This window comes from Lissotriton helveticus, chromosome 11 (assembly GCF_964261635.1).
Source record: "Lissotriton helveticus chromosome 11, aLisHel1.1, whole genome shotgun sequence".
NCBI lineage: Eukaryota > Metazoa > Chordata > Amphibia > Caudata > Salamandridae > Lissotriton > Lissotriton helveticus.
In genome coordinates this window covers 630588570-630876927 of record NC_136072.1, presented here as the reverse complement: position 1 = coordinate 630876927, position 288358 = coordinate 630588570, and the positions used below count along the sequence as shown (strand labels likewise).

General features: G+C 45.6%; 1 protein-coding gene across 2 annotated transcripts; it reads right to left on the bottom strand.

The window, feature by feature from the left end:
• Positions 1–49119: 49119 nt before the first annotated feature.
• Positions 49120–238889, bottom strand: SCLY (selenocysteine lyase). 2 transcript variants are annotated; one of them, XM_078666457.1, is made up of 13 exons: positions 238717–238889; positions 229773–229872; positions 229460–229572; positions 208216–208316; positions 197557–197740; positions 197319–197446; positions 169623–169787; positions 169430–169536; positions 141387–141423; positions 83223–83306; positions 76917–77019; positions 57891–57966; positions 49120–52635 (listed from the first exon to the last, which is right to left on the bottom strand). In XM_078666457.1, exons 2-13 carry the CDS (start codon positions 229817–229819, stop codon positions 52446–52448), a joined length of 1335 nt encoding a protein of 444 aa, XP_078522583.1. In that variant the 5' UTR covers positions 229820–229872; positions 238717–238889; the 3' UTR covers positions 49120–52445. The 2 variants fall into 2 exon arrangements, with proteins under 2 accessions (XP_078522583.1, XP_078522582.1); XM_078666456.1 differs by lacking the exon at positions 238717–238889 and adding an exon at positions 238241–238377.
• Between the last annotated feature and the right edge of the window lie 49469 nt (positions 238890–288358).

Below are 288358 nucleotides of genomic sequence, written 5' to 3'. Positions count from 1 at the left end.
AGATTGTCAGCTTGTAAGTTGATGTGGCTGGGCTTGCAGTCATATAGGTGTGGTGTCAGCTGGTTCACGGTGCCTGTGCACCCACTCTCGACTGCGGTGCAAATGTAGTCATCATAAAACTTAGCCTGGCTGTGACACAAATAACACTTTTGTGTCAAGTAGGTGTCAAGGATCAGATGCTACACATGAAGGTGAGAAGAAATCTACTTTTTTTCTGAGTCAATGAAGCATGTCTGCCCTTTACCATGCCATCCCTCCACTACCCCTGACCGCTGCCTGTACCTGTCGGCTACTACCCTTTCCTACCTTTGGCCCGCCCTCAAGATGTGGTCTCAAAATCGTTGGTCATCCAGCAGGGTCCTAGTGCCCTGCCCTGACCTTTTTGGTGCTGCAACCTCATATCTCTCCTCCACTTGAATAGAGGCTTCAATTTCCCCCACGTCCCTTTGTCTTTCTGACCAGTGTCTTACATTTCTCCAATTAGTTGTGCTTGTTTCTGGGTAGTTCTCTGTGACCCTCATTGTGGAATGTGGCCGACAGCAGTAATTTTCCTGCAAGGTCCACCATCTTTCCAAGGCTTTGCTTTATTACGGTTCATCAACAAGACAGGAAAATTGATGCCTACGGTATAGTTTTTTTCAGAATCAATCGTGGTACAGATACCATTAATTATCTTTCCCTAACACACTTAATTGTCTTTAGAATTAGATCAAAAATCTTATTTTCAAAGCAAACAAACTATATTCCTATATATACATTTCCATCTGTTTCATGAATTGGAAAAGATTAATGAATTTAGAAAAAGAAATTCTTGAAAATGTATTTATATGCTTATTGTATCATTTCTTATTCAATCCTATTTAGAAAACATATATATACAAACAAATATCTATACATATATATACAATATTCATACATACATCAAATACGGACATAAGAAGGGATTCAAAATCATAAAAAAACATCAAAAGAACATTGAAAAAAGTATTACACACAAATCAAGAACCTTATTTTCTGGTTCAAAAGCCCACAATCAATTCAAGTCAGGGATGTTAATCCAACAATTATATCCAAACATTCCCTGTACTCGGGTCACCAACTATAAGTATATAGGAGTTTTTTAAGGATCAATTTATTTCTCCCTCCATTGGTATCAAACTTCTTTTCTATACTTTATATCTACTTTCATTTATCTTATGTTGGTGCCGAAACCAAGCAGTCGACGAGTTTCAGCCTCTGTTGAATTCCAGGCTTCTTCAGGACTTTAGGGCAATTTAAACATATAATTCCTTTTCCATTATGCTGGAATCCGAAAATAATCCAGGGATTTACTTTGTAATTTAAATACCACTTAATCGATGTCCGCCGCTTTCTTCCGGGTGACTCAAGCCATTTTAATCAGCTACCACGTATCGATTTTGCAGTACGGACGAAAATGAATTTCCTCTCGTTCCCCAGGAATCGCAACGCTCGCGGCTGTCCTGCCTGTACCTGTCCCTGTTGGCTACTACCCTTTCCTACCTTTGGCCCCTCCCTCAAGATGTGATCTCAAAATCGTTGGTCATCCAGCAGGGTCCTAGTGCCCTGCCCTGACCTTTTTGGTGCTGCAACCTCATATCTCTCCTCCACTTGAATAGAGGCTTCAATTTCCCCCACGTCCCTTTGTCTTTCTGACCAATGTCTTACATTTCTCCAATTAGTTGTGCTTGTTCCTGGGTAGTTCTCTGTGACCATTATTGTGGAATGTGGCCAGCAGCAGTCATTTTCCTGCAAGGTCCACCATCTCTCCAAGGCTTTGCTTTAATGCGGTTCATCATGCACCATTTTCTCCCGGGCACAGCTTTTGAATTCAGATATGTTACGGGTCACTCTTTAGCTGTGACCATGGTTGCTTTGCTGGCCATTACTTAAAGCAGCTTGCTGGCATATCAGGTGTTTGTTTTCTTTTTCTGTTCCTGTTTGACGAGTACCCAGTCTCCTAATTTAAGATCTGAGGCTCAAGCCCTTCAATGTGCATATCGCTTCACCCTCTCCTTTTGCGGCTTGCCTTTTCATGTAGTTCTTCGCATTCTCTGGATCGACGATGTTAAAACCGTTTTCCTCCAATTGGGTATTCTCGTCCATACTTCTCTCTCTAGCATGATGGCTGCTGGACATTTACAGGTGGTGCTAGAGGTGTATTCCAATATACTCTGTACCTTTTAGGGCCAGCTGCACTCTCATCTGTTGTGTTCAGCTTATTGAATGGTTCTTTTCAGCATGGCCATGAACCGCTCCACAATTCCGTTTCCCTGGGGCCACTGTGGGGTGTTAAGTACTAAATTGTAAGGGGGATTTGTAGAGCTCTGCTTGTCATGTGAGAGGGTATCCAGGCCTTGAGTAGGTGAGTCAAGGCATGTGTTGAGACAGGGCCGGACTACAGGCAGTCTTGATGGTCCTGCAAGAAGACTAAGGGCCTAATTTAGAATGGGCCTCTGCACTCATGGCGGAGGCCCCGCAGTCGTGGGGTAATCTCCGCCCTCTGGGTGGAACTTACGCAATGACAGTGAGGGGCCTCCGCCATAAGTGCAGAAGCCCTTTGTGAATCAGGTTTAATTGAATAGCAGGTATTCAGCTTCTTGCTGAATTCAAGAAGAGAAGAGGAGGCACTGATGTGCTGCCAGAGGTTGTACCAGGATTTGGCAGCTTGGTAGGAGAATGATCAACCTCCCATTCTGCTCCTGTGATGCTAAGTATGAGTGTGTGAGTGATGTTGAGTGAAGTTGTCTGGTGGGTTGGAAGAAGTGAAGCCGATGATAGAGGTAGGCGGGTCCCGTGTTGTGTAGTGACCCTGAGGAGTGGTGTGGGTTTGGCAAGGGAGGTCGAGGAGGAGTCTGGCAGCGACGTTTTGGATGGTGCAGGAGATGGGATGGGATGCTGGTGTAGAGTGCATTGACCTAGTCCAATGTACTTTTGATCAGGGTCTGCGTGATGGTCCATCTCATGTTCAGTAGGAGCCACTTGAAGATTCTGCGTAATGTGCGGAGGATTTGAAATCATGAGAAGATGATAGCGCTGACCTGGACTTCATGGTGAGGTTGCTGTCTAGGATGAGGCCTAGTTTCCTAGCGTGGTTGGTTGGGGTGGGTGTGGGTCCAAGAACAGGAGACCAGCAGGTGGAGTTCCAAGGTGAGTTCTTATTCCCGAAGATCAGCACTTAAGTTTTGTCTGTGTTGAGCTTGAGGCAGTTTTCTTTCATCCAATTGGCCTCGCTGGTCATGCACTATTTGAAGTTTGTCTTGGTAAAGACGGAGTTGCATAGAGGGAAAAAAATTGCTGGGGGTCATCGGCATAGGAGATGATGTTGAATCCATAGGATCTGATGATATTTGCCAGAGGAGACATGTACATGTTGAAGAGTGTGGGTCTGAGTGAAGATCCCTGTGGACTCCACAGACCAGGTCCTTGGGTTCTGAAATGAACTGCGAAAGCCTGACTCGTGTTCTTCCATACAGGAAGGAAGCTATCCATTTGAGTGCTGGTCCTTGTATTCCCACTGTGTGTAGTATGGAGATGAGTGTGTGGTGGGAGATGGTATCGAAAGCAGCTGAGAGGTTGAGGAGAACAAGGGTGGTGGACTTTCCACAGTCGTGGATGGTGCGTATGTCTTCTGTGACAGAGATGAGTCTGTTTCGGTGCTGTGGTTGTGGGGTGATCTTGCGATGTTTGACGTTCAAATATATTGCCTCCTTGGGTATTCCCTATGCTGCAAACACTTAACCCAGGACAGGGGTGGTAATTCCATCTCTTGGTGACGTCAATTGCTGAGCTATCGGAAATCAGGAGTATTCATCCGTTGTAACTTTGCTTTAATTTCCAGTCTACAGAGGGCTAAAAGAAATCATCTACGACCTGGCACCAAACATCTTTTAGAAATAAAGTAATCCGCAAGGATGGGGGCAGATCTCCCCGGCTGTTGACTTGGCAAAGGTGGCACTCCTTTAGGATGTTCTCTGCTATCTAGTCTAGAGAGGGGAACCAGGTATGCGCCCTTATGGCCGGCTTGGTTGCTTCTAGGTCCCTGTGGCCCTCCTGTGCCAGGTTCACTATTCTTTGATGCAGCTTCTTGCCATCAGGTTTATGCACATGGGACCAAGGTCAGCCTGAATGCAAGGCCAACAAACGGAACATTTAAATCTCCCACCGAGCATCCCCTAAATCTTCCAGTGCTCACGAGATATCTGCACCTGGAGTAAGTGTCCTGTAGATCCAACAAGGCTAACCAGTCCTGAGTTTGAAGAACCACAATTATATGTTGAAAGTATAGTGGAAAGCCATGGCTGCTGCTGGATGTGAAGGAATTAGAATCCCAAGAAAACAGACATACACAATCTCATCCGATTTTGGCAAAGCTCTAAAGTAAATGCTCAAAATTCTATAGAGTGTGGAGTTCCAGGCAGGGACTCGCACATAATATGCAACAGAAATTCAACTGTGGTGGCTTTTAGCTGATTTACAATGAGGAGACTCGTTACTAAATATCAATAAATAAACATCACTGCATTTCCATACAGTGCTATCTGTAATGTTACGCGGGGCACCCATCCTGACGAAGGGGAATAATTCAAAAATGTGTATGCAGCTGAAAGCCTATCTTTGGGGAGACACTGAATGAGTGGCAGGACTATTTCTCCCCAGGCATTGCAACAAACAGTGCATATAGATTAATCATACAAAGTTGCTAATTACAGGAGGCTGAGTGTTGTCACAATAGAAGAGGTTCTGTTCCAAGACAACATTTATAAGCGTCCCAGGTGCCTTCCAAAGGTAATCTCTCTATAGCTAGAGTGTGTCACCTATCCAGGAAACACATATTTGTTAGTGTGTCCAGAAATTAGGACAGTATAAAAGTTCAGTAATAATGGCAGCAGCCGTTCAAGTCCAGTCAACCAGAGCTGTCTACTGTCGAATTCAAGTGCACAGTAAATGACTTTCTGTTTGTGTAAGGAACTAGCATATCCTGCTTCTGTGCCTGGTCTTGTAGTAAATGAAATCTGGTGGGAAGCTTTCATCATCATAGCACTGGGAACTAAGAAGAAAGCTTTTGGCTCTATTTCAATATTGCCATCACATTAAGAGAAAAGTGAGGTAGTTATCGGCCACAATACCCGTGATCTCAGCTGAGGGAGTGCAGAGCCCATTGTGCACAAGCTGCTACGTCCTGGGATCACACTAGTAGGCCCCTCAGCAGTAAATGTCCCATGTGCACCCCTGTTCAGCTAGAACATGAGCATAAAGAGCAGATGACCTAGCAGTCATCCAAACCACAAAGCTTGGTGGCACAAGGCACATAGAGACCTTCTCCTGCTACCAGGTTAGATATTTCCTCCCACAGCCTCCAGGCAGGTCTCTGCTTATGTCCAAAAGCCTGACAGCCATCATTGCTCTTCACCATACCTCCTTTACCAAATGAAGAACCATATCCACAAGCTCCCACAGCAAGTCCGCCCAGCCTTCAGTGCTCTCTCTCACCAGGTCTGAATCAACAGCACTGACTCCTCCTTTATGTCTCTTTTCGGGTGTACATAATTCTTCAGGCTTTGCACTTTTTTTCTGGCACAGGTAAGTGCTCTAGAGCTTGCATAAAAATCCCAATGGTTCTGCTGCATGGCAACAAACGGCTTGGTGATATGCTGCATGGCCACAATCTTTGAAGTTTTCTCTAGAATGCCCTTCAAACCATCTCAGAAATGCCTCTTCTCTCCTAGCCCCCAAAGCTCATGCCCTTACACTCCTTTCAGTAGTAAACTGATCTTGGTAATCGATTACCTCCCAAATCTGCCCTCTGCTGTCCACCACCCTTATCGCACCACTTTGCTTCAACTTATGCCGAGGATCTTCCAATTTTCAAATGTTTAACTCTTTAAATATATATGCAACATTTTGTAAATAAGTCTGTATAACACCACCTAATCACATTTCCATCAATTCATTTTTATGTTACAACCCAAACTATATTTGCTCCTATGTTGTGGGTTGAACCTTTGTAGAGCATGTCTGCAAAAAGGACTACCAAATCTCAAGAAAAACAAATATAAACTGAAGTTCATCCTAGTATTGGTTCATTATTTAGACGAAGGGATTTTATTTTATAGACCAACCTTCACTGTGTAAAAGCAACAAACTCGATTGAGCACCCGTAAAAGTGGAACTGCATTAAGATGGAGATAGGCCACACAGCCAGAGTAAAACAAACAAAATTACTTAATGCAATTGAACAGGCTACACCCCCGTCCTACCAACTCCAGCAGGTTAGTTACTTGTAAACACAAGGCATTAGAATATTGGAGTCGTTTCTTACCTGTAACTCCAGTTCTCTTGTAGGGGTATTTCCGTGATAGTCATAATCATGTGAATAGTCCCGCCCATGTGCATGGACCCCGGAGCACTTCATTAGATGTATCTTCTTAAGTTGTTATCTTCTGCCTTTTTCTCAGGAAGGCCTACATAGACACTTAAGAGATAAAAAAGACAATAATGCAGCCTAACCAACTAGGCTACACTGGCCATTACTTCATCTTGAAGTGAAAAAAGATAGCCAGTTTAACTTTTAACTTTAGCAATTTCTACTAAGTTTCACACATAGAAAACTCCCCTTCACAAAACTCCTTTTTTCATGATAGAGATGAGAAAGGTTGGACAGAGAAGCCCCCATAGGCTGCCATTATGTGTCTGCAAATGGATACCGTGCCTTTAAGAGTCTCCAAAGACCCATGGTATCCCATCATGCACAGCCAGAGGCAGTTACTTTCAGTTCTTTTTGAAGACTTAGGAGGCAGTGCCTGCTGAGTCTTGCGTACGTATGTGTCTGCCACCGGGAAGACGGGTGGGTTGCTTATGATTATCACGGTGATGGAGAGCGGTAATTTCTTCTGGTAGTTTCTCAATGCAAAACCCTCATGCTACCTCTAATTTACCGCTCAAAAGGTGTTGGGCCCTTCACACCATGTATTACCTTCAGGAGACTTTAAATAAAGATGAACAGTCAAAATACAATTATTATTGTAAGCCAATAAAGAGAGTTGTTGAGTATTTTAAAGGGTTTTATTTTCTAGTCAAAAAGTTAATTTTTCTCTGACCCTTTATTCATTAGTAAAATATCAATCAGGTTACAGAATTTGGAAAACAGGAAAAATATCAATAATACAGAACACATTACAGTCTGCATATAAGCATTACATGTAGTTATGAAAAATGTGGCGCAAAAGTCTTAAAGAGTTTCTAAGAAAAATAGTCTTGCAAAGCTAATCAGTACTTAAATAGTTTGCAAAAATATGCTATTAAGAGAAATAAATGCATAAATCAAATACATCTTTTCAGACCTAATTAATTAGTCAAAACATAAACTTAAAGTTTAGCATCTAATCCTATCCTGATCCACTGCACTCTCAGTCTGTCTGTGTCTAAAGAGGAAAGCAGCCCGCCCTTCACAGGCCTCAAAGGAATGTGGCATGAAGTGCCAAGATATGACGTGGAAGCAAGAAACCTCCCCCTGACACTCCTCGGACGCAAGCCCGCCCTTCAGCAATCTCCCGGGACGTTTCTCGTACCTAACCCATAGAAGCCAGCTGAGCTGAGAAAAAGAAGAAGTGCCAGCCCCCATCCAGAGAGGACAGTATTTATACCATAATTATTGGCAGAGTACACAAAGATGTAACATTTTTCAGTAAAACCTTTACGTGATTGGTCAGTCATGATGCATGAGGTCACACTTCCCTGACTCATTCTAAAAACCTGACTTCACTAGTCTTAACAAAAGAAGCATACATGAATAACTACATTTTTAACATTTGCAACATTTACTAGGAAAAATGTTTCAATCTAATTCATCCTTCCTTCCTTCTCAGCGCAGTAGATGGACACTTTTAACTAACACTGGTACATTGGCAGAATCACAAGAATGTATAAAGTTCAAAGTGTCCTTGACTCCTTTAGGAAAGCTGGTACAGTCTGCACATGCTCTCTTCTCTTTAATGCAAGCCATAGCCTTGCTGGATTCACAGGCAGCCATTTAATTGTAGGCCCCAAAAATAAAAAACACAAAGATAATATTAATTTTATGTAAATCAGCCCATTATGTTTCCCTCCCTCATACTAATACCCCTTATAAATGTTTACCTAGCCAAGCTATTAGTGAAAAGCAGCTTTTCTATTATTTATGACAACATGCAAAATAAATGTGAAAATAGCATTTTCATGCTTTTAGTGTAACATTTAAAAGCACACACAGTTAATATAGCGCACACTGTTAATACAGCACACACAACAACATGCTTTAATGTTTTAGATAGCTTTTCATGCAAACAAGCATTTAGTCCCTTGTGTCGTGTTTGGTGCATTATTAATTCACACACATTATAAAAAGAGGTGTTATTAACTGAAAATGTTTATCAAAATATGCAACAAGTCAAAGTCTATTAAGACAGAAATAGTGAATGTAGATTATATGGGATGGGCTGGGAAGAGAAAAACACATTCTATTAATCTTCAAAGCTAAAAAGGCCACTTTTCTCTACACTGTAAAACACATGTTAATTCATCACAAGCATTACAGACTAAATAGGCCTCACTTTCATGTTTTTCATGTGCCATGTTTTTAACTTGCACCAAAATGTGCGTGGCAATTTAAATGCAGCCTGTCTGTAGCACAAAAATAAAACAATGCATGACTGCAGATGAAATCTGCTCCATCAATCCACCCGTCTGATAATTCAAATCATAATAAAATGATTTATAATTAATCACACATATTTCATTTCACAAGTGACAATTGTTTTTTTTTTTTTTTGTTTGTTTTTTTAAATTGCAAAAGCTGAGCATATAAGAATGTTACTTCTATTTCTAAGGCAAACACAAGTTTGGTCTGTAATCAGATCATATATAGCCAAGCTCAAATGTTTTAGTGCAGAGATCTGTAAGTATTACTTGTAATGGGGTAACCCAGTAACCCTCAGAACCTGGGTAAACAATGTTAAATAACAATTGGTTCTGTTGGGGATTGAACAATTTCTTAGTTACACAACGTATTTTCTATAACTTTTCTCACTTAGTTATACCTGGAAATATTTGTATACGGAAATCACACACCACACATTTTGAATATCAAAAAAGGAAAAAGGTTCTTATTCAACAATCCCTTTATACAAATTAATTTTTAACATTTAAAAAGGCAGTCCATACAATAGAATTACAAAGCCAAGTGCATAAGTGAATAAATTGTGATCACGTGGTTTAAGTGTATAATACAATGAAACAAAGTAAAGCTAAAGTTAAAAAGAGTATAGGTCCAATATTAGTTTCAATTTTCACAGACAGTACAATTATTTCTATTTTTCTGCTGTGATACAACAGGGACCAATTGGTGAATTTACATCGACGTTTCGACCCGGGGGGGTGCGGTGCTGTCTTATTAGCAACCAGTTCGGGTCTTCATCAGGACGAAAGGAAGAAGGGACAACCTGGAGTTTCTTTTTTGGGGGGTTGGGGCGTCTTATTTCTGCCTCAACGCAGATTATTCTTGCATTCTAGCGTCGGTTCTCAGAGATTTGTAACCGTCCGGTGAACCAATTCGTGGAGCTGCAGTACAGCTACTATCTTTTTGGAATTTTTCAAGACGTTGGATCTCAGGGATTTGTCACCGTCCGGTGAACAAATTCGTGGAGCTGCAAATCAGCTACTATCTTTTAGGAATTTTTCAAGGCGTTGGATCTTTTTTGTGTGAAACGCCACTCTCAGTTGAAAATTCCTAGCCCGTGGTGCCGCAGCCGCGATCACTTCAGGGACAGTAACAGCACTCGTCTGTCTGTAAAGCGCGAGGCAGTCCTTACTCTCTGCTCGCGTCTGACACAGTTCTGTAAGTAGCTTCTTGGAACAGTTAGTCTTCTTTAAAATAAGTAACTAAAATAATAAAAAAGGAATTCAACATGACAGTTTCAGCATTTCTTTGCTCTGTGTCATCAGCTTGCCATCAGAATGGCTCATAAAGTGTGGCATTCTGTACTTTTTCCATGCAAATTAGACTACTTAGGTGCTGAGAAACTCTGGCAGAGCACCATCAATCCTTTGCACTTTTTCAACCAAGGCCTTTCACTCTTATTTTCACTTTGATCAGATTCAGATGTTTCACCACAGCATCTCTCAGATCAAAACCGTTGCACCATCCATTATGCAGATCTTGTGTAGCAGCTGCAATCTGGTGAGAAACTGCACACTGTACATCAACCGGACCTACACAGCAATGGCTAGTGTTCTCCTCAGTGTTTTCCACAAGTGCATTTGCATATGCATTTTCAAGCCACTTTAGTGTTGCTGAAACACAGTCTTTTGCAAAAGGTAACTCTGTGCTGCCATTGTGTTGCTTTATTATGCGTGACACTTCAGGCAGATGGCTACAATCCATTTCTTGTCCAATCTGTTGTTCTGCACTCATTATCTTTGAGACCACATTATGATCTGATTTCAGAGAAACTGGCAATCTATACCTGGGCATCAGTCTTTGCAATAACACATTTGCCACTTTGCAGTTGTCATTTTTCTCAAAAACAGTTCTGATACAACCCTGTTGTGCTGCTTCAAAAACATTTTCTTGAGCCTCTTTAAATTTAACTGTGAAGATTCCATAGAATGTACATGCTAACAGAACACAAATTTGTCCAACTGAATTAGCATTTCTCTCTCCCATGACTACAGTGACTCCCAATTGAGCAGATATACTGCATGTTATGGTAAGGGCAATCAATTTCGAATTTTGGGCTGGGGTAATTACTAAAAGCCATGAAGCTTTGACAACATCATGTATAAGGAGCACAGCATGTGCTGCTTTTAATGTGTCACCTTTCAAACTTGGGCCATCTACAAAAAGGACACTGTTGGGCTGACTCAGATGTTCATCCTTCAAGTCTGAATTTGGCTTTATGCATATTTCCATGATATTTAGACACTCATATTCATTTTCATCATAATCCAATTCATTTGCTGACATTTCTGTGAAGTTAGGGTCAAAGGTCATTGGGCAATACATCACAGACCTTTGAACACAGTCATCTTTTTCAATAGGCAATGAGAGAGCGCAGCCCTCCCTCTCACTGCAAATTAGTGTATTTTCTTTCAAATAAACTTTCATTCCTAGTGCTGGGGCGCGCCATTTTTTCTCTTTCAACTCTAGGAATGCTTTTGTGCAGTTGTTGTCCAATGGAAGCGGATCAGACACACCTGAGTGTGTCAGCCTCAGTAAAGGCTTAGCCACTAGGGAAAGGTTTAGTAACCACTCTCTACAGCAGCTAACCATTCCCAAAAATGTCCTGACTTCTTTCTGAATTTGAGGTGAATTCATCTTGGAAATTATTTCCACCCTCTCTGGTGACACCTTTCTACCTCCCTTTCCAATTTTGAGTCCCAGACATTCATCTTCTTTTTGACAGTACTCCTGACTATTCTCATGCAATGGCACTGTGACATGAGCTTGGCAAAAATCAATAAAAATAAGCCATTCTTCACCACATGGAATGTGAACAAATATATTGGCTGGATTCGGTACCACAGAACAACATGGAAAAAATATGCTTTTAATCTCCTGCACTATTCTGTTCTTTTCAATTATTTTCTGTAAACCTGTGATCAGAAAGTTACACAAACTTCCAATCAATTCCATAAAAAATCCTTTTATTGGTAAAATTCCTGCAACTGATGGTATTCCTGAATACATGTCATCTGGTTAAAATTTTAATAAGACATGTTCTGCACATTTTATTAACCTGGCATCCTTCTCTGTGAACTCTCTTATTTCTGTGTTTATTATTTTTTCCAAAGCAGAAGGTAATTTTTCAATTGTCTTTTCTGAAAATAATGCTACAACTGTCTCTTGATGGGCCATTTTAAAATGTACATCCTCATCAGGAATCTGAAAAATAACATTATCTGGTGTACAGTAATCTGTGCTGCTTAATTTGTAAAACAATTGTTTTCCTGCTAGGCCTGAGTCACAGACAACAGTTTTGCAGTTTTCCTCAAATGGGCCTATTTTTGGTGCACATTTTTCTAAAACTGGGTTTGTAATTTCTTTCTTTAAAACTCCTGCAACTAAATCTGGACTTTCCACTGCCTTCACAATGGACTTGGTAAATTCTGAATTGTGAGTGTTAAAACTCTCATTTGCAAACAGAGCAACCTGTTGAACTGGGTTGTGTTTTTGTCTCTTGAAATAATTCACTTTTGCTCTAGACAACTTATTTAAATTAATTTTAGCCTTTTCCATATTTTGTGGGACCATCTGTGCTTGAAAAATTACTGCCATAGGTACCTGTTTCTGAACTGACATTTGCATTTGCTTAACTGGCATAATTTGCATCTGCAATTCTCCATGTTTTTGTGCATCATGTTTAAATTTATTTCCCTTCATCCAATGCTCAAATCTGTAATAAAGATGGCAAAAGGACACATTTTCCAGCAGTACAACATCCATACCTGAATTTGCACTAACCAAAACACCTTTACTTCCATCTTGTGTTCTTTTAATCTGTACCCAATCAACATCCTTTGCTGGCACTCTGCCCTTCAGGAAAATAATCACTGCTATATTTTCCTCCATAACAACAGAAAATGATGGTGCATTCAAGCAAACCATTTTCACTGTCTCCTCACCTGGCCCTTGAACAACAACTTTAGATTCAAACCACAATTTAGTCAGCATGGCAATATAACAGAACATTTCCAAATTAGTGCACAACTCTTTTAAAAAGTCATCAAATCCATCAACTTGTGGGTACCACAGCATAAATTTGTCTCTCAATTGTGGGAATGTGTTCAGAAATGCTGCAAGTTCACTTTTATTCTGTGGCATATGAACATACATTTCTCCCACCTTTTCTCTCAATGAGTAAGCAAAAGCTTCTCCCTCATTCTGCTTATTATTTTTCTCAACTATATCTGGTGGCTTCTTTTCCTTATCCATTTTCCTTTCTAGGTCTGGTGGTTTCTTTTTCTTCTCATGTTTTCTTGCCCACTTGTCTCCTAATTTCTCAAACCCATTGCAATTGAAAATATATTTTATTTCTGCAATGTGCAAATGCATTCCTGAAGAACACATTTTCTCATTTGCTTCATCATCCATGTGTACCCTGAAACTTTTCTGAAATGGAAAACTTCCTGAAACATCAGTTTCATATTTTTGTGCCAGATCTGTCAGTCCATTATGTGTAGTTAATGCACATGCAACTGTTTCCATACTCAGGGAAATGAATTCTTTTTCCTGCCACTGGTTCACATTTTCATGATTTAAACAGCAGGGACAGTTAATTTCTTCATGTTCAAATGTTGAATTTAAAACACTAAGCTGTTTCTCTTTTTCAGGGCCTGTGTTGTTATGTTCTCCCATGTTCTCTATATTTTTAATCACTGCTGCTTCCTCATAGCAGGTTTGAAAAATCCCATTTTCAAATATATTTATTTTATCCTGGGCTGCAGAAGTTGTAAATACCAATGTTCCCTCACCTTTCAGTGCTTGGGGTAATTTCTGTTCACTAATCTGTGAATTCTGAGTTTGTGAAATAAACCCTTCCATAATCACTTTTTCTGCAGCTCTTTCAACCTTTTCAGTAGGGACCATATTAATTGGGACAGTCATAATTTTTCTAGGCACTATCTGTGCATCTGCAGTTTGCAATTCTTGAACTAAATCAGGCACATTTGAAGTAGTAACACCTGGAGGTATCACTGTCAGTACTGAATCAACAGGTAATGGTTCAATATAAAATGTCTGCACAGTTCTCTCAGTCTGTATTTCTCTCTGTTCAACAGAAGCAGTAGCCCCTGTAGTATTTACCGGTGCACTATTTTCAGTGTTTTTCATGGGAACCACATAAAGTGGTGGACACTCTGTTAACAATGCATCCATTATTTCATCCCCTGAATCAATATTTATTTGAAGCTCTTTTTCATCACTAATTTTCTTCTCCTGCATCTGGTGCTTTACCTTTTTATCCTCACTTGCTTTTTCTCTTGCTTTCTTTTCCCACAGGCTTAAGGCCTCAAATTGTGCAGCTTTAGATGGTGTCTTTATTTCACATAACACTTCCCTTAATTTGTCAATAATTTGCAATTCAAAAGTACCATCTTTTGGAAACCTCAAAGCACCCTCTTTTTCAGTAATCTTGCACCATTGGTGAACCCACATACATGTGTTTTGTCCCAAACTGGTAGACATAAAATGCACAGGTGTTCCTTCAGGAGCATCACCAATAAAAAACGAATTTTTCACTTTACCTCCTAACAGCTTCTTTAAACCTTCAAACATTTTCATTTTTGCAATAGCTCAATGCAATTTCTTTTCTCCAAAGCTGTCAGTCTCAATTTTAGTCAGTTTTACTCCTACCACTGACCTTCCACAAAATAATACTGCAATATTTCTCTTAATCAATAACTCTGTTAGTAACAACATAAATACATTCGCTACTCTGTCTGTTGTGCTAAATAAAGGATAGATTTATATTCACTGCGAGTAACACATTCCGCTTACCGTTCACAAAGTAAGACCTTCCGTTTACTCTTCAAACACTTCAGGTAAATCCCTTCCGCTTACCTTTCACTCAAGCTCAGAAGAACCTGCTACTCCTTTGGACTTATCCTTCAGGATATATCTTAGTCCAAAGTTTCACCAGCGAACCCTTTTGCTGTCAATCAAGCTCAGAAGAACCTGCTACTCCTTTGGACTTATCCTTCAGGATATATCTTAGTCCAAAGTTTCACCAGCGAACTCTTTGCTATTAATCACTCACACAGAAAATAGTCCCTAATTTAACACTGCCAGCCCTACCTAGCTTCTCAGTGTTATTCCAACAGACGAGTAACCTCAGTGCAGTGTGGCTTCCATTTACCACCCGCTATTCCTTCCCGGGATTCCACAGGTGTGCATACCTGCGTGTTCCAAACAACATAGAACAAGATACTAACTTAACATGAAGAGTTAAAACATGTAATCAATAACCAAAAAATTATGTCCTATGAAATTACCAATATAATCAATAACACCATCAATTCAAAATGAGCAAAATGTCACCAACAGTAAAAAATCCTTACTATTTTCAACACTTCAAAAATACATGCTAGCATATTATCAACATTTCACAACCCTATTGATACTCACACCACTTCTTGCATCACCTGCCAGTACTGCTTTGCCAGTCTTCAGGTTCTGAGCATTGGAGTCAGGAATCAGGACTTGGACATTTATCTAACTTGGGCAATTATTTTATTTCCCTCTTAAGGTCAATGATCCATTAGTTGAGTAGTTGATGGTGAAATCAATAATTACTAATCACCAAACTAATCAATAATGACCATCCTCTGCTTACCAAAAACTGATGGAGAGCGGTAATTTCTTCTGGTAGTTTCTCAATGCAAAACCCTCAGGCTACCTCTAATTTACCGCTCAAAAGGTGTTGGGCCCTTCACACCATGTATTACCTTCAGGAGACTTTAAATAAAGATGAACAGTCAAAATACAATTATTATTGTAAGCCAATAAAGAGAGTTGTTGAGTATTTTAAAGGGTTTTATTTTCTAGTCAAAAAGTTAATTTTTCTCTGACCCTTTATTCATTAGTAAAATATCAATCAGGTTACAGAATTTGGAAAACAGGAAAAATATCAATAATACAGAACACATTACAGTCTGCATATAAGCATTACATGTAGTTATGAAAAATGTGGCGCAAAAGTCTTAAAGAGTTTCTAAGAAAAATAGTCTTGCAAAGCTAATCAGTACTTAAATAGTTTGCAAAAATATGCTATTAAGAGAAATAAATGCATAAATCAAATAAATCTTTTCAGACCTAATTAATTAGTCAAAACATAAACTTAAAGTTTAGCATCTAATCCTATCCTGATCCACAGCACTCTCTGTCTGTCTGTGTCTAAAGAGGAAAGCAGCCCGCCCTTCACAGGCCTCAAAGGAATGTGGCATGAAGTGCCAAGATATGACGTGGAAGCAAGAAACCTCCCCCTGACACTCCTCGGACGCAAGCCCGCCCTTCAGCAATCTCCCGGGACGTTTCTCGTACCTAACCCATAGAAGCCAGCTGAGCTGAGAAAAAGAAGAAGTGCCAGCCCCCATCCAGAGAGGACAGTATTTATACCATAATTATTGGCAGAGTACACAAAGATGTAACATTTTTCAGTAAAACCTTTACGTGATTGGTCAGTCATGATGCATGAGGTCACACTTCCCTGACTCATTCTAAAAACCTGACTTCACTAGTCTTAACAAAAGAAGCATACATGAATAACTACATTTATAAACATTTGCAACATTTACTAGGAAAAATGTTTCAATCTAATTCATCCTTCCTTCCTTCTCAGCGCAGTAGATGGACACTTTTAACTAACACTGGTACATTGGCAGAATCACAAGAATGTATAAAGTTCAAAGTGTCCTTGACTCCTTTAGGAAAGCTGGTACAGTCTGCACATGCTCTCTTCTCTTTAATGCAAGCCATAGCCTTGCTGGATTCACAGGCAGCCATTTAATTGTAGGCCCCAAAAATAAAACAAACACAAAGATAATATTAATTTTATGTAAATCAGCCCATTATGTTTCCCTCCCTCATACTAATACCCCTTATAAATGTTTACCTAGCCAAGCTATTAGTGAAAAGCAGCTTTTCTATTATTTATGACAACATGCAAAATAAATGTGAAAATAGCATTTTCATGCTCTTAGTGTAACATTTAAAAGCACACACAGTTAATATAGCGCACACTGTTAATACAGCACACACAACAACATGCTTTAATGTTTTAGATAGCTTTTCATGCAAACAAGCATTTAGTCCCTTGTGTCGTGTTTGGTGCATTATTAATTCACACACATTATAAAAAGAGGTGTTATTAACTGAAAATGTTTATCAAAATATGCAACAAGTCAAAGTCTATTAAGACAGAAATAGTGAATGTAGATTATATGGGATGGGCTGGGAAGAGAAAAACACATTCTATTAATCTTCAAAGCTAAAAAGGCCACTTTTCTCTACACTGTAAAACACATGTTAATTCAGCACAAGCATTACAGACTAAATAGGCCTCACTTTCATGTTTTTCATGTGCCATGTTTTTAACTTGCACCAAAATGTGCGTGGCAATTTAAATGCAGCCTGTCTGAAGCAAAAAAAACAAAACAATGCATGACTGCAGATGAAATCTGCTCCATCAACGGAAATACCCCTACAAGAGAACTGGAGTTACAGGTAAGAAACTACTCCTTCTCTTGTAGGGGATTTCCATGTATAGTCATAATTACGTGAATAGACTAGCAAGCCCATCCCAAAACAACTCGCCAGTGGTGGAAGAAACAGAGAACAACCGCACTATTGTGCAAATTGATTCCGAAGTGAAGCCTGCCCAACCTGAGCATCTGCCCTAGCATCAGTGTCTAGGCACTAGTGCTTAGTAAATGTATTCGCTGACTTTCAAGTGGCAGCCTTACAGATTACCGAACTAGGTATGTTACGAAGTAAAGCCGCAGTAGCTGCTTTACCCCTGGTAGAGTGAGCCCTGGGCTTACTAACAAGAGTCTTGTTGGCTTTCTGATAACACAGCTGAATACAGGAAACAATCCACATGGAAATGGATTGTTTGGAGGTAGCTAGACCAGTTCGGACCAAGCCATAGTTTACAAATAACTGGTTTGAGCAACGAATATCCTTAGTCTTGTCCAAATAGAACTTCAAGACCCGCCTGACATCATGGGAATGAAGCGACTTCTCAGCCAGAAAAGAGGGATTCTGAAAGAAGGTAGCCAATGTAATAGTTTGGTTCACATGAAACTCTGAAACTACTTTAGGGATGAACTCACGTTGAGTCCTCATAACTACCTTAAGTTTGTGAAGGACATTTCCTATAAGCAGTTAAAGCTGTCAGGCGAACTTTAATTGAATTAAACTGAAGGCCAGATTGAGCCAAGAGTAGCAAGTAAGAAAGGAAGGAAGGATGACATCTTCCTTGCAGGAGGTAGGATCCACATTCTTAGAAGCACACCAGATGCAAAATCTGTTCCATTTATATGCATTGGACGTGCATGTAGATGGTCATTTGGCGTCCTTCAATATCGCCATACAGTCCTGAGGAAGATTCAAATGTCTGAACTATACTAACTTAGGAGCCATGCAGCCAAATTCAACGACGAGAGATTGGGGTGCACCATCTGTCTGCCAAACTTCATCAGAAGGTCCGGCCGGCATGGAAGATGGAGATGTGGCAGGAGAGACCCGTGGAGTAGATCTGTGAACCACAACTGATGGGGTCACTCCGCAGCAATGAGGATCATCTTGGCCTGTGATTGTGAGAGCTTGATCAATACTGTCGGGATCAGGGGAATTGGCGGAAAATCGTAGAGAAAGCCGCCTGACCAGTTGATCCACAGTGCATTCCCCAGAGTCCCCGGTTGGTAAAACTTGGAGGCAAATACGCGGCATCTGCTGTGAACAATATTCAGCACCCAATTGTCCCGAGTTATTTTCTGCAATCAGCCAGGAATTTTTCCATGCTTCCCCACACCGGAGTGGGTAACGGATGAGGGGGAAGGAACTCATCAGGACTTGGAACCAGAAGGGGCCTTGTTCCCTTGTGCAGACTGCTGGTTGGACTGTCCTCGTGACTGGCGTTTCTGAAATGGTTGAAAAGACAGCTGAAACTGCTGTTGTTGGTTGGACTGACGGCTCTGAGAGCGTTGGAAACTCTGGGAGGAATAACGCTGTTGGAAGGAGCAGAAGGTTTTTCGCTGTTCCTTAGGTTTCTCAAGACCTACAGCCTTCAAAGTCTCCATTTCAGTCTTCATGCGGGCCATCACGTCATCCGCATGAAACCCAAAGAGAGTCATGCCGGAGCACGGTGGATTAAAAATGCGCTGTTGCGCCTCTGGCTTCAGCGAGGTAAGGCGAAGCCAGGAATGCAACTCCGTGGCAATACCCATGGGCTGGCAGGAGTGACCTATCCGCCGCAGCGCTGATGACTTGATTTGAAACCTTCAGACCCTTGTTCACTATCTCCTGCAAACCTTCCCTCTTGACCCTGGGTAGGAGGGCTACAAATTGTTGAAGCGACTCCCATAGGGATTTGTCATACCGGCCCAGCAAGGCCGTAGAGCTGGCCGCCTTCATGGATGTAGCTGCGATGTTGCAAACTTTTCTCCCCAACGTATCCAGCTTACGGCTTTCCTTATCCAATGGTACCATTGAAGTCGGAGCTGTAGCATGCTGTTTCCTTGTCGCCATCACTATGACAGGGTCCGGGGTGGGGTCCAGTCGGAGTAAGGCAGGATCCGAGTCAGGTGGGCGATATTTCATCTGTACAGTGGAAGGTGCAGATTTTATACAAGATGGTGTCAAGAACAGTTCTCTAGCCAGTTCCACTAAACCAGGCACCAAGGAAGCAATGGACAAGATGTTTGTCTCTGCTTTAGAGTTTCAAATATCACTGATGTCGATGGCACAGGGGTAGATAAAGGAATGTTAAGTTTTGACGCCATTCTGACCAGAACCTCCTGAAAGGTGGAGATATCGTCAACGGGAGACACTCTCTGAGGAGGTGAATCTGTTAGAGTAGGCGGGTACCTCCCCGTACTCGTGGAAGTCGTATCCCTGGTATGCCGGGAACGAGATCTCTCATAGCGATGAAAACGTGTGGAAGACCGGTGGCGTCTATGGGAACGACGTTTTGGCCAAGACTGTGACCTTGGTCTTCAAGGCTCTGCAGGACGCGTGGGCTCAGGAGCCGTGGGCCTAGGCTGAGGCAGAGGAGGAGGAGGACTTAGCGGTGGTGGCGGTGTCACTGGCAGGGCCACCGGTTGACGAGGAGCGGGAGGCGTCTTGGATGGTGAATAGGTACACGAGTACTCTGAATCTGAAAGAGAGATCAACCTCCTCCGTTTTTGAGCTGGCTGTGAGGAAGGAGCCCTGGACTCAACTTCAGACCTCCCCCTCGACGTTGATCTACTGCTCGATGGCGAACGGTGACGTTGTCTGGTTCGCAAACTCCCTTTCGACGTCAACAGGCTCACTACGGAGCAAGTTCAAGAACGGTACCTCGAAGTCGAACGTCAGTGATGACCCCTCGACGTCGACCTGGTCTTTGACTTCGATCGTCTCCTCAACGTCGACCTTCTTGTAGACGTCTACGGCGATCAGCGGTGACGCATCGATGGCGACCGCCGTTGCCTGTGTGACTCAGATCGACGATGATGTCTCGACGTCGATCTTCGTTGAGTTGACGTTGAACGCGGGGACACCCGCAACGGCAATCTCGTCAGAGACCTCGCCGTTCTTCTCCTTGACGTGGAGCCTTAATGTCGCTTCGACACAGAGCCCTGAGTCGACGGCGAACATATAGTAGTCATACCCACTCTCAACGTCGTCGTCTTCGATGTCGATCGGGACCGGCCTTGTTTTTCCAACGTTTTTCGACCGGGGAGCCCCCCAGAGGTCGAAGCATGGGTCTTGGTAGAGACCTTCCCCTCACCTTGCCCAGAGGCTGTAGATGCTGCCTTCGGTCTTCTCTGCTCCAACCCTTAGAGCTGAATCTTCTCTCTGTCACGCAGGGTGCGCATACAAAAGGTCTTACAAATAGAGCAGGTGTCAGGGACATGAGAGACAGGCAAACACAGAATACAGACTATGTGTGCATCAAACTTGGCCTTCTTCCTACCTAAATTATAAACCTAAGCACACGTAAGATTCAAATGGTTATTTCCAAAGTTAGTAATACATAAAACACAAGAAAATCATTCCATATGTTCTCCTCTTTTCTTTTTTTGTACGTCTTCGTGTTTTCAATAAGTGAGCAGTTCCCAAGCCAACACGTGTTTCGTCGCCTCAGTATGCTTGTACATGCGACTTGTTCACGGCTAGGTAGAGAATAATACGACGTTTTACAACACTTGAAATTCGCAAAACATTTGTTATTTTTAGAAACAAATGTGCTTCCAGGGCTAATCCATGTGGCGCGGTGCTAAGTAGACATTAGCACCTTGCATTACGGTGTTTATTCATGCATATTGTGCATTGGAGTGGCTAGATAGTAATAAGTCTTCACATGTTGTGAAGACACAAGATTGTATATACATTGATTGTGTTTTTTAAACAGTGAATAGTGTACGTGATGATTGTTGATTCTATGGTGAGATTTTATAATTTAAATGAGTTATGACAGTATGATCATAGGGCAAAGCCAGAGTGTGTCACCCAGTGACCAGACTTCAAAACATCACCTTTAGGTATATGATTTGAAAAAACATATTCTCAAAGTGATTAGCATATTAACTATTAAGGCCACTAACCTGAACAGATTCACTTCAATATATATGTGAAGAAACCAACAACAAACAAAAAGCACCACTATGAGAATTCAACTCAAAGAAGTGAGGGAGCAGGGGAGGGGAGGGGGGAGGGGGAAAGGCAGGGTGGGAATAAAGGGGGAGGAGGGAGGGGGGGCCAGGGAGGCCTGAGGGGTGAGGTTGGGGGGGGTCGGGGGGCAAGGGGAAAAAAGCAAAAAATGAGTTGACTTGGTGTTTCTGGGTAAATAATATTGGTTTGTTGGTTTCATTGAAAGTTATAGTAGCAGCAGTAGTCAAGGCTTGTCGGGAAAGTTTAGTTCAAAGATATGTCAGGCATTAAAATCTGTACAATTAATGTGGGGGGGCTGAACGACTGGAGGAAGCACCAGAGGTTGGGACATTTTACTAAATACAATAACATCGATATCCTCTGTTTACAAGAGACTCATCTCCCCTGGGCAAAAAGGAATCAGATGAATATCAGGGGGTATGAGTTGCTGGCATGTTCATCCCAAACATCGACAATAAGGGGGGTCGCTGTTTTGGCAAGGCCCTCACTCGGGGGGAGTAAGCGGTTCAAGGCAGATACTTCAGGGAGATGGGTAATAGTGGAGTTTAATCTAGGCTATACCTTGTGTGTAGTTTATGGTTCCAACCAGGACAACCCTGAAGTTTACGATTTTCTGGAAGGAGAGCTAGCCAACTGGCCAACTCATAGTCTGTGGGGACCTAAACATTTCGGTTGACTGGAGCGGGTCAGTTGGTTATTCAGGGCGGAAACCTAGAGTATTTTGTGCTCTTGACGCTCTCATGAAATCTCATGGGCTCAGGGATGTTTGGGGTGTCAAGAGGCCGCTGGACCCAGGCTACACATATTTTTCTTGCCCTTCTCAGCGATATTCTAAGCTTGATTATTTTCTGACTTCCTCCTCAGAGTTAAATAAGATGCATATTAAGAAATTACCGAAATCAATCTCGGATCATAACCCTCTGATGCTGTCCTATGAAGTGACTAAGCTGGAGAGGAAACACACTAGCTGGACATTTGAAAGGAAATTACTGTCAGACGCTAGGTTTGTGGAGCATCTCAGACAGTGGGCAAGAGAATTCTATGAAGCTAATCGGTATAGCACGTCACGCAACAGCGTTTGGGAAGCATTTAAAGCCTCTTTAAGGGGAGAAACAATAAGCTGTTCAGCTAGGTTAAGGAGAGAGGATAAGAGAGAAATCGAGATCCTTATGGGGGAGCTAGTGGCAGCAGAGGAGCAACACATTAGATATTGGTTAAGGGGTCGAAGGTCATGAAAATCTAAATAAAATCACTACTATTAAAGCGGATCTTCAGAGGATTATAACACGGAAGGAGGTTAGCGAATACCAGGCTTCTAGGGCAAGGCGCTACGAAACAGGGGAGCAGGCAGGGAGGGCACTGGCACTCCATATAAGACAAGAGAGGACCAAGAATACTATCTCAAGCATACAGGAAAACGGCAACAAATATACTGAGTCTAAATATATTCTAAGAGTTTTTAAGAACTTCTACCAAGAACTGTATGACGTGGAGGGTGGGTTGGGCGATCAAAGCCCGGTTTGCGAGGATGGTGGTCCCGGTCTGGATTAACAGACTAGAGAAGACCTCGATAAAGACCTGGCCCCGATTGAAATAACTACCGCCTTGCAGGAGCTTGCTGCTGGCAAGGCCGCAGGCCCAGACGGGATCCCCCTGGAGGTCTATAAATGCTTAGAAAAGAAGATCGCCCCCATCTTCCTGGATCTGGTTAATGGCATTTTGTGTACAGTTATAATACCGGATTCTTGGAAAGAGACCAACATCGTCATTTTCCCTAAGAAAGGGAAACCCAAAGAGCTGCCGGGGGTCCTATCACCCAATTTCGCTTATTAATGCGGATGCAAAGCTTTACTTGAAGGTCTGGGCCAATAGGTTGAGGGGGATCATCGGTCATCTCGTCTCCCCGTGGCAGCATTGATTCGTGCCGGGTAGAGGCTCGACGGACCATACTAGTCGGGCAATAGCGCTCTTTGACGCCCATGGTGCTACTGGGAGGGAGATGGCCATGATCCTCCTCGATGCGGAGAAAGCCTTCAACCGCGTGGTCTGGGACTTCCTGTGGGTCATCTTGACCGGTAGAGGCTTCGGCAGCAAATTTGTTGGAGCCATTAAAGCCATGTACGCTGATCCAGTGGCTAGGGTTGTTGTCATGGGCCAGCGCTCAGACGAAATAGCAATCAAGAGGGGGACGCGTCAGGGCTGTCCCTGCGCTCCGATTTTGTTTTCCCTGTATATTGATCCTCTTATACAGAAAATCTTAGCCTCCCCTCAGATCAGTCCGGTAGTATGTAATCAATCAATCAATCAATCATACCATTTGTATAGCGCACTACTCACCCGGGAGGGTCTCAAGGCGCTTGGGGGAAGGGGTACGCTACTGCTCGAACAGCCAGGTCTTGAGTTGTTTCCTGAAGGCGAGATGGTCCTGGGTCAGCCGAAGGTGGATGGGGAGGGAGTTCCATGTCTTGGCAGCCAGGTAAGAGAAGGATCTTCCTCCGGCGGTGGCTCTTCGGATGCGTGGTACGGCTGCGAGGGCGAGGCTGGTGGACCCTAGCTGGCGGGTGGGCGTGTAGAAGGTCAGGCGGTCGTTGAGGTACTTGGGGCCCAGGTCGTGGAGAGACTTGTGTGTGTGGGTGAGGAGCCGGAACGTGATCCTCTTGTCGACGGGGAGCCAGTGCAGGTTCCTCAGGTGGCTGGAGATGTGGCTGCGTCGGGGGACATCCAGGATGAGTCGGGCGGAGGCGTTCTGGATGCGCTGGAGTCTTTTCTGTAGCTTCGCTGTGGTTCCGGCGTAGAGGGCGTTTCCGTAGTCCAGTAGGCTGGTGACGAGTGCCTGGGTGACAGTCTTCCTGGTCTCGGTCGGGATCCAGCGGAAGATCTTGCGAAGCATACGCAGGGTGTTGAAGCACGTTGAGGAGACGGCGTTGACTTGTCTGGTCATTGAGAGGGAGGAGTCCAGGATGAAGCCCAGGTTGCGTGCGTGGTCGGTTGGCTTGGGTGCGGTGCCCAGGGCTGGGGGCCACCAGGAGTCGTCCCAGGCGGAGGGCGAAGATCCCAGGATGAGGACTTCCGTCTTTTCCGAGTTCATTTTCAGGCAGCTGTCCTTCATCCACTCGGCGACGTCTTTCATCCCTTCGTGTAGGCAGGTTCTGGCGGTGTCGGGGTCTCTGGTGAGGGAGAGGATCAGCTGGGTGTCGTCGGCGTAAGAGATGATGTTGAGGTTGTGCTGGCGTGCGATGGCTGCAAGAGGTCTCATGTAGACGTTGAAGAGGGTGGGGCTGAGTGAAGATCCTTGCGGGACGCCGCAGATGACTTCGGTGGCCTCGGAGCGAAACGGGGGGAGGCGGACTCTTTGTGTTCTTCCGGCGAGGAACGAGATGATCCACTCCAGTGCCTTCTCTTGGATACCGATGTTGCTGAGGCGCTGGACTAGGGTGCGGTGGCAGACAGTGTTGAACGCAGCGGAGAGGTCCAGGAGGATGAGGGCCACTGTTTCCCCCTTGTCGAGCAGGGTTCGGATGTCGTCAGTGGCTGCGATGAGGGCGGTCTCGGTGCTGTGGTTGGCTCTGAAGCCGGACTGCGAGGGGTCGAGGGATCCGTTCGTCTCGAGGAAGGCGGTCAGCTGTCTGTTGACGATCTTCTCGATGACTTTAGCAGGAAAAGGGAGGAGCGAGATGGGGCGGAAGTTTTTGAGGTCGGTGGGGTCCGCTGTAGGTTTCTTCAGGAGGGCGCTGAGCTCGGCGTGCTTCCAGCTCTCCGGGAAGGTGGCAGTGTTGAAGGAGGTGTTGATGATATTCCGGAGTTGGGGTGCGATGGTGGAGTCGGCCTTGTTGAAGACGTGGTGTGGGCAGGGGTCGGTCGGTGATCCGGAGTGGATGGTGTTCATCGTGCGGGCTGTGTCTTCGGTGGTCACCGTGGTCCAGGTGCGAAGGGTGGCGGTGGGGGGCGTTGGTTCGACGGTTGGGTGCGTGGGTGGTGCGCCGAAGCTGTTGTGGATGTCAGCGATCTTGCGGTGGAAGAACGAGGCGAGGGAGTCGCAGAGGTCTTGTGACGGACTGATGTCGTTGGTGCCAGTGCTGGGGTTGGAGAACTCCTTGACGATGCTGAAGAGTTCCTTGCTGTCGTGGGTATTGTTGTCCAGTCGTTCCTTCAGGGATTTCTTCTTGGTGGTGCGGATGAGCTGGTGGTGCTTGCGGGTAGCGTGTTTGAGGGCGGTCATGTTGTCGGTGGTCCGGTCGAGGAGCCAGGCTTTCTCGAGGGTGCGGCAGGTCTTCTTGGAGTCCTTGAGTTCGTCGGTGAACCAGGATGCCTTCTTGCTTCTGGGTCTGCTGGGAGGGTTCTTCAGTGGAGCGAGGTCGTCGGCGCAGGCGGACAGCCACTGTGTGAAGTTGTGGGCAGCTTCGTAGGGGTCCGTTGTGTTGGCGGGTGGGTTCTGGCTGAGGGAGGTGGTGAGCTGGTCCGCGGTGATCTTGCTCCAATTCCTGTGAGGTACCTGTTGTGGGTGGTGGTGGGTCGTGGTTCTTTTGAAGCTGAAGTGGACGCAGCTGTGGTCGGTCCAGTGGAGTCCGGTGGCGTGGCTGAAGGTGATGTACTTGCTGGAAGAGAAGACGGGGTCAAGCGTGTGGCCGGCGTAGTGGGTGGGGGTGTTGACCAGTTGCTTGAGTCCGAGGTTGGCGAGGTTTTCCAGCAGGGCGACGGTGTTGCAGTCCTTGTTGTTCTCCAGGTGGAAGTTGAGGTCCCCTAGGAGGATGTAGTCAGCGGAGGGGAGGGCGTGTGGGCTGATGAAGTCTGTGATATCTTCGCTGAATTGTGTGCGTGGTCCCGGGGGTCTGTAGACGAGGGTGCCTCTGAGGGTCGTCTTAGGGTCGGTGTGAATCTGGAAGTGGAGATGTTCTGCTGCGGCGAAGGAGTCGTTGGCCGTGATGCGGATGGTGTTCTTGTGGACGATGGCGATGCCTCCTCCGGTCTGGTTGATGCGGTCCCTCCTGATGATCTTGTACCCGTCCGGGATGGCGATGGCGATGTCGGGTGCAGAGGAGGCGTTCATCCAGGTTTCCGTGAGGAAGGCGGCGTCCGGTGATATAAAGCGTCGAGGAGGTTCCAGGGTTCCACGGCGTGTCTGTGGACGGATCGGGTGTTGAGCAGGATGCACTTGAGGTGGTTGCTGCTGGTGCTTGCCTTGGCGGGTGCGGGGCAGGTTCGGAGGCAGGTGAACTTGCAGGTACAGCAGGTGAAGGGTCCGTGGGTGCGTCTCGGGGTGGCTCGGCAGCAGGCGTGGGTCCGGCCGGCATGGAGTGTGTTGAGAGTGGCGGCGTTGTAGGTCAGACGGGTCGTCTTGCATCGACGGGGAGGGCCAGGGGTCCTGGCACTGGGCGCGGTCCAGGCGCGGACGGGCGCAGACGGGCTTTCCTTTGGCGCGCCTTCGGCGCACAATCGGCGCGCCCGCTGCGCGTCAACGCTCCGCGTACGCACGGTCGCCATTTATGGCGAAGTGGGAGGGAGGGAGGAGCAGCTGGGAGGCGGGCGCGGGGAGGGTGCCGAAGGAAAAAGGGGGCGTGTCCTCACGCAGGCGGCGGGGAGCGGGGCGGGGTGCACAGGGGGGGAGAGGGAGACAATATGGGCACAGGCAATCAACCACAATATGGGGGACAGACAGTACAGAATGAGGCACAGAACGAAAAGAGCAGGCAGAGACCAAAAACAATCACGAAATACGGCGGAGGGCGGGGTTGACGGGGCGGGCTCAGCGAGGCTGAGATCAGTAGCGGGGAGGAAGCGCACACGCTACAGCTGGTGGCCGTGCGGCGCGGGGGTGTCCTGAGGTCAGGTCACACTCACCTGCGTCGCACGGTCGCCATTTATGGCCAAGTGGGAGGGAGGGAGGAGCAGCTGGGAGGCAGGCGCGGGGAGGGTGCCGAAGGAAAAAGGGGGCGTGTCCTCACGCAGGCGGCGGGAAGCGGGGAGCGGGGCGGGGGGCACAGGGGGGGAGAGGGAGACAATATGGGCACAGGCAATCAACCACAATATGGGGGACAGACAGTACAGAATGAGGCACAGACCGAAAAGAGCAGGCAGAGACCAAAAACAATCACGAAATACGGCGGAGGGCGGGGTTGACGGGGCGGGCTCAGCGAGGCTGAGATCAGTAGCGGGGAGGAAGCGCACACGCTACAGCTGGTGGCCGTGCGGCGCGGGGGTGTCCTGAGGTCAGGTCACACTCACCTGTGTCGCACGGTCTCCATTTATGGCCAAGTGGGAGGGAGGTAGGAGCAGCTGGGAGGCGGGCGCGGGGAGGGTGCCGAAGGAAAAAGGGGGCGTGTCCTCACGCAGGCGGCGGGGAGCGGGGCGGGGTGCACAGGGGGGGAGAGGGAGACAATATGGGCACAGGCAATCAACCACAATATGGGGGACAGACAGTACAGAATGAGGCACAGAACGAAAAGAGCAGGCAGAGACCAAAAACAATCACGAAATACGGCGGAGGGCGGGGTTGACGGGGCGGGCTCAGCGAGGCTGAGATCAGTAGCGGGGAGGAAGCGCACACGCTACAGCTGGTGGCCGTGCGGCGCGGGGGTGTCCTGAGGTCAGGTCACACTCACCTGCGTCGCACGGTCGCCATTTATGGCCAAGTGGGAGGGAGGGAGGAGCAGCTGGGAGGCAGGCGCGGGGAGGGTGCCGAAGGAAAAAGGGGGCGTGTCCTCACGCAGGCGGCGGGAAGCGGGGAGCGGGGCGGGGGGCACGGGGGGGAGAGGGAGACAATATGGGCACAGGCAATCAACCACAATATGGGGGACAGACAGTACAGAATGAGGCACAGACCGAAAAGAGCAGGCAGAGACCAAAAACAATCACGAAATACGGCGGAGGGCGGGGTTGACGGGGCGGGCTCAGCGAGGCTGAGATCAGTAGCGGGGAGGAAGCGCACACGCTACAGCTGGTGGCCGTGCGGCGCGGGGGTGTCCTGAGGTCAGGTCACACTCACCTGTGTCGCACGGTCTCCATTTATGGCCAAGTGGGAGGGAGGTAGGAGCAGCTGGGAGGCGGGCGCGGGGAGGGTGCCGAAGGTTTTTCCACAAAATTGCTCGCTTACGCCGATGACCTGGCAATAATAACTACGGACCCTCATCAAGCTATGCCTATCCTATCACAGTTTTTAAGAACTTCTACCAAGAACTGTATGACGTGGAGGGTGGGTTGGGCGATCAAAGCCCGGTTTGCGAGGATGGTGGTCCCGGTCTGGATTAACAGACTAGAGAAGACCTCGATAAAGACCTGGCCCCGATTGAAATAACTACCGCCTTGCAGGAGCTTGCTGCTGGCAAGGCCGCAGGCCCAGACGGGATCCCCCTGGAGGTCTATAAATGCTTAGAAAAGAAGATCGCCCCCATCTTCCTGGATCTGGTTAATGGCATTTTGTGTACAGTTATAATACCGGATTCTTGGAAAGAGACCAACATCGTCATTTTCCCTAAGAAAGGGAAACCCAAAGAGCTGCCGGGGGTCCTATCACCCAATTTCGCTTATTAATGCGGATGCAAAGCTTTACTTGAAGGTCTGGGCCAATAGGTTGAGGGGGATCATCGGTCATCTCGTCTCCCCGTGGCAGCATTGATTCGTGCCGGGTAGAGGCTCGACGGACCATACTAGTCGGGCAATAGCGCTCTTTGACGCCCATGGTGCTACTGGGAGGGAGATGGCCATGATCCTCCTCGATGGGGAGAAAGCCTTCAACCGCGTGGTCTGGGACTTCCTGTGGGTCATCTTGACCGGTAGAGGCTTCGGCAGCAAATTTGTTGGAGCCATTAAAGCCATGTACGCTGATCCAGTGGCTAGGGTTGTTGTCATGGGCCAGCGCTCAGACGAAATAGCAATCAAGAGGGGGACGCGTCAGGGCTGTCCCTGCGCTCCGATTTTGTTTTCCCTGTATATTGATCCTCTTATACAGAAAATCTTAGCCTCCCCTCAGATCAGTCCGGTAGTATGTAATCAATCAATCAATCAATCATACCATTTGTATAGCGCACTACTCACCCGGGAGGGTCTCAAGGCGCTTGGGGGAAGGGGTACGCTACTGCTCGAACAGCCAGGTCTTGAGTTGTTTCCTGAAGGCGAGATGGTCCTGGGTCAGCCGAAGGTGGATGGGGAGGGAGTTCCATGTCTTGGCAGCCAGGTAAGAGAAGGATCTTCCTCCGGCGGTGGCTCTTCGGATGCGTGGTACGGCTGCGAGGGCGAGGCTGGTGGACCCTAGCTGGCGGGTGGGCGTGTAGAAGGTCAGGCGGTCGTTGAGGTACTTGGGGCCCAGGTCGTGGAGAGACTTGTGTGTGTGGGTGAGGAGCCGGAACGTGATCCTCTTGTCGACGGGGAGCCAGTGCAGGTTCCTCAGGTGGCTGGAGATGTGGCTGCGTCGGGGGACATCCAGGATGAGTCGGGCGGAGGCGTTCTGGATGCGCTGGAGTCTTTTCTGTAGCTTCGCTGTGGTTCCGGCGTAGAGGGCGTTTCCGTAGTCCAGTAGGCTGGTGACGAGTACCTGGGTGACAGTCTTCCTGGTCTCGGTCGGGATCCAGCGGAAGATCTTGCGAAGCATACGCAGGGTGTTGAAGCACGTTGAGGAGACGGCGTTGACTTGTCTGGTCATTGAGAGGGAGGAGTCCAGGATGAAGCCCAGGTTGCGTGCGTGGTCGGTTGGCTTGGGTGCGGTGCCCAGGGCTGGGGGCCACCAGGAGTCGTCCCAGGCGGAGGGCGAAGATCCCAGGATGAGGACTTCCGTCTTTTCCGAGTTCATTTTCAGGCAGCTGTCCTTCATCCACTCGGCGACGTCTTTCATCCCTTCGTGTAGGCAGGTTCTGGCGGTGTCGGGGTCTCTGGTGAGGGAGAGGATCAGCTGGGTGTCGTCGGCGTAAGAGATGATGTTGAGGTTGTGCTGGCGTGCGATGGCTGCAAGAGGTCTCATGTAGACGTTGAAGAGGGTGGGGCTGAGTGAAGATCCTTGCGGGACGCCGCAGATGACTTCGGTGGCCTCGGAGCGAAACGGGGGGAGGCGGACTCTTTGTGTTCTTCCGGCGAGGAACGAGATGATCCACTCCAGTGCCTTCTCTTGGATACCGATGTTGCTGAGGCGCTGGACTAGGGTGCGGTGGCAGACAGTGTTGAACGCAGCGGAGAGGTCCAGGAGGATGAGGGCCACTGTTTCCCCCTTGTCGAGCAGGGTTCGGATGTCGTCAGTGGCTGCGATGAGGGCGGTCTCGGTGCTGTGGTTGGCTCTGAAGCCGGACTGCGAGGGGTCGAGGGATCCGTTCGTCTCGAGGAAGGCGGTCAGCTGTCTGTTGACGATCTTCTCGATGACTTTAGCAGGAAAAGGGAGGAGCGAGATGGGGCGGAAGTTTTTGAGGTCGGTGGGGTCCGCTGTAGGTTTCTTCAGGAGGGCGCTGAGCTCGGCGTGCTTCCAGCTCTCCGGGAAGGTGGCAGTGTTGAAGGAGGTGTTGATGATATTCCGGAGTTGGGGTGCGATGGTGGAGTCGGCCTTGTTGAAGACGTGGTGTGGGCAGGGGTCGGTCGGTGATCCGGAGTGGATGGTGTTCATCGTGCGGGCTGTGTCTTCGGTGGTCACCGTGGTCCAGGTGCGAAGGGTGGCGGTGGGGGGCGTTGGTTCGACGGTTGGGTGCGTGGGTGGTGCGCCGAAGCTGTTGTGGATGTCAGCGATCTTGCGGTGGAAGAACGAGGCGAGGGAGTCGCAGAGGTCTTGTGACGGACTGATGTCGTTGGTGCCAGTGCTGGGGTTGGAGAACTCCTTGACGATGCTGAAGAGTTCCTTGCTGTCGTGGGTATTGTTGTCCAGTCGTTCCTTCAGGGATTTCTTCTTGGTGGTGCGGATGAGCTGGTGGTGCTTGCGGGTAGCGTGTTTGAGGGCGGTCATGTTGTCGGTGGTCCGGTCGAGGAGCCAGGCTTTCTCGAGGGTGCGGCAGGTCTTCTTGGAGTCCTTGAGTTCGTCGGTGAACCAGGATGCCTTCTTGCTTCTGGGTCTGCTGGGAGGGTTCTTCAGTGGAGCGAGGTCGTCGGCGCAGGCGGACAGCCACTGTGTGAAGTTGTGGGCAGCTTCGTTGGGGTCCGTTGTGTTGGCGGGTGGGTTCTGGCTGAGGGAGGTGGTGAGCTGGTCCGCGGTGATCTTGCTCCAATTCCTGTGAGGTACCTGTTGTGGGTGGTGGTGGGTCGTGGTTCTTTTGAAGCTGAAGTGGACGCAGCTGTGGTCGGTCCAGTGGAGTCCGGTGGCGTGGCTGAAGGTGATGTACTTGCTGGAAGAGAAGACGGGGTCAAGCGTGTGGCCGGCGTAGTGGGTGGGGGTGTTGACCAGTTGCTTGAGTCCGAGGTTGGCGAGGTTTTCCAGCAGGGCGACGGTGTTGCAGTCCTTGTTGTTCTCCAGGTGGAAGTTGAGGTCCCCTAGGAGGATGTAGTCAGCGGAGGGGAGGGCGTGTGGGCTGATGAAGTCTGTGATATCTTCGCTGAATTGTGTGCGTGGTCCCGGGGGTCTGTAGACGAGGGTGCCTCTGAGGGTCGTCTTAGGGTCGGTGTGAATCTGGAAGTGGAGATGTTCTGCTGCGGCGAAGGAGTCGTTGGCCGTGATGCGGATGGTGTTCTTGTGGACGATGGCGATGCCTCCTCCGGTCTGGTTGATGCGGTCCCTCCTGATGATCTTGTACCCGTCCGGGATGGCGATGGCGATGTCGGGTGCAGAGGAGGCGTTCATCCAGGTTTCCGTGAGGAAGGCGGCGTCCGGTGATATAAAGCGTCGAGGAGGTTCCAGGGTTCCACGGCGTGTCTGTGGACGGATCGGGTGTTGAGCAGGATGCACTTGAGGTGGTTGCTGCTGGTGCTTGCCTTGGCGGGTGCGGGGCAGGTTCGGAGGCAGGTGAACTTGCAGGTACAGCAGGTGAAGGGTCCGTGGGTGCGTCTCGGGGTGGCTCGGCAGCAGGCGTGGGTCCGGCCGGCATGGAGTGTGTTGAGAGTGGCGGCGTTGTAGGTCAGACGGGTCGTCTTGCATCGACGGGGAGGGCCAGGGGTCCTGGCACTGGGCGCGGTCCAGGCGCGGACGGGCGCAGACGGGCTTTCCTTTGGCGCGCCTTCGGCGCACAATCGGCGCGCCCGCTGCGCGTCAACGCTCCGCGTACGCACAGTCGCCATTTATGGCGAAGTGGGAGGGAGGGAGGAGCAGCTGGGAGGCGGGCGCGGGGAGGGTGCCGAAGGAAAAAGGGGGCGTGTCCTCACGCAGGCGGCGGGGAGCGGGGCGGGGTGCACAGGGGGGGAGAGGGAGACAATATGGGCACAGGCAATCAACCACAATATGGGGGACAGACAGTACAGAATGAGGCACAGAACGAAAAGAGCAGGCAGAGACCAAAAACAATCACGAAATACGGCGGAGGGCGGGGTTGACGGGGCGGGCTCAGCGAGGCTGAGATCAGTAGCGGGGAGGAAGCGCACACGCTACAGCTGGTGGCCGTGCGGCGCGGGGGTGTCCTGAGGTCAGGTCACACTCACCTGTGTCGCACGGTCTCCATTTATGGCCAAGTGGGAGGGAGGTAGGAGCAGCTGGGAGGCGGGCGCGGGGAGGGTGCCGAAGGTTTTTCCACAAAATTGCTCGCTTACGCCGATGACCTGGCAATAATAACTACGGACCCTCATCAAGCTATGCCTATCCTATCACAATTGGCCAAGGAATTTGGGTGAGAATCAGAGTATCGGTTGAATGAAGGGAAGGCTCAGATCATTTGTACTAAGAACATCACTAAGACGGATCAAAGATTCGTAGATTCAGCTGTATATCTAGGGGTCAGGGTTAATTCCTCGGTAGAAAAGATTATTGAAGAGAATTACCCACCACTTATTGAATCAATTGAATCTGATCTGAAAAGAATTGATGTGCTACATCTTTCTTTGATCGGTAGGGTCAACGTCCTAAAAATGACTATGTTCCCTAAAGTGCTTTATTTGTTTAGGGCTATTCCACTGCTACTAGGAGAAAGTCTGATCAGGAAAATTGAAGCTACCTTCGTAAGATTTGTTTGGCAATACGGGAAGATCAGGCGCTCGATTAACCATCTGTCACTACCATTGGCAAGAGGAGGTCTGGCTTTGCCGAATCTTAGATTTTATCATCTGACGTGCCTTCTCACACAAATTAATGTATTGTTCCAACTTGATCCCATCCCTCAGGAAGTCCAGGCCGGGAATCAGGGCCCCCCATCTATTTTCGAGCTGTTGTTGGGGAGTAAGGCTCTAGGGCTGCTGAGCTGTGAAGTTGAGCGTAGGTATTACAGGAAAGCCAGATATAAGATTATGGAAGGAGTCTGGGGGACCTGGAAGGCCATTGGGAAAATGTTGAATATCCCTAAAATCAATGCCAATATGAGTCTATGGAAATCCAGTCTTTTCCCCCACCTTGGCCAGAATAATAACTGTATGGTCTGGAGGGAGTGCGGGGTAAGATGCCTGGGAGATATCATGGCTGGTAGCGACATCCTTAGTTTTGAGGAGATACAGCAGAAATACGGCGTCCCCCAAAATCACTGTTTTTTATACGGGCAAATCGTTCAAACATTGTCGGCAATCAGACCTAGGATCGTTGTGCCTGCTGGTAATTCAATGGTTGACTATTTAACTAGAGGGGGCAAAAAGATAATAATAGTCTATAGTTATTTGCTTCTCGGTCTGCAGGATGATATGGAAAAAAGCGAAACAACACTGGCGCAGAAGTCTTGGGATCCCGATATCGATTTAGATCTCGCCCTGCTTCTAAACAAGAAAATATTCAGGTCCTCAAATTTAAGGGCTCAACATTATAATACCCTGTTTAATCTCTATTACACTCCTGCGAAATTGTATGGATGGGGGGTAAGAGAAGATGATAGATGCCCTAAATGTAACAGCGGCCCTGCAGATCTACTACATATGTTTTATTGCTGCCCTAATCTTGCCCCGATTCGTAGGGAGATAACTCTGTTTCTGGAGGTGCTGCTTGGTCATAACATCGATCTATCCCCTACCTTGGTCTTAATAGGGACGGACGATAAGCTAAAGGCGGGGAGGGACGCCCAAGCTTTTGTATTTATCTCAGTCGCTGTGTTGCAAATCCTTATTTCTGCAGGGTGGAAGGACACCACCGCCCCCACTCTGTGGCTCTCCAGGCTCCTGGGCATGCATAACATAGAGTCATGCCTATACGAATTTAAGGGCAAGAAATCTCACGAAATGGGCAGAAAGATCTGGGCACCTCTGAAAGAATGGAGGGATTCAAAATGATAAAGCTTTTATGATACATATCATATGGGTATTGGGTTTCGGGTCTTTTCTTTTCTATATATCTTTTCTTGTATCATATCAGTATTTAAGCCTGTATAAATTGTATGTGCCTGGACCATTTTATAATATTGTTCAATGCTAACTAATTTAACGTTTATTATGAACAGTGTATTTTTTGTATCAGGATTAATTGATTGTATATGTATAGGTCTATTTTGGGAATACACCATGTCTCTCAATAAAAATTTAGGGAAAAAAAAGAGAATTCAACTCAAAGATATACTTTGTTTAATTCAAAGTTAAAGAGCAAGCCATTGTAAACTGGCCAAAAGCCTTCTAAGTAGAACCAAAAAAGGACCTACTTTAAGTGTGGCGATAATTCCAAGCCACACTACTCCTGTGGCGTAAGGGTCTTGAGAGGACTATTATGCTGCTCTTCGCATCAACTCCTCAAAATATCCAAATTTGTATGTATCTCAAAATTCTAGAAGGGAAACACAGAAAACAAGGGGACTAAATAAAGTTTCTGCGTGTGGTCTAAACCTCCATAAACTTGTCAAATTACAAGTTCACAAGACCGCGCTATACCGCAGCGTGTATGAGGACAAATCCTTTGTTGTCCTTACCTTAAAATTTCTTTCCAAAAGCCGCCAATAAGTGACCTCCCCGCCTCACGTCAGACTCCAAATGCGAGTGCTGACATGTTTGTCACGCCTCGCTAACTCCTCTCTAGCCGGTCACGTGATAGGGTCCTGTGTCGTGAGCCCATGGTGTGACTCGGAGGCGGTATCCATATTGGAATGTAACCGTTTCTATATAAATCATGGGTTTTGTTAGCCTAAACACAAGAGCACAATGGTTAGCTCTTACGCTAAGTACCATATTTCCAAGCGAAAATAGTTCAGGATAAATTGCCCGTACTTTAATAAGAGCGTGTATTTGGGTGATGAGTTTGAAAGATACTACTATGGCATACTATAAAATGATATCCAACTTGTGACGACCAAAATGAGGTGTCCACTTTGGTAAAATTTGGGGCAGGTACATCGACATGTCGGCACTCGCATTTGGAGTCCGGTGTGAGGAGGGGGAGGTCGTTTATCGGCAGCTTTTGGGAAGTAATTTTCAGGTAAGGACAATAAAGGATTTGTCCTCATACACACCGCGGTATAGCGCGGTCTTGTGAACTTGTAATTTGCCAAGTTTATGGAGGTTTAGACCACACGCAGAAACTTTAGTTAGTCCGCTTGTTTTCTGTTTTTCCCTTCTAGAATTTTGAGATACATACAAATTTGGATATTTTGAGGAGTTGATGTGATGAGCAGCATAATAGTCCTCTCAAGAATGACCCCTTTCGCCACACGAGTAGTGTGGCTTGGAATTATCGCCACACTTAAAGTAGGTCCTTTTTTGGTTCTACTTAGAAGGGTTTTGGCCAGTTTACAATGGCTTGCTCTTTAACTTTGAATTAAACAAAGTATATCTTTGAGTTGAATTCTCATAGTGGTGCTTTTTGTTTGTTGCTGGTTTCTTCACAGATATATTGAAGTGAATCTGTTCAGGTTAGTGGCCTTAATGTCAATATGCTAATCACTTTGAGAATATGTTTTCTCAAATCATATACATAAAGGTGGTGTTTTGAAGTCTGGTCACTGGGTGACAGACACACTCTGGCTTGGCCCTATGATCATACTGTCATAACTCATTTAAATGATAAAATCTCACCTTAGAATCAACAATCATCATGTGCACTATTCACTGTTTAAACACAATCAATGTATATAAAATCTTGTGTCTTCATAACATGTGAAGACTTGTTACTCTCTAGCCACTCTTATGCACAATATGCATGAATAAACACCATAATGCAAGGTGCTAATGTCTACTTAGCACCGCGCCACGTGGATAAGCCCTGGGAGCACATTTGTTTCTAAAAATAACAAATGTTTTGCGAATTTCAAGTGTTGTAAAACGTTGTATTATTCTCTACCTAGCCGTGAACAAGTCGCATGTACAAGCATACTGGGGCGACGAAACACGTGTTGGCTTGGGAACTGTTCACTTATTGAAAACACGAAGATGTATTAAAAAAGAAAATAGAAAAGAGGAGAGCATATGGAATAATTTTCTTGTGTTTTATGTATTACTAACTTTGGAAATTACCATTTGAATCTTACGTGTGCCTAGGTTTATAATTTATGATGTCTTGCCGCAAAAGTGGACTAGCAGCAGAGGGGTGGAGGGAAAGACACGCCGGGTTACGCGGTGCTGGAAGGTGCTGGTGCAGAAGGTGTTGAGGCACCGGATCCCCTGAGGCGGGACGCCTCCAAGCCTCTGTCAGGGAAGAAAGGAGCGGACCCTCAAAGGGAAGCAGGATCTCCCTCCCACCAGAGCCCTGGTGAAGAACCTCCAAGAGATGGTCCGCCGGGAAATGAGCAATCGGGTCACCCATGCGCAGAATGCCCACAGCCGTGGACACCGCGTGAGCGAAGGCCGCACCCGCCTTTGTAGGGCCCTGCAGTGGGGAAAGCAGCTCCTCCGTGGGCCACGGCTGTAAACTGAGGCAGCTGTCCCCGAAGCCAAGCGGGATGGGCAAAGACCAGACCTGGAAGTCAGAAGGAACCGAAGAATGGGGGACCTGCCGCTCCTCCGACGAACACCTCTGCCTCAGAAATAGCAGGGAGCCACCATTCGACGATGCCGGTGAAAAAGAAACCACACAGCGGCCAGTCTCCGGGGAGGACGACACCAATATGCAGCCAACCTCCGGAGAAGAGGGAGCGTCCGAAGACGAATCCGCGGCACGACCCCTGTGTGGAGCCGCAGAGTCTGCCGTCTGAGAAAGGACGCCAACACCATCCGGCGCTGAAGGAGACGCCGGATAGGACTCCTCCAAGTCACATCGCCACGGGGACTCGAGTGGAGCCGGAGCCGAAGTGGCCAATGGGCGGAGCCGGAACGACGCCGACTTGACCTCCGCTGAGGCAGCTGCCTGCGTGGAGGAACAAGAAGGACCGGGGGAGCGACAGGAAGCCCTCCACAGCCTCGGCCCAGAATGTGGCGGAGGTGGCCCGACGACCCATGCAGCGGCGCCAGAGACCGTTCAACCTCCGACTCGCCCTCCGACGTGGCAGCCGCTTGTGGGGAGGGACGAGCGGGGCCCGGAGGGGGATGAGGCGTCCCCACCCAGCCTCGACCTAGAGTGGGACGAGGAGAGGCCACCGACTCCTGTGAAGCCCGGAGCAGCAGGCGCTGGCGCCGTGGCAGCGTCAGCTCAGCCGTGGACGAGGCTTTTGCCTGCCCAGGGGCCGAGCGGGGCTCGAGGATTCGACCCAATCCGTGGCGGCCTCCCGCAACACCACCGGGACTTCAGCGGGAGTTTGCGGCGAGGCAGAGGCGCCATGGTCTGAAGGAGGGACACCCGAGGGGATGCATCCCTACAGCACCACATCCTCCAATCCTGGATCCGAACCAGTCGGCCCCAGGGCTGGAGCCGCCGGCAGCGCCGCAGAGGGCCCCGTGCAAGGCAAGGGATCCGCTGACGGCCCATGAGGGGGAAGGAGGAACAGGAGACACCAGCGAGGCCTGCAAAGCCACCGCGTATGTCTTCATCTGGACTCTCGATGCCCCATCACCGGGAAACAGTGGATAGGACAACACACGGGGCTGCATCGGCCACGGAGAGCCCACGCCCCCGGCAGCAAACTGAGACACTTACCCACCGGGGAGCGACGCTCTAGCGACATTTGAGAAGGGCGAGGACGATGACCACGGCCGTATCTGAAGCCGTCTGCCGAGGCTGAACGAGGGGAGGAAGCCGACCTGGCGAGGCGCGCCGACAGTAGTTTCATCCAGCGCTCCCGCCGCGACTTCGGCTTCAACTGTTGGTATGCATCACAATCAGTGGTGCCATGATCCTTTCTTAAACACCACATAAAATGAGGTGAGGGTCCGTCGCCGACATAAGACGCCCACAGAACGTGAAAGTCTTGAAGCCCGAAGGCATTCGCACACTGTTCCACCAAAAGAAGAGACAATGATGAAGAAAAAAGGGGCCCCAAACAGGCCCGTAGCAAAGACCGGATCTGATGTGTAGGAGAGTAGGGTCTGCTTCCTATGGTCACCCCCACTTTTTGCTGTGATACTCTGGTTTTTTTACTTTAGTGTGGCTGTGGGCCTGCTAATCAGACCCACAGCACAGCTGTTCTCTCTCTAAATTGATACCACGTACTTTAGGTACATGCCTAATTGGGCCACCTTTGGGAGCCTCTGTATAGTGTACCCTAGGTACCCAGGGCATAGGTGCATCCAATGCCTACCAGGGGCTGCAGCATGTATTATGCCACCCCTGGCTGGCCAGCCAAACTGACACCACAGGCTGATCACTCAGCTTGGGGTAGTGTAATCACCCCTTACTTAGATATAGTATACCTATATCTACCCTTATATATAGACACACATATACCTATAAGTCACTCCTATTGCAGGCCTTGACAATCCTGAAGAGTGCTTGGTTTTATGTGAGATGGTGCTCTAGCATGAGCTGAGCCCTTCTGCAGCTTTCGGAACCATCTCCTTATAGCTGCTCTATGATATGGCCATACCATATACTCTTAAGAGCATTATAATCCTCGCGGTTAATGCTAACTTTGGTATGACTTTATCAAAACATGTTGTGTAAGGTGTCACACACCTTGGAATACTACCCCCCCCCCCGCCAGTTCTGTCGGCGGGGGTAGCATTCCACCCTTCTAGAGGGAGAAGACATGTAGTTACTGCTTTACCCGGTTAAAGTTAAACAGAGCCTCAGCATCACAAAATGGATGCTGCTGCCACAGACACAAGTCTGACCTCCTGCAGCTGGGGGAAACTCCAGCAAGGGAGGCTTGGACAATAGGTTTCTTGTCGAGGGAGGTGCTAGCACCTCCCCAGACAGCCTGTAGTGTATTGGGGCAGGGTGGGTTGAATGGAAAGATGCTTTTCCAGACACTGCCTAGGGCACACAAGGTGCTCCATGCATAGCCCGGTTCAAACCAGTTGCTGGGGCACTCCAGCCCCGCTCTGGCGCGAAACTGGACAAAGGGAAAGTGTTGTAACCACATCCTTCTCAGGGTCCACCCATAGGAGGGACCTAGCAGGTAATCCATCCCCTAAAATCAGTATAAAGATAGGAGCTGAGTCTAGAGACTTTAGATTAATCCTGGAAGAAACTTTGACACGAACTCTTGGACCTTCGACTTTCCATACCGACTGGAAGACTGAAGACATCTCCCTTGTGGTCAAGGAGTGACCACCCTGTGCAAACAGGCACCACCAGTAACTTGCCGGTTTGCTTTGTCGATGCTCCTGCCGGAACCCGAAGACTCAGCTACTCAGGAACTGGATTTCCAGACTTCTCCAACTCCGATCCACATCCACAGCAAAGCTGAGACCCATGGCTGACACGAGAGACGTGGGACCGAACACCCTGGGCATCCTGCATTTTGCTAACAGTGCAACTTCCGTTCCGAGGCACCCTCGAAGTTGTGCATTGGGGTTTGAGAAGCCCCAGACCCGAGCGCCATTTGCACCCAAGCTCATCCCTCCACACTCCACGAGTGCCGCATGGGGCCTGCTCCTGCATTTCAGCTCGACACGTCTTCCCGGTTGCTAGCCCGTTGGCTAGTGAGCCCTCTGAAGACGAACCTTTGAATCTAAACTGCTTTCCTGGTTGCTCTAGGCTTGCTCCAGTTTCCCTCCGAAGGAGAAGCTCCCCAGACCTTGCTGGTCTGACTCGAAACCAATCTTCACTTCCTGCGTGGGTTGCGGTTACCAAGACTTGTTGGGTCCAGTCCGAATACTGACACCGCAGTCACCTAGATCCTTCGTGGGACAGCTCGAATCCAGCTCCTGGTCGTCGTCGACGCCTGCTGGTCCTCGTTGCTGCAGAGACAAGCTTCACCTCTTCACCTGAATCACCTCGACATCGCCTGGTTCCTTTCTGGCTCCTTCCCGGTCACTGGCTAGTGACCCAGACTCTGTCCCCTCTGCTTTCAGGTTCTTCTGGTCTCCAATCCACCCTTGGATCCACCCGGACACTTTTCATCTGGTCGCCTGCAGCACTTCCTTGCAGATCTCCATTAGAAACATCAACGAAAACCCGACACAAAAAGACACCTATGCACCCGGCTTCCCTGGGTGAGGTGACTCGAGTACTTCGGTGCTCCCGTGGGTGTTGACTCTCGAAGTGTCCTAGCTTAAAGGGGTTGTACCGTAGTCCATCCGGAAGTGTCCTTTTTCAGTAACTTTGTAACTTCTACTTTCCTCAATGGTAACTCGCGACTGTGTTTAGACACTGCAGGCGTCTCCTGTGGGTCTCCTACTTCCTAACCGTTGGTTGTCTAGTGTAGCCCCAGCGATTCCCTAGGCCTATTCCCTATTCCTGAAGTGGCTCTTATACCACTTACTTAGTATATGGTTTGTGAGGCCCCTAGGGCAGAACTGTATTTGTGCAACTTATAGTATGCTTAATGAGTAACTTGTAATGTATTTCGATCTCTGACCTCATAAAGAGTTCCGAGGGGTTGTGTTAGCAATAAATACATATATATTTGATATATGCCTTGTGTGGTGTCCTTTCATTTGGTATTCAAGGGATTATAATTGGTAAAACAGCTTGCTTTACATGCTCTCTGAAGTTTTAGCCTAAGACTGCTGGTCCATGCTACCACTAGGATAGCTGATCTATAAGGTTGACTTTACAACCACCATCATAAGGGTCGTTTAGTCTGGTGAAAGGTGCCTACTAGAATAGTGGACAACATATGCCAGGCTAACTTCTCACACACGTTGCACGCGGAAAAGGAAAAAACTGACGTAGACGCGCTGGGGTGGGGCTTATGTGACCTCGCTGACGTCTTGTACGCAGACGACGCCTGGGCGGAGTCGCGTGATGTTGCCCCACCCCCGGCACGCAGGGATGCTGTGGCAAAAAGTTGCCGGATCCAGTCTCACGCCTGGGGATAATTCTACGTGAAGGAATCTGCGGCTAGTAGTCTCTATCAGATAAAGGAGTTTAGTGAAGGGGAGTTTTCTATGTGTGAAACTCAGTAGAAATTGCTAAAGTTCAAAGTGAAACTTGCTATCTTTTTTCACTTCAAGATGAAGTAATGGCCAGTGTAGCCTAGTTGGCTAGGCTGCATTATTGTCTTTTTTATCTCTCAAGTGTCTATGTAGGCCTTCCTGAAGAAAGGCAGAAGATGAAAACTTAAGAAGATATATCTAATGAAGTGCTCCGGGGTCCACGCACATGGGCGGGACTATTCACATGATTATGACTATACACGGAAATCCCCTACAAGAGAACAACAGATATGCTCCTATTGATCAGTAGCTTCCCAAGCAATAAAGGATGGTTTTGCAGAGGCTTAGCATGCTGAAAAGAGATACGATGGCAACAGAAATTATGCACAAAAAGTGACTATCTTAGGACATAGCAAACAAAATGGATGCTAGTTGGAGGGGATAGACCCCACCAGAGTACCAGCAGGTTACTCCTTTGGCATATTGAGGGAAATGTTGTTTACTGCAGCACCCTGCCTCTAAACATGAGACAGCTCCACTCCCTAGTAACGGGGTAGGGGTGCAGTGTGAGAATATGTTATGATGCTCAAAACCAAGGTGGCATTCAGGAAAGATGAAAGGGATAGAAGCCATCAGTCATGTGGCTGTGATTTGTTCTAAGCTATAGTCGAGTAAAGGAAAAGGATGTGTGAAAAACAGGTAGCTTCTATAAAAGTACTAAAAATCTATTTGGCTCTGGTGATGCAGAGTCATAGTGATGAAATGTTGAGGTATTTGTGAAAGAAGTAAAAGCACAATAATTGGGTTTAGAGGACATTAATTTATGGACATCCATGGCAGTAATTTTGGTATGAATCTATGAAAGGCTTAAAAAGAGGAGAAGTGCATGTTCATAAAGGGTCATAACTGTACAGCTATAGACGGCCAAAAAGATTTGAGAGGGCCAGGAACCCGAGTCACCATAGAGGTGGCCCAGCCACAAGAGCACGGTGGGTAGCGTATGGCAACAAAGCTATGACATGATGAAACGGGTTTCCTAAAAAGCCATGTGATTGGGTGGGCCATGAGATATTGTAGGTCAAGATATTACAAGAGATGACAAAACCATAAGCTTACTCCCTTTCTAAACCAAAAAGAAGTCCCTCCCCAAACTCACTGCAGCAAACAGGGGTAACTCAAAGTCTCAACCTATCTTGTGCTCTTTCAACCTACTAACACAAAATTAAACATCCAATCTAATTCAAACCTCTATTCTATCTGGTTGTCCAGCATATGCCTCGTCCTCCCCTCATAACACATTCAACTCAACTGTTGTTCAGTCCTCTGCTACTATACAGAGAGGAGAGAGAGCATCAACTCCTCCTTAATAAAGTATGACTTCCCAAATGACCTGAAAACATTATATATTAAATATATTCTAAATAAACATCAACGCCCATCTCATTACAAGCCAATGACCCCTTTTTAGGTAAACTCATTAAAAAGGCTGCCTTCACACAAATATCACTTTTTGAAAAAAAATTATCTTCGGTCAGAAAGAATGGATTAAGACCAAGAGAAATACTAAATAATCACTCAACAACTTATGGGATGACTTTAAGAACGTTTCTGACAACACTGTTGTTACAGCTCCACTACTCTTGACTTACTGCTACTTTTTGATACAGTCTACTACCAGCTATTAGACCAAAGGGTATACACCACTAAGACTAGGGTACAATACTTAAATTGGTTAAATCCTTCCCCAAGGACATGTCTCAAACTGTCTAAGTACCACCATGCAATTCTGCATCATAGATCAGTTTTGTAGATGCCCCCCCTCTCCCAGACTCAACTATTGCACCATTACTTCAAGTAGCTAAGACCTCAACTTAAACAGATGGGACCATATTACCCTTTCTCAAAGCACCACATTGGTTACCTATTGCCAAAAGGATATCCTTCAAAGCCCTAAGAATCAAATATACCATCCACTGGTTGGAACCTGCCTTCCTCAAATCAAAACAGACAATACATCAAAGGAGAAACGCCACATCAATATTGGTCCTACAGCTAATAATTGCCAGTTATTTAATCCTCATGGTGCTGCTCCTTCTCCGTTGACATGTCAATTAGAGAAAAAACACCCAACGAAAATCAGATTTGTCTCCAACCATTTTTAATTCAAATGAGTTCTGGTTTTACCTCTAACATAGGCACAAGCACCCGTAAGACTGTAATTCTGGCAGGTTTGCAATGACTGCATTTAAATCTATCCTCATGCTTCTTTGCTTACTGTCATGTGCATTAACAGTGATCACACACTGCTGCGTCACACTTGGAAAACATTCTCCCAGCATCATACAACAGCAAACCGCACCAGTAATAGATAGCACAGTTACAAACACCCTTTTCACATCCATACAATTCAGAACTACAACCATTAACTTTATCTGCAAAGGGCTTTGGGACCTTGACATGAGGTAGGAAAGCCCAGTGGAAATTGCAGCCATACATTCCAACAAGGTTATTTAAGTTTGGATTAAAAGACCACAGAGGGCTAAGAGAATCCAGAAAAGGGTACCGAGTGGTGCAACTAAGAGAGAAGGCAAGCAGAGGTACAGAACAATGGTATATAAAGTGGGAGAAGGCATGTCACTGACTGGTTACAATCTTCAGAGGATTGATAAAATACTAATTAAAGGCATACCAGGGGACCGACCAGCTAGCAGGGGAGATCGTAATGACAAGGAGGGTGCCATGGATTGGGAACAAGCCAAAGAAGTTTAAGGGGGACTGCGTAGTACTAAATTTTGCTAACGCAGAGGTACTCCCAAACGTCCTGGCCAACATCTTTCCCCCTCAACGAAGAAGTGGTTCCATAATCCCCCTTACCCTGAAATTCTTTTATAGTGAGAACCAGATTGCGACCTTCTCCAACATCCCTAGACCTAGAAGGAATACAAGAGTCACTAACTGGGGAGGGGACACTAGACCCAGATACAACAATGACCGTTTCCATCCTATGATTAGTCTTGGGACAGGGCAATGTAACTATCCGACTGGGCCAACTGCCAGAACACCTAGGTTAAATTGGCCCATTATAAACAGGGGGGGACCAAGCACCCCGGGATATGATCATAGAGGTCAGGGAAATGGGTTGATAGCCCGGTCGGGAAATGAACAGCTCTTGATGCGTTCAAATACCCCACGACCCATGTGGAACACAACAGCTAGCGGATGGGGTCAGGAGGCCACCCCTTTTGACTGGGGATTTGGAATGGGGAATAGGTATGGAGTCTTATCCAATTTAAATGATTGCGACTGACATATGGAGGACATTAATTTGGTAAAAGATGTTTTAGATCAGCCACCAGTCCAGAGCAGTCAACTTATTAATGGCTTAGATCCCAGCGAGTTCATCTTTCAGATAGGGCAAGAAGACGAAGACCAAGTCACATCAAAACATGAACATCTCCCCACTTTAAATCTGCCTGAGCACTGTGCGAATCAGAGCCTTGCCAGTGATAACCCGCAGAGCCTTTCGAAAGTGGGAACTAATGAAGGGACCCAACCGTCACGAGCAGCTGAAGGGGTATTGGTGCGGTACTCAGAGCCTAAGACACCTATAGATTCTTGCAAGATGATAAGCTGGAACATAGCGGGGCTAAACGCCAAACGACAGGATAAGGCATGGTCAAGTTTTGTTTTAGGCCACCATATTATTGCTCTCCAGGAAACCTGGGACACATCCGCCAATCTTTGGTGGGATGGGTTTACCAGCTTTACCAAAGCAGCTGTCCCCAGTCGTATGGGGAGAGCTAAGGGAGGCCTTTTAATTCTGTTCTCCTTAGACCTGAAGGGAAGTTGTAGGCAGATTAGCACCGATTCCCATAACATATTAATGGTAGAAAGAGTGACCAACAACACTAGCAGGACCATATATATACACTTTTACAACTCAGGGAACAGTGACCATAGAGGATGTAACATCACTAATATAGACATTTTAAAATTAGCCAGCCAGAATACCAAGTATGACAAGAGTATATTTTATTAGGCGATTTTAACATTCACCCATGTAACCTAGTCTGTAGGAGAAGTAGAGATGATGGGGACGAAGGACTAGAGGGACCCCACTTCGAACATACTACAGAGGGAGAGGAGTTAGAAGATTTTCTTGGTAACTTCGATTTGTACGAACCAGATGGTGGCCTCAGATTGCCAACTTTCACCGGTGTCCACCAAGGTACAATAATAGATTATATCTTTGTTACCCAAGGTATTTTAAACCGGGTTATTGCCTATCGTACGGTACAAACACATTTTAGCGATCATAACCCGGTAGTACTCGAAGTGGCTTGGGGAGTTCACATGGGATTACCCCCAATGATAGCAAGGTCCGTTCACCCCCTAAGGACTTCTGACCAAGGCAGGCGAGTGAAATGGGCAAAGGTGGTCCCGGAAAAATTCTATGCAGAAAATTTCCTTAAGATCAAGGACCAGGTCGGGATTTGCAAAAATCCTTGTGCCCAGGGCCAAGAAATTGTAGAGGCATTCGAGGCAATATGTGGGCAGGTGTCACAGGATCTTTTAGTCAAGCCAAAAAAAGGAACCCCAGGAAATAAGTGCTGGTTTGACTCAGCATGTTCTAAAGCTCATAGATTACTGCTGGCAGCCCTAAAAAATATTCCTAGGGTAAAAGATGAGATCACCAGACTAAGGAAAATTTATAAGCTGGCCGTAAAAAAACGAAAGGACACCATTAAACGTGAAGCGTGGGAAAACCTCCTTTCAGTGGCAGTCCTGAAGGATAGTAGGAACGTTTGGGAGATTATTAAACAGCCCTTCTTCTCAGATGACAATAACGAATCCATGGACTGTGTTATCCCTGACGAAAAATGGTTGTCTCATTTTAAAAGTGTATACGGGGATAATGACGAAGTAATTAAAGGTGTTCCGTTGGTAACCTTAGCCGCCAGTCCCATCCTTTTCAATTATCAAGAAGTGGAAAAAGCTATCTTGGCTACTACAAAGCATAAGGCACCCGGTCCCGATGGAGTCCCTGCTGACTTTTTTATGTATTCACCAAAATTGTGGGCAGAGGTTTTGGCAAACGTGTTCAATGCAGTCAATGGCAACCCAGCACCTGCCTCATGGGACATCTCCACCATCGTCCCTATTTTAAAAAAAGGCCAGCGGGATGATCCCGGCTGTTATAGGCCTATATCCCTCCTGGATTCATCTGTAAAAATCTTAGGTAGAGTCCTTTTATCCAGGTTGAGGGTAAATGTTGAGAGCTGTGGTGGATTGTCTGAGATCCAATATGGTTTTAGAGAAAGAAAAGGGACCATTGAACAGTGCGCCAACTTGCACTTGCTCATCTCCAAATACACCGTGGCCAAGGAGGGGTCCGTGTTTCTAGCATTCATGGCTTTTGCATCGGCTTTTGATTTGGTCAACAGGACAAAGTTGTGGGCCATCCTGTTGGAGATGGGTATTGACGAGGCATTGGTCACCTTTATGGCCACTCTGCACCAAGAGCTCTTTGCAGCCGTACGTGTAACGAATGAGGGTAGGTGTACCCCCCTCTTTAAATCATTAAAGGGGGTACGGCAAGGCTGTATATTAGCCCCCTTGCTCTTCACCATTTATATCAACGGCCTGGGCGCACACCTAGGGGAGCAGGAAGCCGACGTCCCTCATGCAGGAGCCGTTAAAATCCCGGCGCTCCTATATGCGGATGACGCCGTACTGATCGCTCGCACGGGTGTTGGCCTCCAGCACCTTTTGAATGCCTTTGGTTCATTTATGGAGCGATTGGATCTTAAGGTAAACGTAACCAAGTCACATACAATGGTGGTGGGCCGTGAGTGTAGTAAGAAGAGAAGTAAAACATTCACATGTAGGGGGGACACGGTTTCCAGGGTATCTACATTTCCCTATCTAGGCGTACTGTTTGATCAGAAAGGGACCTGGGGCCCGCAGGTAAGAGCAAAGAGGTTGGCTGTCATTAGATCATCATCAGCACTCCTGGGCTTTGCTGGTAGGCTAGGGGCTAGGCCTATGGAAGCTCTGTTAAAAATCTATAAGAGTAAATCTGTGGCCATTGCGCTATATGGTTCCGCATTGTGGGGTTATGTAAACTTGGAACCAATCCAGAGAGCAGAGAATAGATTCATCAGAACCTTGCTTTCTGTACCACAGTCGACCCCAACCTACTCCATCCATAAAGAAGTGGGCCTAAATTTCTTGTCTGACATGCTGAGCATGGCCCCTCTGATCTTTTGGTTAAAAATGTGGATGAACGAAGAACTCCCATTAAATCATAAGATCATGTCTGACGTTCTGTCCCTGGACAAATCTAACAAGATCCCCTGGTTGGCCTATCTGGCTACGGCATTTTCAGACCTGGGACGTCCGGAGCTTTTTTCCTCCCCCGAGAACATCAAGGTACATGACATCGATTTTGTAAAAAAGTCCTTTATGGGAAGGAAGGAAGCATGCCGTGAAGAATGTGAACTGGCGAAACCGTCAGTGAGGGAACATTGCCTACTTATTAACTCATTTTCACTAGCACCTTACCTTGGTTTTGTTACAATTCCCTTCCATAGGTTCCTTTTAACTAAGTTTAGATTTAATTTGTTACATTTTTATTTAGGCTCTTTTAAAAGTTGGCAGAAGCCGGAACTAGCCTTGCCCTGTAGCTGCGACCAGTTCTCTGTACAAGATACAATGCATTTTGTCATGTTTTGTGGGTTGTATTTAGAGCCAAGAAAAAAATACCTGTTGCCCATTCTTAAATAGGCTGGCTTCACTCAAGTGAGACCGGCCCTGCTCTTTTTACAATTACTGCCCAATCCCCACATTACTTTTTGTATAGCTAATTTTCTGGTAGCCGCTTCAAGGGTGAAAGCTGTCTGCCTAGATTCGCCTTAAAGCAAATGTTTTACTATATATACTCATTTTTGAATGTAATACTTTTTAACTGTCTGTAATACTTTTTAATTGCTTGTTTGTATCTACCGTTTTTTAAGAAAAAGAGAAAAAAAACCTTGTATGAAATGTTTTTAACTTTTCCCCCTCTTTGTATGGCTTTTAAATAAGTCGAATAAAGATATTCTGACTGACTACTAATTAAAGAATAAACTCTGCAGCTTTTAAGTTGAAGACAAGTTCAAAGGGCTTGAAGGTGGAGCCTTGGTTCTGGGAACAGAGGCAAGGTCTGGAGTAACTTCTAACTGCTTTACGAAACCAAACTGCAGCAAATCTCAAATCCAAAGTCTGTTCTCTCCTATAATAGGTCAGATATACAACACTCTTTGACAAGGAATTAAGTGAAACAACTCCAAAAAAAATTAAACTGATAAATAAAATGTCTTTATTTTACATTGGTGTGGCAAGTAAATCATAGGAAAAAGAAAACCATCATATCATTATTTACACTGTACAAGTCACTTCCGCAGCTTATCACAGAATGTTTGTTTGGAAATTAGGCTGCAAATGGTACCCACAGAACTAGTAATGTAACTAACAAGCAGCTGACGACTCCCAATTTCTCTACTAGATTTTTCTAATTCTGTTAAAATATTGCTAATGTGCACTGAAATCATTTATGGAGTATGTGTTTTACACTCCTTTGTCAGGCCTTTTATCACATTTTCTCTCTGCCTGGAAATAATAAAACTGAACACTGACTTATAGAGCCCCAGTAGGGCTAGCAGATACTGAATGGAATCTAGATTGAACAGAATAGTGACTACTGAAGCAAACGCTGGATTTAAGCTTTTTAACCCCACTGGGCTTGTGATGGCTACGTCATCATCAATGTTGCTATTTCTGCATATCATCCTTGTTTGCTTACGCACACACACACACACAATGATTGTTAAGTGTGGTGAGATATGGTTGGTGTGAAGAACTTACTGATCTCGAAGATGACTCTCTGCAGTAGGATAGTCATAGGACTATAGGACTGGTTATTCATCAGAATCCAACTGATGTGAACTGCTCAACAGCAGTATTTTATCATGCCAAATAAAACACATTAGCAAGGATATGATGTGGCAGAGATCGATACTAACTCCACCTTCCTTGTTGATGTATATAAAATCACATAATAAATAAAAAGTGCCAGCATGTTTAAGAAATTCTTGGAGTTTTGGGAAATGAAAGAACCTCATCTTATGTTGATACAGATGCTCTTCATATCTAGAATATAAAAGAGAACGAAGGAACTTAAAAATAATGAGAGAATATATGTAGATTTAGACGGCATGGGTTAGAAAGAGAGAGTTGTGAATTATAATAGTATTATAATCAAAAGTGTATGACATACCCTAAAATCCCCTTTTAAGTATCCAGTGACATTAGATGAAGATGAGATATACTAGTGAATGAAGCCTACAGGCAATGATGTATGAAATATTAACTACTAAGTCTAAGGATAAAACCTGACTTTGCAGAACTACAGCAAATGAGCCTGCGTAGAAGATAACAGTTCTATATAAGAATATTACTTCGTTTACATTTTTAAATTATTGATCATAGTATTACCTAGCAGATATTTCAATGCATTTTTCATGACAGTGATATAATTAGCTTCAGGAACAAGTGGTTTACTTCTTGCATCTATGGAACTGCATAAAATGGTGGCGTAATCATATAGTCAAAGTCTTAAGAGGTGAATTGAAATTTTGTAAATAAAACGTAGCTATAAAACCATACAATTTTCTGTGATAATCCCGATTTTCAGCATTAGACTTTAATAGTTGAAGTGTCGAGGGTCCATAGAATTCCTAGAGAAATGTTACAGAAACACGAGCCTTTGAACAAACCATAACATATTGGTTCCGTGTTTAAATGGCATGTTAGCTCATCTGCGGTGGAAATGGTCTGAATCAATCAGATCCAAAATTGTGAGATATGATATTCAGTCCATTTAGGAGGCCCAGGCTGCATTTCTCAAAATGTTTACAAACTGGGAATGTGGGGAGGAAGGTCTGCTGTTCCTCAGACCCCTCCGATCCCTGCAGTCATAGACATTTGCAAGGGGTCATAAAATGCTTCTGTCTTCCTAAATATTAACGAGTTAAGAAGTTTTATGACTGGAGAATGTACATTTGACAATTCGACTGATTAGCACATCAGTGGCCTTGCAAAGCGAAGCACAGTCACACACAAATCCCTGTGCAAAAACACACCAACTGGTCTTCCTATATTGGAGCCTGGGCTCTCTCAGTGCTGAATATGTTCAGCTTCACTGTGCGATCTGAAATCTAAATTTAGTGTCTTAAACCGTGGTTGTGGTCAAATTGGCATATCATTTCTACAACTTCTTCCCATTGCTAGAAAGTCAGAACATACCTTGAATTAGTCATCCACTGCTTCATCGTGACACGTTTGGACTAAAATAGGAGCTTGTCTAAAATATGGGCATTGTCCTGTGGCGGTTAATAAGAGTATTTTACCAACAATAACTCATCCCAAAAATATTCCTCAAAGATCCAGTGTCCTTTTCTTTGGAGCTGGGTGCTGCTATGGCTTAGATCGTTAATGAACCAGCTGCAGAATCTATGTAAAAAATTACTTTTAAAGATTTCAGGCCAAGACGGTAACAGTCTTTCACACGTAGATAGTAAGTACAGTGATTAGCAAGAACAAATCAGAATACTAAAGATGACACAAAAGATAACTCATTTTATAGCAACATTCCTATGAGTGTGACGTTTTGTAGAAATAATTCCTATTACAAGTCTATTGCACTGGTGATATCATATTTAAGAGTCTTAGCAAATTCCTCCTTTAGAGGGAATTCTTTTGTATGATAAATTACCAAGTTATTATCATATTTCCATTGTTAAATCCCGCTTATCCATGTAGTAGCATCTAGAAGCCATTAATTGACGTGGAAATTAACGTAAAATATACTTCTGCATTTTCATTTTGTATAGTCCAATGGAGTAAATAACAATATATATATAAATGTGTGCATACACATGTACAACAGCAGTAAAAAATCCCTGGAAACAAGTACATCTCACAGCCAAATACATCTGCAGCATAATGGAAACAATGCTTGTGACACAGGCAGCATACACTCACTGAAATATGAAAATACTTTCTAGAGCACAAACACCTCGTCCTGAGAATGAACACCCTTGCTATATCCCCTTGTATACACAGCACCCCTCAGACTCACACTTAATTACACATTCCTCCTAACACTAGCCTACAGATGCTGGTGATAACTGCCAGTAATTGCTTGGAGGCGTCAGGGTACTGAATGTAAATGTTTAAACACAGCAGAGTAGTATAGCATAAATGTGCAGCAGCCTAATACTGGACCCAATTCCTAGACATTTCTACCACACAGCTATGATTACCCTTCTGACAGGTGGTTTGCTGGCAGTATATATTTTACATTTTCCGCCAGTACTATAGCTTTACTGCTCGTGATGAATACAACTGATGGTAAAAACTACTGCTGCAAAATGCAGCACTCTTCCTAGCTAGGCTACATTTCAGATAGTAGCTGACTGTCGTTTTCATTTACCACCAGCAATTAAATTATCACCCTTTCCAGAATTGTATCATAGATATCCAAGATATCTTATGCAGGGACCTCTGGCATCAGGCCTTTGTTTGGTTGAAGATAGTGATGTTCTTCGCCTGAAAAAATTTCTCACTGAATTTTCTCACTCGTTCCATTCCCTGAGCAATGTCGCTTCTGCTCCAACTCCGACACTGCTAGCTTCAGGTCAGCAACCACAAGGTCAACATCATCTTCTGTGGTTCCTCTTCCCACGCTTAGACGCAGAGCATTGCAGGCAATCTCATATGGAATCCCGCTTTTGAGAAGGATTGGAGAAGGTCTACAAAACAAAATGTTCTTGACTAAAATTCATCACTGCATTCAAAGGCATTAAGACAAATATGCTTCAAATTGTACTGAAAAACATACATACCCCTCAGGTATACAAATTTCCGCCAAACGCTCACACTACAATGCATAATCAATTAACTATATTATACTTGTTTCTTCAATATCATCCCTCTATGCTTCTTCCAATGAAAGTATCCATTAACCTCTGTTACATGACTGACAATCCCACGATAGCAAGGTATGATCAAAGTTCCATGTATTTGAACCACTAACATTTTGCCCTTGTAAGGGCTTTTAGATCCCCTAAAAAAGGTGCTCTACTATTATCATGTGTTCATGTCGAAGATTGCAGGGTGAAGCTTCTCATACATAACCCTGGTTTATGCAGCTCGTTTCCTTAGACTTGAAGACGGTGACTCATCATTCAGATGAACCTTCAAACGTACACTTATTTTGTCAAAGTAATGTTCTGTGCTTAAGTATAGGCAATGTTTGTTTAAATGCCACATGGCAAAATGTGTATTGTTTGCTAATTATAGTAAAACATTTCTGCCTCAAAGAGCGTAGTTTAGAACGAACACCTAGGCCTTGTCTCGTCTCAATGGGAACACGGGCAACCACAAACACCTTTTAACCATTTTGGGCTTCATCACGGACATACGGCTTAAGTCCCCATATCAGAGTATGCTTTGGAACCATGTCTGGGCATCCCCACACCATTTAGGGTGACTTACTCAAACAGCAAAAATGGGATTCACAAGTATTTTACAGTCAGGTTGTGCAACCTCTCCAATTACCAGAAAACAGATATTCCTGTACCCATTAGAAAGAACATTAACAAAGATAACTTGTTCTGGTAATGGATACTTGCTCCCACAGCTACCTTGACTAAACCAATTCAATAGCAACCAACAGAAGAAGGGCCTAAGAACAAGACTGATGTCATTAAGAAAGTTATTCAATAAGATGAAACTTTTTATAATTTCGAGAAAACTTTGTTCGTACAAAAGGACAATTGTACTTAAGAGATTTTGTAACCGTAACAAAATATTCTGCGTGCTGCCTACAGAAGATAGTTCTGCAAATACGAGTAAAGGGGAATGCATTGCCAGTAGAAATAGGCTACCACAACAGCAATAATCTTTTGAGCTGAACCTATTCCGAAAGAAGGACAGAAAATTGGTAATGTTCATCTCCTCCAGTAATCTTTCGATATTCCCTTGAGGCTGAGTAAATGCAATATGGAAATGAGTGGCTTGCATATGGAGGACCAGCTTGAGGTTTTGATACACATGGCAGAGACTAACCCCAGGCAATTATCTGCAAGGCCCACTGGTCCGATGTTTTCCTTTGCTACTGGCTCAAAAACCACATTAGCTGTCCCGACTGGAGTTTCCTGATGCTGTAAATCAGAGTCTTACTAGGCGGAGTTAAAGAGGATGATTATGGCTCATTCTCCTGCCCACCTTTCTCTGAACCTCTACCTCTGAAAGCGTGAGAAGGTTGCTATTGTTAATTCTGCTGCAGCGTTTGATGCTTCCTACTCCTGCACGACTGGTGACGACTAGCCTTGGAAATATCAATATTGCGATGGAATATCTTTTATTATCAGGCCAGGACTAAAGCTCTTGCTATGGCTTTACTCAGTTTAACCTTTTCAAAGGATGCCTCGGCCTTTCCTCCAAATAAACAACACCTTTAAAGGAAAAAGGCATGTCAAACAACTAACACTGGACATCTCACAAGATGCTGGTTTTGTATATTCACAAATGTCTACGCATTATGATCACTGATCCCTTAGCACAAGCCAATGATCTAACTGCATCCAAACCAAACTGCGTAGACTTCTTGAAAGGGGAAATAACCTTTACTCCACGCCATTAACCACGCTGTGCCTTTACAACGTGGTTCGAACCACAAACGCATCTTTACAATGCATTAATTTACACAGCAAGTCGTTGCAACGACTTGCCTTAAGGGAAGCGTTGTTGGATTGATGTTATGTTGGACCTTAAGTCCAACAATTTCCCTATTGTTGCGGAGATTGCCGTTGGAATAGTAAATTATACTTTTTCAACTCAAACGCTTTCCCTAAGGCAAGTCATGTAAAGACACGTTTGGGGTTCGGACCACGTTGTAAAGGCATCCAGAAAAAATGTCTGCGTGGTTCTGACATTCATCCCTTGAAAGCATTCATACTATCCTTGCATAACTCAGCAAAGGACTTTGCATGTAATCAGTCAGGCTAGGAAAGGATGCTGCCACAGACTCCACAGAGCATGATTGTACATGGAGAAAAAGCAACCATCATTTGAAAATGTCACTGCATTACTGCATGATGCAAATATTTTATGGCCCCAAGCATCTGGTCTTTTAGATTCCTACCTTTGTGATAATCCAGACTTCAACTTAAAAGCTGAACCTTCCACTACCAATTTCTCAGGAGTATGATTAGACGGGAGGTACTGAGAAGCTGATGACTCCACCCTATACGTGTGAGCACCCATTCTTGTCATTGACAAATTACACTGAGGTCTATCCTAAGAGCAAGGTACCTGATCTTCGAGTGCCTCATTGAAATGCAAACCACCTTCTGAAGTCACTTACCATCCAATGTATCAGTAAACAATGACAAATTCAGCTCCACTCTTTGCATGTATATTTCCAGGTGCTTTGTTGAGGGCCCATGAAAACTGACGCTGCTCAGCCAAAACAAGCTCTTCAGGTTAATGGGTGTCCAATTCAAGGAATGGCAAAGGTCACTAGCATTCTGCCACTCCGCCAAGAGTGCAGTATAATCTAATGGTGAATATAATGTATCACCTTCACTGTCCTCATCATCATATCTCTCCCAAGAGGACTGAGGCTTCTGAATCGGATCATAAGCCAAACCAAATAGGTTATGCATTTTCTGCATGGACACATTGGCAGAAGGTTTTTGGGCATATCTAGAAAACAAGACTCTTTCGGTGTATTTCCTGGCTAACAGCAAAAAAGATTCAAATTTAACAATTCAGAGCAAGAGCCTGAGCCAAAGCTAATGCTCCGAACAAAGCAAGAGGAATTTCTCGATATCAATACTGACTGTGGACCAGAAGGTGACACTGAAGAAATAAATTAAGTCAAGACCGGCGCTTGGGCTGAAGCCACAGACTTCATACTAGGCTCCAGTTCTGTTACAGGTGCAGCGCCTGAACAGGCGAATCAGCGGGCCTTTCCAAAAATCACCAACACAGCTTGCACTTGCGCTGTAGTTGAGCAAGCTGTAGAGAAAGCTTGCTTTAAACGGCTACAGAACAAGAATAGGCTTCCTTACACCTCTTCTTCTTTTTACAATGAGATGGCGTAAGTTGTTCCTTCTTGTGCTTCTTAGCTCCTAGAATGAGCACGGTGCAATCCTTCTGGGCTGAGATTTAGGCTTTCAGCATAAGTTTGGCTTTCTTCTCCCAAATTGCCTTTGAGTGCATAAGAGCACACAGCAGACAATGCAAGGTAATGGTAATGACCCAGATCCCATAAGGACTTACAATGTGGATTAATGCCTGACATCAGTCGTATGCACTGGAAGTAGAGCTATAAGCACAAAGACTTTGAAGGGGACATTTTCCCCAAACCACTCCACAAATATCAATACCTCAGCAGTTCCACATTCTGCACCGATGAAGATGCAGAAAAAAAGAAACTCAGTCACCAACAGCTGGGTGCCCTTTATGTATGTTGCATGCCACTTCTGGCAGAGTCCCACAGATTTGTGCAGGACATCATGGAAAATCACTAAGCACGGGCTGTGAACTCTGCTCCGTTCACTGAGTTTGCGGGGTTTTCTGTACTCCGAGGAGCACGAGTCAAGTTGGAGAGCTGGAGCCAGGAAAACCCACCTCCAGGCGGGATTTTTCCAGCCTGCACTCCCCAACGCTGGTGTTTGCGTTGATTTTCCAGTGCAGGACAAACACCCGGCACTGAAAATCAATTCGAACAAGAGTGACCAAGCGCACTCCGCTGCTTGCAGAACTCCGAGCTGATGATTTTTTTTGTCACTTTGTGGAGTTCCGCAAACTCCACCCAGGCTTAGATTTCACGCAGTTTTTGGAGACGTGTGTAGCTGTGAAGATTTCAAACTTGGCTCTTCGGGAGGGGTTCAATGAAGGAAGTTATGTGAGCAAGTACTATGCCTGACGTTATGATGCTATGAAATAAGTAACACCTTTTTAAAGATATGCGATCTGACCATTGTGTTCATTCATAAATATAAGCCTTGGTTCATTTTCCTGAAGTGAAAGTATCGATCATGGTAAAAAAAAAAATCATAAATGAATAAAGGCCCGATATATAATGTGAATTTGAGATTCCAAAACCTGCAACTCACTAAATCACAGTGTTTGTGATTGCTAAATGGCTTTAACGTATGTACTAAGCCAAAATGTGTTTAGAAATGCATAATGTATCAATATTTGGAAGGAGCATGTGAAAAGGTTACTTACTTGTTAATCCTAGTTCAGTATTGTAGGTATTCTCACTAAAGTCACAAACGTAGAGCAATACAGCACGCTGTGCCCCAGAACACTTCTCTATATATGTATATGTACTTTGTCTTCTGACGTTGGAGGTAAACATCAATATCTCAATCTTGCAGTTAGTTTGTGATAGGTAGCTTTAACAGCATTTTTCTATAGTACCATATTAAACCACATTGTAGCACCCAGTTGTAGAAATGTGTTAAACATTTAAGAAAAGGAATGTGCCGGTCAGGTCAAAAGTTTGGTCTCAAAAACCACGCATGGCTCTAGTAGTCCTTTGCAGTGAAGGGAACTACTTTGTGGGTACTCCTTGTGAAAGAGCAGCATGCCGTCACTCACAGTGAAGTTAGCCAATGGCTGAAGTGAGCTGACCCACTGCCCCATGGTGTAGTGGGCAGAAGAAAAATATGAATGACCCAACAACAGCCCAATGGATGGAGAGGGCTGGCTGAAGCCCCTCATAAGTAAGTTAAGTGTGCATTCAGAGAAATATATATCTGTCTTCCTGTCACTAACACTCTAAGGTCTAATTGCTGCAACCCATGGAGCAGCTCAATCTCTCCTCTCTTTGCCCACTATATCACCGTGCATGTGGTCAGCATTTGTTGACCATTTTCTTTCTGGAATGGAACAGGATATCATGGCCACCTTACACACAGGGTGGCATCTATTATTTACAAACAAATCAAGGAAAAAAATGTCAAGTTCAAAATCGTGCTTTTTTCACCTGTCGCCTTGGTCTGAGTGGCAAGCAGCGCCAACACTAGCCAGCAGGGTACGGCAATGAGACAGCACAGCTCGACCTGCAAGAGACAAAGAGGCAGTTTCAGTGCATAAACAAAAAAGAACTGAATAAAGCTAGATAAATATTGACTAATTTAGAAAGACACAATCAGGAAATAAAACAAACAACTTTCAACAGGAAGGTAGCAAGGCATCGGGCACCAGAATAAAGAGAATAAAGCAGATCAGAAGAGAAAAAGAACAAGCATTTGCAATGCAATAGGTCTTGCATTACTGAAAGTTTGAGCTATTGGTTTTGCAAGTAATAAAGCAACGCCAATATCTCAAACTTTCAGTAATGCGAGACCTATTGCATTGCAAATGCTTGTTTTTTTTGGAAGGCACAGGCAGATGAAGTGATTTGCCCAGTATCACACAATGTTGAACCATTGCTGAGACTTGAATGTGGTTCCTTAGCTCCAATGTCAGCAGCTCCGGCTGTTAGGCCACATCCTCTCTATGAACCTCGATTTAGAACAACATCCTTGTATCCATCAAGACCGACACAATTCTGATTCAATTTAGGAAAGAGCTGAAGATGCGCCTCTTTAAAGAACGCTACATCACGATGCAGTAACAGTCCACTTCTGCCTCTTGAATCCAACTACCTCTCCAATCACTGGTTTACTGTTTATTTGTTTTAGACATTTGTGTCCTTTTGATGAGGGATCTTTTCCGGACTGCCTAGCCAGGGTAAAATCTGGCTCTCCCTTAGACCCTCTCCCTGCAAACATCTTGCAACAGCTTTCTCAAGAGGCCCTTGGCATCTTTAAAGCGCTTCTAAATGCATCTTTACAAGAATCATGCGTTCCCTTAGACTGGAAGCGCGCAATGGTGGTTCCTTTGTTGAAAAAGCCTCGAGCGGACCCTACGGTTATGTCAAACTTCCGCCTCATCTCATTGCTGCCGGTCCTTTCCAAAGTTCTGGAAAAGCACATCAACTGTCAGCTGTCATTTTTCTACAGTAACCACTTTGTTGGGGGTCACGGAGAAGTTGCGCTCCTGCCTGGATAGAGGGGAGACTACGGCGCTCATTTTATTAGATCTGAGCGCCGCATTCGACACAGTGTCACATTCCATCCTTTTAAAGTCTCTCCAGTCGGCAGGAGTTGTAGGACCCGCGTTAACTTGGCTGTCCTCCTTTCTCAGTGACCGTACATTCCAGGTTTTCTCTTCTAAATCCTCATCTACCATCAGGCCATCTGCGTACGGAGTCCCCCAGGGGTCCACTCTGAGCCCTGTGGTGTTTAACATCTACGTGAGACCCCTGGCATCTATTGTGGAGGAGGCAGGTTTATCCCTCTTCTCGTACGCCGATGACACGCACATTATTTTTTCTTTGTCTTCTACTAAGGAAGGCTCTTTCTCCTCTCTTCAGGTTTGCTTACGGCGGGTGTCGGAGTGGATGTGTGCTAATTTGCTGAAACTAAATGGAGAGAAGACCGAGGTGGTCATTTTAGGCAAACATAAGCACCTTTGGGGGCCCCAATACTGGCCACTGGAAATGGGCAGTCTTCCTCAACCGGTTACCCAAGTCCGTAACCTGGGGTTTACTATTGACAACAACCTCTCAATGCGGCAACAGGCGGTCAGCGTTGCCTCCACCTGTTTTACCATTCTAAGATGGTTGCGGAAGATCATCTGGATGCTTCCAGACCCCACAAAACAAACGGTAGTCCAGGCGCTTGTCACCTCGCGTCTGGACTACGGGAACGTTCTGTACCTGGGGGAAACCAGGAGGTGTTGAAGAAGCTCCAGGTGGTCCAGAATTCCACAGCCCGCCTTCTATGCCATATCCCAAGGAGATCTTCCATCTCTCCTATTTTGCGGGATTTACACTGGCTCCGCATTGTGAGTCGCATTAAATTTAAAACCCTATGCCTTGTTTTTAAAATCAAACAAGGGTTATCCCCCCTTTACCTTCAGGAGATTGTCCAGCCGTATGTCCCTGTTCGGCCCCTACGCTCAGTCACCCAAGGTAATTTGGTAACACCGAGTTGTAGATTATCCAGAATGGGTGGGCGCTCCTTCGCATTTCTCGGCCCCAGATTATGGAATTCTCTTCCCTGGTCTATGAAACAGGAACATGTTTATTTTAAGTTTCTGCGAGATCTTAAAACCTGGCTTTTTCTTCAGTGATTAGCTATCCAGTTATTCAGTTCAGTAGTCGAACTGCCTGCACCGGGAAACCCTGTCTAGGGTAGCTGTGCGCATTATAAATGTATTAAATAATAATAATAATAACAGTGCTCGCTGTCTTTTGGTTAGATTTGTGCTATATAAATTATACTAGCAGCCCGTCCAGACGTTGTCCGGGTATGAATTGCTGCCGGCCAGTAGTATATTGTTTTGTAGGATTTCGTTTTGATAGCATTTCTTATCTGTGACAGGCCTGTGAAACGCTCCGATTCACAGTGCACTGCTGATGCACTTAAGAGTGCGCGTTCAGTAGTGTGTGAACTCGAGTTTCCCTACTTTATTTTTCCTTGCAATATTATATAGCGCGAACTCGACAACATGGCATGAGCACAATTTACATTACAGAAGAACACATTCATTTGTGGTAGGCACGGGGAGACAAAGCGATTTGCCTGGAATCACAGGATTTGAGCTGATGCCGAGATTCGAACGTAGCTCCTCAGCTCTAAAGTTCGCAATTCTAGAACTTGTGGCGGGAGGTGTGTCTAAAAGTGTATGTCAGTGCTGGCCATCAATGAGAGAGACCTGTGCATTTTTCAAATCGGTGGTGAAAAAATATGAGTATGTTGCTGGAGATGTGGGCCGCCGTGCCACCAATGTACTTACCGGGGGAGGGTAAACACCCATTATTCCTCAACTTTCTTTCCGCATACCATCACTCCGCATACTTTCATTACGAAAGTACCATGACTCCGCAATGCCATTATAAAGCATGGCATTACATTTTATATGCTTTTACCACGCATACATTTACAACGAAATTCGTTGTAAATGCAGGAATGGTAAAAGCATGTTTTTTTAAAATGTTTGGATAAGGTAAGTATGGGTATAGGGGTATATGTTTTGGGGTACTGAGGTATATGTTTTGGGGTGTTTGGGTATTTTAAGGGTTCAGATATAGTTTTGGGTTTTGGGGTACAGGGGTAGTTTTAGGGTTTAGGGATAGGTATGGTTTTGGGGTACGGGGGTATTTTTAGGGTTCAGGGCTAGGTTTGGGTTTTGGGGTATAGGGGTATTTTTAGGGTTCAGGGGTAGGTTTGGGTTTTGGGGTACAGGGGTATTTTAAGGGTTCAGGGCTAGGTTTGGGTTTTGGGGTACAGGGGTATTTTTAGGGTTCAGGGCTAGGTTTGGGTTTTGGGGTACAGGGGTATTTCAGGGTTTAGGGGTGGGTTTGGGGTACAGGGTTATTTTTATGGTTCAGGGCTAGGTTTGGGTTTTGGGGTATAGGGGTATTTTTAGGGTTCATGGGTACGTTTGGGTTTTGGGGTACAGGGGTATTTTAAGGGTTCAGGGCTAGGTTTGGGTTTTGGGGTACAGGGGTATTTATAGGGTTCAGGACTGGTTTTGGGGTACAGGGTATATTTATAAGGTTAAGATGGGTTAGTGTTTAAGGGTGTTGGGGTATTTTAAGGAGTAAGGGTGGGTTATGATTATGGGGTGCAGGGGTATTTAAAGGGAGCAGGGTGGACTGCCGGAGCTGGAATGTACAGAACCTTGGAAGAAAAAACAATGAAATATTGGGCACAACGCTCGCTTTTTTTTCCGTAATCCCGCGCCCCACACACGCCCACGCCCCCAGCACACGCCCACAGCACACGATATGAGAATTGGCATGAAGGGCGGAATGTACCACACGCCCCCAGCGTTTGCCACGCCCACAGCACACGCCCACAGCACAACGCAGACACGCCCACAAGGGGCTACTTTGCTGGCACGGTTCTTTTACCTTTTAAATGTATATGGTCGGCGTCTGCATAGCCTATGTCCTTCTGCTGCAACTGCCCTTTCCAACGCTGTATTGGGTGTTGTGATTGGTGCTGTGGTTCCTGAGATTACCCACCTCAAAGGTTTGGGCTCTCTCTTTATTATATTAGTATAGATATATAGTTATATATATATATATATATATATATATATATATATATGTAAATGCCTATATATATATATATATTCCAAACAATGTGCCCTTGAGCATTGGGAGGTCACTCGACAGAGCTTGGCCATGTGGCTCCCTGATGCAGCCTGTCTCAATTATCCACTTCATTAGTATCTTTGCCAACGCGTTTCAAGGTTAGAAAACCCCTTCTTCCTGGGCTGCCACTAACACATCTGAGCCTCGCATTCATTTGACTTTTGCAGCTTTATTGATTTCCATCACAGTGGGAGGTGCATAGTTCATTTAATCAGTGCATGCTGGAACAGAGAGTTCGTAATTAATGCGAGTGACATTGTTCACTTTCAGTAAGTTCAGATGTAATTTGCTTAGTTACGGCATGTTTATTTCCTGTAGTAGGATTGTAGATCATTAAGCAGGCTTAATTTGGCATATAAAGCGCTGTGCTGAGAGCAGTCTTGGTTAGTGCAAAATAACAGCCTCACCTGCTGGATTCTGTATTTCCTTTCCAGCCGGTGATGGTGCCACTCCCCACGGCATATGTATATATATATATATATATATATATATTCACTGAAAAAAACATAGGTTTCAGGCCGTATATAGTTAGGAATTAGCATTTAAAAAACCTTTAAAATTCACTCAAAAAACTATAAGTTTTAGGGGTGTTATAGTTAGCTGGACATTTCACTCATACAAAACCATTGAAATTGCTCCTATATAGTTAGTTGTACTAACTATATTTCGCGCACCCGCAATCCACTGCTGATGATGTCACATATTACATCATTCATGACATGGTCAGTGACATCACTGATGACATCTCAAATGACATCACTGATGACATCATCCAGTGAATGTGGTTTGCTTCATTATTTAAATATGCATTATATATATAGCAATTTGCATTGAAGAATGAGTGGATATATAAAAATAATTATTTGGATGGAGGATTTAGTAGCAGTGTAATTGACTGTTTACTTGACAAATTTATAGTGTCTCACTAAATATAGTGGATAGTGACTAAACTGTTTGAATATCTGTATCACTTTGTCAGTTGTTGTGTAAACTGGTTCTCCAGTTGGTTACTAGCTATGTGAAAGTCTATATTAGTTATTGATTAGTTAACTGAGTATTTGTATGGGAGAGTGAATGTGTGTGTGGTTCAGTGGGGGTTGTGTGACTGCCCGAAGATGTGTGAATAGTTGATTCACTAGATATATGAAGTTAAAACTACATGTTCTAACAGTTGTTTGGGTGAGTGAATATCTTTATGGGTGTGGTGATGAGCAAATATATTTCTCAATGGTACATGTCCAACAAACTAGAAAAATAAAAGGCAGTGTATGTGTCAGTTGTTGTATATAAATAAGTATACATAATACTCAATGATTGTGTGAGTGACTGTATGGATAACTGTATACTTGTAATAATGATTTTATAATTCACTAAGTATGACTTACTATCTAAATGAATAGATGAAGTTCTGTTTGTATAAGTGTGTAGCTAAGTAAATATGTAAGTATGATCCATTGTTTGCATAAGTGAGTAGGATGACTTCATATGTGAATAGGATGTGTGCTGGAGTGTAACGTCGATATAGGTGTATAAGTATTTTTGATAGTGCTCTATTGTTCATTGACAGCATGTATGAGTGAATCTACAGATTTTACTAGTGTATGAAAAGGTGTATGTGATTGTCACGTGGATAATGTCATCAGTGATGTCATCAGTGATGTCATTTGAGATGTCATCAGTGATGTCACTGACCATGTCATGAATGATGTAATATGCGACATCATCAGCAATGGATTGCGGGTGCGCGAAATATAGTTAGTACAACTAACTATATAGGAGCAATTTCAATGGTTTTGTATGAGTGAAATGTCCAGCTAACTATAACACCCCTAAAACTTATAGTTTTTTGAGTGAATTTTAACGTTTTTTTAAATGCTAATTCCTAACTATATAAGGTCTGAAACCTATGGTTTTTTCAGTGAATTTCAAAGGTTTTTTAAATGCTAATTCCTAACTATATAAGGCCTGAAACCTATGTTTTTTTCAGTGAATTTGCAAGGTTTTTTAAATGCTAATTCCTAACTATATAAGGCCTGAAACCTATGTTTTTTCAGTGAATTTCAAAGGTTTTTTTAATGCTAATTCCTAACTATATAAGACCTGAAAGCCCACCAGGAATCTCCAGTATGCGCCAGGGGACTGCATTGCAGAGAGGTGTAATGAAGCCACGCCCCTTTTTACACCTCTCTGCAACGCAGCCCCCGGGCGTGTTTGCAGAGGGGGAACTAATTCCTCTTGCATACTGGGGGCCCCTGGAGACCAACTAGCCCACCTGGAACCTCCAGTATGCGCCAGGGGGCTGCATTGCACAGAGGTGTAATGAGGCTATGCCCCTTGTTACACCTCTCTGCAACGCAGCCCCCTGGCGCGTTTGCAGAGGGGGAACTAATTCCCCTTGCATACTGGGGGTCCCTGGGGGCCAACCAGCCCACCAGGAGCCTCCAGTATGCACCAGGGGGCTGCATTGCAGAGAGGTGTAATGAGGCCACACCCTTTTTTACACCTCTCTGCAACGCAGCCCCCATGCATGTTTGAAGAGGGGGAACTAATTCCTCTTGTATACTGGGGGTCCCTGGGGGCCAACTAGCCCACCTGGAACCTCCAGTGTGCGCCAGGGGGCTGCATTGCACAGAGGTGTAATGAGGCTATGCCCCTTTTTACACCTTTCTGCAACGCAGCCCACTGGCACGTTTGCAGAGGGGGAACTAATTCCCCTTGCATACTGGGGGTCTCTGTGGGCCAACTAGCCCACCAGGAGCCTCCAGTATGTGCCAGGGGGCTGTGTTGCTATAACCCGGAGGGCGGCGGTCCCCGGGGCAGTGTGGGGTGGATTGGGCACCCCTCACACTTCTTTATCACTATGCCCCTGCGATTTGGTCCCCCTGGGGGGGTAATTTTTTTAAAAAACATACTGTTTTTTTTTTTTTTAAATGTTGGCCTTGGGGGTCCTTGTGGGACCACCTTAGCAGGCATAGGTGGTCAGGGTGTTTCTACCCTGCCCCCTTTTTGTGTTCTACACATTTGTTTTTCTGCTTCCTTGTGCCTCAGTCTAATGAGCACAAGATGTAGAATACCACAATGGATCGCACACCGCTAGCCTCTCCTCCGGATCGCCCCTAAGCACTCTGGTATTTGAAGTGCGTGTAGTTCGAAGAGTAGAAACAAAGTTTGTAAGTGGTTCACCAAAGTTGGTGCGAGTAGGTACTCGTTGTCCCCAAGATCTCTAGACCCGAGACATGGCCCAGGTTTCGGGATAGTTTCCCTCATCAGTAGAGAAGTATTTGGGGTGGATGAGAAGGCCGCCAAGTATCCGTCACAGGCCCTGATGCCTCTCCGGCGCGCAGGTGCATCTCCAGGAGCTCGTCAGCTCGGGACTCATGTGAGCGCTAAGTAGAATACCACAATGGATCGCACACCGCTAGCCTATCCTCCGGATCGCCCCTAAGCACTCTGGTATTTGAAGTGCGTGTAGTTCGAAGAGTAGAAACAAAGTTTGTAAGTGGTTCACCAAAGTTGGTGCGAGTAGGTACTCGTTGTCCCCAAGATCTCTAGACCCGAGACAAGGCCCGGGTTTCGGGATATCTTCCCTGATCAGTAGAGAACGTAGGTGGGGTGGAAAAGAAGGCCGCCACAACCCCGCGATTGTCCTTGGGGGGTCCTTGTGGGACCCCCTGAGCAGGCCTAGGGGGCCAGGGTGCTTCTACCCTGCCCCCTTTTTGAGTTCTACACGTTTGTTTTTCTGCTTTCTTGTGCCTCAGTCTACCGAGGCACAAGATCCCTGCCAACAATTTCTGTTTTGGAGTGTTGACAGACATTGGCAGCCAATCAGCATGCAGCTCGCGCACGCGAAGGTCCGCGCACGTATATATAAATATATATATTATAGTTAGCTGGACATTTTACTCGTACAAAACCATTGAACTTCCCTCGTTATAGTTAGTTGTACTCACTATAACTCACGCGCCCGCAATCCACTGCTGATGATGTCACATATTACATAATTCATGACATGGTCAGTGACATCACTGATTACATCACTGATGAAATCTCAAATGACATCACTGATGACATCACTGATGACATCATCCAGTGAATGTGGTTTGCTTTGATATTTAAATATGTATTATAAATACACTACTTTGAATTGAAGAATGAGTGGATATATAAATATAAATGTGTGGGTGGTGGATTTAGTAACAGTGTCATTGATTGTTTCCTTGACTAATTTGTAGAGTCTCACTATATATAATGTGTAGTTACTAAACTGTGTGAAAGTCTTTATTGCTTTGTCTTAATTGCTATGTTAAAGACTATATTTGTTATTGGTTTCTTAACTGAGTATTTGTATGGGTAAATTAATGTCAAAGTGGTTTGGTGGGGGGTGTGTGATTGCCAAAAAAATGTGAGAATAGTTCATTCAGTAGGTATTTGAGGTTAAGACTACATGTTATAACAGTTGTTTCAGTGAGTGTATATGTTTATGGGTGTGGTGGTGATGAAATATTTCTCTCAATGGTACATCTCCATTAAACTTGAAAAAAAGGCAGTGTATGTGACAGTTATATCTAATTAAGTGTGCCTAAGACTTAGTGATTGTTTGAGTCACTATATGGATAACTGTATACTTGTAATAGTGATTTTATAACACACTAAGTGTGAGTTACTATCTATATAAATAGATGAAGTGGTGTTTGTATAAGTGTGTAGGTGAGTAAATGTAAGTATAATCAATTGTTTCATAAGTCAGAAAGATGTCTTTATAAGTGAATACAATGTGTGCTGGTGTGTAATGTTGAAATAGGCGTATAAGTATATTTGATAGTGTCCTGTTGATTATTCACTGCATATAACACTGAATCTATAGGTAAGTGGTGTGTATAGTTCTATGAATAACTGAGTGGGTGTTTAGAAATTTCTATTGGTGTGTCAATGGTTTCAAATATGGCACTTTCTATTTTACAGTGAGTGATGAAAGATTATACTAGTGTGTGATGAGGTGTATTTGATTGTCACATGGATGATGTCATCAGTGATGTCATCAGTGATGTAATTTGAGATGTCATCAGTGATGTCATCAGTGATGTCACTGACCAGGTCATGAATGATGCACTTTTTGTGACGTTCCGGTGGCGCAGAAGACTGAGCTATAGACACCCTTGCTCCGGCCAAACGGCACTACTCAGCCCGAAAGAGCCCCTCTCAGCCCTGGTTTTCTGATCACTTAAGATTGCTGCGGCAGAAGTGCAGGAAACAGGAGCGGGCCTGGCATGCTCACCCTGATCCACCGGGAAAAGCCCTTCATAAAGCTCTACTTAGAGACTATAAGAAAGCAATTATTGAGGAAAAAAGGAGCCATTTCACCAATCTTACGGCCTCCCTCAAATCATCAAGGGACCTTTTTAATATAATTGATGCACTCTCGGCACCTAAAACAGCTGACCCTACCATCGAAACTCAGGAACTCTGTAATAATATTGCGAGTTTCTTCCACTCTAAGATTGCGGACATCTATACTTCTCTTGAAACTCGCAATCTTGAGCTGGATGTCAACGCAGTAGGTTCCCTTTCTCTACCTGCCTCTCCCTCTATTGAGAATGTTGATGCTTTCTCTAAACTACAGCTTACTTGTTTTCCTCTTTTGACTCTAGAAGAGCTCGACCTCCTTCTTGATGCCACCAAGTCTTGTTCACCTCTCGACCCCTGCCCCCTAAGAACCTTGAAGACTTGCAGAGGGTCGGTCCTCCCTCCTCTTTTGGAGGTTATGAACATGGCCATCAGTGAGGGGGTCTTCCCCTCATCCTGGAAGACCGCCATTGTTAAACCACTGCTCAAAAAGCCCTCTTTGGACCCTGGAGTTCTTAAAAATTATCGTCCCATTTCCCTGCTCCCAGCCCCAGCTAAGATACTGGAGTCTCATATAAACCGAAACCTCTCTACTTTTATTGAAAGTTCTGAACTCTTAGATGCCTCCCAACATGGGTTCCGGGCAGCTCATAGCACCGAATCTGCCCTAACGGTTGTGATTAACAACATCCGCATGGAGGTTGATAGGGGACATCCTACTCTGCTAGTGTTATTAGATCTCACAGCAGCGTTTGACACTCTGTCCCCGTCAATCCTGATCTCCAGGCTCATGGACATCGGAGTAGAGGGTACTGCCCTCAGCTTACTCTCCTCCTTCTTACATCACAGGGAGCAGAGAGTTAAAATGGGCAATTTTCTCTCCGCCTCTCAAAAAGTGCAATGTGGGGTACCACAGGGCTCCTCGTTGAGCCCATTATTATTCAACATCTATGTTACCCCACTTGCCAAGGTGGTGAGATCCTTTGGTCTTGAGGTATTATCGTATGCCAATGATGCCCGGATCCTGGTATCTATTACCCAGTCGGCCAGTGACTCTGCGTCCAATTTTTGAGCATGTATGGAGGCAGTCTCCCAGTGGATGGTGCGTAACTTTTTACAACTGAACGGTGAAAAGACCGAAATTATTGTCTTTGGAGGCAGTCAAGATCTGTGGTCAAAAGACTGGTAGCCTTCTTCACTGGGGGACTACCCTCTTCCTACTCTTTCCGCCAGGAACCTTGGTGTCCTAATCGACCCCGTTCTCTCATTCGATTCTCAGGTAAACAGAACGGTGTCTACTTGCTGTGCCATCATTAGAACACTGAGGAGATTGCTCCGTATTTATCTCAGGCAGCCCGGAAACAATCCACTGTTGCCTTAGTTTCATCTAGGCTAGACTATTGTAATGCCCTATATAGTGGCATTACCAAAAGCTCTATCCACCGCCTCCAAATGGTGCAGAATGCCGCGGCCAGGATTATCTTGAATCTTCCTAGGCTTGCTTCTGTAACCTTGGCCAGAAGGAACCGCCACTGGCTTCCGATTTCCTCTCGGATTTCCTTCAAACTCCTTTGTCTAGCCCATGGTGCAATTCATGGCTCAGGCTCAGAGGGTATTAGGTCCCTTTTACGCGTCTATACCCCGCAAAGAACTCTCCGCTCGGCATCTAAGAACATGCTCTCGGTTCCTAGATTTCTGAAGGCTAAATTGGGAGGTAGAGCATTTTCCATCTTGGCTCCAAAACTTTGGAACTCCCTCCCTCTGGAGCTCTCCAGCCAGTCTCCTTTGGTGGTTTTTAGGAAGCGCCTGAAGACCTGGCTTTTTTCTCAGGCATATTAGAGGCTCCGCCCCTAACGGTATTTTGATTTTGCAGTTGGTAGTTTTGGACTTTTGTGTGTCTGACTTTGCGCCTTGATGCCCCTTGGGGCTAAGTTCGCGCGTTATAAAACGCCTTTCATTCATTCATATTTATCAGGCAGGACTAAGCCACTTTTTGTGGCGTAATCCTGCCTGATAAATATCAGTCCCTTTAACGCAGTGTCCTGCGTTCCCAGCAGCATCCATGGACTGGAGTAATATATAGCATCCTCAAAGTCAGTCTTTAAAAAATTCCAAAGAATAGGACATGATAATCCAAATCCAAATGTTTCTCAAGAAAAGTCATAAACCGTGTCCGTGGGTCATATCTGCCCAAACGCCGATATTCCGAACGATTGAAAATTCCTTTCCTTGAGAAACATTTGGATTTGGATTATCATGTCCTATACTTTGGAATTTTTGAAAGACTGACTTTGAGGATGCTATAAATTACTCAAGTCTGTCCGAATTGTGTGGGTAAAATTGATACCTAGTCACTTTGAATAAGAATGTACTTACGTCTCGTCTAACATTTGGAAGAAATATTTAGTTATATGACAACATGATACCGACATAACTTGAAGGAAATAGGAACGCCCTGAAGAAGTTCTGTTGTACAGAACGAAACGCATCGGCTGGCTGTGGTAAATAAACTTAAGAAAAATAAAAGCATTTGAATATACACTAAGATTCAGCGCTTCAATAAGGACTCTAAGTGATATGATTTGATTGGACTTGTTGTGCAAGTGGTGCTGTGCCAAACTTTGGAATATTCTCCACTACTCTCTACTACTCACTCTCTACTACTCCACTACTCTCTAATACTCACTCTCTACTACTCATTCTCTACTACTCTACTACTGTCTACTACTCACTCCCTACTACTCTCTACTACTCACTCTCTACTACTCACTCGCTACTACTCTCTATCTACTACTCACTCTTTACTACTCACTATTTACTACTCTCTACTACTCACTCTCTACTTCTCACTCTCTATAACTCTCTCTCTACTACTCTCTACTACTCACTCTACTACTCACTCTCTATTACTCTCTACTACTCACTCTCTACTACTCTCTCTCTACTATTCTCTACTACTCACTCTACTACTCACTCTCTACTACTCTCCACTATTCTCTCTCTCTGCTACTCACTCTCTACTACTCACTCCCTAGTACTCATTCTCTACTACTCACTCTCTACTACTCTCTACTACTCACTCTTTACTACTCTCTACTACTCACTCTCTACTCACTCTCTACTACTCACTCTACTACTTACTCTCTACTACTCACTCTCTTCTACTCGCTCTCTACTACTCACTCTACTACTCTCTACTACTCACTCTCTGCTACTCTCTCTACTGCTCTCTACTACTCTCTACTACTCACTCTCTACTCTCTATTACTCACTCTCTACTCTCTAACTCTCTACCTCTCTCTACTTCTCTCTACCTCTACCTCTCTCTACACGCACACATATACATATATATATATGCATATATATGCATATATATATATATATGTATGTGTATATACATACATATATAAACATATATAATCTGCATATCTATATAATTACAAATATAAATGCATGCATACATATACATATATGCATACATATGCATGTTATTTACATGAAAGTTGAAAAAACACTAATAAAAGCAAAGCTAAAAAGCCACCTCATTACAAACAGAATGGCTTTAACTTAAACGAGGGCGAGATCTATTGCATTTTCAGTGCTTGTTTACTTTGGTTCCATCAAGAAGGCATTCAGATGTGTCACACATTTGCCATAAATTCTGAATGTTAGCACTCTAGTTGCTCATTAGATCACTGTAGTAAAGCTACTGCTCACCAGGGAAGTCTGCTGCTGGTATGCAAAGTGCATGTTTCAGTCTGCATGTCAGAATTTTTTTAATGAAATAGAAGAGGATTTGAGAAGTCACTCAAAATGTGCCCTACTTTTTCTTTCTAAAGCACTAATCATACTTTCTATGGCAAAATGAGCCCCCTCATTTTGTTCCTTTTTAAATTAAATGTTTTAAGACTTACCACTTCATTCCAATCAAGATGGCTTCTGGTGTGCCATACCTTTGTCATAAGTAATACTGTTAGCGCTCTAGTTGTTCTTTAGAACACTCTGGGACATTCTGTCATTGGGCTGTACTTGGGCTACATCTGGGTGATATTTGGGCTACATTTGGGCTCTTTTGTCTCTGGTGGCCATCTTGGGAGACTGGCATGTCAGAATTCTTTAATGAAATAGAAGAGGATTTGAGAAGTCACTCAAAATGTGCCCTACTTTTTCTTTCTGCAGCACTAATCATACTTTCTATGGCAAAATATAACCCTTCATTTTGTTCCTTTTTAAATTAAATGTTTTAAGAGTTACCACTTTATTCCAATCAAGATGACTTCAGGTGTGCCATACCTTTGTAATAAGTAGGACTGTTAGCGCTCCAGTTGTTCTTTAGAACACTCTAGAAGGCTGCAGTAGAACACAAAGGAATCAACTGACAGTCTCTGTCCTTGTTGGATGTACATGTTTTACTGAGAATGTCAGACTTCATTCTCACATGATTGGGAAAGATAATGTGAATTTACAGAAAATATGCTTTCAGTTTAGCTTATAGATCCCCTTCCAAACCACTGTGGGAAAAGCATGAGATAATAGTTTTCTTTCAAACATGATTCATGATATCCCAGAAGAAGGCTTTTTCACATGGTAAAATCACCTTAGAACACACCACAATTCCTAAAGTGAGTATGGTACCATCAACAAATGAATTGTAATGTAACTAAAGTCCTAAAACCTTCTATTAACTGCAATGCTTTTTAATGAGGTGCTATCATGTATATTGGTCCCAGGATGGCGTACCCCGCGATTAAAAAAAAAAAAATGTTTTGGGCCTGGGGGGTCCTTGTGGGACCCCCTGAGCAGGTCTAGGGGGTCAGGTTGCTTCTACCCTGTCCCCTTTTTGAGTTCTACACGTTTGTTTTTCTGCTTTCCTGTGCCTCAGTCTACCGAGGTACAAGATGGCTGCCAACAATTTCTGTTTTGGAGTGTTGACAGACATTGGCAGCCAATCAGAATGCAGCTCGTACTCGGGAAGGTACAGAGTACAGTAAGCTTACAGTAAGCTTATATAGATCTATATGTGTTTTCAAATTCAATTTTCTCAACAACTACTGGAGGGATTTACACCATTTAAACAAAAGGCACTACTGCGTACCAGTCCCTACCATTTTGCCAAGTTTGGTGTAATTCCATTCAGCGGTTCGGGCTGTAGCCGTGTCTGAACGTCCTATGGAAATTAACATGGGGAAAACACGTTTTGGGACCCCCCTTTTTTCTCGGACCCCTCATGACGAATCCCCCCGAAACTTCCAGGGAAGGAGTGGAGCGGAGCTGGCCTAAATTTTGGAAAATTACACGCAAATTCCTCAACCGGCGCCAAAGTTATTCCCAATAGAATGTTGTGGATTTCCTATGGAAACAAGGTCCTAACTATATATACCTACTGGCTATCGCCAGTAGGAGATATATATATATCGTGATCGTGATCAAGGGGAGGAGCCCCGAAACGCGTCGAGTGATACATTGTTTCTACTGCCGAGAAACGCTGAATAAAAGAAGTTTCTGAGGAAAAAACGCCGATTGTGTCCGTGATTCATATCGTCCTAACACAGGACTTTGGTGTGGATTTTCGAATTAAATATATATATATATATATATATATATATATATATATATATATATATATATATATATATATATATATATATATATATCTTCATTTTAGAGCTCTTAGAGTTACAGACTATATGGTAGGATTGATATCATGGATTTTTGTGACTGAGGGTTAATGTTTGCATTGTTCAGCATTCCGTCTATCATTTGTTCCTTTTGATTTTGTCGCCCTAAGTATGCCGAGACGTGGGTCCCGTGCACGCTGCGCCACTGGATTCAAGCTAGCCTGGCTGATGAGGGGTGATGCTTCAGAACCGGTCCTAGAATGCTCGTTTCCAGTCCTGGGGGAACCTGGCTTGGCAGGTCGGGCTGGACTGTTGCTATGAGGAACAGGGTCAAGACTGATTTGCATATTGCTACGTCCAAACTGGGGTGGCGTGATGAGCAAAAGAACGATGGATTAAACCCCGATCTTTGTGACCGAGGGTGAATGTTTGATTTTAAGAGTTTTATATAGCACAAACTTGACCCAAATCGGGTATCAGAGCGCTTTAAATAAGGACACATTCATTTTTGTTAGGCATAGGGAGATTAAGTGATTTGCCCAGAATCACAGGATGTTCAGCGTCATTGCCGAGACTCGAACCCAGTTCCCCTTGCCTGGGATTGCAATTTAAATGTCAAAATTCAAATGTCATTTATCATCACCTCTCTGACATTCACAAAAACTTGAATTTCCAGAAAGTCTGTCCAGGATAAACAGAATTGTGAAATGTTCACTAGGTATTCCAATATCCTCTCATCAACTGGCATACTCATCCCTCAAGTTTCCCAGGCCTTTACGTAGTAACTAACCCAGGTTTTCCGTTGCATTCTGGGACTTGTACTTTTGATTTTACATTGGCTTTATAGAAAGCAAAAATCCTGATATGGGGAGCTATTATCGCCTTGTACTTGGGACTCTTGACCGGGTTGTTTTGAGCCACAAATCCTAAAACCTTTGAGCGGGAAATTTGTGTTAATCCCGGGGAAGGTGAAAAATCTAACACTAAAGCTCAATTGGGTGCATTTAACAAATGCTAACTATAGGGGCAGCAGAGAAGGATTTCTTTTTACACTGGTTTAGTTCCTGAATCAAATCTCACTTCCAAAGTGATTTCCATTTTGTTTCGGTTCCAAGCTTTTAAAGTTTTTGGTAAGAAGGAAAACATAAGAACCTGAGTCCCCCATTCTGAGAGGGGGGAAATGAATTTTTGGGCTTGAGTTGCCAGAGAATAGGCACAACTCCCACTTTCTGCGGTAAGTAAAACAAAAACCCCACGAAGTATCGTTTTTTTTTTTTTTTTTGGTGGACGAGAGAAAGTCAATCCGATTGTAAACGGTGCACGGGGAACAGCAGTAGTGGCGCGGAGCTGCCTGGTGGTCGTGGAGCTGAGGTTATTTTGTCGAAGTCGGAGCATAAAAAACCATGGAAAGGGGAGGGACGAAGAAACACGGAAACATGGAATTTTACGGCAGATAATAAAGGTTAGGGATGTCAAGCGAAACCAGTGAAATGTTAAGTTAGTTACTTCCGTTCACTTTTTTAGAAAGAATATTGTGCCGACTTTAAGGAAAAAAATATTAAACACGTGTGTTATCTCATCACAGTTATTGTCTTTTCAGTCACTGCCCGAATCACCGACCGACGTTTATAGCACTCTTCCCCATGAACCACCAATTGTGCTGCTCTCTCTTTCTCGGCTGAAAATCATCTTAAATTATGTAGAAATATGGAATTGAAAGTATGCGGAAATTAAATTGGCTGGTATACCTCGAAGTTGTATTTATTTATTTTTTCCCATGATGAGGGCAAACTAACGTCTGTGGCCATTTTCATGTATTTTTCTGCATGTTGGCATTTTGAGGCGACATTTTATGATACACGCCATGATGGTTCTCTTTGTATTAACTGTTAATAAAATAAGAGCATACATTGTTTCGCGTGTGAATGAAAGCAACAACCAGCCCCTCACTCCATTAAAACAAGCATTTACAATGCAATGGTCTCGGCAATATTATAGGTAGAGCTATTGACATTGCTCATAATTTTTGTATTTTTTTTTTATCCCTAAATAAATGGCATTGTTTTTTCTATGTGAGACCTTTGAACTTTGGGCCCATGATGTGGTGTTTGGGAGGCCAGGCTGGAGTGCTTTACCCATGGCTAACCCACCTTCTCGGTCGGTTGTCTGCAGCCCACACTCGGCTACCTGTCCCCATATGAAGCTGATTTCAAGAAGGAGGTCACAACCTGAGGATATGGTGCTAGACCTGTTGACTTGGACGCTGGGGAAGCGGTTCGAGTCTCGGCGGCGACGTTCATCATACTCTGATTCTGAGCAAATCGCTTAATCCTCCCCGTACTAAACTTCCAATTAATGAGTCCCTCGGTAATGCAACTGATGCTCGTGTAAAGCGCCCTGATGCCTTCGGGCCAAGTTCGCGCTTTAGAAAACTTCCCCAAAATAAAGAAGCTATTTTGTAGCAGTCCGATTCTAAGAAGAAAATCTACGCACGCACCGGAAGTCAGGCAATGTCGCCTGTGACGGGGGCAGGGCCGCGTCCGGACCGGAAGAGGAGGCAGGCGAGTAAATGCGTATGGCGGCCCGGGGCTCCTGTGAGCAGTGGAGAGCCTCGGGCCGCCAGCACGAGGTTACGCGAGTGTTGCGGGGCTCCCTTGACCAAGAGGGAGCCCCGTGAAAGGAGCTGGCAAGAGCTGCAGCGGCGGAGTCGCCCGAGATTGGCCCGGTAAGTTAAAAAGGGCTGGGGGGGTCTTGGTGACCTTGTATGTGTGTCTGTGTGCGACGGGGGGGGGGAGAGAGAACTCGTGTGTGTGTGTGTGCGTGCGCGTGTGTATGTGTGTGGGGCGGTGTATGTGCGTGCGTGCATGGGCGCTTGTGTGTGTGTCTGAGAGAATGCGCGACAGCAGCTGCCCACAGCGAGCGCGTTCGCGTGCGCGTTTCAAATCGCCTCCAAGGCGATGCACACGGCTAGGATTGTCTCCTGGAAAGGAGACACGGCAACAATAGGTTCTCGGCGAGAACGCGCTTCCGCGCGCTTAGCCGAGACCTAAAAAACAGGAGTGGCAGCTGCTTCCCTAGGTTGCCCTAAGGTAAGGGTACCTACTCAGTTGCTTCGCTGTAAAATGGATCCAAAATAATAGCAGAAGCCTGCGAGTGGTGCGCGCGCGCCACAGCGAGCCGTGGTTTCAATGATCGGGCCTGTGTCTGGGCACAATTATTGAAACCACATGGCCTATTGGTGTCTATTATGCGCACCAAGCGCGTAATAGACACCAATAGGCCATGGGCGGAGCAACGCGCCCACCTTGGGCCTATTGCGTGTCGTTTTACTGATAAACATGCACGCAAAGGCCGATAGCGGGACACAACAGGAAAAGCACACGCACAAGCGTGTGCTTTTCCTAGGTCACTCTTCTAAACCCTGTTTTTGCCTACTAAATGTCTCGCGCTGGGCACTGCACCAATAGGCGCGAGACCTAAAAATGATAGCCGGACTGAGAAAGCCATCAAGTGCCCGAGTGAAATGAGCTTAAGAGAGGTAAAATAAGTATCAGGTTTATATGAACTGGGCAGGAAAAATATGGGTATATTCGGATTCAGGGGGACTGTGTAGACTGTTCCCAAGCAATGACAGTGTTACACCTGCTTGCCGCAGCCAGGTGCACCCATATATATATATATATCACCTCGGTAACAAGCTCCTGGAAGCAGGCTAATGTCATCTCTGAGCTCTTCTACCCTCATAGCAGGGAAATTATATGATTCTTCTGAAATAGTTCATGTGACAGACAAGAAGGGATATATAAGTATGCAGGAACATAGATGGATAACCTCTTACCTTTAAGTGCTGAACCTAAAATGGAGACATTACAGGTATTTGGAAGACACTGAGAGCCAGGGAAACGACTGTTGAAATTGATTTTGTCCTGTCCAAACTCAGCCTAGAGAGATTGAGAGAGACAGATATTGATCACACAATATAGAGAGGCAAACACAACTCTCAGTCACTCACAGCTGAGTAAGTGCCTGCATTCATAGCTTAACATGGCAGGATAGGAGGATGAGTCTACGTTAATAGGTTACAACATTTGTACATACGTATGTTAGGAGGTAACAACAGGAGAGCATGAGCTTGTGGTCACAGGTGTATGAAGGCTTAGTTATAGGCCTAAGCATGCATTTAAAAGTGAAATAAATAATTCCCAGTGGATGATTTGAACATGCCTTGATGACATAATGAATATGAGCGGGATTTCGTATGTAAGTAAGAACATACAATCCTTGGTAAGAATATTATGTCTCAGAGCAGGGAAGTGCTAGGTTTTCCTGTGTAGATACGAGTGTGCATTCTTAAGTGAATTTGAGTGTGCTTATACACTGGAGTACAACGAAGCTTGGACTCATCATCATTACATTTGAGAGAGGAAAGCAGAAAGAGGATCAATAGCCCTTTCTGTACAATATTTTAAAGTTTTGTTCCACTGGCAGGTGTGCACAGTCTTGGTGGAGGGCCGCCAAAATAACATTACAAACTTCGGGAGGAAGGTTGAATGCTATCAACTGCCGCTGCTTAATCTACACGCAAGAAAATGTAGAGTTGACAGGTTGGGGTGGAGGACCCTCCCCTGCTGCTGCGGCAGAAGATCCCCCGGAAGTGGCAGCCTGAACGGAGGATCGATGCTCAATTCGAGAGGCTTGGGATGCCAGACTCTCTGTGCCCAGTCTGGAGCCACAAGAATGACTTGGGGCTCAGTCACTCCTGATTTTCTTGAGCACACTGGACAGGAGTGGTATGGGCAAAAAGGCGTATAGGAGGCCTGAGCTTCACTCAAGACGAAAAGCGTCTCAGAGCGAGACCGCCTGGAAACTCAGCTGTGTAAAACTGCTGGCATTGCGCGTTCTTGGCAGAGGCAAACAGATCTAACAAAGGCTTTCTCCACTGTTGAAAGAGAACTTGAGCCACCTCCAGATGGAGACACCATTAGTTATCCCCTAGGCATCGACAGCTGAGTTTGTGCGCCCTGGCATTAATTCAGAGAACCAGCCAGGTGTTAAACCACTAGGGATATACTCTGCTGGTCTAGCAATGTTCAGAGACACAGTGCCTCTTGACAAAGGGTCCACGACCCAATCCGCCCTGTTTGTTGCAGTACCACATGGCGGTGGTGTTGTTCGTGTACATTCGAACCAGCTTTGCCTTGATTGAAGGACGAGAGGCTTTCATTGCCAAGCAAATCAGTAAGTTAATGTGGAATCCTCTGATCTCCACCTCTCCCAGATGTGACACATGCATCTGTCACTACTGTGTGGTATGGGTGGGCAAGGCAGAGGGGTCTACTTCGGACACAATCGCTGTTAGTCAGCCACCACTGCGGGTCCTGTGCGGTTCACTGCGAGATCTGGACCATGTTGGAGGGATTCACTTGATGCTGCGCCCACTAGATCTTCAAGTTTCACTGCAGAGCCTGCATATGCCAAATGGCATGTGTCACTAGCAGAATGCAGGAGGCCATGAGGCCCAGCAGCCTCGGAATAATTGGTCACTGCAATCTAGGATAGAGGCTTAAACATTGGTATCATAACCTAAATATGCTGAACTTGCCGCTCTGGAGGATAGGCATTAAACTGCATTGCGTGTCTGGAATCAGCTCCGATGAAATGGAGCATCTGAGAGGGAGTCAGGTATGTTTTCGCCATGTTGATAGTGAACCCCAGCGAATGCAGGAGGTTCGCCATAGTCTGGAGGTGTGAGAAAGCCTGCAGCGAGTGGTGAGCACCGTGAACTGAAAATGCTTGTGGCCTACTAGAAACCGCGGGTAGCGCTGATGAGCAGGCAGGACTGAGCTATTTTTATAAATTGGTGTTGGATTTCTCACCTCAATTCGGGTCTGTGGTATGGGGACCTTGTGTCTCTGGACCCAGATGCCAGGGCAGAGCTCTTTTGGTGGCTGGAGAACTTAGACGCCTGGAACGGCAAAGCTATCTTCGGCTTATCCCCGGATTTTGTCCTAGAATCAGATGCCAGCCTTCATGGCTGGGGTGCTCGTTTGGAAGACCAGAACACCGGTGGGGTCTGGACCCTGTCGGAATCTTCTCAACACATAAATTTTCTGGAATTGACGGCCGGTTTATACGCCCTTATGAGCTTCAAACACTCCATCCAAGGGAGATCCGTCGTTCTGAAAATGGACCACGTTTCCGCTGTGGCCTATATCAATCGCCTTGGAGGGACGAGATCTGCGGATCTCTCCAACCTTGCCAGGAAACTTTGGATGTTCTGCCTGGAACACAAAATTTCCCTCAGGGCGGAATATCTTCCCGGGAAATCGAATATTTCTGCAGACTGGAATTCAAGATTCCTTATAGACTTCTCGGACTGGAAACTCGATGTGAACGTCTTCAATTCCCTCTTCCACTTTTGGGGTCCCATGGACGTGGATTTATTTGCCAGCAGGCTTACCTTCCAACTTCCCAACTACTTCAGTTGGATGCCGGACCCGGGCGCTCTTGCTGTGAACGCGTTTCTCCAACCTTGGTCCCACTTCCTGGGTTATGCCTTCCCTCCTTTCGCCATGATTCAGAGGGTCCTTCAGAAGGTCAGATCGGAACAATGCCTTCTGATCCTAATAACTCCCTTTTGGCCGTCCCAGGCGTGGTTCCCGACAGCCCTGGAACTAGCATGCGACATTCCTTTTCTGATCCCAGCCTCCCCAGGCCTGGTCTCGAACGCAGACGGGGAAGATCATCATCTTATTCTCGAGGGGAATTTGAACCTTCTTGCCTGGAAGGTGTCAGGCAATCCAACGAGCTGTCTGGACTTTCGTCGACAGCTCTCTCTCTCCTCGGAGAATCTTGGGCACCTGGAACACACCTTAGATATAACAACATTTGGAAGAAATGGTTTCATTGGTGCCTGGAAAGGAGCCTGGATCCCGTGGAGACTCCTGTCGTGAATATCGTAAATTTTCTGGTCGAACAATTTGACAGAGGCCTTTCCTATCGCTCTATTAATTGCTTTAGATCCGCAATCTCTGCTGGTCATTCTCCTATCAACGGTAAATCGGTAGGTAAAAATCCTATCATTTGTAGAGTCCTCAAGAGTATAAGGCTAAGAAGACCCCCTGGACCTAAATACCAGACCCTTTGGGATGTCAAGTGTATTCTAGACCTTTTTTGTTCTTGGCCAGATAATTCTTCCCTTAATAGAAAGTTTCTCTCCTTTAAACTCGCCACACTCTTATGTTTAATCTCTTGTAGGAGAGTATCTGACATCAGAAGCTTAGACATTTCAAATAGGTGTTATGATATGTTTGGTGTCAAGTTTGAATTACTAAGAAGAACTAAAACCATGTCAGATTTTATCTTTTATCCTCGTTTTGACAGTTTGCCTAAACTTTGTGTGGTTGCTTGTATGAAAGAATATGACGCTAGGATGTCTCTCCTACGCTCTATTGATGCAAATCAACTTTTAGTTTCTTTTGTGAAACCTTTTAAACCTGTTTCTTCCACCTCCATAGCTAGATGGGTTAAGTCTACCATGAACCTTGCTGGTATCGACCTCTCTAAGTTTCAAGCACATTCTATTAGAGGAGCTATGGCCAGTAAATCCTTCTTGTCAGGTGGTAAATTGGATGATATCCTGAAAGCTGCTGACTGGTCAAATGCTAACACCTTTGCTCGTCATTATTGCAAGCCTATCGAGCATATGTCTGATGTTGTCCTTCGGGGCTACGAACATGCATAATGTAGCCTCGGGTCTTGTAATGAAATTGCGATTCTCCTATTAACATGACCAGAGAATCTGGATTTCATTAAAGACACGGAGGCTGACATTATCCCTCCCTCCTCCCTTTTACAACTTTTGGGATGTCTTTTATGAACTTATTACATCTTTTGATATATTGTTCATGATCTTATTGATTGCTGCAATTGTTTTTAATCTGTTATTATGCCTATCTGATGAGATAGCTCTTTAGGCTCTTGGTTCTTAACCTTTTCTTTCTTTCAGACAATTCCGTTTAACCGGCTGGCCTTTGACTTGCTGAAGTTTCTTCCATGATGTTTTCAAGCTTCCTGATCTCTCAACCTATGAAGTTCGTTCCTTACCCGGATCTCTCAGTTTTTAAAGTTCTTCCTGCTGCGATTCTTTTAAAAGAGGCAGATCATCTCCTGGATACATCCTTTGTTGTTAACTCTAGAACTTTATCCTTTATGATGTAGTGCGGCTGTGTGAGTTGCTATTAAAGGATAAATGCATAATGTCAGCCTCCGTGTCTTTAATGAAATCCAGATTCTCTGGTCATGTTAATAGGAGAATCGCAATTGGTGTTGGATTTCTCCAGTCATGTCAATTACTTATTGTCCAAGTTGGTGAGATGAAATGCTTAACACATGTTTCTCTAAATAGCCCGTCTGCTCTTTACCACTCTACCAGGACTGAGAGAAGTTGTACTGAGGGAGTACCTGGGGTTCATCTTTGTGTATTCGGCTAGTATTACATGGTAAGGCACCCTTGCCATACTACATAATACTTTAATCTTCCAACAGTTATATACTATACTACATAACATACAATTTGTTTGAGCTGGGTAATGTTGCCAGTTGCCTTGGATGCAATTGCAAAAAAACTGTGCACTCTCTGTAGCTTCTTAGCCAGTTTGAGGGCTTTTGTCTCAGACTCTCTGGTATAGCATCAGCGTTTCATGCTCATCCAATGACAATGACTATGCAGAAGGCCTTTGTGGTATGACAGTCACACCCGCACCCAGTGTTCAGACATGAATGACCCCATTAGTTTTCAGATGAACTAGGGCGCCTGCAGTGTTTGAAATAAAGACAAAGGGTGACACATCAGAGAAAGGGGTGTTAATAATTGCTCACAGCCTCGGGGATCGCCTAGTAAACCTTTGGTCTTCCCCATTGGATAGTGAAGAATATGAAAATGGCCCATGGCACTCACAAAACAGAAAAGGTATGTGATGGACCAGGCCTACAGAACACTTGCAGATTTTCTACTTTGGTAGGGCACTATTACTCAGGGTTTATCCTAGTGATCATTACTAAAAGAAATGATGGCTTGTTCCCCAAACTATTTCTGACATGCCAACGCTCAAAGGAGCTAAAGAATCATGACGTGTCATCCACACAGCAGTGCCCTGGATGACCAGTAAACATAAGGGCTGATATATTCTCTTTACCCCAGGGTTCTGCTTCTACCAGACGAGTAGATCTTAATCCCTTCCCTCTGCCATTAATCAGACCAGAGGTGCTATAAAAATATATAACTGTAGAGAAGATGAAAGAAAATAAATGAAAGAGAAAATGGGACAGAAAGCGAGGGACATCGATCTACTTAAGTGAATAAAAATCTAAAGGAGTCTGGGTAGGCCAATCAGAAGAATAATGAGACATAATATTCTGCACATGGACCGGTTTATCCTTTTTTCCTTTTTACAATTAAGGTACACGCCTTCATGTTCAAGTATGACTCTTGAAAAAGACTGAAGAGAAATGGGATATAAAAGTGATATAAACAAGTGTTCACAAGTGAATGTGCATTTATAGATGATTATTGTACAACTGTGTAAAAAGCAGATTTGCGAGCATGTAATCACAGGTAGGAAATAAAGCACAGACTAAAACATGAGAAGAAAAGGGGCTGGGTTCGTAGGTGAAAAATACAAGCATGCAATGATAAGTGGGAGCTTGACCATTGTTGGCCTGCCAAGTGTGGACACGTAAGCTCACTAGCAATAGTTGGAGGACGAGGAACATGTGTTAACAGCTTGGGAGTATGAACTAAGGCTGGCAAAAATGCTTTAAAAAGCCCCCTCCCTTCATCTCATCGAACAATCTCTCTAGTTCCATCCATCCATTATCTCTCTCTCTCTCCTTATCTCTCTTCTCCTTTTCTGATCGCTTTCGCTCTTCCTCACCCCTCCTTCCCTCTCTTTAACTCTTTCTTGAAGCTTCCTTGTGCTTTCTGAAGTAAATCTCAGGGAGCAGGGGAAAGTGAGAGAAGCACAAGTAGTGACCCTGTATTTTCAAAACCAGAAACCAAGGATATGCAAGAAGGATTAAAAGGCCTGTCTGACCCTAGTATGAGCATGCATAAAAAGATGGAGAGCATAAATCTGAACTTCACCTGTAGTCGCTTCTCCAGGTAGTCTCTAACCTTTCTTAAGTGAAATTCATACTCCTCACAGTGTTGGCTCACCATCTCGGCTGCCTGTAAGAAGAGGACAATAAGAATTTGAATCCTGTCATCAGTTTGATCTCTGTAACATCACATTTACATTTCCTGTTTCTCTTTTGGTAAAATAATGCACAACAGGTGTACTGTGTCTATTGAAGGGGTATGAGGGAAGGACATAGCGCAAATGAGCAATAACTGTAACACAAGTTCACAGGTATATTCATTATATGTTTAACAATATAATATCTCAGCCCACGTGGGAGTTCCTACAACACATCTGTACAGAAATTACTCGCTCATTATTAAAAACAATCTCTAGGTAAAGGCATTTGTGATCTTTTGATATTATGAAACACACACAGCTGGCGACAGTGACTCTAAATTTATGGCAGAGACTACAATAGGAAATGGCTAGTCAGTGAGTAAATGTCTGTAAATTAAATGTGGGAATTTTTCACAATATATCGGAATTAGGAAATCACATATGAAGCCCATTTTTTGGAAATCTAAAGAGGAAACAAACATTTTAATACGATCAAAACAAATCAGTACACTAGTTGATACCATTTCCACACATTATCGTTTGTGCTCTGTATAGTTTTCTCAATATAACTGTATGTCTTTGCAAATGTAATGGTCATTTCAATTGAAAATGTGTTGTCTGTGATGGCAGTTCACTACCACACCATGCATACTCCACTCTACGACAGTCTACGCCTCTCCAATCTATGACACACTATGTCACTCTACGCTCCTCCACTTTAGGACACTCTACAGCAAATCACAACATTCTACTCCACTCTATGGCACTTCACTCCACACTATGCCACTCTACGCCACTTCACTCTATGTCACTTTATTCCACTCTATGTTATCACAACCTGTGCCACTCTACAACACTCCACTCTACTCAACGACACTCTACTCCACACCACTCTAGGACACTCTACTACTCTCTATGACACTCCACTCTACAGCACTCTATGCTACTCTACGTTACTACACTCCACTCTACAACACTCCACTTCACTCTTTGACATTTTACTCCACTCTTCACTCACTCTACACCATTCCACTCTATGCCACTTAACTCTAAGCCACTCTATTCCAGAGTATGACTCTACTCCACTCCACTTTATCACACTCCACTCCACGCTACACCACTTCACTCCATGATCCTCTGCTCTACGATACTGCACACTACGACACTTCACTCTATGAGATTCTACTCCACTCTACACAACACTCTATGCCCCTCCACTCTATGACATTCCATTCAACGACACTCTACGCCACTCCAAGATATTCCAATTGACGCTTCTACTCCACTACATGACACTCTACAGCCCTCTACACTACGACCATCCAGTCTATGATCTTCCAATTCATGACACTCTACTCTATCACACTGTACCCTACACACTCCACTGCATGACACTCCTCGCCTCTCCACACCACTCTACAATACTGTTCTCCCCTCTAAGGAACTCCATGCTACGCCCCTTTCCATGCTGATCCATTCTACAATACTCCACTCGATGCCACTCCACTCAACTCCCTCTATGCCATTTTAATTCACTCTATGACACACTACTGCACTCTACACTACTGCATTCTATGCCAGCCAACTCTACGACACTGTTCTCCACTCTACGTCCCTCCATTCTACACGACTCAACTCTACAGCACGACATTCCACAACACTCAACTCTACGACACTCCTCTCCAATCCACTCCACAACCCTCCATGCCACCCCACTCTCCTTCCCGCCGATAACATTTAGCTAAGCTGAACAGCAGCCACGTTGGTGTACAACATGGCTAAAACACATTGGCAAAGCAAATAGGTCTTGCTTAGGCAAGACTTACTGGCATTGCCAATGCTTGTTTGTTTTTCCACTACAGCAGGCTTGTGCTAATCAGGATTCAACATACAAGCCAGAAGTATTTGCCAGTACTTATTCCCCTAGTGCTTTCGGTTATCGAACAGAGCAAGAACAGCAGCGGCATGTCACCAATTAAGAATTGAGCTCTGACTGTTACTACACACTGCAAACTATTCAACAACAGTTCTTGTATATGTATCATGGTCAAAAATCTCTGGAGAAGTCAAGGGAGGCACACTCAAGTCGTGAGGATTAGAAGGCATTCCCAAAAGGTTAACATTTATTTAATACCAAGAAAAAAACTCAAATTGGCACAGAAAGTTCGATAATTAAAAAGTGTTGGTAGCAGAGGGCTTTTTTCATGCTGTTGCAGGAGGGTAGCAAGGCCTCAGCTCCTGCGCACCCCAATTTGTTGCCCAAAACCCATTCCGTCTAGAGAAAGAAATTCCAAAAATGAAAAACAGAAGTTCATATCATAATCTTCTCTATCATATAAGGCCTCTTCCTGAATACAAACAAACCTTATACAAGTGAGCCACATTTCTTCTTCCCGTGGTGGTTAAAACTGGAAAAAAGAACAGATGGATCAATGGCACTGTGCTACTTTATGTGACTGTGGAACTCCTAGGTTGTCTTAAAGCAACAGTACTGTTTTTCCTCTTATGTGAAGGTGGACTATGATCAGCCTTGTCTTCTGTCCTCGAAGAGCCTTGTTTCCTTCAGCTTGCACTCGGAGGCCCATATCTGCAAATTGTTTCTCCAGAATGCCCGATACCCCTCTGGCCCCTCCCAACAGGGGAGAACAAAGGGCCAGGGTACTAGAAGGGGTCCATGGGGGGACCACTTCACACTTTAGCGGTGAGAGGCAGGAGTGCCCTAAGATGAGGTAAACCGGAGGACATGTTGCCACATGGGGCAGTAAGGATTCACACCTCTCCGCGCCAGGGCTGGTCAACTTCAAAGGCCTTATGCTGCGACCTTGGTAGGATGAAAGAGGATGGCGAGGTTATTTAAACCTGTGGTGCCTTACTAGAACTCCCTTTTGTCTTTAAGACTCTGTAAAGGTCTAGTTCTTCTAGGTGGTGGGATGTTTTCAGCTCAGCGAAAGTCAGCGGTGATGCGCTCTTTTCTAGTTGGTGAGAGTGTGAGATGCCCTTTTCTATCCATGTATCAAATTTGAGACTTTTCCCCTTGTATTTTATATTGCTATTTGTCCATTGAGCTTCTGATTTGGACCCCTTGATGCTGACCTCCATTTGTTTGTCCAATTTTAGGAGCACTATCTTGGTGTTTTTCAGGATTGTGTAATTTGTGTGTGGGTATGCGTTAGCCGTTAGTAGGGCTAATGGGTTCAGATTGCTCAGTATGGCCTTTTCCACCTTCTGCCACATTGGTGTGTATCCCGGCATCTGGCCGACCCAGTGTGTGCCTTGTTTAGCTAGGAAGGCTAGCTGGAAGAGCCTAAAGTCTGCTAGGTTCACCCCCCTTGTGTCTTTGAGGGGTGAATTTGGAGCACATTTTGTCTATTTTTTGGTGGAAGTCATCTGCTAGGAGGATTTGGAGCATGCATGTCAGGTAGTTTATATGGGGCGTGGTCCCTAGTAAGAGTTTCTCATTGTGTCGTAGGGTAGTTATCAGGTCGCTGCCGAAGAGGATTCCTAAGTATTTGATGTGTCCTGTCTGCCAGGCCAGTCCTGACTCTCCTAGCATTTCTCTGGTGCAGTGGACATTTAGAGGTTTACATTCTGACTTTTCGTTGTTCAGTTTGTATCCCAATAGTCCAGCGTATTCCTTTATTGTGGACATTAGTGCCATTATTTTATTTTTAACTCTTTTTATTTGTAAAAATGAGCGAAAACGAGGGAGGAGCTACGCAAGCAACCAAGATGGCCGCATAAGCTCCCGGCTCCGTCGACCTCCGTCGCTGGCGGACTTATCCTGAACTTCATCCTGACCTCCCGCCAGACTCCCGTGTGTCTGAATCGTTGCTGAGCCCAGGGGGGCAATCCCGGAGTTTTTCTCGCCTTTATTGATGAAGTTACACCGTCTTTAATTTTTGGGCCTCCTCCAGTGTGTAAGCCGGGGCCTCGAGTACTGACCCAGCCGGGTTTCAGTTGAACAACATCGGCCGCGGGTGCCCGGCAGAGTCCGGTCTCATCGGAGTGGAATATATTCTCTATCCTGGTGGTGGTCTTTGGTCCCTGCGAATACTGGACGAACGGCGACGAGACGTGGATGCCACGGTGGGTGGGGGGCCAGGTCCCGGGACCCTGCTGCAGCCCTCGGGGTCCGCGGGTGGGGCCCCCGCTCTCGGCAGTGGTGTAACGGTTGCCAAGCCTGTGAGTCGCCAGTTGCCTCCGTCCACTCCGCGCCTGTTGGTTCCCCCGGAGTAGCCGGCCTCCGGGGTTGAAGATCTGCTTTCTTATCGTTCGCGCGGAGATGGATCGGACAGTGTGTGGACCGACCCTGGGGACCGTAATGGCCGCCATCGGGGCTCTTCGCCTGCAAATGGAGGCTGCTCTCCACAATTTGACTGAGCGGACTCCAGCCTTGTGTCCGACCTGCAACATACGGTTACCCCCGCGAAGCTTGATCTACCTCGAGAGGAGAACCCCGAATATGTTCTGAAACTGGTGCCAGTTGTACCCGCACGATTACAGCGACACGTTACTGGAGCCCCTGAACACCTAGCAAGATCGGCGAAGTCATCGCCCGCACAGGACTTACTTCTTCCTTCTCTACTGGAGACCTCCACTAATATTTTTTGGATTGACTTTCGTGTGTCCGATAGACTTCGAGACTTAACCTTTTTGACTCTTTCAGGCTATATTGATCTCCTTTTTCAACAACGCTTTGACTCTTTTGCTACTATATTGGTTCTCCTGGATGGGGTTTGTGCAATGGATTGTAAGGGCCAGGGCTGAATTTGACTTGAATTCGGTACAGTGACTTTCTTTTGGCACTGCTGGGTTGTATCCGTGGGAGTGCGGGCCAGATGGAATTCTTATCGTCTGGGTTTGGTGTGACTGCTGTGATCGAAAAGGGATTTGCTGCCTCTGTGGTGTCGGGGGCTGGGCGGGACGGTCTTTTCTTTGTTGGTGGCTCCCCTATTAGTTTGCTTATTAGTCTGTTACAACTTGCTTAATACCACGGTAGGGGATGTCTGCTTTTGGCGGGGGGGGAGGGGAGTCCGGGAGCCCGTATCGTCTTGTAGTACATCTCCTCCTCCATCTTTTCCCTTCCTTGGGGTGTAGTTTAGGGGGCGACAGGAACGCTGCTAGTGGGGTTAGGTCGTAGCCATCTGCAGGGGTGCGGGGTGGGGGGTTGAGGGTTTTTTTATTTATTTTTCCTTTATTTTGTTCTATGACCTTTCTATTCCCCTTTCCCTTCTTCACAAGAGATGTGGCATATTCTCCTGATCTTTTTGCCCCTCATATCCGGGTGTCGAGTGTTCAATTTGCGTATCCTGTATTCCTGGTGGGCGGGCTCTGATAAGGTTTGCGTATGGTTATCTGTATCGCATTGTTTTGCCTCAGCTCTAAGCTGGTATTGATATTTTTCAGATGTCTATAAGTTTAATGTATTTCCTCAATTCCTTCGCCCGTTCACCGCTGTAATATGTCCCACCAAATGACACCTGTTATGTACATTTTTACTCTTGTGTTATAATCAATAAAAATATACATAAAAAAAATGATCGAAAACATAGCAGTCAGTACATTTGTACGAGCAATTCAGGTACAGCGTCGGACATACATGTTATGTTATGTTATGTTATAACAAATTTCTTGAGCGCACTGTCACCAGAGGTTTCCTGGCGCTAATCGGATTAGAAAAGAGAAGGAAAAAGCAGGGGAGGAGAAAAATTAATGGGGGAAGAGTAGTGTTTTTAGGGATTTCCTAAAAGAAAGAAGGGAACAGGATGACTTGAGTGAGAGAGGGAGGGAATTCCATAGCTTGGGGGCTAGACAAGAAAAGCTGCGGCCACCCGATCTGGAGAGTTTGAAGCGGGGGACGACAAGGAGCAGGAGATGGGTAGACCTCAGGGTACGAGGGGGGCAATAAGAAGTGATTAGAGACTTGAGGAAAGCAGGGGCGGGACCAGTGAGAGCTTTGAAGACCAAACAGTGAACCTTGAAAGTGATTCTTTCGTTCACTGGTAACCAATGAAGGTGGCGTAATAGGGGTTGGGCCGACTGCCATTTGGGGATTTTGAAGACCAGCCGAGCAGCCTGGTTTTGGACGATCTGCAACCTGGACAACAAGGATTTAGGGAGACCGTAGTAGATTGAGTTTGAAAAGTCCAACCGGGACATCACCAGGGCTATAAGGACTTGCAGCAAGGCTTCAGGCGAGAGGAGGTGAGCGACTTTCCGTATCCTGTAGAGCTGGAACATACAGGAAGATGTTACTGCACTCACCTGTGCCTTGAGAGTGAGCCCGGAATCAATCAAGACTCCGAGGCTCTTGACACATCCAGCCGGAGAGGGAGATGTTCCGAGCTCAGCCGGCCAGTACTGAGGACCCCAAAAAGGGGCACTTCTCCCCGGGAGGAGGAGCTCAGTCTTGCCCGGATTGAGCTTGAGTTGGTTTGGTTCATCCAGAGCTGGATATGTGTCATGGCAGTCTGAAAATTGATGGCAGCATCGGGAGAAGTGAGGGGAAAAATAATTTGTAGATCATCCGCGTAATTAAACACGGTGATATCCCATTTGCCCAGGGAGTGAAGGAGGGGTTGAAGGTACAAATTAAAAAGAAGGGGAGACAGAGAAGATCCTTGAGGGACTCCGCAGGGTGAAGAGACGCTGGTAGCGCGAAAGGAGCCCATGCTGACTGCCTGAGACCTTTCCTCTAGAAAGGATTTGATCCAAGACAGAGCAACCCCGCAAACTCCGGCGGATTCGACACGGTGGATTAAGATGTTATGGTCCACCGTGTCGAAAGCCGACGATAGATCGAGTAAGACTAATGCCTGGGGTTGTCCTCTGTCATCATTGCATCTAAGGTTGTCCAGCACAGCGAGGATCACGGCCTCGGTGGAATGGGCTGGTCTAAACCCGGCCTGATTAGGTGCCAGGTAGTTGGACTCCTCGATGAAATGTGAGAGGCAGGTCGTAACATGAGCCTCAAGGATTTTGGATAGGAAGGGCAGAAGGGAAATGGGGCGGTAATTAGCGAGGGCTGCTGGATCGGCGCCAGGCTTTTTTAAGAGGGGCACCAGTATGGCCTCTTTAAATGAGCTGGGGACTATGCCCGAATTGAGGGAGGAATTGAGTAAGGGAGGGATACAATGGGGAAGGGTAAGACAGACATCGCGAAGCACAGAGGGAGGGCAGCAGTCCTTGGGGGATCCAGATTTCACACGAGTGGACAGTTTAGCAAGAGATTCCGGGTCGAGCACGGGGAACTGAGAGAAAGTGGATGTATTAACAGGAGATGGGACTGATGTAGCGGGAAAAGGTGAGTGGGGAATGGAATTCTTAATGGTGGTGATTTTATCGATGAAAAAGGAATTTAAAGCGGTACAAGATTCTAAGGAGGAGGGCGGATTCGGAAGTGTCCTGGCGTCCGATGTCAGTTCGCCAAGGACTTTAAATATCTCCTTAGGTCTGTTGGGAGCTGTTAAGATCCTGTTGGAGATGAAAGTGGTTTTGGTAGTGATGATTGCAACTTTGTAGGCTTTACGTGCCGACACATATGCTTCCCTGTCAGGGCCGAGATAATGGCGCCGCCATCTGCGCTCCAGTCGGCGTAGCTCCAAGTGTTGTTGTTTTAAAATGGAATTATACCATTTATGGGACTTATTAGGATGAGTGCGAGAGAAGCGGGTTAGATGAATGATGATTATTACAGCATGTAAGACAACAGTAATTGAGGCAGAGTGGTTTCAGTCCACGGTCTCTGTGCCAGAGCGGCAGACCTGGGGAGGCTCACACAAATTACCTCTAAAGTCGTTCCAACGCGACCACACCTCTCCCCATTTTCGCGGGCATCCCCGTGCCATGTAAACAGTTTTTTCCTGCAGCATGCTCCAGTCCATGTCTCTCTTCCATTCGGTCAGTGTCGGCGTGACAGAGGTGCCCCATAAGCGAGCAATGTTTTTTTTTGCCACCATTTGTCCCAGTGTGACCCAGAGCTTCCCCTTAGCAGGCAAGTCTGTGGGCTCCCAGATGTTTAAGAGGCATCTCTTGGCCTCTGGTCGCAATGTTACCTCCCACACCTCTTGTATGCAGCATATCACACGCCGCCAGTATCTTTGCACCAACGAACACTCCCATAATATATGAAAGAATGAGCCCGTTTCACCACACCCCCTCCTGCAGAGCCCCTCCCCTCCTCTACCCATTAATTGCAGCCTAGTACAGGAGAGATTAACTCTATGCAATATTTTAAGTTGAATGAGCCTTAACCTAGACGAAATTGCGACCTCCTTAGGGGAGGCCAAAGCACTCATCCATTCTTCGTCGTCGATCTCCAGCCCATCCGCCTCCCACCTCCCTTTAAGGGAGAGAAGTGTATCAGGGGAATTGTTTATTAGTTTTTTATATGTGAGGGAGATGGCGTGTTCTGGCAGGTGCCCATCTAGCAGTCTATCCTCAAGTGGAGAGGCTTGTAGGGGTGTGGTCCCTGGGGGTATGGTAGTCTGGAGCGAGTGTCTGATTTGTATATATCTAAAGTATTCGGTTTGGGCTAGGTCATAGGTTTCCTGCAGGTAGGTGAAAGATCTGATTCCCTGGGGCCCCCATAGGTCTTTAATGTGGGAGATACCTATAAGATCCCATTCACGGAAGCCTTTAGTTTTCCCCAGGGTGCCTAATTTTTTGGATGCCCAAAGCGGAGTGGCCATGGTGAGGACATTGTACCAGCCAAGTTTACGTTGTGCTATGTGCCATATTTGTACCGAGTGTTTAGTTGGTCCTGTGAGTGGGTATTTGCTGGGTCGAGAATAAAGCGCGGCTTCAAAGTTCCCTCCGGGGAGGAGCCACCTGTCCATCCCATACCCTGGGTCGTTCCCGTCACTGTATGTTCCCTGGTTAATTGCAGAGAGGTGTGCTGCCCAGTAGTATTTACGGATATCTGGGAGGGATATCCCTCCATCGTACCAACCCAATGTGAGTTTTCGTAGCGCAATTCTAGGCGTACCAGACCAGAGGAGGCCTCGCTGTGCCGCCTCCACTGCTGTAAAGTAAGAGTCAGGCACCAGGTCAGGGTAGTTTTGAAGCGCATATAGGAACAGCGGCAGGGCCATCATTTTAAAAAGGGCTGCGCGGCCCAACAGGGACAAAGGCAGCTGTCGCCAAGTGATGGAGTCACGTTGGAGACGTCTAAGAGGCGGCAGCAGGTTTCTCTCGTACATCCTGGCCCTGTATGTGGAGACAAAGATCCCTAGGTATTTGAAACCGTCTGTCGCCAACGTGATCGGGCAGGTACTGGGAAGCACAGGCGGGCTACCACGAAGGGCGTAGAGTAGAGACTTGCTCCAGTTGATCTGGAACCCGGAGTTTCTAACGAAACTTGTAAATATGTCAAGTACCGCCATAATGGATCTTCGGGGTCTCGTTAGGTAGAGGAGGATGTCATCTGCGTATAGGGAGATTTTATCCTCCCACCCCTCGGCCCATCGAATCCCTTTAAGGAATACGTCTTGTCTTATCCATGCAGCAAGCGGTTCGAGAGAGAGTGCGAAGAGGAGGGGGGAAAGTGGACATCCTTGTCTAGTTCCCCTTTCCAGGCCAAAGACCTCGGAGACCTTGTTATTAACTACCACTTGGGCCAATGGCTCCGTGTAGAGGAGACAAATCCATGTTATGAAGTGTGGGCCGAAGCCCAGTTTACGGAGCACCGCGACCATGTAGGGCCATTCTAGGGTGTCGAATGCCATGGTGGCGTCGAGGGAGACTACCACCGCATCTTCCTGTAGGGTGTGACACCTTCCCAGTACACCGTTGAGGCGACGAAGGTTGAGTGCCGTGTTGCGATGGGGCATGAAGCCTGACTGGTCAGGGTGTACTAAGGCGGGTAGGACCGATTAGAGTCTGTTGGCGAGAGTTTTAGCCAGTATTTTCGGCTCCATTAGTGCCATTATTGAGGTCTTTGGTTGTCGTGTCATTATCAGAATGTCATCCGCGTATGCGGCCACCTTTACTGTTGCTCCATTAATGTCTACCCCTTGTATGTTGTCGTTGAGTTTTATGTCATGAATTAGTGGTTCGAGAGCTAGGAGGAAGAGTGCGGGAGAGATTGGGCACCCTTGTCTGGTTCCTTGCTGGAAAATAGCAGATACCCAACCTTCGATTTTCCAGTGCGTAGCAAACATAAATAAAATAGGACACAAAGCATCGCACCTATACAAGATACTTCAACCACAAAAGCCCAAATTCAACAATAAAACGTAGGAATATTGGGATAAACGCACACAACCCCCGCTAAACGACCAAGAGTGGAACATCTTGTGGTCATTCCCCACTCGTAATAAGTTCACCCCAGTCTTAGCTCAAACTAAACTCTGGCTGCTCCACAAAACATTCTGGGCCCCAGGCCGCCTACACACACTAGGCCTCAGAGACACCCCAACCTACTGGAATTGCAACACAAGCAAGGGGGACCTAGAACATCTCATCTTTCTATGCCCAACACTCAAGGGGTTCTGGGGCAGGGTGTTTGACTTCATAGACAACACGTTCAAGTGCAAAATTGTAAAAGACTTTGCCTCAATAACCACGGCCTTCATCCGAACCGACCTCTCCTCAGAGGGAGAGAGGGAACTAATGGACCTACTGCTAACTGCGGCAATCAAACTAGTGCTAATGAACTGGAAGGACTCCACCAAAACTATGTACAAAGGAAGGCTCAACTGGGTCCCCCCACCTCAGAGGAGCGGACAGTCTGGCACTGCAATACTCTCCCTGGAAGGCGTCCTCCAGAGGCCTGTGGGAAACCCTGCACAAAAATCTGATCCAGTACGAACCACCATAAGGAAAATCCGCACCGTAATCGGAAGGGAGGCAATGCACCTAGCGAAACTCAATAGACCTTGTCGGGGAATGGAACCTGGCCAAGTCGGAACCGTATCGTTAGATATATGCCTGTCCTATCCATCTCCTACAGTTATTCCTAGCTATCCTGTACTTTCCTAGCTTGATCCTATCCTCAAACTATTGCCAGCACAGGGGGAACCGCCGAAAATGTACTTTTTGCCTTCATACCTTGTATTAACAGAGGCGGGAAACCCATATAACAATTGTTCTGCTGTATGTATATAAAATCACAAAAAAACCCAAAAGAAAACCTCAGTTTTCGATCATAGAGAGGCGGCGTGACAGGTCTTTTGAAGGCTGACAGACTGTAGGGAGAGTGTGCTGGTGTAAGCAAGTGTCTTCTTTTTGCATGGATGCCCCCACTTTTTGCCAAACTGCTGAAGTACTTTGACTGAGTGTGCCCTGGGTTCCTGCCAAACAGGTACCCAGGGCCTATGTTCGTTCCTTAAACCTGCAAAAAGACAAAAGCCAATTGGCACTCTTTGGCCACAGGTCAGTCCCTTGTAAATGGTACCATGGGTACCAAGGGCACTGTGGCCAGAGAAGGCTTATTGTACCACCCTTGGAGGCACTGTACCCTTCCACACACAAACACACACAAACACACACACTGCATTGCGGGCTGCGTGGTTTGGTGCAGAACAAATTGAAGAGTCGACATGGCACACATGCCTGTGTAAACACTTGACAAGTGTCCCTGCACTTGATGCCTGATCGCTCAGCATTGAATTACATCACACACTTACTGATGTGTCAAACAGTGTTTCACAATATCAAAGTCTAAGTCATCATTGTGCTATTTATTCAAGTAGAGGTTCATTCTCGCAAAAATTGTTACTTTCTCTCAATAAGCAAATACAGACACATTTTAGTATTACAGCAACAAAATGTTCTTTAACAAAACAATGTAAACAAAATTACTTAAATTATACACTGTGGCAAAATACATGGTGGTGGGATATACAACTTTGCATTTGTTGGACAGACTTGGTCAACACCTGATCAAACAACAGAACTCTTAAATTGTATTTAGAATTCTGATTTTTGAATTTGACACATTTTTCCAAATTATTAAAAGTCTTGTTAGGGCCTTGGTTAAGTCCCTTTAGAATTTTAGAAAAATAAAAGCTCCATTAAGTTAGGGGTAAGAGGGGTTAGAAGTTTTTCTTTTACAATAACTCTGAACAAGAACCCAGCTGTTAGTGAAAATATAACTAATGACAAAGGATTGAGTTGAGGAGCTCGACCCCACCCCTTATCTCCACTTAAAATTCAGGGATTTAAGGTCTCTATGTAAACTAAAACATATTAACATGGGGTCCCATCCTTCCAGGAGCTGTTGGCAGGGTATGCTAAGGACCATCCCTCTGAGAATGGTGAAGACCTCTCAGAGGGGGAAGAAGATGAAGGGGATGAGGATACCTTCCAACCCCTCCCCAAGTCTTAGGGAAAAAAGGGTCCCAGTGGCCCTGACTCCAAGAATACACCTATCAGCCCCTAGAGCCCATACAGGTGGGTCATGTGCTTCTGAGGAAATTGAGGACAGCCTAAATGAGAAGACCAACCCTTTAGACAGGATGACAAAATATTGGATCTGGAGACCAGACTCCTGGCTCTAGAGAAAAAGAGAGCAGAGATGGGTTTAGCTCCCATCAATGATGGCAGCAACTGAAATAATAAGGATAAAGAACAATCTAATGATCCTAAAACCCCCAAAGTGATTGTCCCTAAATTTGAAGAGGGCGATGATATCACAAAATGGTTCACAGCCTTTGAGAGGGCCTGTGAAATGAGAAAAGTGAAGAAGTCCCACTAGGAGGCACTCCTTTGAGAACTGTTCACTTGTAATTGCAGGGACAGACCTTGTTTGAGGGCTTTGGACTTGCAACTGAGGAATATAGAATTAGAATCAGGGGTGCTCACAAAACCAGTCCTGGCTGGACCTCGTTGACTACTCAGTTAAGACACCAGAAGGATGGTTAATTTGAAACAATGCATGATTGCAATGGACTTTACAATTTGTTTATGAAGGAACACATTTTGAGTAATTGCACTAATGAAAAGTTACATCAGCATTTGGTAGACCTAGGTCTAATTTTTCCCCAATATTTGGGAAAGAAGGCAGACCACCGGTTCAAGACTAGGGTAACAAATACAGCCACTGGCGGTGACCAGAAGAAAGGGGTTACAAAACCTCCCCAGGGGAAAGGGGGTGAGAACCCCAAAGATAAAACACTAGAGTCTTCAAAAGGGCCCCATAAACCTGCTCAGGGGGTGGGTCCCAAAACTCTTCCCAGTCCAGTAATAGATACAAAGTGAAGAACTTTGATGGCATGGTGTTTCAACTGGAAGTTGGCACACTTAACTGAAGATGCTACTTGTCCTAGTGAAAGCCCCCAGTCCTCCTACAGCTACTATTGGTGTAGTCAGTCTCCAGATGGGATCAACAGTGTGTCCAGAGCAAATCAGAGTTCTGAAGCCTTTAAAGCCATGACTAGTGTGGTGTGGTGTGTGCACCTACCTACACTATTTGGTTTCCAACGGAACGTCTCTAGTAGTTGTAGTCAGGGTGTGCTAAGACCTTAACACCTACAACTTCTAAGTTCAGTAGAACTTATGTATTTTAAGTTTGATTTATATGTACCTACTGGAACCTTAAGTGATTTTTCAAATGATATTCTCAAGATTATCTGGTAAAACAATGCAAGCTCTAATCCCACACACTGCACACCAATGTGAGAAGTTGGCCTGGCATATGATGTCCACTATTCTAGTGGGCACCTTGCACCAGTCCAAACGACCCTTATTGATGGCAGGTTAAAAGTCAACCTTATAGAATGGTATCCTAGTGGTAGCTGTGGAGAGGCTAAGACTTAGAGGTGAGTTAAGCAAGTTGTTTTACCAGTCTATAATCTCTTGAATGACCAAATAAAAGTACACCACACAAGATATATATCAAATATATATGTATTTATTCTAAACACAACCCCTCTGGTCTCTTTATGAGGTCAGAGGTAAAAGTACAATAAAAGGAACTTAATTAGCATACGATAAGTTGCACAGTAAATGTTATGCCCTAGGGGCCTCACAAACCATATACTAAAATAGTGGTATAAGATCCACGTGAGGGTTAGAAGTCAGCCCTAGGGCCTGTAGAACTGCTGGGGCAACCAGGAACCACCCAAGGTAGTGACACAGGAGATCCACGGGGGACGCGTGCAGTGCATAAACACAGCCGCGAATCACCATTGACATTCTATGGAGAACAAAAAAGTTAAAATTTTAAAGATTAAGGGCACTTAGAGGTGAACTACGATGGAACCCTTTTAGACTAGGACACTTCGAGAGTCAAGACCCACGGGAGCACCGGAGTACTCGTGTTCCCTCACCCAGGGAAGCCGGGTGCATAGGTGTCTTTTGGTGCCGGGTTTCGTCGTCGATTCCAATGGAGAGCTGCGAAGAAATGCTGCAGGCGACCAGAGGAAAAGTGTCCGGGTGGATCGGAGATGTGAAGAACCTGAAAGCAGAGGGGACAGAGTCTGGGTCACTAGCCAGTGACCAGAATGGCGACAGGAAGATGCCAGCCGATGTCGGGTGCTTTCAAGTGAAGCAGGTGAAGCTTGACTCTTCAGCCACGAGGACCAGGAGGTGTCGTCGACGACCGGGAGCTGGATTCGAGCTGTCCCACGAAGGATGTCGAGTACTGCTGCGTCAGAATCCGGATTGGACCCAACAAGCCTTGGCAACAGCAACCCACGCAAGATGACAAGATAGGCTTCGGTTCAGACCAGCAAGGTCTGAGAGACTCCTCCTTTGCAAGGGAGTCAGAGCACGTCTGGAGCAACCAGGAAAGCTCAAGAAACAAAGAATTGGCCTTCGTGAGGGCTCACTAGCCAACGGACTAGGAACCTCAAAGGAGCCTCGAGCTGCAGTGAAGAAAGGGGACTCACGGGTCACTCTTGGGAGTGCTGACTTCTGTGCTTCGGTGCTCGGGGCAGGGGCTTCAAATACCCCAATGCACAACTTCAGGATACCTCGGGAAGTTGGTGCAGTTGCCAAAATGCAGGATGTCCAGGAGTTCCGGTCCCACGTCACTCATGTCAGCTACAGGTCTCAGCTCTGCTGGGAACTCTTGTCAGCTTCAGAGATGCCTGGAAGTTCGTGTCCTGTGTCACAGATTCTTCGGGATCCGGCGGGAGCCTCGAAAATGCAGACCGGTAAAGATGCTTCTGTGGTGCCTGTTTGAACAGGGAGGTCACTCCTTGACCTCAAGGGAGATTCTTCAGTCTTTCAGTCGAAATGAAATGTCAAAGGTCCAAGATTTCTTCTTCAGAGAACCGTCCAGGGTGATCTAAAGTCCTAGGGACTGGGTTCCTATACTTATACTAAGTTTAGGGGTTGGGCTAACTCTAAGGTCCCACCTATGGGTGGACCTGGGGAGGGGGTGGTTACACCCCTTCCCCTTTGTCCAGTTTCGCGCCAGAGCTGGGGCTGAGTGCCCCAGCAACCGGTTTGAACTGGGAAATGCATGGAGCACCTTGTGTGCCTCAGGCAGTGTCTGAAAAGCATTCACTGAATGCAACCCAGCCTGCCCCAATACACTAAAGCCTGTCTAGGGAGGTGCGAGCACCTCCCTGGACAGGAAACCTATTGTCCAGGCCTCCCCTGCTGGAGTTTCGTCCAGCAGCAGGAGGGCAGACTCGTGTCTGTGGCAGCAGCATCCATTTTGTGATGCTGGGGCTCTGTTTAACTTTAACCGGGTTTACCAGTATGTACATGTCTTCTCATTCTAGAAGGGTGGAATGCTACCCCCGCTGGCAGAACTGGCAGGGTGGAATGCTACCTCCGCTGGCAGAACTGGCAGAGGGGGTGGGGGGGTAGTATTCCAAAGTGTTAGACACCTTACAAGACATGGTTTGATCAAACCAAACCAAAGTTAGCATTAACCTCGAGGATTATAATGCACTTGAGAGTATATGGTATGGCTATATCATAGAACAGCTATAAGAAGATATTTCCGAAAGCTGCATAGGGACTTAGCTCATGCTAGGGCACCCTCTCAATCAAAACCAAGCACTCTGCCTTCAGGATTGTCAAGGCCTGCCATAGGAGTGACTTGTAGGGTTAATATGTGTCTATATGTAAAGGTAGATATAGGTATACTATATCTAAGTAAGGGTTTCTTACACCACCTTACCCAGGCTGCAAGTGCAGACTTGTGCTTTCAGTTTGGAAGGCTTACCAGGAGTGGCACAATACATGTTTCAGCCCCTGGTAGGACTCTGGGGTACCCATTCCTTGGGTACCTAGGGTACTATATACAGGAACTCACAAAGGTGACCCAGTAGCCAATCTGGTATGTACCTAAAGTACATGGTATCAATTTAGAGAGAGAACAGCTAGGCTGTGGTCCTGATTAGTAGGGCCACAGCCAGACTAAAGTCGAAAAACCAGTGAGACACAGAAAAAAGTGGGGGTAACCATAGGAAGCAGACCCTACTCTCCTACAAGCACTATAATAGCATTACTGAAAACTGGGAGGTTTGGTATCAAACTTCTCAGCACATTCAACCCACACTGATGCCAGTGTGGGATTTAATGAAAAATGCACTTAGAGGGTATCTTAGAGATGCCCCCTGAAAAATTACCTAACACTACTGTCCTGGCTGAGTGGCTGCTCGCCAGCTGCCACCACCAGACATGTGTCTGGATCCCTGGGTCGAAAGCCTGCTGCTCTCAGGGGTCTGAATAATGCACATCCTGGGACGCGGTGCCAAGCCTCCTCCCCAAGTATGGGCAGGGTCCACAAAGCGGAAGCTTCAAAGGATTGCCGCCTTTGTGAGCTACCCCAGCCATTTGCTGCTTCCAGCAACTGGCCCCCACCCGTTCTGACCCTCACTTTGGGAAGGACAATCAGCGGGAAATCAAAGTGAGCCAACCAGACATAGGCATATGCCCCCCTCCCACTGGAGGGTGGCATAATAGGGGGTGTACCGACACCAAGGAGGGGACCCATTTGTCCCAACCTTTACTTGCCTGTAACTCCCTTAAATCTAGTATTAAGAGGCAATCCTAAACCTTGACTCCTCAGACAAGAACCGGCCACAAGAAGAGAAGAAGAAGGACCGAAGAGTCCATGCTGAACTAAGAAGAGGAGGGCGCCCACTGACTTGGCCCCAGCCCTACCAGCCTGTCTGCACCTGAAACCTGCTCCAGCGAAATCCCTGTGTGTCCTGCAGCCAGCAGCCCACAAGAACCCAAAGGACCTGCCCTGCCTTCCAAAACCAGGACTTTGTCTCCTGTGAGCACCGGATTTGCTCACCAACAGTCTCAGGCCAAATTTGCGAGTCTACACCACTCTGCAACCAACACCCACGGCCCAAGTTCGAGTGGCCCAACACCATGAGGAGGTCTCCCCTATGATCCTGACCTGAGATCTGGTGATCTCAGACCTGCCTCGAATCTCCAATCGATGCCTGCAGCCCCTTTCTGGAGGGTCCCCCCGACCATGACCGGAGCTGGTAAGAAAACCCAACGCCTAAAGACACCCCTGCACCTGACATCCCACGGCCTTGGGTGGCCCAACCAATGGTGTCCCAGCATCCCAAGGTATCCCAACTTACCTCTCCAACCAGTGGTCACCTCCAGAAGATATTCGTCCCTGAACCTGCAGTGTTTGTTGCAACAGAAGAATCCCCATTGGCACCCAACACCAAAACAGTACCCTGCACCCAGCTGCCCCTGTGCCGCTGCGGGTGTACTTTGGGTGCTAACTCTAATCCCCCTTTGCCCTGAGCCTAACACCAGGAGCTTTGCTTCCACAACCTTGTAGCGTACTTGTGAGCAGCCACCAACCGGAGCTCCCCTGTCCTCCATTGGATAACATTGGGCCTCAGCACTCTGCACACGGCCACCCTAGTGCCGCTGAGGGTGCTTTGAGAGTGCATACTTGACCCTGGGGGAACCCTTGTTCTAACCCCAGAAAACCAATTCCCAAACCCAAGAACTTACCATGAAACAGATAGCCTCATTTCCTCCCATAGGACTGCATTGACTGCTTTCTTGTGAAAATTGTTTTAAGTGTGGAGTTGGTTTGGTATGAGAACTTGGATAGCTGCTAATATCTAAAAAATGCTTTACTTACCTTTTCTCTAGGAAATATCCCAGTGTGATATCTCGGCATATCTCACTGAGTAGAAAAAGTAATCCATTTGGTAATATGAAAAGTAATCAAAAGTATTTTAACAGTAATTTCCACTGTATTGAAAGTATTTACAAACCTGCAACAAAGTAATTCCTTGTATTGTTCAACCTGCCTTGAAAAGAACCATTTACATTTACCTGTACCAGGCTTGCTCAGATCCAAGAAAATAAATATAACTAAATAATATTTTTATACAAACAAATTGGTCTGAGTTCAGCCAGTGTGTGACATAATTTGCTGCCTGAGTGTGTACAACAAATGCTAAACACTACCCTCTGATAAAGCCTTACTGCTCGCCCACACTACCACAAATAGAGAGTAAGGTGCCATCTACTTTTACCTCTGCTTACCTTTGGAGTTCCACTGGAATCTGTGCACACTATACCTCATTTTGGTATAGTATATACAGAGCAAGCTTCCTAAAGCGGGCTTCTCCAGTGCTGAGGCTAGAGAGTCCGAGCAGTACAAGTTGGTGAGCCACTAGTTATGTGAGTGCAAAGAGACAAAGCTATATTATAAGCTAAAGGAGGTGCCAAGGAAACCACCAATACAATGAGTCAATGACACTGCTCAGTGGACGGAGAGAGGAACAAAAGGATATAATGTCGTTAGTGAACGATCAGCTGTAAGGGCATGCATAGATAGTAAGTGATACAGCCATAGGGTGGCCCGGTTTGAGGTGAGTGAAGCACAGCCAGTGGAAGTGAAAGGCCACCCAGAGCGCCGGACTGCCCAGAACACAGCTACCAGAAGTGGATGGTAACGAGGCATTCCCGATTGCCTGTAGCCAAATGAAAGAAGAAACACACAAAAGGTGATAAGAGGCTGCTTTCAATAAGTCTGACCACTGGCAATAGCTTAGGGTAGCACTCTAACCCATCATCCTTTTGCTCACCATGCCACCTCTGTTTGGGCCCAGCCTTATGCATATTAGTCTTGACCCTGCTCCTCACGGGAACAGTCCATCCCAAACGGACAAGCCAGCTCCTCCCTGAAGCGGAAAACAAGCAATCTAGGACCGGATTTGCCCTACTTATAGGCTCATCAGCAAGGTACAGCTTGGTTCCAGTGACACAGTGTGTATAGGACCCATATTTGGGCATACCCATGCTACATAGTGTGGTACATGAAACAAACATAACGTGATGGCGAGTGGCTCAGATGAATTCATTCAAGGAGTCCATACATAATTGTTTTGCATACGTACTATGCCAAATGAAAAAGGGCATATGCTTGCGGGTAAATGTTGAAGCATGGCCACCAGAAGTGAAGGCTTACAAGGTGTGCCAGTATGACTGAGGCACGGCTGCTGGAAGTGGACAGCCGCATGGCAAGCCTGATAGACTGAAAGTAACAAAGCATCTCGGGTGTACAATTGTGACCGTTCAAGCACAGCCACCAGAAGTGAAGGGGCACCTGGTGTGCCTGACTGAATGAAGCACGGCTACCATTAGTGGATGGCTACCCTCATGCCTAGGTAACAGAAGGCGTATGAATTAGTTAGTGTGTATACTATGAACAGTCTTTTGGATTGTTGTGAATGATTAAGCACGGCTACCGTACGGTCACAATTTCATGGCCGCCTGGCACGCCTGCTTGGAGGCATTAGATAGTACTGTTCCAGTGGTCAGCTGGTACAGAAAGGAGTGCCCAGCAAGGAATGTTCCAGGATGGAAATATTACAGAGTTGTCCTCTATTTAGATGCAAATTGAAAGATTCACTTGTAAGTGAAACCAGCTAATGAACCGCAGCCTTTGCTCTTCTAAACAAACAAGGGTGGTCTCCTTTATTGGGAAGCGGGGTCCTCAGCCTCAGGGGCACCACTGCTATGCCTCTGGCTATTACCCAGAGGGGAGATCAAAGGGCAGGGTACTAGCATGGGTCCACTGGGGGTAGGTGGGACCACCTCACACTTTACAGGAATGGGCCAGGATGCCTCAAGATAAGATGAACTGGTGTCAGCCAGGAGGACGAGTTCCCCTTGTCATAGAAAAGATTCACACCTTTCCGCACCAGAACTGGCCACTTCATAAGCCGTTTGCTGCAACCTTGGCAGGATGAAGAGGGATGGCAAAGCCTGCACTGCCATTACTGGAACTCACTTTTGGATCCCAGAGAGTTGACATGAATGACACTCGCCCACCACAGCAGCACGGACAGACAGGTCAACAATATATGAACACATATAACATTATGTCATCAACTAATCTGCTTTTCACGTTGCAGCTGCTGCTACCGGCGAAACTGACCAGCGATCCACTGTGGCTGCAAGCTCTGTCATCAGCCTGGGAGAAAGGCTGCGCCAAGGAACCCCAGCCATACAATGAGTTACTATGACATGGCTAAGGGGACTGTTGAAGCACGACACCAGAAGTGAAGGCTCACACGGTGCGCCTTTATGCCTGATGCATGGCTACTGGAAGTGGAAGTCTAATAAACTGAAAGTAACGCAGCTTGCCTGGTGTACAATTGTGACCGTTGAAGTGCAGGCACCAGAAGTGAAGGTGAACTTGGTGTGCCTGACTGAATGAAGTACGGCTACTGTTAGTGGACGGCCACACTTCATGCCTGAGTAACTGAAGGCGTATGAATTAGTTGGTGTGCAGACTTATGATCAGTCTGTTGGTTTGTTGTGAATGATTAAGCACGTCTACCGTACTATCACAATTTCACAGCCAACTGGCACTCCTGCCTGGAGGAAGCAATTACGTGACATCAGTAGAGTGGTCAGCTGGTAGAGAAAGGAGTGACCGGCAAAGAACGTTCATGAGATGGAAATATTACAAAGCTGTCTTCTATCTGACTGCAAAATAAAGCAAATTGAAAGGCTCCCTTGAAAGTGAAAGCAGGGAACAAACTGTGCCTTTCATATAAACAAGTGTGGTCTACATATTTGGGAAGCAGTGGGCCTCAGCCTCAGGGGTACCAGTACTATGAGCTACAGTCATTGCCTAGAAACAGCAGAAGCCACTTGGATCTCCACTGCACTTATCTACAAATCTTCACCTGACCCAAAGAAGGTCAAATGCTGGCACACTAAGCTTGCATTAGATCTTGAAAGGGTTCTACCAGAATTGAGCATGGATTATCTGCCCTCAAGCAGTCTTGTTTTCTTCTGCTTCTCTCCAAGCTCATGCTGATGCAATTTTCTACCAGCCTGCTGGTAGCAATTCCTAATGATAGGAAAATGTACTTGCCATAGCATTGCAATGGACTGCGAATCTCCACATTTCCAGAATATTGGCTGTTTCTATACATTTATTACCGCTTAAAACGCCGTTCGGCCTGAGCAATCTGTCAAAGTGCAATTTTTTAAGAGCATCTACAAGTCTGATTGAGAATGACCAGGACTGTTAGGCATTTTGAAGAATTCTTCGTGACGTTTGTCCATTATATGTCTGCAAACTCAAGAAATCCGACTCCACAGTTTAGTGGGCAGAAACCCAACACAACAATGGACACTGGAACACAATTGTGTAGCACATAAAAACAATCCAATTCATGTGCCACATATTTGTATTCAGCCCACTGTAAATACTACTGAATCTACAGTTAGGGACACGTTCCTAAAAATGTTACTTTGTGCCTGCTCATGCCTCTGTCATTCATGACTTATTTATGGTTCATGATTTGCTGTTTCTTAGTAAAACATGGCTATCCCCGTCTTGTGACGTGGGGAGGTCCAGCAGCAAAAGAGAGACACTAGGTGTTTCCAATAGTGGTCGATGGGAAGCTGTCTTGCAGATATGGTACAAATTTTGGCGTATCGGGGTATTGGTTATTTTTCCCCTTTCGCACCAATCTGGCATTCACAGGGGACTCCTGTCTGTTTGGGCGATAGCTTAGCAATCCCGATTAGAAGAGCGGGTTTGGAGAGGTGGTTGGATCAGTTGGATTCAGATGGGGTTCTCCCTTGGGAGATACTGTTACATAAGATTGGTTCTGCATTTTCAAGGTTTAAGTACCTTCAGCTAAGGTCATGGTTTGAGGTGGAGGCTCAAGAAACATGAGGGAACTCGGAGCTTGAGCAGCTATTTCAAAATGCCTGTCCGAGGAAAAAAGAGGTATCATTCTGGTACACAAGCCTATTAGATGCAGTAGAGCATGAGGTCCCCCCACAGTCAGCAGTATGGAGCTCCACCCCACTTGTTCAAGATATTGAAAACCTTTTTGAATTATCCATCAAGTTAATGTATAAATACATTAAGCGCGCCAACTTAAAGAAAAATCTTTTTTTTGTACTAAAAAGGCTCTATTATACCCCGGCTAAAATCACCAAATTTGTACCTCCCACTGTTTCAGTTCCAGCTTGTCCGAGGTGTTCTATTGATAAGGTGGATGATATCCATGTTTTTTGAATGCGCAGAATTAGTCGGATTCTGGAAAGAGGTGGGGGACACCTTAGCAGACATTCTTCAAGCACGTATAGGGGTGGTTCTTTGCCTGGTGTTTTTTGGCCTAAATAACTATGGTACCAGGTCACTTTCACAGCCCCTAGATGGGCCTGCTTCTCTATTTTGAAGCTTGAAAAATCTGGGGGCCCAAACTTATATAAAAATCCAGCCTGCCCATTGCCACCCTCTGCTAATACAAGTTCCCCTAAAAGTCTGCCCCAAGAAGTTTTCACAGGAATGGAGAGAAGCATCCTTATGCCCTTGAATTGGAAAGCCATTAAGTATACATTTATATCTGGGAGTGCCAGGCCACCTTTCAGCAGCTTCCTTCTTAGTTTCTTCCAGGATAGCCTGGCACTTTTCTGCCCCCAAATAAAGCTGCCTATCTTCCCCTGTCTCTTATTAATGCTATCCAGCAGGAAAGTATGAGGGATCGCACTAAAAAGGAAGGTCAGTTTAGGTAATACCGACAACTTCACCAGGTTGACCCTCCCATAGATCGATAAAGGGAGGTTTTTCCAACTGGCAAAGAGAAAGTCTATTTCTTTTTCGATTTTTTTCCAATTGATCAAAGGTATTTTATTTAAATCCTTTACTCTTTTAATTCCTAAATACCTGAACTCTTTGCTTATGGGGCCATGACTATACAGCGTGTTCCAACACATAATCTCGGTTTTATCTGAGTTGGCCAAATACCCTGAAATCGCGCCAAACTCCAACAACAGATTTTCTAAATGCGGAATAAAGATATCAGGATTTGCAGTGTAGATTATAACATCATCTGGATACAAAGCGATTTTACATTGGTAGTTTCCTGACTTAAAAGGGCTTATGATATTATCCTGCCTGATCGCCTGCGCAAGGGGCTCAATATAAATATTGAACAAGAGGGGAGACAGGGAACACCCCTGTCTTGTCCCTCTCTGGATTTCAAAGCTAGGGGTCAGAGAGCCGTTTAGTAAGATCTTTGCCGATGCTCCATGGTAACAGTTCTTTAAAGTCTGGACAAAAGTCAGACCCATACCCATGCCCTCCAACACCGCCCATAGATATTTCCAACAGACCCGGTCGAAGGCCTTAGCGGCATCTAGTGCCAATACTGCCAAGGGGTCCCCCCTATTTTCAGCTAGATCGATGTTACCAATTAACAGTTGGATTTGCTCCTGAATGACTCTCCCGGGCATAAAGCCCTTCTGGTCGGTGTTAATCAGGCTTGGTACTAGTTTACACAATCTCCCTGCCAAAATGCCCATAAAGATCTTATAATCAGCGTTCAGCAAGGAGATTAGGCGGTAAGAGTCAGGCAACAGGGGATCCTTCCCAGGCTTCAGTATCAGCATTATCGTGGCCTCCTTCCGTGAGCTAGGGATCCTCCCTGCAGGGTTATATACCATATTAAATAAAGTGTGGAGTACAGGCAAAAGTTCATCCAGCAAGACTTTATAGATTTGACTTGGAAGGGCATCAAGGCCCGCAGCCTTCTTAGTTTTTGCCTTCTTTATTTGCTCCTTAATCTCCTCCATAGAAATAGGTGAATATAAGTGATCTCTAGTTGTATCTGTAAGAACAGGAATAGTTTTATCCATCAGCCACGATCTTATTGCATCTTGTGGGGGATCAATATCCTCCTTGTAAAGATTAGCGAGACGCGACAAAAGGCAATTCTGCATAACTGCAGGCTCACTGGATTTAGTTCCCGCATTATCGATTATAAGTTGACTAATGGTGTTTTTTGCCCTATCTATTCTTGCCTTCCATGCCAATAAGGCCCCTGCTCTCTCCCCATATTCGAAGGATTCCATATTGCGAGCCTTACATTTCTGATCCAGATAGGACCGTAGATCTCGTCTTGCCTCCTCAAGTTTTTCCTCTATATGTACCAATCCTCTATAACTGTCCTGGGCAATATGACTTCTTTCTTCTTCAAAAGAAGAGATTCTTCCCTCCAGAGTCTTAAATTCAAAAACATTGTTCTTATTCCTCGAACTTATTAGACTACATAGGAACCCTCTTAAATTTGCCTTATAGGCATCCCAGACAACGTCTTCTGAAGTAGAACTAAGATTAAAAAAGAAAAACTCCAGAGAGGACTTTTTAATTGCCTGAATAATTCCAGGGACCAATAGCATTGTCCTATTTACAGTCCATCTAACTTGTTGAGGCGTTATCTTTGTGGAATATAAAAAAACTAGGGGTGCATGGTCAGATAGATGACTTGGTGCTACAGATATACTGATGACATTCTCTATATTCTCTCTATTTATCAGAGCCTAATCAATTCTGGAAGAGTGATGGTTCTTTTTAGAATAAAATGTAAATCCATCCGCATCCCCCATCTTTGCTCTCCATAAATCAACTAAGTTGATGTTAGATAGTAAATTCTTCATAACCCTGCGAGATCTCGGGGTCCCATTAACGCGGCTAACATTGGAACTATCCTTCACTGGGTTGAGCCGAACATTTAAATCCCCACCTATGATAATTGGGGGATTTACCATAATTAACCTATCCTGCAGTTTGACTATCAATCAATCAGAAAGGATGAGTCATCCGTATTGGGACGATAGTAAGAAGAACAGATCAACTTCTCTCCCTCAAAGTCTAACAGCGCAATAATCCATCTGCCTGTTTGATCTGTCTGGACCGAACTTATTGTACACGTGATTCCCTTTTTTACCAAGATAGCAACTCCTCAAATATTCATTACTTGCTGAGAGTAGCAAAAACATTGAAGCCAAGGAACATGGCGGCCGCTGCGTGAACGGCCGCGGACGCTCCTCTCCATGGCTCCTGATGACGGTGGGGATATGAAACTCGGATGACCCTGCATCGACGACCCTGGACCCTGAACTCCTCATACTATGAGTATCTAACTTACAGCACGATGTGATTTGATTTGTACTTGCTGTTATTGTTTCTGCAGTCAGCTCAGTGTAGCTTCTCAGCGTCTTAACGTCTACGCGTCCGGTATGCAGGAGGTGCCTGCAGTGAACTTGGCAGTCGCAAGCACGGGTGACGCTCTAGTTTTTTTAGCGCCAGCGAGCTACACCGGCAGAGTCCAGGTGCAAGTGCAAGGTTGCTGGAAGCCTGTTATGTCCCTGAGGTTTCCGATCAGAAGGCCAGCAAACTAGCCCTTGGAGTCAGCCTGGGTTCAAGAGATTCAGGTCCAGTCCTTCTCAGCCAGGCAAGGGAGCAACGGGCAGCAGGTCAGCAGTCTGGTAGAGTTGCAGTCCTTCAGCTGCTCAGCAGTCTTTCCTGGCAGGGTATTCACAGGTCCAGAAGTGTACTAAAGTGGTGGTGTCAGTATTGTACAGTTGTGCCAGTGGAGGATAAGCTTCCAGAGGTTTCCCTTTGAAGTCCCCAAGCATTGTACCTTCCCTGTACTGGCTCCAGACTAATACAGTGTTTATGCCGCCATTTGTGTGGAGGAAGGACACAGCTTATTCAGGGGTAAGTGGGACTAAGCCAGAGATAGCTCATCCACTCACACCTAAGCTCCCTATTGTAGGTGGCTGTCTAAGAGGAATACACAAAGACCAACTGTCAGCTATAACCAGTCATGTGACCAGTGGCAGGCTACAGGTACTAAAGGGCTAAGGCTGAAAAATGCTATCTCTGTAAAAGTGCCATTATCAGAATTGCAATTTAAAAATCCAACTACACCATAAGTTAGGATTTTAAATTGTGATTCCAAGGACACCAAACATGAACTGGTCATCTTGTCCCATTTGGAAATTACACATATAAATGTAATAAGACAACTCCCATGTAAGGCTATGGGAGAGAGAGGTCTTGCAGTAGTGAAAAAGGAATTTAAGAGTCTTACACTACCCGGACATGTAAATATCCTACTTTTTAAATACATTGCACCCTGCCCTCTGAGCTAAAACAGGGCCTACCCTAGAAGTGACATATATGTATTAAAAAGGAAGGTTTGGGTCTGGTAAAAGGTTTATTTTGCCAGGTTGACAATGCAGTTTAAAACTGCACACATAGGCTCTGCAGTGGCGGGCATGAGACGTGTTTGATGGGCTACTTAAGAAGGTGGCTCAATCAGTGCAGCAGGCCCACTAGTAGCATTTGATTTACAGGCCTGGGGTGCATGTAGTACCACTTTAGTAGGGACTTATAAGTAAATTAAATATGCCAATTGGGGATAAGCCAATATTACCATGTTTCAAGGAGTGAGCACATGCACTTTAGCACTGGTTAGCAGTCCTAAAGTGTGCAGAGTCTAAATGCCAGCAAAAACAGTAACAGAAAAACTGGAGGAGGAAGTCAAAAAGTTGGGGGGGGGGTGGGGGAGACCACCATACGGCTGACAGATCTAACAAACTCATTCTAAAATATATTCTCCTTGTATACACGAGACCCTGGAATACAGCATACATAGTTAAAAGGCCCAAAAGAGAGGTAAGGTTCTCCTGGCCATCTTCTTTTGAAACACACAGTACTAGAAGAGAACGTCAACCCCAAATTTAGCTTTCCAAACATGGTACTACTGTCATTACATTACCACTGTGCCCGCCTGTCCTAAAACCCTGTCTATACTATTCAGCAATGTAGTAAACGTTGTGTTCCATCACCTTCATATCCCTTTCATGATGCCTGCATAAATATGATTCAATATCTTTATTCGGCAAATTAATCACCATAAAAGAATACATATGCAATATACATTTCCAATTCTCCAGAAAAATTATTAAAATACGAATAAAATACAAATAAAAGAAGAAGAAGTACACCACAGTCACAAGTTTGCTACCAGCGGATACAGCATCAGACCGTAGGTCCTCCCGAATGCAATTTCAGTAAACGGGTGCGCGTCATCCACGCACTACCCAAGAATTTTGCCACCCCGCAAATCATGATGGAAGATGAAGAGTCCGTAGAAAGTACACGTAGTGCCTGGCTATGGCACCTCAACCCCAGTTCCCTGCAAACAGGTTTCAACCACAGTTTCCGCGCCCCTTTGTAAGCTGGGCAGGCAAAAAATAGATGGGCCACAGACTCCTTTGGTGCTACACAACCAGGGCATGAACGCAGGGGGGCACCAGAGTTTGACCACCTCACCGTGAAATCATGCACCGGAAGCGTCCCATATCGCAGTTTTAAATATAGCGCTCGATCTAAAGGTTTGGTTATCAGGTCAAGGAAGGGCTCCAATTTTCTCACACATTTAAATAACAAAAATTGGTCCGTGAGTGAGCCCCCATCCGTAACCCTCAGCGCATTACTCTGTACCCAGTCCCAATATAGCTTTTTGATCACTTCCTTGGGTGGCGGCGATTGTGACTCCCATGCATCTCTTAGCCCCAGGTTAAGAGCCAGGTCTTTCAATTTATTCAACCATCCTATTTTTTTACCCGTATCCAGTAGAAGAAGATCGTCCAACCCTTCAGCATATTTTGCAAGCTCCTCAGTTCTTCTTAAACGAGTCCAAAAGAGCAGCGGGCGTAACCTTACCAAGTCCTTTAGTGCTCTTCTGCCCAGATCTAGTCTCAGGGGGATCAGTGGGGTGGAAGTGGGAAGAGCCACCACCTTCCTTAGAAAATTGTTTTCCGCTGTCGATAGCTCTGAAACATTTTCAAACCCCCAGAGTTCGGAGCCATATAGTGCCGCAGGGAGAATCTGACCCTCATAGATGGCCATAGCCGGAGAGACAGGTTTGCTACATGATTCACGGAGCTCCCTCAAAGTCACCCCAGATACTCTTTGGTGACTGAGTAGCATTTTTGCCAAATGGTCCTTCCAGGTCATGCGACTGTTTATCCGAACACCAAGGTAGTCAAAAGACTCGACCAACTCCAGAGGGACACCATTAAGCAAGAAGTTATTTTTGAATCTTTTAGAGGGGGAGAGTGCCATCAATTTAGTTTTCGAGGTATTGATGGTTAAGCCTCGGATGGTACAGAAGGAGCTAAACCGGTTCAAGAGTTTTTGCAAACCCACTGGGGATTTGGACATTAATAAGGTGTCGTCGGCGAAGAGTAAGGTGGGGATTCTTTCCCCCGCCAGGGATGGGGCATCCGCCTCCTCCCCCTTCAGATGGTCCACCACTCCATTCACGAATAGGGAGAAAAGGGTCGGAGCCATAACACAGCCCTGGCGTACTCCTCTCCTCACAGGGACCCTATCTGTTAACTGTCCCTGGGATCCCCATCTGACCCTCGCGTAATTCCCCTCGTGGAGCTTTACGATTAGGTTCAGGAGTCCACTGGGAAATCCCATCTCACCTAGGATTTCCCATAATTTTGCACGGGGGACCAGGTCGAAAGCCGTTTTGAGATCTATGAAGGCCATATATAAACTGCCTTTCTTGATGGTAACTGCCTTCCAATAGATAACAAAAAAGCGAAAGACCTGGTCCATCGTGCCTACCTTTCTTCTAAAACCCGCTTGTAGGTGGGAAAGGATACTGGCCTCCTCCATCCAATCTCCTACTCTTGAAATGATGACCCTGCCAACCACTTTCTGAATTATATCTATCAGACTGATAGGTCTGTAGTTCGCAGGGTCATCTCTTGCCCCCTTCTTGAACACGGTTACTACCTTTGCCCCCTTCCAAGAATCTGGCACCTGGTGACCCCTGGTAATCAAATTCATTATTAGAGCTATTAATTTGGCCCAAGCTTGTGGCTCCGCTAACAACAGGTCTCCAGGAATCCCATCCTGCCCGGCTGCTTTCTTGGGGGTCAGATGTCTGATCGCCATCACTACCTCTGTGGTCGTAAATGGGAGGTCGTCCACCCCTAGGGAATCCCCGTCACCCAAACTATCTGCCCCAGGGCTGGCTGTTTCCTCAATGCCTCCATATAGGGATGAGAAATGGTCAAACCATTGCTGACTAGTTATGTGTACAGCCAATGGTTGCGATTTCCTCTGCCTAGTTCTATTGATCAGATCCCAAAAAAGGTTCGGGTTCCTACTACTCACAGCATTGGATAGGTCCTGCCAATGCTGTTCCTCCCCCTCACGTTTGGCCAGTGATAATACTTTTAGGTAATCCTTCCTGGCCGCTCTAACCAGCAAAGGATCCCCAGAAATCAGGGCTTTTGTCAAATTTTTTCTTTTGCCCTTACACTGATCTGTATACCAAGGTTTGTTAAAAGTGGGGGGTGTAACAGTAGCCCTATTGCTTTTCCCTTTCGAGGTAAAAAATTGACCAACCTGATCTATTGTGGGTTTATAAACTGAGTCAAGGGAGGGGTATGGAAGCCTGCTAATCTGGTTTTCACCGACCCAGACCTCCAAATCAGAAGACAAGCCCTCTACCAAAGATTTAATGGCCCCTAAATCATCCTCCTTAAGTTTAGCCTTATCCCATTTCAGTCTGCGATTGTTGTTATATGGGATAACCTCTTTAGATGTTTTTAAGGTGACATTCGCCCTCCTATCTTTACGGGTACCCCAATTAAACTTGCAACACAGGGAATTGTGGTCGCTATCCTGACTTGGGAGGACCTCCATGTCAATAAGGTCTGCCCAAAAACTAACATCCATTAGGATGTAGTCAATTCGGGACGGCCCAGTAAGTCTATTGAAGGTCAGTGCCCCTGCCTGATCGGATATAGTCCTGCCGTTGAGGGCTCTTAACTTGTGGTCCCTAGTCAGTGCATTGATTTGGATTGCCCTAGTATTTCCTAATGGGGGGCAGGGATAAGGTTGGGATGGACCATTTTGCATCCTCCTCTTCAATACCCAAGGGGTCGTCTCCGAGGAGGGGTTCAAACGTACAGTTAAAATCACCCCCCACGATGATTTTTGCTGATGACGGGCAGTTAGCTAAGGCGGAGTCCAGAGCTGTTAAAATCAAGGAAGCAGAGTCCCCAGGGGCCCCTCTAGCGTAAACATTGAAAAGGTCGAGCCTACTACCCTCCAACTTTCCTCTACAGGAGAGGTGGAGTATATCATTACACTCCAGGGTATGGCGTGTGGCCACCCAATCCAGTTCTATTTTAATCCAGACCATGAGGCCCCCGCTGGTCTACCCTTTCCCTTGCTTACTGCTGGCAAAAAGTGGGTGGTATACCCCGATTTGTATAACGGTGATAGGCTCCAAGTTTCCTGAAACAGGCAAACATCAAACCTCTCAATGAACGTGTGCCACTCTGGAATTTCTAACTTCCTTTTTAGCCCCGCGATGTTCCAAGAAAGGAGGTTTATTACCCGCCGTCCTTTGGGCACTATGGTGTATCCCTCCCCGTTCACACCCTCATTATCCACCGTGGTCATGCAGCTCCCCCCCTCCTGTGCCAAGGGGATAGGGGTTGCAGGACAACCAACCATGCTAGTCAGAGGCCTAGCTGACATAGAAGCCTCAGTAATGTTGTTGGTAATAACAGTTTGAGCTGAAAGTGGACTAACTTCCCCTGTATCTATATTACCACAGAGTCGTCGTGGGGCCTCCTCCCCAGGGAGTTCACTTATCTCCCCCCCGGGCACTGAACTTCAATCGCAGTCTTCCAGCCCAGAGAGCTGAGAAAACCGATTGTAAGTGTCCAGCGGGGTGAAAGGTCTCAGATGATTCATCCGGGAGTCGTGGTTGATCGTGTGTCTATAAGGGACCGTAGACCAGGGAAGGTGCTGGTCAGGCACCAAGGCAAAATGTTGCCCATGCTGGGGGTAATTATTATTGTACGGCAAGGTAAGAGAAGGCCTATAGGATTGCAATTTATTTGGATATTTAAAAGGGGTAACCTCTGACCTGGGATAAAAGTATGTTAAGGCCCGAGGGATGATACAAGTTTCCCCATTTCCTGTTGGCCAGTTTAAAATATAATCAACAGCCCGAGGATCTCTAAAATTGACCACCACTACATCCCCCTCTATATTTTTAGTTCTACTCCCCAACCAATTGATCCGTCTAACATGGACTATATCCCCATCTATATTGGGCGCTATCGGCCTGTACGTTCTCAACCAATGAATAATTTTATTCTTGAGGTCAACATATCCCTCCTTCTTATTTTCTGCTAACTGAGGGACCCCAGTCAAGACCACCACAAAGGGCACTGCTTCTGGGGGAATCTCCACTTGTGGGACCTTTTTTTGTGGTATTCTATTATTTCTACCTTCCCCTTGGACGTTCTGATTGTTACTTGTCCTGGCCTTTAAGATTGGTTTATTTGGGGCAGCACCCAATTCAATTTCTGGTGTCTTTAATTGTTTTGGAGGCGGAGGATTTTGAGAGGGAAGGTCAACTCTACCCTGGGACTGTAGAGTTTGCTTGGCCGGCTGAGCTGGGGCGGGTGGGTTTTTTTGAACTGAGGTGGGAGGGGGCCTTATTGGGGGATTAAGATGCGCCACCCCGCTCCCCTGGGTTTTAGTCAGAGTGGCCATGCTAGTTATGGCGGCTTCCAATATGGTCAGTCTGATTTCCACCTTTTTAATGGACTCATTAATAGGTAAAAGGAGAGATCTCAACAAAAACTCCAAGTTCCCTATCAATGTGGGGGGAGGAGAAGTAACAGGTGCTGTAGCTCTAGTGTTGCTATCAGGTACCACCGCCTGTATAGCTACTTCAAATGGACTGTGAACCAATGGTGGTGCTACTGCTGGTGTAAAATCCTGTCCCACTGCTGGGGTAATCTCAGTTGAAATGGGGGTTTTTGCCCCTTTACCGAACTCAGTGTGCGGGATTTTGGCTTTACCTGGTACCACCCTATGTTTCCTCCTTTTTTTACTAGGTGGTGGGCGGTGGATCTGGGCCGCAAGTAAAAGCTTAGGTTTCTGTTTCCTGGGTTTAGATGTGACAATGACGCGACTAGGGGTAGGAGAAACGATTATAATGTTATCCAAAGGCAAACAGGGTGTGGAAACAAAATCACGGAACAATAGGGGAACGCCTTCTTGACTAGTGTTGTCCTCACTCAAGTCTACAGATCCTCCCTCCCGGGTCAAATCAAGCAGGGAACTATCAGTGAGGGGTCTATGTTTCATGCTCTCAACTGAGCGACGCCGCTCTGCCCTACGCTCTGCTAGGATAGAATCCTTTTCACCCTCACTCTTCTTCGGAAAATAGTTCTCCAATAACCCATTGCGTAATCTACCTTTTTTACCCGGGGTTTCCTCTTCTGTCGCCATATCCAGCGTGTGGCAAGACACGGACCACTGAACTACAGGTGTTAAGGGGCTGGCCCAGCCCGGCCTCCTTCGGCCCCGGACGGCCACAGACGGTCCCGCCCTTGTCCCGGGCTTCTCCCGGCGCGCTCCCGCGAAGCGGAAATAGTGGGCAGCTTTGAACTCTATTCCTGGTGGCTATTGGTTAGTGGACAGGGGGGTGTGGCCAGCGGGGAGAGCCGCCCAGGTGTGTTGAATGGGCGCGCAGGGGCTCCTGGACAATGGAGTCCCTGCCTGCGTGCTCGCAGCCCCGCCGGCACTCTCACCTGCCCGCGCCTCCTCTTCCACGCTCCCACACAGTCAGCCTCCTCAGGGACACGAGGCGCTGCGGGACCCGCAGAGCGGGTCCGGCAAGGTTGGTCTCAGTGTCCGCTGGGTAGCCTTTAGGGCGGTGATTCCTCTATGATCCGGTGTCAGCACAGCAAACGAAGAAAAGGGTTCCCAAGGTATGTGGGAAGTGACGGCTTTTGTGGCAGTCAAGCGGGAGGCGTGGCCAGCGGGGAGAGCAGCCCAGGTGTGTTGAATGGGCGCGCAGGGGCTCCTGGACAATGGAGTCCCTGCCTGCGTGCTCGCAGCCCCGCCGGCACTCTCACCTGCCCGCGCCTCCTCTTCCACGCTCCCACACAGTCAGCCTCCTCAGGGACACGAGGCGCTGCGGGACCCGCGGAGCGGGTCCGGCGAGGTTGGTCTCAGTGTCCGCTGGGTAGCCTTTAGGGCGGTGATTCCTCTATGATCCGGTGTCAGCACAGCAAACGAAGAAAAGGGTTCCCAAGGTATGTGGGAAGTGACGGCTTTTGTGGCAGTCAAGCGGGAGGCGTGGCCAGCGGGGAGAGCAGCCCAGGTGTGTTGAATGGGCGCGCAGGGGCTCCTGGACAATGGAGTCCCTGCCTGCGTGCTCGCAGCCCCGCCGGCACTCTCACCTGCCCGCGCTGCCTCTTCCACGCTCCCACACAGTCAGCCTCCTCAGGGACACGAGGCGCTGCGGGACCCGCGGAGCGGGTCCGGCGAGGTTGGTCTCAGTGTCCGCTGGGTAGCCTTTAGGGCGGCGATTCCTCTATGATCCGGTGTCAGCACAGCAAACGAAGAAAAGGGTTCCCAAGGTATGTGGGAAGTGACGGCTTTTGTGGCAGTCAAGCGGGAGGCGTGGCCAGCGGGGAGAGCAGCCCAGGTGTGTTGAATGGGCGCGCAGGGGCTCCTGGACAATGGAGTCCCTGCCTGCGTGCTCGCAGCCCCGCCGGCACTCTCACCTGCCCGCGCCTCCTCTTCCACGCTCCCACACAGTCAGCCTCCTCAGGGACACGAGGCGCTGCGGGACCCGCGCAGCGGGTCCGGCGAGGTTGGTCTCAGTGTCCGCTGGGTAGCCTTTAGGGCGGTGATTCCTCTATGATCCGGTGTCAGCACAGCAAACGAAGAAAAGGGTTCCCAAGGTATGTGGGAAGTGACGGCTTTTGTGGCAGTCAAGCGGGAGGCGTGGCCAGCGGGGAGAGCAGCCCAGGTGTGTTGAATGGGCGCGCAGGGGCTCCTGGACAATGGAGTCCCTGCCTGCGTGCTCGCAGCCCCGCCGGCACTCTCACCTGCCCGCGCCTCCTCTTCCACGCTCCCACACAGTCAGCCTCCTCAGGGACACGAGGCGCTGCGGGACCCGCGGAGCGGGTCCGGCGAGGTTGGTCTCAGTGTCCGCTGGGTAGCCTTTAGGGCGGTGATTCCTCTATGATCCGGTGTCAGCACATTAAATATAATAAGTACTTTGTTGGACATAGTTAAATTGAGAGAAAGAACTCTAGTTTAAATCTCTGCAGACTTTGCGGCTACAACACCTGCACTTCTACTAAGGTATTTTTTTCACTAAGATAACATCTAAAGTTCTACTCAGTTCTAAATTCTCTCAAAAACAGACAGACATCCTACTGATGATGATTTTCCTGCCAAATCCATTTGCCATTTCTTATGTGCAATATTACATTCTTCCACAATACAAGAACAATTGCATGCAGCCTAAAAAGCAGGTCATATGTCACCGTTATTGAAGAAACCTTCAACTGTATAATACAGTACTGAATAATGTTCAATCCATCCCTAATCTTCATTTATTGGGAAAATAAATGAATTATTTGAGTGTCAGATACTTCCCTACACCACCTGCATTTTTGTCTGCTGTACAAACCCTGGTGCTCTCTGTATGGATGGGGGTAAGATTCTCTTAACACCATCAATGCTACAGGGATTAATCCTCCATGCGGAGGATTGATCAATCCCATTGTTCATGACGAGCTAAGCTCGTCATAAGCACACAAGCAGTGTACTGCATGACGAGCTGAGCTCGTCATGAGCATGGAAGGGGTTAAAAGGGGTTTCCAGGCATGCTCTTCCCCAAACATAGATCTGTAGTACCCTGCTGTTAAGAGTCCAAGGAACTATATAATCACTTACAGATCAGGTGCTAAGCGTATTTGGATGTGAAGAAATGTGAACACAGTTTGCCCATCCTTATTTCCGTGCGCTGGCTGCATTTACAGGTTCCTACTTAATTTAAACTCGCCCACCTTACTTGTAAAGGCCCTTATTCATCAATAATCCTCCTAACTCCTTGTCACAATGCAGATCTCTGGAGGGGCACACGCTACTTGCAGCGAGTCTCTTGCTCCACTTTATCTTCCGCTTATACAAAAAAAAACACTGCCAACCATGCATTTTCGCATGCATCTCTTACCTGGAAGCCCTTTCCTTCTCTAACAAGAGTTTCTCCACCTCTCTTCCCTTTGAGGAGAGACCAGAAAGTTTTTCTATTTAAAACTTTCAACCATAGGCTCCAGTCAAAAGAACTGCATATTGGGTGCATAATATGGTGGGGACAAAAGTTCTAGTTTGCTCAGCTTACTTTAAACCATCCAATTGCAGGGGGGTTTGGGGTTTATTTAGTAATATAGCTTTACTTTACCTGTTTTTTTAAGGCGCATATCACAAGTAGTTTAAGGAGTATTTTACTTACCCTGAAAGCATCTATTTGTAGCGTGTAGTGCTTCATACTCACATGCTACACTCCTGCCATCTAGTGTTGGGCCCAGACTCTGCAAGTGTTATGATCGGTGTTGTGTGTCGTTTCTCTTCCCGCTTGAGGTAATGCGCATGTTCAACGGCTTCTTTGTTAGATAATGTTTTTTTCCCCTTGCCATATACGGAGTGAAGATATAGTATGTTAAATTAGTGCTTGCTGTTGAACATGCTGAATTTGTGTGTAGTCTTCTCACCATGTAATACCTGCCAGGGAGGCAGGAGGGTACATGTGAATCTGTAACACTACACACTACATACTACGAATAGATCCTTACAGGGTAACATGCTCCGTTCGTAGCATGTGTTGGCTGCAGATACACATGCTATGGGTAGATTGTAAAGAAGTACCCCTCTTGCAGTGGCTTTAAGCATGAGATGGTGTGTTTGTTTGAAAGAACGTTTGACGGACTGTTTGTCCAACTAGAGCTTGTTGTCTTGCTTGAACATCCACACAATAGTGTTTTGTAAATGTGTATGACGTCACTCATGTTTCTGCTTTGCAAATGTCACTAAGATGGATATTTCCTAAAAAGGCTATGGTTGCTCCTTTCTTTCTTGTAGAATGAGCCCTTGGCATAGTTGTTAATGTCCGTTTTGCTTGACGAAAACAAATTTGTCTACATTTAACAATCCATCGTGCTATTTCTGATTTTGGAAATACGGTTTTCTTTCAGTGGATTTGTAAATGAAAGAAACAGTTGTGTTTTCCTGATGGGTTTTGTACGTTCCAAACAGTACAGAAATGCCTGTTTAACATCAAATGTATGTAAAGTACACTCTGAAATTGTCTGTGGTTTTGGAAAGAAAACCGGTAACTCCAAAGTCTGATTTAAATGGAAAGGTGATATAACTTTAGGTAAGCACTTTGGGTTTGTGTGTTAACGCACCTTGTCTGGGAACACTTGGAGGTATGGTTCTTCAATAGTGAGTGCAAGTATTTTGCTAACCCTACGTAGAGATGTTATTGCTACAAGGAAGGCCACCTTCCATGTTAAGAACTGTATCTGACAGTTGTATAGTGGTACAAAGGGTGGCCCCATGAGTTGTGTCAGGACAATGTTTAGGTTCCACACTGGTACTGGAGGTGTACGTGGTGGTATAAATCCTCCCATCAGGGTTTTGATGACAGGAATGTGGAAAAGTGATTGGTGCTTCCTGTTTTATAGGTATGCAGCAATGGCTGCTAAATGTAGGTGCATTGAGGTATATGTCAAATGGGCCTGTTGTAAATGTAACATGTAACAGACTAGTTGTTCTGTTGATGAAGAAGGGTTCATCTTTAAGGATGCACAGTAGTGGACAAAACGTTTCCATTTTGCTGCATAGCAACCCCTGTGGTCGGCCTTCTGACCTCCTTTAGAATAGTCATGCATTCTATAGGTAGATTTAGGTATCCAAACTCTATGACTTCAGGAACCAGATTGCAAGATTGAGCTGTTGTTTATTGGGATCTCACCCTGCCCCCGCTGAGAGAGAGAATGTTTGGATAGTTGGGTAGCTTCTTGTGAGGTACTAGCGTTAACTCCTGCAGTGTTCTTTACCATGGATGTCAAGCCCATTTGGGAGCAATTATGTCTGAGTTTCCTGACTACGTATGGAGTGAGTGGGAGAGGAGGAAAAGAGTAAGCAAATATCCCTGACCAGTTCATCCATACAGCGTTCCCTTTTCTGGCGGCGATGGCGAACAGGTCTAATGTGGGGTGCCCCACTGGTGGAAGTATTGTTGCAGTAACGTAGTGTATAATTCCCAGTCATTAACTTGTTGCTGTGTCCTGCGGAGCAGGTCCCAATGGAGCTTTCCTGCACTGGTATGTACTGTGACAGAAGGAGGATGTTTGTGTGTGTTTGCCCACTTCAATATATATGGTCTGCGCTAGCTGTAACAGTTGTATGGAATGGGTCCTCCTCATTTCAGAATGTAATACATTGCAGTCATATTGTCTGTTCATAGGACACTGTTCACTGCAATGTTTGTTAGGAATTCTTTGAGAGCCATATAGATGGCTAAAAGCTTCAGCATGTTGATGTGCAGTGTCTGTTATGGTAAGGTCCAGTGTCCCTGAACCACAATGTCCTTCATATGTGTATCCCACCCTATGAGTGATGCATCAGTTGTGATTGTCACTTGGGGATAGGATCCTTGAAGATACCTCCCTTCAGTACGTTTGAGGTGTTCCACTATTGTAGTGCCTGATGGAGATTGGCTGAAACCAACACTAGATCTTCCATGTTCAGCACCCGCTTGTGATTATTGTAATGCAAAACACTTCTGGAGGTCTCATGTGTAGACGTGCATGTGGCACTATAGCTATATATGATGTCATCATCTATAGTAAGTGCATCACTGTTTTGAATGGTAGGTGACAATGTGGCTGAAAAAGATCCAGTTTGTTCTGGAAATTGACAACCCTTTGCGGATTTGGGTATGCAGTTCCGAATACTGAATTGAGTATCGCTACTAGGTATAGTTGAAGATGGAGTGGTTGGAGATGTGATTTGGTTGCATTGATACTGAAGCCCAATTGGTGTAGTAGGTTGATCGTGTTTTGAGTGTCTATTAAGACATTTGGCTTTGGTTTGACACTTTAACAGCCAATCGTCTAGATACAGAAAGGTATTTATGTCTTCCCTTCGTAATGTTGCTGCTACTACTGCTAAGCATTTGTGAACACTCTTGGGGCTCTTGTCACCCCAAATGGTAGAACGTTGAACTGATAATCATGTCCACTTACCACAAACCGCAGGTATTTGCAGTGCGCCAGGTGGAATGGAATGTGGAAGTAAGCGTTCTTCAGGTCTAATGCAGCCGTGAAGTCGCCTTTTTGTAGGGGTGGTATTACATCTTGCAATGTGACCATATGGAAGTGTTTGGATAGTATGTAGCGATTTAGTGGCAGCAGGTCCGGAATTAACCGCAGTTTGCCATCTTTCTTTGGTATGAGGAAGTAAAGGGTGTAGACTTCTTTGTTTTGATGTCTGTGTGGGACTCATTCTATGGCCCCTTTTAGCAGTAATGCTTTTACTTCTTCCTTTAGCAGATGTAGATGCTGTGGATTGAACACCTGATGTTTTGGCGGGATAATAGGTGGCTCTTGAGTTTGTTCTAGGCAGTATCCCTGCCTGATTATTTGTAGTACCCATTGGTCTGATGTGATGTCTGGTCACAAGCCCGTCTCTGCCAGTCCGCGCCAGGACCGCACCCAACGCCAGAACCCTAGGCCCCTGCGAACGCCACGACACCAGGCACCGCTACGAATCCAGCACCCTCCTCGCACTCAACGCCGGACGATCACGCACCTGCTGCCTGGCTGCCCCGAAGCACACCCAAGGACCCTTCTCCTGCGGAACTGCAGCTTCACCAGCATCCGGTCCGCCAACCCACCGACCAGAAAAGAACCCAACTACCTCAGATGCATTCTTCTCATCACCCACTCCTCCCGCAAACACGCCGTTGAACTTTGGGACCTACTCGACTCAACCAACCCAGACGTCACCTTCCCGATGGAGACCTGCCTGAACCTCTCCTCGGCGCCCAACATCACCATAGCCATCCCGGAAGGCTACAAGATCACCCACAGGGACCGCACCCACGGAGTAGGAGGAGGAATCGCCATCACCCACAGGAACACTCTCAGAGTCTCGAACAACGCCGACGACTCCCTCAGCACCGCCGAACACCTGCACTTCCAGATCCACACCGACCCCAACACTACCCTCAGAGGAACCCTCATCTACAGTCCCCCCGGACCCCGACCACAGTTCAGTGACTCCATCGCTGACTTCGTCAGCACACACGCCCTCGCCTCCACGGACTACATCCTCCTCGGGAACCTGAACTTCCACCTCGAGAACAACAACAACAGCAACTCCACCACCCTGATTGACAACCTCGCCAAACTTGTCACAACACCCACCCACTCCGCCGGCCACATGCTCGACCCCATCTTTTCTGCAAAACCCCACATCTCCTACAACCACACCACCGAACTCCAGTGGACCGTCCATCGCTGCATCCACTTCACCTTTCGGAAACCCACCACGCACCACCGCACCCAACAGACGCCTCGCCGCTGCTGGAGCAAAGTCACCAAAGACCAGCTAACCACCACCCTCGCCCAGAGCCCACCCGCCTGTAATGACCTACTTCTCTGTATGTTTTGCTGCTTCTATAAGTCACCAGGTCATTACTTACCACATCCTTTCTCAAGTTCCAGAAAGACACCACATTTCACAATACTTACCCAAGAAAGGAATAAACACTGACAACATATAAGACCATTGCCGAGGAGCTCCCAAATAACAACAAGTCACAACACCTCCACATCTGAGAGGGTACGCAGAGCAAGTCACAACATCTCTCTATCTGAGAGGGTACACAGCACATGCTCCTCCTAGCAATGTAATTTAGACATCCCTGATGGGAGCCGATTTCCCTCCCGTATCAACAATTACCCATTAGAGGGGAATCGCCCATCCCTCTGTAAGTACTTGGTAAAAAAGGGTCCCGACCTTCCCTCACAAGCAATACAAACAAATGATATGCTCTAGGGTTTCTTTATTACATGATAATAGGATGCCAAAAGAAAGAAATGACTAAACATCACAGTAAACATTAGTAGCAATCATCAACACATACATATACATAGAGCCTGAAAATAAAAGCATAGTTAGATAAAATAAGTACACCTGGAACACCTCACCATAATCTTAGGCGTCTTGTCATCTGAAGAAGGGTCTGTCTCTCTTTCCCTCTCCCTGGTTGGGTCAGGACTCTCTGTTACACAAACACGACTGCACGTCTGCACCGTGATGTATCATCAGACCGCCAAAACACCAGACCAGCATCTCAGCTCAGCATCCCAGCTCAGCATCTCTCAGTGTCTCAGAATCTCTGAATCTCTCGGACCCCCTTTGTCTAATATAGAACTCTATCCTCTATCGAAGCTTCTGGAAGAACCCGCCTACCTTTCTCACAAGATTCCTGTACCCTTCCACACCAGGCACCCAACAGCAGCTGGCCAAGCGTTTTGTTATGGCGCCAATGCGAAGAAGGCACATTCCTCCTGATAAGAACTGGTCTGCTCTGGTTCACTGCCGGTGAACAACACATGTAATCTCAAATATCAACTCTCACCTACAGATGCTCAGAAGATGGCTGCAGTTTAGAATATGGAGTTGCTCAAGCATAGGCCTCTACTACTTGGAAAGCAGAATAATATTAGACCACGTCAAAGCCAATAGGCTAAAGTCATAATTCACCTAACTCAAATAACACTATGCACCTCAGTATCCACTATGGAGCACATGTGTGCACCATCACCAACAACTCTGCACCTCGGCATCCCACACCTTCTATTCTTTGGCAAGATTATTCTAATGCAAGACCATCCTACATTAAGGCTAAAGTAACATAGCACACTAAAATCAGTACACAATGGTGGTGATCGAGGGTCATCACAGATCATCAGACCACTAAAGAGGCTCATTCACTACACCGCCGACCCCGATTACGACTGAAAATGGCATGGTGGCAAAGACAGCCTTCACCATCGTAGCAGCATTTGCAGCATACTACGGTGGGCTCTGTGCACCATGGGGAAGGCCCCTGAGAGAGGCTTCGTTCCCGCTAGTAGCTGACCTCTCGATGCCGAGAGTAAGTGGAAGCGATAGGGCCGACCTACACCTTCCTATTACGATGGAGGACATCACACTGGCACTTTCCTATATTGATTCAGGGAAAACCCTAGGCTCAGACGGTTTCCCTATAGAGTATTACCAATAGTTCCAGGCCCAGTTAACCCCTCACCTTCTTCACTTATATCAAGAGCCAATCGATAAATCATACTCCGCTCCCAAACTTGAGTTGTCTACCATAAGGGTGCTGCCAAAACCAGGCTGAACACTGAATCATTGTGCATCTACCGCCCAATTTCCCTTAACAACTCTAAACTAACACTCTATGCTAGAAGACTGGCCAACTTGCTACTTAAAACACTCCCACAGTTAGTCCAGTCAGACCAAAGTGGGTTTATGCCCAACAGGAGTACCAGACACTGTCTCTGAAGATTAAATGTGGTCTTGACTTGTGGGCCAAACTGCTCTCCTACCCCTAGATTCGAAGAAAGCCTTTGATTCCATCAACTGCGTATTTCTTGAGGAGGTGATGGAAAAGGTGGGTTTTGGCCCTATAGTTCGATCGGTCTTTTGAGTACTGTATTCCCAACCTCAGGCCCAGGTCCGTGTTAACGGCAACTCTCTGCCCCATCTGCAATAGGCCAAGGCACCTGTCAAGACTGCTATCCAGCCCCTCTCCTCTTTGCCCTGGCCAAAGACCCTTTGATGGCCTGGATACTCTGTGATGCACAGATATAGGGATTTGACTGGGGGTAGCAATGGAGAAGCGATTTGCCAGATATGCAGATTACATCTTTCTCTTTATCGCCCAACCTTTCCTTACGATCCCATGATTGCTTCAGGTACACACTGTAAGGAAAAGCATTCAGATTGACTACTAATTGGCCCAAATTGGTCCTGGTCCCTCTGAGGGGAGAAGAGAAAATGAAAACCTGGCAGCCACACCTCACAATCCGTAGACTCAGCTTTGGCTATTTAGAGATTCACATAGCACTTGAAACTAACCTAACATGGAACCTTAACCTAAAGTCACTCATGACTGGGCTCACAACAGACCTGGGTCTGTGGGGGTGACTTCTTCTGAATGTTCTAGGTTGAGTAGCCCTGTTCAAAATGATCACACTACTGCGACCGTTGTACACCTTACAAAATTATCCACTACTAATCCCCCATGCCAGGTTTGGTACCCTTCTGGTGAAAATACGTGCCTTACTATTTCTTAACCCCCCCACGTATAGTATTTGGCAAATGTGTTCAAGTATCCTTTGATGGAAGGATGTGCATGGAGGATATCAGCTTCTATTACTGGGCGGCCCACCTAGTGGTGGTTAATAAATTGCTAAACGGCGGTGGAGTGGCCCAGTGTTCCGCCTTGAGTTGGCAACCATGGGATTATACAATATCAGAGGTATGCTTTATGCAAGCCAGATCCCCTCACCACTTCCTGAGCCGACCCATGTAGTCCTCCTGACATGGGTCTCGGCAATGAAATGGACTGGCTGGGATAAACAAATCAGCGCTTGAGATCTCACTATGAATGGAATGATGACTATGTCATTCATCCTCCCTGGTTGGCTTAAGAGGATGAGATAAAATCGGGAATGACATGGTTGGAGATGAGTGGCAGGGATCCCATATTAAGTCATTCTAGTACCTTGAGACAGATTACAATCTACACAGGTCTCAAGTCTTTCAACAGATACAACTTTGTAATGCCCTTGAACAACACTTATTCTGCCTTAAGTAAGGTTCCAGAATACAACCCTCTAGAATCCCAAATCCTTATGGATCCTATAGCAGAGAAAGGCATCTCCGAAACTTACAAAACCCTCATACATAACTCACCAGACTTTTTCATACTGTAGCGGTCTGCTGGGGAGGGTGAGGGGCACAATGAGGGACAGAACTTAGGTGACGATTGGAACCATGTTGGATAAAAGAGACATCACGAAATTGAGGAATCCTGCTTTCTCTCCGTTCTTGGTCCTCTGGGAATGAGTGATGGATTGGTAGGCCAAGCAAGAAGAAGCTATTTATCTATCACACAGATGCCCCAAGAAACATTGGAAGATATGGGGGAAGTGGCTCCAATATTGTGGATTGCCCTAAAAATTTTTACTGCAATGAGCATTGTGTGATGTTCTTGTATGAGTTTTATCATCATTATGCACATAGCTATATAATATTGTGGCATTTGTTTCAAAACAATACAATCTAAATTTATATATAAATTGATTATCAGTGATTTTTTTTATGATATACAACATCCATCTCTTAAAAAAGATACTCTGCTGTGTATGGCCTTCAGTCTTCATACATGGATTGTAGGGGGTGGAGGGCTGGGCACCACATTGTTCTTGTACACTCAATGCGCTGCATGCAACCAACACCTGTGGCACAAATGATTTTGACATGCGTAGCAAAAGTTGGCTGCAGGGCCAGGCCTGTGACACTCTGCATGCACCCAATCATACAACAGTGCCCAAACTCAGGATGCAGCCTTTGGTTTGCACTGAAGTAGTTGGCAGGCTAGCCTTGCGCATACTCTCAGCACGGCCAATCCTTTTACTTTATTTATTTGGGATTTCAAATCTTTGGGTTTGACAGTTTTTGGATTTGCAATCCTAAGCTATGAGTTCTCAAACCCAACAAAATGGACTTGAGAGGAACGAGAAAGAAGAGGGAGAGAGAGAGACAGACAGACTGTATCATATATGGTTCTATCCTGCCATGCGGCTGAGTGGTTTAGAAATTTCACCACAGCCCAGAGACTGCAATAACGGACTATATTACACATTAGCCATTGTGCATTTTTTATATGGTATGTGCTGTTATGCAAAAGGTGATTTTGTATAAACAGGGAATACTATTTAAAAAGAAACAGTAAGGGAAACATTTGACAATACAGTTCTGTTGTCTCTAGTAAAAAAAGAAAAAAATCGTTATTTAAAAAGGATGCAGAAGTTTAAGCAAAACACACTTTGCTTTGTTAAAAATACATTCTGTCTGTAGAAGAGATATTGTTGAAGCACTTCTCTAATGTTTGGATAATAGTGGATGATGATTGTAATTAGACTATTCAGGGTTGTTTACCATTCATGAACATCATTTTTTATTACCCCGTTGGCTGCTTCCGCGATTTCGCGGCAGTGCGGCCGTTTTAAAAAACGGGCACGGCCGCGTCAGCCATTGGCCGACGGCAGCACCAGCGAGGTAGTGCTGCTGTCGGCCAATGGCCGACAGCAGCATGGAAGGGGTTAAGAAAGACAATTGTAAAGCTTTGCACAGTGGTTTTGCCCTATAATTATGATGTTGTTGAAACACATTTTTCACAAGCAATGTGAAATTATTTCGATATTTTAAAAGAAATTGCGAAATATTGTCCATTTTTAGTCCAGTGGTCTCCCCTCCGCCAAACTCCCATCAGACTTCAGTAATGCTTGGGAAAAGAGCAGAGCACTGTCCCACCGACCTTTCTTGCTGCAATCTGTAGGCACAGGTGGCGGAGGGTCAGGGAACACACAGTGGTAGCATTAATCTGTCCCAGGACATCTGCTTACACTGCCAACCCCTTTGGTAAGGGAAAAGGGTAAGTATAACTTGCTCCACTGTGATGCAATTGTTGTGACCTTACAACTACATCTGAGGACACCTGAAATCTATGGCAGTCTAAGTTATATTTATGTCAATAACATATAACTGGTGAATTTCCCTGGTTTACCTTACAAACTTTTGTTTTTTTCAGTGAACATGTTTGTTTCCATTTTAAGATATTCTATAGACATAGATAGAGGTTGCAAGTATTCTGGAACCCATATGTGAGCCAATTCAGCTTGGAATTACACTGGACACCTACAAATCCAAAAAAGTTGAATCCTAACCAAAGGTATCCCGTTATCACAGATCATTTTGACTTTCAGGTTTTTGGAGTCAAATATTATAAATATTAAAAATAGCATAAATTAGGCTATTGTGGATTTGGTGGTAATGTCCTGTATATCTCTATAAACATTAACTTACGTGTGGAGACTATATAGAGTGAATGAAATTAAAGCAGCACAGTTGCATTGATCAATTATGTTGCATGTCTCCTTCCTACTTTTGAGGAGTAATGCTAAGTTATGCTCATTTTCTTGTGGGTATGTATTGCCCAACATTTAGACTTTGGGCAAAAATTATGGTCTATTGGTAACCATTTTTAAGAGGGAATGCTTGCAGCCAGGAATAAAACTGGATGGCCAGTAAGCATGACCCGATTTTAATTGAGTGAGAATCCTAAAAATTTCTTTTTTTTGGTTTTCACTGGGGATTTTTGAGCACTGATGTGGTCTGTAGAGTGGGCCCATTTAACTACGCCTACTATTTCTTCACTATGAGTGTGTGATATAAAGGAAACACATAATTTTTGGTAAATTTTTCCACACACAACAAAGAGAGAGTGGCCAATGATGAGAAGTGGGTAGACTGGCGATTACTAGTCAGTAACCCCCTCGGGTGTTGCAACCGTGAGGTACTCTCTCTTCACAAATGTAATTTTTCTTTACATATTAGTCAAGACGCACAAGTTACTACTTGTGTAACGATATATCTGTAAGAGACATTAGTTAGTATTAGATTCCTTACCTTAGAATATCCCCAGGCGTCAGACTGGATCTGGCAATTTTTTGCGTAGCAGTACCCTTGCGAGTCGATAGGCGTCGTCTGCGGCTCCGCGTCCGTCGTCGTGGGCGCCGTGATGACGTAGTCGGAGTACTTAGACGCCGCCTCCGCGTGCTGACGTCAGTTCTTAGACACAGCTTTTCCGCGCCAGAAGCGCTGAGCCATGTTAAAAACCAACACTGGTGCCATTGAAACTAGGGCCCTGAAAGGGATAACCCTAACCCTAGATATCGGTTCGCAGAACGGGGAGGATGGGTGGGTCGGTAAGGAATCTAATACTAACTAATGTCTCTTACAGATATATTGTTACACAAGTAGTAACTTGTGCATCTGAAAGAGACATGTTAGTATTAGATTCCTTACCTTAGAATAGATACCCCAGCAATACCAACCCCGGTGGTGGGTCTGCGAACCAATAATCACACCAGAAAGTCCTGGAGGACAGAACGGCCAAAGAAGCCATCCTTCCGGACTTGGCTGTCCAGGCAGTAGTATCTTGCAAACGTGTGCAGCGATGCCCACGTAGCTGCCTGACAGATGTCTTGTAAGGGCACTCCCCGGCCCAGGGCAGTTGTAGTCGCCGTGGCTCGGGTGGAATGAGCCCGCAATCCAACAGGGGGCTCCTTTCTAGCCAAGGAGTAACATGCCTGGATACACAAGATGATCCACCGGGAGATGGTCCTCTTGTGCACCGATTTCCCCTTCTTAGCGCCCACGTAACCAACAAAGAGTTGGTCATCCACCCGGAACTGGCGTGTGCGATCCAAATAGAATGAGAGCGCACGTTTTGGGTCCAGACGGTGGAGCCGCTCTTCCTCTTTAGAGGGATGCGGTGGCGGAAATAAGGTTGGCAAGGTGATAGACTGCCCGATGTGGAAGGGCGTGACAACCTTGGGCAGGAAAGATGGCTTAGTACGCAACACCACTTTGTCCGGATGGACAGAAAGGAAAAGTGGAGTACAAGAAAGAGCCTGGAGCTCACTCACTCTCTTGGCGGAGGTGATGGCAACCAGGAAAGCAGTCTTAAGAGTAAGAAGACGGAGAGGACAGTTGTGAAGTGTCTCAAAGGGAGCGCACATCAGAAAAGTAAGAACAAGGTTCAAGTCCCACTGAGGCATCACAAACGGAACAAGAGGGAACGTGTGTGTGATGCCCTTAAGAAATCTATTTACAATAGGGGACCTGAACAAAGAAGGTTGATCAGGCAGCCTCAGAAAGGCTGAAAGGGCAGAAAGGTAGCCCTTGATAGTGCCCAGAGCAGAGCCCTGCTGGGCAAGAGAAAGAAGGAAGAGGAGAACCTCAGAAAGAGGGGCAGAGAGAGGATCCACAGCCTTTGCTGTGCACCATGCCACAAATCTGTTCCACCTGCAGGCGTATACCGATTTTGTGGGGGGACGCCTGGCTGCCAGAATGACATTACAGACTTCAGGAGGCAAGTCAAATGGCCTCAACTGTCGCCGCTCAATCTCCAAGCATGGAGGTGGAGACTGGACAGGTTCGGGTGGAGGACCGTCCCCTGCTGCTGCGACAGAAGGTCCTACCGAAGAGGCAGACGAACCGGGGGATCGACTGACATACTGAGTAGCTCTGGATACCAGTACCTTCGTGCCCAGTCCGGAGCCACAAGGATGACTTGGGCCCGGTCGTGCTTGATCTTCTTCAGCACTCTGGGCAGAAGTGGTATAGGCGGAAAGGCGTACAATAGACCGAAGCTCCACTCGCGATGAAAAGCGTCGCCAAGCGAGTGCCGCCTTGGAAATTCCAACGCGCAGAACTGATGACATTGCGCGTTCTCTTCGGTGGCGAATAGATGTAACCAAGGCTCTCCCCATTGCTGAAAGAGGCCTTGCGCCACGCCCGAGTTCAGACGCCATTCGTGTTCCATCATGCACCGACGGCTGAGCTCGTCCGCCCTGGCGTTCAGGGAACCTGCCAGGTGTTGAGCCACCAGGGTCACGCCCTGGCGTTCCAGCCATTGCCAGAGGCGCAGAGCCTCCTGGCAAAGGGTCCACGACCCCACTCCGCCTTGTTTGTTGCAGTACCACATGGCGGTGGTGTTGTCCGTGAACACCGGCACTACACTCCCCCGGACAGAGGGGAGGAATGCTTTCAGTGCTAGACGAATCGCCCGTAACTCCAACAGGTTGATGTGGAGCCGGGCCTCCGCCAGAGACCAGAGGCCTCTGATCTCCGCCTCTCCCATGTGGCCTCCCCAGCCCTGGAGGGACGCGTCCGTCACAACTACGTGCTCCGGTTGGGGACGGGAGAGGGATCTGCCGCTGACCCAATCGCGGTCCGTGAGCCACCACTGCAGCAGTCTCGCAGTGCCCTCTGAGATCAGGACGTGGTCGGACAGGTTGCCCTGATGCTGGGCCCACTGAAACTTCAGGTCCCACTGCAGAGCCCGCATCCGCCACCTGGCGTGATGCACCAGTTGGATGCAGGAGGCCATCAGCCCCAGAAGCCGCAGCGTCAACCTGACCGAGACCCGGGATAACGGCTGAAAGATGGGAATCAGAGCCTGAATATCCCGGGCCCGCTGTTCAGGTGGATAAACCCGAAACCGCGCCGAGTCGAGAACTGCTCCGATGAAGAGGAGCTTCTGAGAGGGGCACAGGTGTGACTTCGGCACATTGATGGAGAACCCCAGCTGGTGCAGGAGATCTGCCGTAGTCTGGAGGTGGCTGACGACTGTCTGGGGCGAGCCCGCCTTCAACAACCAGTCGTCGAGGTAGGGGAAGACTGAAACCCCTAACCTGCGCAGATGAGCTGCGACCACCGCCATCACCTTTGTGAACACCCGTGGGGCGCTGGTAAGGCCGAAGGGGAGCACGGTATACTGAAAGTGCTCGTGGCCAACCGTGAACCGCAGGTAGCGCCGGTGGGCCGGCAGGACGGGGATGTGGAAATAAGCGTCCTGCAAGTCCAACGCTACCATTCAGTCTCCTGGGTCCAGGGCAGCTAGAACCTGAGCCAGTGTCAGCATTTTGAACTTCTCCTTCCGGAGGAAGCCGTTAACATTCCTGAGGTCCAAGATAGGGCGTAGGCCCCCCTTGCCCTTCTTGGGTACCAGAAAGTAGTGGGAGTAGCAACCACACCCTACTTCTGGCCCAGGAACGCGCTCGATGGCCCCCTTGGCCAAGAGGGCCGTAACTTCCTCCTGCAGAAGTCGGAAATGATGCCCCGATACACGGTGGTTTTGCGGTGGCATGGCTGGAGGGGTCGCCTCGAAGGGGAGGGAGTAGCCCCTTCGGACGATCTGCAGCACCCACCTGTCTGACGTGACAGTGCGCCAGTGGAGGAGGTGATGGCGAACCCTGCCCCCCACTGGCGTCACATGGGCCTGAAAGCACGGACTAGGAGGATTTTGAGGCGGATGCTGCGGGGGAAGGTGTGGACTGACCTCGCCGTTGTCCCCGACCGCCGGGACGGCGGTTCCCACGGCCGCCACCGCATTGGGTATTACCTTGCGGAGCGTGGCTGGCAGCACGTGTGGGAACACCCCTTCCGTGGCCACGAAAGGAGTGAAAGGCAGCCGATTGCTGGCGCCGGGCCGAGAGGCCCAAGGACTTGGCCGTAGCCCTGGCGTCCTTAAAGCGCTCAAGCGCATGGTCTGCCTTGTCGCCTAAGAGGCGACGGCCATCAAACGGCATGTGCCATCAGTGTGTTTTGGACATCGGCCGAAAAGTTGGCGGACCTCAACCAGGCGTGGCGTCTGACCACCATCGTCGTTGCCATCGCTCTACCTAGTGAGTCGGTGGTATCCAGCCCACACCGAATAGAATATTTGGCTGCATCCCGGGCAAGGGCTTGGCCGAGTTTGGCCCGTACCTCCAACGGACACTCTGGCAGCACTTCCGCAACCGTATCCCACAGAGAGTGGGTGTAGCGGCCCAAGAGGCATGCGGTGTTGGAAGACCGCAGTCCCAGACTAAGGGACGAGAAGATCTTTTACCGTACTGCTCGTACCTCTTGGATTCCCTGTCCGGCGGGGCCGACGGGAATGCGGTCTGGGAATTGGAGGCCTGGATGACCAGACTCTCAGGGGTGGGGGGGTGGACAGGAAACATGGTTCGCCCGGGGCCGGGCGGTGGCGTTTGGCCACGTTCCTCTCTACGGGCGAACCCGTAGCTGGCTTGGACCAAGTGCCCAAAAGAACATCAGTTAAGGCTTCGTTAAACGGCAGCAGAGGTTCGGCTGAGCATGACTGCGGCTTAAGGACCTCGGTGAGGAGATTAGTCCTCACGGCTGCGACGGGGAGCTCAAGGCCCAAGGCCTTGGCTGCCCTCATCAACACCACACTATAGGTTGCCCCCTCCTCTGTAGCCACGGTAGGAGGCGAGACAAAGCTAGTGTCAGGCGAAGTGTCTATACCACTGGCCTCCCCAAGTTCACCTGCCCAGTCCTCATGAGACTGGCATTCACGTGCCAGAGGGTCCTCAGACCCCTCCCAATCCTCCTCATCACCCATCTCCTGGTACTCAGGTTCAGCAAAGGACGGGTCCGGTTCATGGAAAGTAAACTCTCCGAACGGCGTCTGGCGCCGATTCGGCGCCGGAACCGGGTCGAGTGAGGCGTCGGGGACGGCGCCGCCCGAGGACGGCGCCGGTGGGGGGTCGGCGCCGGGGAGGTCGTTAAATCCACCGGCGATGACCCGGATCTGGAACCGGATCCAGCGGGGCCCAAAGGCGCCGGGCCCAAAGGCGCCGGCTACGTCGGAGCCGAAGCACCCGACGGCGTCGGGGCCGGAGCCCCCGACCCGCTAGGACCCCCAGACGGGTCCGCGGGCCCAAAGGCGCCGCGGAGCCCGTCGGAGGAGAGAGGGACCTCATGGCCATGAGGAACCGCTCGATCTCCTCCGGCGTCGCGTTAGGCCCAGGGACCGAAGGGTATGAAGCCGGACGCGGCGCCTGCGACTCTGACGGAACCGCGTGGGCGGTGCCACCTGAACCCCCGGCCGCGTCACGCGAGCGTCGGGGGGAGTCGGAAGAGCAATGACGTCTCTTCGACTTCTTGTGCTTACCTGACGACTTCGACCCAGAGGAGTGATGTCGACTCCCGGAGCTATGATGGCTCCGCTCCCGCGACCGGTCCCTCGACCTCCGTCCGGACCGGGACCTCTCTCGGCGCGGGGCCGACTGCCGGAGTTCGAGTCGCTTACGGGACCGCTCCCGTCTAGCCTTCGAAGTCAGGGCCCGGCAGTCGGAACAGGCCTTGTCGTCATGGTCGACGCCGAGACAGTGGAGACACCGACGGTGAGGGTCCGTTACCGACATCAGTCGGTAGCAATCCTCACAGGGCTTGAAACCAGGCATCCCTACCGGCACCGATTAGGAGTCGAAGACTCGAAAAAGGAGATCAAAAAGATCAAAAAGAGTTAGTCAAAAAGTGACTAAGGTACCACTTTTTCCGGATCTGCGCTGCTGGCGCGGAAAAAAGAACTCACGTCAGCACGCGGAGGCGGAGTCTAAGTACTCCGACGACGTCATCACGGCGCCCACGACCCCGACGACGGACGCGGAGCCGCAGACGACGCCTACCGACGCGCAAGGGTACTGCTACGCAAAAAAATTCCGGATCCAGTCTGACGCCTGGGGATATTCTAAGGTAAGGAATCTAATACTAACGTGTCTCTTTCAGATCTGTGATGATGTTTTAAGCATTGAAAGTGCACCATGACTAAATACAGTAGTGTAAATTAACACACTAGAAGGACAAGGAGTTAAGACAATTTTTTGTGAAGCCCTGTCGATTAGTCTAGAGAGGTGCCATCCAGGTGGGCCCCTTTATGTTGGAACAAAATTTAGACTTACCAATGCAGCCCACCCTCTTATAATTCTGTATTGTCTTTTCAAGTGGTAAAAAATGTAATACAGATCCTAAGTGCTTAGACCCTCAATAAAGTTTAATTCAGAAAGAATGAGTTAATCGTTGGTCGAGTCCTCCCACATCATTTGCACCAGAACATATGCAACTAGTTCTTGATGGAAAGAAAATGTCAGAAGTACTCTGAGGAATCACAGATTTAGAGCCCCATTGTGAAGGTGGCATGAGTTGATACAATGTGCTGGCTGTAAATGTGAGTGTCTTCAATGAAAGAATGAACAATTTACATACATGTTCTTCTGAATTACTGCAGAACCTGACGCGCTACCTGTGGACGCGCTACCTGTGGACTTCCCGCCATCTGCCAATACTGGACCTGCCTTTTGCCTACCGGAGGGGGCTGTTTTTTTGTTTTGCGGAGCCCGCTGCCGCTCTCCTGCGGCCGTTGGAACCAGTCACTCTCTTCGCCACAGCAAACACCGCCGCGTCGGGGGAACTACAATTCCCAGGACCCTGGCGGCGCAACACGTTACGGGCACGCGCCAGGAGGCGCATAAAACGTCACAGGTCCAACGCAGCGCAGGACGCGCGCTGGCGGGCCCGTCTGCACCAGGAGGAGCCAGGGCAAGGCCACCCCTTTGATATGTCAGTTTATGGTGCCTGACTTAACTTGCTACAACATACGATAAGGTACTGTTTTTTGACCTTGTCCCTGCTTCCGTAAGTTGTGGATTATTGGACTATTGGACTTGATTATTTTCTCTTAAAGTGACACTCACTTAGTTGGCTTATCATTCTTATTATCTTTGTAAGGAGGTTAAATGGGGAAGCGTAAGTCAATGGAGGAGGGGACGGTGCCGAGCTTGGGACCTCTTCCAAACTTCGTAAGAGGAAGAAGGCTAGGAATGCAGCAAGACATGCAGCCACCAACTGTGTTCTTGATTGTATCGACAGTCTTGTTGAAGAGTGCGAGATTATCTTAGGAAATGAGACCAGAGTTAATGCATCTGGGGGAACTTCTCAGCAGAAGGTGGGTTATGTAGGGGCGGACTGTGGGGGCATTGTTTCGCCTGTTATTCCCGCCATGTTTCTAACAAAACAAAAGGGGTCAATTGAATCTTGCTTTGCCGCAAGAGGGTCCTCAATTGCAATGACAGAGAGCACTGCAGTAGTTGTTACTGACATAATTGTCTCAACTGATGGTGGTCATTCACTTTTAAGTGATAAATGTATCCCGTGTGCCAATAGGTTTTCCGTCTTAGCAAATGTACATAGTGGCAGTCTGCAATAGAGATACAGCAATTTATTGATATTGGTTTAGACCCCATTTTTTCAGCTTATAGCTTTCTCCCAAATCAGGCTCCAGTATCTCTAGTTGAACCTAGCGTCATGGCTGGTAATGTTCCAAATAACGTTCATGAATTGATGAAACTAGTCTCCCTCCTAAGGGATGAGATCGAATCCATGAAAACTTTGGTAATAAATGTATCTGCTATGGTAGGGTCTCAATCAAGTCAGGAGACACGCTCTATATTAAATCCTAGTACAATCAAAGCTAACTCTTTCCCATTGAAAACTACCAGTGGCAGACCAAGTTTGTTGAATGAGGGCATGACAGCTGGGGATGTGAGTAAAATCAAACCCCTGCATAACGGCCAGATTAGGGCGAGCAGATTTGCGTCTCCCTGCAATGCCCAAAATACACCGCTGACAACATTCGTACATAGGTTGGTCTCCCGGTTGAACATGTCAGGGAGGGAGTCTTTGCTACCTAATTCTAGACTGGGAACCATCAGCAGGGCACATAATAGTGGCAAAACCCCTAGTAGAAGTGAGGGTATGGAACTTAGTAGATCATATAGGTCCAACAAAATTTTCATGACAAAGGTCCCTAAGCTAGCTATGGGGAGAAAGTTCGAGAGTGCTGACTCATTGACTAATAAAGCCATTCATTGGCTACACCACGTCAGAGGGTGTCGATCGGTAATTAGGGATGACATTACCAAGGCGTCTAGGCTCACCTCTGATGCTGATCAATATGATTGTATTGAATTGACTCTAAGGTCAGAATTGTCGGCTGAAAACCTATTCGCTCTGGAGTTTAGATCCAGCCCACCTGCACACTCCCTTATACAGCTGAGGAAGTCTTCCCCATTTTCCCAGGAACACTTATCCTGTGGCCAGAGATCGTGGGGCAACATTGGGTGTTCTGGGCTGGAAAATAATGACTGACTTTTGGATGTATCTTCCCCAGAGTTGCCCATTTTTAGCAATGAGAATTTTGCTAGGGAAAGTGTTGATACTGAAACTCATATTCCTGTTAGTTTTAGCATTGAGGACCAGATTGTGAATGTTGACAAGCTTGACCACACCACGGAAGTACCATTTGGTGATGGGCCGGGTAGTTCCTTTGGTGATTGTCTAAATCTTAGGGCGGATCCAACATACACTATAAATATATGCTCATCAACTGCTTCCTATCGGGGGATATCCCCTAGTATTAGACAGGCAAGTGCTCCCATCATTCCTGAGCCAAACCGTTGACATGAGATAAGCCCTAAGAATCATATCCCATTGTCTAGAGACCCTGATCGAAAGGGGGGCACATTAATTTCATGGAACTTAGCAGGCCTGGGCATCAAGACATCATCGCCTGACTGGCTATCATTTATTAGTGATTTTGATCTTAGTCTCATCCAGGAGACCTGGACTTCAGAACCACACTTTTGCCCTGGATACTTACATTTCTTTGTGCCGGCATCTAAAGGGGCCAAGGGTCGTCAGATGGGTGGCTTAACTATTTGGGTGCGCCAACAACTCTCTTTGACTATCAAAGAATTGCATTCAGCGAGTAATGATGTTCAGGTTTTAAGATTGGACTTGGGTCCCATGGGTTCTCTGGACCTTTATAATGTTTATGTAAGGGGGGTTTGAGGGGTTAAGTCCCAGGTTATAGCGGCCTTGGACTCCCTCATCGAGCTACACTCGGCAGCCAATAATGTGATTGTTGCGGGCGATTTAAACACAACTTTTGAGCCCTTGGCTGCTTCCGATTGCCATTTTGCTGATGACGATGAAGACAGCCAATGGGTGTGCCCAAGTTAGAACTTAACCCTGTTAAGAAGTGGACAGAGGCTGTTATCCAGGTCAACTCTGTCTGCTACGAAAGGGGACTCAGGGCACTTAATGGCAGGACCCCAAAAGATAGGGCTGGGGTCGAAACATTCAACAATGGGCGTAGTAAAAGCAGAATTGACTACGTCCTATGTGGCCTGAGGCTCTCGCATACAATAGCTGATATGATGGTTGTTGACCGTATGGAAAGTGATCATAACCCTTTATGTGTCACCCATGATTGGTGGAAGAAGGATGATTCTCGGCCTGAATTGTGCCCCCCAAACATTGTCTCTACTAATGATATGAGGCGACTTAATTGGTCACGTATAGTCCCCAAGGTGGAGGTATTGAAACAAATAACTAAGGAGGTTGATAGTGCCTTGTTGGCGCTAGAGCAAGTTAATACTTCTGGACCTGAATTGAATGGGGTAACCTTAACACATGACAGTTTGTTTGAATGTATTAGTGCCCACTTTCTAGTCCCTGCCAAAACTAAAAATCTTACACTTCCCAAACCGGTACGGTGGTATAATGATGATTGTAGGAGAGCAAGAACTTCCTTGGGTAATGCTATAAGGGCTGGTAATTTAGCAGCTGTCCGCCAAGGAAGGCAGGAGTATAAAAAAGCTTTCTCCAAAGCTAAGATCTTATGGGATGAGCTCCGTTGGCAGGAGCTTAAAGAAGCAAGTGGTAACAAGAATTCCAGATTATTTTGGAATATTATCAAGTGGGGCAGAGGGGGCCACTCAGAACAGCCTGAAAATTATGTCTCTCAGGAAGGATGGCTAAATTTTTTTAAACCACAGTATGCACATAACCCTTTAGAAAATCAAATGGAAATTTTTAGATTTGTTTTTTTTAAAGATGATGCTTTTAGTAATGATGATGTATTAATTGCCCTTAACGTAGTGGCAGGAAGTAGAGCTCCGGGTCCGGACGGCGTCCCCGCCGATGTCTTTCTTTATGATTAGCCACGATGGAGTAGATATATCCAGTTGCTGGCGAATGCAACAGCGAAAGGGGCCCCAGTCCCGGACTCTTGGAAAGGGGCGGTAATCATTCCAGTGTACAAAAAGGGCGATAGAACTTAACCGGGAAACTACAGGCCTATCAGCCTGATAGATACAATTCAAAAAGTAATTGTGAGGATGACCCTGAATAAAATCTTAGACTGGATTGAGGAGAATAGTGTGTTGTCCCATTCCAAGCAGGCTTCCGTAAGTACATTAGTACGATTGATCAAATCTCTCGTTTTATTCTTCTTTATTGGAAGACTGTGATCTTGGGCAAAGGCAGCCTTTATGCTGCCTTTGTTGACCTACGTGCAGCCTTCGATCTTGTTCCCCGTGCACAGTTATGGGTTACACTAAAAAAATTGGGTCTTTCTGAAGCCATTTTAACTATGGTTATGAGGCTACACGAGGCTAATTATGCCAAAATTCAATGGGGAGCTCAGGGTAGGGTCACCCCCCAATTCCCGGTTGAACGTGGGGTGCGGCAGGGCTGTGCCATGGCCCCAACTTTATTTTCTTTGTACATTAATGGAATTGTTGATTGCCTGTCACCGGTTAATACTGATGCCCCAACCCTAGCCGGTGTTAAGATGCCGATTTTAATGTTTGCGGATGACACGCTAATTGTTTCCAAAACTCCAAGTGGCCTTCAGCGCGCTTTAGTAATATTTGAAGAGTTTTGCACTGCGCGAGGTCTAGAAGTTAACGTGACTAAAACCAAATTGATGACGTTTAATCCGCATAATAGTTTTAAGGGGAAATTTTATATGAGCGGAAAACCGCTCGAAATGGTCAAAGACTTTACTTATTTGGGTGTTCATTTGGGTAAGGATCTTAAATGGGATCGCCATATGGATATATACGCTCTTAAGCATTGGCAGATCTCAGGAGCTCTAAGCTTGGAGCACAAAAAATCGCTAACTAAACCAATTAAGCCTGTTCTCCAAGTTTATGAATGTAAAGCTGTTAGCTCTGCGTTATACGGCGTGGAATTATGAGGGTTCGAGAAGATGGCACCACTGACACTCTCTGAAAAATAAAAGTTTTCGCAGGATTACTAGTCTCCCCCAGAGTACTCCCTTACTCCCACGGAGATACGCCTTGGGCAGGAACGCTATTGCGGACGTTGCAAAGCTACGCCCTATTTTGTACTGGCGTAGATTGTGGACAACGCCTGAGCTCTCCGCTTATGCTGCAGGATTTATGGATGTTATAAAATCTGATTCCTACCACAAGATCCGGTGGCTAAGTCATCTTAGGGATAGTCTGACCGCCCTAGGCATGCAAATGCTGTGGGAAAACCCAGCTGAAGCCATATTCCCATCAAAGAATGTAATGAAGGAGAATTACTGGGAACAGGCTGTATATCATGCCTGGAGCGCCGCAGACTCATCATCTATGGCGGGGGTTTTCCTAGGGGCAAAATGTATCCCCAGGCTTGAATCCTATTGGGATACCATCACTAAGCCTGGGGACAGAAAGCTCTATTTTCAGCTTAGGGCTGGTTCACTGCCCCTGAAGGCATTGACCTCTAGGTGGTCTGCCGATAGTGTTAATCTCTGCCCGGCTTGCGGAAATCAAAAGGAAACAATTGCCCACCTCCTTTTCGCCTGTCCTGCATATGTAATCCCAAGGCGTGTTTGGCTTACCCCAATGTGCAAACTACTGGGTACCAACAGAAGCTCTGAAGCCGAAAGGCTGATATGTACCAGTACTTTGCCATTTATTTCAATAGCGGTAGCTAAATACCTAGGTTGGGTGTGGGTGTTAAGGCAGAATTCAAAACGGGGATAATTGATTGTCTGCTTTGTTTAGTATTGTTCATCGTTAAATTTGGGCCTGTATTGATTGATTGTAATATGATTTTATTAGTTTTAACTTTGGATCATATAATTTTATTTATTGTAATTCATCTTAATGAAATTCTAAATCCTTCCATTTGCTTGTCTGTATTATGTATTTCTGAATCAATTTATATTGATTATGTAGTTTTTATTGTGGCACTATGTAATTTTAGAACTTTGCTTGCATCATGTATGTTTTGTCATACTTTTATGAGTTCTCTCGAATAAAGCTATTTGAATGAATGAAGTAAAGGCATCATGTAATATAATCAAACGTGAGGTTGTCAAGCACAAATATGAATGATTTGTATCCCTTCTCACCTTTCCAAGACCGGCAATCATTGGGGTGTTCTCTGTCCTGAAAGGAAAAAAGTATGCATTAGGCAGTGTAGTGAGTACAGTATCCCTAGTTCAAGGGATAGACTTGCTTTGGCTAATGAGACATCCTCCCCAGCAGGAGAGAAGACAGCGGGAATATGCATGGTAAAATCAAAAATTCTTTAGGATCACAAGCATAAAGATGAGGCCATTGACGTTCAATTAATTTAATACATGTTTTCATCTCTTCATAATGAGGTCTTCACCACTATTGCCAAATACCACTCCCCCCCTTCCATTCAACATTCCCAGGCACAAAAACACCTTTACATTATCTAATACAACACAGCACACAGGTTTGTCAAATGAGTATAACTAGCCAATCAAATAGGAAGTTAATAAAATAGAAACAAGCTATTATTCTTAATGACTACTCCTATTGTGTAAACCTTAATACAACTACAATGAGCTATATCACTGCCTCTCCCTCATCGGTCCGGTATCTGCACCTCCAGATTCTATTCCAGCACCCCATTGTTCCCTTGCTCAGACAATCAGTTAGTCCTCAGCCTACTCAAGATAAGGTACTTCATGAACTCCAACTGACATTTTTACACTGTGTAACAACCCTTCACAAATTGCTATTTCCAAATTGAGGTAACTAAACTTGACCCAACACTCCAGCAGAGCAGTTAAAACAGTTCTGCCTATGTCTGAGCATCGCTGACCCTCCTGCGACCAGCTTACAACCGCAAGTTGAATTTTGTGTAGAAAAGAGATGGTTGGGTAAAAAGATTATTGATTAGCTCATTTCAGTGCCTTTTTTGTTGGTTAGAGTAGAAATATAATAAGCCCCCAACTCCAAAGAAAATGACCAGTGTAACTGGGTATATATAGAGAGTTTCTTTGGATGGAGTGAGCACCCATCTCATACTTACTCATAGCAAGATACCCAAATCTGCACCCATGTTTCTATCAACAAGATGCATGGTGTGTGTTCAACAAAGTGTAATAAAGGTGCCGCATAAAAAAAGACTGAGAAAGACAAGGGGTTGGGCCCACTGGGAAAGAGGGTAGGTCGGGCCACAATGAACTATAGAAATAGGGGGGTTTTACCTAGACCTCTATTAAGAATTACACAATGAATGTTGACTTGGGATAAACCAAAATTTATTAGTCTATCCTGACAATGAATTCTGTCAGTTTCTTTCAATTTAATTTTTAGATTTTTTGATTATTTTGTACAGACAAACCAAAGATCGTCATCAACTTCATGTATTGACATATAGTGACACATTGCACAAATTGAAAAACAAATCATAAATATTTACAGTGGAATAAACACATTAGTGAACAAATAACAATAACAGTGTGCTCACAATTTTGATAAAACATGGAACTGTTACTCAGTATTACAGTCTCAATGATAGATATCAGACCATCAATTTGGAAAAAAATTTTTTTAGAGAATGTATCAACCCAGTACAAAATCAATCCGCTTATATACAGGTCAGAGGAATGTAAACTACTCAGTGTACATAGATCGCTGGCATTGAATGTTGTTGAAAAAGAAAAAATGCCGACGCGTTTCGAGTCCCGTTGTATAACTCAAAGGACTCTCATCAGGGCAGTGTGAGTCTGGTCCATGGGAACTATTTACAAAACAAAAAGAACAAGGGGGATTTTTAGCTATAGGGTCCTCAATCCATTACTTATTTACAATGATTGCATCATGGTGCAGCATACCTGGTATTTTCATATCCCAAGGCTGCACTTGTTGTGAACTGTGGTCTCTGCCGTGGGTGCTGGCTGAAATAGAGTTGTTTTTTTTTTTAGAAAATTGTGCTGCTGAATGCTACTTGGTGGAGCAGGGTGGGGAGGGGAAGGAAGCGCATTTTTTTACCTTTTGCGGTTTCACTTGGGCGGCGTTACTGCCTTCGTGCCAAAAGATACTCTCTTCGTGGGGATCACATTTCTGCAAAAATATATGGACGTATATTGTAGATTTTAAACATTTTAATGTCAACTGTAAGTTTATAATCAGTGGCAAACTTACTTTAGGGACGACCCAACCGGGGCGGAATTAGCTGCCGCTGCTTTATGTTAAATGAATTTAGTTCTGTGAAGACATAAAGGCGGTACGAGAGCGTGTGTAAATTACTTCGCTGTTATCTCTTGCACAAAGGTTGCCTGAATCTTTCCTCACTACATTCGAGCCTACCTTCGTTTTGCACTGTTGAAAACGTGTCTCTTTGGCACACAGACGCGTAATCAATCTGCTCGTGGGAGTCGCGTTCGTCTCTCTGAGTTTGAAACCAGGTCATGTGATGTTCATGTGACCTGTTGGGGCGTGTGGGGCCAGGAGAACTGAATGGTGTCTTATGGGAATGGTAGTTGTGCAAAACTTATGTATTCTATGTGGTTCTCACGCTCTATTTATTTCGCTGAGGCAATTGAGCCCTTTATTTACACTATCGAATTTCATGATCAGATAAGCTTCTTTTTGAAGTAGGGCTGTTTCGACATTAGTGTGGTGTTTTGGGTCAATCCAAAACAATATAGTCCATCTGAAATCAGTTTCACTATGATTATTGTTCACGAAATGTTCCACCATTGGAGCAGACAGTACTTTTTTCTTTATCCGTGAACGGTGTTGCGTGATCCTGACATTGACAGCCTGAGTTGTCTTCCCAATATACACTCTATTGCACGTGCACACCACAGCGTAGACCACGTTCTTAGTTCTACAATTTGTGAATACATCATGTTTCCATGGAGGTTCCAACGTTTCAAGTAAATGCCAATTGTTAAGAATGATGCGCTTGAATTGGTTCGTGTGCTGACCAAAGGTCGACACGCAGACCAATTTGTCAAGCTCCTCCTTCTTTTTCACTTGTAGTAGAGTCTCCCTGGGGATGAATCTGGCTCTTTTTGTGGAGTGAGAAAGCAATTTTTTTGGATAACCCCTTTTCGCCATTTCTCCGCAGAATGACGAAGCATGCGTCTCAAAATCCGACGTATTTGTGCAATTACGCCTTATCCTTAGCAGTTGCCCGTAGGGCAAATTTTCTTTTAAGCATTGTGGATGTGAGCTTTTATAGTGCAGAATAGTGTTTCTGTCTGTATCTTTTTTGTGAATTGTTGTAGAAAGCGTTCCATCGCCGATGCCTACTGTGACGTCTAGAAAAGTCATTTTTTGTTGGCTGGAGTTCAGTGTAAATTTTATGTCGTTGTGCCGAGAGTTTAACCATGCATGGAACTGGTCTAACTCGGTCTGGCTCCCCTGCCACAGGAGCCAGACGTCGTCGATGTATCGTAACCATTGATTTATATTGTCAGAAAATGGGTTGTTATTGTATATGAATCGTTGTTCATACTGGTCCATGTAAAGCACTGCCAGCTCCGGCGCATAGGGACAACCCATGGCTGTCCCTTTGATTTGAATGTAGAAGTCATTTTCAAATTTAAAATAATTGCTCCGTAACGTGATTTCAGCCAGTGACACAATGAATGAAGTGGGTACCCGGTGGGGTCTATCTCGCTGGTCCAGATATACTTCTATAACCTCTAATGCCTCATCTTGAGGAATTTGGGTATATAATGAGGCAACGTCAAGTGTGACCATCAGTTGTGTTTCTTCATCAAATGTTTTCCCCTCTATTTTGGTGATGAAATCTGTCGTGTTACGGAGATACGATTTCACCTGCACTATAAAAGGTTTTAAAAAGAAATCAATGTATTTAGACACTGGCTCTAGTGCAGAATCGCAGCCCGAGACGATGGGTCTGCTTGGGGGTACCTGTTCATTTTTGTGTATTTTGGGTAAAAAAATAAAGAACGGGCGTTCTTGGCAATTTCTTGTTAAGGTATTCGAACTCTTTGGGACCCAAAAAGCCTTCATCCAGCCCTGTCCTGGAAATTCTGGCAATTTTGTCTTGGATTGCATGTATGGGGTCCTCCTTGGACGGCCTGTACCACTCACGATTGTTAACATGTGACTGCCCCTCTGTAAGGTACATGGAGCGGGGCCACAGCACCACTGCCCCACCTTTGTCGGCCTGTTTTATTATAATTGATGTGTCAGATTTAAGATCACGGATTGCTGTGGTCATTCCCTTACTGATGTTGTTTCTCATGAAGCTTTTTGTTTTTTCGAGTTTAGTGAGAGACGATAGGACCGTTTATTCGAAAGCAATTATTTGTCTTGGAATATTTTGTGTCGGGGTAAACTTTGATTTGACTCTCAGACCAGTAATTTCATTACTAGACGTCACCTCGGCAGAAGCGAAGAAGGCCTTCAATCGTATTTTGCGACAGAAATTTAATGCCTCTAATTTGAGTTTAGTAAAGTCTGTTTTTTTATTTGGGACAAACTTGAGGCCCAGGCCCAAGAGCATTTCTTCATCTTTCGTGAGTTGTTTTTGTGAAAGGTTGACTATAGTAGACACATTTAATTGTTGTAAGTCTTGTTGCGGGTTCGCATCTCCCATGGCTGCTTGAAGCGGACACGCGATTGCCCGCCCCTGGCTAAAAAAGAAGAAGAAGAAGCGGCTGAGGCACCTCGTCTTTTAGAATTATTTTGCCTCCACTCTATTTCAGCCAGCACCCACGGCAGAGACCACAGTTCACAACAAGTGCAGCCTAGGGATATGAAAATACCAGGTATGCTGCACCATGATGCAATCATTGTAAATAAGTAATGGATTGAGGACCCTATAGCTAAAAATCCCCCTTGTTCTTTTTGTTTTGTAAATAGTTCCCATGGACCAGACTCACACTGCCCTGATGAGAGTCCTTTGAGTTATACAACGGGACTCGAAACGCGTCGGCATTTTTTCTTTTTCAACAACATTCAATGCCAGCGATCTATGTACACTGAGTAGTTTACATTCCTCTGACTTGTATATAAGCGGATTGATTTTGTACTGGGTTGATACATTCTCTAAAAAAAAAAAATTCCTAATTGATGGTCTGATATCTATCATTGAGACTGTAATACTGAGTAACAGTTCCATGTTTTATCAAAATTGTGAGCACACTGTTATTGTTATTTGTTCACTAATGTGTTTATTCCACTGTAAATATTTATGATTTGTTTTTCAATTTGTGCAATGTGTCACTATATGGCAATACATGAAGTTGATGACGATCTTTGGTTTGTCTGTACAAAATAATCAAAAAATCAAAAAATTAAATTGAAAGACACTGACAGAATTCATTGTCAGGATAGACTAATAAATTTTGGTTTATCCCAAGTCAACATTCATTGTGTAATTCTTAATAGAGGTCTAGGTAAAACCCCCCTATTTCTATAGCATAAAAAAAGACAGCATAAAACATATGATTATTTTCCCCAGCATTTACCTAGTGAAATACCTATTCTATATACACGTTGCCACTGGTTGGCAAAAAGACCAAACCCAAAACCACTTATGTTTGTAAATTCTGATTGGGTGTAGTCTTCAGAATATATGTACCATGGTGCATTGCAATCCGGATTTATCAATCACCAATAGTCACAAGGAATTCTGGAGGTACCGTTATACATTCTTGTTCTGGAACCTTTTTCTGCATTAATGGGTGTGTAAAACTCTGCAACGCAGGGGACAGCCCTTGCAATTTTCCACTGATTATGCACCATCCCCGCCTAACTTTCAGCGGACGGGGATAGCACTCTAAAGGTGAGTAGTCACACATGAGGGGGCACTTAATGAGGGCAATATTCCCCCTATGTTACAGATTACATACCAGAATCAAAATTAGTGCTGACCCATTCTTTTTATTCTCCATTAAAGTTAGTTATTAAGATTGCTTATGTCATACCCACTGGTAAAGATGCATTTGTTACCGGGCCAGTCCATTGTTTTGCCTGTTGTTGGCAATTCCCTAGTGGATATAACTTCACCTAGGGCCTTATCCTTGTACCAATACTCATCTCAAACTAATTCATGTGCACTTTTGCCTGAGGCACTCATAGTGAATTCGGCTATGTCCAATGATTATACATTATCATATGTCCCTATTAAATTGGTGAATATCAGGGCGAGTATACACAGAAATAGTATTTCACTAAACATGATGGAAGGATTACCAAATGATAACTCCTCACTGAATGACGCCATGGCTGCAAATTCAATGGTCCCCCCCCAGCAGAACGAGGGGTCTTCCTGGTCGAGCGCATTTCATAGTCTCCAGATCCCTATATTCTCTCGTACGGATACTAAGTTGCGTTCAATCATAATTAGAGTATATAGTATAGGATAATAATTACCATAACGCAGATTTATTATTGCTTATATTAGAAGCATTAGCCTGGAAAGCAATTAAAGCAGAAGTGCTAACCAAAATGATTAACTGCATTTCAGCCTGCCCTTCTACTGGAACGCCGGAGAAAGCCTCCGCATCGCTCCTGAACTCCAATGAGGGTGTAGGTTTTGTGGCTGGAACAAGCATGAAGGATGAACTTGTAATACCGATCAATCCCAGAACCACTGGCCCCTTCAAAGTGGCTCAGATTACTACTGGCTACGGGATGTGACAAACCCTCCTTTACACCAATAAGTGAAAATACGGATGAATTGAGAGTACATATTAATCAAACCACCCGGGACAATTTGCTGAATGAACAATGTATCGAGGGAGAGAATAATAGGACCAAATTTCAAGGCAAATAAAGAGGCATCTAAGGAGCAATATGATGATGGCCGCAAGCGATAACACACTCCAAAAGACCAAAGTGTCTGAAGCTACAGAGAGCAAAAGAGCAAGTCGAAAAGGGAGCCTGCCTGGGGAAAGGGAGGAAAATACAACCCAGAATGGCATTACAATAGACACTGAGGAGATCTTTAGTTTAAGGGAGCTAATTAAAGAACCAGTTGACAGTTAGGAGGACACGTGGTTGTAGCCAATCTTCAGAAAGAAACTTCTAGTGCACCTAATGAACGCTACCATGATAAAGCCAAGTGCGGAACGTGCCCTGCATACTATGGTAAAGCGTGAATGGAAGAGAAATCATAACAGAAAGAAAGTAGTGCAGAAGCGCACATAAAAGGAAAACACGCTGTTTTAAGTTCTAACACGAAAGAAAACTTAGGAGGAAGCACCACACAAGCAACTGTGCCTGCAAGTGATCCTGAAGAAAGTGCTGATGTTTTAGCCTGCTACAGAGTTAGCAAAGGAGTGACTCACGCTTTGATAAATCCATGTGAGAGGGACTTCAAGTCTGAGCCAAATGACTTCCTAGTGGTACTTAAATTTCCAGTGGTGACCACACCGCATGATACCCAGGCTTTCCAGGCTCTAAAAAAAGTATACCATCGTAGATCTATTTCCAGATCCAGTACATCCGTTATCCCTAAATCAAGCTCGCCTCTTGGAAGGGTTTCATACTGTCCCTGTCTTTGCTTGATATCTTCGCAAGACTGGTGAACCCAAGCATGAACTTCAATTTCAATGCACAGGTGATAATACAGATTGTTTGCATGTGATGGGAATAATTATGCTTCCACAAGGTAGTGGTTGGAGCTTTGATCGGAAGCAAAAATACCGGTACAGATTGAGACCAAAGAACAGTGAGCGCCAGCTATCCCAAAAAGACCAGAGGAGTTGTTAAAATTAACACCTCACATTGGTGGATGCTAAAAATATGACTGTCACCAGAGGGGAAAATAATCACAGAGTCATCGTAATCCACCAAAGGAGGCTAGAATCTGCAACAGCTGCGACACCAACTGCTTTGAATAGTTCCAACATTTCAGAATCCAAAGCTCTATCTACTCTGACTACACTGCTATAACAACACTAATGCCCAGTCTACTGAGCATGCTTGCGATACCCCACTCTAAGGTATTATTCAGCGCAAAGGAGAAGGGATTATTATTTTGTAATGGGACATAGGTGGCTTGTAATCAAAGCTTGAGGATAGCAATTGGGTGGCATTTGTACGTCCCAAAGAGATCCGTTGTTTTCACGGGACGGGTGCTGCGGACAAAGGCGTAGCTTAATTGGCACCCCCAAATTGCATGGGCTTTGCAATATAGCCAGCTAGATCCAGTAGAGGGAGAGCAATTGGGGGGAGACTCACTACTTGGGCCTCAACAAAATTGGATGATACAGCATTAAAAGTTACATCATCTACTATTACGCTATGCATGCTGCATGTAACATTGTGCAAGGTCCAAGTAAAACGAATATTCTAATAAACGTTATTAATGTCTATTTAAATTCAAACCACAATGGCAAACCCATGGACCAACCTGTATTACGAAAAGAAGAAATCTGTGAAATAAAGCCCAAGGTGAATGTAAGTGTAAAATATACCATGATAGTTTGTGGTGACTTTAATATACATCATCCAGAAGGCCTCTGGGATGATGCAATAAGTGCACAGTAAGGAAGTTGGAGCATCCTAGTACCAGATATTGGGAGCTCCATTCCACTTAGCAAACATAGAAAATTGAGACTATTTGCAAGTCTCCTATCCGATCTGAAAATAAGCTTCCTAAATGATTGAAGTATGGTCAAACTACTTCGGATAGCCCTGCGGCCGCTATCATAGCAGAAAGAGAGCTAGTTTGATTGATTATATTTTATTTCCAAATGATCTAAGGATTCTTCACAAGAAAGGAGGCAAGTAACTACCCAGTAATTATAGGCCCATATCATTATTGCAGAGCACGGAAAATATCTTTTGCCACGTTCTTTTAAATAGACTTCAGTCATGGGTGGACCAAAATACAGTTTTTATTGACGTGCAGGTGGGAATTAGCAAGGGCATTATCACCATTGACCAAGCTGTAAAATTATACATGGCGCGTGTTAAGGATGTAAAAGTGCTCAAGTCTCCTTTATACTTATAGATCTTAAATCTGGGTTCGGTCTAGTGAATAGATAAAACATATGGCAATCGTTCGAAAAACTGAGGGTGGAGAAATCCTCCCTCCTAGCCGTACTCACCCTGCATGAAGTAAAAGGTCCTTGTGTTCGATACGGAAGTACGGGTTAATGTAGCTCTTATGTTAAAATCCCCTCAGGTGTAAAGCAGGGATGTGTCTTTGCCCAGTTAATTTTCTCCCTTTTTATAAACAACGCTCAAAAATTCCTTTGTAGGGGGAAGCCTGATCCCCCTAAGCTGTGCAACAAAAAGAGTTATCCCTCTTTTTGTTGATTACACAGTAATATTGTCATGAACCCAAAAAGAAATGCACAAGTTCCTTGACACTTTGAGAGGTTTTGCTGGCACTAGAATTTGCACATTAATACATAGAAAACAAAAATAATTACTGCTCCAGCCCTAAGAAAAGTTCCAAGAATAGTTGTGAATGTGCTTGAGGCTGTCAAGAACTAAGATCACCTGGGGATTTGTTTTAATAGCAAATTGAGTTGGCATGATCATTTTGAAAAAGCAGTCACCACTTTGCAGCGCTTAGTAAATCCTATCTTGCGGGTTAAGTTTAAGATCGGTTGTCGTTCCCTGGGTGTCTTCTCGCTAGTGTATGGGAAAAAAGTGGTAGCTGCAACATTATATACTAAACAAAAAACATCGAAGAGTAGAAAACTGCTTCTTAAAGTTTTTAATGAATCATGGTCCGGGCACTCCACTCCTCTCACTATTCTTGGAGCTGGAATTGGTGCCTATCTCTGACACTGTAAACTTGCCCCTGTGTTGTATTGGCCATGTTTAAATAGAAACTGCTATGATGTCTCCTATCTCAAAGTGGTCCTTGAAGTATCATTCCCAGGCAAATTCCAGCACAATACTCGGTCAATTTATTTTAAAACTTTTTTAAACGATCTTGACCTTTGTCATCCCTGGTCCAATCCACCCTGTTAGCTGATACGCTTTTCTGAGCTCGAAACTCATATTTTGCATTGAATCTGCATGCTCTTCTAAACTGACTTTTAATTATTTGCAAGTTAAATAATTGCTAGGTATGCAAAAATATTTGAAGGGAATTGGCCCTGACACACTTCGAACTTTATATCTAAAATTTCAATTAGGTATTTCTCTCACCAGAATTTACCTGGCAAAATCTGCAACCAATCAAACTATGACCGAACTCTGCAACTGCGAGTTTGGGGGGCTGCACAGTTACACATTTTGCTGGTTTGCACAAAAAACAAGCATATATGATGTAAATGGCTCATTCCACTGTGTAAGGGGTTTTCAATAACAACTTTTCACAAAGCACTTTGCTTTAGAATGGACGCCTCAGTGATATATTTGTCTGTGGCAACCTATATTTGGTCTGCCTGGATTGTAACAAGAAGAGAATTGAAAGTCTTGCCTCAAGTTTTTGAGTAATTATACTAGTATTTTTCTAATTTTCTTTACTAGTTATAATGAACTGCCACAAAATCAAGCTCAGGGTCATGTTCTATCAATTGAAAGAAAGTTAAGAATGCCAATTTTAGCATGTTTTATTTTATTAACATGGATCTGTTTTGGATTGCATACTCTTAAACGATGAAAATGCAAATCTAGCTTAAATTTCACCCGTAAACAGTATATTTAATGTGCTGAAAGTAGTGATTTTAAAATATTACAAATTATGTTACTCGTTCATAATGTGTCTGTATTAACGTATGTGTGTGTATTAACTTAAGCCGCTCTACATAGACCTTTACCAACAAAGCAGTGAGGATAATGTTAGAATGTAAGGTCTGAACAATCCCCGAAAGACAGATGAGTTTTGGCTTACTTGGACAGATAAGGGATGGGTAAAGCAATGTTACAAGAGATATCTCTACATTGCAACGCTGCGATAATCTTGCTAAGAAATTGGGTCTGTTTAGATTCTTTTCATCTTACAGTACATACTCCAGAAGATCTGCATACTGTTACAAGGTTCTATTGATTCCCGGTTGATAGAAAAGGCTGAAGACCCTGAAGGCAGGTTTTTATTGCTTTACCTACTTTGTATAGTAGGAATATGATTTTGCTCAATAAGTATGCTCCAAACATGGATTCTCCTGATTCTTTTAACAACATACTATCTACCATAAGAAGGTTTGACACGGACATGATAATATGGGAGGGTGTCTTTAATCTCGCACTCAATGATGAACTCGTGAAGTCTACAGGTTACATTGGACATAATTCCTTAGTCACAGACAGACTGAACAGTATTTTAGACACGCTAGGCTTGACTGAAATGCTTTCCTGGTTAGATGATATTGGCTGATAGGCGTTGCTGCGGCACCTTGGGTGACAGATGTCACCTACCTCCATCTAACATTGGCTGATTATTCTCCATTACAGCTGGGTACATTGTTCCCTTGTTCCAGGTTGGCCCGACAGATGGAGGTTCTCTTCAGAGTCCCTACTGGATGTAGAAATGCAGGCAGCTATTACTAAATACGTTACATTTAACCAAGGCGCAGTCCCAGAGTACACTACAATCTGAGAAGCTATTAGCTTACATACGTGGCATAGAAATAGCCAACCCAGCAGGTTTTCCTAGGGATATCCAGAAACAGCTAGAATATACCAAGTGTGTCATCAAGGACCATGAGGGATAGGTTCACTTAAAACTACCCAATATATATTTGACTGAATTAAACACGTTATTACATAGATTTTGTGATCAAGTTGAGAGGCGAATTTCCTCGCTCGTCATGTACGTGTAAAACAGTACTTGGAGAGAGAGAAGCTTGGGAGAACGTTGGCTCGGCCACTTAAAAGAGAGAGACATATCAAACCAATTGTACAGGTGACTAGAAAGGATGGCGATCCAATTTTCACTAGCGTAGATAAACTTACAGAATTCAGCAAACTTTATGAGAAGCTGTACACTTTTCATTGTCAGGGGGATGCAGACTAACTTAATCCTAAACTTAATCCTGATATCGAAGCCTCATTAACCTTTTTCGATGCAGAGAAGGTGTTTGCTTCTCTCTAATGCCTTTTCTGTTTGCAACACTATGCATATTTGAAATAGGTGATTATATAATCAATTTGATAAAGTGATTCTATTCTATTCAATGACAGTTTCTAAAAGTTAACTTGAACGGACTAACTTCGGACACATTCCAAATTACCACAGGGACCAGACAGGGTTGCTCACTTTCACTCCTTTTCATACTGGCCTTGGACCTCCTGGCACGCTTGCTGTACGATATACACTCTCACATAGGGCTTTACTTCAGGTCACACAAACTACTCATATCATTGTACAATGATATCTTTTTAATGCAAACTGTCTTCTAATATTGCCTCTTTGATTAGGGAAATAATCAGATCTGGAACATACTCTGGAATAACCAATTTGTAGATACTCTCCACCCACTGACTCCACATTAAAATCACAAATGGAATATCCCATACGCAGGATGAAGGACTCATATACCTTAGTGAGTCAGCATGTATACATACCAAGGACATACTTTGGGGGACGTAAGGCAATGTTTAATCTTTTCAGCCAGATACATACTTGGATTAAGCTGTATCTGTTTTTGTCACTGCAGTGCCTTGACGACTTTGGCCATAAACTATAAGTAGCTGGTCAGTCTTCTTACAAATGTGCTTAGTGTTGCGAAAGTAAAACTTGAAACACAGTTTGATGTCCAAAGTAGGAAGACCCTGCTCACCCAAGGTGGACCTTCATGGGATCTAGCCCTTTTGTGAGACCTGGAAAAGGTGTCACTATCCTCCTTAGAAGATGTTCTTTGAGTTGTTTTCTGAAGCTAAAGAAGTAGCCTCTCTTCCCTGTCCCTCTGAGTTTATGAAGTGAAAGTGCAACAAATCTTGCACTCTTTTACCTCATGTTTGGGACGAAGGCAATAAAGGCAGTCCTTATAATGGTCATCCACATGAACTCTCTTCTTCCCACATGTCTTGTAGGGACAAAAGAGGCCTTTTCTGTATGACAAATTGGAGTAATGAGGATGAAAATCACTTTTCAGAAGAAGAAACTGAGCAGAGCTCTGGGAGACTCCCTTCACACACGACAAGCAGTGAAAATCTGAGGAATTCGGCCTCTCTTGTGAGTGTTCTAGAGCATGATACCACCTGATTGGTCATAGTTAAAGTTTGGTGCTTTTTTTAAAAAAAAGGACTTAGATAGGATATTAAATTTGTGGCCTGGAGCCATTGTAGCCTATGCTAGTTAGACATACTGCTTCACTATAGTATCGTGGGACTTCCACTTCGACGACGGGGAATGATTCACGTATGTAAATCTAAGAAAGATCCAATAATGGATAAGATGATTGGTTACAAGATGGAAGTCATGGAAGAGTGGAAACATATGCATCGCTTCAGCCTCCTACCTCTAAGATTGAAGATATTTGGGGACCACGTCAATCAAATTTAGCTACATAGAACACTCTTCCCCCACCCAAACGTGGTATGCGTATTCTGATGACTCATTATGCAAAGAGACCTCACATGCTGTGTAACAGTTACTCATCTCATGATTAACAAATAAATATGTTTAGAAGTTGTTCATGTTCACAAGATTGTACTGGTGATATTTATATACATATATATATTGAATCTATTATACTGTATCCAAACATGATATTTATTCTTAGCCTGACGTTGTGGCAAAGCTTGATGTTATATGTACAATATAATCAACAAGAAAAATATATACTTGAGTGTCCGAAAAGCAGACTTACTGAGCGGGAAGTATAAGCAAACAAGGTGAGCTCCATAACGCAAATTTTGAGTGCTATGTAAGCAAGGAAAAGATTGTGTTTATATTAGTTTGAGAGAATGGGCTCTCAGAATTAACATGTTAATTTGACTACTGCAAGCTCTACCAATTAGGAAGCATAAAGTAACCCTGCATAGCCATCCACTAGTGTCACAATCTGAAGGTGTTCGCTTTGTGCCCCTCAAAATGTATTCATCTAGGTCTTCGTTTAAATGGGGGCCTGGTCTTCTGATTAACATAACCTTCTTGTGGCATGGTGGTTCTCTGGCAGCCATAGCTTCTCAAGGAGGTGCACTACTTTGCTTTTGTGATACAGCACCTGTCAATGACATTAGTATTTTGTTCTCTACTGTATGGCAGGATCATATACAGGGATGTAGCTCCTTAGGTAGACTTTGATACATGCAGGAAAGACATGGCTACAATAAATCTTTGATACAGACTTGTGTGCTTGACAAAAGCCTGTTTGCTGGCTCTATGATTTAGCTGTTCGCTTAGCTTACTCAAAACTATCCTGAGGTCAAAGGTAACCCGTTTGAATACAAGGGTAATCTTTCGAGGCCAATTAAACTGTCGATGTCAAATGCGCGATCTTGACAGTGAGGACACCCTCTCAAAATCAAGGGCATCCACATGACTTCAATAATGTCCTTTTAGGCATTCTTTGCCTACACAACACACATCTGTAGATTTTTAAATACACTGTTGACTGGTTTCACCTTGGAGATACCCAGAAGGGACCATCTCACAGGGAAAGCCAGGACAGGTTCCCCAGCGGTCTTCAGCGCCAGGACGCTTACGGGCAGCAGTGCGCTTTACAAGTCCCACACATTTACATTTACATGAAGGCACTTTCAAAATTGCAAAAAAGCCTCTGAGGGACCTGTCTGAGGTATAATGAGAGAGGACAGAAAAACGTATGTAGAAACATACGTCAGTCCCTTTTTGCTGCCCTATTTGCTGTATTAGCGATTCAAAATATTTTAGAAACCAGAGAAGTATGAAGAGCCTGAGACCCCCATTCCAGCAAAGGCTGTACAACGTTTTTATTGGAAAGCTCATATTTCTAAAGAACACTTTTCCTTCTCAAAAATAATCCCAGAATGATTAATCAACAACAAAATATATATATTGCCCCCAATCTCATTTAGATCACAAAGCTGACAGAAATACAGGGTCTGCACTGACCAGTGAAAAATATGGAAAAGAAGAGTTACATTTCATCACCTAGTAATCAGAAAATGCAATAAAAACACAGTAACAGGTAGAATATATATTGAGCAAAGCATAAAAGGAACCACCAAAAAGAATACATAAATGACAAAAACAGATGAAAGGTCTGACAGTAGTGTTCTTAGTTTATTTTCAGAGAAACAAAAACAGAACTGAGTGGCACTCAGTGTGGTACACGCTGACATTGTGGAAGGCCTTGGCTTAATTAAAGGGGACAGTCCACTTTATCTTATATATGAAGTGGAATGCCTGTAAATTAATTTCGTTTAATGTTTTTCTCTTTTGAATGGAAGAAAATGCAAAATGGTTTGGACAGCCATGCTACTATAAGGGTTTCAAATACATTTTCAATTATCTGATATTTTGTTTAGCCTTATTTTATATATTTGAATAATTTTAAAACATTGAAAGAATGAGTTATATTTAAATATGTAGCTGTTGGAAATGGGATCCCCGGCTGGCCAGGGCTTTCGCCAAAGTCAGTCAGAGACCACCACTGCCAAGTCAGGGCAAGGGAGTTACACGCCAAGATAACCCCTGCTCACCCTCTAGGTAACGTGGCGCGAGCAGCAAGGCTAAACTTGGAGGCGATGTAAGTTAAGTATTTGCGCATGCACCCCAGCAACAACACCCAGGACCCACCACAAAGGAAACTCCACACAAGGTTATATAAAAATAGCCTTTGTATTACACCAAAACACATTAGATAAAACACACACTTTACAATGTGCCAGAGGCACGGGCAGAATTTACAGGGGGGATATTTACAAGACAGGGCCACCTGGACCACTGTCAGGAATCAGAAGTAACACTTTCAGAAATAGCACTTAGAATGTAAAACATAGAATGTAAAATCACTTTTAGCACACAACCAGTAACTACTGGTAACCAGGATCTCACTAGCACCACCTGTACTAGGGAGAAAACAACCACCTACATATCACAATACCTGTAGGGGTGTAAGAACATAACACATGATGCAATGCATACATTTCGAGGTGTAAAGGAGGCACATGACGCATTATCAACACATTCAGAGGTGCAGCGCAGGAGAACACATGATGAATAATCTACCCATTCAGAGGTGTAAGAGAAACACATGACGCATCAACACACGTTCAGCGGTGTAAGGAACAAGGCACATGATGCATCAACAACACATTCAGAGGTGCAGAACACAGGGTGCGCAAAACATACTACACATTGTACATTTCCTAACACCCCAAAAGCAATAGGACATAGATCATAACAGCATCTCAACCTTAGTTAGCGCATAAATCACCTTTAGCGCAGAACTCACAAAGTCCAGGTTGCGCCACTGCGCCAGAACCTAAACGTAGCAGCTGCCCACTACCTGCTGGGCAGCTGAGGGACAGAACAGGGGGCCTAAACGCTGCAGCTGGCACTAAATGCTGCGCAGCTGGGGAAAGGCCAGGGATGAAGGAGTGCGCCTCACTTCTAAAGTCCAGAGTACATGTCCCTAGAAAGGCAAAACCTAAAATGGTGCAGCTGCCCACTAATTGCTGGGCGGCTGTAGATCAGAAAAACTGCGCCAGGGCTCTCATCAGCCCTCTGGGACAACCATGGCGCCAAACTGAGCCATCTGGCTCTGGGGACGCAGAGCCTCGCAGGCTCTAAACACAACTTGCCCCCTTGGAGCCTCTTGTGGCTCTCGAAACAATTGTGGGCGGGGAGCCTCGCAGGGCTCATCAAATATGTCACCAGGAGCCTCGGGGCTCCAATCCTCAGACTGCCGCCTCGTTGGAGTCCCTCACGGGGGACTCGACACACAAACAAATGCCCTCACGAGCCTCGCAAGCTCGTAAATCACTATAGGCGGGTTGAGCCTCTCTGGGCTCGAGAGATAAATGCCCCCAAGAGCCTCGTAGGCTCGACGAAGATGCGGCAGTCGTTGGAGTCCCCCCTGGGGACTCGGACAGAAAAGGCCCTTGGACATGGCAGTCCCGCTCAGGGGACTCAAGATACCACTGTGCCTCTCTTAGGCACGCTCCCCCCAGCCCGTGACACTCACCGGGCTGCTGTCTCTGGGGACGCCGCTCTTCTGCTCCTCTTCCCGGGACGGACGGCTTGGCTCTCTATCTCCGGGGCTCCCTCCTAAACATGGGAGCCCCGCAATACCGGCTCTGGTTGCTGGCGGCCCCGGGGCTCTCCCTCACTCCTGGGAGCCCCGGGCCGCAGGGATTCGGCCGGCTTTCTTCTTGCCCACCGGTGCTCCCAACAGCTCACGGGAGCCCGGGCAGCAGGCGGCCATCTTTCTCTGCCGGCGGAGCAGGCAGCCAATCACCGTGCAGCGGCGGGCGGGACTTCCCCGCGAAACCGGAAGTCCCGCCCCGAGTCAGGCACCATAGTGCCTGGCTTCCTGTTTTGCGGCGCTCGGGCCGCGGCGGTGAATCTCGGGGGCATTGAAGAGGGGTGGCCTCCCTCGAGAGATGAGATAATCAGCAATCAAGCGAGGTAGGCACTCGCTGGGGCCCAGGGGCCCTTCTCAGAACGGGGAAAATGCCGGGTGGGCACCGGCTCGAATAAACAGCGCCCCCAAGCGCTGTGGGCATGAAGAGCGCTCCCAAGCGCTAGGGGTCAAGGGACAGCGCTCCCAGGCGCTAAGGCAGAAATACAGCGCTCCCAGCGCTATGAAGGCACCAAAAGCAACAAGTCCTTCAGTAATCCAGCATCTCAGCAGTCCAGGGGCTGGGCAGGGCTCTGGGAGGCAAGCCTTCCCCTGAGCCCAAGCAGCAGCACGCCCCTGGCAAGATTCAAGTTGGGAACAAGAACATTTTCCAAGAGGTCACAGCCTCTTTTTATACAGACAAATCCTTTGTCTAAGGGTGCAGGGTGGGGGAGAAACCAGTCGCAGCTGGTTCTGGAGCACTCTTGATGGCCCAACCACCCATTTCATTCACTGGGGAGGCTAGGGTCGTTAGACACACCACAGGGGGGCGGAGCCAGCATTGTGTGGGGAAAACCCAGCCCATCCAGGACACAGGTACACTCCTCCCACACATCACTCATGCTAATCTCACACTCACCACCGGGCAGACCCATCCAGACTTCCTGGAGCCTGGCATGCCAGCCAGCTCCAGCCAATCACGCCCCAGCACCCTCACTGCACACATATCTCAATGTCCAGAAGTAGCACTTCCCTTCTAGACACATACATGCCGCATACACCATCTCGCAGCATTCACTCTCACGAGTTCACACATACTAAACTCGAGCCTGCACTTCCCACGCATCAGGAACTACCAGGGACACACACATTCCCCATGCATTCCTATGGGAGGGCAGGCCTATCTCACACACGCACTCAGGGAGCGCACGCACTTTACACTGCGCCACAGTGTCAAAGTGCGCAAAGACCAGAAATCACTATACTTCAAGGCAAAAAGTTCAGGGGTGAACCTGCCACAAGGCCCAAGTCCAACACAACCCCCTTCCAGCCAAAACGCAGGGTAGGCCAATCACCACCGTGATGGACTTCCCTGCTTGGGGCGATAGAACACGGACGCGGGCCCGCAATGCAGGGACACCCTCCGGTTCTACGCCACGTGGATCCATAAGACAAGCACATACTTAAAAAAAAGACAGGCCCAACTAGGCTACCCCACTTGTACTCCTTAGTTGTCCACGGCTAGGACCAGGCCCTAGGCCACCCAGATACCACTGGTCCATGCCCATCCACAGAGTGGGGGGTTGTAACCCCTGGCCTACACTAGCCATTCTCCACTCCCTTTCTCAGTGTAGTTCCAAACTACCACTGATCCTTCAACCTAGGGTCCGCACCCTCAGGCTGACCAGAGGTCACGGGCAAGATTGCCCCACCCTACCTCTACTTCTGAAGCACCCTCCAGAACACACTCTTCCACCAGTTTAGGACCTGACTTCCTCAGCAGCAGTGACCACGGTCAGACCAGCACAAGAACGGTGTAGTGAGGCGTTGCACTTTGCAGGTTGCCAGATGCGGCGCAGGCGGCGGCTCGCAGACCGCGTCGAGACGGGGACGGCGAGCGGCATAGGCTGCGCGGCCGAAGGCAGACGCGGCTCAGTGCGGTGCCTACAGGACACCAGGCTGGTCATGACAGATAGGTCACCGCTCCCTTAACTGGTCTACCACCTGGGATTCACATTCACCGGATGCACAGGGGTCAGACTCCCTCTGACCCCCTTCCAGAGTTCTGCACCCTCCCACTTTAGAACAGGGTCCCACCACTTAAGGTAGGCCCCACCTGCTCTCAGGGTAGTACCACAACACTCAGCCAGGAACCCTAAAGATCCCTGCTAGGCCTGTACCACCCCTTCGGGGAAACACAGGGTCTCTTCACTTAAGATGAGCCCCACCTGTGTTCACAGGGGTACCCCTAGAAGACAAACCGGCCAGAACACTGGCTACAGTCGCCCTGCCGTCCAGGACAGGCAACACCTGAACCTGGCTCCCTAACCTAGGGACGCTACCCTTTGGTTAGATGCCTGGCGCACCAGGACTTCTACGAGTTGAAAACAAAAATCTAAGACTTTCTCTCCTCCTTCAGCAGCAAGGCAACCACTGCAGGTCAATACCCCATACAGCTTACCCGGTTCCTTCTCTTCAGGCAGGAGTTCCTTCTTGTACTTCAGGACACTACGTACAGTTGCCCTTACGTCCAGATCCGTAAACACCGGCTACTGGCTCCCCAACCAAGGGACGTACCCCTTTGGTCAGATGCCTGGCGCACCAGGACTTCTTTGAGGGTGACACATAACTAATGTGTCGTGTACAAGTCTGCCTGACACTCAGGACAGAAGTGGCATCACCATGGTCACTCACTGGCGACACAACCCTTCTGGCTGGCCCCTGACCCACTGGCTCTTCCACTGGGGAACCTATCCCCCTCGCACCCCTCCATCTGGACTTCTGCACCCTCCCAACTGGAGCGGTACTGCCAGACACCAGAACTACTGGAACCCTGGTTACAGAGGTTCCACGTTCTCCAGACACTCTGGAAGATCCTCCTCAAATGACCTATTGGTACAGCCTAGGCCCCCGACCTGACGTTCCCTTCAAGAACAATCCAAGCCCTGAGACTGGGTTTCGGGCACCTGGAGACATGCAGTCCCACCCACTCCTTCTCCTCTTGAGACAGGACGTGAGCCCCTACACCGAGACCTAGCTGGGCTACACTGAACCTCTTCCACCACGCTGGGCTGGAAGACACCTCAGACACTCCTTTTGGAATCACTCCATCCCCTATGCCTCTCTCCTCCCAGAACATTACCAACTCCAAAATTCTGTCTCTAAACAGACCACAGAAATCAAAAAGCAGGCTCCACTGTCTGCAGACGTTCTTGGGAAAAGTTCAACACACAGGACTTAGGTATCTGATGAAAACAAGATTACACAAGCATTCAGCAAGCTCCCCATCCAGAGAACTCACAAACACGTCCAGTGCCACACATCATTCATCCACAAACACCCCTCCCCAGACTGGTAAGGCAGTTTCTACCACCCTGACTTCTCAACCTGACCACACTTGACACAGGTACCATTACTCTAGGACAGGGACGGGGGACACATGCACTGGACACACTTATGCTGCCACCACTGGATCCCACCCTTCTGGTGAATCCAGAAAACACACTGCACTTAGGGGGATGATCTACCCTCCCGAGCTAGGGACACCTAACTCAAAGTGCACAAGAAACACATTTCCACAGAAATGACATTTTCAGCAAACTCCATACAATCCCCAAAATGTTTTTATCTAAAATGCAGAGTTTTGTGGTGCAGCCAGCTGCCACTAAGGTACAACGCAAACACAAATCCTCATCCTCACCGCTTGCCGCCAATGTTGGAAATGGGATCCCCGGCTGGCCAGGGCTTTCGCCAAAGTCAGTCAGAGACCACCACTGCCAAGTCAGGGCAAGGGAGTTACACGCCAAGATAACCCCTGCTCACCCTCTAGGTAACGTGGCGCGAGCAGCAAGGCTAAACTTGGAGGCGATGTAAGTTAGGTATTTGCGCATGCACCCCAGCAACAACACCCAGGACCCACCACAAAGGAAACTCCACACAAGGTTATATAAAAATAGCCTTTGTATTACACCAAAACACATTAGATAAAACACACACTTTACAATGTGCCAGAGGCACGGGCAGAATTTACAGGGGGGATATTTACAAGACAGGGCCACCTGGACCACTGTCAGGAATCAGAAGTAACACTTTCAGAAATAGCACTTAGAATGTAAAACATAGAATGTAAAATCACTTTTAGCACACAACCAGTAACTACTGGTAACCAGGATCTCACTAGCACCACCTGTACTAGGGAGAAAACAACCACCTACATATCACAATACCTGTAGGGGTGTAAGAACATAACACATGATGCAATGCATACATTCAGAGGTGTAAAGGAGGCACATGACGCATTATCAACACATTCAGAGGTGCAGCGCAGGAGAACACATGATGAATAATCTACCCATTCAGAGGTGTAAGAGAAACACATGACGCATCAACACACGTTCAGCGGTGTAAGGAACAAGGCACATGATGCATCAACAACACATTCAGAGGTGCAGAACACAGGGTGCGCAAAACATACTACACATTGTACATTTCCTAACACCCCAAAAGCAATAGGACATAGATCATAACAGCATCTCAACCTTAGTTAGCGCATAAATCACCTTTAGCGCAGAACTCACAAAGTCCAGGTTGTGCCACTGCGCCAGAACCTAAACGTAGCAGCTGCCCACTACTTGCTGGGCAGCTGAGGGACAGAACAGGGGGCCTAAACGCTGCAGCTGGCACTAAATGCTGCGCAGCTGGGGAAAGGCCAGGGATGAAGGAGTGCGCCTCACTCCTAAAGTCCAGAGTACATGTCCCTAGAAAGGCAAAACCTAAAATGGTGCAGCTGCCCACTAATTGCTGGGCGGCTGTAGATCAGAAAAACTGCGCCAGGGCTCTCATCAGCCCTCTGGGACAACCATGGCGCCAAACTGAGCCATCTGGCTCTGGGGACGCAGAGCCTTGCAGGCTCTAAAAACAACTTGCCCCCTTGGAGCCTCTTGTGGCTCTTGAAACAATTGTGGGCGGGGAGCCTCGCAGGGCTCATCAAATATGTCACCAGGAGCCTCGGGGCTCCAATCCTCAGACTGCCGCCTCGTTGGAGTCCCTCACGGGGGACTCGACACACAAACAAATGCCCTCACGAGCCTCGCAGGCTCGTAAATCACTATAGGCGGGTTGAGCCTCTCTGGGCTCGAGAGATAAATGCCCCCAAGAGCCTCGTAGGCTCGACGAAGATGCGGCCGTCATTGGAGTCCCCCCTGGGGACTCGGACAGAAAAGGCCCTTGGACATGGCAGTCCCGCTCAGGGGACTCAAGATACCACTGTGCCTCTCTTAGGCACGCTCCCCCCAGCCCGTGACACTCAGCGGGCTGCTGTCTCTGGGGACGCCGCTCTTCTGCTCCTCTTCCCGGGACGGACGGCTTGGCTCTCTATCTCCGGGGCTCCCTCCTCTACATGGGAGCCCCACAACACCGGCTCTGGTTGCTGGCAGCCCCGGGGCTCTCCCTCACTCCTGGGAGCCCCGGGCCGCAGGGATTTGGCCGGCTTTCTTCTTGCCCACCGGTGCTCCCAACAGCTCACGGGAGCCCGGGCAGCAGGCGGCCATCTTTCTCTGCCGGCGGAGCAGGCAGCCAATCACCGTGCAGCGGCGGGTGGGACTTCCCCGCGAAACCGGAAGTCCCGCCCCGAGTCAGGCACCGTAGTGCCTGGCTTCCTGTTTTGCGGCGCTCGGGCCGCGGCGGTGAATCTCGGGGGCATTGAAGAGGGGTGGCCTCCCTCGAGAGATGAGATAATCAGCAATCAAGCGAGGTAGGCACTCGCTGGGGCCCAGGGGCCCTTCTCAGAACGGGGAAAATGCCGGGTGGGCACCGGCTCGAATAAACAGCGCCCCCAAGCGCTGTGGGCATGAAGAGCGCTCCCAAGCGCTAGGGGTCAAGGGACAGCGCTCCCAGGCGCTAAGGCAGAAATACAGCGCTCCCAGCGCTATGAAGGCACCAAAAGCAACAAGTCCTTCAGTAATCCAGCATCTCAGCAGTCCAGGGGCTGGGCAGGGCTCAGGGAGGCAAGCCTTCCCCTGAGCCCAAGCAGCAGCACGCCCCTGGCAAGATTCAAGTTGGGAACAAGAACATTTTCCAAGAGGTCACAGCCTCTTTTTATACAGACAAATCCTTTGTCTAAGGGTGCAGGGTGGGGGAGAAACCAGTCGCAGCTGGTTCTGGAGCACTCTTGATGGCCCAACCACCCATTTCATTCACTGGGGAGGCTAGGGTCGTTAGACACACCACAGGGGGCGGGGCCAGCATTGTGTGGGGAAAACCCAGCCCATCCAGGACACAGGTACACTCCTCCCACACATCACTCCTGCTAATCTCACACTCCCCACCGGGCAGACCCATCCAGACTTCCTGGAGCCTGGCATGCCAGCCAGCTCCAGCCAATCACGCCCCAGCACCCTCACTGCACACATATCTCAATGTCCAGAAGTAGCACTTCCCTTCTAGACACATACATGCCACATACACCATCTCGCAGCATTCACTCTCACGAGTTCACACATACTAAACTCGAGCCTGCACTCCCCACGCATCAGGAACTACCAGGGACACACACATTCCCCATGCATTCCTATGGGAGGGCAGGCCTATCTCACACACGCACTCAGGGAGCGCACGCACTTTACACTGCGCCACAGTGTCAAAGTGCGCAAAGACCAGAAATCACTATACTTCAAGGCAAAAAGTTCAGGGGTGAACCTGCCACAAGGCCCAAGTCCAACAGTAGCCTTAATTATTTTTTTTGCTTAATTGAGAGTTTTTGTCTACCCATTTTAATTATGTTCTATGCATGTGCGAAGATACTCAATAAGAATTAATATTAACGAGGATTCAATTACAAGCAACCACTTCCATTGGCCCAAAAAATTGTTCAGGCTTCTTCTTAACTGTTCCATATATTGATGGAAATATTTTTTTACCTAATCTCAAATATACTGCTTTACTTTTTTTAACTTGCAACTTTCAAATCAAAAGTGATATGCCAACAGTACCTCAGTATTACTTATTTTTGCTCCATGGGGGTCCAAATCATCTATTCAGGTTCCCTGATTTGTGTTGTGGTCATTTGTAAAATATATAATAATTGCTATTACACGAATTTCTAAGACTGTTCTACTACTAGTAAGTTTCATCAATTATCTGCTTAAGTGCAAATGATTCCACAGTTCTGTCAATTGACATTTTACTGCGGTGATCATTATGTAAAGACCATTAAGTGGAAGGAGGTCTAAATCAGTTTCAGGTACATGAGCATGCCATCATTTAAGCTAAAAGAACAACGAAAATATTCCTGATCCATGGCGGGGCTCAATGCCTGAATATGGGCCACTGCAAATATCAAGAACCAAAAAATTTGAGAAGGGTCAAAGGAGATATATTTAAAGACCTATCATCCCATCTCCAACAACAGTCACTTATATACCAAAGGGGATGAAAAGGTCTAGAACGTGTGGTAACACAAGGAAACTACAAAAGAAGTGGATACTAGAGTGGCAGTTGGCCGAGATATTCCCATCAAACCACCCTAACTTGGCGGAGTTTCATCATATGGGATATTTGTAGGAGCACCCGACTCTACCGCCCAAACCATCAGCTGATGGTGCGGGAGTGGATGAAGATCTTACACTCGTGCCAAACTTACACTCATAGAGTGGTGATGAAAGTGTATGTGCAGTGCTGTGGTGAAAAAATGTTAAAATTAGCGACTCAGACAAGAGCACATTTAATAAAGAAAGTCCGAGTGTTAAAGTTAAAAACACGCCAGGTAGTTGGAGCTAATGACTACACTATGGCGCTGTGCAGGTGGTCAACATGTTTCAGCCCAATAGACGTGTCGTCAGGCTTTCGTCAGGACCAAAGATTTAAAGCTACTGCCACAAAAAGTGATTTATAACAAAGTGAAGTGAGAACATAAATAAAATGCAATCAGCTACCATGAACTTGGAGCCCCAATGTCCATATGTAGAAGGTATTTTCCTTTCACAATCCTGAAAATATAAACAAGATTATGTGCATTACTAATATATACCACAAATTCGTAGCAAAACATGTGTATACCACACCACAAACGGGATCAAGAGATATCCCGTCCAACAGTAGAGTCTACTTACTCATTCACAGAACACACTTCTTATGTCTGTAAATACTCACCAAGCTTTGCAAGGAAGTGGACCTCACCTCACCCGGCAACCGCTCGGGAATATGAGGCCCCGCTCTAAAAGTGCATAAGAAAGCAAAATATCCATAAGAATTATAAGCTTTCCACCACTGGTTGCAACAATTGTTATCCACCACCTATAAACTGTGAACTTGCTTAAAAAAGACCATAACACAACTAAAAGGAGGGGGGAGATGATGAATGTAGGTGATAATTAGCTGTGGCCAAAAAGAATTAGACTCAGGCCAGGACAGCTAAAACAACTGAGAAAAATACATAGATAGAGACTAACAGAGGTAAGCAAAGCGCTACCACATGACAGCAGAGAGCAGCAACGTGGGCATACAATCTACATCAATGCAGCACACTATCAGCATGTACAGCTTAGAGTCTCACTTTACCTGTCCGTCGGTACCTCTCTCAGGCGTCCGAGAGGAAGTGGAGGTACCGACCGGATCAGGAAGCCTGCTTTAAATACTACCGTCAATTGGTAGTTTACTCATTAATTAGCGCTAATTGTTCGCCAAAAACCGCGTCTTCAGTCGCAATGCGCATGCGCGTAGAAAACCCGCTACAGTAGTGCGGGGGAGCATGCGCCGTGTTATCAGCCTAAGAGAGCTCGCTACCCATGCGCGCATGCGCTCCAAGAGAGCCCGCTGTCTATGCGCGCATGTGCTTTACAAAAGAAGAGGAGAGGAACTGATCTTGTGAGCCTGAACATTTACAGCGCTTGAGAGAGGTACCGACGGACAGGTAAAGTGAGACTCTAAGCTGTACATGCTGATAGTGCACTGCATTGATGTAGATTGTATGCCCACGTTGCTGCTCTCTGCTGTCATGTGGTAGCGCTTTGCTTACCTCTGTTAGTCTCTATCTATGTATTTTTCTCAGTTGTTTTAGCTGTTCTGGCCTGAGTCTAATTCTTTTTGGCCACAGCTAATTATCACCTACATTCATCATCTCCCCCCTCCTTTTAGTTGTGTTATGGTCTTTTTTAAGCAAGTTCACAGTTTATAGGTGGTGGATAACAATTGTTGCAACCAGTGGTGGAAAGCTTATAATTCTTATGGATATTTTGCTTTCTTATGCACTTTTAGAGCGGGGCCTCATATTCCCGAGCGGTTGCCGGGTGAGGTGAGGTCCACTTCCTTGCAAAGCTTGGTGAGTATTTACAGACATAAGAAGTGTGTTCTGTGAATGAGTAAGTAGACTCTACTGTTGGACGGGATATCTCTTGATCCCGTTTGTGGTGTGGTATACACATGTTTTGCTACGAATTTGTGGTATATATTAGTAATGCACATAATCTTGTTTATATTTTCAGGATTGTGAAAGGAAAATACCTTCTACATATGGACATTGGGGCTCCAAGTTCATGGTAGCTGATTGCATTTTATTTATGTTCTCACTTCACTTTGTTATAAATCACTTTTTGTGGCAGTAGCTTTAAATCTTTGGTCCTGACGAAAGCCTGACGACACGTCTATTGGGCTGAAACATGTTGACCACCTGCACAGCGCCATAGTGTAGTCATTAGCTCCAACTACCTGGCGTGTTTTTAACTTTAACACTCGGACTTTCTTTATTAAATGTGCTCTTGTCTGAGTCGCTAATTTTAACATTTTTTCACCACAGCACTGCACATACACTTTCATCACCACTCTATGAGTGTAAGTTTGGCACGAGTGTAAGATCTTCATCCACTCCCGCACCATCAGCTGATGGTTTGGGCGGTAGAGTCGGGTGCTCCTACAAATATCCCATATGATGAAACTCCGCCAAGTTAGGGTGGTTTGATGGGAATATCTCGGCCAACTGCCACTCTAGTATCCACTTCTTTTGTAGTTTCCTTGTGTTACCACACGTTCTAGACCTTTTCATCCCCTTTGGTATATAAGCCACTGCAAATATCTCCTAATCTTATTGACTGAACAATGAGATTCGGAGACACAAGAAACAGACTCTTGGACATGGAGACAAGGACTACACACAGCAAATGAGCACTGCCAGGTCGGCATAAACAGACATGGGAACAAGGAGACCTAAATACTGAACATGAACAAATGGGCACTGGCTTAAGAGAGAAAGATAAGAAAGGAAATGGACGCTAAAACAGTCACATACGCATAGCACTCTATAAAATGGCTTAAGTCAAACCAGACATTTTAGCCCAGAGGAGAACTGAGAGCCCACGGCAATGCCAAAAATGTACAAATAACATATAGCATTACATGGCAGAACATAATCAGGGGAATGCCTGGGATTAGTCGCATCCAGTCACACTTGGTGACATTATCTTTGATGCAAGGTATCAAATAGTTGGGATTGAGGATGTCCCACTCTTTATCTCAAACAACGTTCTCTCAGCTGAGAAAAGGTCTCCACCAGCCTTGCAGTAATGCCTACTACCTACAAAGGCTGTGTGGCACATCATAATGTACCAATTTTCTGAGATCTATAAACTCATTTTTTAATAGTTTTATATTCTGCGAACTAGACCCGACTCAGGTCTCAGAGCGCTTTACATGAGCACCAATTTCGTTACAGAAGGACACATTCATTTTTGTTAGGCACGGGGAGATTGAGTGATTTGCCCAGATCACAGGATGTCGAGCGTCGTTGCAGAGACTCGAACCCGGTTCCCCAGCTTCGAGGTCGACCGCTCTAGCCGTAAAGCTACATCCTCTCCTCTTAAATGTTGGTGATCACAGCTCTAACTTAAAACCCTGAGCCATCAACAGGAACAAGAATTAGAGCATAATACTGAATAATACGTGGACACCGTTTCGGTAACAGTGCGCTTAACAAATGTGGAAAATAAATAAATAAATAAATCTAAATGAATTACTTGTCTCACTGTTCATCTCCTTACCCAGGTCGGAAATTCCGTTCTTGTCCTCCTCCAAACAGCATGGGGTGAAGTGGGGTGGACACATCAGGGCCTCGTACATAGAGTGCACCTATTCGGGGGGCATAGAACTGCAGGGATGTTAGAGAAAAGAGGTTAGTGGGGCGATGACAACTATGAAACAGATCAACATTTGAAATGGGACCATTCATCTTACCTTGTGCCCGACAATGGTGAGATAATCCACTTCCAACTCCTGCACATCTACTTGAACCTTCCCAAGTGCTTGTGCAGCATCTGTGTGAACCAAGATTCGAGGCAGTCCACACTCTACTCTCTTCTGGTTCAGGGTCTTTATTATGCAGCTGAGTTTCGAGACAGGCTGAAGAACAGGCATGGGATAAAACTACGTACTTGCAATAGCTGTTTTATAAACTACATCAATTAGATTTACAACCGTGTATATCTCACATTATGGGTGTGGTCAGAAAATGTAATCTGATTTTCTTAGTTAAACTTTTGTAATTTTGAGACCAGGCTACATAATGACATCGACAGTATAAAAATTGTTTAATATCCAATGAGCTCCTTAGATCACTGTTTTATACCAGTTGGCCACAAACAACATTAAAAAAACAAGCAATAAATATTCTGTAGTCATCTCTATCTATAAAACGGCTGCAAAATTATTGCTACAAGTGACTTTTGCAGCATGAATCACCTATGCATTCACATGCTGTGCATTATCTTCAAAGCAGTGCTGATTGTTTATCACTTACACACCTATATTTTCCTTCTGGGAGCATGGACATGCAAATGTAACTTGAAAATCTAAATAATAGTCTATTTTGTTGATTCGTACAACTGTTGGATCTATGTCATCTGAAGGAATCAGCACTGTTTTCCTATGTGTTGTGTATATACGAGGTGCAAGCTTTTTAGCTAAAATGGGCCGGTTACCTTGTGAGAAGCCATTCGTTACTATCTCCCACCTGGACCACTGAGATTACTAACAGCATGAGCAGACAACTACTGGCTGATTAGAATACTGTATTATAAGCAGGAAAGTGCCTGTTGTCCTGGAGTAATAAGAATCACACCTGGAGGATTTGCACATTATGCCCATCTATACCAATGACTACTCATTGTGATAACTTGTCGATCTCTTAGTTTGAACAAGTTATAGCATAAATGTATCTTCAACATACTGGGTTACCTGGGTGGAATCTGCTGGTTATAACCATGGGTCATTTAGTAAATATCACATGGTATTTGAAAAACAGTGTTCCCATCAGTGATTCACAAGTCGATGCAAGTTGACGGCAGAAGGATACTTAGACCAGCAAACATTTGGTGCCCAAATGACACATCAGAGCAAGAGTCCTTTAGAGTGTGTGAGCAGGACACTGAACAGCATTTTTTAAGCTACCCCCAAAAATTACTTCACCCCAAAACGTTCCTCTGTCAGTTCTGCTCTGATCCTTGAACTTGGGATAAGAATACCCTTCTTAACATCCAACCCAAATTAGCTTAATAGAGTAGCAAAAAACAAGTTGGGATCACTCAATGTATGAGTTTTAGATCAGGAAAATAAAATAAAATAAATGGCTTTATTACAAAATCTAAAAAAAACAAGCTGTACATATTAATTCAAAATATGACATGCTCAAATACAGGATACATAATCAGAAATCAGAGTTATTCTAAGACCTTCATTAACAGCAAAATCATAAGATAAACAGAGAGCATCCCTAGAGAAAAAGGAAAAGTCTCTAAAATGTCTGTAATAAATTGGACAGAGTCTATAGTACTAAAACGTTCAGGAAAATATCTGGCTTACCCCCAGATTCAAGGGTTTTTTATTCACCTTTTCATAATACAAATGCAGCAAATACTGCAAATTCAGCACAGTGTGACTAGTGCCAACACCTTTCAGGCAAATCAGGCATGAAATGTATTACTAAATTACATAACACTAACTTACTTTTAAGAAATCATTGAGCAGCTTCTAAGCTGTTGTTGTCCGGGGATGCGCACCATATTATGAAACATTTGTTCAAACAATGATCCATGCACTAGTGTATTCTACCAGGCCCACATCGAAACTAAAGCAGAAATGTCCTTGTGAACTAGAGACATTTGGAATACGAAGGTAAGTCCATTCACAATTAATGCATTCTAAGGAAAATAACCAGTCACATCACAGTGCTTTTTGATCCGTGGGGACTACGAGGAGAGAAGACATGGTGGGACCTCGATTGGGAGGGGGAATGAGCAGGAGACAGATGAACAGTATCAATATTAGCTAATGGAGTCTTTGTAAAAATGTGTCACAACTAAACTACAATAATAAACACACTTCTCAATGTCATGTTAAACTCGTTACAAGAGCACTGTTATTATTTCTGCATTTACATCTAAAATTCATCATAATAATCATTAGTATTCAATCGTTATTGTCACTCAAAATGATGCATTTAAAAAACGTCTACAAAAGCAATAATCAAGAGATTGCTGGAAGGGAACAGAGCATGAGTTGATTCTTCAAGAGGCCAGTATCCTTAGAAATCAACTCTGAATGCAGAAAGATTTCTGAATTTTTCTAACTAGTTAAAACTAATACTGCTAAGAATCGAGGCTTTCTTGTAGCACCCAGAAAAACTAACGTTTCTGTTGAATGGACGGTAGACATGTCTTCTTGTAGGTCAAGAGTTGTAGCCATGTGAGGAATTATTTCTGAATCCATTAAAGAATAAGAATATTGTTGCTGACATGAGCTTCACTACAAATATGTAACAGATCATCTCCTTCCGCCCACCCTGCTTGTAGTTTACTGGTTCTGAGTGTGTGTGTGTGGGGGGGGGGGGTAAGTGTCGCACAAGCAACAGATGTGGAGTTGTGTTTGAGTATTATATGAATGATGAGCTGTTTCTTTTTGAGAGCTGCTGTTTGTGACGGACCTTGTGGAGACTAAAACCGCCGGCCCGCTGCATAATAATCCCCTACCTCTCACGGCCCCCGCTGCGCGGGAGCCGTTCGTGCAAAGGACTACAGGGGAGGTTTTTGGCTGGAGACTGTGACCCTAAGCCTACCCGGGACTGCGAGGACCAGCAGCCACAGCGGCGCTGACAAGCCGCAGCTGGTCCTCTTCCCGACACCGCCCCTCAGCTGGTAAAACCGGAGTGGGACTTTGCATCCTCCGGTCTTCTGTGATCTGTTTCTTTTTGGGAGCTGCTGTTTGTGACGGGCCTTGTGGAGAGTAAAACCGCCGGCCCGCTGCATAATAATCCCCTACCTCTCACGGCCCCCGCTGCGCGGGGGCCGTTCGTGCAAAGGACTACAGGGGAGGTTTTTGGCTGGAGACTGTGACCCTAAGCCTACCCGGGACTGCGAGGACCAGCAGCCACAGCGGCGCTGACAAGCCGCAGCTGGTCCTCTTCCCGACACCGCCCCTCAGCTGGTAAAACCGGAGTGGGACTTCGCATCCTCCGGTCTTCTGTGATCTGTTTCTTTTTGGGAGCTGCTGTTTGTGACGGATCTTGTGGAGAGTAAAACCGCCGGCCCGCTGCATAATAATCCCCTACCTCTCACGGCCCCCGCTGCGCGGGAGCCGTTCGTGCAAAGGACTACAGGGAAGGTTTTTGACTGGAGACTGTGACCCTAAGCCTACCCGGGACTGCGAGGACCAGCAGCCACAGCGGCGCTGACAAGCCGCAGCTGGTCCTCTTCCCGACACCGCCCCTCAGCTGGTAAAACCGGAGTGGGACTTCGCATCCTCCGGTCTTCTGTGATCTGTTTCTTTTTGGGAGCTGCTGTTTGTGAGGGACCTTGTGGAGAGTAAAGCCACCGGGCCGCTGCATAATAATCCCCTACCTCTCACGGCCCCCGCTGCGCGGGCGCCGTTCGTGCAAAGGACTACAGGGGAGGTTTTTGGCTGGAGACTGTGACCCTAAGCCTACCCGGGACTGGGAGGACCAGCAGCCACAGCGGCGCTGACAAGCCGCAGCAAGTCCTCTTCCCGACACCGCCCCTTACTATTTAAACATTAGATTGTATGCGCACGCGGGACGCGCGCAGGTCAAAGCGCGGGGCTAAGCCCGGGCAAAGGGCGGGCCCTCTGAGGCTGAAGAAGGCTGTGCTGTGCCCACCCCTTTTAAAAAGCATTGTATATGTTATAACGTTTATTAGTAGGCTTGTGACTGTTTTATCGTGCATTACTGTTCCTGTGATACCCTTGTGCCCCCCCTGTACCTATTCGAAATGACGGCCAAAAAGCTTAGGTCTGGAAGAGTTCTGGTTGGAAGGTCGTGCTCCAAAACAAAATCTAATCTCCTTCGCAATAAGGTTAATCATGTTATACAACTTAAGGGTACCTGTCAGTTATTCAATCTCTGGGAACGGGGGAAAACTAGAGCATCAAATGTTGAACCTGCCCACGACGACACGGTAAAAGCTCCCTCTTCTCCGATGGGATTGAGTACTGTGGGTTTGGGGCATGAGAATAGCATGGTAAATAGAGCAATCACTATAGCCGCAGGAAGAGAGGGTTTTGCCTCTCTGAACAATTGTGTGTCTCCCACCTCGCATAAATCAGAAAATAAAAATACCCGCCTCCCTCTCCCCCTACAAATCCCCCCTGAAGCTTTTTTCCAAGTGGCGGGAGTGTTAGAGCATGTTTCTCTTCCTAAAACTAGTGAGCCCCCTTCTGAAAAATATGAACCAAGTCTACCTTCCCCCAGAGAAGTGCATAATAATGATCTAGCTTTTTCCGATTTGGATTTAGAGCTCCGTAAGAGATATATCGAGGTTGATACTGATAAGATTAGGGATGTTATAAAAACTCCTATAACACCAGTTCCACCGGTTTTCCATCTCTATAGCAGTACTCCCTCGAATATCTCCCAGTTAAACATCTCAACAAGCTCTAATCTTAATAGAACAGGTATTGATGCTTTGCTTCCTCCTAGGGTGGATAAACCTGTTTCCGATTGCCTATCCTCTCTTGAACATTTGCTCTCTTCTATCTTAGTATTATTGGAGAAATTTGTTGGGGGTTCTGACTGTGTATTGGAAACTGTAACCCAAATACTGAAGGTTTTATTACACGATAAATTTGAGGAGAAATCCTGCCCAAACTTAGATGCCGTGGGAGAAGATCCTGTAGAGCAGAAAACCTCTGGGTCAAAGATTGGGTTTCCTAATATTTCCCATCCCCTTAATGATGGGGAACAATTAGTCCCCCCCTTGAAAACTCCCATCTCAAATTGTGTAGTTGATATAGTTCCAGTAGTGGAGGTTTTACAAGAAATGGTGTTAAAGGATGATATAGAACCATCCCCAATAATAAAGGATCCATATGAAACGGACCCTAAGGAAGATAAGGAACTTTTTCCGATCTTTAATAAACAGCATAGTGTGGGTGACAAGGAGGTTCCAGAATCAGAAGGCGATAGAAAAAAGGGAAAGTTAAAAAGTATGGGACAAAAAAGAGGAGACTAATCAGAAGAATTGGAAAAAATAGACGGCGAAAAATTCTTTGGAAAGAAAATTTGGAAATGGTCTCAAATCAAGAATTACTTCAGGCCTCCCTGCTGGTACAAAAAGATCAAAGTGAGGACGCAAAAATAGCGGAGGATACCTCTACCCCTGCAACACAGAGCTCTGATTCCCTACCATCAAATCCTTGCTCTTCTGAGGGGCCTTTTATGGTTAAAGGGGACTTGTTAAATTCAATTCCCCAAAAAATGAGATCATCTCTATTGGTTCTGTATCCTCCACTCTTAATCCTTTGGCCAGCCCCTACTCCGTTAAAAGGGAAGGAGTAGCGGTTTGTCAAAAACCTCCTGAAATCCCCATGGACGAAAGCGTTGATACCTTATCCTGGATTTCTTCCCTTTATTTGATGCTGATTGCATTCTAAATAGATCATTGCTCCTTAAATATTTCCAGGAATCGGTAAATTTGAAATTGTTACAAACCGCAGATATAGATCTAGTACGGATTTTGAAGACAGAGGGTGGAAATTTAACGAGGGTAAAATTCTACTCTAAATTAGTGGTGAATCTAATTTTACAACGGTCAGAAGATTTCCAGAGTAGAGGGATTGATGTTATGCCTTTTTGGGGGAATTTCCCCTTTGTTAGACCCTCTAAGTCTTTAAGGCCTTTAGGGTCTTCTTTACCCCTCTTGCAGGTAGTACCTGGAAATATAGAACAAGCAGGCGGTTTTGATGATTTGAAAATTCGCTTATCAAAAGATCTTCGCCTTGTATCTTACCCTAATCCTCCTATGCCCCTCTCTCAGGATAAGGTTGAAGATGAAAGTCTTCCCTGGAACTGGTTACCTGGCGTTCTTTCGAAGAAATTGACCATTAAGTACCCTCCCAATCCTCACCTTTAGCGACAATATAATGTTACTATCTTGGAATTGCGCAGGGTTAAAGAATTGTCCTGAAAAAATTGAATTCCTCATGTCCCTAAAAGCCAGTGTGATCTGTCTCCAGGAGACTTGGTGTTCGGAGAAACTCCAGATAGGAAGGGATTATTTTGTTCTGGAGGGTCACGCTGTTCCCTCCAGGAGAGGCCATGCTAGGGGGGGAATTGCCTGTCTAATATCCAATCGGATAAAATGGAATTTCTCCCACTATTTGGATTCTTGTAATCTTTTTCAAGCTGTAACGCTGTTTAGCCATGACAACGTTGATGTATCTAAACCTTTAGTATTGATCAACGCTTATATTTCCCCCTGAAGTTAGTTTTAACGTAACTTTAAAAAGGGTTTTCGTCTATATTCAGAGTCTTAGGGAGAAATCTCCTCCCCCTAATATAATTCTAGTAGGGGATTTGAATTGCAAAATCTCTAATCTAAGCATGAGTCTGTTTCGCGATAAATATAAAGAAGAATCTTTTCATATCCCCCAAGCCCTCCTTCCCGAGAAGATTAAAACAAATAAGCGAGGGAAGATGCTTCTCAAAGAACTATCTGTAATGGATGGGATCATAGCGAATGGAAGGCTCCCTTCTGATTCCCCTGCAAATTGTACTCACAAATCTCATCACGGAGAATCAATATTTGATTACGTGATAGTTGAGAATTCTACCTTTGCCCTATTAAAGGATCTTAGGGTTACTGAAACGGTTTTTAGCGACCATAAATTACTTTTTTCATCTATGAATATAAATCCTCCGAAACCCGACCAATGGTCACTCAATAGTGACCAGGTAAGCTTTGGAGCGAAATCCGGAAGATGCTATTGGAACACAAAAGCTGAACAAGATCTGGAGAGTGTTCTTGACGCTGCAATTGATGACCTTGCTATGTGGCAGGGTTTTCAAACTGTGTGCTTCCAAGATTTTATGAAGTTAAGTGATTTCGGTGGCTAAAAAACCAAATAAGAAAAGGTGTTTTGCAGCACCCTCTTGTCCCCTACGTTTACTTAATATAGAAATAAATAAGCTAGTAAGGAAACAATACTTGCGTAAATCGGCAGAAGGATCACGCAAAGTAAGCTTATTAAAAAGAAGGAGGAAAAGGTTACAAGTGAAATTACAAAAAGAAGGGGAGGATACTATTTGGATAAAATTAAGAGAGGCTGCTTTTAAAGGGGAAATGAGACAGTTCTGGTCGCTTATAGGTGAGGGGTGTGGATCAAGAACAAGACCGCTTCCTATCCCCATAGAAGAACAAACATGGGTGGATTATGTCACAACCCTTTATGCAAATAATGGAGCGGCGGTTCCCCGTGTAGGTTTTACTGAAAGTGATCAGCCTTTGGATCCCTTATCTGAAAATGATATTGTAACAGCCATAAAGGAAATGCGCTCATCTGGGGCAATGGGGCCGGATGAACTTCCAATCTCTGTTTTAAAACAAAGCAGCGAAAATGGAGCAAATTGTTATGTCCTGTGTTCAACATTTGTTTCTCTAGCGGAAAGATTCTTCCCTCGTGGAAAGGGAGCATCTTAGTGCCCCTTTTTACAAAGGGTGATCGATTAGCTCCCCAAAATTATTGCCAAATTGCCTTGTTAGATGCAATCGGCAAAGTCTTTGCAAGATGCCTTTTGAAACAAATTAATGATTGGGTGGACCAAGCAAATATACTTCCCCTTGAACAGACGGGATTTCGAAAGAATCATGGTACATTGGATAATTTAACTGCTCTGCAGGTAATAACGGATAAATATGTCAGGGTTAGAGGTGGGGGAGTCTATGCTGCCTTCATAGACTTCTCCACGGCTTTCGATAAAGTTGACCGTCCTCTATTGTGGAAGAAATTACTTACTTTGGGTATGCCAGCTAGGCTGTTAAATCTAGTTCAGGAACTCCACTCTGAGACCTGGTGTAGAGTACTTCTGGGCGGGGAGTGAGGCCTATCCCAAGCAATTCCCTCAGCCAATGGTCTTAAAACAGGGCCCTCGTTATTTTCTCTCTATGTTTGTGATCTCCCCCAGACCCTATCCCTGAGCGAAGGAATTGCCCCCACTTTAGGGGACAAACTGGTTGCATGCTTAATGTACGCAGATGACATACTTCTTTTAGACCTTACTCCGAAGGGTCTCAATAGTCGTCTGCATGCCCTGCATTTATTCGCTGAGTACCACCATTTGAAGATCAAGATGTCTAAAAGCAAGGTAATGTGCATTACAGGGAAGAAAAAAACAAAATCGGGTAACTTCAGTTGGTTTTTAGGGAGTGAGAAATTGGAAATTGTAAAATCTTATGTCTTTTTGGGGAAAATAGTATGTGGTAACTTGAGAGACAAGGCTCACATAGATAGCAACATTAGGAAAGCCATGACTCAGGGAAATGGACTGAGTGCTCTTTATAAAGCCACCGGCAGAAGACATTTTGTCTATCTGCTAGAGGCCTTTCGAGCAAAAATTCCAGCTTCCCTGCTCTATGGCACTGAGCTAATAGATTTGAGGCAATGGGGTTTCCTAGATACTATTGAGGGTAGACTCTTGCGACATTTATCGTCGGTTAATAATGCCTGTACAGTGGAATCGCTCAGACTTGAATTGGGCATACGAAGTAGTTGGGTTCAGGCCCTGGCAAGAGTAATACGTTGGGTCTTTCACCTAGCCAAGGGCAAACCGGCTACTTTAAGATGTCTGATTAAAAAATAATTACTGGGTCCTATGAAAGAACATTCTTTACTTATAAAGAACTTCAGAAGGGCTGTTACGTTACTAGAATTGGAGGAATCAACTCTTTTTTTATTATCTTCACATCAGCTAAAGTTGTCATTAAAACGGGCTACATGGGAGTTAAGTTTTAGGAGGGATAGAGATGTCCTCATTACAAAGAAAGGTGTTACTGAGGTTATCAATTCTTACTTATTCAAACATATACAACCCTATGCATCCTGGACCCTCCCCCACGGCTTACGCCGTTTTTGGTTCCTCTTGAGACATGATCTTCTCCCTTTAAATAAATTATTAGCTAGATGGCATGGTTGTTCCGATAAATGTAATCTATGTAGCATTGACAGCTCAATCTAGGATATTACCCATATCCTTTTCATATGCCCTGCCCTAATGGTCCATCGTCGAAAGTGGGTGAGACCTATATGTTTAAAGTTAAGCATTTCCTCTGCCAAATCTCTACTCGATGCCATTTTCAACCCTCCCAATGAAATGTTCTGTTACAGAATTTTTAACTTTTTTATATGTTTCTTAGAATTATATTAATACATATGATTTTTACTTTTCAGTTTCTGTATAAATGGAATGTATTTTGAGGATGTTATGCTTTGTAATTCCTGTTGTCATTTATGTTTTGTTTATATGTGGATCTCAATTGAGTTCCAAATCATATTCAAATAAATTGAAATTGAATGAGCATATTGAATGAGCTTGCACTATATTGTAGTTCCCAATAATAATGGTTGACATGTAACCTCAAAAAGAGAGGGAGTGGTTTTCAGCTAGTCTGGGGCAGCATGCCTGTGGGGAGAGCCAAGAAGCATAATTGATCAAAAAGTAGATGAGTTACAGAAGTATTTGGAATCTATGACAGCACCAAAATTTGTTTCGCGAATAGAGGAGGAAGAAGAGAGGTGTGGGGCAAACTAGTAGAAGCAGATTGGTGCAGTGCTGTGAATGAGATTTTCGCATTGTATCATGTGGACATCCATGAAATCAGGCGAGTGAATGTCCAGCCAAATTACTGATTTTGTCTAGGAGAGTAAAGGCATGTACTGGAAGTTAAATGAGCAAGCTGTTATAAAAGCTCAGCATGAACACGACCAATTCTTTTATTAGGTACTAATAAGAGAATGAAGACAAGAAAGGGACAGATGTATCCCAAATACAGGCATCATTTTATCAACAGGAACATAAAACGCCAAGAAACCACGTAAGATAAACTATAATATTTTGTAATGTAGCTAAATATCACAATATTAGGATGTCAGACTATATTTTTCAGATCAGTGCTTCTCAAACGTTTAAGAATCACAACCCACTTTTTAGAACCACAAACTTTTATGACCCACCTAGCTTTAATGGCCAAGAGGCATGCAGTTTTTTTTATGTAACTAAAGCTTTTTGTGGCAGCGCACATGTCATTTACAAACAGCACATTTCCTTTTGAAATGGCCACTAAATTCGCAAAGACATACATTTTTACTGATGAAACTATACTGAACAGAAATTATATGTGGAAATCATGTTTAAGTGAATACTTATCAATTGTGCAGTGCACCATCAAGTAAAGTGTACCGATTTGTTTTGGTCGTATTACAATTGTTTCTTCCATCAAACTTCAGCATAAGAAAAAATGTGCTTCATTTTTGCTTTCTTAACTGATGAATATGTACAGTTAATTTACAGGTATTTACATGCTGGTGTGTGCTAAAGAAATACACCCTACAGCCTTTCTGTTCACACTCTGTACCTACCCCACCCAGGTTGTCATATAATTCACTTTACTTTTGTTTCTTTTGCTGCAAAGTGAGAGGAGTACTTTGTCAGAAGACGCAGCCTGACATTTGACCCCTGCCTTTGAAGCGCTACAAATGCAACAAGTTAAAGACAGAGTTTAAGGGCATCTTGTTTATTATTTGGATTTTCACAACTCACCAAAAAATTGGCTCGGGTTGTGACCCTTAGTTTGGGAAACACTGCTCTAGATGGCACTTTTCAAGTCACCACTATTACCATTCACTGTCTAAAACTTCAGAGAGGACACTGAGGAGCACAAGACCTGCATGTAGACATGTATGTACTGGTTATACTGGCAGTCCACCAGTCTGCACATAAAGAGTGGTATCAACCATGATTTACTTATTTATTCGAAAATTGTATATAGGATTCCTGAATCAAAGGGTTTGGAGGGTCTTACAGATAACTAAATTACTCACCGGAGAGAAACATTCTGAACAATATGATGTATAGCAGATGAATCAATGATCTTTAATGGAACTTATAAAGTAGATTACAGGTTACACTGGAATTCTGGTAGATAAGTGGAGGGTTTTAAAAATGCAAGAAGTAAATGGTTAAGAAGCAGTGGAAAGGGTGTGGTTTTAAGTGCTTTCTGAAATTAAGAAGCATGTTTATTTTCAGATGTGAAGAGGTAGATAGTTTCAGATGATAGTTGGGGTTTCACGGAAGGCCTCCTCTTCTTTCCCCAGATTCAAGTTAGAGTCTGCGCCCAGTAACAGCAGGGTCGGGGATAGATCGATCTTATGACCTAGCAGCCCTCCCAGAATTTCTCTATCTCAGACCTGACTGGGGCAAGAGAGCTACAGTTAAAAAACATATGCAGTAGATCAGATCTGCTTGTCCAACGCTACATCTGGGACATCTATCATCTTCCCTGACCCCCCGATCAAATAATTTAGCCGGCGTGTAGTAGAGGTCAAACACTGTTTTATAGTGCTGGGCCTGCAAGTTTGAGGCCCGAAAAATCTTTTTATTCAGATGTAGTGCAAGGTCGAGGTCAACATCGGGGTTCCCCAGTTTCACTGCCCAGGCTGATTCTATCTTTTCTAAGTCATCTTGAATTCCAGTAAGAAAAAGATTATATATAATCTTTATCTTCTTACAACCCCTTGTCAGCAAATCCAACAGGGGGATATTTTCCGGAGGCGGCGGTTTGGGTCTTAATGCCTTCAGGGACCGTATCATTTGGCCGTACAAAAACCAATGGTTAGGTGGAATTCCAAACCTACACTGCAGGACATCAAAGCCCAGTACCCCGTCACCCTCCATAATATCCCCCAGTGTCTTAGTCCCCATCCCCCTCCAATCCTTCAGGGTCCTATCTGCTGCCAACTGTGGGAAGAGGCTGGAGTTACATATATGAAGATATGAGTTAACCATGGGTATATTAAAAGCCTTTAAGCTAGCTTTCCAAACCCGCCACACCGCGTCCAAGATCTTAAATCTTGCCTTGTTGTAAATTCTACGGTCGACTTCGCGCAGCAGAAGGCCAAGAGCCTTTCTCCCTAACAACAACTCAAAGATAGATGGAGGTATCTGAGCATCAATACTTGCTTCCCCGGGGCTCGTCTCAGAATAGAAAAGAACCGGCATTTGAGTCAAGAGACAGGTCCAGTGATATAATCTTAAATTTGGCAATGCCAGTCCGCCCCTATCCCTAGGAAGTGACGGCAAATTTGTAGAGCGCCTGACCTTCCCATACTGCCAGATAAATCTGATGAAGACGGATTCCAACTTTTTAATTATTTTCTCCTCTAGAAATAATGGTATAGCCCTAAAGAGGTACAACACCTTGGGAAACATCGTCATTTTTAATGCGTTCACCCTCCCTATCAAAGATACTTGTAACACATCTATTCTTCTCAATTCAGCCTCTATAGAATTAATAAGCGGGATATAATTTTCTTCAACTATTTTATCGACTGAGGAGTTAATTTTCACGCCCAGATATGTAGCAGCATCCACGAATCTAGAGTCTGATTTAATGATATTTTTAGTACAAATTATCTGAGTTTTTCCTTCATTTAGCAGGTACCCAGATCGACAACCAAATCGCTTTGCGAGTTCAGCCAGAACGGGCATTGCCTGCTGAGGATCAGTCGTAAAAACCGCAAGATCATCCGAGTAAGCCAACATTTTATTTTCGTAGCCGTTAAAGACCACGGGCCTAATTCTAGGGCATCCTAACATTTCTTGGATGAAAGGGTCAATATAAAGAGATAAAAGGATCTGGGAGCAGGGGCACCCTTGGCGCGTTCCTCTCTTTATGGCAATTAACTCAGACTTCTCGCCCATAACCGTCACTCTCGCTACCGGGTCTGAGTACATAGCCTTGAGAGCTCTGATGGTGTTGACCCCAAAGCCTCGCCCTACCAGGATACCCCAGAGAAAGCTCCAAACCACACGGTCAAAAGCCTTCTCTGCGTCGAGCAGGATCATGGCCATCTCCCCCCCCGTGGCAGCATGGGCATCAAACAAAGCTATAGCCCTTCTTGTATGATCCGTCGTACCACACCCCGAAACAAACCCATGCTGCCAAGGGGAGACAAGACCGCCAATGATCCTGCCCAGCCTTCTCGCCCAAATCTTAGCGTACAGCTTGGTATCTGCATTATTCAGAGATACTGGACGGTACGATCCCGGGTTCTCACTAGGTTTCCCCTTCTTGTGAAATATAATTATATTGGTTTCTCTCCACAAGTCCGGAATCACCCCTGAACACAATACCCCATTAAAGAGATCCATTAGAAGCGGGTTTATCTCTTATTGAATGCATTTGTACACCTCCAAGGGGATACCGTCTGGTCCGGCTGCCTTACCAGAGGCAAGTTCCTGTATTGCAGTCGTGACCTCCAACTCGGTTATATCCTTATCTAATTCTTCTGTAGCTGAATCATCTAACCGCGGGGCCTTGTCCACACAATCTTCCCCCTGACTTCCAACCTGCTCTTCCTCATTACACAGTGTATGATAGAAATTTCTAAACACTTGTAGAATTTCCTTAGCCTCAGTGTACTCCTTACCACCTTCAACTATCTTGGTAATTACATTTTTAGACTTTTCCTGTCTTAGACGTAGGGCTAGGGCTCTACTTGCATGCTCGCCAGTTTCATACCGCTTAGCTCTGGATGCTTGAAACTCCCCAATCGCCTACTCAGTAACCACTTTCTGCAGCTCTGCCTTAATAGTCTGAAGTAGCCTTTGGCTGTCACTACCATCCCTTCCAAGGGCAATTACCTTTATATGATCTTCTTCAACAACAGTTAATTTCTCCAATAGTCGCTCTACCTCCCGCCTATCTTCCTTTCTCAGCCTGGCTGAGAGACTTATTGATTCGCCCCTTAAGGCCGCTTTATACGACTCCCAGACTACATTACGAGAGAAGCTATATCTATTGGCAGCAAAATATTCGCCAGTCCACTTCAAAATGTGTTCGACAAATCTTTTATCCACCAAAAGTCTCCTTTCAAATGTCCAAGGAGTCCTTTGGCTTTCAGCAAAAACCCTTTCATATGACACTACCAGCGGATTATGATCGGAGATCGTTCTCGGCAGTTTGAATATGCCCACTTTATTAATTTCAGAAGAGGAGATAAAAAAATAGTCTAATTTAGTATATTTCTGATAGGCGTTTGATAAGTAGGTGAATCCAGAATTGTGTGGCTCTTTAGCTCCCCATACATCCATCAATCCAAGCGACCCCATGAGGGCCTTTATTGCCCTAAAAACTCTAGGTTTCCGCCCAGCATAACTTACCCTATCATCCAAATTCACAGGGATATTTAAATCTCCACGCAATAATAACGGTGTAGGGCAACTAACTAATTCCACTTCTAGAAAATCATAGATCTCTGGGTCATCTTCATTAGAGCCATAGACTACACACATTGTAACACCCAATTCCAACTCCACTATTACCCATCTGCCTTAGCTATCTACCTTAAACTTTTTCACCCCTCCCAGGGTCTTCCTAACTAAAATTGCAACCCCCCTAATTGTCGAGGTTTGTGATGAACAAGCAGCCAGCTCGAACCCATTAAGAAACAAAAGACTCCTCTTTGCCCATGGAAGATGCGTCTTTTGGAGGCAAAGGATGTCAATTCTGTTAAATTTCACAAAATAAGCCAATATTTGGCGTTTCCTCCAATCGTTCAATCCTCCGGCATTCAGAGTGCAAATTCTAACGTTTGCCATCCTGGCATTTAGCTTGACCAACCATAACGGCCTGAACCTCATTCTGCCTGTCTTTTATTAAACAAACTCTCTGATCAAAAAAAACTTACAAAAATGCACCTTTCACTCCCATTTTCTTGTTTACCCCGTGAACACCCTCACACCCCCCTCTCTTCCCCACCCGCCCACGGTGCACCCCATCCCCCCCTCCTTCGACCCCCCCCCACTCTGTGAAGCGCACAGAGCTAGTCTGTGCATGTGATGGACATGCAGTGTTCACGGTGAGGACAATGCAAATAACCACTTTAATACTAACCAAAATGAGCCCAAACATTAATAACCAAAACATCCAACTTCGCAGCCAGAAACCATACACCTGGCATTGATACTTTGCATACATTTTCTAAAGCTTTGGCCCATCTTATTTGCTCAGATTGTCCAGCTACTCTTTGGCCTTAATTTCAGAGGAGAAGTACACTGTCCTCCCATCGTTAATGATTTTTAGCTGCGCCGGGTTTATCAAAAAGGCTTGAAGTTTTTTGTCCTGGAAGGCCTTAATCATGCCCCTGAGCCTCTCCACGGTCACGTGGCAGAAGTCGGGGCGAACGAAGAATGACACTCCGTCACTGCTTCTCCTGGCGTCTGGTCTTGCCCTTTCTGCAATAGCCTGCCTAGGGATAAAATTCCCGAGATAAATCAAAACTGCTCTGGGTTTGTCTCCTTCCTTGGCATTCCTTCGTAATTTAAAGGGAGTGCGATGCACTCTCTGTAGCTCATTCGGCCAGTCCCAACTGTACAATTCAGGGAAGGCTTGCTGGAAGAGTTTAATAATATACGACCTAATGTCCGAGCCCTCGACCCCCTCCGGGATTCCCAGGACCCTCAGATTGTTCCGTCGGAGCCTATTTTCCATCTCCTCCACCTTCCATTGTATGTCCACCACCTGGGAGCAATGGGCCTCAACCTTAGTGTCGGCTTCAGCCACTTCGGCTTCGGTGGCTACCACCCGCTCTTCCAAATTTGAGACTCTGTCCCCAGTACTAGCACAAGTCTTAGAGAGCTTCCTCACCACGCACTGCAACTTCCTCATTGCGGCCTGGGATTTGCGATTGTCTTGGCGCGTCTCCTCCCTATGTGCTATTATTTCCTGATGTATAGTTTCCAAAAGGGACATTTGTGAAAGTTCCACCCGTGGACTACCCTGTAGGGGCAAGGCGGATGAATGATCCCAGCTCAGTTCACGTTGCGCGAGTGCCTGACCTCTAACTGCCGCTAGAGACTTTAAACGCGGTCGCAGGTTGGTCGAGCTCGGGGTCACTGTCTGAATCCAAGTATGAGCTATGTTCGTCATCGTCATCTGACCAACCTACCCCCTTTGAGACCGAGAAGAAGGCTTCACTCGGGGCTTTCTCTTTTTCAAAACCGCCTCCGCCAGCTGCTCCGCCTTCCGGTGCCCCGGGCTCTGATACCAGGGGATCCAATGTTGCCTCCTCTGTGGGTTCCGCCATATTAGCATCTGTAGTTACCTGAAGCACAGGATAAGAGCTGCCCACCGTTTGTTCTACAGCCGGGGGCCCTGGGTTAGTCCCAACCTGCTCCATTGTGCCTGGTATTTCTATTACTGGGGTCGTTGCCTCAGCCGGGCACACACCTTTGCATTGGGTTCCCACCGCAGGCACCAGAGTTGCTTGTCCTAAGAGTTGGGCTGCGTTAATGGGGGCTTCAGCTGAAGAAGCAGTTTCCTGATCAGCCGGCATGGTTAAATCGCTCCCCCCCCAGATCTTTGGCTCCCATCTCCTTCTCCTTACCCGCTTTGATGAATAGGTCTGCTATGGAGGCGCTAGCCAGTCGGGTCTTAGGAGCACCCTGCTGCCTTTTCTTTGGTTGTTCCACCGGGGGCACAGCATCGCTTCGTGTGTCTTCTGCTCCCTCAGCTTCGGCCCCTTCCCGCGGGGCTTTTTTTCTTCTGAGCAGCCGCTTTTGTCCCCTGATTCAGTTTAGGGGCCATAACGTTCTTCTGGAGCCAGCTCCTCTGTCGGTACAAAAGGGGGTGGTAATGGACGGAGCATCTGAACCAATCAAACACGCACACCCAGTCAAAAGATCTGGGTTTAATCCATCACCGTTCTTTAGCCCACTCTGCCACCCCAGTTCAGACATGGCTATATGCAAATCAGTCTGACCCTGTGCCTCATGGGAACAGTCCAGCCCGAACTGCCAAGCCATGCCTTCCCTGGACCGGAAACAAGCTTCCGAGGACCAGTTTTTGGCATTACAGCCGTCTTCAGCCCGGCTTGCTTGAATCCAGTGGCAAAGTGAGCAAAGGACTCACGTCTGAGCATCCCTGCCACACTTATGGCGGCCAAAAGCGGTGCAAAAGGGGGTGGTAATGAGTCCCTTGATCACTTTGCCACTGGATTCAAGCAAGCCGGGCTGAAGACGGCTGTAATGCCAGAAACCGGTCCTCGGAAGCTTGTTTCCGGTCCAGGGAAGGTATGGCTTGGCAGTTCGGGCTGGACTGTTCCCATGAGGCACAGGGTCAGACTGATTTGCATATAGCCATGTCTGAACTGGGGTGGCAGAGTGGGCTAAAGAACGGTGATGGATTAAACCCAGATCTTTTGACTGGGTGTGAGTGTTTGATTGGTGCAGATGCTCCGTCCATTACCAACCCTTTTTGTACAGCTCCTCTGTCGGGGCGCGATCCGAACACCTTTCTCGTCAGAGCCATCTCCGAATTCCGCTCTGGGCTCCGCTCTACTCCGCACCTGGCTCTGCTCTCCCAGCCCAGCGAGACGATTCCGACTGGGGGAGAGAGCTTCCAATGCATACACCAATGTCCAGAGAAGTTGCTTCGCTGATCCTCGGCAGGTAAGAGCCGTCAGCATCCCCCTTTGATTCCGGATTTCTGTGATGCTCTGCTCCTTCTTTTCACCAATATCACCGGGCAGGCTCCTGGCTGTATCGCTATACCGCCACCGTTGGGCTCTGTACCTTCGCGTCCTCACCGCAGCACTGCTACAGCCACACTAAGCGGCCGCCATCTTGCTTCCTCAGGTAACCCCTATTCCCCTTTTCCTCTTCTTTCCATGTAAGTATTTCCCATTTTTGATTTCTACGCGTGCTGTGTTCATTGAGAAATAGTTCATCATCACTTCTCTCTTTTCACCCTGTGGTTAGTGGCAGGGCCTCATCAGTCTCTCCTTCAATCTCCAACCAATAGTGTCGCAACCAGGAGCCCCAGATCTTTAAGAACTTTTTAAGGTACCCTCTCGCTTTGTATTTTACCTTTTCTGCACCTACGTGTACGTCCATACCTGCTCTCTATTCCATCAATCTGGGAGGAGTCAGGACAGCTCAGTATTTGGCTATGTCTCTCATAGCAACTATAAGCCCTAAGTTGGAGAACAGGAGCTTGTTTTGGGGAATATCAATCTCTGAGGGTATTCCTAACAAGATATACTTAGCGTCCATCGGTAGCTGTTCCCCCACTACCTTGCTGAGTTCTGCTATTATTGTGATCCCATATGACTGTATATAGTGACAGTCCCATCACATGTGTATATATGTACCTCTTCCTGTCTTGCAATGGAGACATTTGGGTGTTGCAGCCCTCCTGATTCTGTGTAGGCGGGCCCTATCATAGTATATCCTGTGAAGGACCTTAAATCAAATCAGCCGCAGCCTTTAGTTTATTGGCCACCTCTATTGGATGCATTAGTGCGGCCTACCAGTCAATATCATCCCTTTCCCCTGTGGTGGATTCCCATTGGGTCCTTAAGGCCTTCAAATTGTTAGGTATGTTGTTTCTTAGTGTTTTATATGTCCACAAGATGGCTTTGTCAAGTATTTCCACTTGGAGCAGTCTCCCCTCCAGGAGTGCGTACTCGGGGAGATTGTGTGGGCCCAGCCCCTCCACCCTCCATCCATGTTGCAATTGTAAGTATTTGAACCGTTGGGTGTCATTCAGCGAATATACACGTTGGAGCGAGCTGAAGGAGATCAAGGATCCATCCTTCAGGAGGTCGCCCAGTCTGGATATCCTGATTGTGTCCGAGGTCTGGAATCTCCATTGCTGGCAGGCGCGTTCCCTCCTTTAGGGTTTCACAAGTTAGTCTTTTATAGCAACCCATTTGTAGTTCCGCCCGCTTCCAAGCTTCGACCATCCTTTGTGTTGCCGGCAGTAATTTTCTGACTTGCATGCCCCCGTAGATTTAATGCGGATATGCACAAGTTTGGAACTGGCGCCTTTCTTAGATGGTCGCCCAGCAAGTCTTCCCATTCATTAATTACTAGTAAGTGGGCTACCTGATTGTAGGATCTGATGTCTGGGAGCACAACACCCCCATTGTACTGATTGTGCTGGAGTGTCCATAGTAGAACACAAAAAAGTACCAACCGCACTTATTTTTCCTTCAATTCTTCTGGTGAAGGAAGAAACACAAACCAGTATTGCTCATAGGTTTGTTGGGTATTTCTTACCCTTTTGAATTTATTTCTTTTTTTTTAAATTGTTGCAAGAAGAAATTTTATGTGTGAAAAGGAACACAAAACATTTAAGACATTTATACATAAATACAAAACATTATTCACATATATATATATACACTGTACAATATTCACTTACTCTGATTAATGTACACAGATCCTTGTCTAAATTTGACAAAGTGACTCTCAGTATCTGTCTTCATTCAAAGCATATTGATGCAGACAATCAAAATGTACTCAAATAAATATATATAAACCATATCTCAATTCATTGGTCTATAAATCAAATTGATGTCGCGTTTTATATGCCTACGCGTTTCGAACCAGTTGATTTGAATTCCTAGGTTCTCATCAGGGCTCTGTCTCTTAGTAAGTATCTGTTTCTCCAGCAGCCGCCGGTCTACAGGTTTTGGGGCGTTATTGTCCTTTTGTCAATCTTGTTCCTTTTTCTTGGTTCAAAGGCTCCTGGACTTTATTTTGTCCTCTTTCTGAGAAGGTGCTCTTTCAATCTTTATATGGGCAACCTGTTGAAGTATTACTATGTCACTCCGCCCTTGCGTGATCGTGACGATACTCCAGTGTTCAGTAATCTTTCTTTTATCTGTGCTCAAAGAGGGGTGCTCCGCGTCTAGTTCCGTTTTTGGCTCGCGCACTGAAAGCGGATCGCGGGGGCACTCGCTTCAATCACCTTTCTCTGTATTCGGCGGACCAGCGACTGAATCAACAATCTCTGTCCATAGTGCCACCCTCAGGTGTCCTTCGTTTCATAGGAGTGTGCGTATCTCTCCATCTATTGTCACAAATATATTCTCCTGAATCTTATAGTATGTCTTTAGAAGAATGTAAAGCAGCTTCAGCAGCGTGGCCATTTTATAATGGCCTCTTTGTCTAATAGTGTCAGGAAGAATAATCTCCACCTTACAACGTGTCCATGGAATTCTATCAGTACTCTCCAGATGTTGTGGGTGAGACTCACGGTGGTGTTTGTGTTTACATAGATTCCTAGATATTGAAACCTGTCCCTATCTATGCGGAAGTGTCCGGGTAGGTCTCGTGCACTTAAGGGTCGGCATAATGGATAGAGGCTTGACTTGTCTCAGTGAATTCTATATCCAGAATAGGCCCCATAGTCCTAAAATATCAAAAGTATAATGGAAAGTATCATGAAAGGGTTAGTAACATACAGAAGGATGTCGTCGGCAAACAGTGAGATCCGTTCATTTCTAAGTGTCCTTGATTCGTCCTGGAAGCCTCCTATGCCGGGGTGCGCTCAAACCATACAAGCTAGTGGTTCCAATATAAGCGCAAATCGGAATGGGTACAGCGGACAACCTTGTCTAGTGCCCCTGTCAATAGGGAAATCTGCCAACATTGCTCGTTCATCCACACTCTAGCCCATGGCTGGGTGAATAATAGGTCTACTCATGCTAGGAATAGGGTTCCAAATACGAAGAATGTTTCTGATCTGCACATTATTCTGTATTGTCCTATTTAATGCGAGTCTTCATGTCACTGATGATTCTTTATGCATCTGCACCTTATAATTTCTACACCACACCTTTCACATTTCTTTTAATAAATCTTTAAAATGTCAAATCCTGCTCTAAAACTCAATTATTGATTCTGTCCTTATTTAAATTACTGTATTTTTAAATGTTGTAAGGTGCCTTATCTCAGGGGCACATTTACTCATGAAACTGAGGTTTAAGACTGCCTCCGATTCATCCATCTGTGGGCATGCTATTGAAGTAATATTTTGGGGTGTATAAATGTACAGGTTCCCCCTGTGCTCACTAGGGGAGCTGTTTAGTCAAATGAGTTCCCTGGAGTCCAACAATTACAGAAGTCAATGCTACTCAAGGGGACTGATGCAAAGGGGGAGTAAGATTTTCCAGAGCGGATTTGAAGATACCAGTGGGAATGGGGCCGCCCACTACAGTCACTGATGCTACCAGTCTCAACTAGGAACTTCAAGCAGCGATATCTCCAGTGTTATAAAGATAGTTTGGTTCTGTAGCCAGGGTGGCTTTCTTTAGTCAGAGGAATTGGGTCCAAAGCTAGAGTGTGAATTCTGACTGCTTCCTAGTCCTTCTTGGGCCGAAGGGCAGAAGAATAAGGCACCCTATTTGCCTTAGATAGGTCAGAGACAGTGCAGGATCACCCTTGCATCAAAGACATGCTACAGCAGCTTAACAATCAAAATGTCCTCTTGCTTCCTCCTTGGAAGTTGAGCTGTGATAATCTCATGACTCTTTGCCAGAGTCAGTCTATGATCTCCCCTCAGGAAGATCTTTCCGGTCAGCTGGGCCTTGTGTCGGTGTTCCTAGGGATCACGCCACTACACATGTATGTGCAATTCAGATCCTCAGCACGTAGATAAGGCACATCCTTCACTAGGTTGCAGCTACAAGGCAAATCTGCACATGTTTTCTAATTTCACACTTTGCCCTAATCTAGATGGAGGGTAGCATTCTAGCACATAGTCAAATCATGATTTGGTGTCTTCCGTGCCTAGCAATTATGTGCAGGCCTCCACCTTCCAAGACAACAGAGATGAAACCAAGTATTGATTTGGAGAGGGGTCGGTCATGTATTTTAACCCTCTTTTGGTCAAAGGGGGTGCAAAAGCCACATGGTTGTCTCATTTATTCAAACTGTTGTGTGCTCCTTCAGTCCTGAAGGACTGTTCTGCCCTTGATGCTGGCATGGAGTTTGCTGATGTCTGAGCCCTGAAAACCAGTCAGACCAGTTCTGACAAATGACAGTCGTATTTGTATTTACTTCATATGAAGGCCTGCATGATCTTCGGTTGTCAGAGAGATTGCCACAACACAGGAAATTAAGGACAGAAGTCTTTCATCGAGAACCAAAGAAACGAGGCAAAGAGAATTGGCTGGATTTTATGGTAAGACTGGAGGCTAGCATTATGCATAACAACCTTTATTTACCACTTCAGGGCAGCAAAACCTTTAAAGGTTCCAGCAGCGTAAATCCAACGATATCACAAATCAACAGAATACTCAAATCCCAATAGGTCTCCCAAGGTTCCATGTTCCTCCTCTTTTGATTGATGTTTCTGAGCTGATATCTATTACTTAAGAGCTACTTGCTAGTTGGTTTTATTGAGTAGAATTTCAAATTGTATTGATTAGAAATGTTTCAAAGATTTGTATTTAACTGTTTTCTAACCCAATTTATGGAGTTGAAGGATTGTTTGATTATAACATGTTTTTCTCAAAATAAGTTTCTTTTATTGATTAGTGACACTTTATAAAAGGAAAAGGATCCAAGGTAAGGATTCTTATAGTCACGGAAATCTTGACAGGATGAAGTTCTTAACATTCTTAGTCCAGTTGCAAGACTTTTCGATCAAGTTGAATAAGCCTATGTTATGTAAATATCTATCTTCTGTTTGGCTGTTGCCAAAGGGCAATTTGTTTAATTGGCTATGCCAATGCAGGATTGTTGGCCGAAAGACAAAAGACCATCCTGATGAGGATAAATCTGACAGTGTCAGATTTTAGTGTCAAAGGGTCCTCCGACGAGCGTAAAGATCTCCTGTTCAGAGACGGAATGGTAAGAAATATCAGAAAGTATGTCCAGAACTTCACAAGTCTGGACAAGGCTCAGGTTTCAATGAGAAGAGAGTTCTCGGGAACAGTTTTTATGGGAGGGCCAGGAGGAGAAGGCAACCTCTCAGCCGTGGATTTTACAAGTTCCGTTATTCTCGAGTACAAACCAGCCTTCCGGTGTCTTTTTCCAGAAAGGCAGAAGATGTTGAAAAAGAGCATCTTGAGCTGGTGGTCAAGGTTCAACATCAAGTCAAGGTGAGTATGACTATTAGTTCTACCCTAGAAGGGGTAGGAGGAAGATTGAAACTATCAGTGATTAATGGGAAAAGATAACGACAACCCATGGGTTATTTCTGCAGTAAAAGATTATTTAATAGAACTGGAGAAAAAGCCCTTTAGGGGCAAAAGAGCCGAGGGAGTTGTGTTTTCACAAAGAGTTAGAGGAAGTGATATTTAGATGTTAAGAAACAACGCGAAACTGGAAGTGAACAACATGATAGGTTTTGCGAGTACAGATATTTTTGTGGAAAAGAAAGGCAAAGGGTGGAGACCTGTCACACATTTAAGAACATTGAATCATTTTGTGACTTAGAATCATTTCAAGATGTAGGGTATCTATCTATTGAGCGATTTGTTGTTGGAAGGGTATTTGTTGATCAAGTTGCTTATTTTACAATCCAGAGTCACCCAGAGAGTCAAAGACTATTGCAGTGCAGATGAAGGCAGTGGATGCAATTGTGCAGGATTGGTCAGGGGTGAGAGCATATGCGGTCCCTCCTTTCTCGATGATTCAGCCAGTGCTGCTACAATGCAGGAGGCAGATGTGTTGAATAGTTTAGTGACACCATTTTGGAAGATGCAGGCATGGTTCCCGACAGTTATAAAGTTAGCAATGGAGAGTCCTTTTTTGATAAAGTGCAGGATAGGACTGTTGAGAGGTATAGTAGGCAAGGAGCATCCGGTAGTGCTTTCGCATTTGCTCAACTTTCTAGTTTGAAGCATCGCAGGGATTTAGGAAGATTCACATAACTCTCAGAATCGGCTTAAGGCTTGCGTGATGAATCCTGAGCCCCAGGCACTAAGAAAAGATATAGAGGAGCATGGAAAGTATTGCTACGTTGGTGCACAGAGAGGGACTTGGATCCAGTGGAGGCTTGTGAGTGACAATTGGAGTATGGGCTGAGCAGCAGGGAGGCTCTTTTTATTACAACATTTTTGGCGATGTTTTTTAAAAGAAGAATCTATGTGTGTAAACTGAATACAAAAAGAATGAAAACCAAGATTACAAGGAACGAAATGCCAGAAGAAACTTTATAATAGGAAACCTTTAAAAGTAATTTAAAGGAGAGTAAAACTACAGTGAGATACAGAAAGCCCTGCAGCCCACCAGTGTCCTTTACATCGGACTGCCCTGACAGGGTGTGCTTCTGTTTATCACATGTCTGGGTGTTCGAGAGAATGGTGTCAACCGGTAGTGCCCTATGCATGACCTGTAATGTTAAGTTTTGGAAATTTTGGTCAGAGCTTGGGGGAAAGAAACCACTACTGTTTCGTTTTGGAGCCTGACCGTGCTTACAAGAAAATTGCTTTTCACTGAGGGGAACTAGCATAATTTTGTTGCGAAACCTAGCAAGTCTTATGAGAGGATTGTCTTAGCTGAGGGTACCCGGCAGCGTTTTCTTTATGGATCCTGGCAAATCTTACCGGAGAAGTATCTTCACTGTGAGCTGTATCGGTGCATTGTCAGTGTCCTGTCACTGTGAACGGCACTGGTGTTGGTATTTACATATTTTGGAAACTATTTCAATCATCTGGCACTGGATCCAGCAGTGTATTGGATTGTGGAATGGACACTTTGTTTAGGAGACCTGGCAGCGGTAAATTGAAGTCAGTCTGGAGTGAGCCTGTGTTACTGATGGTGAGGGGAACTGCCATTTACAATGTGTGTTGTTGCCAACTGGTTTTATACGAGGACCAGTTGTTGGCGAACCTCATTCATATGCTGGGATGATGCATCGTGTGCCAGGCATGAACTGTAAGTACATTGCGCATATTGTTGGAATTGTCGTTTGAACTTTACATATCGCATTGGTTCTGCCGCGTGACATATGCGCACGGCTGCTTACTTTTGAATTCAAGCTCTGGCACTCTTCCCAGCGCGAGGCAAAATGTACATGCTCCAGTTGACATCAGCATGGATGGAGGGCCTATTTTCCAAAGAAAGCGTATGTACAATTGTGCTATGGCGGACATCTTTGTTGTTTGGGAGGAATTTTGTGTATTCCTTTCATCGTTACAATCTTTTGAAAAAGCTTTATTTTCTTTCTTCATTGTTGACTGTATCTTGTCCATGCAAGGATACCAAATCGTCATCATGCCGGAAGATGACCATGTAGCTCGTACATGCATCTGATTCAAATGTGCCTTGGGTTTTCCCATGCTAGCTCCATCACCATCACGGCAATTGCTAAAAGTCTCGGAAACCAGAGCAGCAGTAATTATGCCAGTGACAGTGTAGTGACTCCAGGTATTCACTTTGTGGAGGAACGTCGGATGAGAGATCGCTCACCGGTTGGTGAAAGGCTTGTCATCTGCTTTAGAGATTATATTTATGCTCCTTAATCTCTACAGTGCACTTTACTGTGTTGAAGAGTTTCATCAAATTTACTAAGCGTAGACTGGCAGGTGTTTGGTTTGATCCTGAAGTATAGTTTCGGTGAAATGATAGGTCTCTGGATGGGCATGTTCTGTCTCTTCATTAGCATTTGTTGCTAGTCTGCTGTCATGTTTTAGTTTCTCATTCAAGTTAAGTCACATGGCCAGAATATTATATTATGTTTACTTTTACCACAATACCAGGATGTGCAAGTGTGTATTCCTACCCCTGCTTATGTTATGAGATGATGTTTGTCAATAGGATGACTGAATGGAGTAAGTCACCTAAAGGTTTCCAGTGATGGATTAATCATAGTGTGAGTGTCAAACCTCTACAGTGCACTAGTTGCACATGTTTTTCAATATGGAGGAATTGTTTTGTTTGATCTTACGGATGACTGTTCGGGGGAGGGTGTTAAGTCATCATTTCCTACATGAGTGTTTGTGTTAAGGATGACTGTTGAGGCGAAGGTCATCTAATCGGGGGTAGGTCTTCTATTTTTATTTTTTATTTAGATGTTATGATTTTGAGGTGAAAGAGTTGTTCGTTGTTGGGATGACTGAGCGTGGATAAGTCACCCGTCCAGAGGTGTCATTGTTGGGATGACTGTACGTGGATAAGTCACCCGTGCATAGGTGTTTGTTGTTGGGATGACAGTGTGTAGATAAGTGCCCTGCTGTTTTCTGTACTTGTTATGTTGGGTTCTACGTCAGGGTGCTAGTCACCCGTGGTCTTACGTATGAGTGCAAGAGTTTTTCTTTTGATGGGTGATTGGGTGTGGTTCTGTTTTGATGGTGTGATGGTTTGTGTTCAAGTTTGGATTTGTATTTATGCTCTTTGTTGTGTCTGCTGCGCCACAAAGGTGTTGATTTCCTCTGTGGGCTGCAGTTTATGCTAGCCTGGCCAACTGGTGTGTTTTGTGGCATGTGGGGTACAGTATGAGATGTGGGGCGTGGTAGAGTGTTTGGTTTTCTACTTATGTTTTGGGAAAGGGGTATGTGGGTGACATTTATTATGTTTTCTTGCATCTCTTTTTTTATGAGGTTGCGATAGGATCAAATGGTATTCACAAAACTGTTGATCTTTTATTTATTGCTTTTATTTGCATTGGTGTTTATGTATATGGGATATCATATCATCTTTACTCTAATATGTTTCCATGAATGTCTTCTTTCGCTTCATCAGATTGCGTTATTTCCATCAGTCTTTCGCAGTATTGTTGTTTTTTATTTATTGCATGGTTCCTTACATATATGGGATGTCCTTACATCTAATTTGTTGTCATACATGTTTCTTGTCTCTCTTCATGCAATTGCAAGGTGTCCTTTGGGTTGTGGCAATGTGTTATTTTATTCTGTAAAATGGGGAGATGTGTTATACCTGCTGCTCAGCCAATATGAGTGTACTGTGTAGAATGTTGGCGCATGGTGATGCGCTGGAATGTTGGGTGCCTGTGAGTGACAGTTGGAGTATGGGATGAGCAGCAGGAGGCTGCTCCTGGTGGGCCTCTTCCTTAAACCTACTCAATAAACCATCTTATCATAATCTACACCTCTGCTTCCAGACATCTTTTAATTACAACAGATGTTTCATCCTCATCAGCAATGTATGTGACTGAGCAGGAATGTGAAATAATGTTTTCTTTCTAATTTTCTCAAGACAGAATGAATTTCTTGCAAAATACCGTTAAAAAAAGAAAATGTTTGGAACTGTCAGAGACCAGGCAAACCCATGGTTAACAACACAAATGGTTACCTTTTGGAGAAGCTAACCTGTACTTTTCAACTCAAAACACAGATAGTGGCATATACACACCAGATGAATTTTTGAAGATTCGTGTTGTGGAAAAGGAGCCGGTAAAATATGCACTAGGGTGAGAAAAAAATACAAGGGAGGATGAGGACCTATGGGAAAAGGGCAGAACGTTGTTGGATGGAGAGAACTTTTTATTAGGTGACCTACTGAATGGGACATAAAGAGGTCACTGTGGCAAACCAGATTTAGCATGCCAATATCTCTTGGTAAAGAAAAGAAGTAAACTAAAATGGGAAGAGATAGTAAAAAAAACATCAGCTTACCATGATGACTCCAGTCTCATTATTAGCCAACATGATTGACACAAGGCATGTGCTTGGACGAATTGCTGCAATGACATCATCCACTTCTGCTTGCCCACTCACGCAAGACACCTCAACAAATGTGGCATCTATAAAAAAGATTAGCAACATCCCATGCCATTATATAGATTAGAAGTATCCCATTAAAAATACACTTCTGTTTACTCAATTTTGTGGTACATAATGCAAACCCACTGACCTGCCGCTTGTAGCTTCACCAAGTGCTCCAGTGGCAAACGCACTGAGTCATGCTCCACGCTAGAGGTGATGAAATGTGGCACTCCACCAAACAAGCCATTATAGTCATGATCAGAGTTACCCTGGCTCATCCCCTTAAATTCTTGGAAATACTTGAGTGCTGAATGGAAAACCAAATTATTAGCCTGTAAGAAGACAAAAGAGACAGTAATATCTAGAAAGCAAAGCCAAGCAACTCCCATGACTTCATACATTTAATTGAGCAGGCAGCTAACAATGTGCAAGTAAGGAAGAGCTCAGACGAGAGGTTAAAGCTCTAAAGTGATAGAAATGTGAAAGTGTTATGTTCCGTTCATCCAGAGTACTGAAAAAGTGCAGATATCATATAATTTCAGCTTACCCGAGAAACTCTATGACTTAAAAGCAAGACAATCTGCGCTGTACAGATAAAAGGCCTTTCCAACTGACACTCATTTGTTCACTTGGGCACCTTCAAGTCACAAAAGATGGCCATCACAGGTGGAGTCCCCTAGAGCTCCTGTCATCTTCAACCTTTACATGAAGCAGCTTGGTGCTCTACTCACAGGCAACAGCACAAAAATTCACCAATATGCCGATGATAGTCAACTCTACATGAATCTCTCCTCTACTTCAGATATCCAAAGCCTCAAACACTGCTTGCTCATCATCCAGACCAGGATATCCAGCACTTACGTGAACCTCAACCCAACCAAGACGGCAGCATTCCTGTTATTTGCCAAGAAAACCAAACAAGATACAGTACAAACCGGGCTTGATGACATGAACCAAGACAGCTTCGAACCCCAACTCTCACTGAATGCCAAGTCACTTGAGTTTACACTGGACACCAATCTCACCCTCAAGGAACAAAATTGCAAAAAACATACAATGCCTGCCTGGTATATGTCTGTCTGTCTGTCTGTCTGTCTGTCTGTCTGTCTGTCTGTCTGTCTGTCTGTCTGTCTGTCTGTCTGTCTGTCTGTGTGTCTGTGTGTCTGTCTGTCTGTCTCTCTCTCTCTCTCTCTCTCTCTCTCTCTCTCTCTCTCTCTCTCTCTCTCTCTCTCTCTCTCTCTCTCTCTCTCTCTCTCTCTCTCTCTCTCTCTCTCTCTCTCTCTCCTCTCCCTCTCCCTCTCCCTCTCCCTCTCCCTCTCCCTCTCCCTCTCCCTCTCCCTCTCCCTCTCCCTCTCCCTCTCCCTCTCCCTCTCCCTCTCCCTCTCCCTCTCCCTCTCTCTCCCTCTCTCTCCCTCTCTCCTAAAGAAGGTAAAATAATTTCTTTCAGAAAGTTACTTCAGAACTGTGGATCAAGCCCTTGTACTCTTGAATCTGGATGGTGGTAAGGCACTTCACCATGGCCTCCAACATTCCACACTAACAGACCTTAAGGGCATCTTACACGCTGCTGCATGTCTCATCCAGGGCCTGAAGAACCTTGATCATAGCCTCGTCTTGATGGAACTCCACTGACTCCCTCTCCCAGCCCTCATCATCTTCAAAACCAGCTGAATCCCTTCCAAAGCTATCATCAAGAACAGCATCCTCCCTGATCTTAAAGACAAGCTAGCAAGTTTACTTTCTCTGTGGTTAATGGCACAACCCCAGCTTGAGAAGTATAAAAAAAAACAGTTTTAAAAGAATTTAAAAAACCAACACAGCAGGCTTTTTCTATCTGTGCATGCAGGACCTGGAACAAAACCTCCATATTCATCAGGACCACCCCAACACTGCTTGAAACCAAAATGTATACCACCTGCTTTCCATCAACAAAGTGACCCTCGCAAACCAAAACACCATTGGCTGATTGATGTAGGTAGTGTAAATCAGGAGCGTTGCTATCAGTGGTGTAGAGAATGCACCACTGTCCTGAGTGGCCAAAGAACACTGATTAACATGCTCTAGTACGACCCAACCAACAGCAAGCAATGCACATTTCCACTACATGCACTATGAAAAATGACACCCTTTCTACACAACTGTTTTGATTGGCATAAAAAAAACAAAATACAACAATATCCCTTTGGCGGGTTTGCTGAATTACTACACCTGGAACATGTGTATGCCATCCAGGTGTGTATCTCTATCGGTACCTTCAAGTGCTTTGAATTCCAGCCCCTATGAATCTGTACTAACCAGTACTAGGGTCGCTGCTTCCATTGGTAGTTTAGTAAGTGAGTAATCATAGGTATGTAATATCAGCCCCAGAGCTGACTCCATAAGGTTTGCTTTTCTGAGCAGCACATGTACTTTTATTTTAAATCAAATTGTATAATTCATAGAATCTGCAGCACGTACGCATGTTTAACATGAAGCATTTTCCTGCATGATCAACACGCTGACACTTTGCAGCACAGGTGTTTGAAGGACAATTATAGGAAGCATTGTGCTAGCTAAGCCTTTGCATTAATTCACCAGCCACGCTTAAGGCATGTACATATAAGGGAAAGAGATAAACAGGGACTAGCTGAGAGAGTAGCACCTTCTCTTGAGTGATCTAAGCAGAATACCAAATTATATGCCATTTGGTACTAACAGCTGAGTGTAGAATTACTGACATCAGAAGATTTTTGGACTGTTCAAGAAGCATGATGACATTGATAAATGTGCCTTAATCAGGGGCAGTCTGGCTCAGCTGCTGAGACAACTCTGCTCCCCATACCGAATACCAATGCAACTAACGCAAGGCCTAGAGCACAGGTCATAGTTTGCAAGGGGAGTCAATCAAGAGCTTCTCTGAGATCCAGGTATATTAAGGCTCCTTTTTTCAGAATTCTTTAGATGATGCATGATATAAACCAAGAGGGGTCAAGTACTGTGCCAGTCAGCAATGGCAAATGTTATTTATTTATTTTATTTATTTACTTTTGTGTTTTATAGAGTGCAAACTAGACCCATTAGGGTTTCAGAGCGCTTCACAGGATTACAAGTTGTATAAAAAAGAATTTAGGAAGTCTGGGGCTGGGGGGGGTGGAAACATTTGGGATAAAAAATAAGTATATACATTTTACAAGAGCAAGAGGTCCAAGAGCCTAAGGGTGGGGATGCCCGGAGGTGTCGGTGGATAGCATCCAGTTAATCCAAGGCGTGGCAGTAAAAGGATATAAAGCAAAGTCGCTGAAGTGAGTGCAATGCAAGAATTAGGAGAGGAATTTGCCCATTATGAAGGTTTTGACCTTCTTTTTAAAGCGTGCCAGAGAAGGAATTCTTCTAATGGCGGGCGGGAGTGAGTTCCATATTCTTGGTGCAGCCCCAGAGAAAGCCAGATTGTACGTTTTTTTCTTTCGCAAGCTCGGAGGCTGGAGAAGGAGGTCTCTGGCGGACCGGGAGTTTCTGGCTCCTTCGGATACCACGATTTTCGGGGAAAGAAATGCAAAGGATTTAGTGTATAGAGCCTTGTGAGTGATACAAGCCAGTTTAAGTTGGATTCTGACCTCAAGAGGAAGCCAGTTCAGAGCTTTCAGGTGTGGAGAGTTGTGGTTGAATTTCTTTGAACCTGTTAGGAGTCTGGCGGCAGCGTTGAGGCAGGCTTTTAAGGGAGCCGGGGAGATCTTGGGTAGGTCTGAGAGAGTAGAGCATCCATATTCGAGTCTGGAGATGACTAGTGCCTGGACTGCCATTTTTAGGTCGCGAGTGACGAGGAAAGGTTTCAGTTTTCTTAGATAGCTCAGGTGAAATCTGGCAGTTTAGGCCATCAAGTTGATGTGGCTACGCATATTCAAGCTGCAGTCTAGTGTTATTCCAAGGGATTAGGCAGAGTCCACCATGGCCGGTGGGCAGTTTAAAGCTGTGATCGAATTAGTCCATTGCTGAATGTCAGGGTTGGTTTTGGGTGAGGAGATTAGAAGAAATTCAGTTTTTGTGCGTTAAGTTAGAGCTGGTCAGAGGTGAGCCATTGGACAGTCAACTTCAAGGCCTCATTCAGGGGAAACATCTCCTCAGGAAAAGAGATTTTGATGCAGATCTGAGTGTCGTAGGCATACATGTGGTAGGAGATATTGGCAGTGCGTAGTACTTCTGCTAGTGGTTCAAGGTAAAGATTATAGAGGGTAGGGGACACGGTTGATCCTTGGGGGACTCCGACCATGATTGGAGAGAGAGCGGACAAGTTACCGTCGATTAGGAATCGCTGAGAGCGGTTCTGGAGGAACGGCCTAAACCATTCAAGATCGGGGCCATTCAGTCCCATCCTAAGTTTGAGGCGTTCGAGGAGTTTTTTGTGGTTGACCATATCGAAAGCCGAGGATCTTCGAGAGGATTAGGAGACAGGTTTTGGATTGGTCAAGGTCTTGGAGGGCATCATCCACGATGTGGAGAATGGTGGTTTCAGTGCTGTGCCCAGGCCTAAACAGAGATTGGAAGTTGTCTAGCGTGGAAGTTGGTGATGTGTTGGCTCAATTGCTGTTGCACACAATTCTCCAGAACTTTAGCAAGGAGTGGGATATTGGATATAGGTCTAAACTTGTCTGGGGAAGCAGGATTCAGAGTAGTTTTTTTTAAGATGGGGATGACTTGACTGGCTTTTAGAGAGTCAGTTATCGACCCCTGGAGAAGAGAGGCGTTGATAATTACAGTCCAACTAGAAATGATAAATTGAGGGGGCGGTTAAGCAATTAGAGGGGAGTGGGTCATTAAAGTGTTTGTTTGGGTTTAAGGAGGATACATTTTTCGAGACGGAATGGTCGTCATAAACTTTCAAGGTGGACCAGTGCGCTTGGTTTTTGGGTGATGTCTGTGGAGGCAGCGCAGAGAGATGAGGCAGTTCCGGAGGGGGTTGGGAGTAGGTAGCGGATCTAAGTTAGTTTCCTAGGGCAGTCATTTTATCAGAGAAGAAGGAGGAAAATTCCTTGCATGTTATAAGAGATTTTGGGGTTTCTACAGAGGTTTTAGTCAGTTTGTTAGATTGGTGTTTGACAATTACGAAGAGCTTGCGAGGTCAGTTCCTGGCGTTCCCCAGTTCTGATCTGAATAATTCTTTTTTGAATTGAGGATGTTCCTATTATAGGCATTTCTAGTCTGGCGGAGAAGATTTAAATGGGCAGCTGAAGGGTGCGGTCCTAAGATTCTTTCTGCCTGCCGAAGGGTTCTCCTTTCGTTGTTGGGGGATCTGTTGAACCAGGGGTTTCTGTCTTTGATTTGGGTTCTTTTTAGTTTTCGCGGAGCAAGATCATCAAGAATGTTAGGTGTAGTTGTGGTATAGTGTTCTGTGAGGTTGTTGACCATTGTGATATAAGGGGGGTTCAGTCTCGCAGCTTGCAGCCAGTGTCCCAGAATCAAGGTTCTTAGTGTCTCTAATCCAACGTTTTGGAATCACAGGTTGCAGTGCCCTTGTCTTGTGGATGCCCGGTAAAAGGAAGGTAATAGGGTGTTGGTCAGACCAGTCGCATGGGTCTAAAGAGATAAGCGTGACCGCTGATTCCTTAGCAATGATCCAGTCTAGAGTCGCGCCTTTCAAGTGTTTGGGAATGTGGAGGCTTGAGTAAGGGCTTTGATGGCGTTGACCTGAGGGTCCTTGAGGTCGTTCCAGTGCAGACTGAAGTCACCAAGGAAAATGTCTTTAGAATTGGAGGAAACCTTGGCTGTGATGATTTCCATGAGGTGGTCAGTGAAGGTGTCATTCGTGCCTGGGGGGTGGTAAAAGATGTGCAGTCTGCACAGTTGGGTGGCTTTGCTGCATTTGGAGGGTGCAAGGTATTCACAGGAGTCTGTGGGATCTGCCAGAAGTTCAGTTACAAGGAGGTTAGAGGGGTAGATGCAGACAATGCCTCCCTGTTTTTTATTTTTGATTGCCTGTCCAGCCTTGCGATATTATAGTTAGGAGGGACTAAGAGGTCTAGGCAGGGAGACAAGGATTCATTGAGCCAAGATTCGGTCAGAATTGCTAATTCAGATTTTTGGCTCAGGATGAGATCGGCAACATCAGCGGCATGTTTTACTGCTGAGCGGCAGTTAATTAAGAGGCCGGACAGAGGGGGGGGGGGTTAGGGTGTGTATCGTGAGTTGGGTAGGAAATGGATACTTGCGCTAGGTTGTTATTAATAACTCCTCTGTTGCGGAGAGTAGCTGATCTGTTAGGGTTGATTGCAACCGTATGGAAAGCGTGTTCGTCACTCGGTGTCCAGTGGACTTGGGGTTTCAGGGGCAGATTTGTGGGTAAGGAGGAGGGCTAGAATTTCCTCCTCCAAGAAGTGGCAGGGCTGCTTGCGAGGGCGAAGGTGTCTCAGGGATAGCGGTAACGGGTGATGAAGAGGCTCGGTGAGAGGGGGGGGGAGTAGAGTTCTGCGGGAGCTTGAAGTTCGAGAAGGAGAGTTTGGTGAGGTGACAGATGTTCTTTAGTTCCAGAATGGAGTTATGGATGCTCTGAGTTAGTTTGGCTGCTCTGTGGTGCAGAGTTTCAATTTCCATAAATGAGGAAATTGCTTGCAGACAGGAGGTCAATGGTTTGGGAACGGTTCTGTTGGCATGCACTGGTAGCCTGGTAGTGGGGCTAGGTTGACCTGTGTCGTAAACCCTTAGAGGAGTGCTTTGTGAGTGCCTAGGCGCGCTTGGTGGATTAGTCGAGGGATCGTTGGGGCGGGTGTTTGCTACCCAGCAGGTGTCTAGCATATGAGTCACTATGTAGGTGGGGGTTGAGGTGGGGGGTAATCACTGGTTGGGGGGGCGGCTGCAAGATCTCCTTGAGGGATGGCAGAGGTTTTGTAGGAGGGGAAGGAGAATCCCTAGTGGAAATAGGGGAGAAATTGCCTAGAGAGCCGTTTAGAGAGGGGAATGGCAAGAGTTGGGTTGGTCTAGTTCGCACCCTTGGAGGGGGTAGGGGGGCAAGGGGGAGTGGTTGGGTCTTTGGTGGAACTAAGTGGGAGGCTTTCATCCTTACCCATTGGGCTGCGTTGAACGGAGTGACGGGGGTGGTCGGGTGGCGAAGGGTGGTGTAGAGGAAGCGTGGAAGGATGAGGGTCGTGCACATGTTTTTTGAGGAGGGTGGCAAGGTCCGCGAATTTATTGAGGTCTTTGGTTGGAGCTTGGATCAGAATGATGCCATTTTTGTATAAGGTGATGGTAAGGTCAGATCGCAAGTTTGAGGAGGGCACGATCGTGAGCTTGGTGCCGTACGGAATGTTCCTGGTTTTGTGAACGTTAAGGAGGTTTGAGATGGTTTCGTGCCATAGGGATGTTTTTCTGGAGTAGAAGATGAAATCATTAATGATTGTGCCCTTGTCAGCGCTATATCGTAGGTCAGAGATCAGGGACTCCGGTGTCTTTTCAGAATGGAGTGTTTGAAGGTTTTAGCAGCAGTTTTGGAGATATTAGGAGGATAGACAACAATGTAGGAGTTGTCTCCTGTTGAGGTCAGGCAAAGCCCTGCCATACTGGCGAGAGAGGGGAAACTTTAGGGCCAGGGGAGAGCTAAGGGAGGTTGCAGGTGTGGCTACAGCAGTGAGGCTCACTACTCCAGGGTACAGACAAGGATGCCTGCAGTAATACAGGGCTCTGGCAGTGAAGGATAATGCTCCTGGGCATAGACAGGCAGTCCGCAGAGTAGCAGGGCATCAAGAATAAAGGGAGCGAGCATAGGATCATGTGGCCAGACAGGATGCATGTGAGTAGGGTGTGGTTGAGGTCAGGCAAGGCCCTGCCATACTGGTGATGGAGGGGAAACATTAGGGCCAGGGGAGAGCTAAGGGAGCTTGCAGGTGTGGCTCTAGCAGTGAAGATCCCTACTCCGGGGTACAGACAAGGAGGTCCACAGTCATGCAGGGCTCCAGCAGTGAAGGATACAGCTCCAGAGGATAGACAGGCAGTCCGCAGGGTATCAGGGTGTCAAGGATAAAGGGAGCGAGCATAGGATCATGTGGCCAGACAGTATGCTTGCGAGTAGGGTGCGGCTGGGGGAGACGGCCACACTCAAGATGGCTCCGTTGGTGGTAATGGAGGGAAAATCTCAATGGGTCATGGGTCACTGATCTGATACACAGGCAAGTCTCCACATCTAGGAAAGTTGCCAAGTACAGGAATCACTCCATTTGGATCCCGAAAACGATCGCCATGAAAACACAAAGTCTGCCAAAGCACTGCAGACAAAGCAAAAGTCAAACTCGCAGCGGGCCGAGGTGGCAGTAAGGAGAGGCCGGACAAGGCTTACCTAGGGCTTACAAGGGGTGCGACCACCCCAGGGTGAGCCGAACCCGGTTGGGAGAGGATCGCCTCGGGCGAGAGGCACGTAGTCTGTGCTGCAGGGCTCCAGGCCGTCCCCCAGGCAGGCGGGAAACCGCGGAGGCAGGAGGCCGCGGGTGAGTGAGGCTGCAGCAGGATATGTCCGGTGGGCATCTGCGGGCGAGGTTGCAGCGAAGGCAGGAGGCCGCAGGGGTGATGCTGCAGCGGGCCGAGTCTGGTGGGCGTTCGCGGGAGCGAGGCTGCAGCGAGCCAAGCCAAGTAGGGCTCGGCCCCAATGCCTCAAGCCCCGGATTGAAAACACACAGCAGGGACCCCGCAGAAGTCGGGCGTGCCCAAGCCCGGACATCAAAGTTCTGCCTCCCCACAAACTGATGCAGCATAGCACCCTGCCCTAATTCCCTGCACTGTAAATGTACATAGTTCAAGACTGGCTTGCTTGAAGCAGGCAGATACAGAAGTGCTCTGTGTTAATGTACAGATTATTTTTTGCTTTTGTTTTTAGAATTGTCAAAACTCACTGAGAAAGTACTAAGTAGGGCATGTACTTAAAGAACTTACTGTAATGAAATAAAATAGCTGTCCCACAAAAACTGAGCGGTGGTGGGGATCGAAAGTAAAACTATAATCAGCTTGAATATGGTTGATTGATGACTTAGAATGTACACAAATATATTTTATAGAGCTTTGTGGAGAGCATTAATATAGTGTTGTTTAATGTTCCCAAAGGAAGGGGATGACTGTAATCTAAATATTAATTCTTACTTGGTGGGAAACAACGGCCACCATAAAATACCATGAAATACCTACAACAAGACATAAACTTTTTTAAAGATGGTCAAAACATGAAAGTGCAATGAAGGAGGGACTACATATAACGAAAGGTACCATTTACTGAATAGAAAGGCAATAAAAGTCCTGACCTGCTTGCTGCATATTTCCACAACTGCAGCACAGACGCTTCTTGGAAAAGTCTGATTTCTTCTATCAACCGTGCTCCTGTGACATTCCCAGGGTGTGGAATAGTTGGGTCTGTGTTGTCAATTCAATCTCTAACTTTGAAGCAGAATTATCACCTGTTATTTTTTTTTTATTAAAGGAACTCAGCAGCTAAACTTTAACCATACCTTTTATTTTATTTGAAATTGAGGAATTTCTGCTGTGGTCTAACCTTATCCAAAGGAACCAGACAACAAAGGCCCTTGTAGAGCCTGCACACAATATGCACTACCAAGTGGGCACTTTAGCTCAGGTAAAAGCAAGCTTTCTAGAGCTCTTCTTCAAAAGGGAGCAGGATATATAATAATAATCAAGCCACATTAGTCTAAATGTAATTGCAAGTAGAAGGAATGACAGTTATATATTAAATGTGGTCTGTGAAACCAAAGTAAGGTTAGCAAGTATAGAAAGGTCAGAACAGGAAGGAAATATGAGTGGAGGAAAGTTCTAGGATCGCCTGTTCATAGGTTCCACATGTAAATGAAGACTGAGAAGAGCAGTGCAAACTGCCTCTGTAACAGTTATACATTCATTAAAAGGGGTCATCCAGTGTAGAAAACTCAGTTTTCTTCTACCGGCCCTAAATCTCTAACTGTCACCAACAATAGGCACTCTACAATGTAGCTTTCTTTGACAATATCAGTTGGAGTTTGGAGATCTATTATAACATAATTCAGCAGATGACCCCTTGAAAGATGGCAAGTTATTGAGAAAGCATCGGACACCTGCAAAATGGTACTTTTGTGACCTTTTTAATCTCGCCTAGGCTTCTACTTTCCTTTGGCATCTGTCTTGGGTGACAGTCACCCATGGAGCTACACCTTCTCTCCATGAAGATCTCTTCTAAACTCCAATTTATACTTCCAACTGTAGACTACTATTGAACTATGGTTCTATAGGAGGGGCTTTACTCACTCAACCTTTCTTTCTAGGAAGTCAGATCTTCTTTCTGTTCTCTAATTGTAGTGAATGTTCAGCATCTCACTGTCTCCGAGTGACACCAAGACTGGGTAGGGGATATGCTAATGTACTCCAGCTCGACTTGTGTTTCAGAAAAGCATCTCTTCAAGGTTTTGAAGTGACAGTCATGGCTTGTTTGCTTCATATGTGCTGTGCTGACATCTTGTCGTAAGAAGTCTGGATCCTGGTGAATCTGTGAGATGCACTCAAGCCCAAAGGGGATGGACATAAAGCACAAGCAGCTCACATCAGGGCACACTGCCACCCAATTCACAGCCTCAAGGATGATGCTTAATTCTGACACAGACATGCTAGGCTTTAGAAATGTTTGCCATGAGGATTGGGCCCATAGGTTTGCGTCAATAATGCGTTGTGCAAAGTCCAGCCTTGCTTCGCATTTTTAAAAATGAAACTCCAGCCTACAAAGTTAAAGTTGTAGGTGTTGCCAGCCTGCATGACAATCTCTGTGGCATTGCTCAGGATCGCTGCTTCAGAGGAGTGTAGAATCGACAGGACGTACCTCTGTGCCCCCGGAGGTGAAGATGATGTCCTCAGGTCTTCCTCCAACCATCAGAGCCACATTCTCACGGGCGAGGTCTATAATCTCCTTTGCCTTTTGACCTGTGGGAACCAAAAGGAACAGGTTGTTGCCATTGTCATTGAAGTACAGCATTTAACTGTAGTTTTCACAATGCAGGCTGCTAACTTGACAATGTGCTTGGTCAACAACTGAAGTGGCAGGTGTGTGGAAAGTAGATCTCTACCTGGGAACTCTCCACACTAAGGTATCATTATTACATAGCATATCAACAACGAGCAGTATCGGGCCCGGAATAGTATCACAGGGAGCAAACAAAACGTAACTATGGTATTTAGATTTGGTCTCAGTGCACTCCTGACAACATTATGTGGAGGTCCTTGAAAAGGGGCTATTAAGCATATTGCTGTGGGAAAACCAATATAAGCTTCTATGCAGCAAAGATAGGAAAATGCCCTGGAGTTGAATAGACACGGTAAAAAAGGTTCCCCTAAAAGCGTCGCTAGCAAAGAAAGGAAAAACTAAAGAAACATATTAAAATGGAATCTCTTCATCAGAGCGGAATCTGGCTGCTCTGCAAGAAGTACTCTCCCATCCCCGAGTACACCCATGACCGTCCGTCCCCCTCTTTCCTCTGGCCATCCGAGACTCTCTAGTCGGTCCACTTCAGCCCACTGTCCACACCTTGCCCACAGTACTTCCACCACCCCTTCCTCCCATGGCCAAAGCTCACCTGCTTTTCACTCTCACTCAGCTATCTGTTGATTAGATGCTTCCCCCTCCCCTGCCCACTTGAGGTACATATGTTTGGCACCACCCTCAGCCGTGCAAGGCACTCTCACTTTCCCTCGTCTGGCTGCTCTTCCCGCCACCCCCTTCCTTGTGGTATCCAGTTTGCTTCCTTCTCTTGTGTTACTCTTGCCTGTCCCCATCTCACGGTCGCCACCAACTCCACGGTGCCGCCTGTGGCGTTACTGCTCCCCAGGGCCGGCTCCAGGAATTTTTATTTGGGTGGGCCAAGGGTGCATTTGGGTGGGCCACTGGGGCTCGATTTGTCGCATATATTTCTGGGCAGGCTTGCTTCAGGGCCCTATTTTATCTCTTCTTAGTCTTGCAAGGGCCAGTAAAACGCACTCTTTTCCAAATCTCTTTCTAAATGTCATCACTCTCAAAAAGTGTTTTTTCCATGTATTGTTCCTTTGATGGGAAGAGGAGGTTTCTGAGGTGGGAGGATCAGGCAAGTGACACTTCTCGGGCTCCCTCTGTGCGAGCCTTCAGGGAGAATCCCTCTTCATTACTACCTCCACCTGACCCCAGACTCTGCAACATACTCCCTTACAGTCTTGAATATCCACTACTCCTCTCCAGTGCACCTTATCTACAGCTGACCTTGGGCCCCAGCCCCATATCAGGCACCATCAGGCTCCACTTTCATTTTGCCCGGTAAAAACATTAGAAAAATCACTTTCAAACTTAAAACATTGAATATAGCAGTAAATATAATTAGCACGCACTTTAAAGTATGTTCCACAGTAGCCCTTATGACCGACTGCTAATTAAATAAACAAAAACCGAAAGGCCGGCTTCAGCGCAGATGCGAAAGTCTTTTTTGGGGCCGCACCATTAACCTCTTTCTCCGTAAATACCTTTACTACTACCTTCCAACAGTGCCCCTCATCCCTCCATTACCCCCCTATTGACCTCCTCCTCGGATTTCCTCACTGCCTCACACCACAAGTGCCCCTCATATCCCCGTAGCCCCTCCCCTTCATGACCTCCTCCTCGAAGACCAGTACCCCTTATCTCTGTAGCCCCTCCCCCTCATGACCTCCTCGTCTGACTCCCTCACTACCACCCTCCACCAGTGCCCCTCATCTCTTCCTAGCTCCCCCCACCCATTGACCTCTTCCTCGGATTCCCTCACTGCCACCCTCCACCAGTGCCCCTTATCTCTCCGTAGCCCCCCATGACCTCTTCCTCAGATTTCCTCAATGCCACCCTCCAACAGTGCCCCTCATCTTTACGTAGCCCCTCTCTCATATGCATTTCATTTGTTGTATAGCGCTACTCATATCAGTGTCATGTCAGTACTTTACATCACACACACATTATACAGAGACAATGAATCATACAAGTATGTAAATCAGCCTATAGGGAATGTTACTTAAGCAAATGAGAATTACAAGGTGTATGAATCACGTCATCCACCCTGGTGGGCAGTATATTTTAAAAGAGTTTGGTATGGGGAAACACAAACTTAGGATTTAAAGAGTATTCCATGGGGGTTTTGCTTAACTGATAACAATGTACATCTGCCTAAACATACTCATTTTAGCAACATTAGAATAATGAAAGACTGAGGAAGTTCTAACTATATCACAAAACAAAAAAAGCGAAGTTCTAACTATACCATTCATGTTTGTATGCAGCTCTTCGATGACAGTTCATAGGTCACTGTTCTATGTTAGGATTGTACCTTCTGAACTGCAAGTAACACAAGGATGTCTGTGACAAAGGCAGTAACCCACTGAGCTTCCACATAAAATACAGTTCATCTACATTTAAAAACTACTAACAGACAAATGATTGCTCTCCAGCAGGATCATTAATCACCAGCGTTATCTGGGCATTTTGTATCGTCTTATTGTTGTCCTGCATTGGGGACAATATTGATAAAAAATGTTTAAATGTAGCACACACGAAGTATGTGTCCTGCTGGGCCTGTGCAGATTTTAAAAAGAAAAAAATGTAGTAACACATTATCTGAAAGAGACACGTTAGTATTAGATTCCTTACCTTAGAATATCCCCAGGCGTCAGACTGGATCCGGAAATTTTTGCGTAGCAGCACCCTTGAGCGTCGGTAGGCGTCGTCTGCGGCTCCGCGTCCGTCGGCGGCGTCGTGGGCGCCGTTATGACGTCGTCGGAGTACTTAGACGCCGCCTCCGCGTGCTGACGTCAGTTCTTCTTTTTTCCGCGCCAGCAAGCGCAGATCTGGAAAAAGCAGTAACCCTAGTCATTTTTTGACTAACTTTTTTGATCACTTTTTGATTGTTGTCGAAGTCTCTCGACTCCGAACGGTGCTGTAGGGATGCCCGGCTTCAAGCACTGTGATGATTGCGACCGCCTGATGTCGGTCACGGATCCTCACCGCGTGTGTTTATCTTGTCTGGGCGTCGACCATGATGACAAGGCCTGCTCCGACTGCCGGGCCCTCTCTTCGAAAGCCAGGCGGGAGCGGTCCCGTAGGCGCCTCGAACTCCGGCAGTCGGTCCCGCGCCGTGAGAGGTCCCGATCCCATGGGAGGTCAAGGGACAGGTCGCGGGCTCGGAGCCACCACAGCTCCGAGAGTAGGCCGCACTCCTCCGGGTCGAAGTCGTCGTCAGGTAAGAGGCACAAGAAGTCCAAGCGGCGTCATCGCTCCTCGGACTCCCCCCGACATTCGCGCGATGCGGCCGGGGGTTCGGGTGACACCCACGCGGCTCCGTCGGAGTCGCGGGCGCCGCGTGCAGCTCCACACCCTCCGGTCCCTGGGCTGAACGCGTCGCAGGAGGAGATCGAGCGCTTCCTCAAGGCCATGAGGAAACTCTCTCCTCTGACGGGCTCCGCGGCGCCTCCGGGCCCAGCGGACCTGTCTGGGGGCCATAGCGGGTCGGCAGCTCCGGCCCGACGCCGCCGACGCCTTCGGGCCCGGCGCCGCAGGTTCCCACTATCCCGACGCCGCCGGTGCCTTCGGGCCCGGCGCCGAGGGGTCCAGTTGTTCAGACTCCTCCGGCGCCTTCGGGCCCGGTGCCGCAGGACGCCGCTGGTCCTCCTTCGGGATCTGGTTCGTCGCCGGTGGATCTTACGACCTCCCCGGCGTCGGACCCTCAGGTGTCGCCTCCGGCGCCGTCCCCGGTCCCACCTTCGTTCCTGTTCAGACGTCGGGACGGCCCCGATGGGCGCCGCTCCAGACGTCGTTTGGTGAATTTCACTTTTATGAACAGGCCCCATTGGTTGAGAACCCTGAATTTCAGGAGATGGGTGATGAAGAGGACTGGGAGGGGTCTGAAGACCCTCTGACCAGAGAGTGTCAGTCTCAAGAGGACTGGACAGGAGACCTTGGGGAGGCCAGTGGCCTGGACACCTCTCCAGATACTGGTTTTGTCTCCCCTCCTAAGGTGGCTTCGGAGGAGGGGGCAACCTATAGTGTGGTGCTGATGAGGGCTGCCAAGGCCTTGGGCCTTGAGCTCCCCGTCGCGGCCGTGAGGACTAATCTCCTCACTGAGGTCCTTAAACCGCAGACAAGCTCGGCCGAGCCTCTGCTGCCTTTTAATGAGGCCTTGACCGACATTCTTCTGGGCACTTGGTCCAGGCCCGCTACGGGTTCGCCCGTAGATAGGAACGTGGCCAGACGCAACCGCCCAGCCCCGGGCGACCCATGTTTCCTGTCCTCCCACCCCACCCCCGAGAGCCTGGTCATCCAGGCCTCCAATTCCCAGACCGCATTCCCGTCCGCCCCGCCGGACAGGGAATCCAAGAGGTATGAGCAGTATGGAAAGAAAATATTCTCATCCATCAGTCTGGGTCTGCGGTCTTCCAACACCGCATGCCTCTTGGGCCGTTACACCCACTCTCTGTGGGATACGGTCGCGGAAGTGCTGCCAGAGTGTCCGTTGGAGGTACGGGCCAAACTCGGCCAAGCCCTTGTGGCGGGCCGGGACGCAGCAAAGTATTCCATTAGGTGTGGGCTGGATACCACCGACTCGCTAGGCAGAGCGATGGCAACGACGGTGGCGGTCAGACGCCACGCCTGGCTGAGGTCCGCCAACTTTTCGGCAGATGTCCAGAACACGCTCATGGACATGCCGTTCGATGGCCGTCGCCTCTTTGGCGACAAAGCAGACCATGCGCTCGAGCGCTTTAAGGACTCCAGGGCTACGGCCAAGTCCTTGGGCCTCTCGGCCCCGCGCCAGCAATCGGCTGCTTATCACTCCTTTCGGGGCCACGGAAGGGGTGCACCCACACGTGCCGCTAGCCACGCGACGCAGGGCAATACCCAACGCGTTGGCGGCCGTGGTAACCGCCGTCCAGGCGGTAGGGGTCAACGGCGAGGTCAGTCCACACCTTCCCCAGCAGCATCCGCCTCTAAACCCTCCTAGTCCGTGCTTTCAGGCCCATGTGACGCCAGTGGGGGGCAGGGTTCGCCATCACCACCTCCACTGGCGCACTGTCACTTCGGACAGGTGGGTGCTGCAAATCGTCCGAAGGGGCTACTCCCTCCCCTTCGAGGCGACTCCTCCAGCCATGCCACCGCAGAACCACCGTGTATCGGGGGATCACTTGCGACTTCTGCAGGAGGAAGTTACGGCCCTCTTGGCCAAGGGGGCCATCGAGCGCGTTCCTGGGCCAGAAGTAGGGTGTGGTTGCTACTCCCACTACTTCCTGGTACCCAAGAAGGGCAAAGGGGGCCTACGCCCTATCTTGGATCTACGGAACGTCAACAGCTTCCTCCGGAAGGAAAAGTTCAAGATGCTGACACTGGCTCAGGTCTTAGCTGCCCTGGATCGAGGAGACTGGATGGTAGCGTTGGACTTGCAGGACGCTTATTTCCATATCCCCGTCCTGCCGGCCCACCGGCGCTACCTGCGGTTCACGGTTGGCCACGAGCACTTTTAGTTTACCGTGCTCCCCTTCGGCCTTACCAGCGCCCCACGGGTGTTCACAAAGGTGATGGCGGTGGTCGCGGCTCATCTGCGCACGTTAGGGGTTTCAGTCTTCCCCTACCTCAACGACTGGCTGTTGAAGGCGGGCTCGCCCCAGGCAGTCGTCAGCCACCTCCAGACTACGGCAGATCTCCTGCATCAGCTGGGGTTCTCCATCAATGTGCCGAAGTCACACCTGTGCCCCTCTCAGAAGCTCCTCTTCATCGGAGCGGTTCTAGACTCGGCGCAGTTTCGGGTTTATCCACCCGAGCAGCAGGTCCAGGATATTCAGGCTCTGATTCCCATCTTTCAGCCGTTATCCCGGGTCTCGGTCAGGTTGATGCTGCGGCTTCTGGGGCTGATGGCCTCCTGCATCCTACTGGTGCATCACGCCAGGTGGCGGATGCGGGCTCTGCAGTGGGACCTGAAGTTTCAGTGGGCCCAGCATCACGGCAACCTATCCGACCATTTCCTGATCTCGGAGGGCACTGCGAGACAGCTGCAGTGGTGGCTCACGGACCGCGATTGGGTCAGCGGCAGATCCTTCCCCAACCGGAGCACGTAGTTGTGACGGACGCCTCCCTCCAGGGCTGGGGCGGCCACATGGGAGAGGCGGAGATCAGAGGCCTCTGGTCTCCGGCGGAGGCCCGGCTCCACATCAACCTGTTGGAGCTACGGGCGATTCGCCTAGCACTGAAGGCATTCCTCCCCTCTGTCCGGGGGAGTGTAGTGCAGGTGTTCACGGACAACACCACCGCCATGTGGTACTGCAACAAACAGGGCGGGGTGGGGTCGTGGACCCTTTGCCAGGAGGCTCTGCGCCTTTGGCAATGGCTGGAACGCCAGGGCGTGACCCTGGTGGCTCAACACCTGGCAGGTTCCCTGAACGCCAGGGCGGACGAGCTCAGCCGTCAGTGCCTGATGGATCACGAATGGCGTCTGAACTCGGACGTGAGGCAAGGCCTCTTTCAGCGATGGGGAGAGTCTTGGTTAGATCTATTCGCCACCGAAGAGAACGCGCAATGTCATCAGTTCTGCGCGTTGGAATTTCCAAGGCGGCACTCGCTCGGAGATGCTTTTCGTCGCGAGTGGAGTTGCGGTCTGTTGTACGCCTTTCCGCCTATACCACTTCTGCCCAGAGTGCTGAAGAAGATCAAGCGCGACCGGGCCCAAGTCATCCTTGTGGCTCCGGACTGGGCGAGAAGGTACTGGTATCCAGAGCTACTCAGTATGTCAGTCGATCCCCCGGTTCGTCTGCCTCTTCAGGAGGACCTTCTGTCGCAGCAGCAGGGGACGGTCCTCCACCCGAACCTGTCCAGTCTCCACCTCCATGCTTGGAGATTGAGCGGCGACAGTTGAGGCCATTTGACTTGCCTCCTGAAGTCTGTAACGTCATTCTGGCAGCCAGGCGTCCCTCCACAAAGTCGGTATACGCCTGCAGGTGGTACAGATTTGTGGCATGGTGCACAGCAAAGGCTGTGGATCCTCTTGCTGCCCCTCTTTCGGAGGTTCTTCTCTTCCTTCTTTCTCTTGCCCGGCAGGGCTCTGCTCTGGGCACTATCAAGGGCTACCTTTCTGCCCTTTCAGCCTTTCTCAGGCTACCTGATCAGCCTTCTTTGTTCAAGTCCCCTATTGTAAACAGATTTCTTAAGGGCATCACTCACACGTTTCCTCCTGTTCCGTTTGTGATGCCTCAGTGGGACTTGAACCTGGTTCTAACATTTCTGATGTGCGCTCCCTATGAGCCACTTCACAACTGTCCTCTTCGCCTTCTGACTTTGAAGACTGCTTTCCTGGTTGCCATCACCTCTGCCAGGAGAGTGAGTGAGCTCCAGGCTCTTTCTTGTACTCCACCTTTCTTTTCTGTTCATCCGGACAAAGTGGTGCTACGTACCAAACCTTCTTTCCTGCCCAAGGTTGTCACGGCCTTCCACATTGGGCAGTCTATCACCTTGCCAACCTTCTTTCCGCCACCGCATCCCTCTAAAGAGGAAGAGCGGCTCCACCGTCTGGACCCAAAACGTGCGCTCTCATTTTATCTGGACCGCACACGCCAGTTCCGGGTGGGTGACCAACTCTTTGTTGGTTACGTGGGCGCTAAGAAGGGGAAAGCGGTGCACAAGAGGACCATCTCCCAGTGGATCATCTTGTGTATCCAGGCATGCTACTCCTTGGCTAGGAAGGAGCCCCCTGCTGGATTGCGGGCTCATTCTACCCGAGCCACGGCGACTACCTCTGCCCTGGGCAGGGGTGTGCCCTTACAAGACATCTGTCAGGCAGCTACGTGGGCATCGCTGCACACGTTTGCAAGACACTACTGCCTGGACTGCCAAGTCCGGAGGGATGGCTTTTTTGGCCGTTCCGTGCTCCAGGACTTTCTGATGTGATTATTGGTTCGCAGACCCACCACCGGGGTTGGTATTGCTGGGGTATCTATTCTAAGGTAAGGAATCTAATACTAACGTGTCTCTTTCAGATGCACAAGTTACTACTTGTGTAACGATATATCTGTAAGAGACATTAGTTAGTATTAGATTCCTTACCGACCCACCCATCCTCCCCGTTCTGCGAACCAATATCTAGGGTTAGGGTTGTCCCCTTTCAGGGCCCTAGTTTCAATGGCACCAGTGTTGGTTTTTGACATGGCTCTGCGTTTCTGGCGTGGAAAAGCTGTGTCTAAGAACTGACGTCAGCACGCGGAGGCGGCGTCTAAGTACTCCGACGACGTCATCACGGCGCCCACGATGCCGACGACAGACGCGGAGCCGCAGACGACGCCTACCGACGCGCAAGGGTACTGCTACGCAAAAATTTCCGGATCCAGTCTGACGCCTGGGGATATTCTAAGGTAAGGAATCTAATACTAACTAATGTCTCTTACAGATATATTGTTACGCAAGTAGTAACTTGTGCCGCTTACCTACTCCATTAGTCAAACTTTGTGTCACAGCCTGATGTGATAAGCCACTGCAGGGGTTTGGAAAGGTGACTAGGAATAAACAAACTTATTTTCTCCTGCGCTGCATAGAAAAAGAAATATCAACGCAGCAGAACAGTAGACAAAGGTTACCAAAGGTTACCGGTGTCAAAGAAAGGATTTGTCACCTTTCGCCATACAGAGATGAAGGGGTGAAAAAATAAACAAAGCCTCATTAACATGTTAATGGTCTTAAAAGACCTGTTAAGTACTCGGGTGGGGGGCTGCGATAATCTCTAATACTGTCTCTGCGTGCGCGCCCGGGAATCTGTCTCTGCCTGGGCTGACAGACACGACCTGTGCGTTGCACGCCTGCCTTCAAGCCCTCACTGCCAGGGCCAAGGCTCCTGTTTGGATGGGCCTGGCCCACCCGCTAGAGCCGGGCCTGCTGCTCCCACACCTTCCATCTGAGAGAACCAACTGGGTAGTGGCTGTCCAATCACATAGAAAAGAAGAAAGGCAACAGGGTGTAGCAGTGTGAATCAGGACAGCTGCAATAAGGGGTTTCTGTGAGTCCCGAAGTGTGGGAGTGTAGTTGAATGGACAAGGAGTGTATGCCTGTGTTTTTTCCGCTACCGCACCAGATAAAATGCTGACTATGGCACAACGGTTGTAATTTTTCATAACTTGTGGGCAACCATGGGAGGATGTTCATTAACCATCCTGGTAAAATGCTGGCATTTGTATAATTGTGGTAATTCTTGGCAATGTGTGGGCGTTCATGTCACGTTGCCTATCCCTAGTAAAATGCTGGCTGTGAAATAATGCTGGTAAATCCTCCCACATTAAGTGCATCCACGATATGATGAAATCTAACTCTGGCATAATGCTGATCCTGGCAGAATGGTTGACATTCTAGACATATTGTGCATATCCAAGTTACCGTGGTGGTCATCCATGGCATAGTGGCAGTAATGGCGATATGGTGGTAATCCTTGGCATATGGTAAGCATCCGTGGCTACTGGTGCACCACCACAAAATTCTCTGTGGCACAATGATGGTAATACCAGGAATCCTTTGGGCATCCGTGCTACAGTGATAGTTCTGGCAGTACGGTGGTGGCACGTGCGATATTGTGGTAGAACACTGAAAAATTGTGGCGATTCTTCTTAATCTGTGGCCACCCATGGCATCCATACCTGCTATAATGCTGGCACCTGCATTCTGGAGGCACTGCATGAGACACTGAGGGAATGCAGAGCACTGTGTTAGCTCAAACATAATGCTGGCCCTAGCCTATTTGGTAGTAATTCCAGGCCCATTGTGGACAGCCGTGGTACGGTGGCCATTATCAAAAATGTGGTGACCCAAAATGGTCCTGGACCTGGGTACAGTTCGGTATCAAAAACAATGTATTTATTTTATTTAGAAAGTTTTGTATAGCGCGAACGTGACCCTTGGGTATCAGAGCGCTTCACAGATACAAATACAATACAATAGGTGGGTTAGGGATACATATTGCATATCATAACTATTCAGAGAATGAGGTAGTCAGCCCTCTCGAGAAAAATAGCAACAAAGCCCACCACCACATAGATCTACCCCCAGATTCAGCCCCTCTTGTAATTGTCCTCACGGGGGTCCCTGAACTCATAGAAGGTAAGAGGGAAGGCAATCTAGATTTAAAGAATAAGGTAGTCCATTGGCTCAGAAACAACAGGCCACTGCCCCCTCACCTATTGGAGAGATAGTGAACGTGAGAAGGTTGACGTGGGTGGGGCAGAGGCGTAAAGATCTACCTGGGGACGTGGTTGTTATCAATTTTAGAGACCACAGGCTGGTTACCCATATCACTGATTGAAATGAGGTCCGGGGAGCTAACGGTATCTCAAGGAGAGATCTGAGTTATTTCTACCCTCAGCCACTGGTTTCTTCTTGGCGCGGTGGAGATACATTTAATAATTCCTTACACCGGGCCCGCGTCCCTTCTTTATTTAATATAAATCCAATTATAAGGAGACCTACGTGGCACAATCCTAGTCCCGCTAATAGGCTAACCAGGTTTGGGGGGGGGGGGGAACGCAGACCCTGTTCCTCTCCCCTCATATGCACCATACTGGCAAATTCCTTTAAATAACAGATATAACGTTTTGTCGGGCCTCGAAGATTTGGATTGACAGGCAAAACACTCTGTGGGCAAGGGTACATCTACTCCAACAAAGACGCTAACTACAGAGCACCATGACACTCCACGGGTAGAGACGCTGGTTAACATTATTAACACTGCGGACCAATCTAACCTAAATCCATATGCATTAGTTACGCCTAATGATGGCCCGGTTGCGGAGCCCCCAGAAGAACTAGGCTCCTGTAACCGGAATACTCCCCCTAGTGAAATATCCCCGATGCTAACTGCTACGCAGGTTACACCTGATTGTACTCTCTCAACAAGTACAAATATAAACATCAGTGATGGCTCCCTCCCAAAGAACACTAGTGAGATTCCCTGCTTTCTTGGAACGTAGCGGGGTTAGCCAATAAGGTTTCCCTGCAAACTTGGCTAGATGTTGTCAAGAAACACAGTATAATATGTTTACAAGAAAGAAACATGGTTGATGGAGGAACAGCACATTAGTGGATACCAAACATTTCACTCACCTGCCCTCCCTAGTACCCAGGGTCGAAACAAAGGAGGCCTTTGCATATACGTAGCAACGACAGGGGATGTTAAAGTACGCAAGTTTCTTTCCACTTTGCATTATCAAATTTTGGTGTTTAGATGGGGCCTTACATACAATATTATCTTAGTTAACTTTTATAACAACGTGTCCAGTAACATGATAGAGCCCACCCTCTGTACCCCCATGACTAGCCTAATCTCGCTCGAAGAAGAAATACCAGGGGAAAACGTGATAATTTGGGTTGGTGACTTTAATTGTACCATCTGTCCCCATAATGCAACAGGTTTGTGCGGCCTAGCAGAATACGGGGAAGATAGTCCCACACATTTTACCCACACAAAGATAGGTAATCTCTTTAATAATATCGCCTTTCACTTTGATTTGTCTTTTGCAAATGAGTTATGCTCACCGCCTGTCCCTTTTCAACAAACCTTTAATGGTCGCGGCAGTAACTCTATTATAGATTTTGTCCTAATGACCTCCACGCCAGCAAGGTTCGCAAACAACTGGGAAATAGGAAAAGTTTTACTTAGCGAGCATTATCCTATAACACTTACTGTAAAACTCAGGGGGGCATCAAGTAGAGAATCAGGCACTTGTTCCTATATTCCAAAGATCAATTTGACGGCAAGAAATGGTTATGTCATTAAATGGGAAAGGGTTGAACCCGCGGGGTTTCTGAAAAATTTAATATCGTCTTCTTTTGGCGACATCTTGCGGTGCTTGGGAGATAATGAGGACCCTGATGATGTATTGACTGCATTCTCGAAAATCCAACTAGCGATAAAGAACCTTCTGTTTAGAGCACCTAGACACCTAGACACAGTACCAACAAATCTGTACTGGTTTGATAGCAACTGTACTAAAGCTTTAAAAAACCTTAAAAAGGCCCTGCAGGGTACACCTAAAAACCTAGACACAATCCGCCAAGCTAGAAGGTCATATAAACTGTCCATTAAGGAGAGAAAATCTGCTTTGAAAAAAGAGGCCTGGGCGTCCTTGATTTAGGCTTCACGCCTAAGAGACAATACCGCTTTATGGAAAGTGGTCAAGTCCTCATATCTGCAAAATTCGGGCGAAAATACCATAGATGTTGCAATAACAGGTGATACATGGGTCACTCATTTCAGACAACTGTACAATATACCGATAGCTGGGGTGAACTTACCTACATCAAGCGTACCCACTGTCACCTCCAATGATTCTATTTATTGCAATCCATTTCCCATGGATATAACGTTCAGCTGTCATGAGGTACTCGTGGCCATTAAAGAAAGTGCATCAGGCAAGGCACCAGGCCCTGATTGCATCCTGATCGATGCTTATAAGGCAGAGTTGGACCTGTGGGCCCTCCTGCTTACGAATGTTTTAAATAAGGCCAACCAGTGTGGGTTCATTTCTACTTGGCCTGATGCCATCGTGGTCCCAGTCTTCAAGAAAGGCAATAGAAATGACCCCACCTGTTACAAGGCCAATCTCTCTTCTGGATGCCTTCATGAAAGTGGCCGGCAGAATAATTCTGAACAGAATCCAATCCTGGGAGGAGGATCATCATGTTATTTCTAACCTGCAGTATGGGTTCAGAACAGGGAAAGGGACGATTGAACAATGTCTAAACCTGTCTCTACTCATCTCCAAATATACCCAGGCCAAATGCGGAAAACTTTACATCACTTTTGCAAATTTAAGTTCCGCATTTGACTGCGTCGACCACGGGCTCCTCTGGATAACACTTCGTGATATTGGCATCGATGATCAAATCATCACCTTTATAAAAGAACTATATAAGGATGCAGGTGCTAGAGTGAGGTTTGGCCAACAAGGAGAATGTTCAGATAAACTTTCCATACTGAGAGGGGTTAGACAAGGTTGTATATTAGCACCGCTGTTATTTACCCTATATAATAATTCTATCGGGCAATATTTAACAGACTCACTATACGACTAACCCTCTGTAAACGGGTCCCCGGTGCCTATTTTACTTTACGCCGACGATGCGGCATTAATGTCACGAACGAGGCTCGGATTACAGCGGGCAGTGAAAACATTTACGAGCTTCATGAGGGACAGAGGCCTAAGAGTGAACATTTCTAAAACTTACACCATGCCCTGTGCATCAAAGTTAAGTAGGGTCCCCTGCCCCATATTCTTAGAAGACCAAAGAATTGAAACAGCCGACAGGTTCTGTTATCTGGGAGTAATGTTCGATAGGAGGGGTGGCTGGGAGTAATGTTCGATAGGAGGGGTGGCTGGCAGGCCGCAATAGCAGCTAGGAAATTGGTTTTTACCCGGACCATAGGTGCCCTAAGAAATTATTCTGTAAAAATTGGCGGTAAACCCGTCAAAGAATTAATAAACATATAAAAAGCAAAGTGTGTATCTACGGCCACGTATGGTGCAGGGTTATGGGGAATCGAGAGTGCCCAGACTTTACAATGTTGTGAAAACCAGTTTATCCGTTACTTACTGGGTGTATCAAAAACTACATCAACTTACATGACACACATTGAAGTGGGAGTCACCTATATTAGCAATATTATCAGGATGTCCCCTATTCTGCTATGGCATAAGGTGTGGATTACGAAAGAAACCACACTGAATAGAGACCTAATCCGCGACTGTCTGGCATTGGACGGGGTAGCTAACATCAGATGGCTATCTTACGTGAGAAACTTGTTTATTGAATTAGGTCATCCAGAGTTCTTTGACAAGCCTACCACCTTAGAAGGGATTACTAGATCCTCACTGAAAAAGATGGTGGCCACTCACCTTGATACCATCAGATGGAATCATGAAAAATCTAAAAATACTGTGCTCAGATTTCAGGAAATTACACCTTGCGAGGGATTGCAACTTTACCTTGTCCTGGTCCAGAGCCCTTACTCCAGCATGTTGTTGACACGCTTTAGATTGGGTACCTTTTTCCGTATGGTCACTCTACCAACTTGTAACGACTGGTCTGCTGCCAAACTAATTTGCCCTTGTGATAACAGTTCACCCCAATCGGACATCCACTTCGCGTTATTTTGTTAATTCTATAAGAATCCCAGAAAGCAGTTTTTGTTACCAATCCTTAAATCTTGGGGGATTCGTACATGTAGATCACATTCGTGAAACTACTACAACTAGGAGATGAACATGTTATTTACGTTGTCTCATGTTTTTTAAAAGCTGTCATAAAAGTCAGAAGTTTCCTGTAATTAGATCCCATTCTGGCTCTGCTCGATAATGTATTATTAATGCAATTTCTTTGTTTTAATGACATTTACAAGATGACTGAAGATGGTTTTTAGATATCAATCAAGCCTATTCTGTATAGTATGGATTGTATTTTGTCTATTTTTTAAAACTTGTAAAAATGTGTTTTTATGCTTTTATGATTTTAAATCAAAAATCGTATAAAGCTTGTTTTGAACTTTGAGAATGAGGTAGTTAGGTATAAAGTTATGTAGTAAAACGATTCATACTGATATGTGGTGGGTAAGTATATGATTGTAAAGCATTATATCATAACAATGTACAAAGGCGCAGTATATTCAACTACAAATTGCCATCGGCATGTGCATATTCTAATATAATTTCAGCCGGTGTCTGCCTTCAAGGTTATCATACATGAAATTCTATTTGCCTGCAGTACTGTAAATTGTAGTACACTAAAAATAGGACCACTAGTCTTTATCTGTGCATTTTTCCTTAATATTCTGGGTAAGTATATCGCCTCTAAGTTATTCCCAGTGCAATTAGAGACTTTCTATTTACTTCCCTTTGTAGTTCTGTTATGTCCAGACAAATGTTGCGGCGGCGATGATGTCTCTTCTTGCCTAAGTGAGGAACTTACTCATTAGGAAAATCTTAGCTTCCCTCTTGAATGCTGCGGTGTTAGTAATTTTCCTAACATTTGGAGGGAGTGAATTCCAGATTCTAGGCGCTGCCCCTGAAAAAGCTCTGTCGTATGTTTTCTTCTTCCGGAAGATGGGTGGTCTCAGCAGCAACTCCTTGGCACTCCTGGCCGGTCTGTCTCCTCCAGATAGCTCTATTTTCTGAGCCAGGTATCTTGGTGTTTTGTAGTGAAGCGCTTTGTGGGTGATACATGCCATTTTAAGTTGCATTCTCGTCTCGTGTGGTAGCCAGTTTATAGATTTCAGGTGTGGTGTTATATGTTCGAATTTCCTGGCTCCGGTGGTGAGCCTTGTAGCAGTATTGAGACATGCTTTTAGCGGTGCCATGGAAATTTTTGGTAGACCTGCTAGAGTAGTACATCCATATTCAATCCTTGAGATAACTAAGGATTGTACTGCCATTTTAAGATCAGCTGCTGAGATGAATGGTTTCACTTTCCTAATATAGTTCAGGTGAAAGCGTGCATTTTTTGCCATAGATTTGATATAGGTTCTCATGTCAAGGTTCTTGTCTAATGTGATTCCTAATGATTTTGCTGAGTCCACTAGAGTAGGAGTGCAGTTTAGTGCTGTGATCAAATTAGCCCATTCTTTCACTTCTGTGTTGTTCTTAGGTGGAGAGATTAAAAGGAACTCTGTTTTTTGAGCATTTAGCTTCAAATGATTGCTGGTCAACCAGTTTAATGACTTTTTTAAGGCCTCGTTCATTAACATGATATCTTCCAGAGAAGCGATCTTGATATATATCTGTGTGTCGTCTGTGTACATATGATAAGATATGTTTGCGTCTTTGAGAATTTCTGTCAGAGGTTCGACATACAGGTTGAAAAGTGACGGAGATAGTGTAGATCCTTGAGGGACTCCGATCACATTAGGACTTGATGGGGATAGAGTCTGGCTGACCAAAAATCTATGAGTTCTATTCTGAAGGAAGGATTCAAACCATTTAAGCACGTTTCCCGATATTCCCATCCTGTTATGCAGCCTGCTTAGTAATTTTACATGATTTGCCGTGCCGAAAGCAGAGTACAGGTCCAGAAGTACTAGTAGACATGTTTTATTGTGATCTAGGGCCTGTAATGCATCGTCGACAATATGCAGGATTGCTGTTTCTGTGCTGTGGCCTGTTCTAAATCCAGATTGGCAGTCGTCTAGAAGTGTAAAATTAGAAATGTGGTGCCTCAGTTGGTTTTGTACACATTTCTCAATTAATTTGTCCAGTACTGGAATATTGGTAACGGGGCGAAAGTTATTAGGGTCTGCTGGGTCCGCTGTAGGTTTTTTGATGATGGGAACCACTTGGCCTGTTTTTAAGCAATCGGGAAGTATCCCTTGTGATAGCGAGGCATTTATTATTCTGGTCCATATAGGGATGACGATGTGGTTGATTTTTTGTATACATTTGGCAGGTAGAGGGTCATTATAATTGTTATTCGGTTTGATATCCGATAATGTTTTGGCGATAGTATTCCGATCGTAAAGCTCGAAGGTATCCCAATGCGCTTTATTTTTTGCCTCATCTAGGTTGATTGCCAGGATGGGGTTGATCCGTCTGTGTGGTTTGACTGCATGTTGTCTGCTGCCTTCTTATGCTCTATTTCCAAAGTGTTGGCCTTGATGGTGAAGAAAGTTGAAAATTCTTCGCAATTCAGCTGAGTTTTGGTTCTTTCTTGGGTCGTTTTGGCTAAATTGTTGGATTGTTGCTTTAAAATCTCGAAAAGCTTCCTTGGCCGGTTTTTTGCGTTATCTAGTTCTGATCTAAAATATTCTTTTTTGGAGTTGAGGATCTTTTTGTTATACTCATTTCTAATTTTTCTGAGTGATTTCAGTTCGGGTGTTGTAGGGTGTTGTCTCCACTTTCTTTCAGCAAGTCTTAGTTTTCGCCTATCATCATTCAGGGCCTCATTGAACCAAGGGTTTTTGTCCTTTTCTGTGATCCTTTTCCGTTTTAATGGCATGGTAGTGTTGACTATATTAGTTATTGTTGAAGTGTAGTAATCCGTTAGGTCATTTACATTCTGCAAGTTGTCAGGAGGATTCAGACCTTTCTCACAGTTTTCAACTAGCCGATCAATATTCGCATCCTTGTTGTCCCGGGTCCACTTTTTGAGTTTAACAGGATGCGTGGTCTTATTCCTTTTCAAGGTGGGTATTAGGAAGGTTATTGCATGGTGATCGGACCAGTCACATTGCATACCTGAGTGTATCACTATGTTCTTGTTTTTTTATATTATCCAACCCAGTGTTACTCCTTTTGCGTGTGTCGGCTGTGTGCAAAGTATGGGTAAGATTTAGCTCCGTTAAAAAATCTTTAAGAACACTGATCTGTTTGTCTTTCTTGTCGTCCCAGTGTAAGGTAAAGTCGCCCAGGAATATGTCGTTGGAGTGGGTGTTAGACTTTTCCGTGATGATATCCATTAACTGTTCTATGAAAGTGGCATTGTTTCCAATGGTCCTAGACCTGGATTTAAGATAGAATTAATCTAGCTTACAATTATGAGTTCCTTATTTTGAGCTTTCCCTCATTTGCTCACAGTATTCAATGCAGAACATTTAAACTGAAAATGTAAACAACCCAGACTGATCTGCTGGAGAATAAACAACTATTTTTTTTTTATTCTCTCAAATTTCAATAAACATTTGGAAGTCAAAACTATTTTTGACACATTTGGTACATCAAGAGGATGCTCATAAGAACGTGCAAAAGGGGAGAAGTGCTCAAGAATTAAAGGAGTGAATGAAAAGAGCGAGAGTTGGTGACATTTTAAAAACAAGGAGAAACATATACTGGTTCAATGATTCTCAAATCTTGACCACATATCGTATTTTACACACAGTACTTTTACATTGATGTTTGACAATCAGAACTCTTTAGATGCATGTTTTTACAGATTAGTTATACGTGGTCCAAGAGGGTGTGTGGGGGCGTCGACGTTTCGACCCGCTTAACGCTTAGGGGTTAGTGGGAGCCTCAGCCTGCGGGTCTTCTTCAGGACAGGGGGGGCAACCTCAGTACCATAGTAGTGTCAAACTCCCATGTGGAGATCAAGGTAGTCGGAATAATCAATATTTCAGGTAGGGCATCTTGGGTTCCTCCAAGACCTACGTTTACATCCGTGGCTGTTTCTTAATCTTTGGCTGTTTATTAATCCCATTCAATACGTCCGATCTATTCTTATCGTGTGCTTGTTATGCTCACTGCAATTTGTTAGTTTTCAAGGTTCCATTGGGGAGGGTGGCGGCCTCATCCCAGTAAGAAGGGGGCTTCCTCTTCTTCAAAAGTGCCAGACCGGTCACTGAAGTCGCGGGCGTCTTCCCTCCGCCTCGGAAAACAGACAAAAGCCGTCACCCTCCCCAATGGAACCTTGAAAACTAGAAAATTGCAGTGAACAAAACAAGCACACGATAAGAATAGATCGGACGTATTGAATGGGATTAAGAAACTGCCAAAGATTAAGAAACAGCCATGGATGTACACGTAGGTCTTGGAGGAACCCAAGATGCCCTACCTGAAATATTGATTATTCTGACTACCTTGATCTCCACATGGGAGTACTCTGGTACTGAGGTTGCCCCCCTGTCCTGAAGAAGACCGGCAGGCTGAGGCTCCCACTAACCCCTAAGCGTTAAGTCGGGTCGAAACGTCGACGCCCCCACACACCCTCTTGGACCACGTATAACTCTAATCTGTAAAAACGTGCATCTAAAGAGTTCAGATTGTCAAACAATAATGTAGAAGTACTGTGTGTAAAATACGATATGTGGTCAAGATATGAGAATCATTGAACCAGTATATGTTTCTCCTTGTTTTTAAAATGTCACCAACTCTCGCTCTTTTCATTCACTCCTTTAATTCTTGAGCACTTCTCCCCTTTTGCACGTTCTTATGAGCATCCTCTTGATGTACCAAATGTGCAAAAATTGTTTTGACTTCCAAATGTTTATTGAAATTTGTGTGGTACGGTGGCGGCGCACCTCATTTTTAAATTAGTTTATATACATTAAAGCTAAAGCAAGTTGAGAGAAGAAATGAACAAGTGCATGTGAAAATATATACCATGGAGCAGACAAGTCTTTGCCTGTATTTATGAGAGAGTTTTGGACAAGGAGAAACCTATTGCATTTGTAAATAGTTGTTTATCTAGCAAACAATATGACCTGAATTACCTAGAGGTGCTTGGGGTTCAGTTGCTAGAAACATTAATGAAGTAAGTATGCTGATGTCTAAGGATCTCTATGTGGCACTGGAAGATTCTTTCAAGAAGGAAGATTGTCCTTCAATGTGCCAAGCGTCTCAATCTACCTCAGCTTCTCATACTGACTGACTTTGCTTTCTCAGGGGTAAATCAATTCTTGATCATTGGAATGTTACATTTTCATCCTATCTCTCAGGCGCTTTTTGTCCAGTGTGTTTTCTATGGCCTGGGGAACTTATAGACGAGACAAACTCTGTAACAAGTAACCTCAGTCATCACTGGAACATCAGGTACCAGATATTACTGCAAGGTCACAAAGCTTTTTAAGCAGTAGATTTCAGGGGACAGTAAGGTTTCCTAAAGCTATTAAAAGCTATAAATGTTACACCTGGCTCCTACCTATCTATTAATTGGTATGAAACCGTTCATGTGTTTTAAAGAATACCGACTGCCTCACACTCTTTGTCCCAGTGACACAAGGTACATCACACTTTTCTGTTCCTCAAGCTGGCACCCTTTCTGTGAATGTACCCTGACATTTTGCTACTAGGTCTATGTTCTCCCAGCATCCCAGCCTGTCAATGTAACCTATCTTCTTTTCACTGCCTCTTCACCTGCATACAGATATGCAGCCAGTCAGCAAAAGATGATTTTACCTGAACTTGTCTGCATTATAGTTTCACAGGAGGAACTACTTGTTCATACTTCAGATGTGAGCAAGTATCAGATACCAAAAACAACAACAAAGGCGGACCTTCTGTGCCACACCTCGTGCCAGTTTCTAAATATGCAGACGCTATGCACACAACCCCTACTCCAGCCTTTGAGTGGCGTTACTGTGTTCCAGATCAGAGATTCTTATGCCAAAAGGGGGTGCACAGCTTAAAAAAAGTCTGATAGGCCAATATAGATCGAATAGTAACTTCTTTATTTGAAAATATTTCTTTTAAAAACATTAACTTAAGACATTCCAGCCAACGTGTTTCATTCCCATATAGGGAACTTCCTCAGGGCAAACAAAGTGTTTACAATTTGTGTACAAATCTTCTTTTTATTCTGTAGGTTTTAAAAAGTTCTTAAGTATGTGACACTCAAACAGCCAACGCGTTTCATCCAACACACTGGACGTCTTCAGGGCTAACCGAGGTGTAAAGAAAACACTGTCACAGCTTGTGGTATCAATCTGAATATCCGTCAAGTTCACAATAGGTTTCAGATCTCAAACGTAGCATCAAACGTGTCCTATGAACTTATACTTGCAATGTCAAACAAATATGAAGATTGCAAAACAAATATGTCAGCCAATCAGGTATTGCAATAATTTCCAAGTATAAGGAAACAAGGGGGTATTCATCAAATGCCCAAAAGGCACCAGAGCCAGTACCCACAACAACAATATCACGGTCAAATGTTTGCCAAGTAATGAAAAGGTCTTCTTGCACATACCTCTGTATTTGCAGTATATGAATTGTGGTGCAGCTGCGACAGCTTTGGTCATAGGTGTATGATTATCTGCTGTCTAAGTGCTGTTGATATTTATCAGACCATGGTTGCAAACATCCTTATAGCTGATGTATATTATGAGGTGGGGTTCACCACCTGCTGGTTGCATGCACTTCCATACCTACTGTGTACAATCTAGTAAGGCTGACCAGGCCTTTTACACAGACACCCATAAACCTGCTGTGTATGGTCTGCAAAGGGCTCATTAGCCCTTGGCCGCTGTCTCTCCAATACCTGGTGTGCATGCTCTTATGAGGATTGTCCGGTCTTGTTTACATACACTCTTATACAAGCAGAATATGATCTTCTGGAGTTCACTTGACCTTGGATACAGGCCTAGACATACCTGCTGTATACGAGCTGCTGGGGTTTCCCCAGGCCTCCGTCATTGCTTCAGTTACGGCTTGAATCACTTGTGGTTCGAGAGGAGTGGTTGCATTGTAGTCCATATAGACCTTCCTGCACACAGTAAATGGAAAAAAAGCTTCAACCAGGAAAGGCGAAATGGCTATTGTACAAAACGTAAAAGTTGAAACTTCAGAGAGAGTGATTAGTAGAAGTGAGGAATATTGAAAAGAATAGGGGGGTGGGGGGGAAGAGACAGAAAACGTGAAAGCATAGATACCCTTCTTCCCCGATATGGGTGAAATACAACCAACCTTTCTTCAGAACTCTGGTCTCCTCCCATGAGGGCGGAGTCCTCCATCTCGATAGTCTATGCTGTGCCCTTACCCAGTACGGCTCACTGCTTCATGGATACTGTGGGAGAGAAATGCATAACACATCAGTAGTGCTATAGGGACATCTCAGGGCATCAGACCTCTACCTGAGGGTTGGCTTTAAGCAACTAGAGAATGTGAGTAACATCTCTTATAGGCAAAATCCTCTCAGACACGTTATACAGTGACATAAAATTGTATATGTAATGCTGAGTTCTGAGTGCGGCAGTGAAGCCTCTTTGCAGTATAGATGACTTCAGTTCAAGAAACCTGTCAGAAACTGCCAGGGCCTGATTTGCAAAAAAAATCTTACCTGCAAATTTAGCCACATCCAGAAACTCTCACAATTTGTGCATGTGCAACTTGTGCATTGACTACAAGTAATCAGCTAAGTAAGCGGAAGCAGAAGGGAAGTAACTTTGAAACTGAAGCAGCTAAGTACAAGAAATGCGAGTGAAGTGAACATCCACGAAGTAAATCAACGGCACATAGTTTGAAATTCACAAAAAATATCCAAATGATTTGCCAAATTGTATTAAACTTTAAATAGTCTCTGTATCATAAATGGAAAATTAGTGCACTGCACAACTGTTACTTAAATTTTAGTGAAATGTCTTCAAGGCTGTTCTGAAAGGATACTGTAATAATTCTAAAGAATAAAGGACTGTCTGTGGGCTGAGGCGTACCTCGCCCAGGGATGTTTGGGAAGTAATTCCTTTCCGCTTTCTATCTTTTCTTTGCCTTCCCTACTTTTTTTCTCTCCTTATTACTTTTTTATTCATTTTTTGACTCTTTCTTGCTCCCAGCTTTCTTCCCAATTTCTATTATTACTCTTTCCTTTCTCCATCAGTTGCTGGGCACCTCTTCATTCTGCCATGGCATTCCTAAGAACTGTAACTTATTACCTTCTCTAAGAAGGAAGCAAAGAAAGCACTAATTACATATTTACTGTGATCCTGACTGTAAGGCCATCGGGCCCAGTGGCAGCCCCGATAGTAGCTGCTGAAAAGATGTGTTCACTACGTCGTTGTCTATGTAAAACAATTATGAAATGCAATGTCTGTAGTAATCCAGAATCTAACGTTTAGCAACACAGAGGACCTCGCAAAACATATCACTGTCCTTCCTACAATGTAAATTAAGTGCACGGATATGTTTAGGGGCTAAACCATCAGTTCCAGGTTCAAGCATAAAACTCAGTGGGCCTGGCCAAAGTTGTAACAGTTGTGTCCAAAACTCAATCACCCACCACAAGAAGCAGACTACAGCACACTCACAGATTAGGACTGCAAACGTTCGAAATAAAAGTAGTTCAGGGAGACCATGCTCTTGTCTAAATTGGCCAGGAGTCAACGTCCAGGCAGCCACTGGTGCGTGGAAATAGACGTAGTACGTACTGTGGGCTCCCAAGGCGTATCTCAACTGTATAGTATAGGTGTCTATGCCATATATGGCTACTCTAAATCAAATGTTCGTAGTGAGTTGGGGAGACATGAGAACTGGGACACTGATGGACCCAGTGTTTGACGGGAGTCCCTTGCTCACTTGGCCACTGGATTCAAGATAGCCTGGCTGATGAGGATTATGAATCCGAAACCGGTCCCAGGATGCTTGTTTCCGTTCCATGGAAGACATGGCTTGGCAGTTCGGGCTGGACTGTTCCCATGAGGCACAGGGTCAGACTGATTTGCATATGGCCATGTTTGAAATGGGGTGGCTGAGTGGGCTAAAGAATGGTGATGGATTAAACCAAGATCAGTTGACTGGGGGCGAGTGTTTGATTTGCTCAAGCGCTCCGTCCATCATCCCCTTTTGCATCGCTTTGTTCGCCCTAAGTGTGGCAGGGTATGCTCAGACGTGAGTCACTTGGCCACTGGATTCAAGATAGCCTGGCTGATGAGGATTATGAATCCGAAACCGGTACCAGGATGCTTGTTTCCGGTCCATGGAAGACATGGCTTGGCAGTTTGGGCTGGACTGTTCACACGAGGCACAGGGTCAGACTGATTTGCATATGGCCATGTTTGAAATGGGGTGGCTGAGTGGGCTAAAGAATGGTGATGGATTAAACCCAGATCAGTTGACTGGGGGTGAGTGATTTGCTCAAGCGCTCCGTCCATCATCCCCTTTTGTATCCCAGTGTTTGAGGGCAGCATCTAGGACAACACTTACCACTGCAGCGAACAGTGGTCGCTGGCCGGGTCTGAAACACAGATATGGAGGATAGCGATAATGGAGAGAAATTATTTTATTTCATTTTTATGGTTTCTCCTACCACACACTGTGGCTGACTCTCAAAGGTAAAGAGCAAATTGAGTCTGGATCTTATTCAAATGGGCCAAGGCACTTTTCCCCTCTTGTCCCAGGCAGTATTAGTTTCCTTATCTTTAGTGTGTTCAGTTTTTGTACTGCGTTGTGGTTTCCTTGCACCTTCCAATATCTCAGACGAAATGTTCACTTTTAGAATTTTCGAAGACACAGAATTCTAGACTCACTTGATTTAGGCCATGCCCTTAATTACACAGGCCTTGTCCCATCGGTCATGCCTCTTTTGCCATGCAGCATTTAGAGGCCCCCAACTTTTTGTCCCACTTAAAGTCCTGCCATTACTGGAACAGGAAATATATTGACAAAGATAAAGGAAGACATTACCACCAAGTAAAGGAATACACTGGCACTTTAAAGGGGAACACAATGACATTGACCAGCTCGCGTCTTCCCTGAGCAAGAAGCCTCCCACCAGCACAACGAACCCCAGCCAAGCCGCCACCAACCTCACGAAATGGATCAGCGACTGCGCAGACGACCTCGCCCCTTTGAAGACCCCACCGAGCAGACCCGGCAGCAAGAAAGCCCCATTGTTTAACGACGAACTCAAGAGCTCCAAGAAGAACTGCAGAGCACTCGAGAAAACCTGGCGCAGAGACCCAACACCGGACAACATGACTGCCCTCAAGCTCGCCACCCGTAAACACCACCAACTGATCCACGCCACCAAGAAAACCGCATTCAAGGAACGACTGGACAACAACGCACACAACAGCAAGGAACTCTTCAACATCGTGAAAGAGCTCTCCAACCCCAACGCCGGAAACAACGACATCACCCCGTCGCAAGACCTCTACAACTCCCTCGCCTCCTACTTCCACAACAAGATCGCGGACATCCACAACCGCTTCAGCACTCAACCGACGCACGCCACGACCGAACCACCGCCCCCCACCACCACCCTCCGCGCCTGGACTCCGATCAGCACCAAAGACACCATCCGCACGATGAACTCCATCCACTCCGGATCTCCGACAGACCCCTGCCCTCACCACGTCTTCAACAAGGCCGACACTGTCATCGCACCCCACCTGCGGGACATCATCAACTCCTCCTTCGACACCGCCACCTTCCCGGAGAGCTGGAAGCACGCCGAACTCAGCGCTCTACTCAAGAAACCTTCAGCCGACCCCACCGACCTCAAGAACTACCGCCCCATCTCGCTGCTCCCGTTTCCGGCTAAAGTCATCGAGAAGACTGTCAACAAGCAACTGGCCGCCTTCCTCGAGACGAACGGCTCCCTCGACCTCTCGCAGTCTGGCTTCCGGGCCAACCACAGCACCGAGACCGCCCTGATCGCAGCTACCGATGACATCCGAGCCCTGCTCGACAACGGAGAAACGGCGGCCCTCATCCTCCTGGACCTCTCCGCGGCCTTCGACACCGTCTGCCACCGTACCCTAGTACAGCGCCTCAGCAACGTCGGAATCCAGGAGAAGGCACTGGAGTGGATCATCTCCTTCCTCGCCGGAAGGACACAGAGAGTCCGCCTCCCCCCATTCAGATCGGAGGCCACCGAAGTCATCTGCGGCGTTCCTCAAGGCTCCTCGCTCAGCCCAACACTCTTCAACGTCTACATGAGCCCCCTCGCAGCCATCGCACGCCAGCACAACCTCAACATCATCTCCTACGCCGACGACACCCAGCTGATCCTCTCCCTCACCAACGACCCCACCACCGCCAGAGCCAACCTGCACGAAGGGATGACAGACGTGGCCAAATGGATGACGAACAGCCGCCTGAAACTGAACTCAGACAAGACGGAAGTCCTCATCCTAGGATCCTCACCCTCCGCCTGGGACGACTCCTGGTGGCCCCCCGCCCTGGGCAGCGCACCCAAACCAACAGACCACGCACGCAACCTGGGCTTCATCCTGGACTCCTCCCTCTCCATGACCAGACAAGTCAACGCCGTCTCCTCGTCGTGCTTCAACATCCTGCGCATGCTACGCAAGATCTTCCGATGGATCCCCTCCGAGACCAGGAAGACGGTCACCCAGGCCCTCGTCACCAGCCGTCTGGACTACGGCAACTCCCTCTACGCCGGAACCACCGCCAAACTCCAGAAGAGACTCCAGCGGATCCAGAACACCTCAGCACGACTCATCCTGGACATCCCCCGCCGCAGCCACATCTCCAGACACCTGAGAGACCTACACTGGCTCCCGGTCAACAAGAGAATCACCTTCCGGCTCCTCACCCACGCACACAAAGCCCTACACAACCAAGGCCCAGGATACCTCAACAGCCGCCTCAACTTCTACGCTCCCAAACGCCAGCTTCGATCGACCAGCCACGCCCTCGCCGCCGTCCCCCGCACTTGAAGAGCCACCACAGGAGGAAGGTCCTTTTCCTACCTGGCCGCCAAGACTTGGAACTCCCTTCCGACCCGCCTCCGCCTGACCCAAGACCACCTCGCCTTCAGGAAGCAGCTCAAGACCTGGCTGTTCGAGCAGTAGCGGACCCCCCCCCCCCAGCGCCTTGAGACCCTCCGGGTGAGTAGCGCGCTATATAAATGCTTTGATTGATTGATTGATTGATTGATTGATTGAGAGACTGGTTTTGTGGGAAGGGAAGAAAAGTAATTTGAAACAGGCAGTTCATGACAGAGGGAAAGAGAATACACTAACATAGTACAGAAAACATACTGACAATGTCTTGCAGTTCCCAGTATGAAGTTTATTCCTTGGTTCCTTCACATCAGGGCTGGTTGACTGCTTTGGAGTCAGCAAGAGCAGCATTCTGCAGCAGGTGGACTCATACAAAGGGACAGGGAAAACACTAACAGACCACCAAATAATACTCACTCTGACTAAATGTTCCGATAATGGTCTTGGAAATCAAAGCTTTTTGGGACTGAAAGAAGACTACAATAGAATATGGAGCACTGCATTGGAACATGGAGGTGCGCGCACAAGGCCAGAGCACATACTAACCCTGGTTTATATGCTGATCGGAAAGGGGAATACAAACAGTGATGCTCCATAAACGACTGTGACATAGACAACATGGTAATTCAGACTGGAAGACAGACAGACAAAAAAATACATGACTCTGGAAACACACTGACACGAAAATCGGGAAGAAATTATCAATGCACAGCAAAGAAACTGACACTGGACAATGAGTATACAGGCACTGGGTGAGGCTCTACCAAACAAGTGAGCACCCTGACAATAGTACATGGAATAATATACCGACAGAGGGAAGGAAATACAATGACCTAAGAAAGAGACTGCACTGAGATATGCAGAAGCAAACACATATGCTAGAAGGTTCAACTTTTTCTTCCACTACAAAAAAGAGCAGACCACCTTTTCTTGCCAGACCCCCTTAGATAATCTTCCCCACATTAGCCCCCCACTTTTGTAAAGCTGTGGTCAAATGTAATGCAATCACCTCCACTCTCCATATACTGTAACTTTGTGCCTATCTCTAAAATGTGACACTTGCTTCCACTCCTCATCCCTGCTCCGCCCATAACACAGCTCCCTCGCAGCAGTGCTTAAGTCTTTATCCTTCCATTTTACCACAACATAAGTTGCTGCTTTCAGGACACGCACAACAAAAGCTCATCATATGGATTTGATTTACCCAGCGTGAGACCACGAGGTACTTGTATGGGTATCACTTTCTGTTCTTCCAGCCCTATAAAGCTGCTAAGAAGTTCCTGTCTGCTGCAATCATTTGTTTACTGTTTGACTTGGAGGGAGAGGCTGCCGCATTGGCGGGGTCCAGTACAACCGAGCTTCATTAACACATTCAGCTTTTTAAGACGTTGATAGCTGATAGGGAAAGTGGGCACCGACAATGTAACACTCTTGCATGTGTGAGTGAAAACCATGCTGGCGCCTGTTCCTTAAGTATGCCCTTAGAAGTACCATTTGCTAGAAAGGATAGAACTTTACCACAATGTTACATTTTGGTGAATAGAAGAGAACACTGGATTCTACCTAGCCCCACCTGAGGTAATAGCTAGTCTATTTTTTGTATCCATGAACAAGAGTGTTTAAATTAAGTCTAAAGACTTCCAAGCTTAGCAAAAAAATCAAGTAAGGAGATCAAGTTCCAAAATTGATTGCCCGAAAGCACACAATCTGACAAAATGGGAAATCACTAGACCACTACTACTGGGGTGGGAATGATTCTAATGGAAAGGCCGAAGGTGAATATTGCTGTATTTTGGGCCATGCCCAGATTTAGAATATACTATTTATTACCAGCATATATATGTAAAATGGTAAAGCTAGTTGCAACACTAAAATATACCCAAAGTGTCACATGTAGTGGTGGTGTCTGGTAATGGTGGTACACCTTCTTAGGGATTCTGTTTACATTTTTTTTTTTTATAGCGCATGCTACCTATATTGAACCTTTTGTAAGCTGTTCCAATATTTCAATACAACTGCATTACTAGATTGCAAGACCTTTTCTTTGGGACCTGGGATATAAGTTGGTTACAGAGCACTATCCATGGTGGGCACTGTTGCTTAACAGAGTTAATCGTTTAGTATGTTTTCTCTTCAAAGAAGGCAACAGCGAGTAGTTAAGACTTACTCCAGGAGATGGTAAACGGATTGAACTCCAATACAGTAAAACTCTTATCTTTTAAAAGGGCCTGATTTAGAGGTGGTTATAGCATGAAACCCCCAAAATGTGTCCCACAGCTCAGTTGCGCTCACTCACCACTAGGCAATTTCGGGTACATCCGCAAGAAGTCTTTTCGCACGCATATTGTGTCCTGCCGAGTGATAAAGGATAGTTGGACACCCCTAATTTAACCTTGACATATTCACACCTTTTTTTGCAAAACCTTCCTCTCATACAGCTAACTGTGTTTCGTGAAAAACATTCATGAAGGTTTCCACCAGAAACCTTAGAACCTGGTTGACCACGTTGTACTCATAACATGAAAAGAAAGGAGGCTCTGACACAAGGCTTTTTAGTATTTCAGAATCAGTTATTTTTATTCAGTCACAACAGTACCCTTTCAAATATATGACTTTACAAAGCATTAATTGCAAATTCAGTTGAATGTTTAACATCCAGCGATTTAACAGATTGCTATCAGCTTAAGTGTAGGAAGGCCATACTGTGTTTATTGTGCCGTCAAAGTCCACTTTTAACGTTATGGACATAGATTCTTACAATTTTCGTTGATCTTGCTTGATTTTGTCACATGGAATGTATGTTTGAGTATACATACATCAATGAGGGTCATCGTCTACATCCGTTCCTGTGTTAGACTGCACGTATACCAGACTTCTGTTAACAGGCTCAGAGGGTTGTGTCTTTACCTCTGACCACAACGTAATATTTATAGATTCTCTAGACAGTAACTTATATCACTGTTCGGATAAATACACTGTGCAGCAGGCTTTTGTGAAACCGATAAGATTGGACAAAGTTGTCAAATATCACACCCATGCAACCCAGTTTATTTCACAATTGTGTTATACAGCCAGACAAATAACTCTCTCACGTCTTCTGATCGCTTCCTTATCTGGGGGTTATCGGTGTTGTCTGGTGAAACTGTGTTGAGGTTATCAGAGAGACACTCAGACTGAAATTGCCTTCCATGTTTTGTTGCGCTTTAGATAAAGGGAGTGGATGTTTTAGGCACTGCACAGAGCTCGTCTGAAGAGTACGATTTTGAGGAGTGTTGGTAAACGTTTTCTCTCTACGCTAACTACCTTCGGTCAGCGTCATCTTGAATACTGCAGTGTAGGCACGGACGGTGCTATAAAGATTCCCAGACCCATTATTAAGCTGCTCATACGATCCATGTTTTTGCTTTACTATCTGGGATCAGAAGCCCCGTTTATTGTATTATAAAATCAAGACTACAAGGGCCAGAATGCAAAGCAGGAAACACTGGACTAAATCACCTACTAACATACGGAACTAATAAACGCGAGAGCTAAGAATATAATACAGCTAATACAAGTAACTTCCTATTCTACGATCCCCTTATACGTCTGCCACATCGTACAGTCAGCGGAGTTCTCTACTGCGGATGGTGTCCCTAGTTTCCCTCACTCCTGTCAGCAGTTTTCTACTGCTTAGAAGTGGGAACTAACCTGGTTTAAGTAAAGGAAGCTCTGGTCGTGAGGTCATTTCCCCAAACGTGTCAGTCTGAAACTGAAAGCCTCTCTACGGTGAACTTTAACTTAAGGACAGCACTGAATTTCAACTCTGCGTCACACCACCAACCAGGAATGGTCAAAATCCGGATTTGAAGGGGAGGGGCAGAGGGAAAAATAGGGAACTCAGTGGCTATGAAGTCCGAGAACTTCAAGATTGAGCGGCGCGGACCACAGATGCCTAAACAACGATAACCAGAACCCGCCCAGTGAAAAAAACAGTAATGTGGCAAATTCTTCGACATGTGCAGCTGTGTTATTTCTTCGGAGGGCGAGCTGTTAACGCATCGTATATTTGGAAGGCATCTATGCACCTAGAAAAAAAGTATTCAATAATTCTACAAATACACTAAAAGTAACATCAATATTTTAAACGTAGTAAGGTTTGCAGAGGAAATAATGTAAAAATATACCGAGGAAGTAGTAGAATCCGAGGAAGTAGAATGGAATACAAATATTAAAACGTGGCTCTTGATTGGCCAAAAGCCCGGATACATCATCAGTGACAAGCACGCTACGCTACGTTCTGTTTCTGTGTGCGTTCTGGTTACACCTCTTCCGATGCTGCGCACGCGTCGACTCGAGAGTAGACCAGCAACAATACACATGAAGAAGAGTAGTAGTTCCGAAAACTGCCGAAGAAGAGTAGGGTAACCAGACGCCCGGCGTTTGCCTGGACAGTCCCCAGTCTCGGCTTTTTAAGGACTGTACATGTGTCCCGAGACTTTTTCCTGCAACAAAGACATGTCCTGGTTTTTGAGAGAGGGTCAGATGAGCCCTCACAAGGGCAGAGCACATACTAACACTGGTTTATATACTCGGGGCCGGTCCTAGGATTTGTGGGGCCCCGGGCGGAATATGCGAGGCCCCTAAAATTTGCATAAGATTTAACCTGACAGGAAGTGACCTCATAGAAGGTAATATCAATTGGACATTAATTATATGGCATTGTTTGAAGCCTTTGCAAGAAGCAACTTACCTAGTTTTGATAGAAGTAAAATGGTTAGAAATAACTTTACAAATCCTAATAAAATGCGTACATGAATTTTAAATCTCTAATAAGTGGATATACATTAAATGAATTTAACCTAGTTATTGTTCTCTTGAATGGGATTGATCCAGCGCCCCTATAGAAATTCTGTCTCAGCAACGCTACCCAACACCAGATACTCACCATTAATCATAATTCACTCACAAGGCCCATTAACCAACGAGACAGATTTTGGGCAGCTGAATCATGTGACCTAATTAAACAGAACCTATTCACAAACTATTTGCATGACCATGAATTTGCGCATAAAACATTTTAATTAAGTCAATAAGGTAAATAGATCAACTAATGGTAACGAGACCATGAATAAACAAGGCCTGCTTGTTATTTCAGAATCTTATTTTATTAGCTTTATTCAAGAAAGTGCATTTATTAAATTCTTTATTAGCAATATTAGCAGCTTTAATTGAGGAATAGCACATTGGACTGAAAATTCAAGGTACAATCAAAGAACATGATTTAAGTAAAATAAACAGTTTTCATCACCTAAAACCTATTTTCCCTGTCTAAATCTCACTTCGCCTAAAGAAATAGTCAATAACCCTATTGATCCTTACGTGCTCCAACAAGTCCTTCAGCACGGCACGCCTTACAGGATCTGGAAAGCGAGAAGCGCCCTCCCTCCCAAGGGGTCAGTTTTTATACCTTTTCTGACTAGCTAAAGTATCTTTATCACACATTCTTTCTGAGAATCCGAGCTTCTAATTGGCTGAGCCATGTCAGTCCACCATTAGGTCATATACTTCTGACCAAGTCCGGGGCCTCATCATAGCCCTTATTGTTCTTAGTTTCTCCATCCTTCTTGCTTCCTCAAAAAGATACATTCTCCGTGCACAAAACTTTTCACTTCCTAATCTTGGCAGGCCATACTGCTTCCTGTCCTTGGAAATGTCACCAAGAACACATTCGACTCGACCACATTTGCTTCTGCATTAAACGTTGTCAGTTCAGCAAAATACTCTTTTCATCTGCGCATGAGTGAAGGCTTCACTCTGGTCAAATTTCATATTCTGTAGCACTGCCAGCCATTTTCTTAGGCCCATTCGCAAAACTAATGTATAAACAAACACAAAACATCAATTAATGAAAGTATTAGAATTCGTTCTGTTACCCACCCCCCTTTGCTAATTATTAACCCATTAATCTATGTTACCTAGTGTTGGGATGTTACCTATTCCTTCACATACACGAGGACTTGGTGTTTGTATTCGAAGTCCCATGATGTCAAGATGGAATGTGTGGAATGCGGGAGGCGGCAGTTGCTGCCGGGGAGAGCTGCACATTGGACGCATTAAAGAAGAGCTACTAACTTTACCTGCGCTTCTGTCTTCTCTTCACTGGCGACGAAGGTCCAGTGTCTGCCTCTCTCCAAGTGTTGCTGGACGCCCTGGCATAAGTTGAATTTCCACGGCGAGGCAACCGCGACGTCGTCTCTGAAGAGCTGAGAAAGCTAATCGTTCTGTCTCAACCCGACGGATTGTCGAGCGACGCACGCGCCCATGACTTTCATGCCTTCGTGAGCGTGAGTTCATACATCAAAGTTTGTAAATCCCTAAATTTCCCCGTTTCCTCATCTCACCAAGCTCTTCAGTTTGCTTTAATTGCGCGAGCTCTTCTGTGCGCGAGCTCACGCACAACGTCATCGTCTTTGTTTTCCTGACGCTCGTTGCCATAGCAACCTAGCAACAACGCTTCTCTCTAACTCAGCAGCGCGTCTGCCTCAGCGCTTGCTATCAGACTTTCGTATTGCTCTCAATCTGTATGATTTTTATGTTACTTGAAGAATGTCATTCTACATTGGAATTTTAGTCTGACAATAAAAAGCTAACACTGATCAGCAGATTTAACAAATAGAAAAAGGAAACTGTTAAATGTAACTACTGTCAACTCTACAATTAACATATCGTAGGGCAGCAGCTCACCCACGCAAATATGGACAAAGTAGCCACGCCACCCCCCTTTTTACAGTCTTCTGGTCCTCCCCCCATGTCTTGGAAACTGTGGAAAGCCACCTTTGAGGCTTACATAGATGCAATCGATGGTGACACCTTCACCGCAAAGAAAAAAAGAGCACTGTTAGTATACAATTTGGGAGCTGAGGGCAGGTCCATTCTTGAAACACTACCTCTTGAGCAAGTGAGGATCTCTATTTCTAGTGATGATGGCGATGCACAGATTATTGATGAGTATGCTTCACTCATAAAAACTCTCGATAAAAGGTTCGATCCTAAACGGAATATTGTTCTCGAACGCCATAAATTTCTGCAACGTGCACAAAAGCCTGGTGAATCCATTGATGATTTCGTTGCAGCCTTGAGAATTCTAGCAGTGAACTGCAACTATAGAGAGTTTAGAGACGAAATCATTCGGGATCAATTAATTGAACGCACATGTGACAGAAAAGTGCGCTAGAAACTTTTGTCTTCCGATGATCCGGATTTAGAGACAGCATTGACATTGGCTAAGTCTGTAGAACATTCTCAGTTTTGCATGAAGGAATTAAGTCCTACATCAACAACTTTTCCTTCATCCGAGCCTGCCGAAATTAACTCTGTCACCTCTAAATTCTCTACTAAGTTTTCCAAAAATGCAAATGCAAATACTCCTCGCACTTCCTCGTTTACATCAGTCAACAAGACAAGGAATGATACTCAAGGATTGTCATGTTATCGGTGTGGTAGCAGGTCACATTTAGGAAATTTTAAATTTTGTTTTGCCATAACTCAATCTTGCTTTAAATGTGGGAAAAAAGGCCATTTAGGACGAATGTGCAAGGCTATCATTGCACAAAAGGGGCCATCGTATATGGTAAAGAATATTGAAGACCGCCAATTCGAGTGTGATGATGATGATGACACTTGTCATGAGTTATTAATGTTATCTGCTTCCCCTATGGAAGCTGAGGGTGTAGTAGAGATTGCTTCTCTTGAAGGATTACAAAGAAGAAAATCCCCCACTTGTTACGTTAACTTAAATACTGTTAATGTCAAATTTCTCGCAGACTCAGGTTCCCCATTTACCATAATTAACGTCAAAGATTCTGATATGTTAGACAACATTTCTCTATCGCAGTCTCTCATTAAGATGTTTGCTTATGGGGGTAAAAGAGTTGAGGTATTGGGGAAGTTCAAAGGCAAATTAGAATTTAAGTGTGATTGCACATCTTGTACAATCTATGTTGTAAAGGATGGTACTAATTTATTGGGATGGCATGAGCAAGGAGAGCTAGGTATCATTCTTGACCCCAACCATGTGGACATGGTTTTATCTAGGCGGGAGGCTAAACAATATTATGCTACTTTGCCTGATAATATATCTGTACATTCTGTGAATTCATCATGTGACAGTGAGTGGATACAAGCGTACCCAGAAGTATTTTGCGACAAATTAGGTAAACTCAAAGGTTTTCAACATCAAATTGTTTTGAAAGATGGGGCTGAGGTGATTGCACACAAGGTTCGCAAAGTACCACTAAGCATGCGTAATGAGTTAAAAGGTGAACTGGATAGACTACGTCAGTTAGGTGTGATTGAACCAATCGAAGGGTCAGAATGGTTGTCTCCTGTTGTTCTGGCGCGTAAGCCGGACAAATCCCTTAGGATGTGTGTGGATTTGCGCGCCGTGAATGCTAGTATTTGGGTTGATCGACAACCACTGCCCAATATAAATGAGATGTTATCTACCTTAGAGGGTGCCAGATATTTTTCCACTCTAGATATTTTTTCGGCGTATCACCAGATCGAATTAAGTAAAGATTCTAGGCATCTCACGTCTTTTGTCACACCTGAGGGTGCCTTTCGTTACTTAAGAATGCCTTTCGGTTTGGCGTCGGCTTCTGCAGTGTTCCAACGCCTTATGGGAAATCTTTTTAAGAACACTGCAGGAGTCGTCTTCTTTCAAGATGACATTCTTATTCATGGAAAAACTGTCCAAGAACACAATGAGAGAGTAAAAACAGTATTAGATATTATAAAAAGTTGTGGATTAACCTTAAGAAAGGACAAGTGCAAATTCCTCAGAGAGGGAGTTGATTATTTAGGACATCACATTTCAGCGAAGGGTGTCGAACCTAAAATGAAATTATTAGATGCCATCCAGAACGCACCAGAACCCCAGAACAAAGACCAACTACGTTCTTTCTTAGGATTGATCGAATATTATGCAAAATTTGTGCAAAATGTTTCTGATAAAATGTATCCTTACGCAATTTATTGAAAAAGAATGTCAAATATGACTGGTCAGAACAGTGTACTAGTGATTTTAAATTGTTGAAAGATGTAATTGTGCAGGCACACCCTCTCAAGCCATTTAACATCAATGATCAATGCATTGTAATTACTGATGCCAGCAATGTGGGTCTTGGGGCGGTTCTAATGCAGAGGAGACTTGACAATAGAGAAGAGGTGAACGCTTTTGCTTCTAGGACTCTTAGGGGTGCCGAGGGTACTTATTCGACTATCGAAAAGGAAGCATTAGCTTTGTGGTGGGGAGTACAGTATTTTAGGAATTTTCTTTGGGGCAATCACATAATTCTTAAAAACTGATCACAAACCTCTGGTAGATCTTTTTACAACCAAAGGTGGTGGGAGGGCTTCTCCGCGTATAGCGAAATGGCAATATAGACTCGCTGAATTCAGTTATCATCTGGAATATGTGCCTGGTGTAAGGAACAACGTAGCTGATTGCTTATCCAGATTGCCTCTTCCTCATAATGATTTGGAACTCTGTAGTGATCGCTTGGAAATGGTTTGTGCAGTCAGCACAGTGTCTGAGGTTAATACTGCATTATCAGAGGCAGATTGGAAACTTGCGATATCTGCGGATGTTGAGTTGTGTAATGTGATTGATTTTGTTACTCATGGCTGGCCTGATAATAAGTTCCTTCCTGCAGAATTAGTTCCCTTCAAAAGAGTCTGTGACGAATTATCCTTAGTTGATGGAATTCTACGCAGAGGTGGTTTATTGGTGGTTCCAAAATCACTTTGCAAGACAGTTCTAGATCTAGCTCATGTTGGCCACTTGGGCATTCGTGCAATGAAAAGGAGGGTACGTGAAGATTTTTGGTGGCCAGGTGTGGATAGAGCTATCGAACATTGTGTTCGTGACTGTGGTGCTTGCGTCCTGAGTGATACAACTCAAGTTACTTGTCCCTCTGCAGTGAGTCCAATTCAGGTGAAAGAGTTGCCTTGGCACAAATTGGCATTTGATGTGGCTGGTCCATTCAATAATTTGGGGACCACTCCCAAGTATGCGTTAGTTTTAATTGATTACATGTCAAAATGGCCAGAAGTCAGATTTGTTGATGGCATTAATTCCTGTACTGTTATCAATTTCTTCAAAGAAGTTATTTTGCGGGAGGGTTTTCCGGAGGAATTGGTATCGGATAATGGTACTCAATTAGTCTCTGCTGAGATGCAAGATTTCTTTAAGACTCATGGTATTAAACACATTCTTACCTCTCTCTATCATCCATCCAGCAATGGTTTAGTTGAGCGCTTGAACCGAGTAGTCAAGGATCAGTTGCAGTTAGCTGCTATCAATGGTTTAAATTGGAAGATAGTGATATCTGACATGCTGTGGGCCATGAGAGTTACTCCTCATTCTAGTACAGGGCTGTCGCCTTTTACCTTACTCAGGGGCAGGGTAGCTGGTTCCAGACTCAATAAGGACTGGATGTTGCGGAAGGAAGTGGATGTAATCAAAATGGGCAGAGTAGCTGATGTGAGGGGTATTGCTCAAGCCAAGTATGCTCAGAAGAGGATCAGATCATCACCTGTGTGTAGTGGGGACTGGGTCAGGATAAAAAAAACTGTGCTTTTACGCAAGGGTTAAGCTCGGTTTTCCCCTCCTGTGCAAGTTAAAAAGGTTAAAGATCATGTTGTGGTACTGACTGATGGGAAGATTTGGAATAAATCTTCTATTTCAATTGTCCCCAAGTCCAAAGTTGAATTTGTAAAAAACAAATTTGGTCTAGAGTCTTCGCCCACCATCTCCCCTAGTTCTAGCGCATCTCCTATTGACAACAATTTTTCTCCTCAGCGTTGTTCTACCAGATTTAAATCTGTTCCTGCCAGATACCGTGATTTTGTCACTTATTGAATGTTTATATTCTTGCAGAATTTATCGTGATTTTGTCACTTAGCGAATGTATATTTTCTTGCTGAAATTCTGTCTTGTTTTCTTGTTATTATGATTAGACTTATGTGTTTTAAGGGGTAGGTGGGTTATATTCTTTTATTGTTTTTAACTTGTTTTAATTTGTTTTAATTGTTTTAATTTGTTTTAAATGAAGGGAGGGGGATGTGTTGGGATGTTACCTATTCCTTCACATACACGAGGACTTGGTGTTTGTATTCGAAGTCCCATGATGTAAAGATGGAATGTGTGGAATGCGGGAGGCGGCAGTTGCTGCCGGGGAGAGCTGCACATTGGATGCATTAAAGAAGAGCTACTAACTTTACCTGCGCTTCTGTCTTCTCTTCACCTAGCAAAAGCATATGAAGCAGCAAACAGAATTCTTTTTCAAACTTGTGCCACATAAAGACGAAAAGACATAACATAAGCACACACAAATGAGCACATGCCATTAATCAAAACAGCCGCAGATAACTGACAAGGACAATAGACAAAGTTAATTCATTATTTTTTCATACACTTGCAGATGCAACATAGAACACATGTTAATCCCTTATGTAATGTATGCATTTTAATCTAAGTTGATTTAGTACATATCACTCCATGCTGATTAATACCATTATATTATGGAAGTTTAACTTTGTGAGTCAAAACAAATATGTTTCTGAATCTCGCTCCATCAGGATGAATGAACATGATATGCAAATCAGGCATTCTGGCACTAAGAGTGCTCCAAAGGAGAGGTGCAGACTTTACTAATGTGGAGAAAGGACAGTTTTAAGTGTTTTTCCCAAAAATTGGAGTCATGCCATAGCTCAAGAGGGAGAGAGTCTCAGTCCATCCCAACTAGAAAGGGGAAGGCTCTGTTTCCAATCAGGACCATCTAAATTTTAGGATGACACAGGAGTTTGGATTGCACAGAGTATAGGATTCTGGAATGAACAGTACAGAGTGCTGTCGAAAGAGAGGAAGGACCCTTTTAATGCAGTGCACAATGACAAATAGATAGTGCTTGGCAGATGAAGGGTTTCAATTCAAAAACACAGCGCAAAGGTGAGAAAAAATAGAATTGCAATGCAGCAGTCTCAGATGAGGAGCCTAGCACTGTTCTGAATGATTTGAAGGGTACTGAGTGCGAAAAGGCGGGAAGCTCAAGAGAGAGGGCATAATAATCTAATGAGAAGATAACTGACTGCACAACAGTTTCACTGTAGTGAGAGGGGAGAAAAGGGATGATTTTGTAATGCTTATGCATGTAGTAAAGCAAGTGGATGAAACATGGTTAATCTGTTCTGAATAAAAAAGAATAGATGCAGGAAAATGAATCAAAGATTTTTTTGGCGACTCCACCAATGTGGGCGATTGACCCAGCTCCACCAGCCACCAAAGAGAGCACCATATGGTATGAGATCGTTTAAAAATGAGAACCCTTGAAGTGACTTCAAGGTTTTAATGAATTTGTCTTCATTCAGAAATCAACTGTTAGCTTACAAGTCCAAATATGTTCTTGGGCAAAGACAGATTGCTACTGAGGGAAGTCATGTTTGGGTATCGATATGCGCTGGATATCAGCAAGAAACCAAAGTACTCTATGAGTAAGACTAACTGCGAATTATATAGATTGAACAGTGGAGACACAATAAATTCCACAATTCAGAGGTTTAGAACATGATAGAAATAGGTGGTGAGTGAATTGTTTCAGATTTCTCAAATCGGATACAGGTAAACCACACCAGGGGGATACTTAAATTCCAGGTTGTACTAGTTGATTTATAAGCGCTGGCTGGGAAACAGTGTCAAATGTGGTACTAACTTTTAGTAGTGTTTAGGCTGCTCTAACTCTATGATCAAGAGTCAACCACAAATCATTTGATACAGCACAAATGCTACTTCAAACTCCTGAGTTGTCAGAAGCCGGCACATTGTTAATGAGTAAATTATGTTTTATAAAAGAGATTTGGAAGTTGACTTCTTTTTTCTAGGATTCAAATTTCTCTTAATGTTTCTGACCCTTCTAACTTCCACTCTCCCCTCCTGTCTCATCCCGCCCAACCTCTGACATCTTTCAGTTGTCCTGCTTTCTTTCATCCATCTCTCACCAGTACTTCTCTCTCCACTCTGCACCCTTGCTGGTTCTGTCTCTCTACCACACATCTTATCCATACAATCCCCTTCAACTCTAATCTCTCCCCCAGCCTCATGACTTCTTTCCTTGTTCTGCTTCTCTCCCCTTCCATCATCCTGGAGCATCTCACCATTTCTTGTTGATGAAGACCCTTTTAAATGCACCTTCCCCTCAATGCTCTACTCTTTTTCTCATCTTTCCCTCAGTTTTCTGTGATTGTATCAAGAAATATAAGACAACAACTGACTTGCATCTAAAAACAGCCAAGGGTATTGTTTTTTTGTCAATGGCTGTTTAAGATAAATGAGTAACAACAATAAATTATTTTACGTTCATCCTGTCACTGTTTTGACCAAGGAGTACCTCCTTCACACACATTTGCACAGAATACCAACTGCAACTGGAATACGGGACCGTTACTCAGTGTGCTCTTCAGAGAGGCCATGTAGTGAATGACCACGTATTCTGAACACCTTTTTGACCCACAGACAGGCACAGTGTGAACGTTGTACTGCCTGCACCCTCAACTCCAAAGCACTCAACTGTAGCCTGTTATAAACACCTGGAGGCGACTCACTACGACGTGTGCTCCATACAAGAGTAAAATGCTGTGAAATGAAATACAGAAACACACATCCTGGACATAGCTAACACTCTTGGGGAATGCAAGATTACCTAAAGCATGTGAAAGATAAACAGGAACTGCCATGGATCACCCTATCATGCAGTGTGAGACTGGGTCAGGAAATAGGCCTGACACTAAAATAAAATAAAATAAAAGTGGCCCCCATTAGTGAATTAGTTAGCTAGAAAAGTGTCCCTGTTTCAAAATTAGGGCTGTTTTTAACTTGTAAAGACATGCTGTTTATATTTTTTGTAAGGTATGGGAGACTGCATACATTTTATTTTGCTGCAGACAATGTTTGTTTTAATATCATGAAAATCATCATTAAAAATGTGTTCATCTGACCATAAAGCAGGCAACTAAACTGCCCAACAAACAGGTCACATACTAACCTGACAGCCCTAATGCCAGTCCAACCTGGCCACTGTGTTATACAATTATTGTGTAGATACAGGATATTTGCTTTTGCAGGTAAAGTAAAGGACATGAATATAGGGTGCGATAAGGCCCTGTTTCAATGTCCATTTTTATTAACCACCAGGTAAAGAAGAGGCACCCAGCACACTTCAAGCCTTAGTCCAGCCAATGTTACATTCGGATTGTGCTCCTCTTTGTACACCACTTGTCTGGCTGCTGTACGCACACCATCTGCTCCCCGCCCCCTCTCACTTTATTCCGTTTTTCGTACCCCTTTCATTCACCTCTGTGCTTCTTTCCCTCATCCTGGGCGAGCTGAGTGGTTTTCATTTTGAGGCGCAGTCATTCTACCTTTTGTTCTGCGCCCTGCAGGTTATCCTGCTTTTCATTCAAACAGGGGCAGGGCGCACATCACAGGTGAGGGCTCTTTAATTACCTGTCTGATCGCTGCTATCCTCATGCAGATGCAGCGATTAAAAGAGAGACGGACCAGCCGGCAGCTATTGATCAAAATCCCCTGGGCCTCCAAACTCTGAAGTTTTTGAAAGCGCGAGGCCCCCTGACTGCGAGCCGGCGTGGGGCCCTGGGCAGCTGCCCATGCCTAGCGCCGGGCCTGTATATACTGATCAAAATGGGTAATACATACAGTGATGCTCCACAAACAACTGTGACGCAGACAAAATGCTAATTCAGACCGGGAGACAGCTACTCATGCAAAAAATACACGACTCTGGGAACACACGCACGGAAATCGGGAACATATCAATGCAGAGCAAAGAAACCGACACTGGACAATTTATTTTATTTTATTTAATTTAATGCGATTTTCTATAGCACGTACATTACCCGAAGGTGTCCGAGCGCTTTTCAAAAGAACCAGTTGCGATACTTAAGGATTTAGGATTACATGAGTTACATTAAAGATACAAACAGGTAAGAATAATGCAAATGTAAAAGTTGTAAAGTCACACAGGGAAGAGATACAAATAGAAAAAATTGCAAATGTACAAGTTGTAAAGTCACTCAAGGAAGAGATACAAATGGATAAACTCTAAGAATCACATAGGAATGGTAATGAGTACAAAGGTCTACTACATATACTAGTGGTTAGAGTCATTTCTATTTACATATATATATATATACAAATAGTAGATTTTCTCAGGATTCCATTTTACTAGCGATTCGGATTGGACAAGTATATATCACATATTTACAGAGTGAAAAGAGAAATAAAAGAATTAAAATAAAAGGGGTACAGAGCGGTATGTGGGGGAGAAGAGTTGGAGGCTGAGATTGGTGAGAGGAGAGAGGGGGACCTGAGGGGGAGAAAGAGATAAGGCAGTCCAGCGTAAGTGAAATGTCTGAAGGTCAGCAGGATGGAATCCAAGGGACCAAAGGAAAGGACAAGAATCAAAAAATGGCGGATCCGGGTCGTGGGCATTAATGGAAACCATCTCAACATGGCAAGATGCACCCAGGGCAAGAATGACAACAGGAGAGGGTCCCAAAATGGCGGGGCGCTCACGAGTTCCAGTCCAAAAGTTACGAGGGCCAAGTCCAAAGAAAACCAGGGAGCCGACCCAGCGGAGGAAGTATACAGGCACTGGGTGAGGCACTACCAAAAAAGTGAACACCCAGGCAATAGTGCATGGATTAATACACTGACAGAGGATAGGAAATGCAATGAAGGAAGAGACTGCACTGAGATATGGAGAAGCAAACGCTGCTGCTAGAAGGTGGTGCGGGCTCACGATTCTCGGACACTCTCTTCACGCCAGGAAGGAACAGAAGTCCAAGTGGAGCCTTTCACAGAGCTCTCTTAACAGCACTGAATGATGTTTGAAAATCCACCTGCTGTGCTGCGTCACTCATGCAGCACAGCAGGATGTAATGAAGGATGAATAAATGTCCCATGATCCAGCGAGATTACCAGCTGTGGTTATTCATAAACTACCATACTCACCTGGGTCCATAAACATTAACACATAAGCCGATAATCACTGGTGCAATCAATTTTATTTACCTCATGATGATTTTACCTTTACGCCAATTCTGACCAACCCTATCACCTTAGATCTTAATTTCCTCTGGTCAATAGATCAGGCTTTAGCAGTATAGGCAGAAATGACACTTAACCTTTATTCTTAAAATGACCACAGACTCGAGAGAGTTTTAAAAGTTTTATCTGGTTAATGATTTTGTGAGTCAGATACCAATACATGTCATACACCAGTTTCTTTAAGGAAATAATGATCAAGAGTAAGACACAAATCACTTATAAAATCTCATGACCATGGTACCCGGAACGGGTGGAATCTGAGAACCGTACAAGGACATACTACACAGAATTATATTTACCTAGAATGGTGTGAGGACCAACCCCTGGCCAAGGAGCTAGAAAGGGAACTCCCGAGTAGTCAGGAGTCGGCAGTTCGGGACAGGTTCAGGTTCAGGACAGGATAGGTGACCTCTTCTAAGTGCAAAACCATCGTTGCACCCCTCTCTGGTACTGCTCTCTTCGATTCTTCCCCCTCTAGATGAACAGATTCTTCTTCAGCAATTCTCTGACTCTTCTCTCTCCCCTTCTCTTCCCTCGCGATTCTTCTATCAGAGTGCTCGAACAGCGTCTGTGACCTCTGTGGCATCCGCCGTCATCTGCATCCGTGATGGGTCTGTGTCTCTGCGTCGGGTCTGTGACATCTAACTGACTAAACCTACCTTAGTTATACTATTCTGTGTGTATGTACCACCCCCCCAATCCATACTAATAATATAAAGAGAGAGCCCAAACCGTTGAGGCGGGTAAGCTCCGGAACCACAGCGCCAACCGGAACACCGCATACAGCATTGGAAAGGTGAGGCTAAGCAGATTGACATAGGCTATACACCAGTGCAACATATACTTTAGAAGGGACAAAGCACGTTGTTGGAAGTCGACCAGCTCTGAGGTGGGCGTGTGCGTTGTGCTGTAAAGCAAGGGTGGGCGTGTGCGCTATAAAGCGAGGGTGGGCGTGTGTGTTCAGCATTCAGCATTGTAACGCGTGAGAATAACGTTCTATCACGTCGTGAGGTGGGCGTGTCGTTCAGCATTGTTGTGGGCGTGTGTGTTCGACGCCTGTTGTGGGCATGTGTGCGATCGACGCCTGCAGCGTTGTACGGCCTGAGAATAGCGTCCGTGAGGTGGGCGTGTCGTTCAGCATTGTTGGGGGCATGTGCGTTCGACGCCTGCAGCATTCTACGGCGTGAGAATAGCGTTCGAGAATAGCATTCTATCACGTCGTGAGGTGGGCGTGTCGTTCAGCATTGTTGTGGGCGTGTGCGTTCTGATACGCCTGCAGCATTGTAAAGTGTGTGCCTTCTGAAACGCCTGCAGCATTGAAAAGCTGGGGAAGGTGTGTGGCGTCTCAGGGCACCACGCTGTGTTTGTGGAGTGCGTGAACCTACGAAGGCACCTGGCCTCATTGTGCAGGCCAGGACGACTCAGGGGCGTTTGCACACTGTCTATTTGGGAGCGGACACACACGCTCACCTTCTGCGGCAACGCTCACATTCTGCGGCAACGCTCACATTCTGCGGCAAGGACACAGAACTTCAGAGCACACGCTCACCTTCAGCGCCAACGAACGAGGACTTCTGAGCGGGCACACAGGCGGAACTTCGGGACATTAATCAGTGGATGCGGAGGCACTTGAGCATCGCAGGGGGGCAATTACATATTTAGCGGACACTTTTGGCTCACGCACAGCATCGCGGTGCCGCTTTTGGACACTGTGAGGCCAAGGGACTTGACAGCAGCCACATCAGCGGATGCAGAGGCACATATCACTGTGGCGCTTCCTGACACTGGCTGGACAAGCGGAGGCACATGTTCTGCTGCAAGGGACACCCAGCATTAGCGTGTATGCACGGCTCGACTACACAGGTAAAAAAGATTTTCTAGAATAACGAAAGAAAGCGTGTTAGTCTTCAGAACAACTACATGATGTTGGGCCTACTAACCCTACTGCCTTAGCTACTGCAGCCTCTAAAACTGACTTTATTTGTGGGGTCTCTAACCTTTCGGCCATTTATGTACATAGTCAGTCCTCCGCAGGTTCTGATTAAGGTATGCCACAGGAAGCCACTTACTAGGGATTTGGATTGGCCACAGAGGGGGAGACTATTTACACTATCTAATCTGTGTCACACAGCTACTCCTAACAACTGCCATAAGTAAACTGCAGTAATGATTACAAAGTACATGTTACTCCGAAGTGCACACAATAGGTGAACATGGATGTATGACCATTGTGCTACTTCCTGCCTCGACTCATACTCATTACACGACCTTACACACAAGCTGGAAGACAGAATATCACCCTGCCAGTCATTCTATTTCAAATTAACCACACAACTCCTGGGACAACCAAACATGGTGAAGAGGAAGACACAACTTGCCAGAACAACATCTAAAACACGGGCACAAAAAATACAACGGCTACACAAAAGCAAAGACAACACTGAGCAAATGTTAGCTCAGACTTCTGCACCATCGACGTCTGCTGTTTGGAGTGAACAAACTCTGCGCCGTTCAGACCGTCTTGCTAACAAGAGTGCACGCATCGCCACATCAAGTGCTACAGAGCCTCACTCACACAAGCTACTAACAGACATACCTGCCACTTTGCTTGACGTTCACCAGCACAACACACAACACATCGATGTAACACGCAGTATTACAGGGACACCAGTACTATGTCACCTCCAACAACCACAATTCACTGTAAAACAACAACCTCACATTGGACACACTGTAAGATCCGCCTTCCAATACAACCCACTTTGTGACTATATGAACCATACAGATATCAACATTGGCAACATGGACAATGTCTGTAAAAAGTGCAACACACTTAAATGGAAGGCTGAACCTCAAGGACTTTGCTGCTCCTCAGGAAAGGTACATATAATCTAATCGGCCGTTTCAATACCTTGCATTGGTTCCGCAACCTATTTAATCAATACATTGTGGATATGATGGCAAAGATGATAACGGAAAGACTGGATTTTATCCGTCGTAATCAAACACAACTACGCGCAGATAACTACATCCATTTAAAGGATGCGGTTAATCAAGATCAGAACGACAATGCACTAGATATTGGACAACACGTTATATTACCATCTACATTCACTGGCTCGCCCAGGTACATGCACGAAAAAACACAGGATGCCATGACATACGTCAGGCAGTATGGGAGACCAGATTTGTTTATCACCTTCACCTGCAATCCCGAATGGCCAGAAATTAAACATCACTTATTCACAAAACAAAGATCCTGCGATAGACATGACATCGTAGCGCGTGTGTTCAATTTAAAGGTGAAAGCACAGAGCCATCCAACCTCCCTTACAAATAGGCTGGCTACACAGGCTATGGGCGATCCTGGGGATGGAGAAACTATCACTGGCAAAGGCAGGGATGGGGGAAGAATTTGCAGCACTTTGGCGGCCGTTCTTGACCCTGCTGACAGGAGAATTCCGGGAACTGAGCTGTCCCCGCTACCTGCGACTGCTACGCCTTGCGGACACCCCGCTTACAGTACCTAAGGCGCAGCCACGCAAGCGCAAGACTCCGGTTGGTGCTGCAACCGATGGAACCTATTAGAGAGGTGATCCCTTATAGTCTATATCTTTGCTCCGTGGACAAGGAGGGGGGTGGTTGTGGGAGGAGGGTGTGGGGGGCAGGGGTTTGTTCTTCCCTCTTCCTTTTTTCCTTTTTTATTCATGTTTCATTATCATTACAATACACACCTGCATTTCAGCCTTTATGACGCGGCCGGCCCGGATGCGTTGTAGGCGGCTTGCTGTGTTAACGCTCACAGTTGGAACATCTCTTGGCCGTGGTTACGCTATTACATTGTTCTCGACCGCCTTGTGCTTATGCAGGTGCGGATGGCTGTACTCGATGCAATGTTTTCCTTTGCTGCTTAATAAAAAAGATTTAATACTAAAGGTAAAAGCACTAATGAAGCTGCTGAACCAAAAAGCTATTTTTGGTACAAGTAAAGCTTACATTTTTACTATCGAATGGCAAAAAAGAGGACTGCCTCACGTACACATTTTATTGTGGCTTGAACATAAAATACAGCCAGACGGAGTTGATCACATCATATCAGCCGAGCTGCCTGATTCTGTTACTGATCAACTACTATTCCAAATTGTCAAGAAAAACATGCTCCATGGGCCATGTGGGGAGCACAACATTCTTTCACCCTGTATGAAAAACGGTATTTGTACAAAAGAAATTCCTAAGGGCTCTCACAAATGAGACAGAAACTGGTGTTAATGGGTATCCCGTATACCGTAGAAGAAGCCCTGAGCATGGTGGGCATACTGTCAAATTCACAGTCAGAGGAGAGGAGGTCACTGTCAATAATCAGTGGGTTGTTCCATATTCTCCTGTACTGTGCCGCAGTTTTAATGCACACATTAGTATAGAATACTGCCAATCCGTAAAAGCTATAAAATATATATGCAAATATATCAACAAGGGGGCTGATCAGGCAACTGCTACTATACGAAACAAACACAATGAGATAGAAACATATCTAAATGGCCGTTATATTAGCACATCCGAGGCCGTGTGGAGGCTTCTTGAGTTTCACATTCATGAAAGGCATCCCACTGTCACACATTTGTCTGTACATCTACCTAATGGACAAAGAGTTTATTTTAATGACACAAACCTTAGGCACGTAGCACAAAACCCTCCAGCAACAACCCTTACCGCATTCTTCCAGTTATGTGGGTCTGACAATTTTGCTAAAACCTTGCTATACCACGAAGTTACACAGTACTACACATGGGGTCATTCAACCTTAACATGTCGGAAATGCGGGCAGGAGGTACTAGGTCACCCTGGGTTTAGGGAAGACTCTGCTCTTGGTAGGATGTACAGTATTCACCCAAACCAATCTGAGTGCTTCCATTTAAGGCTTCTTTTACAACAAGTTCGTGGGCCTACTACTTTTCAGAGTCTTTTGACTGTTAACGGGCAAATAATGCCAACCTATCAGGCGGCCTTTAAAGAACTCGGTCTTATTGAAGACGACGAACATTGGAAGCATACGTTAGCAGATGCAGCACTTTCTGAATCTCCATCAAAACTCAGGCAATTGTGTGTGACAATTTTGCTCTTTTGTCAACCATCTGATTCTATGGCTTTATGGGAAGAATTTAAAATTCATCTATGTGAAAATATACTACACACTATGCGTCACCACTCGCATAATAACTGTATGCCGATCACCAATGAAATCATTAACCAGGGACTAATAGAAATAGAAGACTCACTGTATCTATTAAGCGAAAAGTCCTTACCAGATTTCAGCCTGCCAGCAGCGGTCAGGACAAACCAAACTCCATACCACAATAGAGCTAACGGGCATAACATACCCAACGTACATAACTACCTTGCTCAACACTTGCCAACTTAGTTCCCGATCAGCAACTTGCCTACAACACCATAGTTCATAGTGTAGAGAACAACCAAGGGAAATTATTGTTCATAGACGCCCCTGGTGGGACAGGAAAAACGTACTTAATTAACCTCATACTAGCCAAAATTCGCTCTTTGGGAAAATTGGCTCTTGCTGTAGCCTCTTCTGGAATAGCTGCCACTTTGCTAATTGGTGGAAGAACCACACATTCTACCTTTAAACTACCTTTAACTGTTTCCCTTGAAAAGGATTCTATATGCTCTATTCGAAAAAACGGACCTTTAGGCACGCTGCTTCAAAATGTGTCTCTTATCATGTGGGACGAATGTAGTATAATAATAATAATAATAATCCACATTTGTAAAGCGCACAATCACCTGTAAGGGTCTCTAGGCGCTGGGGGCCGTTGGGAAGATTAAGGAAGCTATTGCCCAGAGTCACATGGTGCTGGGGGAATCTACCGCCAGTGCCGAGGATCGTGCCGGGGATTGAACCGTGATCCCCAGATTCCGGAGTCAGTCGCCCTAGCCGCGGCACAACACCTTTCCCTACTATGACACACCGCTCACATATAGAGGCAGTTGACAGAACTCTAAAAGACATTAGAAATTCCACCAACATCATGGGTGGCGTTACATTTGTGTTTGCAGGTGACTTTCGCCAAACTCTTCCTGTGGTGCCTAGAGGAACGCGTGCTGATATACTGAAAGCATGCTTAAAAGCATCACACCTATGGAACTCAATACAATCTATCACCTTATGCACTAACATGAAAACACATTTAGGAGGTGGAGATACACTATTTGCAGATCTTCTACTACAACTGGGTAATGGAGAAATACCTGACACATATGGCATTATCAACATACATAACTTAGGAAAGCCTCTCTGTACCTTACATGACCTCATAAACCAGGTATACCCAGACATTCAGCATCTTCTATGCAAAGATTACAAATGGATTTGCGAAAGATCGATAGTTGCGCCCCGAAACTCTGCTGTCAATCATATCAATGAACACATAATACAACTAATCCCAGGTGAAAACAAATTCTATAAATCCATTGATACAGTATTAGATGCACAGGACGCCATGCATTATCCGCAAGAATTCCTCAAATCACTTAACCCTTCCGGACTTCCCCCTCATACACTCCAAATAAAGGTTGGTGTTCCTGTCATGTTATTGAGAAACCTACATCCACCTAATCTCTGCAATGGGACGCGCCTCCAAGTTAAAAGTCTTTTGCCATATGTCATTGAGACTACTATTCTCTCTGGCCCTGCTGCAGGACAGTTAGCTCATATTCTCCGAATACCTATGATCCCTACTGATCTACCATTTCAATGTAAACGCTTGCAGTTCCCCATTAACATTGCCTTTGTATCCACCATTAACAAATCACAAGGTCAGACATACAAAGTCATTGGGATAGACTTACGAGAGGGCTGCTTCACTCATGGCCAGTTATATGTCGCCCTCTCTAGGTCCGGGAATGTCGAAAACCAATTTATTCTCAATCCCGAATCTCATGAAACAAGAAATGTGGTATACAATGATGTTTTGAAATAAAATTGGCTTACCTATTCTAACCATTGCAGACATTCTTTTTCAAACCCGGACAACGTCGGGGCGGGCCGCTAGTGTTTCAATATTTGTGAAAAACCCTATTTCTGATTGGACAAGGAGATGGGGAGAGGTCATCGCACCATACTAATGAAATGCTTTTTATTTAGTTCATTGTTCAATATTCCCACCCCTTAATTTTATTTTCCCAAGCTTTATTCTCACCCGCATTTCACATTAGGAACAAATACAATGTATACAAATTTTGACTTCTTCTCCTTCCCTTCTTCGGGTCGAGAGGTGAGGTTCCCAAGCGCTTCATTGCTAGAGCGACCGTGGCTGAGTTTCAGATGACACATCGTGGGCCCGGACGGGTTTGAGTGCGCTTGCGCCCCAGTTAGGTGGGATAGGGATTTCAGTCACCCTCTAGGCCCAATTACGAACTAATAATAAAATCAAAGAAAAATATATTAGAATACAGAAATAAATGAATGCACTGTAAACCACTTATTCCTACTCTAATCCCATTACCTTATTTTATCTTTTCGCATTAGCAATTTAATCAAATGTGCAGGGTTTAGTTTAAGCCTAGCATGTGCAATAACATGTGAGTTTCAAGCGGCCATTTTAATAGCTATTGCGCAGCTGCAAAGATTTCCCTCCAAAGCAAAGGACGTCATACTACGTAGATGCAGTAGACCATGCGCAGAAAATTTCCGCTTTTTCGGCAGCCATTTTAAGACACTCAAGTTAATGGTTAGTAATACACATATGCAAGCTTCCCCTAGATTGTGTAAAAAAGAAATGTAATGCAATATTAGTATTTACAAACATGTTGGTTACAGTATTACGCGTTATATGAGAGGATTGCATCCAAGCAAGTTTCTTACTTAAGAAACCTTGCTCCATCACCCTAAACCAGGGATGACCATAGACATAGTAATAGCACTATGTTTTGGCCAGGGCAGACACGGCCAAAACATAGTCCTATTACTATGTCGATGGCCGTCCCGGTTTTTAATTTGATAATCTGGTCACCCGAACGATGAGACGTTGTTCTGAATACTTTTAATGGGAAAATGAACGCTAACTATAATGCAGCATGGTGAGCTGGACAGGAAGGGATAGGGGTATGCTAACCAACAAATTAATAGGAAGAGCCTACCCAAGGGTCTGGCTCGCTTCTTGGAGTACCTGCAAGAGCCGAGCCCTGAAAATGTTTGCTTTGTAAATCATACAACAAATATCATGTAAAATAGTATAAAGTTGCATCAAATTTAAAAAAACTATTTCTTTAACATGTGGAAGATTTTGCAATAATACGTCACATTATATGGGACTGAACTAAGAAGTACTTATTAAAACCAATAGTTTTAAAATATGAACATCATTTAACTAAGTGGCAAGACAATTGTCATGTAAACCCTGAACGTGGCCCAGATTATTATAGAGCAACATTATAGTCTATTAAATCAAACAGTAGGTTTTTGTACAACTGGTATTCTGCACTCACATATTTGAAAGTACCTTGATACACAAGAATGAAGAACAAGCATTGGTAAATGCATTAGGTATCGCTTATGTGATTAATTATAAGCTGTTTTTTTGTTGTAGATTGGTGAGCTGTTGTGCAATATAGAGAGAGGCCGGCAACGTGGAGCTCTAGTAGTTCATTTGTAAACTTTGCCAGGGAGGCAGCTTGCACCATCCCATTTCTCCTGTTAGCGCCGCCTAAAACAGAACCAACTACTAACCATGAAAGTGGGGAGAGGATGTGGTTTAATGGCCAGAGCTGCTGATTTAGAAGCTGGGGAACCAGGTTCGAGTCTCTGCATCAGCTCAATATCCTGTGATTCTGGGCCAATCACTTAATCTCTCCGTGCCTACCATAAATGAATGCGTCCTTAACTGGTGCTTCTGAAAAGCACCGGTATTGATGATTAAGTCCTCAGCACTGGAATCCACTAGCTCAAATTAAGCACTGGATAACCCCTCCTCCATCCTGCTGTGATGAAGTGTAGATTAAGGACTGTAAGATTGGTTCTTGTCTGATAAACGCCGATCACAGTTCTCTAATACTGCTTCTTACATTAAAGAGGTGAGGTGGGGAATGCCTTAAAACAATGAAAGTAGCTAGCTACGCATGTAACAGAGAAAAACGTGAGCATACTCTCGGGACCCTCTACCAAAATAGAGCAGTGGAGTCGCTGAATAGGGACCATCTGAATCCCAGGCCCTGGTTCTATTTGTCCTGGCTCCACCACCGAAGTTATTGAATGTGTCCAGAAACAACATGGAATAGGCACTGCACTGTGCCATGTGTGTTTACTTGCCCATCTGCCTTTCACTGCAAAGTAATGTTTGTTTGCGACCTTGCACAAGCTTGCATTTTTGTTTAAAATGTGTAAAACTGACTTTCTAAGTATGTACATATTTGTACCTATTTATACAAATACAGAGTCAGATTTAAACACACATGCACATGATCATGCGCTCTTAATTACCCATTGCAGCTGGCTGCACCATTGTTCTGTGGACCAAAGCTTGTCCTCTGAAAGTCACTAATTAAAATGCTACGGAAACCGAGACATATTTATTATAATTGGATGTGTCAGGACAGATCGCGAAATCCAAGACTCTCTAGGGAACTATAGTTACCTATCATAAGCGAACAGTTTTGAAAGTAACCAGAAAAAGATAAAGTTCAGGGCTGACTGTGAGACCTGGGGCAAAAGAATGGTCGAAGGGCCAACACTGGGTGTTGGTGAGGAATGGTAGATAATAAGCGAAGGACCCAACATTCACTGAGTCGCACCACTAAGAGGACTCTCGAGAAGGGCATAGCTGGCAGCCAAGCAAAGGACACCACAGCCTAATGAGAGCGACTCAAGGGGCTCAGTCACAGGCCTTTCAGCCACTCCTCCTCTCGGGCTGTAGGTTCCCGGAACCCACTCCCATGCATTTTACAACGCGTGCCGCTCATCCTCATACAGGAGCATTACTCTTACCCGGGGATAATTGCCCACCCAAGATCCCCAACAAACATTAACTTCTGCAGCCACTGGGTCTGGTCAGTAGATCATCAGGTGACAGGTCAAGTTCTAGTAGGAACATACCCCTTAATCCGTGTTGAGAACATCATAAAAAATATGTGGAACTTTACATTTCACGAGCGGCACTTCCTGATCCAAGGAAGGCGCGGGGCTGGTGGCGAGACCTTAACTGTACTGAGTTGTGAGGTTGTTTAGTTTGCACATCTTGTTTTTTTATATTTTATGAATTGTACTGTACATGAAATTGCAGAATATTAAATGTTTTTAGAGATGCAAATAATGATGTTTTTGTGATGTGATTTTTCTTTGTGTTATTAAAGCCTCTGATATTACATTTCAAATTTGGTGGTGTTTTAGTCTTAGGAAGTGGGTCCCACTCTATTTGTACCCCTCATATGTGGTGATTTTTGGTTTGAGTTAGTTTGTGAATGGCTCCGCAGGGGTGAGCGGCGCGAGACGTCTCCCCCTGCGGATTTCGCGCATAATGGTAGGGTCCAGGAGCGCACTTTAGAGGGAGCGTCCTGGAAGTTAGCATTGCGTAGCTTGCTGAGGAGATTAGGCGCAGGGAGTTTAGAGAGGGCGTTTAGCTTTTCTCAGCGGAATCAGGCAATTTTATTGTTTGGTGGCTATAATAGCGGAGGATAGTTAGTAAGTTTACGTGTATTTTGGAGATGGAAATGAGTGCCCAGCTGATAGCAGCGCTGAGAGTGATACAGCAGGAGGGCAGGGAAGACATGCTGACACAGGCAGCGCTCGATGAAATGATGCCTCCAAAACGCCCACCACGGAGACAAGCGGCGAAAGGAGTGAGGTACGCCATTGAAGCCTGTCAACCGGCTTCTGTCAGGAAACAAAAAGGGCGTGCTCGCTCTTTGAGTGCTGGGGCGGAGGCGGCTTTGCGTCCTGGCGAGAGGAGTCAGATGGTGACAGCAAGAAGAGCGTCGTCCCTCACACGCCAGAAGACAGTGAGTGCCTTAGATAATGGGAAAAGCGGTCCTGAGGCGAATATGCTAGTGGCAGGACCCCCTTTGAGAGCTGCTACGAGTAGCGCGCAGGTTTCCCTGAAGAGAAAAGGGAAAGAAAAGTCGGTAAAGAAGGTAGCCCTTACGCAGGATGGTTTGGGGGCGCAGTGTTTGACATTATCTCCTCACCCCTTGAATTGTATTCCTGTCAGTGAAGCAACGGGGTTTGATAATGGACAGAATAACGCAAGTCAGAGGTTCATTATGAGAGGGGGGTCGGGGTCGTTGATGGCATATTCCAGTGACAGTGAGGATGACGAAGTGGTTTATGATTCACAACCCCCGCAGGCCCCCCATAGTCAAAAGATTCAGATACAACTGCCTCAGAATACTTTGAAGTTTCCCATGGATGTAGTAGTGGGTCCTCCAGTGTTTAAACATGACGCAACGTTACAAGGGACACAGGAGGTCAGTGAGTCTGAGGTGGAGGAGGAGAGTTCTGTGGGTTCGGACACGGATGAGGACTTCGGACAAGAGCAAGGACAGGAAACATTGCGGGCAGAACAGGAAGGCAGGCGGTGGGACACTCAATATATCTTTCCGCGTGCCCGCCCTTCGCCGTATGATGCACCACACAAGAGGAGTGGACAAGTTGGAAGTGGGGACAGTCAGTCGCATTGGGTCGAGCGCCCCATGTGCACTGAAATTACAGCTAGAGTTCAGGCTCCCATGGAGGTTGTTCATACATCACGAGTACCACGCGACATGGTTGAGGCGCAGATGGTTGGTGTCAGGAATGCGCCATCTGTTCAGGCGGCTGCCCCTACCGTGTCACGGTTTACTGCGGAGCTTGGTAAAGTATGCGCCAGCGAATCTAGAGCGGATTTTTTGCGAGCAGACAGGTCTCTGGAGCGGAGAGCTGATTTGTTTTGGTCGAATTTTGACTGGGGAGTGGGGAATGGAGCTTGCCCAGGTTCTAGTGGTGGGTGTCAGGTGAGGGGTGAGGCTTGTCAATCAGCAGAGGGTCAGGTGGGAAGCGCAAAGGAGGGCAGAAAGAGTATACATTCCAAACAGAATGTAAGGAGTATGGCGGGTAAAGACGTCAGGGTTGGGGGGGGCAACAAATTCTTCTTTGTTGTTTCAGAAGACAAGTGCGGATTTTTCTGTGGCGAATGTAGCCCCACGAGACTATCAAGAGCGGATGTCTCCGACTGAATTGCAGCAGCGGGCAGGACAGCTACCATGCGGTAAGCATCAGTGGTGGACAGTGTGGGAGGAGGGTAGAGATGACAGGGGGATGGTCCGAGAGTTACCTGTGGTGCAAGTTGTTGGGGGAGGGGAAGGCGGGAGGAAGGTTAGGCCAGGTGATTTGGCATTAAATGCAGGAGTATTACCTCAAGAATTGCCTGTTATAACAGGAGGGAAGGCTCGAGATGCAGCAGCAGAACAGGTTATCAATGTTAGGCAGCGGCTGCCTTATATGGGTGTGGCGATGCCGCTGGGGTCCCATTTATCAGAAAAAACTAAGCAGCGGATATGGAATCACGAGTTTGTGGACATATTCAAATTGCTGCATCGAGATTTACAGGCCAAAGAGGGTTCCAAAGAGGAGGAATGGGAGTTAGCGCGACGTCCCAGGGTGCCTCGTACGATTGAGAACTGGACTTCAGCATTCTTGATCTACGCGAGCATCTATTGCGAACGGTACCCCGAAAGGTCCGTCGCTCTTTACAAATACATGGACATAGTAAGGAAGGCTCAGTTACACTTTGGGGGATACTTCTGGCTTAACTACGATGAGGAGTTTCGAGCCCGTATTAGTATTAGCGTAGAGAAGCCTTGGGGTGACGTAGACTCGGAGCTTTGGCTTCAATGGATGTCCACATCACATCCATCGGCTACGACACACACTGCAAGTGGCTTGCCAGTTCCCTACCGGCCCTTTCTATGGCGCCCCGCTCAATCTGGAGCGGGTACATGGGGAAGAGGTGTTTCATCAGGTACTGTAGTGTAGTTCCTATTATCCCAATAGGCTCTGCGCATTGGAATAATACCTTCAATAGTATAGGCCTAGACCAGACGTTAACTAGGTCTACTACTGTCGATATTAGACTTAAAGTTTTGGGTTTGCCAGCTAGCTCAGAGTTCACTAGAAACTTTCTCGAATAGGCAAGGATGAGTTGAACCTCCCTGGATAGACAAGAAGGGATTTAGTTTCTGACAACCATAGAACATGACAACTTTGCTCTCCCCTTATCAAGAGTGTATCTCTAGAGTCGTGTGAAAACAAAAGACGACTTATTTTACTCAGTCAGTACGTGCATTCTTAGTCTCACCAGATTGTAGAGAAAAGGAAGAGACGGGCGTGTTCAATAAAAGATGGTATTTATTGATCAGTCTCTTTTCTCATACAAGAGAAATGGATCGATATTATTGCAATACTTATGGTTAAGTAAAGTGCATACATTAAAAGCAGAAGTATAAAATAATACTGTAAAAACATTGATATGGTTTCTAAGCCATATGAAGGTTTAAAATGAATAAAATAGATACATACACATATACATTTGACTAATCGTACTCAACTGGTGTTTCTAACTACGCCTACCCCGTGTACCTGACCTAAGCCTAATACGTGGGCGGGAATAGAAAGTTACAGTTTAAGTTAAGTTTGTTTTTGCCAAGTGACTGTCTAAAGAATTCTCTGTGAGGGGTTATTCAGTTCTGTACCTGGAATCTAGGATGAATGAGGGATGGTATCTCTCGTCTCTGGTCTCGATATTCCAGGCTGCCTGCGAGGGCTACCCGGAAGCGCCGGAGCTGGATTTCTCGGCAGGAGAAAAGGCAGCTTCTCGTTCTCAGCGCGTCAAGAAGGCGGGGCTGCGCCAGCGGGGTCTGCTCTGCTCTGGGCTTCGGCAAGTCTGGCTGCTCCGATCTCGTCACCACCGCGTGTGTTTGCATAGGGCAATATCGGTAATATTTATACCTTTAAGGTGCCGAGATTGACGTAAGGATGGACATAGATACGTCAATAAGGATGTCATACGACTTGGTCGTTAGCACATTCTTTTGCTGAAGTTCTCGATGAAATCAAAACAATGGCCGCAGGGTTTTTCCCAGGTTGTCATAGGTTTGATTTGTTTTGAGAACTCCGTATGCCTTATCAGGGGCTGGAGGAATATCGCTTGTCTAATTAGATGGCAAGCGTTATGACCTAATCAGATAACACGTTCCTGTGCCGTAGTGTGGCTTAATCAGATAACGGTTCCTGCATCATGGGGGTTTTCTGCATCATGGGCTGGCTGCTAGTTAACTTGTTAACCAGAATAGGGTCAGGAATAGGGGGATCGATACAGAACCTATAGGAATACATCACACCCACTCCACGCTAACTATGGACATATTTACTAATCTAGGCATAGTAAAACATACTGTAGAGTATCGTGTATACCTTACCACCCCAAAATACATAAATGCATTTTGAAATTATCTAATATACGAAAAATGCAGTCACATGTATTATATGCACTCAAGCTGTAGAATAATGCTAAAGTAATCATGCATTTGTATACATTATTGCTAATTGGTATATGAGAATTTACACATGAAATGGCTCTTAATACAGAAAAAAGGTTCGAGACCATTTCATCAGAGAATAAGAATAATTATGAACATACCAGCGGGCAGCTAATGTCTATAAACTATCTAAAATTAGAAATTTTAATTCTCTAAGAATAGTTCTTACTTTAAGCAGAAGATAAGTGTCCCGAAAAATATGCAAAAATATTTTGGGGCTGCTGAAAAAATTGCTGTCAGTGAACTGGAGGGAAAATTGTTCATGTGACTTTATTATTAAAGTTGAAGGCCAAATTCAGGGAACGCCGTGTGCGAGCTTGCTCAAAAGTCTCTATTTCTGCTCTGGTGAGAACATCATATCATTTAGGCTTTCGAAAAAGCTGTCAACAGCTTCCTGGGAAAGTTCCACTAACTCGGAAAAAGGTGTAACCATGCATTCGTGCGCATGATTGTCTCCATTGACGTTCTGATTTGGATTGCTAACAGAAGGTCGTACCTGATCGATGCTGCTTTCATCTTGAACTTCACTACCCCTTAATCGTAGTGGTGAAGCTTCCACGAATGCCGTCATCAGGATTGGTAGCCGTTGAGGGCAGCACAAAGCATGAGCCTTTGTTGGACTCAACAATGTTTCTGCATCCATTGGCGCATCCGATTGTAGCGTCAGACAGGTGTCTAACACGCATTCTTCTCCGCATAGCAGGCACCTTAATACAGGTAAAACACATCGTTGCCACATTGGTCGAAATGATAGAAACCAAGTCATGTTCAGGTCTCTAAGCCGGGATAGTCCCAGGATTTTTGATATCCGGTCCCGGTATCCAATGGCTAGGATTGTTTCTTCCCTTGTCGCAGGTGTTTTGTCTGTGACATGGTTTGCCATAACGAAATATTAGGACCAAGAATAGGATTCCTGCAATTAGTCCCAAAATGAGGGGAAGTCCGCCAAAAATCGAATGGACGAAATCTGGAAAAATACCCAGTATGGCTTTGAATGGTGTTAATGCCATCGAAAATACTGTCTTAAATACCTTTGAGACTCCACTGGTATCAGAAATATTTAAGATTTCATTCAGGATTTCTGCGAAATGTATGGGGGAATTAGTTGATAACAAAGAGTGAATCTCTGCAGTCGTCCTTGCGACTTGGAGATCATACGTTTCTTTTGATGACGTGAGCCTGGTCGGCGTCTGAAGAAGCACTGTTTTCATTCTGCTTAAAGTATCTATTCGAATAGAAGTAATTTTCAAGTTGGGCCATGCCCTTGCCTCCCTGTCTGGAAAGGAGCTGGGGAACAATGAGTGTCCACAGCACTTGACCTTCGCAGTCGTAGTTACGAGATAAGGAGTCCCGGGCATAAGACTACAACATCTGCGATCTACAATTAGAATGTAACTCACATTATAGAGTCTTTGAAAGAATGGTTCTATCTCTGTTGCAGGTGCGCCTTGCTGGTGACATGAAAGGTTATTTGAGTTCCCTTCACAGGCTCCATGCAAACTAATTCCATTACACAGAAGTGTACCGCTTATTGGTAAGTGGTAAGTGGACTGTGGCAGCGTCCCTACCGCTTTTATAACTTAGCGCATCTGCGTGTAGCTCACATGCTTTGAGGCGCGTGAGCGTTTTATGCTTTTTTAAAAATAACTCTGCACATTATTTTCTCCTCACCCGGCTGGGAAGCACTGCGTGTTGTCAGCGCGTGAGCGTTTTATGCTTTTTTAAAAATAACTCTGCACATTATTTTCTTCTCACCTGGCTGGGAAGCACTGCGTGTTGTCAGCGCGTTGCGTGTGCCCCTCGCATTTTGCTCAGCTGAGCTCTGGTAGGTGGATTACGGAGTGCTGGACTCGTCCCTCCCTCCCGCCTCGGTCTGACGCCGGCGATTAGCGCCGTTTGAGCAGAGGGCGTGGAGGGTCCGAGCCAGGCACTTCCGGTAGGAACAGCAGCGCTCTAGTTGTTGGAACGCTGGGGGGGATATAAGGCACTGGACTCAGGAGCCTTGCGTGGTAAGTGGACTGTGGCAGCGTCCCTACCGCTTTTATAACTTAGCGCATCTGCGTGTAGCTCACATGCTTTGAGGCGCGTGAGCGTTTTATGCTTTTTTAAAAATAACTCTGCACATTATTTTCTCCTCACCCGGCTGGGAAGCACTGCGTGTTGTCAGCGCGTGAGCGTTTTATGCTTTTTTAAAAATAACTCTGCACATTATTTTCTTCTCACCTGGCTGGGAAGCACTGCGTGTTGTCAGCGCGTTGCGTGTGCCCCTCGCATTTTGCTCAGCTGAGCTCTGGTAGGTGGATTACGGAGTGCTGGACTCGTCCCTCCCTCCCGCCTCGGTCTGACGCCGGCGATTAGCGCCGTTTGAGCAGAGGGCGTGGAGGGTCCGAGCCAAGCACTTCCGGTAGGAACAGCAGCGCTCTAGTTGTTGGAACGCTGGGGGGGATATAAGGCAGATGTGCTGCCGTCAGCGCAGCGGACGAGCGCAGCGGGCGCGACGAAGGCGCGCCGGAGTTGCGCCTGAGTTAAGCCCGTCTGCGCCCGTCCGCGGCCGACTGCGGCCCAGGGCCAGACCTCTTGTCTCTTCTTCCTGTCAAGTCTGCTGGAGTCGAGATGACTTACTTCTCCTCCGCAGAGAGCTGCGTGGGCTTTGTCCTCACAGCATTGATGCAGGGACTAATGTGGGCTGCAGCCACTGTGATTATTTCTTCAACACAGATAGGGCGCTCACCACAGGCCAACATACTTTGTTATGTGGTCTACTAAATGTACGCTCTCTACGGAAACACTCCCTCGACATCCACGACCTTCTTACTGGGAAAAACTGGGATCTGTTTTTCCTTACGGAAACCTGGCTCGACCAAGACTCCATGCCGGAGATCATTGAGGCCGTCCCTGAAGGTTACTGCCTGCAAAGGCTAGACAGGCCACGAGGGAGAGGGGGCGGCATAGCCATTGTTGCCCGGCAAGAATATCAATGCCAGCTGGATCGCACTGTGATTGACGACAGTGAGGCTGGCGCCTTTTCTATTTCTATTAACGGCCGTTTTACCTTGAAAGGTCTGTTAATTTACCGTCCTCCAGGTTCCTCCACAGCCTTTGTTGAAAAATTAGTGGAAGGCGTCACTGAAGCGGCCTTACGTTCGGATAAATATCTGGTCCTAGGGGATCTTAATCTACATCTCAATACCCCTACGGACAGGGTGGCGAGTGAGTTATGCCACACGATGGCCAGCTTACAATTCGAACAGAAGGTGTCGCAACCTACCCATAAGCTGGGCCATCTTCTGGACCCAGTTTTTGCTAACTGGAGTCAGGTTGATGCCCAAGCCCCGATTCCCATCGCATGGTCCGATCATCTCCTCGTCCCGTTCACTATTGAAACACAGGGACCTTGCCCCAACGACCCTCCCGCTGACAAATATCTGAGGCGCAGATGGACAGCGTTCTCGCAGGCCAAATTCAATCGGGCACTTACCGAGAAAGGTCATTTGGGGGGCGACGGGGTTGATGAAATTAATTCCAACCTGGACCAGCGTATTTTGGAAGCTCTGAATCAAGTAGCACCACTGGGAATGGCGAAATCAGGCGGCCGCGCGCAACGTTCGGCGCCCTGGTACAATGATAACTTGCGAACGGCCAAAGCTGCATGTAAACGCGCCGAAAGGCAATGGAGGATTACATACTCCCTGCAGGCTAAAACTGTTTACACGGATAGCAGACGCGCTTATCATGCTCTAATTAGGAAGGCCAAATCATTGTATTACTGCAATAAAATTGAGGAAGCAAAGCAGTCCACCAAGGAGCTTTTTTCCATCTATAAATCCATTGCAATAGGAAAATCCGCCACAGTTCCTAAGAAACTTTGCACTACGGAGGGCTGCAATCGAATTGCGGAGTATTTTGCAACCAAGGTCTCCAACATCTATAACTCCTTCCCCCAGAGGGCAGACAATGGCCTTGCCTCCCTGGAATCCGCAAGAACGGAAGGGGAACATCGGCTAACCAGGTTTGTCACTCCTTCCACTACGGAGCTTCTCCGCATTTGTGGATCTATAAAATCTGGCTCCCCTAGAGACCCGACCACTCCTAGTCGGTTAAAGGATAGCTTGCCAGTTCTAGAGCCCTATGTACGTCAGCTGCTGGATATCTCCTTTGAGTCTCAAGTGGTGCCTAAGGCCTGGAAACAGGCAGTGGTACTTCCCCTGCAAAAAAAGGCCAACGTGAGCTTTGAAAAGCTGGATAACCTCCGTCCTATTTCCCTTCTTCCCTATATGGCAAAGGTGGCGGAAAAAACAGCCAACATACAGCTCATGCAGTTCGTGGAGATGGCTTCGCTACTCCACGACTCGCAATTTGGTTTCCGCCCCCGTCATTCGACGGAGTCCGCTCTCCTTGTGGCGGTGGAAGCACTCAGACAGGGAGTTGACGAGGGCCAAACGATGGCACTGATTTTACTAGACTTAAGCGCAGCATTCGACACTGTAGCACATTCCACCTTGCTACAGTGTCTGAATGGAGGAGGGGTGACAGGAGCTGCGCTTGGTTGGATTAAGTCCTTCCTCACGGAGAGGTGTTTCCAGGTCAGATTGGGTGATTACTACTCCAGGGAGATTGAGTTGGGCCAGGGCGTACCGCAGGGTTCGTCCCTGAGCCCAACTCTATTTAACATCTATGTCTCCCCCCTGGCAGCCATCGTGGAGGGGTATGGTCTCCGCTTGGTGTCCTACGCCGACGACACGCAGCTGGTCATCTCCCTATCGCGCGCGCCCGGACTTGCGGCAGACATCTTCAGGAACTGCATGAATGACCTTGCTGCCTGGATGTCTGCCAACTGTTTAAAGTTAAACGGGAGCAAGACCGAGGTGCTCGTGGTGGGGGGAGTGCCGTCTGCGTGGTCGTCGGCGTGGTGGCCACCGTGTCTGGGGGAGGTTCCTGCTCCCTGCCGCGAGGCCAGAAACCTTGGCGTATGGTTGGATAAGGACCTCACCTTTGGCCCACATGTCGGTCGAGTGGCAGGGATCTGTTTCGGTGTTCTGAGAGCTCTCAGGAAAGTATTAGATCTGCTTCCCACTCCTGCTCGTCAGACACTGGTGCATGCCCTGGTTACCTCCCGACTCGATTATGGGAATTTGCTCTATCTGGGGGCCTCAGGCAGGGTCCTCGGCCGCCTGCAGGTTCTACAAAACGCAGCTGCGCGGCTGGTCCTCAGACTCCCCAGGAGGTCATCCGCCAAACTGGCCTTGCGGGCGCTTCATTGGCTCCCCATAGAGAGGAGAGTGGAGTTTAAGGCTCTTGCCACTTGCCATCGTATCCTGAGTGGCAAAGCACCTCTCCCGCTCCAGAGCCTTATAGCCCATTATGAGCCTGCACGCAGTCTCCGGTCTTCGCAGACCGGGCTGTTAAAAGTCCCAAGAATATTTAAAGCTCGCATGGGAGGCAGATCTTTCAGATACCTTGCTCCCAAGCGCTGGAACAATCTGCCACTGGAACTTCGGTTGGAACCCTGCGAAGTCCAGTTTAGAAAAAAACTTAAAACGCACCTGTTTCAGTAGATAGCTTGGTTGGAAGGAGGGGGGGACAACCACACCACTTGTCATAGCGCGGAGACACGCCAGTGGCGTATTCAGGCGCTTAATAAATGCCCAATAAGAATAAGTGACATTGCACAATTATTGCCACTAAGAAACACTTTCTGTCCTTTATTACTGACACATGCATGTGAATAGGGCAAGTTCCATGTTGTTTTAATGTACCCCTTTCCCAGCTTTTCGTACATGCCAGCCTGTATATATTTTTGGCAGTATTGAAACCTGAAGGTTGATATTGGAATATTAATTATCCCATGTATTATCCATTCACTGACAGGTCGTTCTGACATTGTCACTGGTAATCTCTCGAGTTTCTCAATGCTCAGGATTGTATAATCAGCACCCTTTTGTGCCATACTGATTTGTCTATCAGTAAGGTTAAAGATATGGAATAGTGACGTTGTGTTGATTAAACGCCAAGGCACATAGCCTGAACGCAGATTTTGTAGCGTCCAGCCAAGCTGTACAATAGAACGCAATTGAGACTGACCGTGTTGTAACAACAGTAAGTCTTGCGATATTATGTCGATTGCTGAAGACACAATGCTGTCCAGAGAAAAAATTCTGGAGGACAGAGTCATTAACCCATTGTCCACTACAGAAAGTGATTTTTCCAAATTAATACGGTCAATTTCCCGTATTCTTTCTGCTGTTTCAATTTGAGTCACCTTCCAGGCCTCGTTGTATGCTGCATATACAGATGCTGCTATGAAACGTTTTTGACGCTGTTTGCGTGGTCCCATAATGAAATCACGCAAGTCAGCACCTTCAGTAAGTAAAGTTAGGTGTTGCTTAATTTCTGCCAGTGTGGAAGTTTGTAGCCATTGAAGGCATAATTTGCCCACACTGTAGGTGGTTATTATCCCTGGGTGTTTTCTTTGGGGATATCTAGGGTCTGGCCTGGTCATTTTGAACCCCTGTGTTTTGTTCAGGAATCTGTCTTGACAGTTATTAGTATCTGTGGGCCAGATCAACCACTGTTTCCAATCAGGATGTGTTCTGTTTTGGTTTAATACATAGTTTACGTCTATCTCTTCATCTGTAGAGCTATTGCTGTTCATTGTTGGTTTTGGAATAGACGGTTTATTTAAGTCTTTGATTTTGGCTAGGCCAAGACAGGTAGTTTGTTGAACAGTGTCATTTAAAAATATAATTTGTTCTGGGATCATGCAGGCTCTAAACAAAGATTCTATACCTTGTACTTGCCATTCTTTCGTACCCCAAACACTTTTTACTTCAACATTTTTGTCCCAATAATCAAAACCAAAAGTATTCATTTGTTCAAAAAATGAGTCTGAATATATCAATTTCGTGTTTGTTATCATGGTCTTTGTCCCTGTCTTATTTGACAATTTGAAATAAAATGTTTCAGCATTACTTGTGTTAAAACCTGAAAAGTATGAATATTCGTCATAAAAGGTTCTTGAGCTTCCTTTTGGAGGGGTTGCACAATGTTCCCATTGATTATAATTTAAAACATTTCTAGGTTGTGCAGATCTATGTAGAAAATGGTTACCATAGTGGTTGTAACAGTACATACTATCATAATTTGTCGAACCCTGCAAATAATCATGTTTGGTAAATTTAGCAGACATCACTAGGTCAGACATCATATTATTTATACTTTCGAAGTCCCAATCATCAGCAAATGAGCTTGGTTTTACAAAGTCACTCAATGAGATCTTAATTTGGTGTGGATATTTCAGGATTTCAACCGGACCATAGATTTCGTAGTCAGTGTTGTCCCATGCTACCCCACCCGGTATAGGATTGGCTGTGAAGTTGACTGAAGAAAGTTCTCTTTTCTCGATGTGTGAAGATGTGTGTGGTTTGAGGATCAAGTTGATTTTCTGACTTGCTGTGTCCATTTTAGCATATTTTCCCTCAATGAAGCGTCCCAAAGTTAGTACCATGATGAGCCAAAGTATGAGGATAAATGCACCAAAACCCACCCAAAATTCGATCCATGGAGAAATCAGATATGTTTCTTTCAGTTGTTTCAAAAGTTCTTTAGCTTTATCTTTAAAGGTTTTTGTTGATGGCTGTGTTTTTGATTCACTGAAGCCTTCAGAGGAATCATCGAAGTTTATGAAGTAGCCGGATGCAGTTCTGTCAATTGTTCCAATTGCTTCACGATTACTGTTTCTTGCATATTCGTTTGTTACTTCATTATAGGTTGGTGTGTCTCTGCTAAATGTTTTTATTTGGGTTTTCAGAGGTTTAAGTTCCATTGCATTGTTGCATAGTCCTTGTTGTTCTTCTGTAGGCGTTTCGAATGTGATTAGCCTCTTAGTTAGGACCTCTGTATTGGTAGCAAACCTTGGTGTTCTGCTACTTATTGGGAGTCCACTTGGCCTACTATTTGTTATCGGCCACATGATTGTGGTTTTACCAGGTCGATGGATACAACTCGGTTCTCCTTTTTACCAGCAAGCGGCGGTAGTACAACTGATCTTGTCCCGTTGATAGACAAGACAGGAACTGCTTTTCTGTAAGAAGGCCCAAATTCCTTCTTTACCGCGATCTTTTCTCTGACTAGATCCCCGACTTTTGGAATCCAGACAGGTCTTGCTGGGACAGGTGGTGGTTCTTCAGTGGTTGTTGGCTGCTGTTTCAACTTTATGTTGCTCAGGTCTTTTCTTGTTTCGTTTAAGTCCTGTAAAATAGCCAAACGGTCTTTGATATCAAAGCTTTTTTCCTTCACCACTGAAGTTTGACTGTCAAGATCTAAGACTAACATCCTAGTTCCAAACAATAATTCGTACGGACTGAATCCCTTCAGAGAATTTCTTGGCAGGTTAATTAGACTACGTTGGACACTTATTAGATGTTTGACCCACCCAGCTCCCGAACCTAATACCTTTTCCGTTATAGATTGCTTTCTGCCTTGGTTTTTTCTTTACACCATCCCGTATCCCTCAGGAAGGAAGTGAGAAGAATCCCGCTGTGCTATGCTCATTTGGCCATGTTTCCCCACAGGCTTGAGGGCTAATGTGAAAACATCAGTCAAACGTAGCATGTTCCTAGCGTATATGCCATTTAGACTCGCAAATCTTTGTATAACAGTCCAGACGTCAGCCGAGTGCTGAGGATCTACATTATAAGTGGAAACTAGCCTGTATATGTTAATCGGACGCTTTGCTTTTTACTGTTGATTTTTTCTGGAGTGAAACGCCACGGTAGTATACCGTTTCTCTCGCCACTGCGATTTCTGTTACAGTTTGGGCAGTTCTTTACAAAACTGGTATGATGCAGGCTCATGCCTGGCCACCAGTACCTTGATTGTAATTCTTCCAGAGAATCTTTTAGTTTGAGGTGTCTGAGACCCTCGCCCATATGTGCGTCTGCAATTAACAAGTTTCTCCTGTCCATGTTTGGAATTACTCTATCCCCCACTCCAGGGATTCGAGCAAAAGGGACGGAGTTTGCATCGATTATGTATGTATAATTGAGTGGATAGTTGATCGGTAACGCTGAGCAGTCGCCTTTTGATGACGTTTTCACCGCCAGCACTGTTTCACCGTCAATGTATTTTAATGTACGCTTTTTTCTAGCTACGGAAGCCGATTTAGTTGCTACCGCTGTGGCTGTCTCAGCCAATGAATTCCCTGCAACGTGAACGCCATCACGCTGATGACTCAGTGAGTGTGTCACGTGAGTCTTTGGTAGTTCTTTTTGTAACAGAACTATTTGTTCCCGAAGCAGTTTTTGCTTTATTGTTGCACCTGTGTCATCTTTGTAACCGTTTTGAATCCATGTCTGCAAATCCTTGTTATATGATTTGACGCAGTAATATGAATCGGACACTATAAGTGTCGGGAATTCGCGATCCGCATTATCTAGCGCCATTTTCAATGCTAATATTTCAATCTGTTGTTCTGAATTAGTTTCTACTGAGTGTGTTTTTGTTAATAGAGGTCTTAGTTTACCTCCGCGCCACACTTCTTTTGTAATCTCACATGTGGGGTTGTATGCTTGTTCTCCCCAAACGGAGGGTTGAGCATGTCCGTCTGTATAGATTACACAAGCGTATTGTCGTAATGGCAGAATGTCGATTGGCAGAGGGAATGTTCTTTCATATTCTAGATTTTTTAATTCTTCTAGTTCTGGATCAAAGTAGTAGTATACTTTGTCCGTTGTAATTGAATTCACCCATTGTATCCATTCCGGATTCAATGTTGTTGTTGGTGAATTACACGGTGTTGTTAGTGCCTCAAAGGCTGGTTCTGCTGTTCTGACTGTGATATGTCTACCGTCAGCTTTGTCTTTTTTTCTAGCTATTGCGGTTTGAACTGCATGAACAATGTTTTCTTTAATACTGAACTTCTTTTCAGCCTCTGTGTACAAGTGTGATTTGAATGCAATTGGTACCTTTTCTCCCTCATTAGAGCTCAGGTATGTGAATCCGCATCTTCCTGGGATGACTCGAATCACAAGATTGCGTGTGTTATCACGTGTTTCTAATTTAGTTTTAATTAGCATGTCTGTTTGTAAGGATCTCAGAATTTCTGTGTGTATTTGAGTCCAATTGGTTCTTTTAAAATCTGGTTTTATTAGATCATAAAGGGGTTTGACCCTTTCTGCGTAATTTGCAATGTATGTTCTTCCGAAATTTAGGAAGCCTAGAATTGACTGTAGGTTTTTTAGTGTTCTAGGTGCTTGGAGTACGGCACATTTCTCTAGGAAATTGTCAGCCAGGCTTTTGCCTTCACTTGATAATTCATATCCTAAGAACAGGACTGTCAGATGGGCAATTCTGGATTTTTTAAAGTTGAATTTGTAACCCTCTGCTGCGAACCCAAGTATTATGGTGTTCACTCTCTTCAAGTGAGTATCCAAGTCATCATCTGTTAAGTATATGTCGTCGACATAAGATAATGCTTCGTCATCATATGTTTGTAGTAATTCTGTTACTCTCGCTGAGAATACTCCCGGGCTGTTCTTGTACCCCTGGGCTAACCGACAGAATTGTTTTTGAGTGCCATTTATTGAGAACGCAGACAAATATCTGCTCTCTGGTGCTATGTTTTGACAAAAGAATCCATTAGAGATATCTAATGTTGTTTTGTATTTTTTGCGCACTATGTTATTCATTAGTGCAGCACTATGCGAGTTTTGCACTGCAAAAGTTTTGCAACATGAGTTAAGGTGTCGGTAATCCAAAACTAGACGATATGAATTGTCTGGTTTGGAGACCGGAAACAAAGAGTTGTTCATTTGTGAGGTGCAAGTTTCAATCACCCCCTGGTATTCTAGCTGATCTAGTATTTCTTTTACCTGTTTTTTAGCTTCTTGCTTAATTGGGTACTGTCTTTGTGCAGTAGGTTGTGATTTTAACTGGATTTTGTGAGGAGGAGAGTCCTCATCCCATCCTACATGATTTTTATATAAAGCAGGAGCTAGAGCTACTGCCCACTTTCTAGCAAGTGTGTATTTTTTATGAATTGGGATATGATTTGAGAAGGCAGGCATAATTATTTCTTCGCCATGAGGGCAATCCCTGACAAACTCTGGTGGCCAGTCTTTTTCAGCTAGAAGGATGTCATAGCCCTTGGAGAGATTATCCCAAAATAGTCCCCTTATTTTTCTAGTCTTATCCCCCTCTATACGTAATGTTATTTCATATATTTTGTGAGGTTTGCTAACTCTGGTGTCTGCAGTTTCCACTTGAAGATATTCATTCGTGTCCACTGTCTCCAGATGATTCATAAGGACTTTGCGAGCTATGCTCACTTCTGCTGCGCTGTCTAGCATTGTCTGAGCCCATTCTCCGTTTTTCAGTTGTGTCCTCAGAATTCTCGGCATTGTTAACTATTTTAATGCTGGCTACCTTCTTTTTTGGAAATTGTAATTTCTTTTTTAGATGAGCAGGTTCCTTGTCTTTGGACTTGGCGTGCTCTTCTCTTTGTTCTGATCGTCCTCTTCTTTCCGATTTCTGCGAGGAAGTCTGAAAAGATTGAGAGGGACGTGTATCAATGTCTTGATATCTATCAGGCTTTTTTATATTATCCCTATTTCTAAGGTTATATCTTTTCCCAGAGGGCTCACTTTGGGGAGACCTGTGTCTTTGGTTCGGAGATCTTTCTCTCCGCCGAGGAGACCTTCCTCTGGACTGGAATTTCTTTTCTTTAGGATTGGATTGTTTGTTTCCATCCCAGCTCTTTTTTTGTGATGTTGAATTATTATTAAAAAATATTTTTTCAGGACTTTCAATCAGTTGTGGTTTTACTGGTATTCCACCTAAACTATCTCTACCTAGTTCCTCATAGGATTTTTCTATAATTCTGGCAATTTCAGCTGGTTGTTCTGCTATATCTATCTCTTTTAACCTCTGGCGGATCGCCACGTTTGCTGTTCTCCCTTTATGTTGGCTAATAATATAGCCGAGACCTGCTTGAAGTCTTTTAGTAATTTCATACCAAGAGTTAAAGCGGGTTCTGGACCATATTCGTCTTGAATTTATTTTAGCACATCTGGTATTACCGAAATGGATGGAACACCATGCGTTTTTGTGTAAATGGAAGCAAAGACTGTAGCCCAAGTGTCACAGTCCTCCACGTGTGGTGCGATTCCCATTGGAAGACAGATAGTCAGAATCCTGTGTTTTTCTAACGGGGTGGTGTCTGGAAACACCGCCTCTATTTGGGTGATTTTTTGTGCTAGCCAGAATGGTATTTGTTCCCGTTTAGCCGGTACTTTACCTAGGCAGGACTGTATGTTCTGTGGTGTAATTTTATTTGTGTTCCCCTGGTAAGGGGTCAGCTGTGGAATTTTAATTGCTGGTTGGATTGTTGAAGTCCGCATCACATATTGGACTAATTGTCTATGTAATTTTATTTATTGTTTTAGCTGTGTTAAAAGCTCTGCTGCAGACATCCCGTCGATGTCTGGATGTGGTATGTATCCGGCTAGGACCGGCCACGTTGCTCCTGGTCTACCTAAGGGACCGAGCCTGGTGATGTGTTTATTATGTTTTAGGGCGCCATTAAATAAGAGCAGGTGCTCTTGAAATTTAAGTGGTATTTCCACCTCCTCGAAAGGAGTGTACGTTTCAGGAGGTTCCTCTGTTTTGTAATAGTGGAAGTACTTTGTTACAGCATTTGCTGCTGGAAAATGTATCCATGAATAGTATACCTCTGTCTGCCGATATTCGTGTGCCTCAATTACGAATATGACTGTGCCACCTCTAGGTGTCAGTCCATTTTCTATAAGTTTTAAGGTTATAGATTTCCTTTTGATGACCGGGATGAGTATTATATCCGGGTCTGCTTCTTGCATAGCAGTATCAGCTGCTGCGAGTTCAGTTGCTATTCTAACTGCCTCTCTTTCTCCTTCACTGTCTGACATTGTACTGTCCAGAAGGTTATTTCGTTGTTTGCAGATCAGGTTTCTTATGGAAACAAAGATTAGATGCACAATATTTTGGAACAGTGTATCCTTCAACGTTGACTAAACCAAGAACCATACATAGGAGTTCCCTCCTGCGAGGTCTGGCGGATATGACCTTTCACCCACTCCAGACGTCTTTGGAGTATTATGGGAAAAAAGGGGTCTGAGTGAAAAAGCACGACTGAGTTACTCTAAATGTCTTGCGTTAGTTTTATCGCCTTATCCAAACGAGTTGGGCGCCATGTAGTGTAGTTCCTATTATCCCAATAGGCTCTGCGCATTGGAATAATACCTTCTATAGTATAGGCCTAGACCAGACGTTAACTAGGTCTACTACTGTCGATATTAGACTTAAAGTTTTGGGGTTGCCAGCTAGCTCAGAGTTCACTAGAAACTTTCTCGAATAGGCAAGGAGGAGTTGAACCTCCATGGATAGACAAGAAGGGATTTAGGGCCGGATGTAGGTAGCCGAATACCGGTCGGAAACTGCCGAAATCGGCCGTTACCGACCGGTATCTGGAGATCGGCATGTAGGTGACAGAAAATAGGCCGAATCGGTAAATTTCCCGATTCGGTAAAGTTACCGATCGGTAAAGTTACCGATCGGTAACGGTACCGATCGGTACATTTACCGATCGGTAAAGTTACCGATCGGTAAAGTTACAGATCGGTAAAGTTACCGATCGGTAACGTTACCGATCGGTAAAATACCGATTCGGTAATTAAGAATAGGTAAAATTGAAGTTTGAGATGTAGGGAGGCTCTGAAATACCGATTTTGGGCCAAAATCGGTATTTAAGAGTCTGTATTTACCATGGATTCAAATCAGGTGTTAACCAGGTACAGCCTATAAAAAAGGACCCAAAATGCAATTCTGTTTGCAAAATGGCTGCATTCTATGTAATTGCAAGACGGCTACGGCTACAGGAGGAAGGAGAGAGGGAATGGCTGAGACAGGAGCAGGTCTACAGGCAGAGGGTGACCCTGTTCATGCTCACAGAGGAAGAGATTGTGCAAAGGTACAGGTTGGCTCCGGACACCATCATGGAGCTCATCAGGGACCTCAAACCCCTGTTGGAGCACCCCACCCCAAGGGCACATGCAATACCAGCACATGTTCAGGTGCTGTGCAGCATCCACCTGCTGGCGTCAGGGAGCTACCAGAGCGTGGTTGCTGTGGCGGGAGGGGTGACCCAGAGCAGCCTCTCAAGGTTTTTTCACAGATTCCTTGACGCCATGTTGCACAGGATGGACCATTACATTTCTTTCCCATCCACCCATGCAGAACTGGTTCAAACCAAATCGGACTTCTACCAGATGGCAGGATTTCCCCATATCATCGGATGCATTGATGGCACACACATCCCCATTTGTCCCCCTGCTGCCACAGAATACATTTACCGCAATAGGAAATCAACCCACACCATCAACGTGCAGGTGATTTGCAATGCTAAGCACTACATCACAGACCTCGTAGCTAAATTCCCGGGAAGTACCCATGATTCATATATATTTCAGAACAGTGGCATCTATGACCGGCTGACTGCAGGGGAATTTGGTGAAGGCTACCTCCTAGGTAAGACACAGTGTGCAACACCTATTAGACCTATTGCAATTAGCAGTACATGTATGCATGTGAGTAATTTATTCCCTTTTCTTTCCAGGAGACAGTGCATATGCCCTTCGCTCATTCATACTAACCCCCTACCTCAACCCCTCAACACCCAGCCAAAGGAGGTACAACCGGGCACACAAGCGCACACGCAATGTTGTTGAGAGAACATTTGGAATATGGAAGAGCAGGTTTAGATGCCTGCACAAGAGTGGAGGTGCAAGGCAGTATACCCCCATCACATGCTGTAAGATCATTGCTGCCTGTGCCATGTTGCACAATCTGGCTGTTAAGAAGGGGACTGAGGTGGAGTTAAGTGACTATGAGGATCACGACGACGACAATGCTGTGCCTGAAAGACAACCTGCAGGAGTGTCAACACCAAGTGATGGCAGATTGAGACGTGAGGAGATTACACGCAACTATTTCTAAGTAAGTGAAGACACTGAGCTATAGTCAAAGCACAAGCTTCTGTTTATTTAGGTTTCATAAACAGATGGTAAAGTAAACAAGAGCACCAGTAAGCATTTGACATCAATGCTCACAGTGAGCAAACACACTCAGACAGGTCTTGAACCCACCCACCATAGTTGCATATTGTCACTAGGCTTGTTTAAATGGCACAAATGTGCAAATTTAACTTTAACAACTAAAGAAACAAATGTCCACAGGCAGTAGGCCATAGTAACAAATGTTCATTTTCGGCCACGCTTTGCACTGCCAGGTGTTTGTGGCTCAGCCTGTACACTGGGCGTTTGGCCTGTAGCCTCACCCTGTCGCCTGCTGCTCCTCCTTGGCTCACCACCATGTGGGCTAGCTGTGCTGCTCCTACTGGTGCTAGGTTCACTGTCCGGCACGTCAAGAGCAGAACTTCGTGCACTTTGTGCATTGAGTAGGGCCTCCAGCGCACCAGTCATTCCAGCTATGCCCCTTGTTAACTGGTTGGTATTATTAGTCAGGACTTCCTGGCTATTGATGCTACGCCTGCATAGCAGGGATGTGGCTGTTGCCAGGCGGTGTAAGGATTTCTCTGCTCTCTGTGCTCGCTGCTTGTCCCTGTGCCTTGCAGCAATTTCAGAGTCAAGTTTAGTGCACAGTTGCTGTATGCCTGTTGCCATGCACTTGTTCACCTCCACAAGCTCTTGTATGCCCTTGCCAATGTCCTGAATGTTATTGTTCATGTTTCGCATTTGTCTCTGACAGGCCATGATGCCCTTGCCCTGCATCCTCTGGATCTTGACCATCGATCCCTCCAGGCCTTGGAAGACACTGGACCCCTCCCCACGTGCACCTGCACCCCTTCCTTGGACTGTGCGCCTTCTAGTGGTAGGTGGTACAGGCTCTGTGCCGGGCTGCAGTGTGGCAGTGATGTCAGCCTCAGACAAGTCATGTGACTCTACACCCACCATTTCCTCAGCACCTATATCCATTTGCAGCAGTGGGGAAACAACATGCCTCCTGCTAGGGTGTGCAACAGGTGTTACCAATTCCATGGATGCAGGCATTTCTGGTGATGACACCAATAGTGGTGACTGTGAGGGAATTGGGGATCCATGCATTTCCTCACTGATGTCTGTTGCTTGGGAGGGTGGCTGCCCACTCGGAACCCCTGTGTCCTGGGATGCACTGGGCCCTGGATCCTGACTGTCATCCCTCTGGGGTGCCGTGCCTTCTGCCTCCTCGGACTGCCTTCTAGATGTGTGACCTGTGGACATGGGCACATATCAGCTAGGTGCTAATGTGTCACAGCCACTACAATTAAACATATCAATTTGCACTTTGAACATGCTGCCTGCCCTTCATTTTGTCTGCAAACATTTAAATTACTTGTTGGTAACAGTGCTATGTCACATGTTCTTTCAAATACTGACTACATGTACCATGATGCTTTGCTACAGTTTTGCACACACACCATGGGACTGGGGTAACTGAGCTGCAAGGGGTGAGGGATGGATGGGGGTGGGAGGGGGATTGCTGTGCATGCATCTTACCTTTTGTTTTTGCAGATTTAGCCGAGCTGTCCACTTCTCCCAGTCCATGGACACTTTCAGTCTCCAGGGTTGTGGCTACCAGCTCCTCAAGCTCGGTGAGTGGGGGTGCTGTGTTCTTTCCTCCACCTGTTTTCTGTGACTGTTTGTGGCGATCAGCCAATTTTTTCTTTGTGAGGCTCCTTAGGTCATAGAACCTCTTCTTTAAGTCTTCTGTCACTCTGGTGGTCACTCCCACAGCATTCACTTTATCTAGGATGTCCAGCCATGTTTTCCTTTTTGTGGATTCTGGCACAGTGAGGGACAGTTTTCCAAACAGTCTGTGGTGTACCTTCACCACCTCCTCAACAAGCACCTGTAATTCAGTGCTACTGAACTTAAGTTTCCTTTTCCTTTCTGCTTGCTCACTTTCCCTGCTGCTTTCCATTTTAAAGTGTTCTCAATTCACGAGCTCTGCCTGCTGCTGCTGCTGCTCCCAGTCTCTCTGCTCCAACTGCCTTTCCAGAACCTTCTAATTAGTTGCAGCTGCCTGTGTGCACACTTCCTGCCAGGAAGGGGGAGGGTGGTTGCACCTGATTGGCTGTTTGTGTTGAGTTTCACTTTTGGTTGCTGGCCGACGCGGTAAATACCGATCGGTATTTACCGATCGGTATTTACCGATCGGTAATTACCGATCTGTATTTACCGATCGGTATTTCCAATGCTTTCCTATGGGACTTTTGCCCCATAGGAATGCATTGCCCATACCGATCGGTAATTACCGATCGGTAATTACAGATTTTATATTTACCGATTCTTATTTACCGATTCTTACCGAATCGGTAATTGGAACATCTGGATGTTCCTACATACCCCCCCTTCTTATTTACCGATTCTTATTTACCGATTCGGTAAATATCGGTAATTAAGGATCGGTAAATATTTTTTACCTACATCCGGCCCATAGTTTCTGAGAACCATAGAACATGACAACTTTGCTCTCCCCTAATCAAGAGTGTATCTCTAGAGTCGTGTGAAAACAAAAGACGACTTATTTTACTCAGTCCGTACGTGCATTCTTAGTCTCACCAGATTGTAGAGAAAAGGAAGAGACGGGCGTGTTCAATAAAAGATGGTATTTATTGATCAGTCTCTTTTCTCATACAAGAGAAATGGATCGATATTATTGCAATACTTATGGTTAAGTAAAGTGCATACATTAAAAGCAGAAGTATAAAATAATACTGTAAAAACATTGATATGGTTTCTAAGCCATATGAAGGTTTAAAATGAATAAAATAGATACATACACATATACATTTGACTAATCGTACTCAACTGGTGTTTCTACCTACGCCTACCCCGTGTACCTGACCTAAGCCTAATACGTGGGCGGGAATAGAAAGTTACATTTTAAGTTAAGTTTGTTTTTGCCAAGTGACTGTCTAAAGAATTCTCTGTGAGGGGTTATTCAGTTCTGTACCTGGAATCTAGGATGAATGAGGGATGGTATCTCTCGTCTCTGGTCTCGATATTCCAGGCTGCCTGCGAGGGCTACCCGGAAGCGCCGGAGCTGGATTTCTCGGCAGGAGAAAAGGCAGCTTCTCGTTCTCAGCGCGTCAAGAAGGCGGGGCTGCGCCAGCGGGGTCTGCTCTGCTCTGGGCTTTGGCAAGTCTGGCTGCTCCGATCTCGTCACCACCGCGTGTGTTTGCATAGGGCAATATCGGTAATATTTATACCTTTAAGGTGCCGAGATTGACGTAAGGATGGACATAGATACGTCAATAAGGATGTCATACGACTTGGTCGTTAGCACATTCTTTTGCTGAAGTTCTCGATGAAATCAAAACAATGGCCGCAGGGTTTTTCCCAGGTTGTCATAGGTTTGATTTGTTTTGAGAACTCCGCATGCCTTATCAGGGGCTGGAGGAATATCGCTTGTCTAATTAGATGGCAAGCGTTATGACCTAATCAGATAACACGTTCCTGTGCCGTAGTGTGGCTTAATCAGATAACGGTTCCTGCATCATGGGGGTTTTCTGCATCATGGGCTGGCTGCTAGTTAACTTGTTAACCAGAATAGGGTCAGGAATAGGGGGATCGATACAGAACCTATAGGAATACATCACAGTACAGGAGCCTGTTGGAATTATAACAGAGGAATGTGTAACAGACCATTGTGCCGTTTTAAACACGACTGTTCCCATTGCGGGGGGCGTCATCCGCTCACGCACTGTAATGCCCCAGCGGGAGGTTTCAGTGGGCATAGAGGCAGTGACCAACAGCGGTTTCCAGAGCAGAGTGGTTGGGCAGCGAGAGGTAGAGGCGCCCCTTTCCCTCCTTTCCCAAAAGGCGCCTACTCCCATTAGATTGAATAGCCTAGTGCCTTGGTTGAATAGATATCACGATACTGAGGCAGCATCCCGTTTGTTCTGGGGGTTTCGGGATGGGTTCAAATTAGGGTATCAAGGGCCTAGAAAACAGAGGTGGGCTGACAATCTGCGTTCGGCTAAAGAGATGCCGGAGGTAGTACGTAAAAAACTGACCACGGAAATTGGAGCAGGTAGAATAGCGGGCCCTTTCAGGTATTGCCCTTTGCCGAACTTGATCGTGCCCCCTATTGGGGTCATTCCCAAGAAAACTGCTGGTGAATATCGTATGATTCAGCATCTATCCTGGCCAGAAGGGGGATCTATAAATGATTTTATATCTGAATTAGACACTGCAGTATCTTACACAACAGTGGATGAGGCAATGGAACTAGTGACAAAGATGGGAAAGGGGGCTGAAATGGCGAAATGTGATATTCAGTCTGCTTTTCGGTTAATGCCAATTCACCCTACTGATTTTGATTTATTGGGAATGTTTTTCCAAGGGCACTATTTTGTGGACAGGGTATTGCCAATGGGCTGTGCGGCCTCTTGTGCGCTTTTTGAAATGTTCAGCACGTTCATACAATGGATTTTCTCTCAGACGTGTACAATGGGTGTCTGTTGTCATTACTTGGATGATTTCCTTTTCATAGGAAAGGCAAACACGGGACACTGTAAAGAAGCGCTGACGCGTTTCCAGACGCTTACTGAGGCTCTGGGGGTCCCTTTAGCTCCAGACAAGACCGAAGGCCCGGTCACAGTAATAACTTTTTTGGGCATTGAACTAGACACCACACATATGACAGCACGCCTTCCTCAAAATAAGATTCGCGAGATTAAGGCTTTTATCCTCACAGTTTTAAACACAACTAAGATTGAAGTGAGAAAGGTGCAGCGCTTGTTGGGTTATTTAAACTTCGCTTGTCGAGTGGTGAGGGCGGGAAGGACATTTTGTAGACGTCTAGGCATGGCTTATCTGGTGCATATCTCCCACACCACAGAGTTCGTGTGACAAAAAACATCAAAGAAGATTTACGAGTGTGGTTGTGTTTTCTGGACAATTTTAATGGCATTCCTTTACAATTTGTGCATGACAATTTTGTGTGGCAAGTTCAAATCTATTCCGACGCCGCGGGGTCCATTGGCTTTGGTATCTTCTGGGAAGGAAGGTGGTGCGCAGAGGGTTGGCCAGAACATTGGAAGAACCATGGAAGAAGCATCGCGTTTTTAGAGCTTTTTCCGCTAATTGTAGCATTACAAGTGTGGGGCCAAGATTTTCAGAACAGGTCGGTGTTATTTCATGTTGATAACATGACAGTTGTTAACCTGATTAACAACCAGAAAGCGAAAGATGTTAGAGTTTTACAATTACTGAGAATGTTCATGCTTTTAAGTTTACGATTCAACATGATGTTCAAAGCTCGACATGTCCCAGGGGTTAATAATTGCATTGCTGATGCTCTTTCCCGATTTCAGTGGCAGAAGTTCCGCGAATTGGCGCCAGGGGCGGATCTCTACAAAACAGAAGTGCCAAACAACCTTTGGGCCCTAGGGGAGTGAGGATCGTTCAGCTAGTCGAGCAGTCCATTGCCCCTTCGACTAGAAGAAGTTATGTGCAAGCATGGCAGGAGTTTTTACAGTACAAACAGAGTTTGGGTGGAGCTGAGTCAGTGGGGAAAGTTACAGGCGGTATTTGCGATTTCGTGCTGACTTTAATAGATAAAGGTTTGTCGCACACCACAATTGCAGGTAAATTGTCTGGTTTATCCTTTTACGGTCAATTGTTGTGGGATTTTGACCCGGTGGATGATCAGCTGGTAAAGAAAATGTTGAGGGGTTTACAGAGGGGGTCAATTGGTTTATTGCGGCCAAGAGCTCCCATTACGTTTGAGTTATTGCAGAAGTTGTTAGGACAATTAGGTTTGTTTTGTTATGATCTTTGGGAGACTGGGCGTTTTAGGTTAGCTATGATTTGGATGTTTTTTAGTGCTTTTAGGGTTTTGGAGGTTTTGGCTGTTGGAAGCGATAGAGGTCTGTCCAGTGAAGAGATTGCATTAAGAGAAAATAGGCTGGGGATATGGGTGAGGAAGTCTAAAACAGATCAACTGGGCCGAGGCACGTGGGTTTTTCTAAATAGGAGTGGGATGGCTGACTGTTGCCCGGTGCAGGAGTGGGTGCGTTTTGTTTCTAGGGAACAGATGACAGCAGGCCACATTTTCATTCATAAAACTGGTGAGAAAATTACAAGTTCCCAATTTTGAGCAGTATTGAGAAGGGCTCTGACATGTGTGGGGGAAAGTCCAAAATCATTTGCCACACACTCGTTTCGTAAAGGGGCTGCTACAGAGGCGGGAAGATTGGCTTTGGGTTTGGACATGCTAAAACGCATTGGTAGGTGGAAGTCTAACAGTTACAGATGTTATGTGCGCAAATAAGCTTGTTGTTTGAGTATCTGGATGGGGGTGCATTGGTCTAATTTTTCTTTCATTTCAGGTAATGTGCAGGGTGCAAATTCGAAGTTTAAACGGCAGACCTGGATAGTAGGCCATTCGTTTGTAAAGTGGGCAGCCCTGTTTGCAGAAGAGCAGATTTATGGACGATCATTGGGTATTCCTAGTGCGCAGCACGAAGTAGTCTGGAAGGGTAAAGGAGGCATGCAGTGGGATGATTTAATTCCAACATTAACGCAGATGTTTCATATGCGAGGTTGTCCGGACCACCTTATCGTACATGTAGGTGAGAATGATTTAGTTTGAATGTCAGGACTAGCGCTCATCAAACGCATGCAACTTGATTTGACGGTGCTGAGGATGAATTGGTCGACCACTCGCTTGTTTTGGACTGAGTTCATATACAGACAATCTTGGCGACAGGCCAGGTCACCTGCAGCAGTGGAGAAGGCCAGGCGGAAACTAAATAAAGCTATGAGGGTATTTTTTAAAGTGATGAAGATCGGGGTTTTACAGCATGACAACATCTCGAGTAGCGAGAGTCATCTTTTTCGAGATGACGAAGTCCACTTGTCTCAGTTAGGCATGGTCTACTATTTAGTTGAAATCAGAGACATGCTAGCGCAAGAGCTACAAGTGAATCTTTGGTGCAATTCAAAATTATAAAAGAGGTCTGTTTTCTTGGGGTGGGGCCAGGAAAACTCTTTGGTTTTCCTGGGTGGCGTAAAAGCCCCAGGGAGGAGGAGTCTAGAGCGGGCTCCTCCAGTTATTAGTTAGATAGGGGGAATTATACAGAACAATGGAGGGGAAAAAATGGAAAAAATGTTGGGGAAGTTATGATGAGTTCAATACAAGAAAAGAGATTATTGGATGGTTTCGGTATATAAAGTCTAAATTTATAATGAAAGGAAATAAAGAAAGAAAGAAATGGTTTAGGTTCAAATGCCAAATTTACATGTTTGATGATCTGTTGGGAAATTTATGAATTACATATCCTGAATAAAGTGGCCTTTTCTGCTATGAGAAAGCGAGTGGTCTCAATTTGTGGGCGATGGCTCCGCAGGGGTGAGCGGCGCGAGACGTCTCCCCCTGCGGATTTCGCGCATAATGGTAGGGTCCAGGAGCGCGCTTTAGAGGGAGCGTCAGGGAAGTTAGCATTGCGTAGCTTGCTGAGGAGATTAGGCGCAAAGAGTTTAGAGAGGGCGTTTAGCTTTTCTCAGCGGAATCCCACCCACCCTCCCTAAAAAAAAAAAACCAAGAGAGGGAGACACATAGGATATACTCTTGGAAGAAGAACAAAACTTTATATGTTTTGCGTATGGTATGTATATATATGCATTGGTATAGCTTAGTTTACGAGCATATATTGGAATATTTGCATATATATATATATTTATATAGGTTTTTGCCACTTCAGGATGTGTTTCCCATTACAGATAGCATGAGGCGTAAACGCCCCAGGGAGGAGGAGTCTAGAGCGGGCTCCTCCAGTTATTAGTTAGATAGGGGGAATTATACAGAACAATGGAGGGGAAAAAATTGAAAAAATGTTGGGGAAGTTATGATGAGTTCAATACAAGAAAAGAGATTATTGGATGGTTTAGGTATATAAAGTCTAAATTTATAATGAAAGGAAATAAATAAAGAAAGAAATGGTTTAGGTTCAAGTGCCAAATTTACAT

Coding starts and splice junctions, on each gene's coding strand:
- SCLY (XM_078666457.1), bottom strand. CDS start 229,819: ATGGAGGACTCCGCCCTCATGGGAGGAGACCAGAGTTCTGAAGAAAG. Junction 229,573..229,772: donor GACCAGAGTTCTGAAGAAAG/GTTGGTTGTATT, acceptor TACTGTGTGCAG/GAAGGTCTATATGGACTACA. Junction 57,967..76,916: donor TTTAGGTTCAGCACTTAAAG/GTAAGAGGTTAT, acceptor TGTCTCTTGCAG/GTCGAGCTGTGCTGTCTCAT.